Source organism: Pleurodeles waltl, chromosome 7 (assembly GCF_031143425.1).
Source record: "Pleurodeles waltl isolate 20211129_DDA chromosome 7, aPleWal1.hap1.20221129, whole genome shotgun sequence".
Taxonomy (NCBI): domain Eukaryota; kingdom Metazoa; phylum Chordata; class Amphibia; order Caudata; family Salamandridae; genus Pleurodeles; species Pleurodeles waltl.
The window spans coordinates 1,415,131,240-1,415,419,597 of record NC_090446.1 but is presented as its reverse complement, the minus strand read 5'-3'; the positions used below and the strand labels follow the sequence as shown (position 1 = coordinate 1,415,419,597).

The 288,358-nt window shown below is 47.7% G+C and overlaps 1 protein-coding gene across 2 annotated transcripts; it reads right to left on the bottom strand.

Annotated features, from left to right (window-relative positions):
• Positions 1 to 86,424: 86,424 nt before the first annotated feature.
• LOC138246421 (alpha-tectorin-like) lies at positions 86,425 to 205,776 on the bottom strand. 2 transcript variants are annotated; one of them, XM_069201029.1, is made up of 11 exons: positions 205,666 to 205,776; positions 173,441 to 173,501; positions 167,924 to 168,097; positions 165,889 to 165,942; positions 163,519 to 163,560; positions 148,584 to 148,634; positions 145,166 to 145,296; positions 134,168 to 134,446; positions 108,860 to 108,997; positions 87,821 to 87,980; positions 86,425 to 87,146 (listed from the first exon to the last, which is right to left on the bottom strand). In XM_069201029.1, exons 2-11 carry the CDS (start codon positions 173,475 to 173,477, stop codon positions 86,974 to 86,976), a joined length of 1,239 nt encoding a protein of 412 aa, XP_069057130.1. In that variant the 5' UTR covers positions 173,478 to 173,501; positions 205,666 to 205,776; the 3' UTR covers positions 86,425 to 86,973. The 2 variants fall into 2 exon arrangements, with proteins under 2 accessions (XP_069057130.1, XP_069057131.1); XM_069201030.1 differs by lacking the exon at positions 163,519 to 163,560.
• Positions 205,777 to 288,358: the final 82,582 nt, after the last annotated feature.

Below are 288,358 nucleotides of genomic sequence, written 5' to 3'. Positions count from 1 at the left end.
CAATACAATTTACCTAGGGAGAACTTGCACTTTAGCACTGATTAGCAGTGGTAAAGTATGCAGAGACAATAAACCAGCAAAAACAGAGTCCAGTAAACCATAAAAACAGGAGGTCAGAAGGCAAAAAGACAGGGGAGACACGGTAAAAAGTTGCTAGGTCTAACACATGTTCCCTCCAGCTGAGAGTAGGGGGAACTACTCAACCCCTGGGGAGTCCTCCTCACTAAGGCAGAAGAACCTGGACAGACCATCATTGTTGGCGTGTTCTGTGCCAGGACTGTGTTCCACCATTAAGTCAATCCCCTGTAGGGAAATTATTAATACAGTTGAGGGGGGAGAACCCAAAACTGTTGAGGTGTTCCATCTGACGGTCCTGTGGTCAGTCTGAACCTGGAAGTGAGACTCAAACAAGTAGGGTCTTAACTTCTTCAGTGCCCAGACCCAGCAAAAGCTTCCCTTTCAATTGCACTCCACCTCTGTTACCTTGGGAGCTGTCTTCTGCTAAGGAAGACTACAGGCTAGTCCAGTCCCTCTTTGTTCAGCTGTTAAAGTACTGCTCCCACACCATACTCCTTAGAGAAGTCAAGGGCCAGCAGCACAGGTGCCATGCACATGGCCTCCTTCAGGGTGTCAAACGCGGTATGGCATGCTTCAGTCCAGATCACCTGTCTTAGGAGTCAGCACTGTCAAGAGGGGAAACAATGGTGCTATACTCCTTGACAAATCTCCTTCAGTACCTGGTGAGACCTAAGAAAGCTCTCACCTCTGTCTGGTTCTTAAGGGGTGCCAAAGCCCGGATGGCATCAATTTTGGGTTGTAGGGGCACCACCCGGGCACTCCCTAACTGGTGTCCCAAGTACACCACTGACCCCTGCCCTATCTGGAACTTACTGGCCTCGATAGTGAGGCCTGCAGCTTGCAGAGCCTTCAACACTTTCCAGAGGTGTTGCAAGTGGTCCTCCCACCTGGAGCTGAATACTGCAATGTCCGCAAGGTAGGCGGCACTGCCATTTTTTAGCTTAACCAGGACCTGATTGACCAACCTTTGGAAGGTGACTGGGGCGTTCTTCAACCCAAAGGGCATGACCCGGACTTGGAAGTGACACTCTGGTGTTGAGAACACTGACCTCTCCTTGGCTCCCTTGGTTAAGGCAATATGCTAAAACCCAGACATTAAATCAAATGTGCTGAGGGACTTGGCTGCCCCCATCTGATCTATGAGCTCATCGGGATGGGATGAGCTTCCGTTTTGGTGACGGCATTTGTAGGAGGCTGGCCTGGCTTGTAGTGGGTACCAAGGGGTATTTACACTCTCTACCAGGTCCAGTTATCCCTTATTACTGTAGAAGAGGTGTTCCTAGCAGCTTAGACTGATAGAAGGTAGCTATAGCAGAGCAGCTTAGGCTGAGCTAGGAGACATGCAAAGCTCCTACTATACCACTGGTGTCATATGCACAATATCATAAGGAAACACAATACACAGATATACTAAAAATAAAGGTACTTTATTTTTATGACAATATGCCAAAAGTATCTCAGTGAGTATCCTCAGTATGAGGATGCCAAATATACACAAGATATATGTACACAATACCAAAAATATGCAGTAATAGCAAAAGGAAGTAATGCAAGCAATGTAAAGTTACAGTAGATTGCAATAGGAGCACATAGGTATAGGGGCAACGCAAACCATATACTCGCAAAGTGTAATTCGAACAACGAATGGACCCCAAACCTATGTGAGCTTGTAGAGGGTCACTGGGACAGTAAGAAAACAGTGAGGGTTAGAAAGATAGCCCACCCCAAGACCCTGAAAAATAGGTGTAAAGTCCATCTATATTCCCCAGAGAGCACAGATGTCGTGATATGGGAATTCTGCAAGGAAGACCAACACCAGCAATGCAACCAAAGTGGATTTCCGGACCTGAGTACCTGTGAAACAAGGGAACCAAGTCCAAGAGTCGCGACAATGTCGAGAGTGGGCAGATGCCCAGGAAATGCAAGCTGAGGGTGCAAAGAAGCTGCCACCGGATGGTAGAAGCTGTGGATTCTGCAAGAACGAAGAGGGCTAGAAACTTCCCCTTTGGAGGATGGATGTCCCACGTCGTGAAGAAACTTGCAGAGGTGTTCTCACGCAGAAAGACCGCAAGCAAGCTTTGCTAGCTGCAAGGGTCGCGGTTAGGGTTTTTGGATGCTGCTGTGGCCCAGGAGGGACCAGGATGTCGCCACTTGGATGAGGAGACAGAGGGGGCGCCCAGCAAGTCAGGGACCCCTCACAGAGGCAGACAGCACCCGCAGAAGTACCAGAACAGGCACTTGGAAGAGGAGTGAACCAGAGTCCACCCGAAGACACAAAATTGAGTCCCACGACACCAGAGGACAACTCAGAAGGTTGTGCACTGTAGGTTAGAGTGTTGGGGACCCAGGCTTGGCTGTGCACGAAGGAAATCCTGGAAGAGTGCACAGGAGCCGGAGCAGCTGTAAATCACGCAGTACCCATTAATGCAGTCTAGCGTGGGGAGGCAAGGACTTACCTCCACCAAACTTGGACTGAAGAGTCACTGGACTGTGGGAGTCACTTGGACAGAGTTGCTGAGTTCCAGGGACCACGCTTGTCGTGCTGAGAGGGGACCCAGAGGACCGGTGATGCAGTCTTTTGTTGCCTGCGGTTGCAGGGGGAAGATTCCGTCATCCCACGGGAGATTTCTTCAGAGCTCCTGGTGCAGAAAGGAGGCAGGCTACCCCCAGAGCATGCACCACCAGGAAACAGGCGAGAAAGTGGCAGGATCAGCGATACAAGGTTGCAGTAGTCGTCTTTGCTACTTTGTTGCGGTTTTGCAGGCGTCCTGAGCAGTCAGCGGTCGATCCTTTGGCAGAAGGTTAAGAGAGAGATGCAGAGGAACTCTGGTGAGCTCTTGCATTCGGTATCTGAAGAATTCCCCAAAGCAGAGACCCTGAATAGCCAGAAAAGGAGGTTTGGCTACCTAGGAAGGAGGATAGGCTAGTAACACAGGTAAGGGCCTATCAGAAAGAGTCTCTGACGTCACCTGATGGCACTGGCCACTCAGAGCTGTCCAGTGTGCAAGCAACACCTCTGTTTCCAAGATCGCAGAGGTCTGGAGCACACTGGAGGAGCTCTGGGCACCTCCCCTGGGAGGTGCAGGTCAGGGGAATGGTCACTCCCCTTTCCTTTGTCCACTTTCGTGCCAGAGCAGGGCTGGGGGAACCCTGAACCGGTGTAGACTGGCTTATGCAGAGATGGGCACCATCTGTGCCCATCAAAGCATTTCCAGAGGCTGGGGGAGGCTACTCCTCCCCAGCCCTGACACCTTTTTCCAAAGGGAGAGGGTGTAACACCCTCTCTTTGAGGAAGTCCTTTGTTCTGCCTTCCTGGGCCAGGCCTGGCTGGGCCCCAGGAGGGCAGAAACCTGTCTGAGGGGTTGGCAGCAGCAGCAGCTGCAGTGAAACCCCGGGAAAGGTAGTTTGGCAGTACCCGGGTCTGTGCTAGAGACTCGGGGGATCATGGAATTGTCTCCCCAATGCCAGAATGGCATTGGGGTGACAATTCCATGATCTTAGACATGTTACATGGCCATGTTCAGAATTACCATTGTGACGCCATACATAGGTAGTGACCTATGTATAGTGCACACATGTAATGGTGTCCCCGCACTCACAAAGTCCGGGGAATTTGCCCTGAACGATGTGGGGGCACCTTGGCTAGTGCCAGGGTGCCCACACACTAAGTAACTTATCACCCAACCTTCACCAGGTGAAGGTTAGACATATAGGTGACTTATAAGTTACTTAAGTGCAGTGGTAAATGGCTGTGAAATAACGTGGACGGTATTTCACTCAGGCTGCAGTGGCAGGCCTGTGTAAGAATTGTCAGAGCTCCCTATGGGTGGCAAAAGAAATGCTGCAGCCCATAGGGATCTCCTGGAACCCCAATACCCTGGGTACCTTAGTACCATATACTAGGGAATTATAACGGTGTTCCAGTATGCCAATGTGAATTGGTGAAATTGGTCACTAGCCTGTTAGAGACAATTTAGAAAGCAGAGAGAGCATAACCACTGAGGTTCTGGTTAGCAGAGCCTCAGTGAGACAGTTAGTCATCACACAGGGAACACATACAGGGCACACTTATGAGCACTGGGGCCCTGGCTGGCAGGGTCCCAGTGACACATACACTAAAACAACATATATACAGTGAAATATGGGGGTAACATGCCAGGCAAGATGGTACTTTCCTACACAATCCCCCCCCCCAAACGAAGGACAATAAGACTAGCCATGACCTGATGAATCTTCATTGTCTAAGTGGAAATATCTGGAGAGTCCATCTGCATTGGAGTGGGTGCTCCCAGGTCTATGTTCCACTGTATAGTCCATTCCCTGTAGAGATATGGACCACCTCACCTTTCATTTGTTTTAGCCAAAGTAGAGGTTTGTGGTCTGTCTGAACAATGAAGTGAGTGCCAAACAGGTTTGGCCTCAACTTCTTCAGTGCCCAGACCGCAGCAAAGGCCTCCCTCTCTATGGCAGACCAACAGTTTTCTCTAGGGGTCAGCCTCCTGCTGGTAAAAGCCACAGGTTGATCCTGGCCCTCAGAATTGAGTTGTGATAAGACTGCCCCTACCCCTAATTTAGTTTGAACAATGAATTTCTTGGAGTAACAATGGCTTTTTAGGACAGGTGCAGTGCACATGGCCTGTTTCAGCTCCTCAAAAGCTTTCTGACAGCTAGCTGTCCACAATACCTTTTTAGGCATCTTCTTGGAAGTGAGGTCATTAAGTGGGGCTGCAATGGAGCCATAGTTCTTAATGAACCTCCTGTAATACCCAGTGAGGCCTAAGAAGGCTCTCACCTGAGTCTGAGTTGTAGGGGGAACCCAATCCATGATAGTTTGGATTTTCCCCTGAAGTGGTGCAATCTGTTCTCCACCTACCAGGTGTCCCAGATAAACCACTTCACCTGCCCTATCTGGCACTTTGAGGCCTTGATAGTGAGGCCTGCCTTTTGCAGGGTCTCCAAAACTTTACACAGGTGGACCAGGTGATCATCCCAGATGGTGCTAAAGACAGCTATATCGTCCAGATATGCTGCACTAAAAGCCTCCAACCCTTGCAGGACTGCATTCACCATCCTCTGAAAAGTGGCAGGTGCATTTTTCAAACCAAATGGCATTACTGTGAATTGGTAGTGCCCTCCAATAGTCGAAAATGCAGTTTTTGCTTTAGCATCCTCTGATAACTTGATCTGCCAATACCCTGCAGTCAAATCAAAGGTACTTAGATACTTGGCAGATGCCAGTGTATCTATTAGCTCATCTGCCCTGGGTATAGGGTGAGCATCAGTTTTAGTTACCTGGTTGAGACCTCTGTAATCTACACAAAACCTAATTTCCCTTTTTCCATCTTTTGAGTGAGGCTTTGGTACAAGCACCACAGGAGAGGCCCATGGGCTTTCAGAATGTTCAACCACTCCTAGTTTAAGCATTTTCTGAACCTCTTGTTTTATGCAGTCTCTGACATGGTCAGGCTGCCTATAGATCTTACTTTTGACAGGCATGCTGTCTCCAGTATCTATAGTGTGCTCACATCAGGAAGTGGTGCCTGGCACAGTAGAAAAGAGTTCTGAAAATTGACCTAGGAGATTTATGCAGTTGTCTTTCTGCTCAGCAGTAAGACAGTCTGCCAACACTACACCTTCCACCAGAGCATCTTGTTCTGTGGAAGAGAGAGATTAGGGAGAGGGTCACTCTCTTCTTCCTGTCCTTCATCTGTTGCCATGAGCAGGGTGAGATCAGCCCTGTCATAGTAGGGTTTAAGGCGATTGACATGGAGCACCCTAAGGGGACTCCTGGCAGTGCCCAGGTCAACTAAATAGGTGACCTCTCCCTTCTTTTCAACAATGATGTGGGGTCCACTCCATTTGTCTTGGAGTGCTCTTGGGGCCACAGGCTCCAAGACCCACACTTTCTGTCCTGGTTGGTACCGAATCAGAACAGCCTTCCGGTCATGCCATTGCTTTTGGAGCTCTTGGCTGGCCTGAAGGTTTTTACTGGCCTTTTTCATGTACTCAGCCATTCTGGATCTTAGGCTGAGTACATAGTCCACTGTGTCTTGCTTAGGAGCTTTTAAAGGTTGTTCCCAACCCTCCTTTACAAGTGTTAGAGGACCTCTTACAGGGTGTCCAAATAGGAGTTCAAAGGGGCTGAAGCCCACTCCTTTCTGGGGTATCTCCCTGTAAGCAAAAAGGATGTTCATCCCATCTCCTCCTGAGTTTTTCAGGGAGTCCCATTATCATTCCTTTGAGAGTTTCATTAAACCTCTCTACCAGTCCATTTGTTTGTGGATGATAAGGTGTGGTGAATTTGTATGTTACACCACATTCCTTCCACATGGCCTTCAAGTATGCAGACATAAAGTTGCTACTCCTGTCTGATACCACCTCTTTTGGGAAGCCCACTCTGGAAAAGATTCCCAGGAGGGCTTTTGCCACTGCAGGTGCTGTAGTGGTCCTCAGAGGAATTGCTTCAGGATATCTTGTGGCATGGTCCACTACCACCAAGATAAACCTATTGCCTGAAGCAGTAGGCGGGTCAAGGGGGCCAACTATGTCAACCCCTACCCTTTCAAAGGGCACCCCAACCACAGGCAGTGGAATAAGGGGAGCCTTTGGAGTGCCACCAGTCTTGCCACTGGCTTGGCAGGTCACGCAGGACTTACAAAAATCCTTTGTGTCCTCTGACATCCTAGGCCAGTGAAACAGGGGGACAAGCCTTTCCCATGTTTTGATCTGACCCAAATGTCCAGCCAAGTGAATGTCATGTGCTAGAGTTAGGAGGAACTCTCTGTACTGCAGGGGAATGACCAATCTCCTGGCTGCTCCAGGTTTTGGGTCCCTTGCCTCTGTGTACAAGAGGTTGTCATCCCAGTAAACTCTATATGAGTCACTGACATCCCCATTTTGCTGTTTGACAGCTTGCTGTCTTAGACCCTCTAATGTGGGACAGGTTTGCTGTGCCACAGTCAGCTCCTCCCTAGCAGGCCCCCCTCCACCCAAAAGCTCAGCAGTGTCTGCTGCCAGGTCCTCTGGTGAAGGTTCTGCACAGGGGGGGAATTCTTCTTCCTCAGAAGTTGAATCATCTGTAGAGGGAGGGATAGTAGGTAGGGATTTACTCTTACTAACCCTAGCTTTAGGGAGCACTTGGTCCATTGTTCCAGGATCCAAGTCACCCTGACCTTTTTGCTTTTTGGCCTGAGCCTTTGTCAAATCAAAAATATGCCCAGGAATGCCCAGCATTGCTGCATGAGCCTCCAACTCCACTTCTGCCCAAGCTGATGTCTCTAAATCGTTCCCTAGTAGACAGTCTACAGGTAATTCTGAGGCAACCACAACTTTCTTTGGACCAGTAACCCCCCCCCCCCAGTTGAGATTCACAACAGCCATGGGGTGGCTAAGAGTGTTCTTATGAGAGTCTGTCACTTGGTACTGGTGACCAAATAGGTGTTGTTCAGGGTGTACCAGTTTCTCTATTACCATGGTAACACTGGCACCTGTGTCCCTGTAGGCCTGAACCTCAACACCATTGATTAGGGGAAGTTGCTTGTACTTATCCATATTAAGGGGACAAGCAACCGAGGTGGCCAAATCAATGGCACCTTCAGAGACTAACACAGCCTCTGTGGTCTCCCTAACAAGACCAACCCCAACTAAATTAGCAAAAGTGAGCCCAGCTACTTGGCTGTTAGTAGGTTTGCTCCCACCAACCACCACTGCTATCACTAGGGGCACTAGAGGTTGCAGTAGGGGTTGTGGTAGTGGGAGGCTTGGTGCTTTTCTTTGGACAACTGGCATCAGTTGTCCAATGACCTTTTACTTTACATAAATAGCACCATGGTTTCTTTACTTGATTAGAAGAGGATTTGGACCCACCACCCCCACCAGAGTGTTTTTGTGGGCCTGATGAAGACTCATTTTTAGATTTGTCCCCACCCTTGTCTGAAGACTTACCACCCTTCTTCTTGCCATCCTTGTCACCCCCGGTATGAACTTTTCTGTTCACTCTTGTTCTGATCCATTTTGTCTGCCTTCTTTCCCAATTTTTGGGGAGAGGTCAGATCTGAGTCCACTAGATATTGGTGTAACAAATCAGACACACAGTTATTCAGAATATGCTCTCTCAAGATTAGATTGTATAGGCTTTCATAGTCAGAAACTTTACTGCCATGTAACCACCCCTCCAAGGCCTTCACTGAATAGTCAACACCGTCTACCCAGTCTTGTGAGGACTCTTTTCTGGTTTCTCTGAACTTAATCCTGTATTGTTCAGTGGTTAAGCCAAATCCATCCAAGAGTGCATTCTTCAAAACTGTAAAATTATTGGCATCACTTTCCTTCACAGTAAGGAGCCTATCCCTCTACCCTTTCCACTGAAAGATAGCCATAGGATAGCGGACCACTGCCTTTGAGGGACCCCCTGTACCATACAGGCCCTCTCAAGTGCAGCAAACCACTTGTTAATGTCATCCCCCTCCTTGTAAGAGGGAACTATCTTATGCAGATTCCTAGAATCATGTTCTCTCACAGGATTGCTATCTGGAATACTGCTGCTGCCACCATGGGGTCCAAACCCCAACCTCTGTCTCTCTTTTTCTAAGTCTAGGGATTCCCTGTCTAGAGCTAACTGTTGCTGTTTAAGCTTCAGCCTGGACTCTTCCACTCTCAATCTATTGAGTTCCCTTTCTAACATTCTGTCATCAGGGTGGGTGGGTTGGGAATGCTTTGACACAGAAGAATGATGTGAATGAACAGAGGGAGACCTGTCCCTAACAGTTGGCACCCTAGCAACCTGGCCTGCATGAACAAAAATATCCCTACTGTGATGGGAGCTTCCATTACTACCAGCTATGCGAGGTGGTCTGCTAAGGGGCAGGTTAGGAAGGACACCGTCTAGCACTCTTACTGGGGGCTCCCCTGAGTCAGAGTGTGAGCTATCTCCTAACTTCTCAATTGAAGTGCCAGCTATGGCCTTATCATTTTCAATAAGCATGTCAGACAATAATTCTCTAGAGGGGTTCTTTCCTACCACTAAACCTCTATCAAAGCAGAGACTCTTTAGGCCCTTAAAGTTAAGGTGGTCATAAGCTGTATTGACCAAATTAAGAGGAGTTCCTACATCAGACATGATAGAAAAAGGTTTAGGGACAGATAAAAGAGAGAAAACGTTGTAGGACTTTTTTAAAGAACAGAAAAAAAACTTTTTCAACTATTTGAAACTTTTAGAAAGTTTAGGAGTACTTTTCAGCACTTAGCAGATAGTGTAAGAGAAGAAAAGCAAAACTTTTTGGTTAGGTGTACATACACTGAACTTGTTTTGTAAATTATTCTCTTATGAAAAGTACAAAATGACAAAGTGGTAAGTAGTTACAAGTACTTATCCCACCGCTGCACAACCAATGTAGGAGGCTGGCCTGGCTTGTAGTGGGTACCAAGGGGTACTTACACTCTGTACCAGGTCCAGTTATCCCTTATTAGTGTAGAAGAGGTGTTTCTAGCAGCTTAGGCTGATAGAAGGTAGCTATAGCAGAGCAGCTTAGGCTGAACTAGGAGACATGCAAAGCTCCTACTATACCACTGGTGTCATATGCACAATATCATAAGAAAACACAATACACAGATATACTAAAAATAAAGGTACTTTATTTTTATGACAATATGCCAAAAGTATCTCAGTGAGTACCCTCAGTATGAGGATGCCAAATATACACAAGATATATGTACACAATACCAAAAATATGCAGTAATAGCAAAAGGAAGTAATGCAAGCAATGTAAAGTTACAGTAGATTGCAAAAGGAGCACATAGGCATAGGGGCAACACAAACCATATACTCCAAAAGTGGAATGCGAACAACGAATGGACCCCAAACCTATGTGAGCTTGTAGAGGGTCGCTGGGATTTTAAGAAAACAGTGAGGATTAGAAAGATAGCCCACCCCAAGACCCTGAAAAGTAGGTGTAAAGTGCACCTATATTCCCCAGAGAGCACAGAAGTCGTGATAGGGGAATTCTGCAAGGAAGACCAACACCAGCAATCCAACCAAAGTGGATTTCCAGACCTGAGTTCCTGTGAAATAAGGAGACCAAGTCCAAGAGTTGCGACAATGTCGAAAGTGGGCAGATGCCCAGGAAATGCCAGCTGAGGGTGCAAAGAAGCTGCCACCGCATGGTAGAAGCTGTGGATTCTGCAAGAATGAAGAGGGCTAGAAACTTCCCCTTTGGAGGATGGATGTCCCACGTCATGAAGAAGCTTGCAGAGGTGTTCCCACGCAGAAAGACCGCAAACAAGCCTTGCTAGCTGCAAGGGTTGCGGTTAGGGTTTTTGAATGCTGCTGTGGCCCAGGAGGGACCAGGATGTCGCCACTTGGATGAGGAGACAGAGGGGGCACCTAGCAAGTCTGGGAGCCCTCACAGAAGCAGACAGCACCTGCAGAAGTACCAGAACAGGCACTTGGAAGAGGAGTGAACCGGAGTCCACCGAAGACACAAAATGGAGTCCCACGACGCCGGAGGACAACTCAGAAGGTTGTGCACTGCAGGTCAGAGTGTCGGGGACCCAGGCTTGGCTGTGCATGAAGGAAATCCTGGAAGAGTGCACAGGAGCCCGAGCAGCTGTAAATCACGTGGTACCCAGTAATGCAGTCTAGCATGGGGAGGCAAGGACTTACCTCCACCAAACTTGGACTGAAGAGTCACTGGACTGTTGGAGTCACTTGGACAGAGTTGCTGAGTTCCAGGGACCACGCTCGTCGTGCTGAGAGGGGACCAAGAGGACCAGTGATGCAGTCTTTTGTTGCCTGCGGTTGCAGGGGGAAGATTCCATCGTCCCACAGGAGATTTCTTCAGAGCTCCTGGTGCAGAAAGGAGGCAGGCTACCCCCAGAGCATGCACCACAAGGAAACAGGCGAGAAAGCGGCAGGATCAGCGATACAAGGTTGCAGTAGTCGTCTTTGCTACTTTGTTGCGGTTTTGCAGGCGTCCTGAGCAGTCAGCGGTCGATCCTTTGGCAGAAGGTGAAGAGAGAGATGCAGAGGAACTCTGGTGATCTCTTGCATTCGGCATCTGAAGAATTCCCCAAAGCAGAGACCCTAAATAGCCAGAAAAGGAGGTTTGGCTACCTAGGAAGGAGGATAGGCTAGTAACACAGGTAAGGGCCTATCGGCAAGAGTCTCTGACGTCAGCTGATGGCACTGGCCACTCAGAGCAGTCCAGTGTGCCGGCAGCACCTCTGTTTCCAAGATGGCAGAGGTCTGGAGCACACTGGAGGAGCTCTGGGCACCTCCCCTGGGAGGTGCAGGTCAGGGGAGTGGTCACTCCCCTTTCCTTTGTCCAGTTTCGTGCCAGAGCAGGGCTGGGGGATCCCTGAACCGGTGTAGACTGGCTTATGCAGAGATGGGCACCATGTGTGCCCATCAAAGCATTTCCAGAGGCTGGGGGAGGCTACTCTTCCCTAGCCCTGACACCTCTTTCCAAAGGGAGAGGGTGTAACACCCTCTCTCTGAGGAAGTCCTTTGTTCTGCCTTCCTGGGCCAGGCCTGGCTGGACCCCAGGAGGGCAGAAACCTGTCTGAGGGGTTGGCAGCAGCTGCAGTGAAACCCCGGGAAAGGTAGTTTGGCAGTACCCGGGTCTGTGCTAGAGACTCGGGGGATCATGGAATTATCTCCCCAATGCCATAATGGCATTGGGGTGACAATTCCATGATCTTAGACATGTTACATGGCCATGTTCGGAGTTACCATTGTGACGCCATACATAGGTAGTGACCTATGTATAGTGCACCAGTGTAATGGTGTCCCCGCACTCACAAAGTCCGAGAAATTTGCCCTGAACGATGTGGGGGCACCTTGGCTAGTGCCAGGGTGCCCACACACTAAATAACTTAGCACCCAACCTTCACCAGGTGAAGGTTAGACATATAGGTGACTTATAAGTTACTTATGTGCAGTGGTAAATGGCTGTGAAATAACGTGGACGTTATTTCACTCAGGCTGCAGTGGCAGGCCTGTGTAAGAATTGTCAGATCTCCCTATGGGTGGCAAAAGAAATGCTGCAGCCCATTGGGATCTCCTGGAACCCCAAATACCCTGGGTACCTTAGTACCATATACTAGGGAATTATAACGGTGTTCCAGTATGCCAATGTGAATTGGTGAAATTGGTCACTAGCCTGTTAGTGATAATTTAGAAAGCAGAGAGAGCATAACCACTGAGGTTCTGGTCAGCAGAGCCTCAGTGAGACAGTTAGTCATCACACAGGGAACACATACAGGGCACACTTATGAGCACTGGGGCCCTGGCTGGCAGGGTCCCAGTGACACATACACTAAAACAACATATATACAGTGAAATATGGGGGTAACATGCCAGGCAAGATGGTACTTTCCTACAGCATTGAGCCCCCGGTAGTCAACACAGAACCGAAGTTCTGGTGTGGCACCACATGCAGCAGGCTTGGGTACCAAAACCACTGGGCTGGACCAAGGACTGGTGGAGTGCTGAATTACCCCTAAAGCCAACATCTTGGAAACCTCCTCCTTGTTCCTGGCCTTCACTTGGTCAGCCAACCTGTAAACCTTGATTTTCACTGGCATGCTGTCCCCAGTGACCACATCATGCGTGCATAGATGGGTGACACCTAGAGTGAGGGAGAACAGAGTGGCAATGTGTCCAAGTAACTGCAACACTCACTCTGCTGTTGTAGAGTCAGAGAAGGGGAGAGGACTACATCTTCTATTGACCCATCTTGCTCCTTGGCAGACAGGAGGTCAGGGAGAGGTTCAGTCTCCTCTTCCGCCCCATCGTCTGTAGCCAGAAGCATGGTTAACTTGGACCTCTCAAAGTGGGGTTTGAGGCGGTTCACATGGAGAACACTCAAGGGGTTCCTTGGAGTCTGCAAGTCTACCTGATAGGTGACATCACTCTTGCTCTCCTTCACCTCAAATGGCCCTGACCACCTGTCCTGCAGAGCACAAGGCTCTACGGGGGCCATGACACACACTTTCTGGCTAGACTGAAACTCAACCAGAGTGGTATTCTGGTCATACCAGTGTTTCATCTCCTCCTGGCTTACCTCTAGGTTCTCCTTTGTGAGCTTCCTGAAGTGTGCCATCTGGTTTTTGAAGGCCAGCATGTAGCTAAATACATCCTGGGCTGGCTTCCTAGGAGCTTGCTCTCAGCCTTCTTTCACCAAACTCAGAGGTCCTCTGACTGGGTGGCCATACAACAGTTCAAAGGTGCTAAAACCAATCCCCCTCTGTGGTACTTCCCGGTAGGCAAAGAGAAGACATGGTAAGAGGACGTCCCACTTAGTCCTCATGGAGTTGACAGACCCCCCCCCCAATCATGCCTTTCAGGGTTCAGTTGAATCTCTCAACCAACCTGTTCCTTTGGGGGCAGCAAGGAGTGGTGAATTTGTAGTTCTCCCCACATTCCTTCTACATGGCCTTTATGTATGCAGACATAAAGTTGGTACCCTGGTCAGATAACACCTCCTTGGGGAAACCCATGCGGGTACAGATCGCCATCAGTACCTGGGCCACAACGGGTGCTGCCCCTGTCCTCAGAGGGATAGCCTCCAGGTACTGGGTGACATGGTCCACCAAGACCAGGATGAACCTGTTTCCCAGGGCTGTCTTGGAGTCCAGAGGCCCCACTATGTCGATGCCTACCCACTCAAAAGGGGTGCACACAAAAGGAAAGGGTTGGAGGGCGGCCTTATACTTCCCTCCACTTTTGACACTTGCTTGGCAAGTCTGACAGGATCTGCAGAACGCATCAGAATGTTTTCTCATTTGGGGCCAATAGAAGTGGGTGACAAGCCTGTCAAAGGTCTTGCCCTTCCCCAAATGTCCTGCCAGAGGCATGTCATGAGCCAAACCCAGTAGAAAGGCTCTGAAGCGCTGGGGTACCACCAGCACACAGGCTGCCCCAGGCTCAGTAAATTTAGGCTTGCTATATAGGAGATCATTCTCCCAGTAGATCAGTTGATCATTGGCCTCAGCGCCAGCTGCCTGGTCCTCGGCCTGCCGCCTAAGACCCACAAGAGAAGGGCACACCTTCTGCTCTGCACAGAATTCCTCCCTGGTGGGACCCCCTTCTTGCTGACAATGGGTCAGCTCAGGTAGTTCCCCCAGTACAGCTACTTGTTCTCCTGTAGGTGCTGGGCATCCCCCTTGAGGTCAGCCTCCTCCTGGACCGTGGGAACTTCTGGGTTGGGTTTCCTGAGCCCCTTGCCCTTTTTCTTGGCAGTCACCAGGGCCACTGTTTCAGGCTCCAGGTCTGTCTGCTCACTCTGTCTGGTTGCCATGGACCAAATGGTCACGCATGCCCACTCTGGCAATCCCAACATCCCCAAGTGCGACCTTAGCTCCACCTCCTTCCAGGCAGAAGCCTTCAGGTCATTGCCCAGCAGACAGTCAACTGGCATGGTGGGACTCACAGCTACTCTCAAGGAACCTGAGACCCCTCTCCACTCAAAGGGAACCTGCGCCACCTTACATTGGTGCTCCAAGTTGTCCACTGCAACTATTTGGTGGACTGCACCAGGGGGATATTTGCTCTTCAGACACCAGGTGACACTGGACTGTGGTCACACTGGCTCCAGTATCATTGAGAGCCTCTACCTTCGGGCCCATTGATGGTCACCCACTGCCTGTATTTCTTAGTGTTATAAGGCATTAGGTTTCACTGGACCATCTCACCGTCCCCTAGTGAGACAAGGGTCATGTGCCACCTAGTACCTCCTTCCCCAAGCGCTACACTGGCCAACCCCTTGGTATGCCCACCACTGGGTGGCAGTACCCACTTGGGACATTTGTGATCTCCTGTCACGTGACCCTCCTGGTAACATGCAAAGCACTTAAGGTGCACTGCCTCTGCAGGCTTCCCTGAAGAGGCCCATGGTTTCTCATCTCCTGGGGGGTGGGATTTCTTACCCGGGTTACTAGATTGGAGCCCTCTGGAAGACTCCTTTTGCTTACCCTTGACCTCCCCACTCTGCTGCTGGGAACCCTGCCCAGCTTTGGCAGAATCTCCCCATATACGTTTTTGTGGACTCTGGTACTCACCCAGTGGTCCGCCTCCATAGCAAGCTTCCTGGGGTCAGTCAGCTTACTATCAGTCAAGTGCTGGCACTGCTCTGCAAAACACAGACTAGACAAGTGTTCCCATACAGTTAAGTTGTACACCCCCTGAAAATCTGTCACATTACTGCCCTTCACCCAACCATCCAGTGATCTGCAGAAGGAATCTACACATTCTAACCATGTCTGAGAATCATTTTACACTGCCTAAACTGACCCCTGTTCTTGTCAGGAGTGAGACCATACAGAGTGAGAAAAGCCTCCTTCATGTCAGCGTAGGTTAGGTTGCACCCCATACCCAAAGCTAGCAAAATGTCCTTCCCCTCCTCTTTGAAGTGGTTCCACAATCTTGCCCCAATTCTTCTCTGGGAACCCATTCATGTGGATGGATGCCTCATATCCCTGAAACCACCTCTGTATGTCGTCTCCCTTCTTTTACTGTCTCCCTACGTTCTTAGGAATGTGCACAATTCTGTCTGTCTGCACTGAGAAATTGCTGCCACCATCCTGGCTGGGCCTGCTCCTCGTATCCAGCTCCTTTATTCTGAGCTCATGTTCCAAAAGCATCTTTTTCTCCTCCATGGCTCACTGTTCCCTCTGAGCCTCCATTTGTAATCTCTCCAACTCAATCTGGTGCCTTTTGGCTTCTTTGCTGTCCTTCAGCTCCTTTGGCATAAGGCCTATTGATCCACCACTGATGTTTGACTCAGGGGGTACCTCGCTCCCTAGCAGCTCCTGCACCCTTATTACATCTTCTCCATGATTTGTGTCTGTAGAGTCCCCATTTGGATCTTCAGACTGCCCACTGGCAGTTCTGTCTGTAACCTAGGCCCTCGGCGCCTTCTGTAGCTCCTCCCTTTTGGTGAGGCCTCTGACCTGAACTTTGATGTTTTTACAAACTGCTTTCAGTTCCTTCATGGTATAGGATTCTAACCTATCCTCCTCAAAAAACAAATCCTGGGATGCAACTGAAGATGCTCTTGAGTGAGACATGATGTCGTTTGAGTATACTTGAACTCAAGATGAAAAGTAGGTCAAAGAAAAAAAACATCAAAAGCAAAATCCTGTATGTGGCACGTAGGGGTCTGCGATATGGTAGTAGTGTACACCAATCACTGTGGATCAACTGCAAATGCAAGCCCTAACCTCGCCGCTGACAACCAATGTTAGAAATGGGGTCTCTAGTTAGCAGTCGGTTTGCACCCTGTCTAAGTAGCGACCCTCAATCTAGTCAGGATAAGGGAGATACCCGCTCAGATAACTCCTGCTCACCCCCTTGCTAACTTGGCACGAGCAGTCAGGCTTATCTCAGAAGCAATGTCCTTTGCACATAACACACAGTAACACAGTGAAAACACTACAGAAGGATACCACTCCAGTTTTAGAAAAATAGTAAATATTTATCTATATAAAACAAGACCAAATACAATAAAAATCCAACATACAGTAATAAATATATGAATTCTGAAAGATTTACTAAAAAATACAGTTCCTTGAAGTCAATAGCTCTACCTGGTGCTGTCACGGCGTTGTGATCAACAAAACCACCAGTTCAGGCCAGCCGCGGCGTCACAGGCCAGCTATGGTGTTGGGAAGTCCTGCAAACAGTACCTTTTTCAAATTGCAGGGTGTTGTGATTCTCACGGTGAGCTCCGGAGAGCAGCATTGCTGTCGTTGGGGTGTCGGTTCCGGAGTCGGTGCAGGAGTCATCGGACCTTTGAAGTCTCACGCCTTGCGGATCGAACTCTGGGTTGATGAAGTCAGGAGTGCTGGCATGGATGGCGTTGGGGCTGTGGTGCGAAGTGGGATGATGCAATGTGCTGTGCCCACAGGTCACGGTGCAGTCAGCAGCTCAGTGATGGTGTCCAGTAGTGTTGGTGAGACCAGAGCTGCGATGTGAAGCGAATCGATGTGACGTGCGGTGTCACCAAGTCACAGTGTAGGCAGCATCATCATCATTGCTGAAGTTCTGTCGTCGTTAGGCCCAAGCCAGCAGTGCAGGACGGGGCTTTGTGTACCTCATGAGCGGTGTCCGCAGGCCACGGTGCAGGCAGCGGCATGGGTGTCAGCATGAGTGGTGGCGTCGGGGATGCCCATGCAGCGGTGTGAGCTAGGCGATGCTGGAGTGCAGGGCCCAAAGATCGCGGTGCGAGCAGCGGTTTGGTGGTGTTGTCCAATGCCGGTGAGAGCAGGGCTGCGGTGTGAAGTGGGATAGTGCGATGTGTAGTGTCACCAGATCATGGTGCAGGCAGCCACATCATCGTTGCTGAAGCGCTGTCATCGGTAGGCCCAAGCCAGCGGTGTAGGGCAGGACGATGCTTTGTGTACCTCATGAGCGGTGTCCACAGGCCACGGTGCAGGCAGCGGCGCTGGTGTCAGCAGGAGCGGCATCATCGGAGATGCCCAGGCTGCGGTGTGACCAGGTGATGCCAGAGTACGGGCCCACAGGTTGTGGTGCGAGCAGCGGCTCAGTGAAGTCGTCCGATGGCGGTGTCAGTGAGACCAGGGTCACGGTGTGAAGTGGGGCATTGCGGCTCCGTGCGGCGTCTGCAGGTCACAGTTCAGACCAGCGGCATAGTTGGCAGGGGCGCAGTGATTTCTTCTCTTGAACAGCACCAAACACACAGTTCCCAGTGCTGTAGGTCGAGGAAACTGAAGTCTTTGGTGTCCCTGAGACTTTCAACAGGAGGCAAGCTCTACTTCAAGCCCTTGGAGAACTTTCTCAAGCAGGACACACAGCAAAGTTCACCCTTTGCACTCTTTTCAGGCAGAAGCAGCAACTGCAGGTCAGTCCAGCAATGCAACACAGCAAAGGGACAGCACTCCTCCTTCAGCTTTTCTCCTAGGCAGATGTTCCTCTTGATTCCAGAAAGATTCTCAAAGTCTGAGGTTTTGGGTCTTCTTCTTCTACTCCTTTCTGCCTTTGAAGTTGGCAAACTGCACATAAAAGAAATTTAAAGGCAGCTCCCATGTTAACCTATGAGAGAGACACGCCACTCAACAGTGAAAACCGAATTTGACATAGAAAACACATCAGTACATGCCTCAACTTTAATATACATTGCACCCAGCCCATGGGGGCGACCTAGGGGCTAGCTTGGGGTGCCTCACATGTGTAAAAAGGGGAGGTTTGAGCCTGGCAAGTGGGCACACTTTCCAGGTCGAATTGGCAGGTTAAATCTGCACACACAGGCACTGTAGTGGCAGATCTGAGACATATTTACAGGGCTACTCGTGTGGGTGGCACAACCAGTGCTGCAGGCCCACTAGTAGCATTTGATGTACAGGACCTGGGCACCTCTAGTGCACTTTAATAGGGACTTACAAGTAAATCAGATGTGCCAATCATGGAAAAGCCAATTACATACATTTTACACAGGGAGCACGTGCACTTTAGCATGGGTCAGCAGGGGTAAGGTGCCCAAAGTACCAAAAACAACAAATAACATGGGACACAGAGGCAACAAAAACAGGGGAGACCACGCTAAGGATGCCAGGTCTAACACATGCCCCCCCGGCTGAAGGTGGGGAGAACTACCCAACCTCATGGGAGTTCTCTTCACTAAGGCGGAAGAATCTCAACAGACCATCAGCATTGGCGTGTTCTGTTCCAGAGCGGTATTACACCATAAAGTTAAATCCCTGTAAGGAGATAGACACTCTCAACAATTTGGGGTTTTCAGCCCTCATCTGCATAAACCATCTGAGAGGCCTGTGGTCCGTCTGAACCAGGAAGTGAGTCCCAAACAGGTAGGGTCTTAGCTTCTTCGTGCCCAGATCACAGCAAAAGCTTCATGCTCAATTTCACTCTACCTACGTTCCCGGGGAAGTAACCTCCTACTAATGAAGGCTACCGGCTGGTCTAGGCCCTCTTCATTTAGTTGTGACAACACTGCTTATACACAATGCTCTGAAGCATTAGTCTGCATGAACATTTTTGGAGAGAAGGCATGTGCCTTCAGCACGGGTGCCGTGCACATGGCTGCCTCTAGGGCATCAAAAGCTGTCTGGCAAGCCTCAGTCCAGAACACTTTCTTTGGTTGTTACTTGAAAGTTAACTCTGTTAATGGAACAACAATGGTACCATATCCCTTAACAAACCTCCAATAGTAACCTGTGTGACCTAAAAAGACTGTCACCTCAATCTGGGTCTTGGGAAGCTCCCAAGCCAGAATGGTGTCAATCTTTGGCTGTAGGGGTGCCACCTGGCCAATCACCACCTGGTATCCCAAGTACACCACAGAACCCTGCCCTATTTGGCACTTACTTGCCTTAACAGTGAGGCTTGCCTTCTGCAGGTCCTTTGGGTCACTTTCTGCTCCCCAAGAAGCTGCTGACATAGTTCACAAAGCAGAATGTGTCCCAAGATGGACACTTTCCCTTTTGCAATCCAGTTGCCACCCCAAATCACACTTACTTCACGATTTGCACAATTTGACTGAAAAAGAAGTTAAAGATTTGTACATCAGGCCCTTAGCTATTTCTTTATTTTCACACAAAATGACTTTATGGATCAGTGTACTCAGCTGTTTTAGCAGGTCACAGCAGTAAACCTCTAAGCCTCTGTAACAATTGTGCTTGATAGGGTTATGAATCAGTTTGTCTCTGTAACTGTGTAGAAAATTAGTATGTCTACATCAATGTGTGTTCTATGTTCTGAGAAAAATAATTTTGTACTTGACTCAAACCTTTTTGGTCTACCTTTTCCAGTCATGCAGTGTCCTGAGAACAGCCACTACGAGTTTTGTGGTAGAAGATGTCACAACCTCTGCACAGGCAACATGGAACATGCTGAGTGTGACTTCTCTTGCTTCGAAGGGTGCATCTGTAATAGTGGATTCTTCAAAAGAAAAGTAGGAATGAGTGTGTCCTTGCTGAACACTGTGGTTGTACACACAATGGTACAAACTACAAGGCAAGTTATATTTGGAAGGTTTGATGCCATTGGACGATGGCCTCATTGCAGGACCACTAGCATAAATATATAACAGGAAACTAAAATATTGACAGTGAAGGTTATCAACTTTCAAGTTGTAGGTTACTCCAAACTGTATATTTCAGTTTGAGTTTACCTCATCAGTTTGTCCCATATTAGAAGGGATTCACCTTTCTCTTCTGTCACACATACCTTGCTTTGGTATGTTGAGTGTAGAGCACTATAGTCACCCATGAGGGAAATCTAGGAACTGAACAGGTCTTTGGGGGTCAGGTCCTTGCAGAATTATTTTTAAAAAAACGATCTTCAGCTACTTGTGAAACTCAAGTAGCAATGAGGCGCCTCTAATGGTAGTGGGAAGTTGTTCCATGTTTTGGGTCTGATGTAGGAGATGGAGGAATCTCTTCTTTTGCTTTTGTGGATGCAGGGGCTGTGTGCTAGTAAGAGTTAGGCTGAGAGTAGCTGTCTGGATGGTTTGTGTGGCTGTTGAGATATGTGGGTCCAGTGTCATGTAGGGCTTTGTAGGCATGTGTGAGGATTTTGAACTGGCTGCATTTGTGGATGGTGAGCCAGTGGAGCTCCCAGAGGTGGGATGTGGGTGTGGGCAGGTAGGTTAAGTATGAGTCTGGCTGCAGTGCTCTGGATGGTCCGTAGTCTGTCCAGGAGTGGATTGGAGACTTAGGTATACCATAAGTTGCTGTAGTCGAGTCTGGTTGAGTTGAGTGCCAACATGATGGTTCGTCCATGTTTTTTGGTAGCCAACTCAAGATTTTCTGCAGCATCTACAGGATGTAAAAGCAGGCGAAGCTCACTGTGTTAACTTGTGCATCATGATGAGCTTGTAGTAGATCTCTAGATTTCTGGTGTGATCAGTGGGTGCTGGTGTGGGTCCTGACTCTGTTAGCCACTAGGTGGCATCCTGTTTCCAAAGACCACTACTTCTTTTTCATTAGAGTTGAGTTTCAGACAGTTGGTCTGCTACCAAGGTCATGCAGTTGGTGAAGTTGGTCCGGGTGGTGGGTGTCCTGTCTGTCAGAGAGAGGATGAGTTGAGTGTCATCTACATAGGAGATGATGGTGATGCCTTGAGATCTGATTATTTTGGCAAGCAGTGTCAAGTAGATGCTAAATAGAGCTGGGCTGAGAGATGATACCAAGGGTATTCAGCATATTAGGTTCTTGAAATGAGATATGAAAGGAGGCAGTCTGACTCTTTGTGTTCATCCAATGAGAAAGGAGTAGATCCAGGAGAGTGTTTGTCGATGGATGCTAGACTCTTGGAATCTCCTAATGTGAGTGTAGTGAGAGAACATTTCAAAAGCCATGGAGAGGTCGAGCAGGTTAAGGATGCTGTGCCTCCTTGGTCTAGGATGTAATGTATTTGAATTGTCATTGACTTCAGGAGAAGTGACACAAGTATAAAATGTTTCTGTTTGGTATGCTTCATGAGCTTCCACAACAACTGTGACTTTCTTGCCTCTGAATGTTAAGCCATTGGCTAGAAGAAACTGTGTAAATTCTTGTCTGCAGTTCTCTGGGATGGTTATGGTGATTGGCTTATTAAGTAGGAGGTATCAGTGTTGGGAACACCAATGGGGAACTAAATCCTTTCTAAGGTTCAAGGGCAAGGTCAGACTCCAGTCTCCAAATCAGGCTTCCTAGAAACCCAAATACTGAGGTCTGTTGCAAAGTGACGTGAGGTATGGGTGGAATATCCTGGGTGGAACCCCCTCTTGTGGCCCGGGTCTCACAAGGTGTTTTTATAAGGCAAACGTTATTGTTCGAATGTACCTAAAAAACTAGATTGTGTGTGCAAACTTGTATTTGCAATATCAGAACAAATGTTCCACATTCTGTTGTTTGTCAACATAAAGCAAAAGAACATGATGACACTCTATTATGTATATTACTGACAATGACACTTTCAGGGAGTGGCAACTGACTATGAGTTCAAAACATTTCATCTAAAAATGCAACCAGTGCTAAAATGAATAAAATTGAATAATAAAAACAGAGTTTGCTGGAGTCTGGTAGGGGTGTGAAGTGGGTTTAGATTTTTCAGATTTTCGTGATGAATAAGATGGATAGGTCAATGCCTTGCACAATTCTTGAGAAACTGTGATACTATTGACAGAGGTTGTAAGTGTAGTGAAATCCTGGATGATCTAGAAGATTTATTTGCTGCTGTTGGAGCTTCCTTCAATGTGTTGAGCTAGTAGCCTTATGGCTGGCATCTCCTCTTCATCTCTAGTTGTTTGCAATGTATCTTGGTGTCAGACAGGTCCCCTGTGCATCAGTTTTCGGTGAGTTGACTTGATAGTGGGCTATGGAGTTGTCAGTCTAAGTGAGGGTTCAGACAGAACTGAACTTGATGCCATCCAAGGTGGTGAAGATTCGATCGAACGGCATGCGTGGGTTCAGTGAAGAGTTCGGTTAGTCCCATTTTGTCTAGGCTCTCTAGGAGTGCTGTAGAGGTGGGGTTGGTTCAGTTTTACAGGTGGAAGTTGAGGTCCATGAGAAGTATGAAGGCTTTGGATTCAATGGTTAGGGGTGTGATGTAGTCTGTGATGAGGTTGGTGAAGCTGACTCATGTTCCCAGTTGTGGAAGCCATGGGTACTGCCTAAGAGTCAGAAGATCACTGAACCTTACCACTGCTAACCAGTGCTAAAGTGCATATGCTCTGTGTGTAAATTGCATGGTTAATTGGTTTATCCATGATTGGCATATTTGATTTACTAGTAAAGTGTACTAGAGGTGCCCAGGGCCTGTAAACCAAATGCTACTAGTGGACCTGCAGCACTGGTTGTGCCACCCACATTAGTAGCTCTGTAATCATGTCTCAGACCTACCATTGCAGTGTCTGTGTGTGCAGGTTTAACTGTAAATTCGACTTGCAAAGTGTACCCACTTGCCAGGCCTAAACCTACCCTTTTCTTACATGTAAGACACCCCTAAGGTAGGCCCTCGGTAGCCCCAAGGGCAGGGTGCAGTGTATGGTTAAGGTAGGACATATAGGGGGTCATTCCAATATTGGCGGGCGGCGGGTGCCGCCCGCCAAGCGAAAACCGCCAATTGACTGCTCCGCGGTCAGAAGACCGCGGAGGCCATTCAGACTTTCCCGCTGGGCCGGCGGGCGCCCGCCAAGGGAGCACCCGCCGGCCCAGCGGGAAAGGCCCTGCAACACAGAAGCCGGCTCCGAATGGAGCCGGCGGTGTTGCAGGGGTGCGACGGGTGCAGTTGCACCCATCGCGATTTTCACTGTCTGCTAGGCAGACAGTGAAAATCATGCAGGGGCCCTGTTAGAGCCAGTGGCATGGGCAGTGCAGGGGCCCCCAGGGGTAAAAACCGCCAGGAACAGGCTGGCGGGAAGGGGGTCAGAATCTCCATGGCAGCGCTGCTTGCAGCACTGCCATGGAGGTTCAGCCCAGCCAGGAGAAATCCGGTGGGAAATCGCCAGATCCCCTTTTCTGACAATGGGCAGGAAAGCACCGCCAGCCTGTTGGCGGTGCTTTCCGTCGGTCATGGCCCTGGCGGTTTTTACCGCCAGGATCGGAATGACCCCCATAGTAATGTGTTTTATTTGCCCTAACATTTAAATATTGCTAAATTCGTTTTTCACTGTTGCATACCTGTCCCTTTCATAGGTTAACATGGGGGCTACCATTAAATATGATTAAGGTGTAGATTCTATTTGGGAGCGGATAGACATGTGGAGTTTGGGGTCTCTGAGCTCACAATTTAAAAATACATATTTCAGTAAAGTTGATTTTAAGATCGTGTGTTTGAAAATGCCGCTTTTAGAAAGTGAGAATTTTCTTGCTTAAACCATTTCTGTGACTCTGCCTTTGTGGATTCCCTTTCTGGGTCAGTTTAATAGTTGAGCTGGTTGCACCTCTCACTAGACAGTGACACAAAGGGAGCTGGGGTGTGGTTTGCATTTCCTGATGAGCCATCTGTGCTAGGAGGGTGGGGAGGAGTGGTCACTCACACCTGAAAGGGCTGTGCATGCCCTCACACAATGCAGTCTCCAACCCCCTGGTGTGTCTGGGGACTGGCAGGATTTCACAAACAAGAGAGACTTTCCTTTGAAGTAGGCCTACTTCAAAGAGCAAAATAGGTATAAGAAGGGCATCCAAAACCACAGACTTTAGAACACTTCTGGAAAACAAGAGGAACCTCTGTCTGGAGAAGAGCTGAAGAGCTGAGGAAGAAGAGCTGCCCTGCCTGTGACTTTGCTTTGTGGATGTATCCTTCAGTTGCTGCTTCTGCCTGTGCTAGAGGACAAAGACTGGACTTGTGTTGCCTTTCTTCTTGTGAAGATCTCCAAGGGCTTGATTTAGAGCTTGCCTCCTCTTGTTTGAAGTCTCAGGGACAGCAAAGACTTCTCTCTGCCAGTACCTGGAGCCTCTGGAGAGACTCCTACTCTGCCAAGTGGTGCCCATCCAGTTCCTGGGCTCCTGAGAAGAAAAGTTGGCAGCCCAAGAGTGAGAAATCTATGCACAGACCACTGTGCAGGGAAAAAATCAACGCAACTCCGATCTGCGGCTGAAAAATTGACGTGGCGCTGGCTTCATGGCTGAAAATTGACGCTCACCCGGAACGCGACCGGAAGATCGATGCCCGTGGCTGGAGAAACGATGCACAGCATCGCTGACAGAGATCGGTGAGATCGCAACCCGCGATGTGTGGTTTTCGGACCATCGTGCGGCTCAATTTCTGAGGCAAACACCGCTGGGCATGTAAAATAATGCAAGGCCTGCCAGGACCCGAGAGTGCTGACTGGATCGACGCATCGCTCTACTGCAGAGAGAAGAAACAACGCATACCGACCCGACTAAAGGAGAAACGACGCAAGGTCTCGCTAGTGAGTGAAATCGTCATATTGCAAGCCTTTTTTGACGCACACTCGCCCGTGCTGGGTTATTTTTTACACACCCAGCGTACATTTTCATGCTAACAGTGTTAGCATTGTGTTTAAAATTACATGAGGACTCTTTTTGCACTTTTAGTGATAACTTGAATTGTGTATTGTGGATTTTTGTAATTTTGGTCTTGTTTTGTTTAGATAAATATGTTCTATTTTTCTAAACCTGTGTTGTGTCATTTTGTAGTGTTTTTATTAAGTTACTGTGTGTGTTGGTACAAATAATTTACACCTAGCACTCTGAAGTTAAGTCTACTGCTCGTGCCAAGCTACCAAGGGGATGAGCAGGGGTTAACTGGGGGTAATTCTCTTTTACCCTGAATAGAGTGAGAGTCCTTGCTTGGACAGGTGGTAACCTGACTGCCAACCAAAGACCCCATTTCTAACAGGCCCTAAGTGATTTAACCAGAATCCCAGGATGTTGAGCCTCCAAGGAGACTCAAACCGGTTCCCCCACTTCAAGGTAGACCACTCTAGAGTTAAGCTACATCCTCTGCCCTGTGTGTTCCACTGTGTTAGACTTCACTGAAGGAGGCCCCTCTAATTCCTAGGATTGCCCTTTTTTTTACACCTAAACGATGCAAAAAGTACATTCAACAGGGATAGTGAAATAATAAAGAAAGCTCTGTAAGCAAAGAGGAGGCATAGCAAAAGGATGTCCCACTTATGCCCTATGGCCTCAGGTAGGCCTGCAATCATGCCTTTTAAGGTCTTGTTGAAACTTTCAGCTAGACCATTGAGGGTGATAGGGTGTGGTGAGCTTGTACGTTACCCCACACACATCCCACATAGACTTCACAAATGCAAACATGTAGGTAGTGTCTCTGTCAGACACTATCTCTTAGGGGAACCCCACATGGCCAAAAATCCCCATCAATGTTCTGGTCTCTACAGGTGCAGTCACCATCCTCAGAGGGATTGTCTCTGAGAAGTGTGTGTCATGGACCACCAAGATCAGGCTGAACCTGTTGCCTAGGGCTGTCTTGAGGTCCAATGGACCAATGACGTTATTGCCCACCCTTTCAATAAGGTGGCAACAATGGGAAGTGGGATAATGGGAGCCTTCTGTTTTTTCCCTGACTTCCCACTGGCCTCACAGGTGGGACAGGACCTGCAGAATGTATCTGAGGATGTCTTCATTCAGGGCCAATAGAGGTGGGCAGCAAGCCTGGGGAAGGTCTTGTCTTGCCCTAAATGTCCTGCTAGAGTTATGTCATGAGCCAAACCCAGTAGGAAAGCCTGGTAACACTGGAGGAACACCAGCACATGTGCTGCCCCAGTACCAGGAGACTTAGACTCACTATATAGGAGATCCTTCTCCCAGTAAATCAGGTAATTCCCAAAGGCTTCACCTGCTGCATGGGCTAAGGCCTGTCACCTCATGCCCTCACGAGTGGGACACTCTTTCTGCGCTTTGCAGAATTCCTCCCTGGTGGGCCTACCCTCAACTTACCAGCCAGCAAGCTCTGGTAGGTTAACTAGGGTGGCAATGTCCTCCCCAGTTAGCTCAGGGGTCTCCTCCTGAGGGACCCTGTCAACCTCCACCCCTGGAACTTCTGGGACCGGTTTCCTGCAACCCTTGCCCCTCTCTTTGGCAGCTGTCTGGGCCGTTCTTGGAGGCTGAAGACGCCCTTGACTCCCCTCCCAGGCAGCCAGGCAATCCCATCATCTCCAAGTGAGACCTGAGCTCTACCGCCGTTGAGGTAGTGTGCTCCGCTAGGGTAGGGCTGGGCCATGGCAGGGAGGAGGAGATGGGCACTGTAAGTGTGCATGTCAGTTTGGCCGGTGATCTTAGGATGGCCAAACCAGTATACCAGCTGAATTGCATAGTCCGGTGGAGAAATGGCACAGGCTCCCTGTGCCTGAGCAAGCATCAGACCAGCCCGCTCAGGTCAATCCTGATGCTTCTCTCATGCTTGGTATAGCTTGAGAGCCGCATCTAGATTGGGTGGTGTTAGAAATGGGGTTTTTGGTTGGCAGTCAGGTTACCCTCTGTCCAAGCAAAAGCCCTCACTCTAGTCAGGGTAAGTCACACACTATCAAAGATTATCCTGTGCCCTCCCTCTGGTATCTTGGCACGAGCAGTCAGGCTTAACTTAGAAGGCAATGTGTAAAGTATTTGTGCAATAAATCATACAATACCACCATATAGCACCACAAAAATACACCACACAGTGTTTAGAAAAATATATAATATTTATCAGGATAATTGTAGGTCAAAACGAATAAAGTTGCAATTGAAAAATGTAGGAATATCACAGAGAAGTGATATAAAGTGTCTTAAGTCTTTAGAATATAAACAAAGTCTCTTTCAAGCACAAGTACCTAGTTGGGAGTGGAAAAATCTCCTCAGAGGGCCACAAGAGAAGAGGTGCGTGGAAAAAGGGTGTGTGCGTCGATTTCTCCCCAGCACACACAGACTAGCGTCGTTATTTTCCACGCGGGGAAGTCGGCGTCGTTTTCCGGCGCGCGGACAGTCTCTTTCTGTGGATCGCGGGGATTACCAGATGTCCCGGGTCTGTGCGTGGATTTTCCTGCTTGTTCTCCGGCTGCGCGTCGGTCTGCGGGGCTGCGCGTCGAAATTACGATCTCACAGCAGGCGTCGCGTCGATTTCTCCTCTAGACTTCGATCTGCGGGGCTGCGCGTTGAAATTACGATCTCACGGCAGGCGTCGGGTCGATTTCTCCTCTAGAGGTCGGGCGGCGTTGTCCTTGCGAGGCCGTGCGTCGGATCTTCGATCGTCCCAAGAGCGTCGCGTCGATCAGCGTCGGAGTGCGGCGTTTTTCTCGCCGCGAAACAAGCTGTGCGTCGAAATTTTCGGCGCACGGAGCGTCCAAGTAAAAGAGAGAAGTCTTTTTGGTCCGGAGACTTCAAGGAACAGGAGGCAAGCTCTATCCAAGCCCTTGGAGAGCACTTTCACAGCCAGACAAGAGTTCAGCAAGGCAGCAGGGCAACAGCAAGGCAGCAGTCCTTTGTAGAAAGCAGACAGGTGAGTCCTTTGAGCAGCCAGGCAGTTCTTCTTGGCAGGATGTAGTTTCTGGTTCAGGTTTCTTCTCCAGCAAGTGTCTGATGAGGTAGGGCAGAGGCCCTGTTTTATACCCAAATGTGCCTTTGAAGTGGGGGAGACTTCAAAGAGTGGCTAAGAAGTGCACCAGGTCCCCTTTCAGTTCAATCCTGTCTGCCAGAGTCCGAGTAGGGGGTGTGGCAGTCCTTTGTGTGAGAGCAGGCCCTCCACCCTCCCAGCCCAGGAAGACCTATTCAAAATGCAGATGTATGCAAGTGAGGCTGAGTACCCTGTGTTTGGGGGGTGTCTGAGTGAATGCACAAGGAGCTGTCAACCAAGCCCAGCCAGACGTGGATTGTAAGGCACAGAAGGATTTAAGTGCAAAGAAATGCTCACTTTCTAAAAGTGGCATTTCTAGAATAGTAATATTAAATCCGACTTCACCAGTCAGTAGGATTTTGTATTACCATTCTGGCCATACTAAATATGACCTTCCTGCTCCTTTCAGATCAGCAGCTGCCACTTCAACAGTGTATGAGGGCAGCCCCAATGTTAGCCTATGAAGGGAGCAGGCCTCACAGTAGTGTGAAAACGAATTTAGGAGTTTTTACACTACCAGGACATATAACTACATAGGTACATGTCCTGCCTTTTACTTACACAGCACCCTGCCCTAGGGGTTACCTAGGGCACACATTAAGGGTGACTTATATGTAGAAAAAGGGGAGTTCTAGGCTTGGCAAGAACTTTTAAATGCCAAGTCGATGTGGCAGTGAAACTGCACCCACAGGCCTTGCAATGGCAGGCCTGAGACAAGGAGAAGGGGCTACTTAAGTGGGTGGCACAACCAGTGCTGCTGGCCCACTAGTAGCATTTAATTTACCAGCCCTATGCACATAGAGTGCACCTTACTAGGGACTTATAAGTAAATTAATAGTCCAATCAGGTATGATTCCAGGTTACCATGTTTTAGGGGAGAGAGCATATGCACTTTAGCCCTGGTTAGCAGGGGTAAAGTGCGCAGATTCTATAAACCAGCAAAAACAGTGTCCAAAAAGTGGAGGGATGCAGGCAAAAAGTTAGGGGTGACTACCCTAAGGCTGTCAGGTCTAACATGTGTCCTCCCCAGCTGAAAGTGGGGAGAGCTACCGGACCTCCTGGGAGCTCTCATTGCTAAGGCGGAAGTACCTGGAGAGACCATCAGCATTGGCGTGGTCAACCCCTGGGCGATATTCCACCGTAAAGTCCATCCCCTGTAGGGAAATGGACCACCTCAAGAGTTTTGGATTCTCACCCCTCATCTGCATGAGCCATCTGAGGGGCCTGTGGTCTGTCTGAACCCGGAAGTGAGTCCCAAACAGGTAGGGTCTTAGCTTCTTCAGTGCCCAGACCACAGCAAAAGCTTCTCTCTCAATCGCACTCCACCTCTGTTCCCGTGGTAATAGCCTTCTGCTAATAAAGACTACCGGTTGATCTCTGCCCTCCTCATTCAGCTGTGCTAGGACTGCCCCTATGCCATGCTCTGAAGCGTCTGTCTGCGCGATAAATTCCTGGGAGTAGTCAGGGGCCATGAGTACAGGGGCCGTGCACATGGCTTCCTTCAGGGCGTCAAAGGCTTTCTGACAAGCCTCTGTCCAATTCACCAACCTAGGTTGTTTCTTGGAAGTGAGTTCTGTCAAGGGTGTTACAATGGTACCATAGCCCTTGACAAATCTGCGGTAGTATCCGGTGAGGCCTAGAAAGGCTCTCACCTCAGTCTGCGTTCGTGGTGGTTGCCAGGCCTTGATAGTTTCAATCTTGGCCTGGAGTGGCTGCACCTTGCCACCACCCACTAGGTGTCCCAAGTACACCACGGAACCCTGCCCAATCTGGCACTTTCTGGCCTTGATGGTCAGGCCTGCCTGTTGCAGGGCCTGAAGCACCTCCTTGAGGTGAAGCAGGTGTTCCTCCCAGCTGGAACTGTAGACAGCTATGTCATCCAGGTAGGCTGCACAGAAGGCATCCTTGCCAGCTAGGACCCCGTTAAGCAACCGTTGGAAGGTAGCGGGGCATTTTTCAACCCAAACGGCATCACCCGGAACTGGTAATGGCCATCAGGGGTTGAGAATGCGGATCTTTCCTTGGCCCCCTCAGTCAGGGTGATCTGCCAGTACCCTGAAGTAAGATCAAACGTACTCAGGAACTTGGCAGCGCCTAGCCTGTCCACGAGCTCATCAGCTCGGGGGATGGGGTGAGCATCAGTCCGTGTGACTGAGTTGAGACCCCGGTAGTCCACACAGAACCGGAGTTCTGGCTTCGCACCTGGGGCAGTAGCCTTAGGGACCAACACCACTGGGCTGGCCCAGGGACTACTGGATTTCTCGATAACCCCTAGAGTCAACATCTTGGAGACCTCCTCCTTGATGCTGGCCTTCACCTTATCCGACAACCTGTAAATTTTGTTCTTCACAGGGAGACTGTCACCAGTGTCAATATCATGAACACAGAGGTGGGTCAGTCCAGGAGTAAGGGAGAACAGGGGGGAGAACTGCTCCAACAGCTCATAGAAGTCTCCTTTCTGGTTTAGAGTCAGGGAGTCAGACAGAATGACCCCGCTTACTGACCCATCTCCTTCTTGGGCAGAGAGGAGGTCGGGGAGAGGTTCACTCTCTTCTTCCGTTCCCTCATCCATGACCAGAAGCATGTTGATCTCCGACCTCTCAAAATGAGCTTTTAGTCGGTTCACATGGAGCACCCTTAGGGGATTCCTAGGGGTTTGGAGGTCCACTAGGTAAGTGGCCTCCCATTTCCGCTCCTTTATTTCAAATGGGCCAGACCAGCGGTCCTGGAGAGCTCTGGGCTCTACTGGCTCCATTACCCACACTTTGTCTCCAGGTTGAAACTCTACCAGGGTGGCCTTCTGGTCATACCAGTGTTTCATTACCTCTTGACTGGCCTCAAGGTTACTTTGGGCCTCTTTCCAGAAGCGGGTCATCTGGTTGCGGAGGGCCAACATATAGCTGACCACATCCTGAGGGGGTGTCTTTGGAGCTTTCTCCAATCCCTCCTGGACAATGCTTAAGGGTCCCCTGACAGGGTACCCGTAGAGAAGCTCAAAGGGACTGAACCCTACCCCCCTTTGGGGGACCTCTCTGTAAGCAAAGAGAAGGCATGGTAAGAGGACGTCCCACTTACGCCTCATGGCCTCAGGGAGGCCACCAATCATGCCTTTCAGGGTCTTGTTGAATCTCTCCACAAGACCATTAGCCTGGGGGTGATAGGGTGTGGTGAACTTGTAAGTTACACCACACGCATCCCACAGAGACTTCATGTATGCAGACATGAAGTTAGTGCCTCTGTCAGACACTATTTCCTTGGGGAATCCCACACGGGTAAATATCCCCATCAGGGTTCTGGCCACCACCGGTGCAGTTATGGTCCTCAGAGGGATTGCCTCTGGGTAACGGGTGGCATGGTCCACCAAAACCAGGATGAACCTGTTGCCTAAGGCAGTTTTGGGGTCCAAGGGACCAACAATGTCGATACCCACCCTTTCAAAGGGGATGCCAACAACAGGAAGTGGAATCAGGGGGGTTTTAACCCTTTTTCCCGCTTTACCACTGGCCTGGCAGGTAGGACAAGATCTGCAGAACTTATCTGAGTGTGTCCTCATTTTGGGCCAATAAAAGTGGGTGACAAGCCTGTTAAAGGTCTTGCCCTGCCCCAAATGTCCTGCCAGGGGAATGTCGTGAGCCAGACCCAGTAGGAAGGTTCGGTAACATTGGGGGACCACCAGCATCCGTGCTGCCCCAAAGGCCGGAAACTTAGGCTCACTCTAGAGGAGATCATTCTCCCAATATAGGTGGTGATCGCCAGAGGCGTCGCCTGCTGCCTGGTTTGAGGCTTGTTTCCTCAAACCTTCCAGAGTGGGACATTCTTTCTGTGCCTTGCAGAATTCCTCCCTGGTGGGTCCACCCTCAACTTGCCAGCCAGCAAGCTCAGGTAAGTCACCTAGGGCGGCAATGTCTTCCCCAGTTGGCTCGGGAGCCTCCTCCTCAGGAGCCCCGTCAGCCACTGTGGGAACTTCTGGGGCCGGTTTCCTGCGACCCTGGTCCCTCCTCTTGGCAGCTCTCTGGGCCATCGTTCCAGGCTCCAGATGCCCTTGACTTCCCTCTCGGTCAGCCATGGACCGTGTGGTCATGCAGACCCACTCAGGTAACCCTAACATCTCCAGGTGAGACCTGAGCTCCACTTCTTTCCAAGCAGTGTGCTCAAGATCATTGCCTAACAGACAATCTACAGGCATGGCAAGACTCACAGCTACTTTCAGAGTACCAGAGACCCCCCCCCACTCAAAGGGAACCAGAGCCACCGGTAGGTGACTCTCGCGATTGTCAGCGACTCTGACCTGGTGGAATGTATTAGGTACTATCTGCTCTGTTGACACCAGCTGACTCTTGATAGTAGTCATACTGGCTCCTGTGTCACGCAGAGCCTCCACCTTCTGCCCATCAATGGTGACCCACTGCCGGTACTTAGAAGTATTTCTGGGCATGTGGGCCTTGGGCACCATTTCTCCTTCTCCCAGGGACACTAGGGAAATCTCTACCTGCTCCCCAAAGCTATTTGGGTCCATCTCCCCCCCGAGCGCTACACTAGTCAACCCAGGTGCCTGTCCGGTAGTGGACGGTGCCCTCTTGGGGCACTGTGGATCGCCTTTGTAGTGACCAAACTGGTAACACTCCATGCATTTGGGGCTAGATTTCCCTGACTTGTCATATGTCCCTGGCTTTTTCCCAAATTTGGAAAAGGAAGGGTTGCCACCCCCTCCCTGGGAATTCTTTTGGGGGCCTTTGGAGAGTTCCTTATCTGCAAGTTTATCTCCCCCCTCTTTCTTCTGTTGGGAACCCTGACCACCTTTGTGGGAGTCCCCCCCAGGTACCTTCTTGGACACTCTGGTGCTAGCCCAGAGGTCCGCCTCCTCAGCAAGCTTCCTGGGATCAGTCAGCTTACTATCCACTAGGTGCTGGCGCAAATCGGTATAAGTAGTATTAAGCATATGCTCTCTCAGAATCAAGTTATATAAACCTTTATAATCTGCTACTTTGTTGCCCCGCACCCATCCATTCAGTGCCTTACTGGAGAAATCAAAGAAATCTACCCATGTTTGTGTAGTTTGTTTGGTGCTGTCCCTGAACCTCTGACGGTATCCCTCAGGGGTCAGCCCAAACTTGGCAAGTAAAGTGGCTCTCTGAAGTGGGTATGTGTTTTGATCAGGTTGATCCAATGTGAGAAGTGTGTCCCTCCCCAATGGTGGCACATAACCCCACATAGCTACCCCCCATTGCCCTTCAGGAACCTCATGAGCCCTTAGTGCAACTTCATAAGCAGCTAACCATTTATCTATGTCATCTCCTACCACAAAACTGGGCACCACATTTTTGGGTATACAAACCTTTTTTTTCTCCAGCAGGTCCTGTCTGTATGCTGCCACCATTATTGCTGGATTCAGACTGTCTTGCCTTGATCTCCAGTTCTTTGAGACTCAGTTCATGAGCCAACAATAGTTTCTTTTCAGCCAAAGCTCTTTCAGCTTCCACCTGTTTGGCTGCTCTTTCAGCTTCCTCTTGAATCTACTTGGCTGTTCTTTCAGCCTCAGCTTGTTTGGCTTCTCTTTCTGCCCTCCTCTCCTCCTGTTGAGCCTCAAGTTTCAGTTTTGCCATTTGCAATTGGAACTCCCTTTCCTCTCTCCTTTCCTCTGCGGTCAGGCTTTGCATAGAGACACTGCTCCCTGGTCTGGAAGGGGGCACAATTGCAGTGGTAACACCATCCACAGATAGTGAAAATTCCTATGAGGGGCCATGTTCTGGCTCCTCTTCCTCATCATCCTCTAAATGGGCTTCTGCCCAGGCCCTCAGGCCCACTTGAAAGTCCTCCTTTCTGGAGGCCCCTTGGGTGGGTACCCTCAATGCCCTGCAGAATCCTCTTAGTTGTTTGACCGTATATGTATCCAACTGGACTAGGTCAAAGTCCCCTGTCTGAGACCCAGTCAGAGACATGTTGAGTGAGGATTTAGTTTTTGAAAATTGTCAGGAAAAAAATCGGATTTTCAAAAAAGAGATAAAAACCAAGTTGACCTTCAACTGTGGGTAGGTAGTGATATACTTAGCTACTGTATGTCACTGCACAAATACAAGTCCTATCCCACCGCTGCCACCAATGTTAGAAATGGGGTTTTTGGTTGGCAGTCAGGTTACCCTCTGTCCAAGCAAAAGCCCTCACTCTAGTCAGGGTAAGTCACACACTATCCAAGATTATCCTGTGCCCTCCCTCTGGTAGCTTGGCACAAGCAGTCAGGCTTAACTTAGAAGGAAATGTGTAAAGTATTTGTGCAATAAATCATACAATACCACCATATAGCACCACAAAAATACACCACACAGTGTTTAGAAAAATATATAATATTTATCAGGATAATTGTAGGTCAAAACGAATAAAGTTGCAATTGAAAAATGTAGGAATATCACAGAGAAGTGATATAAAGTGTCTTAAGTCTTTAGAATATAAACAAAGTCTCTTTCAAGCACAAGTACCTGGTTGGGAGTGGAAAAATCTCCTCAGAGGGCCACAAGAGAAGAGGTGCGTGGAAAAAGGGTGTGTGTGTCTATTTCTCCCCAGCACACACAGACTTGCGTCGTTATTTTCCACGCGGGGAAGTCAGCGTCGTTTTCCGGCGCGCGGAAAGTCTCTTTATGTGGATCGCAGGGATTACCAGATGTCCCGGGTCTGTGCGTGGATTTTCCTGCTTGTTCTCTGGCTGCGCGTCGGTCTGCGGGGCTGCGCATCGAAATTACGATCTCACGGCAGGCGTCGCGTCGATTTCTCCTCTAGACTTCGATCTGCGGGGCTGCGCGTTGAAATTACGATCTCACGGCAGGCGTCGCATCGATTTCTCCTCTAGAGGTCGGGCGGCGTTGTCCTTGCGAGGCCGTGCGTCGGATCTTCGATCGTCCCAAGAGCGTCGCGTCGATCAGCGGCAGAGTGCGGCGTTTTTCTTGCCGCGAAACAAGCTGTGTGTCGAAATTTTCACGCACGGAGCGTCCAAGTAAAAGAGAGAAGTCTTTTTGGTCCTGAGACTTCAAGGAACAGGAGGCAAGCTCTATCCAAGCCCTTGGAGAGCACTTTCACAGCCAGACAAGAGTTCAGCAAGGCAGCAGGGCAACAGCAAGGCAGCAGTCCTTTGTAGAAAGCAGACAGGTGAGTCCTTTGAGCAGCCAGGCAGTTCTTTTTGGCAGGATGTAGTTTCTGGTTCTGGTTTCTTCTCCAGCAAGTGTCTGATGAGGTAGGGCAGAGGCCCTGTTTTATACCCAAATGTGCCTTTGAAGTGGGGGAGACTTCGAAGAGTGGCTAAGAAGTGCACCAGGTCCCCTTTCAGTTCAATCCTGTCTGCCAGGGTCCCAGTAGGGGGTGTGGCAGTCCTTTGTGTGAGAGCAGGCCCTCCACCCTCCCAGCCCAGGAAGACCTATTCAAAATGCAGATGTATGCAAGTGAGGCTGAGTACCCTGTGTTTGGGGTGTGTCTGAGTGAATGCACAAGGAGCTGTCAACCAAGCCCAGCCAGACGTGGATTGTAAGGCACAGAAGGATTTAAGTGCAAAGAAATGCTCACTTTCTAAAAGTGGCATTTCTAGAATAGTAATATTAAATCCGACTTCACCAGTCAGTAGGATTTTGTATTACCATTCTGGCCATACTAAATATGACCTTCCTGCTCCTTTCAGATCAGCAGCTGCCACTTCAACAGTGTATGAGGGCAGCCCCAATGTTAGCCTATGAAGGGAGCAGGCCTCACAGTAGTGTGAAAACGAATTTAGGAGTTTTTACACTACCAGGACATATAACTACATAGGTACATGTCCTGCCTTTTACTTACACAGCACCCTGCCCTAGGGGTTACCTAGGGCACACATTAAGGGTGACTTATATGTAGAAAAAGGGGAGTTCTAGACTTGGCAAGAACTTTTAAATGCCAAGTCGATGTGGCAGTGAAACTGCACCCACAGGCCTTGCAATGGCAGGCCTGAGACAAGGAGAAGGGGCTACTTAAGTGGGTGGCACAACCAGTGCTGCTGGCCCACTAGTAGCATTTAATTTACCAGCCCTATGCACATAGAGTGCACCTTACTAGGGACTTATAAGTAAATTAATAGTCCAATCAGGTATGATTCCAGGTTACCATGTTTTAGGGGAGAGAGCATATGCACTTTAGCCCTGGTTAGCAGGGGTAAAGTGCGCAGAGTCTATAAACCAGCAAAAACAGTGTCCAAAAAGTGGAGGGAGGCAGGCAAAAAGTTAGGGGTGACTACCCTAAGGCTGTCAGGTCTAACAGGTGGGGAACCTGTGCTTTGAGCCCAGTGACTGCCAGGGGGAAAAGAGCACCAAGGCAGCCAGCAGCATCGACGGCAGTAACGGGTCATTTTTATGGTAAATTATTATTCCCCTAACACGCCCCTCCCCATCACTTTAGATGTGAGTCTTTTTTGTGAAGTGGTTCTATTACTGACCCATGCCATGATTCTGGTACCTCTCCAGACAGCAAAATAAGGTCGAACACCAGTGTTAGTATACAGTTCCACAACTTTGGATACTGTTTCATTACAGCAATCGGGATCATAGTGGGGTCCAGGGCATGTCAATTCTTACTTTTTGTTATTAATGACGCTATTAATTCCACTGATGTTGTCATTCACTTGTTCACATACAGATGTACTTCAAACATTCTGGTATCCTGGCTCAGATCATGGGATTTGATGTACGCTTCCCATTTATCTGATGGTATATCCTTATCAGTTGCCGGCCTGTATGATAATGAGCCAGACTGTACTCACTGCTAAAACTTGTTTGTGTCTTTCTGCTCAATTGTTTCTATGTAATATAGCCCAGTTCCTGTTGGTCCCATCTGTTTTTTTCATCCTTCCTGTTTTTCTATGTGCCTCTTTTAATTACCTTTTGCCATTAGATTGCTCAATACTTTGTTGAAAAGTTAATACATGTTGCATGGATCGCCTGAATTGCCTCTTTATATTTAGGCCCAGATTTATGTGGCCATTCCAATGCCACATTAGCATCATTTTTATGTTGCTAATGTGCCGTTAGAAGGACAAAAAAGCCACGCCATGTTTACAAAGTGGAGCAATGCTTGCATTGTGCCACTTTGTAACCCCTTGCACCACAATATGCCTGCGACAAGCATAATGTCTGCAATGGGGGCGTTCCAGCGCTGGGTGGGCAAAAAAATGGTGCAAAGAAATTGAAGAGATTTCTTTGCGTCACTTTAATCAAAAAATGTTAACACCTGCTCAGAGCAGGCACTAAAAATAGGCTCCCATTGTGTTCAGTGGGCCTCTGGGTGCTTTGCAGGATTAGCGTCATGTTTTTTTATGCTTTCCTGCAAAGCGCTGGACTAGCAAAAAAAATGATGACGCTATTCCCCCTGACTACCGCCATAGTGTGCCATATTTTAAATACGGTGCACACATGGTGGCGTTAGAGGGCGCTAAGGGGCACAAGACAAGCGGCGCAGCAATAGTTGTAGCGCCACTTTTCATAAATCTGCCCCTTAATTTTTTCTTTGATGGTTTATGTAATTGTCCTCTTTGAGTGTGAGTGCTATTTCTGATTTTTTTTTAGACAAATGAGACATAATAACTTTTATTATGTTGTCCCATATTTCTTTCCACATGCTATCTCTCCGATCAAGATTACAGAGCTCTTCCAGTGTCTCTTTAAACATGGAGGTAATGGCCAATGATGCAAGCTTAACTAATACTTTAATGTTCCAGACTATAATTTTAATATTTATGGCAGTTATCAGGGCTGGGATAACATTTGAAGATTTGAACATTTGAAAACGTGAAAGAGCATATCTTAGTGTGATAGCCTTAGTGTTATGATCCCTTTCCTCCCTAGAAATAATATCATAATTTGCACACATAGAAAAGTAGGTAAAATGAATCAGGTTAAAATCTAGGTTGGTCCCTATAATACTCTAATAGATTTTCCAGCTTGTGCAAGGTGTTAATAAAGTTTACTAAGTTAATCCTGGATCCTGCATTGTATCTCTTTTTTTGGAAGTTAAAAATCTCCAGTGGGACAAAAATGAGTTGCAGCAGATGAAGGCTCCATAAGGCTGGATACCTTTTTGTGAGGAGCTGCTGAACAGGATTTGCTGCTGAGAAGAATATAGGGGGTCATTACAACCCTGGCGGATGGGTTTAAAGGTGCAGTAATAACGCAAACAGGCCGGCGGACAAAAAAAGGGACTCATGACCGTGGCGGAAACCGCCAACATAGACGGCCACTTGAACACTCCGCCCGCCACGCCGGTACAGACAAGCAGCGCGGCGGTCACCGCCAACAGACAGGCGGCAGACAATGTACCGCCCACAGTATCACAACCCGCCAATCCGCCACCGTTTCCGGGGCGGATTCACTGTGGATAAAAACACGGCAGAAACAGCTTTTGCAATGGGAAAACACTCACCTTCTACACATCCCACGAGGAAGGAGGACACCATGGAGTCGGAATTACAAATCCTACCTGCCCTTGTCTTCCTGCTCATTTAAGAACACCAGCAACGGCGGCGGCGAAGACAACAGTGAGTACTGCACCTATGACATAGGGGAGGGGGGAGACAAAAGTCAGGGGAACACACACGCAACACCCCCACCCCCACCCACCCACATTACAACACACACATCAATGCATTTCAAAACATCACAGTATCAACCCACAACCCCTCCGGAAGAATGCAAAGACCAAAGGAAATCATTAAAAAAATTGTAATGTATCAAAATACAGTTACCAAATCTATACAGATATATATACACACATTCAAAAGTATATACATTACGAGAAGTAGTGCAGGTATGTCAATGTCCGTGCACCACTGGTCCAAAAATGCATGGGCGAGGCCCACAATAGATACCTGTCCACAAACGGAGAGAACACTGCTGGGGCATCAGATAGAAATACAACAGGCACCTCAGGGGGAAAGGAAGGGGGGCACCTCAGCCGGATTACAGCACCTCGCCAGATCCACGACAGGGCTCCATGCCCATTGATGTATCCTGGGGAGTGCAAAGCCACAGTCTCTCAAGTCTCTACAGTGGGTGGTTTGCCCACTGTTCCATCCTGGGGAGTGCCAAGCCACAGTCTATCAAGTCTCTACAGTGGGTGGTTTGCCCACTGTTCCCTCCTGGGGAGTGTAAATCCACAGTCTCTCAAGTCTCTACAGTGGATGGGTTGCCCACTGTTCCATCCTGGGGAGTGCAAAGCCACAGTATCTCAAGTCTCTACAGTGGGTGGGTTGCCCACTGTTCCATCCTGGGGAGTGCAAAGCCACAGTCTCTCAAGTGGATAACAGTCTCCACTGGTTCTGGAGGGGGAATGGTGCCCACACTGCATTAGGCTCCCCGTGACGAGTCCTGTTCCGTCACAGTCCCAGCTGTACATGGGATAACGATCCTTGATGTGGCGGTGTTTCCTTGTTCAGCGGTGCTTTGCCATGGTGGTCTCTGACCTGTTCAGCGGTTCTCTGCCCTGTTCAGCGGTGCTTTGCCCTGTTCAGCGGTCTTTACCATGGCGGTCATTCCCTTGTTCAGCGGTGCTTTGCCATGGCGGTCTCTGACCTGTTCAGCGGTTCTCTGCCATGTTCAGCGGTGCTTTGCCCTGTTCAGTGGTCTTCACTATGGCGGTGATTCCCTTGTTCAGCGGTGCTATGCCATGGCGTGCATTGGTGTGTGGCATGACGGTCCCTCATTGCCCAGCGGGGCTGTGGCAGCCGGTGCCCTCCTGGGCACTGACTCCGTCGGTGGTCTCCTGACCAGTGACGATACTCCTGCCCTCCTGGGCACTGACTCCGGCGGTGGTCTCCTGACCAGTGACGATACTCCTGCCCTCCTGGGCACTGACTACGGCAGTGGTCTCCTGACCAGTGACGATACTCCTGCCTTCCTGGGCAATGACACCGGCGGTGTTCTCCTGACCAGTGACGATACTCCTGCCTTCCTGGGCAATGACTCCGGCGGTGGTCTCCTGACCAGTGACGACGGTGCTGGCGGTGGCATCCCGGCCACCGGGGAGGATGGCGCCCTTCTCCGCCGTGCTGCTCTCACCAGACTGTGCAGACTTCTTCTGGCACTTCACCACCTTTGGAGGAGTCACAGCTGACTCTGCAATCCCCCTGGGACCCTTGTGAGCAGTTTTGCCACCAGGAGTCTTCACCCTGTCCCGTCGGCCACTTTCCAACTTGAGATGCTTTACAGGGGGTGGACTGGCAGTGCTTTGGCTCCGTGTCACACTGCCTGCCCTGGTGGCCGGTGCACTCCACACACCTGTAACACGCACCACTGGTACTTGAGTCTTTTTGGCTGAGGCGCTACTGCGGGACTTATGAATTGGAGGGGTGGGGATGGGGGCAAAGAGGTCAACGTTCCTGAGGGAGAGTTTCTGGCTAACACTGGGATGGGTAGCTGGAGGGGGTCTGGGAGTGGAGGAAGAGAAGGTGGTTGTAGGAGGTGTCACTTTAGGTGTTTTGGGTGCAGGTGCAGGTACTGGAGGCTGTTGTGAGGTGGATGGATGGGTGTGTGGGTGCCCGCGTTTGTGTACTTAGGGAGGGGGCGTCACAGACACACTGGGAGAGGACACAGGGGACGTGTAAATGGGAGTGGGGGTGGTGAGTGCAGGTGAGCGGGGTGTGGTGCTGGGTGTTCTGGTGAGAGTCCTAGTGCCTGTAGATGTAGTGCATGCAGGTGAGAGTGTAGACGACACTGAGAGGGAGGAGGGAGATGATGAGGAGGGGGACACAGTGGAGGCAGTGGATGTTGCTGTGTCTGTATGTGGGTGATGCTTGTGTGAGTGCCTGTGGGATGTGTGGTGCCTATGTTTGCCTGAGCTACTTTTGTGTGTTGAGGTGTATGCATGCTTGTCTGATGGTGTGCTTGGGATGGGCTGGGGTACAGGGGATTGGGTCTGGGTGGAGGAAGTTGGAGAGGGGAGGCTAGACACAGGGACAATGGCTGCCATCAATGCTGAGGCCAGAGATTGCAGGGCTTGATGATGGGCAGCCTGACCAGAATTTATGCCCTCCAGGAATGCATTAGTGTGTTGCAACTCCCTTTCTACACCGTGGATGGCTTTCACAATGGTAGACTGCCCAACAGTGAGTGATCTGAGGAGGTCAATGGCCTCCTCACTGAGGGCAGTAGGGGTGACAGGGTCAGGGCCTGAGGTGCCTGGGGCGAAGGTGATGCCCACCCTCCTGGGTGAACGGGCACGGGGCGAACGCTGAGGGGCTGCTGGGAGGGCGGTGCTGGTAGGGGAGGTGGCGGCTGTACCTGTAGAAGTGTGGGGCACAGATGGTGGCACCACCACAAGGGAGCTCCCATCGTCGGACGAGTCCGTGTCGCTGGTTGGTGATCCGGTGACCGACGTGTAGCTCCCCTCGCCCTCCGTCCCACTGGTGCATTCTAAGTCCGTGGTGTGGCCCTCCATGGCCATGTGGGATGCAGCTCCCTCGTGCTCTGGTGCCACTGTACCTCCTCCTGATAATGCTGATGCACAAAAGAACAGGGAGAGCAGAAAAAGGGGTGGGGAAACAGAAGAAAGACAGGTTGAGTGCATGGCTTACCACTACTGTTGGCGGACAATACAGACACAGCAGCCCCCTGCACTACGCCGCGCTCTTGGCCTCTACAGATGCAATTCCTGGGATATGGCCTACATCGTTATGGTGGACATCTGCACACATGGATGCCACAGGGGCATGTATACCTGTACTTGGCACTCTACTGCGGTGGGGTGGAGTGGCACATGGCCTGCATTACGGAGGGGCCTAGCCTATGGAAGTCGCCCTGGCCTAGGGAAGCTTACAGCCCTCCTCCCACACCCAGACCCCTCAACTGCGCGCCAAGTCCCCAGAATGAGGTTGTACTCACCCCCTTGTGTCTGCTGTGATGCCCTCAAGCGCCCATCCAAGTCAGGGTAGGCCGCCACCAAGATCCGGAACATCAGGGGGGTCATGGGGCGACGGGCACCCCTCCCACGTTGGGAGGCCATCCCCAGCTGAGCCTCCGCCGTCTTCTTGCTCCAGCGGTGAATGTCCTCCCATCTTTTCCGGCAGTGGGTGCCCCGTCTCTGGTGGACCCCCAGGGTCCGGACGTCCTTGGCGATGGCACGCCAAATGTCCTTCTTCTGGTGGGCGTTGACCTACATGACATGCACAAGGGAAGAAGAGAAGTCATTAGCAAGAGCACCGTCAAAGTGAGTGGCCCACATCCCTGCCCTTGCCATGTGGCACATGCATTCACAGTCCTTCATGTTCACTGCACTCTGCCCCCTTCCCTCTTACAACCAGCCCTCTCCACACAGGCATAGCCCATACAACGTGCTCCCTGTGTACTTACCTGTTGGTCTGGAGGACCGTAGAGTAGCGTGTACTGGGGGAGGACCCCGTCCACGAGCTTCTCCAACTCCTGAGCAGTGAAGGCAGGGGCCCTTTCCCCAGACGCAGCAGCCATTGTCTCTCCCAGACCGAGGTCACAGCAGCACTTGCAGTGTAGGTCCTCTCCTGTCGAAGATCAGGTATCGAGTGATTCAACAGATAGAAAATGGCGGTCACGTCCGCGGCGGTGACGTCCGCGGCGGTGCGTATCATCACCGCCGTTGCACTTCATCATTGGCTCCAGGGACCCATAGGGTCCAATGTTAACCAATGCAGCATTGCGCCGCGGTCTTCGACCGCCTACCGCGATAGTGTATAACGCCAGCGCAGTTACCTCACATCCCATTGTCCCAGTTTAGAGGTCAGGCAGCCGCCATTTCAGGGGCCCACATGGCTTCATTTACAACTGCATCACACATACCTAGGCCTAAACTCAACGCATGTACAGGAATATTTTTGTCTTTGGTGTTGTGCTCTGTGTATCTGTGGGTACATACCTGGGACTTTGTTGACTCTGTGGTCGCTGTTGTCCTTCCTAGGCACCGTCAGCTGGGACATTTGAGAAGATGGCGGACAATGGAGGAGCGACATTTACTCATCACCTACAGATTTGACCGTGCCACTATCCAGGAACTATGTACCCAGTTGGAGCCAGACCTGATGTCACCAATCCGCCATCCCACAGGAATCCCCCCTGACGTGCAGGTGCTGTCAGTGCTCCATTTCCTTGCAAGTGGATCTTTTCAGCAATGGTGGCCATGGCATCAGGGATGTCCCAGCCTAGGTTTTCAAACGTGTTGTCCAGAGTGTTGTCTGCCCTGCTGAAACACGTAAGGAGCTACATCGTTTTCCCTCAGGTGGAGGATTTGGCTACAGTGAAAAGTGACTTCTATGCCCTTGGACATATCCCCAACATCATAGGTGCTATTGATGGGACCCATGTAGCTCTGCCCCCCCCCCACAGGAGTGAACAGGTGTACAGGAACCGGAAGAGTTATCATTCCATGAATGTACAGATGGTATGTTTGGCAGATCAGTACATCTCGCAGGTAAATGCAATGTTCCCTGGCTCTGTGCATGACGCCTACATCCTGCGCAATAGCAGCATCCCTTATACGATGGGTCAACCTCTCATGGCTATTGACCCCAGTGAGGAATCCCAGGACCAGGGCAGAGGAACGCTACAATGAGGCCCATGGGCGGACTAGGAGGGTGATCGAACGCACCTTCGGCCTTCTGAAGGCCAGGTTCAGGTGCCTCCATATGACAGGTGGTTCCCTATTCTACTCACCGAAGAAGGTGTGCCAGATCATCATTGCCTGCTCGATGCTTCACAATCTTGCTTTGCGATGCCAGGTGCCTTTTCTGCAGGAGGATGGTCCAGATGGCGGTGTTGTGGCAGCTGTGGAGCCTGTGGAGCCTGTGGACAGTGATGAGGAGGACGCTGAAGAACAAGACATACACAATAGGAAGTCAGTCATACAGCAATATTTCCAGTGACACACAGGTGAGAACAGTTTCCTTTTTACCATTACATTCACTTTCACACTTCTACCTCTATCCTGTCTGTCATTTCATAGCAGTATTTGGTCACTGAGTTGTACCTTTCCATTACCGTTTCACAGGTGTGGTTAGCAACGTGTGTCATCTGCTTCCATCTTTCAAGGACTTGTGATGTGTGACATAGGTATGTTGGCTTTACAATTGGAAACGCATGTTGACACTGTCATTGATAATACATATTTACCAAATCACAGACTGACTCCAGATTGTTTTGTGGTTCAAGGGTGTTTATTTAAGTGCTCAAAAATGGAGGGGGGTAGTAATATGGTGATGGGGGACGGTGGAGGAATGTCCATGGCAGAGTCCAGTCCATTAGTCACACAGGTGCACTGCCCATATGGGCGTAGGAAGTGGAGCTGGGCCAGTTTCAGTATGGACAGGGTAACAAAGTGGGTCAGTGGGAGGACAATCAGGGTGGTCTCATTTCCTGGCGGGGGTCTTGCCTTCTTGTTCTGTCCTGTTCCTGGATCTCAGGGACCGCTTGCGGGGTGGTTGTCCGTCTGCAGGGGGTGTGGTGCTGGTGTGGTGGTCCTGTGGCGGGGCGTCCTGTCCACTAGCGCCGGCGGAGGTGGTGGGCAGTTCATCGTCCATGCTAGTGTCAGGGGCCCCTTGGAGTGCCATGGTGTCCCTCATGGTCTTTTGTATGTCCTTCAGCACCCCTACGATGGTGCCCAGGGCGCAGCTGATGGTTCTGAGCTCTTCCCTGATCCCCAAATACTGCTCCTCCTGCAGGCACTGGGTCTCCTGAAACTTGGCCAGGACCGTCGCCATTGTCTCCTGGGAGTGGTGGTATGCTCCCATGATGGAGGAGAGGGCCTCGTGGAGAGTGGGTTCCCTAGGCCTGTCCGCCCCCTGTCGCACAGCAGCCCTCCCAGTTCCCCTGTGTTCCTGTGCCTCCGTCCCCTGACCATGTGCCCACTACCACTGCCCCCAGGTCCCTGTTGTTGTTGGGGTGGTGGGTTATCCTGGGTTCCCTGTAGTGGTGGACACACCGCTGATTGACGTGTCCTGGGTACGGAGGTATGGGCCCGCTGGGTGGGTGCTGTGCTGGTGTTACCAGAGGGTGGAAGGTCAGTGTTGGGCTGTGCCTGTGCAAGGGGAACCGACTGTCCCGAGGCTCACGATGGTCCGGGCTGGTCATCAGGATCCAGTAGGGCAGAGCTGCTGTCGTCACTGTGGGCCTCTTCTGTGGGTGGAGTGGAGTTGTCTGGACCCTCCGGTGTGGTGACGCTCTGAGTGGTCCTGCAGGGATATAAGAGCATAATTATTGCATGTGTGCGTGTAATGTTGTGCAATGGGTGGGTGTTTGTGTACCCCAGTGCAAGCATTTCTGTGTGTGGGTTTGTGTGATGATGGTTAGGGGGTTGTTATGGGTATGTGCAGTGAGCATGCTTTGGTGAGGGGTGACCATGCTTTGTTTTTGCATGCGGGGCTTGGTGTTGGGATGGGTGGTTTGTGTTATGAGTACATTAGTGAGGAGTTGGAGTTATAGGGGAGGGGGTGAGGGTGGGGGTGTGTGATAGCATGCAGGTAGGGTGGGGGATATGATAGTTGAGATTTAACTTACCAGTGTCCATTCCTCCACTGACTCCTCCGAGGCCCTTTGGATGCATGATGGTCAAGACTTGCTCCTCCCATGTTGTTAGTTGTGGGGGAGGAGGTGGGGGTCCGCCGCCAGTCCGCTGTACCGCGATGTTGTGCCTGGAGACCACTGAACGCACCTTCCCCCGTAGGTCATTCCACCTCTTCCTGATGTCCTCCCGATTTCTTGGATGCTGTCCCACAGCGTTGACCCTGTCCACGATTCTTTGCCATAGCTCCATCTTCCTGGCTATGGATGTGTGCTGCACCTGTTAGCCAAATAGCTGTGGCTCTACCCGTAGGATTTCCTCCCCCATGATCCTGAGCTTCCCCTCGGAAAACCGGGGGTGTCTTTGGCGTGACATGGGGTGGTGTGGGTGATGTGTGGGGTGGTGTAAGTGTTGATATGTGTGTTGATGTGTAGTGGTGTGTGGTGTTTTGTGCGTGTAATGTTGTATGGGTGATGGTGTTGTGTGCCTCTGTGTGGTGGGGTTCTCAGTTGCTGTGCTCTCTGTCTATCTGGCCTTCGTCCGTGAATTGTGGTCGTAGGGGTTTGTGGGTGATGTGGGTGTGTGTTTTATATTGTGTTTGGTTTGTGGGAGTGGTGTTTGTATGTGTATCAGGTGTGTGTATTTTGAATTGTCCAATGTGGCGGTGTTTTGGAGATGTGTGTGTATTTTGAGCGCGGCGGTGTGTACCGCCAATGGAATACCGCGGTTGAAAGACCACCGCGTGGATTCGTGGGTCGTGATAGCATGGGCGTGTTTCTGTTGGAGTGATGGTGGAGGTTTTGTTTTCGCCAGTTTATCACTGACCTTTGGTGTGGCGGTCTTGTGTGGGTGTCTGAATTTCGGCGGATTCCGAGATGTGGGTCATAATAGCTGTGGCGGAATTCCGCAGCGGTGTTTTGGCGGTCTTCTGTACGGCAGTAAGCGCCTTTTACCGCCAATGTTGTAATGAGGGCCATAGTGGGAGCTTCCATGAGATCAGGACAACCAGGAAAGTACCTTGGGCAGATCAGTGAGCAGGTAAGTCCCAGTCTCCTCCCAGTCTTCATACCACTTTTTGGCAGATTTTTTTCCTTCATTTTGGATTTAGGCCATTTGGGCACCTTTAGTGCCACTTCGAAGGGTCCAGGACTGGAGGGAACCACTTGGAGCATCAGGACTCATTCAGGCTGGTTCCAGGTGTGGGATCAGGATGGTTGGAGCATTTTCTGTTTCAGATGTTGTGATCAGGAGACTGGTGAACTAGCCCTTTGAGTCACTCTTGAGGGCTTGGGTTCAAGCAGGAAAGCAGAATTTAAATAGCAGGGCAGTCGGCTAAGGGCACAGGGCAGGATTGAGGCAGCAGGGCAGTCCTTTTGGTGCAGCAGAGCAGTCCCCTGAAGTTCACAGCAGGCCACAGGCAGCAGAGCAGTCCTCTGAGAGTCCTTCCGCTGGTCCAGAAGTGAACTGAAGGGTCGGTCTCAGAGGCCTAATTTCATACCTGGTGCTCCATCTGAAGTGGAAAATACTTCTGGTGTTTTTCCCCTGCAGAAGTGTCTGGTATTTCCTGCCTCCCTGTCCTGTGAGGTGAAGCAGTGTCTTCGAAGTGCAACCCTCCATTCACCGAGCACTCTGCCTCTAGTGTGTGGCTGCCTGGGAGGAATTCAAAGGCCAAATGCCAACTGCAGCTAGGAAACTGGCAGCAGTCATCAAATGGTTAGGACGAGAAAATGCAAACTTTCCTGTAGTTAAGGATGTGGAGGTCCCATGACCAAGCTGCGACAGTCAGAGCAATTTTACCTGGCTCGTGAGGCCCGGGCACAGCTGTGACCTAGCTGTCCTTGGTGCTGAATGCAGTAGTTGCAGTTGCTGAACAAATGGTACCTCTGTCACTTGCAGGTCGAGTTTGTGGGAATCCACCAGGGGTTATGCATATGTGGGGTCCTGGACCAGTAGTCACCAGGTAGAACAATTCCACCCTGCTTGGGTGTCCATGCTGCTGAACAGGAACTGCAGTTGCTGGCTTTACCACAGTGGCAGTGCAGGAGAGGAAAGAGATTTTAAAAACTCAATAATGGAGACACTGGTGATGTTGGATGCAGGTGTTATGGCATGCTACTGTGTTGCAGTGTTGAGTAAAGGTTGGATGACCAGACTGGCCACCAACAAGCCTTGGCAGTGATGAGGTGCTTTCTCCCCTTTCGTGGGTCCTGGAAAAAATGGTAGCTGGCGATAACTTGGTGGAGAGCTGGACGATACTTGCCACAATGCACTGGACCACCTGTGTTTGGGCGATCCCTCAGAAGGCCTAATGACCGATGTTTCTTCATTTCTGGTAGGTGTTTTTTTCACCTGGGCTGTGCAGAGGACTAGTCCACAGGAGTCTGGTCTTGCCTTTGGCTCACTAAGGGTTCCCTTTTGTTGGGGGAATCGGTCTTTGGTCCAGGTTGAGCCACAGTCAAGCAGTTCCAGGAAGGTTGCCACAGGTTCAAGGTGTCAGGTTTCTGTTGCCATCGATGTGGGTCTTCTCTTGTCCTTTCTTCACAAGTTGTTGCAGATGTGAGGTTCTGGTACTAGGGTTGCCTCTTAAATCCTAGACTTAGGGGTGTTAGGGTTGTGGATACAAGTAGCCAATGGGCTACTATCCCCAGCAGCTAATCCACTGGTTTGTGGCACCTTTTTATTCAATAACCTATATTTTGCCACCTTAGAGGTGTGGCTAGCCTTCTGGGGGATGTATGCCTCTAGCCTAACTAATTTTCCCACCTGTCTGGATGCAGATGTGCCTGAGGGCAAGGAGATAGTTTTGTCCTCCACTGGGGGACAGCCTGCTTGCATATCAGAGGAGGTGTGCCATTTGAAGCTCACTGCCTTGACCAGCCTTCCTGGGACGGAGGAAAGTGTTACCTCCTTCCCCTTTCCATCCAGGCCTTTGTCCTGACTCCTGGGAGTGTTTACACGTAGGCCCTGGGGGGTCAGAATCCTGTCTTGGCAGCAGCAGCTGCTAGCTAGCAGCCAGAGCACAGGAAAACTAGGGCACCTCAGTGGGCAACCTCTAAGGTTGCTCTCTGGGTCCATGCTGCATTGCACTTGGCACAAGATTCATGCCAGTGCTGAGAAGGCATGCTGTTTGACACCAAGCATGACCCATTTTCACAGGACTATAATGGAGCTGGCCACCTCAGGTTTGCCGGAGTGCCAGCCCATGTTATCCAATGGACCTTCATTCACTTATGTTAACTTTTAATGGAAAAGGGTTTCCGGAGGCCTTGCTTAGGGGAGACAGACATATATTAAAGATAGTGCTTTGGCTGTGCCACACATGGTTAAGTCAAGGTCTTCCTTGGCACAGTCACACTTGAGCAGCTTACACTGCTCCTGCAGTCTGTAATGGCAGGCCTGCTGTCAGTAGTTTACTTGGGTCACTCAGAGGGGCACCACCAGTTCTTCAGGCCCTGGTGACCACCTTTAACATTAACAACTTGAGTACCACTGGTACCCTATGCTAGAGACTGATAAGATGGGGGGGTTAAAGTGCTTGTCAATTGAGATTTCCAATTTACATGTGCCAATTTAGGGAGAGAGCATTGGAACTGGGACCTGGTTAGCAGGTCAAGTGCACTTTCAGAATCACAACCAACAGCATCTAGAGCAAAAAGTGTGGGGTGACAATCGACAAAGGCCACTTTCCTACATTTACCATTGAGGGAGATTTAAAATTACAATGCCATAGACCACACTTGACATTTTTACTTCCCACCCTCACAAAACGTATCACTTATTAAATGTAATAAGGCAACCCAATGTTACCCTATGAGAGAGGTAGGTCTCACAGTAGCGAAAAACTAATTTGTTAGTTTTTCACTACCAGGAAATGTAAAACGTAAAAGCACATGTTCCACGTTGTAAATACAATGCACCCTGCCCTATGGGCTGCTTACGTACTACCTTAAGGGGGAATTACATGTATTAAAAAGGGAGTTTTGGACTTGGCAAAAGGTTTATTTTTTCCCGTCATATTGGCAGTTTGAAATGGCACTCAGGCTGGAATGGCATGCCTGAGGCATGTTTTAAGGAGCTACTTAAAGGGGTGGCACAATATGTGTTGCAGACCAACTAGCATTTAGTGTACCTGCCCTGGGTATATGGTATACCATTTTACTAGTGACTTATAAGTAATTCACATATACCAATCAGGTGTGAGCCAATTTTAGGGTGTGAGTACAAACACTTTAGCATTGGGTAGCAGTAGTAAAGTGTATGAGTCCTAAGGCTAACAAAAATGAATTCAGCAAAACAGGAAGGGAGAAGGAAAATGGTTTTGTGGAATACCATGCTAAGGCTGATAAGTCTAACGTGTCTTCCGCCATTGAAGGCGGGGAGAACCACCCAATCTCCTGGGAGTTCTCATAACTAATGTCAAAGAACCTGGCTGGACTTCGATTTGGGTTGTGGATGGTCCCCAGGATAGTCTCTAACCTTGCCCTGCCCACAAGATGTCCCTAGTACACCACAGAACTCTGCCCTATCTGTCACTTGCTGGTCTAAAAGATCAGGCCTGCCTGTTGCAGAGCCTAAGGACCTCCTGGAGTTAAAACAGGTGGTCCTCCCAGCTGCTACCGTAGACAGCTATGTCATCCAATTAAACAGCACTGAAGACCTCCATCCCAGCCAGGACCCTGTTCATCAACCTCTGGAAGGTGGCTGGGGCAATCTTTAACTCAAAGGGCTGATTTGGAAGTGGCCCCCTGGGGATCGGAGTACTGACCTCTCTAAGGTCCCTTTAGGGAGGGTCCCCTGAAGTGAGGTCATAAAGTGCTGGGGATTGTTTCTATTCAGGAAGGTGCCCCTTCCTGCCAAAATAAATCCTGCATTCAATGCGTGCACCCTTGCAGACCGGTGCAAGGGTGCCAGCGTTGGTGCTAGGCAGACCCACTGTGCCCCAGCGCAGGGGAAGGGACAGGAATGAGCTATGTTACCCTAAATATGGCACTTCCCTTCTGGTTCCCAGTGGCTCAGTACAGCGCAGCAAGGTGATTTGCTACGCTGCACCACTTTTTCATAAATATGTCCCTCAGTTTAAGATGATTTAAAATCAGCCAGTATCGGATTTTCATCAAGGTGCTATTGAGTGTTTTGCTCTTGTCTGGAGAAGAGAATTTCAAGTGGTGCTGAGTATTATCTGCATACATGCAACATGAGGTGTTAGGAAGATTAAGGATTTCAGCCAGTGGTTCCATGTACAGATTGAACAGAGTAGGAGACAAAATAGAGCCTTGAGAAACTCCAATTGACATTGGGGTTGGATTGGTCAGGTTCTAGGTTTAACTAGAATCTTTGCAATTTGTTGTGCAGAATAGTTGGGAACCAGTTAAGCACCATTCTTGAAACACCCATCTGGCTTTCTAAAAGCAAGTGGTGGTGATTCAGGGGGTCAAATGCTGATGAGAGACCAAGCAGTATTAGCAGGCATGAATCATAACGGTCTAGAGTCTCTAGAGCTTCATCCAAAATGTGGACTCTTGCTGTTTTGGTACTGTGACCTTGTCTGAACCCAGACTTGTATTTATCAAGGAGGTTGAACTGTTTCATATACTGGCTCAGTTAAATGTGTACACATTTCTCTAGGAGCTTTGCAAAAAAGGAAATATTAGAAATCGTTCGGAAGTTGTTGGGGTTGGTATGACCAGCATTTTTTTTTTTTTTAAATAGGAGTAATGTGAGCAGATTTTAAGCAGTCTGGAATGGAGCCTTGCATTAAGGAGGCATTCACTATCTTTGTCCATAGAGAAAATATGAGTTGAATCACATCTTTGTGAAGTCTACAGGCAAGAGTGGTGCTGTAATGGGTGGAAGGTTTTAAGTATGAAAAGGTTTTTTGGATGTCAGCTTAATCTAGGACCTTAAATTCCTTCCAAACTCAATCATTTTTTGGTTTGCTGCGAGAGGTGAAGGCGTTAGCTGTGGACTGAACTGGAAGAAGAAATTGACCTGAGCTGATCAGGAGCTCTGAAGAAGTGTTTAATATCCTTTCAATTATCCTACTCTTACCCTCGATGAATGTAGAAAATCTCTGCCTTAATTGTGAGCCAGTCTCTGTTAGAGAATGATGGTTGGATTGTTGTGCGATGATTGCAACATTTTTCCTGGACGATTTCTGGCACTATCCAATTGATCTCTGAAACATTTTGTTTTGGAGTTCCATGTGAGTTTTTTTAGGAGCTCCTTAGTAACCTCAGTTGCTTAAGATAGGAAGACAACGGATCAAGCCTCTAGATCCTTTCAGCTGATCTCAGTCTTCTCCTTTCATCATTCAGGTGTGCATCGAACCAAGATTTATTGTTTTTACAGGTGACTCTTCAGTCGTTTAGGTGCAAGTGAGTCTATTAAGCCAATCATTTCACTATTGTGTTACGTGAGATCATGTACCAATTGGTGGTGGGAGGTCTCTTTTATGTAGTGCTGATAGTGCCCCACACTTTATGTCAGGGAAGTCCCGGATCAGTTGTCTTGGTTAAACAAGTTATTCTTTTTTTTCAACCACTGATCTATTTATATAGAAGATCATGTAGTGATGGTCGGACCAGTTGATGGGTTGGTGGATTCTGAATCAATTGCTTTCTCTCTTGCAATTATCAGGTCTAGAATAGCACCCTTATTGTGTGTTGGTCTATTGCAGGATTGTATGAGGTTGAGATTGAATAGGAACATCTTAAATGAGTATATATTAGGGCCGTTGGCATCATTCCAGTGCAGGTTGAAGTTTCCTAAAAAATGTAATTAAAATGTTGAGTGAAATGTATTATGATTGTTTCACAATTTGTTCAGTGGATAATTCACCTGAAGATAGAGATTCCATTTCCAAAGGTTTTACTTCAAATTTTGATCAATGAATGCAAGAAATATCCTTACACAGTTTGGAAGGTCTATCTTGTTGGATGAAGTCATAGCATTGGGTCGTTTGTAGGCCGGGCAGAAGTGCACAGAGTTGTACTCCATTGCATTCTATGGAGTTTGTGGTGCCTGCCTGACCAATATGCTCCGATCGCAGAAGCGCTAAGCAGGGTCTTCCTTCACAAACTTGCTACGGAAGGCCAAGCACACCCCAGTCTTGCACCTAAGGCCCAGCACTAGCAACAAGCAGCAAACCAGCTCAGTGCCAGCAGTCTGCATTTTCACAAAGTGCCTAGCCTTGCTTCCTAGTCAGCAAGGCATTCTATCAGGCTACACACATCTCTATTTGATGGAAACTAACACAGCAGCTGATGCTCACCTAGTCTCTGGCACCGCTCTCCCTGCTGGCCTCCGCACTGTACCCCACCACAACCCCTTCTTTTCTCCTGGACTCTGGGGAGACAGGTTCTTTTCCATGGAGCTCTGACTGCACATTTCCTTTTTTCCGCGCACAGAACCCCACCCCATCACTAATGTAGATAATGTCCAGTCCAAGAGCACCCTGGGCCTGGACATTATTGCATATGTGACGGGGTGGGGTCTGTGATCAGAAAAATTAAACTTTCAGTCAGAGCTCCACTGAAAAATACCTGCCTCCCCAGTTTGGGGAGACAGGTTCTTTTTTGTGGAGTTCTGGCTGCAAGTTTCCTTGTTTCCAAGCACCCCCCCCCTCATATGTAAATAATGTCCTGGTGTGTGCACACATAAAAGAGACATCCCAGCGAGGGTCTGAATGCTGCTGGGTGTAGGGTCCCTATTGCCAGCGGCCTGGCACTCTGCCTCCCTCTGCCTCCTGCTCTCCAGCTGCTGAGGACAGTGCTAAAGGAGGGAGGGGCTAGAACTGGAACTGGTACCGGTGCAGCCCCTCAGCAGCAGCTTGCAGCAGCAGCTCAATACTGACCGGCAGCATGTACAGTTGCTGAGCAGCAATTGTGCAGTATGCATTTTATGGATTTTTTTGGATTCAGTCATCTCATTGGTTGAGTTGGATATGATAGGTGCTTGTCTAAGATTAGCTAGGCTTAAAGTCCTTGTGTAATAGTGAGGTTTCATGAAAGTGTTTATGGGTAGTGTTTGAATTTTACTGTGTAGAATTTTAAAGCTACCTGAGAAAGTATCATAAGATTTAAATAGCAATTTGGTATCACTCTAGGAAAACTGACTGCTAGCCTTTTTGGGCTGGTGGATAAGTTTGTAGTGGGTCTGGTTGTCCATTGAGTTCTGGGCTTGCGGATCTGTGATCTGTTGCTTACATCATGAAGATTGGGTGAAATATGCAGAAAGCTGCTATCTAGATCATAGGAGTACTGTGGTAGTCTCTCCAAGTTGGTCACTACAATCTGTAGGTCATTCTTAAGCATGTCTGTTTTAAGGGAGAGGTCAGTGAGACCATTATGGCAATGTGGAGTAAAATTATTGGGTGAAAATGTTTGCGTGGAACTACTTATTTCCTTAGATTGAGGGTTAATGGCTTCTGTCAGGTTCATGGATGCAAATGATGAGTGGGAGAGAATCAAGACTCGGGTTGGGTTGAACTCATGGAATTTGACTCTGCAGAATTCCATGTGAGTTACATAAAAACAACTGGAGGAAATAGGCATGTCTCACTGCTCGTGCTATGATTTAGCACCAGTATGGCATTCCGTGCTGAAAAATCAGTGCAAATTGAAACACACGGTGCTCCAGAGAGCACAGCTGCTTGTGCTGATTTTGCTGCCACTCAAGTAGACTTTCGACTTTAGCAGTAGCCAGCAGTGGCTGCTGAAAATGTCAAGGGTGGGGGTGGGGAGTGGACGATGGAGGAAACACCGTTAAAAAAACCCACTTACCTTTTTCAATGCGCCGTCCGTCTCCCACCGCCTCCAACCGTCTCGCTCCTCTGGGATACCAGCACAGGCTTCTCAACAATCCTGACCCTGTTTTCATGCTAAACCTAGCATGAAAGCTCCTTCAAAATTGGTCTGAGCAGCAGTGGCTGCCGCTCAAACACAGCCCAGGGGTCTGTGCAGTTTCTCCAGCCCAGCCGTTAAAACACAGCTGGGCTGAAGAATCCTAAGTGCAAATGTGTGTTTGGCTAGCCTGGAATGGTCGGCCAATCGATCCTGTGCACTTAGGTGCACATTCTCTCCTCCCCTGTGGCCCTGCTCCACCCCCCTGCACTGCTGGCTGAGCCAGCAGATGAAAAATAAAACAATAGTGCAGCCAGTGGGGCAATGCTCCTCCACCCCTATCAGTACCCTTCTGTCCACGAACGGTCTCAACCACTGAGATTTAAAAAAATCTTGACAGATATTCTCTTAGCGACCACAAATCACTCTAGGAGATGCCAAATCTTGCTCACATTCGGCAACTTACCTTTTTGGAGCCACACAGCGATTAGCAGAATTTGTCCAGTACTCCATGTTACAAGAGTAATGCAGAGTTGCAAAATTCCACCAATTACACAGCTGGAATGGAATTTTCCACTCATCCCTATTCAAAATCTTTCCGGGACAGGACTTAGAGGAGGACTGTGTGCAAGGTCCCTCTAGGTCCATCTAGGGTTAAAGATACCAATGTGATTATCAGACTGACATAAGCAAAATTACCCAGCCCCAAGCCCCCCCGATTGGAAAGAACTCATCTTTCTGAGGTATCTGTTAAAATTAAAATCATTTCGGAAGAACTCCCCGGCTGAGAGAGTCAGTGATGCTTCCTGGCTGACAATTCAGAATAAAAAATCCCTATGAAGGAGGATTGAGTTCCAGAGGGAGAGAGCAGGTTGAGAGGCACTGGTTCCTCTAAGTTAAAGCTATTTCTAGCACTAATTACTCAATTCCTATGAAAGGCTCATCCTGCACATCACTGGCATGCATCCCATAAATCAGGCACATGGCACACTTTGTGACCAACACCCATGATCACAGAGGATTTATTGGCGACTCAGAGAGGGGGCTCACCCTCTCCACGCAGTCACATATGAAGGCAGAGTTTGTGAGGAAGAATTTGAGAGGGAAGATCATCTTTCCATGTAGGATGCCTGTCATTCAGTTCCTCTCTTTGCTGAGGACTATGACTGTGGATGGGATGGCATTGTCAGGGATTTTCTCAGATTAGAGAACTTAAACCCTGGTAGTAAGTGGGGAGAGCTCCCATGCCATCAGCCACCTTGATCTTGGATCATGGACCATGTTGATGCCAATCCTTTCAAACATCAGGTAAGGGAGCCAGAGAAGAATTTTTCCCATTTTCTTATAAGCCTGGCAGATGGGACATGACCTCCAGAAAGTATCTGAATCTATCTTCATCTGGGACTAATTAACATGGGTGACAAGCCTTGCAAAGGTCTTGTCCTGCCTGATCTTTCATTCCAGGGGTGTATTATAAGCCAGTTCCAGTTGAAAGGCCCTGTAGGACTGGAAAACTACCAACGCACATGTTGGCCCATGCTCAGAAGCCTTAGTCGTACCATACAGAAGGTCACTTTCCCAATATATCAGGTGATCTCCATTGGTGTCATCAGCTGCCTGGGCCTCAGCTTGTTGCCCCAAGCCCTCTAGGATTGGGCATTCTCTCTCTGTGCCTCACAGAACTCCTCCCTGGTGGGCCCACCCATACCTTACCACCAAGCAAGCTCAGTCAGGTCTCCCAGGGCAGCAGTGACCTCCCTGGTAGGCTCTGGGGTGGCCAATTTGAGCGTCCCATCAATCTGAACTGTAGGCGTTTCAGGGGCTGGTTTCCTACATACCCTGTAATTCCCTTACTAGGCAGCTGCTTGGACCCTTTCTCCAGGCTTCCTTGACTCTGCTCTTGGGCAGCCATGGACTTTCAGGTCACGGGCAACCCTAACATCCCCAGGTGTGACCTGAGCTCCACTTTCTCCCCAGATTACATGCTTTGAGTCATTACCTAACAGATAATCCACTGGCATGGCAGGGCTCACAGCTACCTTAAGAGATCAAAGTGAATTGTATTGGATATCACCTGCTCTGTGGACACCAGATGGCAACTGACCAGTAGTCAAATCAAATATCAAATCATACTTTACTTCGACCAAAGGCCATAAAAGTTTACACATAGAACGATAAAACAAAAAAGTGCATTCATTGTCATTGTGCCTTACAAAGCACCACACTCACTTAAAATGAAATTTACATAAAATGGGGATAACTCTCTGAAATCATAGTCACTAGGGGTGAAAGGGTCTATCAAAGGCCAGGGCCAGCAGTAGTCCACCATTGTCCATGAGATAGTCAATGCAAAATTAATGATAAAAATGTGGTACGACGATCGAAGATTACAAAGAAGAAAAGAAAAAACACTCCAGTTACATAATTTTACATTTGGGTGCCAAGGCTACTAAAAAGTCGGCATTACAGACTTAAAATTATGCAAATATTTAAGAACCAACAATACAAAGAGAATAAATATAAACCCAGATGTTCCTAATAATACAATCATCAGAATAAAAACAGGTAATCTGACCCAAAATCTAACATACTGAGATTGTGTTGTAAATTGATGCAATTTCCTGACGATTCAAATTACATGCTTTGACAAAGGGAACCTGCTGCCTGCAGGTTCATACAGGCAAAGCTAATGGAAGGCAGGAATTATATTTGAAAAGCACTCAATTGAAGCAGGGTCCAATCTTTAGAAACGTGTACACAGTATAACAAGAGGCATATGTCATGGCTTAGACCAACTGACAGATTTGTGTTAAAATAGCACGCACACAAAACAAATACATGGTGAGAACCCATTACGACTGACAATAGTAGTAAAATAACAGGAATAGAAAATAGTTAGTCATTGGCTGACTAAAAAGTCAGTCCCAAGATCCTATCCAAGCCACGTGGTTAAATAGTTCTTTACCTGCATTGCAGGCTAAACGCTGTGACCAAATGCTATGATAGCCCTATGGTGAATAGACCAAACTGCTGACAGGTATTTAGTGACTGCACTTACTACTAATGTAGATGGGTCAAATTAGCAGATTCTGTAAGCATTGGTACGGTCATATAAAAACAGGGCCTTGCACAGAGGGATAATCCATTTTCCCTAGGAGTTTTATATAAGGGGCAGAAAAAAAGGACGTGTTCAGTTGGCTCCACACATAAATTGCACATTTTGCAGTTGTTGGCCTCAAAGCTATTCTGTGACCACTGAGCAGTAAAAGTATGGACTGGTAGAGTGCCATATCTAAACTGGAGAAATAAAGTACGGGCATGGAAAGGTAGTGGCAGGTCAAGGAATTGCTCAGGCCATGGCTCCTGTTTAACGAGCAAAATGTCTGAAGTTAAATGACCCACAATGTTAGTACAGTATGAAGGATCTGCTCATTGGCCTTCCCCCAATATCTCAGTTTGACCAACAAAGTAGCATTAGCTGGGATCGAATCAGGCCTCCCCTAAAATTGTAGGAAAATCCAAATCATCCCAGACCGATTTCATTTCCCTCAGCCAACTAAACTTTTTCCAGCTACTTTGATTCTTTAATAAATCTTTAACTGTCTCACGAAAGGGTTCCAATTCCTCTGTTCTCCAGAGGTGTATCCAGTGTAAGAGGGGCCTCAAACCTGCTATGTCTTTAATACTATTCATCCCAAGATCTAATCTAAGGGGAATCATTGGAGTGCCCTTCCCCATCCTACCTATATGTCTGATGAAATTGTTCTCTTTGATTTGTAAAGCATCCTGCTGTTTGTAAAAACCCCATAACCCTGCTCCATACAGTGCAGCTCCCCGGATCTGAACTTTGTAGATTTTTTCAATGGGGTTTAATGGGGGACTGGCAACAGCTCTAGCTTTGTGGCCCAAAGCCCCCCCTCTTTGGCATATAATGTGCGCTCCTTTTCTGATATGTGCATTCTATCTGCCTGAATCCATCAGCCTGATGCCTAAATAATCAAACTTGTTGACCCTTTCCAGTGGCTAACTTTCACTTTCTTCTTTCGCGAGCTACAAACCATGAACTTGGTTTTCCCGACATTGACCTCCAGACTGAAGTCTTTGCAAAATAGACAAAATTGATCAACCAAATTTTGCAATCCCAAGGTTGATTTTGCCATAATGATGGCATCATCTGCATAAAGCAACCGTGGGATTTTCTGGCCTGCCAACCGAGGTGAGTCATTGTTGCAATTTTTTTAATTCTTAATACAATTATTTATATATAAAAGGGCCTTTCCCCACTTAAGGGATGCTATTGCTGCCTTAGTGTCAGCTAGGGAAACCTTTATTAGGGGGGCACTAATTTCCATGGTGGTGTTCAGTTTCGTAAAATTAGGTCCGTTGTTCCATGAGTAAAGTCTCCCAAAATGTTGGCCCATACTACCGGGAGAATCGATGTACCAGGCAAGGGCTGGGAGTCACTGCTGTTATTTGAAACCAGCTTCCAAAACTTGGAAGCATCATTGGTTCCCACAGCCTCCAAGAGAGCAACCCATTGTTTCTCTTCCCAGCATCTTTGTGCGTTAAATAATTCCAGCCTATAGCACTCTCTTGACTGTTTTATTGGCTTTCTTATACCCCTTCTCAAGCCCCTCAATAATTTGTACTTGGCTTCTCTGCACAATTGGTTGTACCCACCTCTCACTACACCTGTTTCTCGTTTTGGGAGCAGCTTCTTTGATAAAACGTTCTTTTAGGGAATTAAATAAACCTATATGAACAGCCAGGAGCCTACTCTCATCCTCGCATAAATGAAGCATAAGCTCCATTTGATCTGCCAATAGGCTATATATAGCTGAGATGGCGCTTGGAGAGGAATTGATAACTTCCCACTTGACATTCTGTTTGTTGTTTGTCATGGTGAGATACTGCACATAACTGCACATAATCCCTAGAAATAGGGGCCTCTATTATAGGCAACAGACCCCTAATAGATAGAATCAGCAGATCATGGTGGCTTCCTTCATGTTCCTTTACCACCATGTCGACCATATGCCCCCACAAACGAATGTCTAGTAGAAGGTAATTAATATGGCTCCTATAAGCCCCACATTTGAAGGTAGGAGAAGGATTAACATCTGAGCAGGAACGACTGTTGAAAGCACGAAGGCCGTATGCAAGTGTAATATCACCAATTTGGTAAGCCGTTCTGCTCAGTCTGTGACTTTTATTCATTGATAGATGTCCTCTTCTTGGTAAAGCTCTTGAGCCAATGGGTAAGGCTCAAAAGTAGCATTAAAATCCCCTGCAATTAGGTTATGATGAGTAGTATATCTGCTAGATAAAATATAATCTAGGACAGTTACAACATCGGATTCACAGTTGCTGCCCTCACTCCTGCTATAGATATTTACCAAAAATAAGGGTTGTTCTCTTTGGGTGGACAATATAAGGCCTGGTAGAACAGCACAGCCCATATCCAATTCTTTAACCTGACACTTGAGGGAACTACTGACCCATATGAGTAAACTGCCCAAGGGTCTTCGAGAAGACACCTTGCATGCTGGAACCCAAAAACTCTTGAAACCAAATCTGTGCTTGGGCTCCAAAGCCCATGTCTCTTGGAACAGGCAGATCTTATGTTCATCTACAAAGGAGCCCCAATCTGGAATCCGCATTTTGGATTCAAGACCGGCTATGTTCCATAAAAAAATGGAAATTTAGCATTAGCATGCAACCAGTGAATAACCTTGTTTTTTAACTCTGTATAGGTCTCCAAGCTATTTGCTCGAAGCCTTGGAACATTAGGAATTACAAGCACATGTGGGCAAGATTCCGGACCTCTATCTGGGCCCCATGAGTGGTAGGTCTGAATCTACCTGACTCCAGGTCCATCACTGGAGGACTTACCGTTTGCTGCTTATGAACGTTGGACACTTTGGGCATCTTGGACACTAAGTTGCACCAGATACTCCCCTATTAATAGTGGCTATGTCATTAGGACAACTTTCCGCTGAATTACGAGCCAGCCCAGCAATCGAGCCCACCTCGAATTGGAAAGTATGAGTTCAGCATCCCTTATTTGATGTTGGAACCTCAACGAGGTGTGAGGAGGGCCTTACCACCAATGACAGAAGATTGTTCCAGGATTGGGAACTGACATTGAGATTGTGGATTAACTCATGGAGTGGTGTTGAGGACACAGGGCTGAATAACCCCCCCAATTTCTCTTCTAAGGCTGTTAGGCAGAGTTCAGTAGGGCGCAACCTTTTAGTAAGCTCCACTCGAACACCAATGGGCTGGTAATACTCTCCTGTGGTTTTTCGGGCCCATACCTGCCGATTGGGCTGATAATGACCATGGTGCGTGCACTCTTATTCCTTGGAATAGTGACACCACATTTTCTTTTCCCTTTTGTCTCTAGAATTGATGCACCAACAAAGGGGCCTGGCGATGGCGATACAGGTTCTGTCACAATTGCCCTATCCAAAACCATAGAGGGGGGTCTCTTGCGCATTATCAGGATGGTTGACTGGTGGAAGAGCCACATTTAACTATGCATGCTGAGGGTGCAAAGACTGTGGAGACTGTGGAGATAATAGTAGAGGGGGTGGAGATAAGGAGATAGGAGCTAATGATGCCGGGATAGATAAACAACACTCAGCTATCTCAATCTCTTTGTCTAAAGCTCTGACAGCTTTCCGTAAAAAGCCATTTGAGGTTTTATTAATTTTGGAGTTGTCTTGGGAGGCCCCCCTTCTGTCTGCCCATCTCTCGCTCTTGCATTTTTATACTCGCTGAACCCCTCCTCCCAAGAAGGGACCGGCGCTTGTTTCACCTCCAACAGCCAACTCACACTTGGGATAATAAGTTAAGTTATTAGATTGTAATGCTCCAAGAAACCTAAGGGTTGCAGCCAAGGGGAAGGTGGGCCTATGTAAACCAGCGAACAGGCTCCTTGAGAGGGGCACATCCAGGACCAGAGGGCAGTCGCTCACTGACCAACACAGGGGCCCCTCCAAAAAGGGCCACAGCTGCACTTACTCCTACCAAGTTCACCTCACATGCACTTTCTTGTGCCACCAGCCAACTCACCAGAGAGAAGGAGGAGGGGCCCGTCTTCAGGCACTGCTAAGATGTCTTCATCTGCTACTGCAAGTTTCTCTTTTTCCCACGGGCGGTGCGATGGCCCCTGACTCCCAAACTCACTCACCGGGCTTGCGCTAGGACCTCTCGTCAGGCTGAGACAAAGCTGTTCAACAGCAGCCAGCAGCCATCCCAGCACAGACACGTGAAACCTGTGATGTCAAGGAGTGCATCTCAAACTCAACTTCGATAAAACAGAAGTACTGATGTTTGGGAAGAGCACCTCTACTTGGGACCACAGTTGGTGGCCAGTAGATCTAGGACCAACACCCACATCCACAAACCATGCATGCACCCTAGGCATCACCCTTTACAACAAACTAAAGATGATAGAACGCAGTCGCCGCCTTCTACTTCCACACCCTTCGCATACTGTGCAGAGCCTTCAGATGGATCAAAGTCAACACCAGAAAAAACGTCGCCTAGGCACTCTTCACCAGCCGCCTCAACTACTACAATGTTCTATAAGCAGGCATCTCCTCCCAGCTCCTCAAAAGACTCCAGAACATGCAGAATGTGGCAGCCAGACTCATCCAGACCTCCTCAGATGGACCCACATCACCCTCCACCTCAGAAACCTCCACTGGCTCCAGATTCAGAAGAGATGTCAGTTCAAGATCCTGAGGCATGCCTACAAAGCTCTACACAATCAAGGACAGTCCTATTATCAACCATCGACTGAACTTCCATCTACCCTCAAGACACCTGCACTCCTTCTACCTTACCTTTGTGTACACCCCTTGCATTCATCGTAGCATGGGCTGCTCTTTCAACATTGCTGCCAAAGCCTGGAACAACCTACCCCCTACCTCCAAACAACACCCGACCCGGCAGACTTCAGAAAAAAACTCAAGACCTGGCTCTCTGATGGATACTTGGCACACAGATACCCCTAGGGGTGTCAGTGCTGCACTTCTCAAATACTGATTGAGTGAATGAATGCAAGTGTAACTGTTGAATTTATGCCTGTGTTTCTTTCTTTTTAATTAATTCTGTTCACTTTTTTCCTCTTGTTTTTTAATGATGAGCAAGTAATTTTCTTGCGAACTGACAAATCGACTGCATTCAGATCAGTCCCTGACCCACATAACAGTAAATAACAGCCCTGAGGAAGACTTTTCTCTGCCACCTGGGGATTACAACACAGTTTTCAGCATCCTTACTTTATGTCTGTCTCCATAAAGAGCTTTACTGCCAAAACTAACATGAGGAAGAACTTGGGTTGACGGATCGCTGCTAGTATGTGGAGAAAATTGACACTCTACTGCATGGGTCAGAACTGACGCAACCAGAATTGCATCACTGATGTACTTCACATCTTGAAACCAGTGCATTGCCTTCAGAACTGGCACTGCAGCGTTTTTCTTGGCACAAGGTCCTTGCATCCCCGTTGACCTCAGCCTTAACGATGATGCTGAAACTCTCCATCGCAGCCTCTGCGCTCATCATAACCGGTGCATCACCTCACCGCTGTTCCGTTGAGAAAAGCAACTCATTCCCTCTACTGCATGGTTCAGAACTGGTGTATCGCTCCACAACCTGGATTTCTGGTACCTTGGTTCAGTGGGCCTAACTGGGTCCCTGTAGCTGGCCTGTTCTCCATTACGATTGGCCTGAAATTTTGACTTGTGACTGGTGCAACCAGATGTCCCAGGTTGGCGCTTCTTGCTTCCAGGTGCTATTTTACAGTTTAATATTTAACAGTTCAAAACTCAAGTTCTACCTATTGGATTTTGGTAGTTTTTGGTCTTGTTTTACTTATCAAATTCATTTCTATTTTCCAAACCTGGTGTGGGATCCTTTTTTGTGATGTTTTACTGTTTGAAGTGTCGTACAAATACTTTACACACTGCCTTCAAGTTAAGTCTGACTGCTCAGTGCCAAGCTACCAGAGGGTGAACACAAGTTAATGTGGAGTTGGAGTGCCTATCCTGACAAGAATTGTGGTTGCTGCTTGACCAGGGCTCACACCATAGTCAACCAACAACCACATTTCTCACGTTGGTGGCAGGTGCGATAGCACTTGTGGTTGTGCAATACACTTCAGCTTATATCAAAGACCAAATACAGTAACTTCTCCCTGATTGGCCATTCTGATTTTTTTTACATTTATCTTCTCCCTACCTAGCTCTTGTGTATGTGACCTTACCTGCAAAGATGGTCCCTTTTGGAACATGTCCTATTTGAAAATCAAGGTGGTGGCTTCAAGGAGAGTAGGCAGTATTCCAAAACTTCTAACTAAAGTGAGCCCTACCTCCTTTAAGGAACTAGAGCTATTTCTGAAAAAAACAGTTTTCCATTTGAAATAAAATGGCAGGAATGACAATCTGCTGTCACTTACAGGGTATTATCCCTGTGACAGTGGCTAGTCACAGAGGTTCACAAATTGCAACCATGCTAGTGAATATCAATTAGGCAGAATGTTCTGCAACTCCCTGTGAATCATGTTTATGAACCAACCTATAAGAACAGAGGACAGTTCACAAAATATAACACTGGTTGCTAAACATTGGTGCACTTTTCGACTACTCATACTCACCAGTACGTTAGTAAATTCGGCCTGGAAGTATTCTTTTGTATCAAGTTTATTACTTTCTGTCCTCCTAGAAAATTATTGTTATTCTGTAATGTAAGGATATTTCTCTGGAGCATTCTAGTCAAGAGTACATCAAACTCTGTTTTAAGATATGTATAACAAACATATACATACATGTATACATACATGTACAGACATATTTTCAGAGGTTTATCATATAAAGTTGAAAATGGAAGAGTAAGACATTTGATTAAAACGTTGTTTGATGAAGAGACAAAAGGCCAGCTGGTTCTAAATAGAGCACTAATATTGGGCAAGTTTGGATTTAGACATTGGTACTTGCTGGAAGTCTGTCAAGGTTAGAAAAAATCAAATTAAATCCCTGATGATCAATTCTGGTTTGGGGGCAGACCTTGTGTTTTGTGATATATCTGATATATGAAGCATCATTGCATTATTTGAGACTAGATGGATGCCCAAGGAATATATATTGCTTATTGTTAGACCTTGACAGCTTTAGGATGGTCACCCCTAACGTTTTGCATGCCTTCCTCCACTTTTTGGACACTGTTTATGCTGGTTTTAGGACTCTGTGCACTTTACCACTGCTAACCAGTGCTAAAGTGCATATGCTCTCTCCCTTAAACATGATGACATTGGATCATACCCAACTGGCTTATTTAATTTACTTATAAGTCCCTAGTAAAGTGCACTATATGAGTCCAGGGCCTGTAGATGAAATGCTACTAGCGGGCCTGCAGCACTGCATATGCACCCTACTCAAGTAGCCCCTTCACCATGTCTCAGGCCTGCCATTGCAAGGCCTGTGTGTGCAGTTTCACTGCCAAATTCGACTTGCCATTTAAAAATACTTGCCAAGCCTAAAACGCCCCTTTTTCTACATATAAGTCACCCCTAGGTAATCCATAAGAGCAGAGTGCTGTGTAGACAAAAAGCGAACATGTACCTGTGTAGTTTACATGTCCTGATAGTGCAAAACTCCAAAATTCGTTTTGCACTGCTGTGTGGCCTGTTCCTTTCAGAAGCTAACATTAGGGCTACACTCATATACTGCTTGAGTAGTAGCTGCTGATCTAAAGGTGTAGGGAGGTCATATTTAGTATGGCCAGGATGGTAATACTAAATCCTGCTGACTGGTGAATTTGGATTTGATATTACTATTTTAGAAATGCCACATTTAGAAAGTGAGCATTTCTCCACACTTAAATCCTTCTGTGCCTTAAAATCCACGTCTGGCTAGGTTTAGTGACAACTCCCTTGTGCATTCACTCAGACAAACCCCAAACACAGGATGCTCAGCCTCACTTGCATACATCTGCATATTGAATCTTCCTGGGCTGAGAGGGTGGAGGGCCTGATACTTACACGTCAAAAGACAGTAGCCTGCCCTCACACAAAGGACTGCCGCACTCCCTACTGGGACCCTGGCAGACAGGATGGAACTGAAATGGGACCTTGTGCACTTCTAAGCCACTCTTTGAAGTCTCTCCCACTTCAAAGGCACATTTGGCCTCTGCCCCTACCAACTCAGACACTTCCTGGAGAAGAACCTGAACCGAAACCTGCCAAGAAGAACTGCCTGGCTGCCAAAAGGACATACCTGACTACTTTCTGAGAAGGACTGCTGCATTGCTGTTGCCCTGCTGCTCTCTGGCTGTGCTGAGAAGTGCTCTCCAAGGGTTTGGATAGAGCTTGCCTCCTGTTCCCTGAAGATTCAGGACCAAAAATAGTTCATTCCTGCAAGAAGAACTCAATGTATGGTGAAAATCGATGCACCGCCTGCCAGAAATGACCACAGCCTGTCTTGCGGTGAAAAATTCATAGCACGCCGAACCCGAATGATACAACCCGACTTCGCAAGGAGAAGATCGAGCCGGCCCTAGCGTAGCGACTGGAAATTCGTGCCAGGTCCCACTGGATCGACACACAGCCGAGCCGGAACCACGCAGCTCGGCTTCCTGAGAGGAATCGATGCAGCGCCTGCCGTGTGGTAGAAATTTCCAAGTAACGCCCACCGGATCGACGCAGCCCCTGTGACTTCATCCTGTCAGCGCCAGATTTCAATGCATCATCCCTAGGGCATCCGAAAACCCCGCAATCCGAAGAGGATCGAAGACCGAGTGCCGGAAATCGATGCAAAGCCTTCCCTGCGTTAAAAATAAACAACACTTCACTGTGTGTGGCCCGAAAAATCGACACACACCTCCCTGTTTTCCATGCATCTCCTCCTCTTCGGTTCTTTGTGTAGATTTTGAATGCCAACCAGGTACTTTGTGCTTGCAAGAGACATTTATTGCTTTTAAGAGAATAAAGACCCTTTATATTATTTTCACAGTGATATCTCAACATATACTTATTGCATCTTAATTGTTTTCACTTGCATTTTACCAGATACATATTATATATGTTTCTATACACTGTGTGGTGTATTTTTTTGGTGTTCTACTGTGTTATTGTATGAATTATTGCACAAATACTCTACAGATTGCCTTTTAATGTAAGCCTGACTGCTCAGTGCCAAGCTACCAGAGATTGGGCACAGGATAATTTGGATTGTGTGTGACTTACCCTGACTAGAATGAGGGTCCTTGCTTTGACGGGGGTAGCCTGACTGTGTTGAGACGGGCCACTCACCTGAAAAGCAGGATGTCCGCAGGGGCGATGGTATGCCCCGACCTTCTGGAACACCTCTCAGCACTTCCTGGTGGACACAGAAACCCCGGCAGGTGTCCCAAAAGGAAAGGGGGAGTGGAAGAGAAAGAGATAAAACACTGTCACGTTTTGCCGGTCCAGCCAGGTACCCTGTATCTTCGGGGGGCAGGTCGTTGTTGACAGAGTGATGGTAGAGTTAGTGCACTCAGCTTCCTTGAAACTGAATCTCTCTTTCTGAGATGGGCACGGAAGCGGTAGAAGAACACTGGGATGATCCAGCACTGATCTTGGATAATAATAACCATTGGCACAATTACTAACACTGCATTACCAAAAACCCAAACTGAGCACCATAACAATAAGTACTGTGACACTAGGGCTGGCTTCACAGAGATTCACTGTTGAACACTACATTTAGAACTGTAGTTGCACTTATCATGCACAAGAAAGACAAACAAGGGCATTCATTATATCACATATAACTTTCCTGCGTGCATAGGGTTACACTAAAAGGAACAAAAACAATCCAAGAAATACAAATGTCCACTCTGGATTCAAACAGTTTGGGTGACACAATTTGGTTTGGTTTCACTATGTTTGTGAAAAACCCTTCAAAAAGCAAATTCCTCAAACCTGAAACACAGGCATTAATTGCACAATTTAAATCCAAGAGTTGTGCTATTAGAGAAACAAAAGTCACGTAAATGTGTTTTTAAAATTGCACTGTCACTTTTAGTAGTACTTGAGCTCAAACAGATTTCCTGAAGCACATTTAGGCAAGTAACTACAATAATAATTTAGAATGTTCAGAAATGCATTTGTCTCTTCAAGATAAGCACTCTGCCAAAATTCGAGGTCTGAAATACAGCAGCTGTTCTAGGAAAGTGCAGCGCTCAAAGAACAAACTCCCTGGAGAATACTAGTCACTTAGCTGCAGTCTATTCCGGAGTGCTGGAGGAATGCCTGGTGTCAGCTGGTACAGGAACAAAGAAAATAATTGCCTCAAAAGTCCTGAATACGAGGATGACAGCAGGGGCTGGACTGCCAAATCAGATGCTGAGATCAGGAAGCAAAACAAAGCCAAGCAGGGAGGCATGCTTCACTCTGCTATCTATAGCCAATCAGGAAAGCAGTTGAGTTTCCACATGTGGATGAGTCACTACACCCAATTAGAAGCATTGATAAAACCAATTGTGTAACACAGCACATTATGTTTACTTCGAAACATGAAGGTTTAACCAAGAACAGAGATATGATTTAATACTAATCATTGGGGATACTGACAGATAACGGAGGAGGCACCTTGGGGATGCCTGACAGACTGCCAACCAAAGACTTCATTTCTAACACTTATTTATTTATTTGTATTTTTTTAAGTTTAAGACAAATGAGTTAGGCCATAAAATGTATGCACATGTTACTCACTGTGTTATTAAAGCCCACTAGCTGCATTAGGATTCTTCTCAAATTATTGAAGCTGCAGATCTGTATTGGCCTGATTCATGCATATTTATCTGTGAGTTGGTGTGACGTACCCTTGACTGGAATTTTCCGTCATACCAACTGTAAGAAATTGTTTTATTGGTGGAGGGTAGTGGAAGGCTCAAGCAACAACAACAGTCCTTATCAGGGTGAACAGTGAAGGTCACTAAGTTAGCTTGTGCTTAGCCCTCTAGTAGCTTGGTACAAAGGCAGTTTGGTTGAACTTAAAGGCAATGTTTACAATATTTATGCAGCACACAAACAATAATAAAGTGAAAACACAACAGAAGAAAAATCCCAAACCAATTTAGAAAAAAATATAGTCAATTTAAAAAATAAATCATACCCGAACAACAAAAAATCTAATTTGAAAGTTTATGATGTAAAAAGTTCCAAGAAGCAGAAAGTTCTTCTTACAGGTATCTGGCCCATCAGAAAGTCATAAGTTTAGGCTAACTGCAATGGGGTACGGGCTGGTTTCAGGGACCACGTTAGTCCTGCTGAAAAGTCACCTTCTCAAATCCTGGCATGAAGAGTTCCATTTCCGTTCAAAGAGGCCACAAGGAGGATGCTTTCAGTGCAAAGTGTGGGTTGAACGTTGCAGACTGTCTGTGCTATGGCGCAAAGAGCTGGCCATTGCTGGAGCATCACATAGGTTGATCATTTGGAATGATCGCCATCAGTGTGAAATGCAGGTCTTGGGTTGCTGGTCATCACAGATCATTGCTGTTGGCGCAAAGAGCAAACCTCACCACAGCTTTGGGTGGTGGTCGTCACAGATGGCAGGATTTTGGTACCAATTGGCATTGTCATAGTTGTGATGAGCTCAAATGTAGGATTTTAAGATTTTTCTTTAGATTTGTCTTTGGAAGATTTCTGACTGAGATCAGCCAAGGGTGCAGGACCTGAAGGACACCTCTTGTGGGGTCAGGACTCATTCAGGAAGATGCAATCAGCAGGGCTCAGGAAGGACCAGTAGCACTTGGTCAGCTGGATAGTTGCAGGGATGACTCTGGAAGCTTGTTGTCTTCCTGCAGCTTACACAGGAGATCAGCCGTTTAACCATTGAAGTCACTTCAGGTAGTAAAGGATCAAGGCAAGCAGGTACAATCTTCCTTATTCAGACATCAAGGCAGTACATCAAGCAGCAAGGCATTCCTTCTTGCAGCAGGGCAGTCCTTCTTCTGAATCTTTCACAGATCCAGGGTGTTCTGATGAGTGGTTCTGAAGGTCCTCTTTTTATACATGGAGCCTTTGTTTGGGGGAATTCCCTGACTTACCCCCTAGACTGGTTCGGGTCAGTTCATCCCTTTCCCCTGGGTTTAGCTTCAAACAAAAAAAAGCAGCATGGGCTTATTGAGCAAGGTCTTTTGAAATGTAATCAAGGCAGGTTACAGCTCATCCCCAGCTATTCTGTCAGGAACATCCTTTCCCAGCTCCTCCCAGGTCAATTTTTCTCAATGCACATCCTTGATGAGTTAACCATCAACAGGGCCAAGCAGCTGGAAAATCTTTCAAAGGCCCCAGAAACTTTGGGCAGGAAATTGCCAACATTTTAATTATTGTATTTTCAAAATTATAATCTAAAATCCCACTTTAGTGGTAAAGAAGGTTTTATATTACAATTCATCTGAGTATAAACATTACTTCTCCTTCTGTTCCCAATTTGAAATTAGCACTTAATAAATATAAAAAGGTAACCGAGTGTGCGTGATAGGCCTTACAACAGCAATAACAACTTTAGGAGTTTTCCCTGCCAGGACGTATACAACTTAAACACACATGTGCTCATTTTTAAATACCATTCACTCTGCCCTATAATCCTCCAAGGCCTACTGTTAGACCTGACAGCCTTAGGGTGGTCACCCCCAACTACTTTTTGCCTGCCTCCCTCCACTTTTTGACACTGTTTTTGCTGGTTTTATGACTCTGCACGCTTTACCACTGCTAACCAGTGCTAAAGTGCATATGCTCTCTACCTTAAAACATGGTAACATTGCCTCATACCCAATTGACGTATTTAATTTGCTTGTAAATCCCTAGTAAAGTGCAACGCATGTGCCCAGGGCCTGTAAATTAAATGCTACTAGTAGGCCTGCAGTAATGATTGTGCCACCCAAAAAAGTAGCCCCTTAACCCTGTCTCAGGCCTTCCATTGCAAGGCCTGTGTGTGCAGTTTCACTGCCACTTCGGCATTTAAAAGTACTTACCAAGCCTTAAACTCCCCTTTTCTAAATATAAGACACCCTTAAGGTGGTCTCTAGGTGACCCGGAGGGCAGGTTGCTGTGTAGGTAAAAGGCAGGACATATATCTGCGTGTTTTATATGCCCTGGTAGTGGAAAACTCCTAAATTCATTCTTCACTGCTGTGAGGCCTGCTCCTTTCATAGGCTACCATTAAGGCTACCCTCATAAACTGTTTGAGTGATAGCTTCTGATTATGAAGGGATAAGCAGGTTATATTTAGTATGGCCAGAATGGTGATACAAAATCCTACTTATTGGTGAGGTTGTATTTTATATTACTATTTTAGAAATGCTACGTTTAGAAAGTGAGTATTTCTCTGCACTTTAACCCTTCTGTGCCTTACAGTCTGTCTCCAATCCACATCTGTGCTGGGATGGTTGACAGCTCCCTTGAGCATTTCACCCAGACAACCACAAACACAGGATGCTCAGTCACACCTGCACACATCTGCATACTGAAAGGGTCTTCCTGGACTTGAAGAGTGGAGGGCCTGACACTTACATATCAAGGGACAATGGCCTACCCTACACAATGGACTGCCAAACAGACAGGGTTGTACTGAAAGGGGCCCTTGTGCACTTCGATACCACTCTTAGAAGTCTCCCCCACTTCAGAAGCACTTTTGGGTATATCAACTGGGTCCCTTACTAGAAAGAAGGCCTTATGAAGTCTGCCATGGATCAACATCGAGAAAGTTGGTAAAGTTGGTAATGATGCATTTTTATTTGGTCTATAGTTGATTTCTGAGATAAACGGATAAATCAGAATGTATTGAAGCACATTGCAGAACTAACTTAAGGCAGGCTTTGCATGTTGGTACCTCCTTTTTGGAAATTCCCACTGCTCATTTATATCATATGCATGATGTCAGTATCCTAAATAATGAAGAGGTGTTTTTTACCTTGAATCCACACGTTCCCTTTGATTCCTACCTCTTGCAAAAACATAAAGCTATCATGAGGGCGCTGAAATAAGCCACACATGCCATTGCTGTATAAAGTCAGGAGTGCAAGAGCTGCCCTTTGAGAAAGCATATGTGGATTATAAAAAAAGAAGGTAATAAGAATGGTGACAGCAAGTTGGGCAGAGGAGACTCGTATAGATACTAATATGACGCATCCCATTGTGACTTACTTTATTGAGTCACAGTTTACATTTATGATACTGGGGCATTGCCCAGGCTCCTAGAAAGTAGGTTAGGAGAATCTGATGTACAATAATGCAAAATCAGCCAGCAGATAGTGGAGGTCAAACATTGACATTGAACTTTAATCTAAAATACTATCATATTGACCCACTCAAGCATCTGCAATTCTGGTGCTTAGTCTCTGACCTGACCGTCACCTGCCCATGTTTTAATTAACAAACCTTAAAGTTTAGAGCCTACAGCACGCCCCAGGGTTTGGTAAACTGTGAAATCTCTCAGACAGCTGTAGCCACATATTCTTTAAAGGCATTTGATGATTCAAATCAAGGAACTGAGGGCTATATGTACGAACACATTTTCCCATAAGGACAGAATGGGTAAAACCCTTTGCTACATCTGGCCCTGAATGCTGTAACGACAGTAAAGGCCACACTGTATCTATGAATATAACAATTCTGGCCATAGGGAGCAAACAATTCTTGCAGATTTCATTGTATAAGGTGTAGGAGGCTGGCCTGGTGTGTGGTGGGTGCCTATGGTACTTACACCTTATATCAGGTCCAGTTATCCCTTATTAGTATAGTGTAGGCAGTGTCTAGAAGCCAGGCTCTGTAGAGGTAGCTGTGGGTGAGCAGCCAAAGCTTATCTAGGAGACATGCAAAGCTCATGCAGTACCACTGTTGTCACACAGTACTCACACACACGAAAGAAAATACTAAGTGTTACAAAAGTAAAGGTACTTTATTTTGGTGACACATATACCGTAGAGACTATAGTCCCTTAGGAGGAAAGTAATACACAAATTATATTCACTAGTTTGCAGAAAAAGCCATAATAATAGTTAGAAAACAGTGCAATTAGGGAAAATCACAATAGTTAGAAATGGGCCTGGGGAGCACAAACCATATAATAAGAAAGTGGAACTTGAAAGTCGGTCCCCCATCTAGGCAAGTGTAGTGTGTAGAGGGGAGCTGGGAGTACTAGAAAAGCCCAAAGGTAAGTACCACAACCCACCCTAGCGACCAGGAAAACAGGAGTAAATCACAGTAAGTTTCTCAGATCATATACAGAAACGAGAAGAAGAATTATGCAAAACCCAGACCAAACTGCAAGACACCAACAATGGATTCCTGGACAAGAAGACCCATGGAAGAAGGGACCAACTCCAAGAGGCACAGAAGAGTCCAGGAAAAGCAGGAGCCCCTGCTAACCCAGATGAAGGTGCAAAAGGAGAACCACTGGTGGAGAAGAAAAGTCGATATTGCCCCCAAGAAGATGAGGTCGGGTTCCTGGAGGGTGTCCCTCAGCCTACCACCCGTGATGCAGGATCCTCGCAGCTCAGCAGGAGAGGGGATGGAGGATTGCAGTTAGGTTTGCATTGTCAGAGTCCGCTAACAAGCCTCGGCACATGCAAAGCTCGCGGTTAGCGGAAAAGTACGCTGCCGGGGACCAGGAAGGACCGGGTGGACTCTATCCAGGGGAGGGAGTCAGAGGGGGCACTCAGCAACACAGACAGCGCACAGAAGACCAGGCAGCACACACAGGAGTCCCACAGCACTGGGACAAGAAAGTTGCAGAAGAGGCCCACGCAGCATTACTACAAAGGCTTCCATGCCACCGGAGAACCACTCAGGAAGTTGTGCGTCACAGGATAGAGTACTGGGGGCTGGAGCTTCAGAGTACATGAAGGGCTTGAAGGAAGGATGCCAAGAAACCTTGGCAGCTGCAAAGGACGTGGTTCATGGGGGTACTGTCTTACGTGGGGAGACAAGGTCTTACCACCACCAAAATGGGACAGCTGGAAGAGAGGACCATCGGGACCACGTCAGTCTACCACCCGTGATGCAGGATCCTTGCAGCTCAGCAGGAGAGGGGATCCATGCAACTGGTCGTCGTCGCAGTTGGTGCCTGCAGAAGCAAGGGAGTTACTCCTTCACCCCAAGGAAAATACCTTCTTCCTTCTGATGCAGGGTGAAGATGGGCTGTCCTCAAAGGATGCACAACCGGGAAACTGTTGCAGTTGCTGGTAGGAGCCAGAAATACAATGTTGCAGGAGGCGTCTTCCTTCTTCGTTGCAGCTTGTATGTTCCTGGAGGGTCCAGATGCAGTTTCTTCAGTGAGAAGTTGAAATAAAGAATGCAGAACGATGCACTGGCCACTCAGATGCTCCCAGAGTGCCCTGTCAACCTTGAATCCAAGATGACAAAACCCAGGGACTCTCTGGAGGAGCTCTGAGCACCACCCCTGGGGTGATGATGGATGGGTGAGTGGTCATTCCCCTTTCCTTTGTCCAATTTCACGCCAGAGCAGGGACTGGGGGTCCATGAACCGGTGCAGACTGGTTTATGCAAGGAGGGCAGACTGGTTTATGCAAGGAGGGCACCAAATGTGTCCTTCAAAACATTTCCAGTGGCTTGGGGAGGTTACCCATCCCCTCCCTGTAACACCTATTTCCAAGGGAAATCCTTTGTTCTGACTTCCAGGGCTTGAGCTTCTCAAGCACCAGAAGGGCAGAAATCTGTCTGTGAGGTGGCAGCAGCTGGGGCTGGCTTAGAAAACATCAAAAGGCTGAAATAGCAACACTGGGGGTCCTCTAAGGACCCCAGCAGAGTGCATGGAATCATACAACCAATGCTTGCAAAAGCCTTGGGGTATGAGTCCAATATGTTTGATTCCAAACAGGCCTATATTTGGAGATACCATTATGTGCCTGGACATAGGCAGTGACCTATTTCCAGTACAGGTGTAAAATGGCATCTCCCCCTCTCACGAAGTCTGGAAAAATGGGCCTGGAGTTTGTGGGGCACTTATGCTAGTGCAGGGGTTCCCTCACACACAGGTACTTTGTACCCTGCCCTCTGGGCTGGAGGGCCTGCTTTAGGGGTGACTTATAAGTGACCTGGTGCAGTGAAAATGGCAGTGAAAGGGTGCTTGCACCTTTTCACGCAGGCTGCAATGGCAGTCCTGCAGAAGCCTTTGCATGGACTCCCAATGGGTGGCAAAATATATGCTACACCCCATAGGGATCCCCTGGATCCCCAATGCCCTGAGTACCTAGGTACCATATACTAGAGACTTATAAGGGGGCACCAGTATGCCAATTGTGAGTGAAATACAGACTTTTGGGACAGAGAGCATAATCACTGGGGTCCTAGTTAGCAGGATCCCAGTGAACATAGTCAAACACACTGACGTCAGGTGGAAAATGGAGGTAACCATGCCAAGAAAGAGGGTACTCTCCTACATCAGGCAATCATTGGCACTGACCAGTCATGTGGCCTTGTGAAATGGATTCCTTATTTGCTAAATTACGTCCCGTGATGCTCCCAAGCTATGTATCTAATATATAAATTCCAGAATACACATAAATAGACATACATGGATATACATCCATTCCATTGCAAAGGGTCAGTGGCCTCACAAGGTGGAACAATATTTTAATCCAATATCACACAACACGGTCCACCATAGCCTCCCCCAAGACCATCCTAAAGTGTAGACCACCAGCTGCAGAGATGCCATGAAACACTGCCATCTTTCCACAGACAGCTAGGTGGGTGGTTTGAGCACGGGAAAATTGTACAGTGAATTGTAATAATGCAGTTGCAATCTGGACATCAACACATAATACTGTACTTGTACCTAGCAGGCGGATTTGACTAAATGCCTGATTGTTGGGAGGCATGTCAGGAGATATGGCTTACTGTGGTTCTAAAAATTCTGGACCCATGTAATTTACTTTGCCACAGCAGTACGATTTTAGTATCAAAAGACCGATAATGACTAGTACACTAAGCATGAGCATTTTCGCTCAATTCCAGCAGCGTTTTCACCTCGAAATCGCCATTTTCGTCCTGCACTCGTGGCTCCCATTTTATACACAGCAGCCATTTTTAAAAGTTGCCCTCACATAGGCTTATAATACAGTCAGATTTGATTCCAAGGACACGTACACCTTGATTGACTTTTCTCTGACCTGGGCAAGCTGGAACCATTGCCTCAGGCCAAACCTGTTTGGTCAGTCCCTCTCCCAGTGGCCGAATCAGATAGCATCAAGGCACACCAGGCCATAAAACCCTTATTATCGCTCACACACCCTGCCTAACTTGCTCACACCTGCACCTGCTCTTTTCTTCTTCTTACTTTACGAGGGGGAGGTGCCCGTTTTTATTAGGGGTCCACACTTATCTGATGTAAAATACTAGGCCTTGCCGGGTAATTTATTATGGGTTGGATGACATGAAATATGAGGTTTCATCATGACACTGTTTTTTCCTTTGTAGTGAAAACATGTGAATGACCAACCAAAATGTCAAGAATGTTTGCCTGAAGCTTAAAAAACTGTATATAAGGAAACCTGACTTTGCATTGAAACACAGTCTCCTGAGAACATACAAATCGTGCTGTTGTACTTCTAGGACACTTGTCAATTGGTTGCAGCCAATAAATTCGATCTTTGACTTCACCTAGAAGACTATGAGTTTCTGTAGTCTGAATCAGGAAAGTGCCCGAGGTCTTTGGATGTACCCTGGCACCGCTGGGTTACCGGATCAGTACCGGTTCTGAAAAACCCAGTACCTCAGTTGGCGCCCAAACGTGGGGCGATACCAGCGGTACCAGTCCAAGCCTGAGGTCCGTGGGGAGCTTCGTGTGAAAATTCTGGAGGAAGGCCGCCACTTCATCGACCCCTGCATGTCGACGTGGTCTGAAAGTCTTTGTTGCGAGGTTCCCCGCTTCCCGACGGCTATGAAGGACTGCTGCCCTGGCTATCGCCCTGATTTGGACCCTTGATTTTTGGTAGAGCGAAACGATAAGACGAGTCTTCTGGTGACGTCATTGATATTTTCAGTTAAGTATAAGTGGAGCGTCTCCCAGTCCTTAGTTGGACACTTGGTTTGGTCCTTAGTTGGACACTTGGTTTGGTCCTTAGTTGGACACTTGGTTTGGTCTTTAGTTGGACACTTGGTTTGGTATCCCTTTGGGATCACTTTGATTTGGAACTTGCAAGTACCAAAGCCGAAGGACTCGTGTATTCACGAGACTATCGTAAACGATAATCCTTTGAAGTTTGAAGCTAGACTAGTGAGCGAAGATGCCTGGTCTTAGCAGACTTGGAAATTTGTTTTGTCTTGGTTGTAAAAGGGACTCCCGGTTGGAGGACTCATGTCCGGTTCCTCCGATTGGAACTCCAACCTATGAACTATATGTGAAGCACGGAGTGGGCCCCATCACGTTTAATAAAGTATGGGTCCGCTATTCTTGGAAATAATTGAGAAAAGTTTTCTTTTTTTTTCTTGTAAATATGACTTACAACTAGGATCTGCAAACGGTTCTGTAAGTAAATTGCGACGGCGCTATTTATGAAAAATGGCTAAAGCGCGCTGTATTATGTGTACTGAGTGTTTTCTGTTTATATCTGAAATGAGCTCAATGTGTGTTTGTGGGTCTTCTTGATGTTTACAGTTTGTTAAGTAAAATGTTGGTTAATTAATATTAAGTAGAAACTTAGAAAAAATCCAGAAATGAACCATGTGATGTGCTAACATAGCTATATGTTGCTCTTTAATTTATAGAATGAGCAATTGTGCACATATACAAAACTGCCGTTAAATGCTTAATAAATTAGAAAACACATTCAATAGATATAAATAGGCCCCCCCCAAAAAAAAAACGAAATTATCTATTTTCAATTCAGCCAGCACTTTCCCAGTTAAACATGGGTGGAATTTTGCATAACCTTCCTTTTAAATGAAAGTGGCGCAAAAATGTGAAGCATTTCAAGTTAGGCTTATGCGCTTAGGCTTGTGAGTTAATATATCCCAAATAATAGGCAAGGGATGCAGCTTGCTTTTATATGTGGAATTATCACCAAAAAAAAGAATAATTGGGTTTTTATTTTTTTTTAAAGAAAATTATTAATTATGGAAAAATTATTTAAAAAAATAAGTGCCTTTCAAAATCGTTTTTTAATATTTATAAAGCTTAATACCTATACTATGACCTCCTAACATTAACATTTAATTCAAGTTATGTTGCACCACTAAAATGACATTTGTATGTGCAATTTTCCCTTGGCGCAGGAGCAAACAAGCTCATCTCTATAAAGTATAAGTTAATATTTTCAATGGCTGACTCATGGATTGTGTAATAGACATTCTGGTAATGCATATTATGCAAGAAAATTGTAGGATATTGATTTTTTAATGCCTAAAATATCAAAGTCGATTTTGGGCAAAAGCACTGTTTAAACTGCATTTTCTTTCATTCAGAGTACTTTTTAAAGTGTCTCAGGCTTCAGTAAATGCATACATTTAGGTTTGATATATATTTGCAGGTTGTGCCTTCTTATGATTCAATGAGTCAATGTGCCAGTACAAAGGATTGTTTTAATATCGAGGTTGAAGGTTCTAACTTCAGCTGGGCCTACTGAGACGTTCATTCATTCGAGGTTGATGAAATATGTACCATTGCATGGGATTGCAACAAGCATTTATTCTAACAACTGGTATGTGTGTTATTAAGGTTTGTGAATTATTCACAGTAAATGTAGTTTAATAATCTGGAAATAGAGATAGTTTTTTTTAGCGCCTAAAAAGGAAAAAATATTTTTTTTAAATAGAGTGAATTATTGCAGGTTAGAATGAAAATAGAAAGGCCTACTGTCTTTGACAGATTCAGAGTGGCAGAAGCTAGGAGAGCTACAGAATAAAAAAAAGGGGTTTCTTCGAAAGTCCCAACATCATGTTAAATGCTCTGCAGAACTGATACATTTGTGTCTCCGCTCTAAAAAATAAAATGATGCCTGCTAGTTGCTTTTATTTGACAGAAAACGAAGTGTTGCATTAAGTCTTAGACAGAAAATAAGATGCAGCCCTTTTCTCAAATTTTGAAGGCTACATGCCTTAATGAGAACGATTTGCTAATTAAGACTTATTTTTCACAGTGGAAATTGTAGGTGCCAAATTAATATGGAGTGTCAGTGTAACAATTTTTACTTTTAGAAAGGTAAAACTAAGGTGGCTTGATGTTGCGAAGTAACTGACAAGAGGGTAACAGTTAAGTAATGGAAATTTATTTTCATGTATTTGGTCCTATCATGAATTGTTCTTGCTGGTCCTGTATGTTAGAAGAGAAACAGTAAAGTTATATTTGACAGCAGATTTCCATTGCCTGGTGATCTACTGTCAAAAGGAGGGTAAGGATTTTAAACCTGACAAATTAAACAGGCCCAAATATTGGGTTTTGGGCTGCAGGTTTACAGTGCATAAAGTACATGACATGGTGTTGTTGTCACCGCTTATTCACACATGCTATTGTTTTGTCTATGCTTTTTGTGCTTGATACACAGCAAGTATATCTGATGGCTTGACGTTTTGTGCGTTTTTATTATTTTTTATATGTTTTTTGCATGTTTGTTGCTGCTTTTGATACTATTACAAGCTCCCCTGTGTTGTGAGGGGATGGTCATGACGATGCCCATCGCTACGCAACAGTTGGTTGAACTTGTTCTGGTTACTAAATTCCACAGATAATGATATTTCATGCTGTGAACATAAAAGACAACACTTCACCAGTGAATGTCTATTTGGCTATAATGGTATTGAAGGAAAATAAAAAGAGATATACAGGATCAAAGTGTGTCACCTGCAGTTAGTCACGTTACTGCCCCTTCCCTTAAAGGAACAGGCAGCCCTACATTTATGTATCCTTGATTGGACCTAAGGATGAAATTATAGATCTGTGACTCAAGGTGGCCTAATTTCTATATTACATTAGTTAATGATGTTGTGTTTCCTAAGTAGCATATGGCTTTCGTTCCTTAAAAGAAAACCAGGTTTTCATTTTTTCCTGAAGAAGGAACTGAAACATTAGCTAGGAGTACCGTATATGTTGTAGTCGCCAACGGTAGAGTTAAAATTTGTGTAACTTTGGCCGTTGTGTATCACCCGTACTCTCGGTGTTGTGTCACATGCCTGACTATCACCCAAATAATTTTTTTTTGTTCTTCCTATAGATTTTTTCTTTTGTTACTTCCCCTGACCAATGTCGCATCATGCTTAGTTATTGAGATTTTAGCTATGTCCTAGTCCCATTTCTCTTTTTCGAATTCCTTTCACCAGTCAGCCCTTTTATTATTATTGATGTATTGTTCAGGTTCACATTTCCAGACTGCAGTGATATACCAGGGACCCCCATGTTATGTATAATTCCCTTTGGTATGACCAGACTGGTTTTCAAGAATTTGCCTTAGGCCTGCTTCAATGTTTTCCAGCCTGACTGTCAGGGTAGCGATAGACTGGTTAACTGACTCAATATTATAGTAAGACAAGTTTTCCATCTCAATAGGAGATGTCTTATGTTTACCTTTTTGAACATGACGAATTTTCAATGTCTATTTTAATTTGGTTTTCGGTTCCCTTCTGTTCCTGCTACTTTAATTTTTGGTGGGATCAGATGTGTCCTAATCATGCAAATATCAGGACCCTCTAGTTCTTGTCTTTTTGTTTGCACATTTGACTATTAGCCTGTGTATTGCATAGTGCACCTGATGCACAGTTTTTAAAGGAAGGTTTCTACATGTCCCTGATAATCGGTATCATGTGATTTCTCTATTGAGATGTTCTAAGGTAAGGAGGAACACCTAGACTTAATCATTGAGGCAAATATGTGTTTACCCCATTAGACAATGCCACTGTGTGAGGAAATCCATTCAGATAGAATTCTCATGTAGCTATAGATGGCAGAGAATAATGGAGAGAACCCAATTAAAGATGCTAGAGACCCTGTTTTGCCCTTCTGCCTTTGTCTTTGTATTTTATGCCCATGGTGTATGGCTACTCCTTTGAAGATTGCAGACCACCTGCTTGCAGTCCCCTTGTTAAAAACCATGAACTGTTTTTGTACTAAATTGAAGGAAACTAACAGCTGTGGCACACTTCCTACGTCACTAGATTCTGCAGGTATCAAGTCATAATAACCTGCAGGACATTGACTTAAGCCTAATTCCCATCAGTGACAGCTACAGATGAAAGATGGACGTCTTGGCCCTACAGTCTCAGCACCCAGGAAGTAGCAAAGCTGGACAGCGATCGCCAGCGCATGGTATCGTACTTGCTCCATCAGACGGCGTTGGACATCACAAAACCAAAGTTTCAGTGTAAAAGAGCTAAAGAGAAGGATTCCTGTTGTTGATGGCAGAGCTGTTTTGAGGTTTCATTTCTCTACCTGTCATGTGCTGGTAACCTCTGACAGTGTGCAATCCCTTGAGCCCCTTGGCCTGAGTTTTGGCCACACACCCCCTTTTCTTTGCTCCAACGGAAGAAGGGCAGTGCACCGGAGATTTCAAGTTTGGAAAAAGGCACTATATTGTGGTGCCCATGAAAGAGCAGCTTGAGCGTCCTCTGACACTAAATAATGAGTGTTGGAGTCTGAAAGTGCTGCTGAGCTTGAGCTATTTCCCAATTAATGGTGCTTGCCTCTGCACGAGATGATTTGTGCCCTTGATCAATGAGGAGCACATTGTTTGTAGTGTCTGCCACAGAGGAGAGACACTGGTGCATTGCTTTAAGACATTGAGACTTTCGAGTGAGCTGTGGGTGTTTGCCAGGAGGGCACTCCAACTAAGCAGTATTTTCTCACGAAGAGGCCTGAATTGAGAGGCCCATGCGAAAGAAAACAACAAAAGAAAATTTGATGGACAATAGAAGCCTGCCAGAGAGGCTTTTTGAACGGACTCTGGGCATAGTTGGTTTCACAAGAGGTTTCCGTGTGATTGTATAGACTAGGTGTTAGGAGATTGATTGTTTTGCTGGCATTGTTTTAAAGTACTATTCTGGTTAGTAAAAGCAGAATAAAGTCCATTTTCTGTGGAAAGAGTACCCCCTTTTCACCTTAGAGCATTGATGAGAGTCACCACTGTTCCACCTGAACATACAAAAATTACTGAAATGCAGAGGAGCCCTAAAAATGTTACTAGATAATTTTAGGATTTGCTTTTTGGTTAGGGTTGTGAAAAATTATTATTTCATAGTGGTCACTACTTTCTCCCGTTGTCTATATGTTCTTAATAACGTGTTTTCTAGTGTCTTTTAAACATGACGTTGTCATTTATGGGTAGGATTGTTTTTCTCTACTCAATTGACTTCTGAACCCACTTCCCAACCTATGTCTTTTCCTACTATTGTTTCTTTGCACTCTTTTCACCCTTTTCTTGAACATGAGCAGGTTAGAAGATCAGAATTCGTAAGCAATTCTTTTGTACAGCTTCTGCATCAACACTAGTTAGTAGTGAACATCACTAATTGTTGGGTGTGTGATCTTATGCCACCTACTGCAGATAGAGGTATTCCTTATTTTGTCCTGCCATATGTGGCCTTTTTGTGCTACTTCATGTTCGAGGAGACCTGTCCAGAGAGAGTTACCAAGTACTAGAATTTTGCTCCAGCAACATCTCCATGGCCTTATAAACATAGACCTGGACTCAGATTAGCATGAGAATAGGTTTATTGCCTATGTAAGGGCAAAAGGAGGGTTTGTGGTTCTAAAAATTCTGGACCCATGTAATTTACTTTGCCACAGCAGTACGATTTTAGTATCAAAAGACCGATAATGACTAGTACACTAAGCATGAGCATTTTCGCTCAATTCCAGCAGCGTTTTCACCTCGAAATCGCCATTTTCGTCCTGCACTCGTGGCTCCCATTTTATACACAGCAGCCATTTTTAAAAGTTGCCCTCACATAGGCTTATAATACAGTCAGATTTGATTCCAAGGACACGTACACCTTGATTGACTTTTCTCTGACCTGGGCAAGCTGGAACCATTGCCTGTTTGGTCAGTCCCTCTCCCAGTGGCCGAATCAGATAGCATCAAGGCACACCAGGCCATAAAACCCTTATTATCGCTCACACACCCTGCCTAACTTGCTCACACCTGCACCTGCTCTTTTCTTCTTCTTACTTTACGAGGGGGAGGTGCCCGTTTTTATTAGGGGTCCACACTTATCTGATGTAAAATACTAGGCCTTGCCGGGTAATTTATTATGGGTTGGATGACATGAAATATGAGGTTTCATCATGACACTGTTTTTTCCTTTGTAGTGAAAACATGTGAATGACCAACCAAAATGTCAAGAATGTTTGCCTGAAGCTTAAAAAACTGTATATAATGAAACCTGACTTTGCATTGAAACACAGTCTCCTGAGAACATACAAATCGTGCTGTTGTACTACTAGGACACTTGTCAATTGGTTGCAGCCAATAAATTCGATCTTTGACTTCACCTAGAAGACTCTGAGTTTCTGTAGTCTGAATCAGGAACGTACCCGAGGTCTTTGGGTGTACCCTGGCACCGCTGGGTTACCGGATCAGTACCGGTTCTGAAAAACCCAGTACCTCATTACTACTAATGCCTCTGCTGGCATGGGGGAGCAATACTCCTAAACTACACACGCTGAGTCCATCTCAGGGAAGAAAAGGCTGGCAGTCTTCACACAGCATTGGAGCTGTGTGCGAACAACCACTACACAATGGCACCATGATGACAATCAACATTTCAAAGCAGGCCCTGATCTCTCATGTTGTTTGGAGAAGACGGTGCCCATATTGAATTATTTAATGCAATTTCCCTTGAGTTTCATGGTACCCTTGATATTCACTTGTGATAGAAAGTTGCTGCAGCCAGGACCTAATAACATGGATTCAGTAATTTCTTCAGGAAGGGCAAGTGCTTCACTCGGATTTTGATGCAGGACTTTTGTGACTACAGGGATTTTTTTCTGAGAACGAGGTTGTATTGTGAAAACGTAAAAAGAGTTTAAAAGTAATTTATTCCATAAAATTTGGACTTTGGATGTTGAACGAATGAGCTCCTTTATTGACTAGATTCTATTTAGGGACTTGTGCAGAAACTGGTAACTGCTTCTTTTCAAGTTTGATTTTTTAACTTAGGTATTGTAAGGCCACCCAGTAGAGACATTTGCTAAATAAATATAAAAGCTTAAAGATTTTACGGTCAGGGACTTACATCCAGTGTAATGATATTCATGTAGAAGAGTAATGATCTCTTCTTAGCAGCTCATACGTGGATCTGCCCACAGCATTATGGGCTCATTGGAGACCTGTCAGGAGATTGTTTTGACTGTGGTCTTACCGTCTTATGTCACCACGTTGTGTGTGATTGGTTGCTGGTGTTTTGGGTTTCAGCTGATGATGGATGTGGTGGTCATGACTGTTGATTCCCTAACCCCTGGAATTGGTAGGTGTGTGAATGAGAATGTAGTCTTTTAGCTATATGTAAAATCCAATCAACCTGAAGTGATTATCTGTGTTTAATGATGTTGACTTATGCGTGTCTGTTTTCAAGTAATTAAAACATATATAACTTTTGCTAAGAATTGTGACCTTTTTAGAGTATTATTATTTTGAATATATTGGCTCTTTAAAAACAATTATTACATTGGTTCATTTTAGGAGTCAATTGTGTTATTAATGTAGTATATCAAAATGGAGGGCTATTCATGAGCTTTTTAAACTGAGACTAGTGATCAAGAATGTCCTTCTGCACCATGAAGTGCAATGTACTACATGGTGCACACACTGGAGATCTCAGGTGGGTCTCAAAAGACTGTGTGGGCAAGCTTTAATGTGCTTGTTGTCATTTCTGTGGAAGTACGACCACTGAAGTAACTATGTACTTGACACTGAAAGGACAGCATAGGCCTCCACAGGCAGATGGACCATCTTATTTAGGGATAGAGGGTTATTTTAGGCTCATGTAATGCTCCACCAGAGTATACCCAGCCCAGCACTCTTGCAACTGGGTTTATTTTATGGGGTAACACTGAACACGATTTAAACTTGTAGAAAATATTTCATTGGCTGAAGCTTAGCCTGGCTTTGGCATATGGCCCCCACTCAGCCTCCTCCGATGGCATGGGGCCGTGGAACGCTCTTCCTGCCAGCCAAGAACCTTTTCTGTCCCTTGATGACCCCACCAATCCCCCCCCCCCCCCGGACACATTGCCATTGCCCCCCCCCCCCTTCGTGGGTAATTCGAAGATTAGGCCTTGGAATAAGAGCACACCAAGGGAATTTGAACTTTATATTGTGAGATCCACATGTTATTCTGGATGGCAAATACTGGTAATAGCCGTATTAATGAGCAGGGAGTCCAGCTGGAAAAATACACTCAGCCACACGCATCCTCGCGCAGACAAATCCGGCCGTCTCCTACTTCAGAACAATATAGGTTAAAAAAATGCACTTCTTTAAATAACTGCATAAGGAAGCCAATAAAACAACAGAGGACGTCCTTTGAAATGACTCCTTACACATAATTAATCAGGGTACCGCACACACACCATAACAATTTGCCTTTTTCAAAATGGATAGTTCCCAAATGTATGCAGCCAGTTTTCTGAAGAGCACTGTGCTCTTGTAAAAAACGACACTTTCTCACAGTTTGATGCAACAAAAGCAAGCAATACAAACCTACAAAACCTGGAAGTGAAAATAATGTTCTAAATTAATTTGGCAATCTCACTGGGAGCCCAGCACAAATTGAAGTTTACTGTTTCTTAGACATGGACCCAATACTTCGCAAATTGAGTGCATCCAAACGTAATACAAATAATTCTAACTGAGAGCACAACCTAATCGCAAGTATGAATGTCGTGACTGGGATTGGAGCAAACCAGGGATTATCTGAATAATTTTGGTAAATTTATCACATTAACTGCTGTTCTTCGACATTGCAAATGAACGTTCTATGTTGTTTTAATTGGATGTTTTTACCTAAATCTATTTTACTACTATTCAACGTCAAAACAATTTATAGATGCGACGAGGTGTAACCATTGTTCTTAGTGTTGTGTACAGTCTACCCCCACTATATTTCAAAATGGGTCTTAAATGTTGAATTTCGGTCCTATACCACGTCACAGTGGCATTCTACATCATAGGTTCCCTCCTTTTGCCGTATGTTTCCTTCTCTTCAGATAAGTGTAATGTTCCTCAGGTGAAAGGAATATACAGTAAATATTACTATTGTGGAGGGGAAACACCTTCAATTTCCCACGAGGGCTTTCTAATAAACCGTTGTTGACTCCACATAGTTGTATGTTTCCCTTTTCTTTATGTGGTAATCTAGGGGCAAACAGACCAAAAATGAATCATAGAACTCGAAAACCCAAATGCTCTTTCCAATTGTTTCTATTTTAAAAGAGCTGAGAACCGCATCCCACGAAGAATGTAGACAGACACTTGGCGAGTCTCTTGCGATATTTATTATTTTACATTTTGATGGTGTGCTCTCCTGATAGTCAAATGGTTACATCCCATCCTTCCATGCTTATGTGATAGCAATGGAAATATCTACATGATTACTATCTATAGAACATATGATTTACTCACACAGTGTACTAAAACACAGTAAACACACAGAATGGTAAGAGGTTTTACAAAGAATGAAGTAAACAGTCATCCATATGGTTTCGCTTAGGGTTTACAGTCTGAAAGGGCTATTAACTATGGCCTTAATTACCAATCAGTTTGTCATCTATACTTTACCAACAAGCGCAGGATGGAAATCCATGCAACTTCCTTCGACAACCAGACTCACACATGCAGACTTGACATGACTGATGCATGCGAGCACCTAGTACTGGATTAGGTTGCGGAGAATCAGTACATTTTATTTTCTTCCAACTCATTTTGCAATGATACACTTCACCGATAATATGTTACTTAGTAGCAATTTATTAGAATAGTGTATGAATTTGAGCATATTGTTTAAATGCATTTGGCATGAAGTAGAAGACTGGTATTTTCCCTGGCCTATACAGCATGACAGAGAAGTGTCAATTACAGATGTTCAGTATTGAACCGTGCAGAGCTTTGCATTGCTTCCAGACAATGTGCATAAGGAAAGGTTTTCTTTTTCCCACTGGAGGGGAACTTGTTTATCTTGTGATGATTCTTGACATAACAGCAGAAACACATCTCTTGGGCGGATTATGATAAGCCTATCAAAACAAACTAATGCGGTTTCCTTGTCTTTGGCTTGACATTCTGTACAAATTGCATGAAAGGAAGCAAAGGGTTTGGAAAACAACCTAAATGGAACTGAAGGACTCAGAGCTAAAGACCTAGTAACGTAGGTTGTTGTGGATGGGGGGATATGCGAATGAAGCAAACTATGGTTGCACTGAGATAATGCCATAAAATATGGGAAGCACGATGTATTACAGGCGACAGGCATTATTTCAGCAGTGGGGCTCGATCTAATGTCTAGATGCAGGAATCTGGGGCCTGGCAAAGGAAGAACCATTTGGATGGCTTGCAGACTTCAGAGATGGAGCATTCGTTCTTGGTACAGCTTGAGTCTCCATTAGGCTGACAGATGCACTTCTCTTCACAAGAGTCATCTTTCCAGAAGATGTCACCGAATTTCGCAAAGTTCACTGTTGGGGGTGGGGGAGGAGAAGGAGAGAAGAAAAAGACCATTAGATGGATTGATACCGCAAACACTTCTCTTGGAGGAAACAGTTGTATGGCAAGCTTGAAGTCCGAATGAAAATATTCAGCAATGAATGGGTTAGTGTCTATGCTGTAAATCGCTGCAGATGATGTGTGTGTGAGTGGATTCCTTTGGAGGGAAAGGAGAAAAGGGTCTGGGGGTATTAGGTGGGAAATAGAGTGTAAGGTAAGAGGACCAGCAGTAAAAGTTGCGGCGATACAGGATAGGTGAAGTAAAACTTAGACTTGTTCTTTACATTATGGCTATAAGGAGAGCTATTGCTCATAGGCATGCATAGTTTGGAGCTAAAATGTGTTGGAACACTGAAGATACCTCCCCTTACAAGACCAAATTATAAAAGGGACCAGCATCACTTAAAACAAAAAATAACCCGCACTAAGTGATGACACCATTCAGTCTACATATACTTAAATGTTACGAACTAAAACAAATGCTCCTTTTAACCACTTACTGGACTGAAGGACTAATGCCAAAGTGGGACACAAAGCTGCCTTAGTAAGGTTCGTTATATGTGTTTCTGACGGAGGTAACTTCAGAAACAAATGTTCAATACTATGAAACACGCTTTCACATGTAGCAGTCTCGTTGGTTGCTTACCACCAGCCACACAGCCACCAGGCACTTTGAAACTATCCACCCGGAACACCCAGCGGCCTGGAGTGCGGACGTTGGACGTGGATGCAATGTTAACAATGTCTGGAGTCCTAGAGCCTGGGATGTTGAAGTAGTGTTCCATGTCTCCAGCATTGAACCCAGCCTACAAAAAGAGGAACTCCATTATTAAGTTACAGTAACTCCAGGGAGACTAAGAAGGATAGCAACATACATGAGTACCAATAAAGCATCATCAATTGAAGGGAAATATTAACAACAGGAAATACCTGCTATATAGAAAGAGAAAGAAATACATGTGAAGGAAGAAAAATGGATTAAACAAGATATGCAAGAGGAACAAAACCTAGCCCAATTAAGAAGAGGAGCTAAGAATTTAAAAGTGAAAGGAGTAGAACATTTGCAAGATAAGCGGCAATTATGAGAAAAAAGGGATAAAGTAAAGGTGAGTGATGAAACAAAGAGAGAGTGAGAGAGAAAGAAAATTCACCCATAACATAAGATGGAGTCCTTGCTATAGTCAATTATGTAAATTCAGACTGATTCTAGTTTCAGTGGTAAAAATTCAAAATTGAGCAACACAGTTTTCCCGAATGCCTTGGGTTTGGCAAAATACTCTCATATTTGAAAAAGATCTTATCGGTACCCTCTTTAGCAAAAAGTGAGACATCTTCCAATTTTACTTCTTCGACAATCGAGTTTTCATGACTGATGTGGTCCTGAATCCGCTATCATTTATGAAGTTGGCAGTGTTCTCTGCATTCAAGAGGCCAGAGAGGTAGTGCTCAAGTACAACCAAAAAGGTTTTTCAATGTCGGTTCCACCCTTTTCAAACTCAAACAGCAGCCTCTAATTTACCAGATTACTGTGATTAAATGTTCTTTTCTGCCATTGCTACAACTACTTCTTAATGTGTGTGTACTTACGTAGTTATATGACTTCACTCAAAGGATTGATGATCTTGACTCAAAACATAACGAACACACGCCTGGGGTCCCAGCCTGCCTGATGAGTGCTCACCTGTTTAACTACAGGGATCGAGACACTATCTTCTGTGCAGCCTGAAAGAACTCTGATTGCATTTTGAAAATGCCCCTATCATGGTTTATCCAGACTACACTAGGGTATGCAACAGAGGCAGTGATTTGTTGATGTCGTTAAGCAGAAGCTCAGAGCCCTCAATGTCCCCTATATTTTGTTCCAGCTAAGCTGAATGTGTTCTTTAACTCTACAGCTCATTTTTTTGAAACACTCGAACAGGCATGGGAGTAGGCCTCAGAGAGGGTAGACCTTCCATGACAAGGGAAACCTGGGACCTCGGAGACCAAGATGCAGTGGGGGGCCTTCAGCAGGGCCTGCGGCCACAAAGGAGACAACACATGAGGTCTTGCAGGACCCAACCTGCTGCTCACTGGCCTTGTTCCTTTTTTGAAACCCAGGTGGAACAGGGAGCCGTTGGAGGGGATGGGGCAGCCCCAGGTTCCTGGATACGATGTCCACACCATGACAATGCTTTTATATGCTGTTCTATAAGGGAGTTTCATTTTGGGGGGAAACCTAGGCAATCTATTGTTGCCGTTTACTGTTCTGATTAGGGGCTGATGCGTAATCCTGGACTGTAGGGGGTTCTCTGGCACTGACTACTAATTTTTCCTTTTTTCCTCCTTTGCTTATTGCTGTTTTTTTTAGGGTTTGAAGGGGAGGGTATGTGTTGTGTGCATTGGGGGTGCGGTGAGCGACAAAACTTTCCCACATTGGCAAAGTGGGTAGTTCAGAACCCATGCAAGGGAAGTGTAGGGTGAGGAGGGGGGTTTTGCTCAGGTTTACACGGCTAGATTTGGTAAGACAAATGACTGCACAATGACACCTTGGTGAGTACCATGGGGGAGACCGCGAGTGGGATGCCTGTTGCCTGTAGAGTGGGAGAATGATACAAGTCGGTTGAATTACCCAGTCTCATAGTGATGCCTTGGCAGTCCTCTTGTGGTATGTCAGTGGGTTATAAAATCAAATGGGGGTGGTCATGCAATACATCCATAGACACTTCCTGGACTTTGTGTTCTTCCAGGAAACTCACTTATTGGGGAACACATGCTGCTGACTTCAGAGGAGTTAATATACTGTGTTAGCACTTATGGGGTTCCCAAGGGGTTTGCATGGAGTGGTGGTCCTGGCAAAAATAGCTACACCCTTCGAGGATTAGCGTCAAAGGGTGGACTCAGGAGGTTGTTTTGTGGTGGCGTGAGGAGAGTAGGACAGGAAAACCCTCCTTATTGTTAATGTATATGCCCCTCTGCGGCTCCACTTGCAGGTATTGTAGGCTCTGAGCCCCATCCTTTAGGGCACTGCCTGTGATTTGCATATAATAGGGGTGATTTCAATGCAGTTATGGATTAATACCTGGATAAGCATCCTTCCCAGCTGCTGGAACCTGGGGTGACATCTGCATTGGCATGCTTTGAACGCCCATTGGGGCTGGTGGATGTATGGAGGTACCTTCACCCTGCTGCTAGGCAATATTCCTTACTTTCCATAGTCCAAGGGACACTGATGCACCTGGAATACATATTCTTTGCACTGCCAGAAAGGGAATGGATGAGAGAGGCTAGGGATCCAGGCCATAGGAATCGGACCACTCACCCCAGCTGGTCTGTCTGGGGGCCTAGCCAGGTGGCTGGTCGCAGAGCTAGCTTGATGTCTGGGCTTTGCCGGCGCTGAGGGTAGACACACACATATTTTGAGAAAAAAACAGGGGTCAATGGCCTCTCTGGTTACCCCGTGAGAAGCATTGAAGACAGTGCTCAGGGATAGGGCCCAGAACACAATTGCAGATTGTTGGACCTGGCTTTTTGACGGGGTCATCCCCAAACTTTTTGCCTCCTTCCTCCTACTTTTTCTGACCTGTTGTTGTTGGCTTTTGACCTCTGGGCACTTTACCACTGCTAACCAGTGCTAAAGTGCATATGCTCTGTGTGTAAATTGTACTATTGATTGGTTTATCCATGATTGGCTATTTAATTTACTTATAAGTCCCTAGTAGAGTGCACTATATGTCCCTAGGGCCTGTAGATTAAATGCTACTAGTGGGCCCGCAGCACTGGTTGTGCCACCCACTTCAGTAGCCCCTTAACCTTGTCTCAGGTCTGCCATTGCAAGGCCTGTGTGTGCAGTTTCACTGTTACTTCGACTTGGCATTTAAAAGTACTTGCCAAGCCTAGAACTTCCCTTTTTCTATATATAAGTCACCCCTAATGAGTGCCCTAGGTAAACCCTAGAGCCGGGTGCTGTGTGGGTAAAAGGCAGGACATGTACCTATGTAGCTATATGTCCTGGTAGTGTAAAACTCCTAAATTCGTTTTTACACTACTGTGAGGCCTTCTCCCTTCATAGGCTAACATTGGGGCTGCCCTCATACACTGTTGAAGTGGCAGCTGCTGATCTGAAAGGAGCAGGAAGGTCATATTTAGCGGAGGGAGGGTACAGAGCCCCAGGGGGGAAGACCAGGTTCAGGCTGTCATCCCTGACCTGGTGGAAGGGAGAGTGGTTAAAGGGTGCCCAGCACCTGGGGCTACTGCCCCCCACTCTCCACAGCCACAGTGGTGGGAGAGCTTTGAGGGGCCTGGCTCTCATCCCTGGCAGCTGTCAGTAACCACTGTGGCTTGCTGTCCGGGTGGACAGAGTTATCCTTGGGGAGGGGACAAGTGTCACACCCCGGGGGTAGAGTGGGCAACACCACTGTGTTGGTCCTGGTGGTACTATCCTGCTCCTGGGATACATCTGTGAGCAAAGTAAGGTTAGGTGCTGCACAGCTGGGATCCGCAGGTAAGGAGAAAGGTTCCCCATGGGTTGGCTTAGTGGGCCCTGAGAGTATGGACAGAGGGATCCAATTGGAGTCAGGAAGGTGAAGAACTGGAGCATGCCCTTGCTGTTGTGGGCCTGGGTCCTTGTTCTGTCGCCTCAAACAGGGAAGTACATCAGTATAGTGATTGTTCTCCCCTGGCTTTAGGCTGGTAGGGGGTCATGTTGGACCTGGCTTTTTAATGGGGTCATCCCCAAACTTTTTGCCTCCTTCCTCCTATTTCTTCTGACCTGTTGTTGTTGGCTTTTGACCTCTGGGCACTTTACCACTGCTAACCAGTGCTAAAGTGCATATGCTCTCTGTGTAAATTGTACTATTGATTGGTTTATCCATGATTGGCTATTTAATTTACTTATAAGTCCGTAGTAGAGTGCACTATATGTGCCTAGGGCCTGTAGATTAAATGTTACTAGTGGGCCTGCAGCACTGGTTGTGCCACCCACTTCAGTAGCCCCTTAACCTTGTCTCAGGCCTGCCATTGCAAGGCCTGTGTGTGCAGTTTCACTGTCACTTCGACTAAAAGTACTTGCCAAGCCTAGAACCCCCCTTTTTCTACATGTAAGTCATCCCTAATGAGTGCCCTAGGTAAACCCTAGAGCAGGGTGCTGTGTGGGTAAAAGGCAGGACATGTACCTGTGTAGTTATATGTCCTGGTAGTGTAAAACTCCTAAATTCGTTTTTACACTACTGTGAGGCCTGCTCCCTTCATAGGCTAACATTGGAGCTGCCCTCATACACTGTTGAAGTGGCAGCTGCTGATCTGAAAGGAGCAGGAAGGTCATATTTAGTATGGGCAGAATGGTAATATAAAATCCTGCTGACTGGTGAAGTCGGATTTAATATTACTATTCTAGGGCATTCTTCATCCCAAAGGGCATCACGTTGAAGTGGAAGTGCCCATTTGGGGTAGAGAATGCTGACCTCTCCTTTGCCCCCTCAGTTAAGGCAATCTGCCAGTACCCAGATGTTAAATCAAACGTACTGATGTACTTGGCAGCTCCTAACCGATCAATGAGCTCATCAGCTCGGGGGATGGGGTGTGCGTCAGTCTTGCTGACCGCATTGAGACCCCGGTAGTCCACACAGAACCTAAGTTATGGAGTGGCACCAGGAGCAGCAGCCTTTGGGACCAATGCCACTGGGCTGGCCCAGGACTGCTCGAGTGCTCAATAACCCCTAGGGTAACATTTTGGAGACTTCCTCCTTAATGCAAGCCCCGACCTTGTCAGTCACCCTGTAAACCTTATGTTTAACAGGTGTACTGTCCCCAGTGTCCACATCATGTGTGCACAGGTGTGTGACTACTGGGATCAGGGTAAACAGCGAGGCGAACTGTCCCAACACGTGGCGACAGTCCCTCTGCTGTTCCTCAGTCAGGGAGGGGGAGAGGATCGCTCCCTCCACAGACCCATCTTTCTCTCCTGCGGACAGGAGGTCAGGAAGAGGCTCACTCTCTTCCTCCACCCCGTCATCTGTCGCTAGGAGCATGGACAGCTCAGTTCGCTCAAAGTGTGGTTTGAGGCGGTTGACATGTAGGACCCTCAAAGGATTCCTGGGGGATTGCAAGTCTACCAGATAGGTGACCTCGCTCTTTCTTTCCACCACCTAAAAAAGGCCCAATCCACTTATCTTGGAGAGCCCTAGGCTCCACTGGTGCCATGACCCACACTTTTTGTCCAGGCTGAAACTCAACCAGAGTGGCATTCTGGTCGTACCACCGTTTCATATCATCCTGGCTTGCTTCCAGGTTCTCCTGAGCGAGACTCCTGAAGCGGGCAGTCTGGTTTCTTAGTGCCAGCATGTACCTGAATACATCCTGGGGGAGTTTACTAGGAGTTTTCTCCAAAGCTTCCTTAACCAGACTCAAAGGTCCCCTCACAGGGTTTCCATAAATTAGCTCAAAGGGACTAAAACCAAGTCCCTTTTGAGGCGCCTCCCTGTAGACGAACAGAAGGCATGGCAAGAGGACGTCCCACTTCCGCCTCAAGGGCTCTGACAGGCCCATGATCATGCCTTTTAAGGTGCGGTTGAATCTCTCAACCAGACCATTACTTTGGGGATGGTAAGGGGTGGTGAACTTGTAGGTTAACCCACACTCCTTCCACAGAGACTTCATATACGTGGACATGAAGTTGGTACCCCTATCAGATACCACTTCCTTGGGGAACCCCATGCGGGTAAAAACCCCCATTAAAGCACGACCCACCACAGGGGAAGTGATTGATCTCAAAGGAATGGCTTCTGGGTACCGGGTGGCATGGTCCACCAAGACCAGGATAAACCTGTTGCCCATGGCTGTCTTGGAAAACAGAGGCCCCGCAATGTCAATGCCTATCCTCTCAAAGGGAGTACTGACAACAGGCAAAGGTTGGAGGGGAGCCTTACATTTCCTCCCACTCTTGCCACTTGTCTGACAAGTCTGACAAGACCTGCAATGTGCATCAGAGTGCCTGCGTATTAGAGGCCAGTAAAAGTGGATGACAAGCCTCTCAAAGGTCTTGTCCTGCCCCAAATGTCCAGCTAAAGGCACATCATGAGCTAACCCCAGTAGGAAGGCCCTGAAGCACTGGGGTACCTCCAGCACACGGGCTGACCCAGGCTCAGGAATCTTAGGCTCGCTATACAGGAGGTCATCCTCCCAATAAATCAAATGTGATCCTGGCTCCTTGCCAGTCGCCTGGTGTGCCGCCTGCTGCCGCAAACCTTCCAAAGTAGGTCATGACTTCTGTGCTGCACAGAATGCTTCCCTGGTGGGCCCCCCTTCCTGCTGCCACTGCGACAGCTCAGGGACCTCCCCCAGTTCAGCCACCTGTTCCCCTGTAGGCTCCGGGGCATCACCCTCAGGCTCTGCCTCCTCCCGGACCGTGGGAACTTCTGGGGCCATTTTCCTGCGCCCCCTGCCCTTCCTCTTCTTGGTGGTCCCCTGGGCCACTGTTTCAGGCTCCAGGGGCTCTTGTCTACCCTGATTGCCTGCCATAGACCGGGTGGATACGCATACCCACCCAGGCAGACCCAACATCTCCAAGTGAGACCTGTGTTCCACCTCCTTCCAAGGGGAATCCTCCAGGTCGTTGCATAGCAAACAATCAACAGGCATGGTTGGACTCACAGCTACTTTCCAGGAACCTGAACCCCCCCCCCCCCCATTCAAAGGGAACCTGCGCCACTCTGCAGAGGCGCTCAGAGTTGCTACCGCAACTACTTGGTGAAGTACCCGGGGATCAATCTGCTCTTCAGACACCAGGTGACTCCTCACTGTAGTCACACTGGCTCCTGTGTCTCTCAGAGCCTCCACCCTCTGTCCATTGATGGTCACCCATTGCCTGTACTTCTTAGTGTTATCAGGCACTAGGTTTCTCTGGACCATCTCACTGTCCCCTAGTGAGACAAGGGTAATTTCTGCTGGTTCCCACCCACCTGAAACCAACTTCTCCTCAATCGCTACACTGGTCTAACCTGGGACGGTGCACCAGTGGGTGCCGGTGTACTTTTGGGGCATTTGGGGTCCCCCCTCACATGACCCACCTGGTCACATGCATAGCACTTACGTGGGGGACCACCTGCCACTGACCTCCGTTTGGACAACCATGGCTTCTTTTCACTGGGGGGTTGGGAATCCTTACCCTGGAAATCAGTTCGGGGCCCTTTAGAGAACTCCCCCTGTTTGCCCTTACCCCCCCCCTTTCTTCTGAGAGGGACCCTGCCCATCCCTGGCGTGGTCTCCCCCATACCTCTTTTGGACCCTGGTGCTCTCCCAGCGGTCCGCTTCCTGCGCAAGCTTCCTGGGGTCAGTCAGCTTGCTGTCAATGAGGTGCTGGCGCAGCTATAGAAAACATAAACTGTACAAGTGCTCCCAAGCAATTAAATTGTAAAGCCCCTCATACGTGTTTACCTTACTGCCCTTCACCCAACCATCCAGTGACCTGCAAAAAGAATCAATACATTCCAACCATGTTTGGGATTCCTTTCTCTTGTAGGATCTAATTTTCTCCTTGTACTGCTCAGGGGTGAGACCATACCTGGTGAGTAAGGCCTCCTTCATGACAGGGTAGGTGAGATCCTGAGCATCCCCTAAGGCTGTCAGTGTGTCCCTCCCCTCTGCCTCAAAATGCTTCCACAGGGCTGCCCCCCAATGAGCTTCAGGGACCAGGTTCATGTGGAGAGCTGACTCATAACCCTTGAACCACAATTAGATATCATCCTCCCTCTTATAATCCCTCACAAGGTCTTTTGGGATGTGTACCCTTCTCTCAGGCTGCACTGAAGGATTGCTGCCACCATCCCTACTGGGCTGACTCCTCTGATCTATCTCTTTTAAACTGAGCTCATAAGCCATTGCTAACTTCCTTTCCTCAATGGCCAGCCTTCTCTGTTCCATCTCTAGACTGAGCTTTTTCAGCTCCAATTGGTACTCCCTTTCTGCCTGTCTGTCCTGTAACTCTTCAGGTGTAAGACCCTTGGAGGATACACTGCTACTTGCCCTAGAGACTCTTTCCCTGGGAATAACAGGTCCCCCCACTATACCATTATGTACTGATTGCTCTCCCACCTCATCCTCCTCGTCCTCCTCATCCTCAGTGTGCCCTCCAGTGCTTCTGGTTGTCACCCAGGCCCTCAGCGCCTTTTTCAGCTCATCCTTCTTGGAAGAGCTCTTAATGGGACAACCAAAATTTTTACAAAACTGCTTTAGCTGAGCCTTGTTAGAACTATCCAATTGCTTCAGGTCACAAACAGCTTCAACTGATGCATCTCCAAGTAGAGACATGATGAAAGGTAAAAAGAGTGCAAAGTTCCAAATGCAGAAACAAGTTCCCAAATGATGTTCCAGAAAAGTCAATCACAGGATCAGCGAAAAAAGAAACTGAATGCAGAGCAAAAACAGTCCAAATAGAAAAAAATAAAAATCACAAGACTAGTAGTATGTGGTCACGTAGTGGTCTGAACTCAAACAGAAGTGTACACTTAATTACTGTATGTCAAGTACAAATACAAGTCCAAATCCCAACCGCTGATCACCAATGTTAGAAATGGGTTCTTTGGTTGACAGTCAGGTTACCCCCTGTTCAAGCAAGGACCCTCACTCTAGTCAGGGTAAAAGAGAATCACCCTCAGCTAACCCCTGCTTACCCCCTTGGTAGCTTGGCAGAGCAGTAGGCTTAACTTCAGAGTGCTAGGTGTAAAGTATTTGTACCAACACATAGAGTAACTTAATGAAAAACACTACAAAATGACACAACACCAGTTTAGAAAAATAGGAAATATTTATCTAAACAAAACAAGACCAAAACGACAAAAATCCGACATACACAAGTCAAGTTATGAATTTTTAAAGATTAAACTCAAAAATAGCGCTTAGAAACAAAAAATGCTTCGATGAGATGTTAACACGGTGTCGTGACGGAGTCGTTCCCAACAAGCCGACACCAGCGGCGCCGGACACGGAGTTGCGTAGACCCCCAAGTACAGTACTTTTGGTGAAGAGTGAAAACAAGCCGATGCGCGAAGTCGGGGATCGTGGCGTCTGTGCGAAACGTTGAATCCACGCACTTCGAGCGGCCTCGGTCACGACGGGGTGCGGCGACTTCCACGGAGCCACGGACTTCAGCGGGGCTGCAGCGGCGTCGGGCCTGCGAAGAGCGTCGCGTTCCAGCAAAGGTCACGGCGTTGGGTGCAGGCAGCGTTACCGGATTCAGCAGCGGCGTCGGTCCGGAGTCGTCCGAAGTCGATTTCCTTGGATTTCCACCAGCTTTCCTTTCAAGGGCCCAGGGACTGGATAGGGCACCACTTGTCAGAGCAGGAGTCTCTCCAGAGACTCCAGGGGCTGGCAGAGAGAAGTCTTTGCTGTCCCTGAGACTTCAAGCAACAGGAGGCAAGTTCTAAATCAAGCCCTTGGAGATTTCTTCACAAGATGGAAGACACACAAAGTCCAGTCTTTGCCCTCTTACTCTGGCAGAAGCAGCACTGCAGGAAAGCTCCACAAAGCACAGTCACAGGCAGGGCAGCACTTCTTCCTCAGCTATCAGCTCTTCTCCAGGCAGAGGTTCCTCTTGGTTCCAGAAGTGTTTCCCCATTCTGTAGATTTGGGTGCCCTTCGTATACCCATTTTAGTCTTTGAAGTCACCTTTCTTCAAAGGGGACTCACACCTACTTGTGAAAATCCTGCCTTGCCCAGGCAAGGCCTCAGACACTCACCAGGGGGTTGGAGTCTGTATTGTCAGAGGCAGGCACAGTCCTTTCAGATTAGAGTGACCACTCCACCCCACCCTCCTAGCAGAGATGGCTAATCAGGAAATGCAGGTTACACCCCAGCTCCCTTTGTGTCACTGTCTAGTGTGAGGTGAAAAACAACCCAACTGTCAAACTTATCCAGACAGGGAATCCACAAACAAGGCAGAGTTGCAGAATGGTTTAAGCAAGAACATGCTCACTTTCTAAAAGTGTCATTCTCAAACACACAATCTCAAAACCAACTTTACTAAAAGATGTATTTTTAAATTGTGAGTTCAGGGACCCCAAACTCCACATGTCCATCTACTCTCTAGTGGAATCTACACTTTAATCATATTTAAAGGTAGCCCCCATATTATCCTATGAGCGAGACAGACCTTGCAACAGTGAAAAACGAAATTGGCAGTATTTCACTGTCAGGACATATAAACCACATTACTATGTGTCCTACCTTATCCATACACTGCACCCTGCCCTTGGGGCTACCTAGGGCCTATCTTAGGGGTGCCTTACATGTAAGAAAAGGGAAGGTTTAGGCCTGGCAAGTGGGTACACTTGCCAAGTCGAATTTGCAGTGTAAAAATACACACACAGACACTGCAGTGGCAGGTCTGAGACATGATTACAGGGTTACTTGTGTGGGTGGCACAACCAGTGCTGCAGGCCCACTAGTAACATTTGATTAACAGGCCATGGGCACCTCTAGTGCACTTTACTAGGGACTTAACAGTAAAACAAATATGCCAATCATGGAGAACCAATTAGATACACATTTTTGTAAAGGAGCACTTGCACTTTAGCACTGGTTAGCAGTGGTAAAGTGCCCAGAGTAACAAAAACAGTAGAATCATAGCACACATCAACAACCTGGGGAACAGAGGCAAAAAGTTAAGGGAGACCACGCCAAGGATGAAAAGTCTAACACCACTTTTAGAAAGTGAGCATTTCTTTGCACTTAAATCTTTCTGTGCCCTTCAATCCACGTCTGGCTAGGTTTAGTTGACAGCTCCTTGTGCATTCACTCAGACACACCCCAAACACAGGGTACTCAGCTTCACTTGCATACATCTGCATTTTGAATGGGTCTTCCTGGGCTGGGAGGGTGGAGGGCCTTCCCTCACACAGAGGACTGCCACACCCCCTACTGGGACTCTGGCAGACAGGATTGAACTGAAAGGGGGCTTGGTGCATTTCTTAGACACTCTTTGAAGTCACCCCCACTTCAAAGGCACAACTTAGTATAAAACAGGGCCTCTGCCCTACCTCATCAGACACTTGCTGGAGAAGAAACCTGAACCAGAAACTACATCCTGCCAAAGAGAACTGCCTGGCTGCTCAAATGACTCACCTGTCTGCTTTTTTACAAAGGACTGCTGCCTTGCTGTTGGCCTGCTGCCTTGCTGAACTCTTGTCTGGCTGTAAAAGAGTTCTCCAAGGGCTTGGATAGAGCTTGCCTCCTGTTTCCTGAAGTCTCAGGACCAAAAAGACTACTCTTTTTCGTGTGGACTCTTCGTGCGCTGAAAATTTCGACGCACAGCTTGTTCCGTGGCGAGAAAAACGCCGCACACCGACGCTGATCAACGCGACGCCTTCGGGGCGACCGGAACTTCGATGCACAGCCTCGCAAGGACAACGCCGCCCGACTTCCAGAGAGGAAATCGACATGACGCCTGCAGTGTGAGCGAAACTTCGACGCACAGCCCCGCGGAACGTCGTGCAGCCGGAAAACAAGCAGGAGAAACCACGCACAGACCCTGGGACATCTGGTAATCCCCGCGACCCACAGAAAGAGACTGTCCGTGCACTGGAAAACAACGCACGACTTCCCCGCGTGAAAAATAACGACGCAAGTCCGTGTGTGCTGGGGAGAAATCGACGCACACCCTTTTTCCACGTATCTCTTCTTCTGCGGCCCTTTGTGGAGATTTTCCACTCCAAACCAGGTACTTTGTGCTTGAAAGACTTAAGACACTTTGGGGGTCATTCTGACTTTGGCGGGCGGCGGAGGACGCCCGCCAAAGTCCCGCCGTCAGAATACCGCTGCGCGGTCAGAAGACCGCCGCGGTAATTCTGAGTTTCCCGCTGGGCTGGCGGGCGAACGCCAGAAGGCCGCCCGCCAGCCCAGCGGGAAACCCCCTTCCATGAGGATGCCGACTCCGAATGGAGCCGGCGGAGTGGAAGGGGTGCGACGGGTGCAGTTGCACCCGTCGCGATTTTCAGTGTCTGCTTGGCAGACACTGAAAATCTTGGTGGGGCCCTGTTTGGGGGCCCCTGCAGTGCCCATGCCAGTACTTTACACATTGCCTTCTAAGTTAAGCCTGACTGCTCGTGCCAAGCTACCAGAGGGTGGGCACAGGCTAATTTTGGATTGTGTGTGACTTACCCTGACTAGAGTGAGGGTTCTTGCTTGGACAGAGGGTAACCTGACTGCCAACCAAAAAACCCCATTTCTAACACAGATGCTGATCCTTCATTTGGAGGAGTTCTAGACGGAAAAGGGTGATCAGGCTACCTACTTTGTCCTGGGTGCAACACAGCAGCAGTATCGTAATCTGGTGACTCAGGAAGCACAACAGCACTATTTGGGGCTTCATTGGAAACTGCATGATATGGGGGATAAGATGGGAAACCTCTTGGACTGGTTGGGATGAAGAGAGGAAGGAGAACAATAGGTATCTGGAGTGCGTACCAATTAGCGGGGCCCTGCCCAGAATGATATTGATAAGGTCCAGGCATTTGCAACTTACTATCATGTGTTGTATGCCCCCACCTGGACTGCATGGTGGAGGATATTGAGGCCTTCTTGGAGGCGGTAGGATTAAGGCCCACAGTGAACCCAATGCAATACTGCCCCTAGACGAGGAGAAAGGGTTCAATAACATTTACTAGCAGAACTTGCTAGGAACCCTGTGATAGTTTGGTTTTTGGTCTGTGTTCTGTTGTTGGGTTGGACTTCTGCATAAGGCACCTACCGTGGCAGTGCAGGTGAATGGGGTGGTTTCAGAGTCCTTCACACTTGGGCGGGGTACAAGACCAGGGTGTCCATTATCACCTTAGTTGTTTGCGCTTTGCCTGGAGCCACTGGCTTGCTGGGTGCACTGTTAAGCTGAAATAGTGGTTTTCCCCTATTTGATGCACACCCAAGAGAAATTGCCCCTTAATACTGACAACATGCTGGTGTATGTGGCAATCCATAATGGTCGCTTCTGATGGTACTGTTAGTGCTCCGGGTCTTTGAGCCTTACTCAGGGCACCATTTTAAATGGGAAAGGTCAATACTTTATCAACAAGGGTATTTTGGAGGGCTGACAGGCCCCACAGGGTACCCTCTGGCTGACCAGGTCAGGTTTCCTATATCTGGGTCACAAATGAGGTGGAAAACGTCCTGGAACTGAATTAGGGGGGCTTGAAGAGCTACTTTTGTACCCTTGATAAAATACTCCAGACTTTGCTCTGGGATGGGGGTACCTCGAGAGTGGCGCTTTGGGCACCTTACTACTTGGTCTATAATGGAAGATTGGCATTGCCTGACATGTAGGCATATCATAGTACCATACTGTTAGAAATGGGGTTTCTGGTTGGCTAGGGTATGCACCTCAGCCAGGCAGAACTTACCCACTCTAGTCAGGGCAAGGGAGTTACACGTCCAAGATAACCCCTGCTCACCCCCTTGGTAGCTTGGCACGAGCAGTCAGGCTTAACCCGGAGGCAATGCGTAAAGCGTTTGCACAACACACACATACATGTGACGCAATATCCCCACCACAAAGGAAACACAACACCAGATTATATGAAAATATACTGTATTGTACACAACGTAATTATCAGACCAACATCACATAACAGTACTATCCTGCTACCTTAGCAGTTGTCAGAACGTTACACATTAGTTACTCTGCAAACTAGCAGTAGTCACACATAACACACAGGTTACTCAGTATTCTGCAACATAAGCAGTAGTCAGGAAACACGTTATCACATTAGAACACTTGTCATAAGCATATCATAAAACGCCCATAGTAGGAACATTAGAAAACCTATGGCAAGTTAGGGAAACATATTAGCAAGTCATGCCCATAAAAGGAACATGTGCACACATATGTAAAAGCATCATAGTACAGGCAGGTAATATAACACAATTAAGAAAGTCTGTAGAAAGAACTTTAAATCATAATTATATTTGTCCATTTAACAGTACCTGGGAATAATGCAGAGGCACTTCCAGTGCCTAAAACGAATAAATGGGGCCCCCGGCGCTCCTCTGCGCAAAACGGGGGCCTCTTGACAAATGTGGGAGTGAAGAGGGTAGCACACACCCCCTCTGTACTCCAAACGGGCCCCTCCAGGGGCCCGTGATCACTGGGGGCCCCCCTGGACCTCCACCGGCCCTCTTGATGGGGGCTCAGCTCGCCCAATACTTTTAGGAAGGAGGGGGGCGCCACGCACCCCCTCCGATTTTCAAGTGCGGGCCCCTCCTGGGACCCCCAAACTTTGTGGGGCCCCCCGGGCCTTGTCTGGCTCTCCTCAATAGGGGGGGAGCCCAGAAAAGTTAGTGCTGGCCCACACAAGGGCCAAGCTGGGGACCGGCGGTGCGGGCGAGCCTCCGATGAGGCTCCCGTCCGTCCGCTCGGTCGAGGAATTTGACCGGGCCCCTCCTGGGGCCCGCGATCCAGGCGCAGCCCACACGAGGGTTGCGGTGGGGCAGGGAGCCTCCGACGAGGCTTCTCCTCCTGCCCACCTTCACCCTGGACGCTGCGACCCGTCTGGGCTGCAGCCGAAGGCAGGCACCCAAGTAGGTGCCTGCTTGTGCCCCGGGGGCGCTCTCTAGGGCGAACCTCGCCCCGGGGGCACGGTAGGAGCGTGTTCGCTCCGATATTTGGTTTGAAGGTGCCCCGGGGGCACGGAGAGGAGCGCGCCGGCTCCTCTCTTCGTCCTGGGGTTACCAACAGCGCGCTCCGACGCGCTTGAAAGATTAAAGGGGCCCGGTTGCGGCGGTGATTTCTTTTTGGTAGAGACGCGCTCCAGGAAGCGCGAGGGCATAATTAAAGCCCGGGCTGCGGCTGTGATTTCCTTCGGCAAAAGAAAAGCGCTTTCAAAGCGCTAGGACCTCAGCAGCTTCCACCATTCAAAGAATGCATTTTTTTTCTCTTCAGGCATCCTGGGCAAAGATGTCAAAGATCGTTGCAGGGGTCAGGGGCCACAGCACCCTGCCCCTGGGAACAACTACACAAGAAGGAGCATAGGGCTGGTGGGCCCAGCTACAGGCCAGTACAAGGGGTGCAGATGGTGGCAGTTCCTCCTAGTGACCAGGCAGGTCACAGGTCAGCACAGCAGCAGCAGTCCATGGCGGTTTCCTGGTGAGTCCATTCATCAGCGTCCTGTGTCCAGTTTCAAGTTCCAAGAATGTTCAAATTGTGGGGAAAATTCCCCTGTACTTATAGTCAGTTCTTACAGTGTTTTACAATGGTAGGGAGAGGAGGTTCCAGCCAGTTACAACTGGTTCTGGGAGTGCCCCCTCTCTCCTTTCAGCACAAGCTCCAAACATCAGTGGGGGGTTAACGACCCTATTGTGTGAGGCCAGGGCACAGTCTTTACAAATGCAGGTGTTCCCCGCCTCTCCCTTCTCTCAGCCCAGGAAGACTATTCAGTATGCAGATGCACCTAGGTGACACCTCCACCCTCCCTGTGTACAGGCTGTCTGAAAAGTATGCACAAAGCCCCAACTGTCACTATGCCCAGACGTGGATTGGAGTCAAGCTGCAAAACACCAGAATTATAAGCACAGATAAATGTGCACTTTCTAGAAGTGACATTTCTGGGATAGTAATAAAAAATACACCCACACCAGTAAGCAGTATTTATTATCACCATCACAACCATACCAAACACGCCTACGCTACCCCTCATAAATCAGACAATACCCTTTACACATAAAGCAGGGCATTTCTAATGCAACCCTATGAGAAGGCAGCACTCACAGCAGTGAGACACCAAGTTAGGCTGTTTGTCACTACCAGGACAGGCCATGCAATATGGCACATGTCCTGCCTTTCTACATACATGGCACCCTACCCATAGGGCTAGCTAGGGCGTACTTTAGGGGTGACTTACATGTAGTAAAATGGGAGTTCTGGGCCTGGCAAGTAAATTTAGATGCCAGGTCCCTGTGGCAGAAAACTGCGCACACAGGCCCTGCGCTAGCAGGCCTGAGACAGGTTTGAAAGTCTACTTCAGTGGGTGGCGCAAGCAGCGCTGCAGGCCCACTAGTAGTATTTAATTTACAGGCCCTGGGTATAGAGATACCACTGTACAAGGGACTTATAGGTAAATTAAATAAGCCAATTAGGTATAAGCCAATCATACCAACTTCAGATGGGAGAGCACCTGCACTTTAGCACTGGTCAGCAGTGATAAAGTGCTCAGAGTCCTAGAGCCAACAGCGAGAGGTCAGAAAAAACAGGAGGAAGGAGGCAAAAAGACTAGGGATGACCATGCGTATGGCCAAAAGTCCAACACAACCCCCTACCAGCCAAAATCCAGGGGAGAACAATCAATACCTTGATGTACTTTCCTGATTGGGGCGATAGAACAAGGACCCAGGCCCACAACAGCAGATGGTGGCAGTTCCTCCTAGTGACCAGGCAGGTCACAGGTCAGCACAGCAGCAGCAGTCCATGGCGGTTTCCTGGTGAGTCCATTCATCAGCGTCCTGTGTCCAGTTTCAAGTTCCAAGAATGTTCAAATTGTGAGGAAAATTACCCTGTACTTATAGTCAGTTCTTACAGTGTTTTACAATGGTAGGGAGAGGAGGTTCCAGCCAGTTACAACTGGTTCTGGGAGTGCCCCCTCTCTCCTTTCAGCACAGGCTCCAAAAATCAGTGGGGGGTTAACGACCCTATTGTGTGAGGCCAGGGCACAGTCTTTACAAATGCAGGTGTGCCCCGCCTCTCCCTTCTCTCAGCCCAGGAAGACTATTCAGTATGCAGATGCACCTAGGTGACACCTCCACCCTCCCTGTGTACAGGCTGTCTGAAAAGTATGCACAAAGCCCCAACTGTCACTCTGCCCAGACGTGGATTGGAGTCAAGCTGCAAAACACCAGAATTATAAGCACAGATAAATGTGCACTTTATAGAAGTGGCATTTGTGGGATAGTAATAAAAAATACACCCACACCAGTAAGCAGTATTTATTATCACCATCACAACCATACCAAACACGCCTACGCTACCCCTCATAAATCAGACAATACCCTTTACACATAAAGCAGGGCATTTCTAATGCAACCCTATGAGAAGGCAGCACTCACAGCAGTGAGACACCAAGTTAGGCTGTTTGTCACTACCAGGACAGGCCATGCAATATGGCACATGTCCTGCCTTTCTACATACATGGCACCCTACCCATAGGGCTAGCTAGGGCGTACTTTAGGGGTGACTTACATGTAGTAAAATGGGAGTTCTGGGCCTGGCAAGTAAATTTAGATGCCAGGTCCCTGTGGCAGAAAACTGCGCACACAGGCCCTGCGCTAGCAGGCCTGAGACAGGTTTGAAAGTCTACTTCAGTGGGTGGCGCAAGCAGCGCTGCAGGCCCACTAGTAGTATTTAATTTACAGGCCCTGGGTATAGAGATACCACTGTACAAGGGACTTATAGGTAAATTAAATATGCCAATTAGGTATAAGCCAATCATACCAACTTCAGATGGGAGAGCACCTGCACTTTAGCACTGGTCAGCAGTGATAAAGTGCTCAGAGTCCTAGAGCCAACAGCGAGAGGTCAGAAAAAACAGGAGGAAGGAGGCAAAAAGACTAGGGATGACCATGCGTATGGCCAAAAGTCCAACACAACCCCCTACCAGCCAAAATCCAGGGGAGAACAATCAATACCTTGATGTACTTTCCTGATTGGGGCGATAGAACAAGGACCCAGGCCCACAACAGCAGATGGTGGCAGTTCCTCCGAGTGACCAGGCAGGTCACAGGTCAGCACAGCAGCAGCAGTCCATGGCGGTTTCCTGGTGAGTCCATTCATCAGCGTCCTGTGTCCAGTTTCAAGTTCCAAGAATGTTCAAATTGTGGGGAAAATTCCCCTGTACTTATAGTCAGTTCTTACAGTGTTTTACAATGGTAGGGAGAGGAGGTTCCAGCCAGTTACAACTGGTTCTGGGAGTGCCCCCTCTCTCCTTTCAGCACAGGCTCCAAAAATCAGTGGGGGGTTAACGACCCTATTGTGTGAGGCCAGGGCACAGTCTTTACAAATGCAGGTGTGCCCCGCCTCTCCCTTCTCTCAGCCCAGGAAGACTATTCAGTATGCAGATGCACCTAGGTGACACCTCCACCCTCCCTGTGTACAGGCTGTCTGAAAAGTATGCACAAAGCCCCAACTGTCACTCTGCCCAGACGTGGATTGGAGTCAAGCTGCAAAACACCAGAATTATAAGCACAGATAAATGTGCACTTTATAGAAGTGGCATTTCTGGGATAGTAATAAAAAATACACCCACACCAGTAAGCAGTATTTATTATCACCATCACAACCATACCAAACACGCCTACGCTACCCCTCATAAATCAGACAATACCCTTTACACATAAAGCAGGGCATTTCTAATGCAACCCTATGAGAAGGCAGCACTCACAGCAGTGAGACACCAAGTTAGGCTGTTTGTCACTACCAGGACAGGCCATGCAATATGGCACATGTCCTGCCTTTCTACATACATGGCACCCTACCCATAGGGCTAGCTAGGGCGTACTTTAGGGGTGACTTACATGTAGTAAAAGGGGAGTTCTGGGCCTGGCAAGTAAATTTAGATGCCAGGTCCCTGTGGCAGAAAACTGCGCACATAGGCCCTGCGCTAGCAGGCCTGAGACAGGTTTGAAAGTCTACTTCAGTGGGTGGCGCAAGCAGCGCTGCAGGCCCACTAGTAGTATTTAATTTACAGGCCCTGGGTATAGAGATACCACTGTACAAGGGACTTATAGGTAAATTAAATATGCCAATTAGGTATAAGCCAATCATACCAACTTCAGATGGGAGAGCACCTGCACTTTAGTACTGGTCAGCAGTGATAAAGTGCTCAGAGTCCTAGAGCCAACAGCAAGAGGTCAGAAAAAACAGGAGGAAGGAGGCAAAAAGACTAGGGATGACCATGCGTGTGGCCGAAAGTCCAACACATACACTACCCTATGCTGTCTGTACGATGAGCTGGTGTATCGTGTGGAGAGGGCAGTGATGGGGGTGAAGACCTATATTCATTTTATCTATGGGAAACTGGACGTGCGGCCACTGCCGGGGGCCAACCAGGCAATGCTGAAGGCATGGGATGAGGCTACAAGAGATCTGGGGTGCCAGGGAAGATGTATGCTGGCTACTCCTTTATGAAAGGGCACACTTCTGCCTGAGGTGGGCAGGCTCATCAGCTTCCATTGCTGGGAGCAGAGAGGGATAGAGAGAGTGGGAGATGTGTTGTTGTCAGTAGTGAAATTAAGACATTTGAAGTATTACAGTAAGAATATGCCCTGGCCAATACTCAGTCATTCCAAGACCTTCAACTCTCACGATTGAGAGTGTATGGGATCCTGCAAAGGATCTCACAAAGAGTAGACCCTTGGAGTCCTGGATTCTGGGTGGCATAAGGTGGTTTCTCAGGAATACTGGTATATCTTGAATAATACCCTGGTTGATCTTGGGAAACTCCGGGTACGGTAACAGTCTGACGTCTGATGTCTGAAGTTGGGACCATAAAGGAAAGGTGATGTTGATCCAGGAAGTAGTCATTCCCACTAGGCTGTGGCTAATACAATTCAACATTCTTCACATGTTTTATTATCACAGGTCCCGTCTTTACAAAAATAGGAGAGCAGAAAGTCCCATGTGTCTTCGGTGTGGAGTGTACCTTTATGCACCCAGTGTAGGACTGCCCCAGGGTGAGTTCTTATTGGAGTGATTTGGTCACAGAATGAGAGTTGGTGTTGGCAGTTGATCTCCTTAGGACCCCCTAGCTGATGATCCTAGTTATACTAAATGATGTGGCTCCCCCTCATAGGCAGTTGTTCTGCATGCTGGGGTTCATGATGGCAAAAAAGGAGGTGGCTATGGTATGGGGGTGGGATTGGGTCCTCACGAGGGCCGAATAGAGAGTGGGTATGATCAGATGTATAGAGGGGGAGTGGGTGGTGCATGAAAGTCGAGGGTGCCCCTGGAAATTTGACAAGGTGTGGGGGAGGTGGAGGTCAAACCACAGCTTGACGGACGATGATGTGGATGTGGTGGAGGAGGGGTACCTACTTCGTGATGAAAGTGGGTAGGGCCAGGACAGGCAAGGATTGATGAGGGCTATGTGCTTTTGGCGAGTGCAAGTTTACTGTTATTGTACTTTTTTGGAAATTAAAATTAATAAAAACATTTTTAAAAATATTGTAAAAAATAAAATCCATTAAGGAAATCGGTAAAGTTAGCATTGTGGGTCCTATTTAGGATACATATTTACATATAAGAAATTTAAACTAATCAGGACCGGATTTATATCAAATTTAATATCAACTTATTAATTTATTTTTTAAATTGATGCAGAGACAATGGTAGTGTTAATATTTAATATTAACTACTGGGTTAGTGTTAGAGTTGTAATACCTCTAAGTAAAAACGAACTATAATAATTTAAAATTCATTTAAAAAAGTTGCAGTAGTTGTAGGGTCAGTGTTGTTCGGCTGTTAAAATACATTTAAAAACCTAGGTGAGGCAGCTGCCATGAAGTGAGTCACAAAGATGTGGTTGTTTCTCAAGATAGTAACATGCATCTGTTACATTACTTTGTCTGGCGAGATGAATAGAAAAAGACAAAATATGCCTGACCGATTGGAATACTTTACATTCAAAACTATATTTGACGACTGGGCTTGAAGAAGCCAGTTACCTGCTACTCAGCCTACCTGGGCTGGGATGCCACCCAATCCTGTCCAGCGATTTCCTCCGCTGTCTGACCCTGTGGTCCACGTTATAGTGTCATAGTTCAGGATAATGAAGTCACTTTTTCCATCACTGGCCAGTACTGCTTGGTAAGTGTTTTTCTTTAAAAAAAGTAAGAATATTGTCATACTGTCAGTGAGGTATCCAATATCAATAAAACAGTTGTGTTGGGTCAAAGGCACACATTGTGATGTGAAGAAGTGTACAGAGTGGTATGTAAAGCAGCAGAAGAAGGCTGTACACTGTGATTGCTCCTGGTTGGAGTAGGTATGACATCTAGAAATTGTGCTAAATTTAAATAAAGTGTACATATACATGTGTGCAATAAATTCAATTGGCAAAAAAGTAATGTGAGAAATGTGAGACAGTGGATCACTCCTATTTACATGTGGATAATGCTGGAGAAAAACGTTTGATTCCAAATGGTCTATGTTTGTAGCTAAACTACAGGCATATATGCAGTCATACAAATAATGAGTATAAGTTGGTTTAAAACATAAGGAACAAAATTATTAATAATGTTATCATAAAACTATCCGACTTCATAAACCATTTAATCTAAACTCAATAATTGACACTTAATATTAATTAGATAGGAAGCAATATATTCTTAGAGTCGAGCCTGTGGGTACATGCACTTGCAAGACTATATTGTGTACAGTAAAGGGCTTGGAGACCGCCTGTCGCTCACCATTTGTTGATTTGTGTTGCTCTCTTCTTTACAGCCTCGTAAATCATCAAGGCAGGCTTGGTATTATTCCCGTTTCTCTGTGTGGAGCAGGGACTAAGCACTGATTACAACTTAATTAGTGCCCGTCCGCTGCTCCTGACATAATTGAGGTGCTGTTTTTTAAATTTTTAAACTTCTAGTGCCCTGCAAATAGAAGGCTTGTGACTGACAAAAACGTGTCCAGCAGGACACAAAGTTCTATTTTCTTAAGGATAACTTTCTTTTATTTTGTCAAGTCGTCTTTTCTGACTTTGCACTCATGTTTTCTTTTGTTTTTCTTGTGGGTGCTTTTCTCAAAAGATGACCATTAACTTGTATGAAGTATTGCAAAGCAACATTGTTTCCTTATTATGTATAATTTCTGAAACAATGCTTTAACACATAATCATGCAGTACACTCCAATTCAACCATCTCTTATCCACCCCGTTACAATCCACCCCACTTTACCCCACACCAATCCACCCAATTCCAATCGAAACCACTCACCCCAATCAAGTCCACTCCAACCCACACTACTCCAATCCTCCCAACCCACCCCAGTCTAATCTGCCCCACTCCTATTAGCCATACTCTAATCAAAAACAATCTTCACCACTCCAAAACAATCTGTACCACTCCAATACAAAACAATATGCCCACTCCAATTCAAAACACTCTGCCCCACTTCAATCCAAAATAATCTGCCCACTCTAATCCACCCAATCCCAAAAAATCTGCCCCACTCCAATCTGCCCCACTGCAATCCAAAACAATCTGTCCCACTCCAGCCCACATCACTCCAATCTGCCCTACCTTTATCTAAAACAATCTGCCCTACTCAAATCCACCCCACTCCCATCTGCCCCACTTCAATCCAAAACAATCTATCCTACTCTAATTCACCCCACTCCAATCAAAAATAATCTTCCCCACTCCAATCCGACCCACTCCAATCCAAAACAATCTGCCTCACTCCAATCCATAACACTCCAGTCTGCTCCACTCCAAAACAGCCTAACCTGACCCAATCCACACCACTCCAATCCAAAACGATATTCCCCTCTCCAATCCAGTTCACCTCACCACACTCCAATCCACTCCACTCCCATCCAGTTCACCCCACACAACCCAATTTTCTCCAGTCTGCTCTATTCAATGCAAAGCAATATGTCCCACTCCAATCCAAAACAATCTGTTCCACTCCAATTTGCCCCACAACAATCCAAAACAGTCTGCCCCATTCCAGTCTGCCACACTCCAATCCAAAACAATCAGCCCCACTTCAGTCTGCTCCACTTCAATCCAAAACAACCTGCCCAACTCCAATCCATTTCAATCTGCCCCACACCAATGTGCCCCACTTGAATCTAAAACAGCCTGCTCTACTCCAACCTGTCCCACTCCAACCTGCCCCACTACAATCCCAAACAACCTACTCCAGTCCCAAACAATCTGCCTCAATTCAATCCAATCCATCTCATCTCACTACAATCCAATCCACCCTACTGCATCCCAATTCACCCCACACCAATGCACCACAATCCAGGACACTGCAATCCAATCTATCATACACCAATCCAATCCACCCCAGTACAGCCCAGTCCAATCTACCACACTCCAATCCAATTTACTACACCCCACACCAATCCACTCCAGTTCAATCCCCACAACACATATGATGCAACAAATACACCACAAAGGAAACAAAACACCCAGTTGTATAAAAATAAACTGTATTGCATAAAATATAATTAGACAAAAAGTGACATTGTTGTAATGAATGATGGATGCTCGTAGCTTATAAAGATTTAGGTTTATCTTACAGTTAAAACCCCACGAGGAGCAGCCTCCTGCCGCTCAGCCCTTCTCACCCAACTGTCTATTCATCCAAACACACACTGTATTTGTATTTTTCATATTTATAAAGCGCATTCCGGCCAAGGCATCGAAGCGCTGGAAACAGGAGTAAGAGAGCCGAAGATCAAGCAAAAAAGAAACGCATGACCGTATCTAATGTGGGAACAGCCAAGTTTTTAGCTCCTTTCTAAAAGCCAAAAGATCATATTCACTCCTCAGCCTAGGGGGTAGCGTGTTCCAAAGTTTAGCTGCAGCCACCGAAAGAACCTTATAGCCCCATCTGATCTTCTTGGTCCGAGGTAGAGTTTGCAGATCCAAGATGGTGGCCCGGGGTATACCAACGGAGCCCTAAGGACAAGTAGTCTGTACTGCTGGTATGTAACGCCTAATGTGTTAAACACATAGATGGTCATTACAACCCTGGCGGATGGTGTTAAAGCTGCGGTAATACCGCAAACAGGCCGGCGGACAAAAAAAGGGAATTACGACCCTGGCGGAAACCGCCAACTAAGACAGACACTTTAACACACCGCCTGCCACGGCGGTACAGACAAGCAGCGCGGCGGTCACCGCCAACCGACAGGCGGAAGACAACGTACCGCCCACACTATCACAACACACCAATCCGCCACCTTTTCCGGGGCGGATTCCCCGTGGATAAAAACACGGCGGAAACAGCTTTTGCTATGGGAAAACGCTCACCTCAACACATCCCACGAGGAACGAGGACACCATGGAGCCGGAACTACAAATACACCCAGCCCTTGCATTCCTGCTCATCTACTACCAACAGCGACGTACGCGCAGAAGATACCGGTGAGTACTGCACCTACGACACTGGGGAGGCAAAAGTTACGGGGACACCCACCAAACACCCCCACCCCCACCCTCGCATATCACAACATACACACCAATGCAGTCACAAAAATCACAGTAACAACCCACAATCCCCCCGGAAGAATGCAAAGACAAAGCGAATTGCGGTCAAACTCTGTATTGTGATACATATCACGAAATTTGTGAAAAATAAATGTACAATACAAGAAGTAGTGCAGATATGTACACAACAATGTCTGTGCACAAACAGTCCAAAAATGCATGGGCGAGGCCCACAATACCTGACCAAAATCCCAGAGAACACTGCCAGGGCATCAGATAGAAACAATACAGGCACCTCAGGGGGAAGGCAAGGGGGGGCACCTCAGCCAGATGAATGCGAAGCCAGATCCACGACAGGGCACCATACCCATTGATGTATCCTGGGGAGTGTAAGGCCACAGTCCTTCAAGTCTATACAGTGGGTGGCTTGCCCACTGTGCCATCCTGGGGAGTGCAAAGCCACAGTCTCTCAAGTCTCTACAGTGGGTGGCTTGCCCACTGTGCCATCCTGGGGAGTGCAAAGCCACAGTCTCTCAAGTCTCTACAGTGGGTGGCTTGCCCACTGTGCCATCCTGGGGAGTGCAAAGCCACAGTCTCTCAAGTCTATACAGTGGGTGGGTTGCCCACTGTGCCATCCTGGGGAGTGCAAAGCCACAGTCTCTCAAGTCTATACAGTGGGTGGGTTGCCCACTGTGCCATCCTGGGGAGTGCAAAGCCACAGTCTCTCAAGTCTCTACAGTGGGTGGCTTGCCCACTGTGCCATCCTGGGGAGTGCAAACACACATCTTTGCAAGTAGATGCAGTTCTCTACTGGTACTGGGTGGGACTGGTGGCCAGACTGGATGAGTCTCCCCGTGAAAGTACATGTCCTGTCACTGTCCCAGATGCACATGGGAGAACGATGCCTGATGTGCCGGACTATTCATACCCACACGGTCTTTGCCCTGTTCAGCGGTCTTCACCATGGCGGTCTTTCCCTGTTCAGCGGTCCTCTGCCATGGCAGTCTTTGGCCTGTTCAGCGGTGCTTTGCCATGGCGGTCTTTGCCCTGTTCAGCGGTCTTCACCATGGCGGTCTTGTCCCTGTTCAGCGGTGCTTTGCCATGGCGGTCTTTGCCCTCTTCAGCGGTCTTCACCATGGCGGTCTTGTCCCTGTTCAGCGGTGCTTTGCCATGGCAGTCTTTGGCCTGTTCAGCGGTGCTCTGCCATGGCGGTCTTTGCCCTGTTCAGCGGTGCTTTGCCATGGCAGTATTTGGCCTGTTCAGCGGTGCTTTGCCATGGCGGTCTTTGCCCTGTTCAGCGGTCTTCACCATGGAAGTATTGTCCCTGTTCAGCGGTGCTTTGCCATGGCAGTCTTTGGCCTGTTCAGCGGTGCTTTGCCATGGCAGTCTTTGCCCTGTTCAGCGGTACTTTGCCATGGCAGTCTTTGGCCTGTTCAGCGGTGCTTTGCCATGGCGGTCTTTGCCCTGTTCAGCGGTGCTTTGCCATGGGGGTCTTTGCCCTGTTCAGCGGTCTTCACCATGGCGGTCTTGTCCCTGTTCAGCGGTGCTTTGCCATGGCAGTCTTTGGCCTGTTCAGCGGTGCTTTGCCATGGCGGTCTTTGCCCTGTTCAGCGGTGCTTTGCCATTGCGGTCTTTGCCCTGTTCAGCGGTCTTCACCATGGCGGTCTTGTCCCTGTTCAGCGGTGCTTTGCCATGGCAGTCTTTGGCCTGTTCAGTGGTGCTTTGCCATGGCGGTCTTTGCCCTGTTCAGCGGTGCTTTGCCATGGCAGTCTTTGGCCTGTTCAGCGGTGCTTTGCCATGGCGGTCTTTGCCCTGTTCAGTGGTGCTTTGCCATGGCTTTCTTTGCCCAGTTCAGCGGTGCTTTGCCATGGCGGTTCTGATACTGACATTGGTGTGTGGCATGACGAACTCCACACTGGACATTGGTGTGTGGCATGACGACATCCACAATGGACGTTGGTGTGTGGCATGACGAACTCCACACTGGACATTGGTGTGTGGCATGACGAACTCCACACTGGACGTTGGTGTGTGGCATGACGACATCCACAATGGACGTTGATGTGTGGCATGACGAACTCCACAATGGACATTGGTGTGTGGCATGACGAACTCCACACTGGTCGTTGGTGTGTGGCATGACGTTCCATCATTGCCCAGCGGGGCTGTGGGATTCTCGATCCTCCTGGGCTGTGACTCCGGCGGTGGCCGTGGTCTCTGGACCAGTAACGATACTTGAGCCCTCCTGGGCTGTGACTCCGGCGGTGGCGGTGGTCTCTGGACCAGTGACGATACTTGGGCCCTCCTGGGCTATGACTCTGGCGGTGGTCTCTGGACCAGGGACAATACTTGGGCCCTCCTGGGCTATGACTCTGGCGGTAGTCTCCTGACCAGTAACGATACTTGGGCCCTCCTGGGCTATGACTCTGGCGGTGGTCTCCTGACCAGTAACGATACTTGGGCCCTCCTGGGCTATGACTCTGGCGGTGGTCTCTAGACCAGTGACGATACTTGGGCCCTCCTGGGCTATGACTCTGGCGGTGGTCTCCTGACCAGTGACGATACTTGGGCCCTCCTGGGCTATGACTCTGGCGGTGGTCTCCGGACCAGTGACGATACTTGGGCTCTCCCGGGCTATGACTCTGGCGGTGGTCTCCGGACCAGTAACGATACTTGGGCCCTCCTGGGCTATGACTCTGGCAGTGGTCTCTGGACCAGTGACGATACTTGGGCCCTCCTGGGCTATGACTCTGGCGGTGGTCTCCTGACCAGTAACGACGGTGCTGGCGGTTGTGTCTGGACCGCCGGAAATGATGGCGCACTTCTCCGCTGTGACACTCACAACAGGTTGGGGAGACTTCCTCGGGACATCCCCACCTTCTTTGGAGTTACAGATGACTCACCAATCGCCTTGGATCCCATTTCACTTTGTGTCCCACCAGGAGTCTTGACACGGTCCCGTCGTCCACTCTCCAATTTCGGAGCCTTTACAGGGGGTGGGCTGACAGTGCCTTGACTCCGGGTCCTACTGCCTGCCCTGGTGGACGGGGCACTCCAAAAACCTGGAACAAGCACCACTGGTACTGGAGGCTTTTTGGCTGAGGCGCTACGACGGGACTGATGAATAGGAGGGGGGGTGGGGGCAAAAAGGTCAATTTGACATAGGGACAGTTTCTGACGGACACTGGGATGGGTAGCTGGAGGGGGTCTGGGAGTGGAGGAAGAGGAGGTGGTTGTAGGAGGTGTCACTTTAGCTGTTTTGGGTGCAGGTGCAGGACTGGAGGCTGTCGTGAGGTGGATGGATGTTGGGTGAGTGATTGCCGGCGTTTGTGTACTTTGGGAGGGGGCGTCACAGACACACTGGGAGAGGACACAGGGGACGTGTATATGGCAGTGGAGGTGGTGAGTGCAGGTGAGGGGCTTGTGGTGCTGGGTGTCCTGGTGCGAGTCCTAGTGCCTGTAGATGTGGTGCATGCAGGTGTGTGTGTAGACGAGACTGGGAGGGAGGAGGGAGAAGAGGAGGAGGGGGACACAGTGGAGACAGTGGATGTTGCTGTATCTGTATGGGTCTGATGCTTGTGTGAGTGCCTGTGGTGTGTGTGGTGCCTATGTTTGCTTGAGCTACTTGTGTGTGTTGACTTGTGTGCATGCTGGTCTGTAGGTGTGCTTGGGATGGGCTGGGGTACAGGGGATTGGGTCTGGGTGGAGGAAGTTCGAGGGGGGAGGCTGGACACAGGGACAATGGCTGCCATCAGTGCTGAGTTCAGAGATTGCAGGGTTCGCTGAAGGACAGCCTGACCAGAATGAATACCTTCCAGGAATGCATTACCGTGTTTCAACTCTCGTTCTACACCCTGGATGGCATTCACAATGGTAGACTGCCCAACAGTGAGTGACCTGAGGAGGTCAATGGCCTCCTCACTGAGGGCAGCAGGGGTGACTGGGGCAGGGCCTGAGGTGCCTGGGGCAAAGGTGATGCCCGGTGCCTTTTCTGCAGGAGGATGATCCAGATGACGGTGTTGTTGCAGCGGGTGAGTCTGTGGGGCCTGTGGACAGTGATGAGGAGGAAGCTGATGAAGATGAAAACGACAACAGGGAGTCTGTCATACAGCAATATTTTCAGTGAGACACAGGTGAGTACAATTTCATGTTTCACATCATATTACATTTCACACGTCTACCTCTATCCTGTACCTACATTTCACTCCCTATTTGGTAACTGAGTTGTCCCCTTCCATTTCAGTTTCACTAATGTGGTAACCTACGTGTCAACAGCTTGCACCCTTGAAAGGCTTGTGATGTGTGACATTGGTATGTTGGCCTTCCAATGGCTAACCATTTTTAACACTGTAATTGACAATACACAGTTCACAATCATTGACTGACTCCAATATTATTATGGTTTCAAGGGTGTTTATTGAAGTGCATACAAATGTAGGGGGGTTGTGAAATGGGGAGAGGTCATGGTGGAAGAATGTCTATGGCAGAGTCCAGTCTATTACTCTCACAGGTACATTGCACATCTGGCTATTGGAAGTGGAGCTGGGGCAGTTCCGATTTGGACAGGGTAACAAAGTGTGACAGTGGGGGGATAATCAGGGTGGTCTTATTTCCTGACGGGGGTCTTGCCATCTTGCTCTGTCCTGTTCTTGGATCTCAGGGACCGCTTTCGTGGTGATTGTCTGCTGGGGTGCTGGTGTGTTGGTCCTGTAGCGGGGTGTCCTGTCCACTAGCGCCGGCGGAGGCGGTGGGCATTTCATCGCCGTGGCTAGTGTTAGGGGCCCCATGGAGTGCCACGGTGTCCCTCAAGGTCTTTTGAATGTCCATCAGCAACCCTACGATGGTGCCCAGGGCGGAGCCGATGGTCCTGAGCTCCTCCCTGAACCCCAAATACTGTTCCTCCTGCAGACGCAGGGTCTCCTGCAACTTGTCCAGGACCGTTGCCATCGTCTCCTGGGAGAGGTGGTATGCTCCCATGATGGAGGAGAGGGCCTCGTTGAGAGTTGGTTCCCTTGGCCTGTCCTCCCTCTGTCGCACAGCAGCCCTCCCAGTTCCCCTGTGTTCCTGGGCCTCCGTCCCCTGGACCGTGTGCCCACTACCACTGCCCCCAGGTCCCTGTTGTTGTTGGGGTGGTGGGTTAGCCTGGGTGCCCTGTAGTGGTGGACACACCGCTGATTGACCTGTCCTGGGTTGGGAGGATTGGGCCCGCTGGGTGGGTGCTGTGCTGGTGTTACCAGAGGGTGGCAGCTCGGTGTTGGGCTGTGGCTGGGCAAGGGGAACCAACTGTCCTGAGGCCCACTTCGGTCCGGGCTGGTCATCAAGATCCAGTAGGGCAGAGCTGCTGTCGTCACTGTGGGCCTCTTCTGGGGGTGGAGTGGTGTTGTCTGGACCCTCTGGTGTGGTGACGTTCCTTCGGGTTCCTGCGGGGGTATAAGTACATGATTATTGCATGTGTGTGTTTCATGGTGTGCAATGGTTGGGTGTGCGTGAACCCCAGTACAGGCATTCCTGTGTGGGGGCTTGTGTGATGATGTTTGAGGAGGGTGTTGTAGGTCTGTGCAGTGGGCATGCTTTAGTGCTGGGTGTCCATGCTTAGTTGTGTCATGCAGGTCTTGAGGTTGGGATGGGTGGTTGGTGTTATGGGTAGATTAGTGAGGAGTTAGGGTGTTAGTGGAGGGTGTGAGGGTGGGGGTTCGTGATGTCATGCAGGTAGGGTGGGGGATATGATAGTGAAGATTTGACTTACCAGTGTCCATTCCTCCAACGACTCCTCCGAGGCCCTCAGGATGCAAGATGGACAAGACTTGCTCCTCCCATGTTGTTAGTTGTAGGGGAGGAGGTGGGGGTCCGCCGCCAGTCCGCTGTACCGCGATGTTGTGCCTGGATACCGTGGAACGCACCTTCCCCCATAGGTCGTTCCACCTCTTCCTGATGTCCTCCCTATTTCTTGGGTGCTGTCCCACAGCGTTGACCCTGTCCACTATTCTTTGCCATAGCTCCATCTTCCTGGCTATGGATGTGTACTGTACCTGTGAACCAAATAGTTGTGGCTCTACCCTGATGATTTCCTCCACCATGACCCTGAGCTCCTCCTCGGAGAAGCGGGGGTGTCTTTGGCGTGACATGGGGTGGTGTGTGTGAGGTGTGGGGTGGTGTATGTGTTGAGTGTGGTGAGTGTAGTGGTATGTGGTGTTTTGTGCGTGGATGTTGTATGGGTGATGGTGTAGTGTGCCTCTGTGTGATGGGGTTCTCCATTCTGTGGTGTCTCTCTCTGGCCTTCGTCTCTAATTTGTGGTCATAGGGGTTTATGGGTGATGTGGGTGTGTGTTTTATATTATGTTGGGTGTGTGGGAGTGGTGTTTGTATGTGTATCAGGTGTGTGTATTTGGATTTGTCCAATGTGGCAGTGTTTTGGAGCTGTGTGTGTATTTTGAGCGCGGCGGTGTGTACTGCCAATGGAATACCGCGGTTGAAAGACCGCCGCGTGGATTCGTGGGTCGTAATAGCATGGGCGTGTTTCTGTTGGCGTGGAGGTGGAGGATATGTTTCTGCATGTTTATCGCTGACCTTTGGCGTGGCGGTATTGTGTGGGTGTCTGAATTTCGGCGGATTCCATGATGTGTGTCGTAATACCTGTGGCGGTCTCCCGCCGCAGCGGCGGTCTAATGGCGGCTTCTGCACGGCGGTAAGCGGCTTTTACCGCCAATGTTGTAATGAGGGCCATAGTCTTAAAGGCAATACATTTCTTCACGGGTAGCCAGTGTAGCTACTTCAAAATAGCACTGGATGAGGAGGATCAGGGAAGATTGAGTATTAGGCGAGCAGCAGTGTTCTGGATTAATTGAAGTGTAGTGAGCGACAACTTATCAATATTGAGTAATAATGCATTGCAGTAATCAATTTTTTAAATCACCAGGGCGAGCAACACCATTATTCTAAGTCTTTCCTGCAAATAGGGGAAATGTTTCCTCAATGTTTTATGAGTCCAAAAACAAGATTTGGTGATAGAGGTTTGAACGATAAAGCCGTCTCAAATATGACTCCCAAGTTCTTAGTGGGTAATTCTCCACACACCGATTCCCACCATTAGGTGCCCTAAACATTTTTACTAGAGCCAGTTAAAAGGATTTCGGTTTTATCCCCATTCATCCTGAGCCAATTCCTGCCCATCCATTTATTGATCTCTCCCAGGCAATGATGTAAATGGTCAGCGACTTCTTCCCAGTCCCCGTCAATGGGAATGATTAATTGGGTGTCGTCCACATATGATGTAGTCAGGAAGCCAAACAAAGGAATCAATTTGACTAATGGGGCCATATACAGGTTAAACATAGTAGGACTAAGAGAAGAGCCCTGTGGAACACCACATGGTAAGTGATATGCAGGGGCTTTAAAGTCTCCACAGATTACTGTAGTGGATCTGTCCTCAAGGAAGGACCTCAAAATATCAAGAGCAGTACCCCTAATTCCTGCTTGATGCAGGCGGTGTATAATAATTTGAGGGTAGATTGTATCAAATGCTGCAGATAAATCAAGAAGCACCAAAATTGTACCCACTCCCTCATTAACTAATTTAGAATCGTATCAGAAGTAGTGATGAAAGCTGCTTCCGTGCTATGGTTTTTTCTAAAACCATGTTGAGAGGGATCTAGGCAACCTGAGTCTTGAAAAAACTTAACTAATTCTTTATTGATATGTTTTTCAAGGATCTGTGATAGGCAGTAATGCAATTGGTCTTAAATTCTTGAGATCATTTGACTTGCCATCTATCTTCTTTTTTAAGGGGATCACCATTGCTTCCTTCCAAGAAGAGGGAAACACACCCGAAGTCAAGGTCTCTTGAAATATAGGAGCAAGGGATGTTGAAACTAGATCCGAGACAAGCTGTAAAACATAAGGTACATAGGTCATTAGAGGATCCAGTTTTAGTAGTTGTCATAAGCTTTCTTATCATCTCTGTGCAGAGAGGCTGAAAATTTGATAGCGTCGGGCTGTCCTCTATAATAGGGAGGTTCCTGTAATCAGATAGTTCACAAGTGACCATAGGTTGTGTAAACTCCACCTGAATGTGTGAAATTTTGCTTTTGAAATAAGTTGCCACTTTGTTACAGAACCCTTGAGAGTTCTCAAAATCTGTGGGCTTATCAGCAGTGGTGAGAGAACGCACTTCCCTAAAAAGTTCTCTAGTAGTGTTAACAGCTTCCTCAATTCTGCAGGAGTAATGTTCTGATTTCGCCATATTAATAGTGTTTTTCTATAAACTAAGGGTAGCTACAAGTTTTGCCTTTTCCATGGGGGTGGAGTCTAGCCTCCATTTCCGTTCCTGTTGACGGTATTTCCTTTGCCAGTTTTTGAGATCGTTCGTAAACCACAGGCAATTCGCTTTTTTTCTCCTTAAGGGTCCAGGTGGTTTACAAGTGGCTAACTGATCCATGGCTATTTTAAAGTCCCTGATTGAATTTATCTACCACTGAGATGGGGAGATCCTCAACAGCTGCCCAACCATCAGACAGAGCCGGTCTGAAATGAGAAGCTTTAATGCTGTTTCAGTGTCTAACTGGTATCCGGTGAGGGAGGTAAGCTGTCCGAGAGGCAGCCGGATGGATTGGCCTAAAACTAAGAAGATGGTGGTCCGTCCAGTCTAAAGGCCTATTGTCTATAATAATAAAATCATTATCACGGACAAATATGCCATCCAATATATGGCCTGCCTTATGAGTGGGGGACGAAACTTTCAAATGCTAGTGACGATCTATCATAAAATCCAGAAAGTCTGTGACATGAGAGTCCTGGCTATCATCAAAATAAATGTTGAAATCCACAAGGACTATAGCTCTGCTGTTCATATTGATTGGTTCAATAATAGATGACCATTGGAGTGGGAAAGTGGAGTAAGCCCCAGGGGGTCTGTAAATTAGCAATCCTTCAAATAACAAAACAGTATTCTGGAAGATTTTAAAACGGGCACCCTTACATATTTCTGGTGCCACGTTTAGCGGTTCCCAACAGCAGCTAAAAGAGGACCTAAAAATCAGTGTCAGTCCCCCACCCCGCCCTATAGTTCTGTCCAATCATAAAAAAGAGTAACCCGGGGGTGTTGCTGCTATGAAGTCCAAACCCGAATTTGCCTTTGCCCAGGTTTCCGCGACAAAAAGGCAGTCTAGGTTGTCCTGATAAATTAAATATTTCCAGCTTATGCTTTATCAATTAGCGTACGTTAATTAAAGCATAAGTCATCATATTAATGTTAGGATGCATAATTTCTTGTGACCCACTAAAAAGATCCCTGGGGTAGGGAGGAGAAGAGAATTTCGATAAAGGCCCCGCGGTCGAATGGCAGAAGGTGCATTTCCACCTTTCTAACTTCCTGGGAGAAATATTTGCCCAATGTTTATACTTCTGCTCATCCTTTAGTGCCAAATGTTTAAGAGGAGAGTAAGAAATGAAAACTTTCTGGGGCTGGGGGTCCGGACCCGAACGGACACTGACGGGCGCAGATGGGCTTGGCTTTTGCGCGCCCGCTGCGCACCTCCGCATCTCTCCGACTGGTCGGAGGATGTCACCCGACTCCTTCGTTAGCAGCAACTAGACTGCTAACCTAAAATGCACCTCCAAAATGGCGTGTAACTAGGAGGTAGGGCTCTAACCGGCCCATACTCACTGCCGAAGGGATCGCATGAAAAAATATAAAAGCAGATAAAAAAGGCAGCGCAGCCAAAAACCACTTGCATTGCTTTAAAAGCGTCAGCCCCCTCTAAAGATTGAAAGAGATACAGTAAGTAGGTATTAATAAAAGGATAAAAGCTTAGAATTCAAAGAAATATGAAAGCGTCAATAAAATCATGCATAGTAAACTCGGGAACTTACTCTGTGTTCCCGCTGCGCATCCGCATCTCTCCGACTAAATACTGGTTGGAAGGTGTCACCTGAGGCCTTCGTTAGCAGCAACTAGACTGCTAACCTAAAATGCACCTCCAAAATGGCGTTTCCCTGGGAGGTAGGGGGAGGGCTCTAACCGGCCCACGCTCCCTGCCGAAGGGATCATGTGAAAAAAAATAAAAGCAGATAAAAAAGGCATCACGGCCAAAAAACACTCGCGTTTCTTTAAAAGCGTCAGCCCCCTCTAAAGACTGAATGAGATGCAGTAAGTAGATATTAATAAAAGGATAAAAGCTTAGAATTCAAAGAAATATAAAAATGTCAATATGATCATGCACAGTAAATTCGGGAACTTACTCTGTGTTCCACTGTCAAAATTCCAACCATACAATGACCTAACTCACTGGCTGATCAACAGGGAACATTAAGGTAATGGGGAGAATGAATAAGATAGAAAGAGGCCCCAACACATCTTCCCCCTTATAAAAACAATGAAATATTCAACAGAACAGAAAATGGCAAAACACCCCCATCAACCGTCCTCCAAAATTATGAGTACCACTGCATCGAAATAAACAGAACAGGTTGACAAACACTCTCTGCAATAAATAGAAAAGGTTAATAAACACTCTCTCTGCATAACATCAATACTCCAATGGGATGTAAGATTGTAAAACACACAGTTAATCAATACGTTCCACAAATTTACAATACAAGTGTACAAATAACCCAAAACTTCCCTGATCACCCAACAGAGAACACTAACTACTTGTTCCAATCCATTTCAAGCATGGTATAACAGGGACAGCCCGTTGCCTTCCAAAACTGACTTAACAGGACAAGAGTTTCTTCCACCTCTACTGCATTGAGATGTAACCACGTACCCCCATCACCATACACCTAACAGAACCAGGCTTTTACCTACCCTCTACCTCATTGGGATCTAATTACTTACCCCCTTAACATTGGGCCCAAAACACTGCCCCAACATCCTTAACTCTGTAGGAAGTATTAACACATATCACATCACTGGGGCGTACCCCCTTAACATTGGGCTTAACACACTGCTCCTACATCCTTAACCCCATAGGAAGGTTGTACACATCACTGGGGTATACACCCCTAACATTGGGCTTAACACACTGCCCCCACATTTTTAACCACTTAGGAAGGATGGTCAAAAACACAATCCTAAATATGGACCAAGATACTAATATCACAACATTAAAATGTCACTCTGCACGTGGCTCTAGCATCCAACCTCAAATTATATGTCTCTAAAATCAAGCATGGCTTTAAGACTTCAGCCCAATATACACACGCAAAATATGGTAAGCCAAATTTCATGTTAAAATAGCATTATGGAGCACCTCCCATGCGTAACGTACATGCCATGACTCAACAACTTTAAAAAACGCCAGTAACAGCAAAACATTTCTCAATTCAATACAGCATTAAAAATTAATTTCAGCAGGGGCAAGCATTGTCAGCATTAACATAAAATTTCTCAATTCAACCCAACGCATCTTTAAAATCCATAGTAGCAGCTTTGAAAAGTAAACTCAAGCAATGTATGGTATTGAGTAAAATGCACATGACAATATATCTAAAGTTAAATTATTTTCCGGAATAGTTAAATACTCCATGCTGGTGAGTGACTTCTCACCAGAATACATTGCCACTTTACATTCTATTTGATTTAAATGCACGTAGAGTTCTATATCCTGATGCGAAAAATTGGCATACATGCTCTCCACTGCACACAAGCCGTTCCCATGTGCCAGGTCGGCCCTCTAGTCTTCCTCTCAGAAAACGTCCTGGAAACAGATCAGGTACCCAATGACCTCTCTTGCAGAATATTGGGTGGGGAAACTCAACAACCCAATCAACACAAAGCCTGTAACTGTTACTCAGAATGTGTGCCCTTAAGCACAGCGCTTTAAGTTAGCAGATAGTGTTTAAATGCTGACACCAGTTGTTCCTACAACTGAATTTCCACTAGGTTGCCTAATGTTCAGTGCTATATATTTTTAACTCTGTACACACACAGTTCAGCAGACCATTTCCTCAATATACCCAGTCCATGCAAGCAGGTACAACAGGTCTGGCTCTGTGCACCCCAATCCAATCCATCCCACCCCACTCAATCCACCCCACTCCACTCCAATCCAATCTACTCCACACCAATCCTCCCCACTTCAATACACCCAGCCCAATCCAATCCACCCCACCCCATTCCAGTTCAGTTTACTCCAGTCCAATCCATCCAGACTACTGCACTCCAATCCAGTCCACATCCATGCAATCCACTCCAATCCAATCCACCCCAATCCAACACACCCCACTCCAATCCATCCCACTGCAGTTCACCACACCCCGATCCAATCCACCCCACCCCACTCACTCCAGTCCTGAATACTCTACTCCAGTCCACCCTCTCTATCCCAATCCCTCACCCACCACCCCACCCTATCCCAGTTTAGTCCACCCCACTCCAATCATTCCAGCCCATCCCAATCAACCCCAGCCTGCCCCAATCCAATCCACCCCACTCCAATCCGATCAATCCCACTCCAGTCCAATCTAATCCACCCCTCTCCAGTTCAGTCTAATCCAGCCCACTCCAGTCCAATCTTATCCACCCTACTCCAGTCCAGTCCACCCCACCTCACCCCAGTCAAGTCCACCCCAGCATTGTGTCAATTTAAATCACTTAGGCCAATCCAATCTAATCCTCCAAATCCCATCCCACTCAACCCATTTCAATCCACTCTGAGCCAATGCAATCCACCCCACCCCCTCTACCCTGTCCAATCCACCCCATTCTACTCCAATCCTCCTCACTACCCCGATCCACTCCAACCTATTCCACTCCACTCTGACACTCTCTGCCACTAAACTACTTCCTTTTACTCAGCTCCACAACAGTCAGTCCTCCTACTCCCCTCCAGGACATTCAAACAGATCCACTCTGACACTCTTCTCCCATTCCCCCATACTCCACTTTGACACTCCCCAACACTAACTTTTAGCCAGGGTGCCCACAGTAAGGCAGACCAGGAGGAGGCAGGGGAAGGTACTGGTGTGCCACTTGGGTGCATATGGTGGTAACAGCTCCCACAGAATGGACTCTTAGGCAGCATTCCCTTCTTGTATGAGTTTTGACTTTGAGTTCCAGGCTGCCTGCAGTGATGAAGACCGACAGGAGGTGGGGTAACTTACTGGCACACTGCATAAAGATGGCCACAGCTCCTGCAGCATGGGGCTCCTCAGCGCATTCCCATCCTGCCTGGGTTTGGACTTTTAGTCACATGCTGCCCACAGTGACGCAGTCCTGCAGGAGGTGGTGGGGGTGCTTACTGGTACACTGCGTGGGAACATAAACGTGGATAAACCACATGCAGTGCAGGACTTTTGAGCAGCATTCTCTACTCATCTGGGTTTGGACTTTGAGTCCCAGTCTGCCTGCAGTGACGCAGACTGGCAGGAATCAAATAATTTACTGGCATGCCGCATGGGCACATTAAAGTGGCCTTTCTCACCGAAAGATGGACAAAACCAGCTTCTGCACAGGACATTGTTATCGCCATCCCCAACGACCACTAACTGCTCCACAAAGATCGGCCTTCTCGCCCAGACGGCATGGCCATCGTACTCAGATCCACCCTCCACCTGACATCCAACGTGAAGAACATTCTCCCCTCATGGAGTGGCTCCAATTCTAAATGCACGCCACCCCCTAGGTCAACCTTCCATGGCACACTCCTCTACAGGCCACCCGGCCCCTGATCAGCCTTCAGCGACTCCATCATTTACATAATTTCTCCTCATGCTCTTGCCTCCTCAAACCACTTCCTTCTCTGCAACCTCAACTACCATTTTGACAATAGCAACAACACCAACAGTGCTTCCCTGCTCAACAACCTTGTCACAATAGGACTAAAGCAACTGGTCATCTTTCCAACACACTTCGCTGGACACACACTCAGCGCCATCTTTCCCACCAGCAACAACTGCACCGTCTACAACACCTCCACGCTTCATTGGACTGACCACCACTGCATCCATTTCACCATCACCTCACCAACCATCCACCTCTGCACATTCTGAGCCTGATTTAGAACTCGGCAGACAGGTTATTCCATCAAAAAGGTGACGGATAGCCTGTCCTCCAATATCTAAATCCACTAGGATAGAATGGGGTTTCAATTTCGGAGGACGTGATATCTGTCACTTTTGTGACAGAGTAACCCGCCTGTTGAGTTCTAAATCAGGCCTTAAGACGGGGAGCATGGGAGCAACTGCATGTGGAAAGTTGCACAAATGATCTAGTTCTTTTTTAGAAACTTCTAACTCTTTAATCACATCTGTAGGTGGTCCATTTTTTCCAAGGTAAATGATAACACCACACTGACATATACATTAGATAATACAGTGATGAATACCTCCAGTCCAGATAATGGAGACTTTCTGACAATTACTTTAAAGGAGTTAATCTCAGCAGTAGAACAGAGCCCAAGAACGAGGCACCTGACCCAGATGGAGTCTCTGTTTATCTTTTTAAAACAATTAATTCCCTGTTGATCTTGTTAAAACAATTTAGTTCTCTGGGTACATTACTAATCAATGTATTGCGTAGTGCAATTTATGCAGGTACCCAAAAGTCTTAGGGGGTCATTCTGACTCCCGCCGGCGGCGGTAACCGCACGCCTGGCGGGAGCCGCCGAATGACCGCACCGCGGGCAAATGACCGCGGTGGTCATTCTGAGTTTCCCGCTGGGCTGGCGGGCGACCGCCAGAAGGCCGCCCGCCCGCCCAGCGGGAAAACCCCTTCCACGAGGATGCCGGCTCCTAATGGAGCCGGCGGAGTGGAAAGGGTGCGACGGGTGCAGTTGCACCCGTCGCGATTTTCAGTGTCTGCCAGGCTGGCGGGAAGGGGGTCGGAATCCCCATGGCGGCGCTGCCTGCAGCGCCGCCATGAAGGATTCCTCAGGCCAGGGGAAAACCGGCGGGAAACCGCCGGTTTCCCTTTTCTGACCGCGGCTTTACCGCTGCGGTCAGAATTGGCCTGATGCACCGCCAGCCTGCTGACGGTGCATCCGCGGTCCCCGGCCCTGGCGGTCTATGACCGCCAGGGTCGGAATGACCCCCTTAGTCTAATTCAGTTATTGTCCTGATCTTCAGGAAGGTGGACCGAGCTGATCCATGCACCTATTGTCCTATTCTCTTCATTGACTACACTGGCAAAGTTTTAGGACGAATTCTGTTAGATCATTTAGAATCTTGGGCCATGAGAAAGGAATTATTTCAGATGTGCACTACGGATTTAACAGGGCTTGGGGATCGTCGACCAGTGGCCGAATCTTCATCCAAGGCGAAAAGAGGCTGTCTACCTCTCACTTTTAGTAAACTGAGCATCAGTATGACTATGTTGTTATGTGTACAACTTTTACAAATGTGGGGGCACCTGGTTAAAGTAAAGGGGACTCAATTTGAACAATCAATAGCTGCTATGTTTAAGTTTGCAGCCAAATTGGGTTCTTCCCCTTTGAACGAGATGATTAAAATATATAAGGCTAGATGCATTTCAGTGGCTACGTATGGTGCAGGTATCGGGGGTTTCTACAATACCACATGAATACAGATTGGTGATCATTCCTTCCTGCGAAGGATACTCTTTGTTTCCATGAGTGCACCTACTTTGGTGTGCCATTCGGAACTGGAGCTATCATATGTAGAAGATTTTATAAAAATTGCCCCTTTGTTGTTGTGGCTGTCAATCTGGTCAAGGCCGGAAGCCTCACTCCATCCTGTAATTACTCAAGGTGTAAATCCGTTTTATTTTACTTACAATTACTACAGTTCAAATGGGCATGCCTTGGAGTATAGAGACTTATAGTGGCAGCAGTAAGATTGCGTAATATGGTGGGCAAGTAGTTTCATGTTACGCACAGTTCACTTAATGAACTGATTTGTTGTAGGGCTTAATACCAATGTTAGTTGTATATTGATTGTTGGAATTACTTTATGCCCAGATTAACTCAATATTTGTTTTTAATGTTGTATGTAATTGCTATTTATTGTTGTATTATTGTATTTGTACTTTATGTTTTTTTTTTTAAACCGAAAAAACAAATGGACTGACTTCACTGTGTCTGTTAATGGTTGTAGAAAAACGTGTTTAATTGTGAAATAGTTACGTACGAAATATAAAATAATAAGTGCATGAAAGAGCAATGATGAATGCAGGGTCGAGAGGGACAGTGAGAATGCAAGTCATGCTTGGAGGCTGGCAACTACATTGTGGTCAGTAGTTAGGGACATGCGAGACCAAAATAAGATGATTGGCAGCTCTAAATCCCTTGTGTAATCAATCCAGCGCTAGTCATGAGGGTAGGAGAGCCTGAAGCCTCTTGCATTTTTCTCATCCCTCTGCTAAGCCAGTTGTCTCACCTAAACTGCAATTTCAACTGTGATTTGTTTCCAGATATCATAGATACTGGCACATATTTTACACATCCACAGCTTAATAAATATCCTCTCTGTGCATGTACTGCAATGAAGGCAAACAATTCTCATTGCACATAGGTTTGTGTTGCCATCGAAGAATTATTGCTCCATTTGCATGAGTGGAAAACAGAAGCGTATTCTCTATTGAGTACTTTGAGCACTGGAGGTGGAATCTCAGCCTTTACAACTCCTAAAGGTAAAAGTCAACTTTGGGTACTGGATTCTCCCAAATACCTCTGCCACATCTGCAGCCGAAAACCCACTGCTTACAAGTATGTAGATATTGGAAGCCGGTAACCTTTGATTTGGACCTTTACTTCCAACTCCAAAATCTGGTTCATGTTGATTTATAGTTCCTGGTATGGGGTATTAATAATCTAGATTCAGGAATACTAGGATAAATTCTGCATGTTCTTTTCAGGTTCTCTGGACTATTCCACTGACATTTACAACCACTTTTCGTATGTGGTAAATGTGAGGGATGGAATGAGGATGAAGGTAAGTGAGTGCAGAAGGCATTTGGGGCAAAATGAGATTGTGATATAGTTAGGTGCTGTTGTCTGCTTCTTCTTTGGTGCTGGGGGAGCGGACAGAGATTGGGTTGTATTTGTGACTGCAACCCGTGCTCATTTCCATTTATTACATTCATACAGGGTCCAGATCTGCACCAGGTAAAATTAGGTCTAGTGTTTTCAGACCTAATCATTTTGGGTCACTAATCCTGGACCATTCATACTGCGGTGGACTGGTATTTTCCCATAGATGCCACTCAGCTGTACCCATAATATATGATTCATTTGTGTATCATTTTAATGCTGGTATTGCTTGTGTAGTGCAAATCCTTGGGGTAGCTTGTTGTGCTGTATACATTGGAATCACCATCATCCATTGATGACTTGTGTGATTTTTTTTGTTGCTATTGATGAAAACAACATGTGCACATGTAAATATATGACTGGTTACGCAAACTACTCTGGAAATGCTAATTTGCATCAACGTATTTTAAAGCATATTATCATATCTTGCAAGGGCTATGTCTCCCATAACTTTTTGAGGTAGCCACTGCTGTTTTATCTGAACAGTCAAAATACACAGCTTGGGGCCTATTCACTAACTGCAGTTTGTAGTATGGTTAGCAGTACTGCAATAGGAGTACAAAATGTTAGTAACAAACCTCTGTGTGTAGGTCTAAATCTCTCCGATCTTCTTTGTGCAGAGATCTCTGCCCTATTGTTGAGGTCTCCTGCAAAGTTATGCATTCATTTTTGTATTTTTGTATTTTTGGCGAGACAGAGAGGAGTGGCTGGAAATGGAGACTACTACTAAAAGGAAGGGATTAAGGGATGTGTAAAGAAGGGTTAATGAAGGTTTAGGGTCTGCTCAGCTTCTGTGTACTTTTGCAAGACTTCCTTTGTGCACAGCCTAGCCCAGGTCCCCAGCACTCCGTCCTGCATTGCCCAACTCGCTGATTTGAACTCCGACGTCGTGGGACCCTCCTTTGTTGCTCTGAGTCAACCGCCGTCCTCAGATCTTTTAAGTGCTTGTTCAGATGCTTCTGCGGGTGCTGCCTGCTTCTGTGTGGGCTCTCTGTGTTGCTGAACGGCCCCTCTGTCTCCTCCCTCAAGAGGCGACCTCCTGGTCCTTCCTGGGCCCTAGCAGCACCCAAAATCCTCAACCGCGACTCTTGCAGTTAGCAAGGTTGTTTGCAGTCTTTCTGCGTGGAAACAACTCTGCCTCCTCCAGCACGCCGTAGAACATCCTCTGACCAAAGGAGAAGTTCCTAGCACCTTTCGTTGTGGCAGAATCTTTGGCTTCTTCCACCCGGAAGCAGCCCTTTTGCACCTTCATCCGGGGGTTAGTGGGATCCTGCCCCCCCGGACACTTGCGTGACTCTTGGACTTGGTCCCCTTCCTTTACAGGTCCTCAGGTCCAGGAATCCGTCTTCAGTGTTTTGCAGTCAGTTGTTGTCCTTGCAGAATCCCTTATCTCGACTTTACTGTCTTTCTGGGGTAGTAGGGTAACTTTACTCCTACTTTTCAGGGTCTTGGGGTGGGGTATCTTGGACATCCTTAGTGTTTTCTTACACTCCCAGCGACCCTCTACACACTACACTAGGCCTGGGGTCCATTCGTGGTTCGTGTTCCATTTTTGGAGTATGTGGTTCGTGTTGCCCCTAGGCCTATTTCTCCCTATTGCATTTTATTGTGTTCTACAGTGTTTGCACTACTTTCTAACTGTTTACTTACCTGATTTGGTTTGTGTGTGTATATTTTGTGTATATTACTTACCTCCTAAGGGTGTATATCCTCTGAGATACTTTTGGCATATTGTCACTAAAATAAAGTACCTTTATTTTTAGTAACTCTGAGTATTGTGTTTTCTTCTGATATAGTGTTTAGTGATATAAGTGGTATAGTAGGAGCTTTGCATGTCTCCTAGTTCAGCCTAAGCTGCTCTGCTATAGCTACCCCTATCAGCCTAAGCTTCTAGAACACCTCTAATCTCCTAATAAGGGATAACTGGACTGGCAAAAGGTGTAAGTACCACAAGGTACCCACTATAAGCCAGGCCAGCCTCCGACAGGGCCTCACAAAAAATGGATGAAAATACCAAATGCTTCCGATGGTTACTAAGATGTTAAGCAGAAGCTCAGTGGAATTATAATCATTTTGGCATTGCTAGTATTTTGCCCCATGTACATTTCATAGAAAGTCTAGTTTCTGTTTCTAAAAAGCATATTTATGCCATTCTGTTAGCTTCTTATACTGAATGTCACCATCAAAGTATTAATGTTAGAGTTTTTCTGGGCTCCAATAAAGCCCAGCCTGGAAAGTATTAGGCAAATGGGTTTCTTTGAGGACTACTTGGTGGCTGGGTAAAGCAGCAAAGAATCCCTGAGAGGAATGTGCGCAGTGAGGTTGTGCCAAAGACAAAACAGCTATGCAGAATACAACATGTCCAACTCTAGGGAGGGGGAAATTAAGCAATGTGATTGCTTGGGTTTCAAGAATAGCCATAAGAAGGTAGCAGTTCAGTTATTTTTTCATCACAGGCAGAAAGTGGTTCTGGCCTGGGATTTGATTAATAGGCTGAAAAGTCATTAGCAATGTTTTGTACTTTAGTCACCCCATTGACATGCCTTTTCCCATTAGAATGCTAGAGATTATTTGACATTTGGGGTAGGTCGAACTTAAGCCTCCTTAACCATTTTTCACAAAACTTAACCAGAACAGATTTGTGATTTGTTTCCCACATATTCGATATTGTAAAGGTATAAGGAAATCTGTGAGGGAAAGTTCATTTTAGAGAATGCAATGCTACTATCACCCAGCACGCCCAGACTTCTTCTGATAAAAACGCTACCTCACATTGTGGGTAGGCGTATCACCTGGGCAAGAAAAGCACAAAATTGCGACCATGGAGAGGCTTTGAAAGTAGCTTTGAAAGTACCATAGCTGCTATTGACATAGAAAACAGATGTGGGCATGGGTCAGACCCTTTCTGGGAATGCATTGTTCTCCCTCTCTTAATGCGTGGCAGCTGGAAAAAGTGCTCCAGTGAAAATGGTCTTTTCCCCAGCATTAGGTAAGGATTATGCATGTACTATGGCAACTCACAATAGTCATATTAGCAGTGTAGGTAATTACAATCTAAGGTTCCTTTTGATTTTGTAATACTAATGCCTACAAAACAGCATTCAAGCAAAAATATGTTGTGGTATATATAAATTGTAGTCTGCTCCAACCAGCTATCAAGTCAGGGATGGCCCATCCTGCCAACACCTATTCCCCCTTTGCCTCACTGTTTGGGAGTAATAAACAAAGACCAACTACCAGCTATAGCTAGTCATGTGACCCAAGATACTACCGGCAGGCACCAAATGGTTATGACAAGAAAATGTCAACTTTAAAAAAGTTGCATTTTCAAATTTGTGACTTAAAATTCAACTTTTCCATTAACAAAAGATTTTAACTTACAATTATTTAGAACCAACCTTGAAATTTGCACCTGCTCCCAATTGAAAATTACCACTTATTAAATGTAATAAGGTAACTCAATGTTATCTTATGGGAGAGGCAGGCCTTGCAGTAGTGAAAAATTAATTTCAGAGTTTTTCACAACCAAAACATATAAAAGTGAACGGTGCATGTCCCACCTTTCAAACACCCTGCACTCTTGCCTATAGGCTATTTAAGACCTACATTAGGAGTAACATATGTATTAAAAAGGAAGGTTTAGGCCTGGCAAAAGGTTTATTTTGCCAGGTCAAAATAGCAGTTTAAAACTGCACACACAGGCTGCAATAGCAGGTCTGAGACATGTTTAAAGGGCTACATAAGTAGCAGGCACAGTCAGTGTTGCAGGTGCACAGGTAGTATTTAATTTACAGGCCCTGAGCATATGTAGAACTACTTTACTAGAGGCTTACAAGTAAATTAAATGTGCCAAATAGGTAGAATCCATTTGTGCTACATTTAAAGGAGAAAAAACAAATACTTTAGCACTGGTTAGCAGTGGTAAAGTTTGAAGAGCCCTAAAGACCAACAAAACATGTTCAGAAAGGCATAATATTTAGGAATGACCTTGCAGAGGAGGCCGGGTTCAACAGTAGACATTGACAATTGCAGCTCAAGTCCATTTTAGACAGAAGCTTACAGTAGGATTTTCATTTAGGGAGATTCACTCGAAGCAGAGGTCCAAAATGTAGGAGATCCCCCAAAAAAACAGTAATTTATTTCTGGTCAGATCCCACTGACTAAATTACAGACTTACTTTCCTAGAAATGTCTGTCATTTTAAAATTACTGTCCATAAACTGACAGGAAAATAACAGTACACAGTAGAACAACAATGGAAAATACCTGCAAGCTGAACCCCCTAGTAAATGCTTGCAATTACTCACCAGTCTTGGACACAATACAATGCTGAATTTCATAATTTTGGAATGGAAAGTATAGCTATATGAAGATGAAAGAGGTCTCATTAGTCCCTCAACATTATAGAAATTCCACCTGTTAGAAGAGCAATTTAATAATTGTAGAGGTGGGGCTGGTTGTTGAACACCAGCAGTGCCTAAATAGTAAATGTTAGAGACACTTAAGTGGCTGTTATTGAAAAATACAACTGCCTCAACAAGTGCAAATTAAAAAAATAATAATAAACCTAACTCAAAGTAGTGCTGGATTTTTATGGATTACCCCGAACAAGAATTTAGAGATAATTTGATCCCTATGCTTTCTAACTTCTATTATCATCTTATGCAAAAAAATCAATAGATACAATGTTCTCTGATGTAGTGAACCTGAGTCTATCTGGTAAATCTGAGTGAAGAAATAGAATGAAACTTGCAACCAGCTGACAAGATCTACAAGTACCAGATATCCAGAATCCAAAAAAAGAATATGGTAGTAATTGAACAACTTTGTCTAACACTCACCTTGTCTGATGCACTCCCAAAGTATGACACTTTGTCCCATGTGACAATAAAAGTCCATGTTGCCTGAAAATTGATGTTAGGGAAGTAGCTGTTGATGTCGTTAGACACTCTCTGCAGCAAGCCTGGTGTGGTGGATTCTCTGTAGTAGACCTTTCCACCATTCCTTACATCAACATCTGCCCAGAATGGAGCCACAAAAACAAAACCTTGTATTGGGAAAGCATCTGGTGTGTACTGGGGGCATGGGGCTCCGAATGACACAACTCCATTGTTGTTCACCTGTAATCATTAAGTTGAGAAGTTTTCTTCAAAGACACATATATTTATCTCTTTACAAGTCACTCTGTCAATACTGTGTTTTTTCACAACAATATGGTTTTGTTTTTCAGATACATGCTTGGAAGCAGACCAAAAGGTAACTGGTGAAAGGGATACAGTTTTTCATGTGATGAGTGCAAATTATGAACTATTTGCAATGTGAAACAGAACATCTTTTAACTCAGTGATTTAGGTGAAATTGAAGAAACTATGGAAAATGATCCTTACTAGTACAAAGATCACTTCTAAGCTCATATCATACTGCTTTTAATGTTTCTACATTGCCTGTGGCCAACTATGCTTGACTCCCTCAGCATGGGTAGATAGCACCCTAAAATCATTTGTGTTGAAACAGAATCAGAATGTTACCACCCACTCAGAAATCACCATCCCTTTTTCAGTTCCTCTAATATGTCTATAGATTACCACCCAAAAACTGGTGCCATTTGGGAAAAACTCAGACCATGTATGATCCTGCATAGAGTGAGATAAATTTGATTGCACCCATGCCACAAAATGCCATATAGCCAGAAAGACTTACTAAGACTTTCAGTTGTGAGTTGCCATACTTAATGATTCTGTTTGACAGTTCCGCACAAAATATTAGTACCACAATGTGAACAGAAATATGTACATTTATATGTTTAGTATCTGGCAAAGTCTTGACCCACCCATAAAAGGGCATAGGTGTGAAATGGGTGGAAAGACTGTTCTGGATGTCTCTCAAGCCAATCTATGCTGAGTCAAATGGGGGTACAAGTGCTGAAACCCATATTTGTGTAGGAGGGTAAAGACCGTAAATAGTAAACTGAAAGCAGCGGTTCCCAACCGTGGTCAGCAGACCCCTAGAGTTCTGTGACAACTTCCCAGGTGGCCCGCAGGCCTGTGCTGGCAAGAAGGCACTTGTGCGTGTTTTTATATTTATTACTTCATGTGTACATCAGTTTTAAAAGTAATGCAAAGTTCCTTCTACATCCATCAGCTTTCAGGCAAAAATAAAAGCATCAAGATATTTCCGGTAAGTAATGTACCTGCTGGAGAGCGATGGCAGTTTTGTCTAGTGGCAGTTTTGACTCACCTAAAGAAGAATGTTTGTCATGCATAGAACATTATTTTATATGCATAGCACAGTGGGTTGCTGCTTTAGTCACAGAGATTGTTTTGTTAGTGTGCAGGTCACAAGTTACAATTGTAATCTAGCACATTGAGCTCTGAACTACCATCACAGAGCTGCATGCAAACTGCCTGGCACAAATTAGAATGTTATATTTTTTCTAAGCCTTTCAATATGTTTATGCTGCTAAAAAAAGATTTGCTTGCGTAGAAATACATTCTCATTATTAAAATCAAAGCTGACCACTGTCTTGTGTTCTCCTGAGTCTGTGCTTCTCCAGACCAAGCATTCTTAGAAAATGTCTACTAGTGTGGGTGACATGTAAAGTGCTCCAATATATTTCACTGGTATGAGAAGTGCTGTAAAACAAATGAATTACATGTGACAGAGAGGCTATGGAGAGATGAGAGGCCCTCATGGTTTCACTTCCTTTTCCCATCACATATTTATGTGAAAAAGCTTTCTCAGATCTTTTGTACCTAGAAAATCAAAACAAATAGTTTAGGAAATGTAGAATCTGACCTGAGAATTCAGTTTCCTAAATAAAACCAACCATTGAAAAGTTAGCATTTGTTCGGTGTGTACTTGTTTGTATATGTTTGGGGAATTACTTTTTTAATGTTTGAAGCTTAAATCATACAAATTTCTTGGGGCTCCACTGCTTCCAATGGTGATTCAGTGTGGGTCCTCAGAAGTCAAAAGGTTGGGAACCACTGTACGTAAGATGCATGTCAGTCATATTTATTTGGAGTCATAATTTCACTCTGACCAGCTAGGCATTCGAGCCAGCAGGTTTTGAACAAAATGGAAACTCTGCACTTGTTCAAAGGGCACATCTCCATAGGGAGTGATCGCGGAGTCACAATAGACCAATGCAAAACGGTAGCTATTAGAAACGGGGTCCCTGGTTGGAAGAGATATGCACACTATCCATGTAGGGACTGCAATCCTAGTCAGGATAAGTCAGATATACACCCTAAATTAACCTGTGCTCAACCTCTGGTAGCTTTGCACAGAACAGTAAGGTTTAACTCAAGAGACAATGTGTAAAGTATTTGTGTAACACTTAAATTAAAGTAACACAGTGAAAAAAACACAAAAAGACTCCACACAAATATTTATCTGAGTAAAACAAGACCAACACAGCACAAATCCAATAAGTAGAACCTGAGAAATGAATTTTTAAACATTCATATCTCGGGCGATAGGCCAACGCAGCAATGCAGTGGAGCAGAGTGGCAGTCCCTCCTGGCAGCACAGCAGTACTTCTTCCTGGCAGAATGTCCTTCAGATCCATAAGTGTACTGATTTGGTAGGGTTTGGGGTCTAGTACTTATACCCAGTTAAGTCTTCGAAGTTGGGAGACATCAAAGAAAGGCCTTTGAAGTGCCCAAGACCCTGCCTTTCATTCTCTGGCTCCAGACACTCTACAGTAAGTTATGCTGCTCAATGTTAGGAGAAAGGCACAACTCTTTCCAGTTATAAGTGTCAGTTCTTCCCTCCCATCTAGCCCAGGAAGGTCCATCAGTGGGTGATAGGCCATCAGGATGCAAATGCCACAACCCAACTTCCTTTGTGTGTGACTTTCTAGATGGGATGCACAAAGTCCAACTATCACTTACTCCAGATGTCTATCCAGAGACAGGCAGAAGTACAGAATAGTTAAAGTAAGAAAATGGCAAGTTTCTAAAAGTGGCATTTTCTGACTTGCATTTAAAATCCAACTTCACCATAAGTTGTGATTTTAAATTGTGAGTCCAAATGCACCAAACTCCAAATTTCTATATTTTCCCAATTGGAAGTTAAACTTAAAGATTGATTCAAGATACCACCACTGTTAATCTGTGGGAGAGATAGGCCTTGTAGAACACATTAAATAGTTTTTCACTACACGGACATGTTAAACTTGTAAGTACATATCCAACCTTTTAAATACACTGCACCCTGCCCTGGGGGCTAACTAAGTTCTACCTTAGGGGTTGCTTATATGTGCTATAACTGCTGTGAGACCTACAATTGCAACACACAAATCTAGTCTATTTAGTTGCTCCCTGTGTAACTATACTTTCTGCCTCAACCCAACCTGGTGTGGTATTAACATTTCATTGCTAAAATCCACACGTTACCCAGGTTTTATGATGCCCAGCTGAGTTGCTTATCTGTGTGTTACTGAACACCAAATCTCTTATCAAAAAGAGGCATGAATTTGTGAACTTTGTGGCTACTTATGCCCCGTTATTAGGTTCCTCACGAAAACCTGGACTGACACCTCGTCAGAGTGCAATTCCAGTAGGCTATGATATTTATAGAGTAGCTATAGAGGGTAAGCGGGAAAGGGAAGCCACATTTAGTCCTGCCACTCACTTGGATGGGGAAACTCTGATTTTGCCTTCAAATAATAATATCATCACTCTCAATGGCACTTTGTTGTATCGTACACCTGGTCCGAGAGACAGATTTATTTTATCCGTTCAGACCTCCATGGAGTCCTAAATGGAGTTTTCCAACTTTACCCTTTTGGGGGACTTTAAATTCACTTAGAGCTTGAAGGAAATATAGAGACTGAGTATTTGGTCAGCTGCCTTTGCAGTTTTGACATCAGTCAGTTAGTTAACCTAACCACAAGGTTAATCACACGAAGGATGGGATATTCACAAACTACCCGGAATTGAGCTTTGACAATGTTCTACCTCTGATATGGTTGGACCATAGTGCAGTCGTTTTCAAACACACAGTTCCAGCCATAAATATGGCTCTCTCAACTCTCTACATTCTACTAAGTTCCGCCCTTGGCAAAAATTGATAACTCTGAGCTTGAAAGGGCATTGAAAAATCCTATTCCAGTACTAGATAATAATACAGAAGATGCCACCTTTGCAGTCACTTGACTAGCTTCAGAAAAAACTATAAGCAAACATAGGAAAAGTACCTCTGCTCTGTGGTATTCCCCTGAGCTGTAAAATTGAAACAAAAATGCAGGGCCAAAAACCAGAGATGAAGGAAAGATAACAGTTTTGAAGAGAAAATTAAATAGAAGCTCATTATAAACTAGAACAAAACACTGCTAATCTGAGAAAAAACAAATACAATACAGAAAAAATTAATACAGCTAAGGACTCCAGAAGAGATCTTTTTAAGACTGTTATTGCACTCTCAAATTGCAAAAATAGCTACATTTTCACCTCTGATCAAACTTTCTGTAACAAGTCAGCAGAGTTTTCTCAAACAATGGTAAACAGCATTTATAATGATTTTTCTTCCAATCGAGGTGCTACCTCCTTAGCTGTTTCCTTGAGCTCTTCTACTTCTCCTTTGGGGCGGCACGATAATGGTGACTGCACCCTAAGTATTCATGGTAGTTTTACTCCTTTCACTGAAGACAGAAATGACAAGACTTTTGGAGACTACTAAGTCAGGCTCTCCTTCGATCCCTAGCCACCTCATGTGCTGCATAGGACGATCTCTGTTTATCTTACTGATCTCCTGAATAATGTTCGGACTTCTGGACATTTTTCATTAGCCTGGAAGAAGGTCTTGGTTCTTTCTCTTCTGGAAAAGCCCCCATTTGATCCAGGTGACACTATAAACTACTGCCCTATTAGCTGCCCACTGTTGCCCGTTGAAGATACTTGAAAAGGCTACTAATGAGGGCTTTATGTCCTTCCTTAAGGCCAACGACCTTTTGGACCCATCACAAGATGATTTCAGACCTACACACTGCACAGGATCAGCCGTAGTTGCTGCTACTGAGAAGATTTAAATGCTAGTATAAGAGAGGGAGGGCTGGTGAACCATTGTTCGCTAATCAACTGGCTAGAAAGAATCCGGATCAAAGGAGCAGTCCTCACCATCCTTAGTTCCTTTCTATTTCACAGAGAACAGCTGGTTGTCTTTGGGGATTTTACTTCTAATCCATTATCTCTTCTTTGTGGGGTGCCTTGGGGGTCATTGTTAAACCCCACACCTTTCATCATCTATGTCACCCCCTGGCGAAACTCATTTGGTCTCATGGTTTCTCAGTGGTCTTTTATGCTGAAGACTCATAAATAGTCGATTTCAACTAGCGTTGATGAGGTTGCCAACACGTTTGAAAACTGTTTGGCTCATATTATAATTTGAATGCAAGAAAACTGTTTCACATTGAACTCTGAGAAAACAGAGGTGCTTCTCTTTGGCAATAACATCTCCTTCTGGAATACTTCGTGGTAGCCCTCCAATATTGGCCCTCTTCCATCCCCGGCTTGGAAAGTAAAGAACTTGTGGATTATATTTGATGGAAAGCTCTGTTTCTCACAACAAGTTAACCATGTCACATGCTCCTGCTTTCATTTATTTGGGGTATTGAAAAAATATTTAGTTACATTCCCCAAAATCTGCAAAAAATGGTCATTGTGGCCTTCGTCTGTTCTAAGATCGATTATTGCACTGTATATATTTAGGAACTGAGAAATGTTTGTAAGTGAAACTTCAATCATTACAAAATGCAGCAGCTTGACTGCTTGTAAAAATTCCTAAATTCATTTCCGTATCAAAGAGCATGCATGGCCTTCATTGGCTACCTTTCTGTGAAAGAGTCAAAATTAATTATGTATGTGTATGGTCCACAAGACAGTGTATAAAACTGTCCTTCTCTACTTTCAGAAGATTTTTTGCTATCATGTCCCCAGTCGTAACCATAGATCGGGTGTGGCCAATTTAGTGGCCATTCCAAGAATAAAGAAAGCTAGATGGGGAGGCAGAAGAATTTCCTTCTCAGCATGCAAGTTTTGAAACAACTCTTTCTTTGCAATCCCAACCAAATTGTCTACCGTTTAGGAAATTATTAAAAACTTGGGGGCATTGTTTAAGAGCCCCTAGCACCATTTGAACACCACATTAGCATTATTTTCTTATGCTAATGTGGCATCATGAGGCCAAAAACGGCACGCTTTATTTACAAAGTGGCGCAATGCATGCATTGCGCCACTTTGTAACCTGTTGCATCACATTATGCCTGCACCAGGCATAATGTATGCAAAGGGGGTGTTCCCCACTTAGGGGGGGTCAAAGAAATGGTGCAAGGAAAGTCAACAGATTTCTTTGCGCCATTCTTTTCAGCACTTTTAACGTCTGCACAGAGCACGCATTAAAATGAGGCTTCCATTACTTACAATGGGCTTCTGGGTGCTTTGCAGGATTGGCATAAGAATTATTTATGCTAATCCTGCAAAGCACCAGACTAGCATAAAAAAATTGTGACGTTAGTCCCCTAACTACCACTATGTGCAGCATATTTTAATGGTGGTGTTAGAGAGCACTAAGGGGCACAAGAAATGTGGCACCTCACTGTGTGCAGCGCCTCTTTTCTTAAAAATGGCCCTTGGCTGTTTACCTCCCTCTCTAAGTAGATCTTTCATAGCTCCCTTATAGGACGCTAGTGCGAAGATGCCTCTGCATTTGTGTGCTCTAAAAAGTTTACTTACTAAAAAGGAAGATTTTGGCCTGGCAAGGGAGTACACTTGCCAGGTTGTAATTGCAGTTTAGAGCTGCACACAGACTGTGCAGTGGCAGGCCTGAGACATGTTTAAAGGGCTACTGTAATGGGTGGCACAATCAGAGCTGCAGGCCCACCAGTAGCATTTTATTTACAGGCCCTGGGCACATATAGTGCACCTTACTGGGGACATACAAGTAAATTAAATTTGCCAATTGTGCATAGGCCAATATTACCAGGTATTTGAGAACAGAGCACCTGCATCATAGCACTGATTAGCAGTGGTAAAGTGCACAGAATCCTAAAGCCAGAAAAAATGAGGTCAGAAGGCAAAATGTTAGGGGAAACCACACCAAGGATGCCAGGTCTAATAGTGGCCCAGAGATTGAGGCCCATATTTATACTTTTTTAGCGCCGCATTTGCGTCATTTTTTGACGCAAAAATGGCGCAAACTTGCAAAATACAATTGTATTTTGTAGGTTTGCGCCGTTTTTGCATCAAAAAATTATGCAAACGCAGCGCTAAAAAAGTATAAATATGGGCCTGAATTTCTTAAAAAGAAGTAGTTTCTACAAGTGATCCCAACAAACACTAAATACAAAAAAAAAAATAATAACACATAATATAGGGTGGCTCTTAAAAGAGCTATTTCCAAGCTAAACATAGTTAAATTTAATGAAAAATCGAGGTTTTGAGGTTTAAAAGGAAGGATTCAGCCAGTCTGGCTAACTCTGTAAAGATAGGGAAACTTAGTTTTATAGATTTATAACTTTTTTGAAACAATTATGGAGTACTGTGAATGTAGCTGAAGGAGAAAAATCCCCAGTTGCCTGTCTGAGTTGGAATCACAACCATGAGCAAGGTAAATAGCAGACACACACCTATTGATTGCAGACTACTGAACTCAATAGTCCCCAGTGGGTTTAATGGCGCATTGCACCCTCAGCTGATGACCTGACTTCACAACTGCCTGCCGTTTCCTGCCTAAGATTAGCTTTCAGGAGTTCCTCTTTCTGTTTGTACCACTTGCATCAAGAAACTCAAAGATGGTGCTGCTCTCAAGCTGTCTTGGAAAGAGCGTAAATTTATTGGGTTCCACTGCACCTGTGATGTATGAGAAGCAGCAAACTCCAATAACCAAGTGGTACAAAGGGGCAGCTCCTCCGCAATGGCATAGGAACGTCGCCCCCCCTTGGCCAAGAGCCAAGAGATTAGAAATAAAACAATAGTTCAATTAATCAATCAGGAATTTGTAAAGCGCACTACTCATTGTGAGGGTCTCAAGGTGCTGAGGTGGGGGGGAGGTGGTGCTACTTCTCAAACAGGCAGGTCTTGAGATGTTTCCTGAAGGTAAGGAGGTCTTTGGTCTGACGCAGGTGGGTGGGAAGAGTGTTCGACGTCTCGGTGGCAAGGTGCGAGAATGATCTGCCACCGGTTGTAGTTCTGCGGACGAATGGGACGGTTGCAAGGTTGAGGTCTGTGGAGCGAAGATGCTGGGTTGGGGGCGCAGAAGGAGAGTCATCTGTTGAGGTATTCTGGTCCGGTATTGTGCAGTGCTTTGTGACCCTGGGTGAAGAGTTTGAAGGTGACCCTCTTCTTGACTAGGAGCCAGTGCAGGTCTCTCAGATGGCCTGTGATATGGCAGAGGCGGGGGATGTCCAGGATGAGGCGTGCAGAGGCGGTCTGGATGCGTTGCAGCCTCTTTTGGAGTTTGGCCGTGGTTTGCCGGTCTAGTTTGCTGCTTACGAGGGCTTGAGTGACAGTTCTTCTGGTTTCTGTGGGGATCCATTTGTAGATCTTTCGGAGCATGCTGAGGGTGTTGAAGCAGGAGGAGGGGATGGCATTGACTTGCTGGGTCATGGATAAAGAGGAATCCAAGATGAATCCTAGGTTGCGTGCATGGTCGGTGGGGGTCAGAGTGGCTCCGAGAGTAGCAGGCCACCAGGAGTCATCCCATGCGGAGGGGGTGGAGCCGAAGATGAGGACTTACATCTTGTCGGAATTGAGTTTGAGGCAGCCGTTCTTCATCCATTCGGCGATGGCCTTCATTCCTTCATGGAGGTTGGTCTTGGTGACGGAGAGGATCAGCTGGGTGTCATCGGCGTATGAGATGATGTTGAGGTTGTGGGATCGGGCGGTGTTAGCAAGCGGGCCATGTCGATGTTGAAGAGGGTCGGGCTGAGAGACGAACCCTGGGGTACGCCACAGATGATTTAGGTGGCCTCCGAGCAGAATGGGAGGAGGCAGACTCTCTGGGTTCTGCCGGTGAAAAAGGAGGTGTGCTAGTCTAGTGCTCTGTCACGTATTCCTGCATTGCTGAGGCGTGAGCGAAGGGTGTGGTGGCAGATGGTGTCGAATGCAGCAGAGAAGGGCAGGAGGATGAGGGCTGCGGTTCCACTGTTGTCCAGTATGGTTCTGATGTCGTCGGTGGCGGCGATGAGGGCAGGTTTGGTTCTGTGGTTGCTGCGGAATGCGGATTGGGAAGGGTCCAGGGAACAGTTCTCCTTGAGGAAGCAGGTTAGTTGTCTGTTGACAGCCTTCTCAATTACTTTTGCCGGGAAGGGGAGCAGGGAGATAGGCCAGAAGTTCTCTAGGTCCTTTCAGTCCGCCTTGGGTTTGTTGAGGAAGGCGTTGATCTCGGCGTGTTTCCTGCTCTCTGGGACAGTGGTGGACTTGAAGGAGCTGTTGATGATCTTCCGTAGTTGGGGTAAGGTGACGGAACTTGCTTTGTTGAGGATATAGTGAGGGCAGGGGTCAGATGGTGAGCCGGAGTGGATGGTGTTCATGATTTCAATAGTGTCATTGTCGTTGACGGGGGTCCAAGATAGTAGGAGGTTGGTCGGAGGTGAATCTGTGGTGTTGGTGGTTGCCAGGGGGTTCTGGGTGCTGAAGCTGTCATGGACGTCTGCAATCTTGTGGTGGAAGTAGGAGGCTAGAGAGTCTCAGAGGTCTTCAGATGGTGCGATGTCGTTGATGTTGGAGCTGGGGTTGGAGAGTTCCTTCACGATGTTGAAGAGCTCCTTTTGGCTGTGTACGTTGTTGTTGATTCAGTCTTTGAAGGCGGTTCTCTTGGCGGTTCGGATGAGTTGGTGGTGTCTGCGGATGGCGTTTTTGAAGGCTGTGTGGTTGTCCAGAGTCTGATCTTGGTGCCACTTTCTTTCAAAGCTACAGCAGCTTTGCTTAGATTCGTGGAGGTCGGCGGTAAACCAGAAGGCCACTCTGTCGGTGCATCTGTTGGAGGGATCCTTGATCGTGGCAAGAGTATTGGCACAGGTGTAGATCCATTGACTGAAGTTGCGGGCAGCTGCGTCAGTGTCAGTGGTGTCGATGGGTGGGTTCTGGGAGAGGGTCGCAATAAGTTACAATATTGTTTTATTTGGGAGGGGTGGAGTTGGGTTATGGGATGTGGGAGAGGGTAGGAGGTGAAAGTACACCTACGTGCGCATGTGTTTGGCCGGTCGCATGAGGCCGGCCAAACACATAGTCATACTTAGGTTTCTCCAGCCCGGCTGTGTACATAGTGGGCTGGAGAAACTGCACAAACCCTACGGTGGTGTCTGAGTGGTAGTCGGAGCCACTCAGACCAACCCTGATGCTGCTTCCATGCTAGCCTTAGCATGAAAGCAGCACCAGTATGGCTGGGGAGCCTATGCTCGTGTACCAGTAAAAGCTGGGACACCAGAAGGGAAGTGAGGCGGCAGAAGTCAGTCCAAATGGCAGATAAAGGTAATTTTTTTATGAGTTAATTTTTTTTTTCTTCACACAGATACCCATCACTCCTCCTCCCCCGCTGGTGATACACAAAATATTTTTTCACATGACAAAACTTCACACATCCCTAACAGGAAACTGAAAAACTAAGCTAGTATCGGATGCATAGAACATAATATATTTTTAATGTTAGTTTTGAAATTAGCATTGATAGGAAAACTAATATAAACACGGTTCTTACTAACGTGAACTTTATCAGCAGTGCAATGATTACTGTATTTTGCTATTTCCATACAAAGAAACTGTCCTGCATACTTTGAAACGTCTTATCTACAGGTTACAACAACACAGCGGCTGAATGACGAGAGAGCAGGTACTTACGTAGACGCCGTAGTATTTTTTGTTGAAGAAGATGAACGGAACTGAGAGTTTAACTTCTGCTGAGAAGCCGTCGTCTACCGCTGGAGTGATTTGGTCCCTTTCACTTGGTCCATAGGGATACAGGATACTTGCTAGACCACAGAAAGAGGTTTCTTATTGAGGGTAAATATGTGTTCTATTTAGCACAGCCTTCTCATTGCCCCTTGATGTGCAGTGCTCACATTGTAGTAATTAGCAGCACTCTTGTGCACTATAATTAGTCTCAATGGCATATCACTTTCGATGGTTGCGATTAGATTTACTGAGGTGTGCACTCTCAAACGCTTTATCAATACTTGTGTGAATAGATTCCCCAGCTCCTGATGTATGTTTAGGAGTAATGTGATTCCTCTTCTAAGTGTACAATAAACTAAAATTTAGACCAGATCGTCATGGGATGCAGTAGAAAAGATGTATAAAACATGCATATTATGGCAACAAGTTTGCATTTCAAGCAACCTACTTTTTGCCAAAGTTCCAATTTAAAACTTGCCTACTTAGTAGTGAATTTCAGAAGCAAACCAACTTTACATTTCACTGTTCGCTAGATATGAACCTAGCTGTAATACTCGTCGAATCGTGTTTTAGGTACAGTAAAAGAGACTTAAATTTGACCAGTCATGTCCAAAGTGTGTATTGGAAAAGAGACTTATTGTACATATGACTGGATTGCCTGCAGTTGTCACTTTGTAGACAAATATCTCATGAGGCAGCTGAAATGAATTCCACAACAAAAACATACTTGTGCCCAATTAAATATATGTAACTAGATTGGTCTGCCAACAGTTTTATAATTCTTTGCCATTTTCACGAAGGTGGAGAAGTTTAAAAAATGCTACTTGTTAAAAAATCATGAAAGGGTTATTGGTCACATGCAACAGTCCCAATGATGTTTCTATAATTGTTATCAAATGCTTTGATGGTTCTGCCACTAATAATGTCTCCCTTAATTTGATTAAAAGTCGTATTGCACTCGTCATTCCATACCTGCACTCGTCATTCCATACATGCTTTTTGTTTTAGCAATTTCTACAATGCTGCAGTTTTACTCGTCCAATCAGGAACACATTTAATTTAGTATTCAACTAGCCCTTCAATGGATTTAGGATGATCTTTGTCCTCAGGAGCAGGTGCTTCATCAGTCAGCTTAACAATGTGATCTTTGCTAGGCCCTCAGTCATCCAGACAGACAAGACCCCTCGCTATACTGTCCACAAATTTCAACTCAGTGTCAAACTTGACTATCATCTCGCAGGCAAAAATATCCACCTCATGACCCTCACTTCCCACCCACTAATCAAAATGTCACAAAACGGCGGCCTCCTTTTGTTCATCCCCACACTTTCCACTTCAACTACAGCGGCATTATGGTCTTATTGATCATTCACCATCAGCACAGACTTAGGGCCTGATTTAGGAAAAGTGGCGCTGCATTCACTGCGGCACCACTTTCTTTTGCACCCCTTAGCACCCCAATGGGTGTGCTCTATTTAGCAGGCATAATGTGGTACTAGGGGTTACAAAGTGACAAAATGCATGCATTGGGCCACTTTGTAAATCTGGTGCGGCGATTTTCGCCTTGTTGGGCCACATTAGCATAAAAAGATGACGCTAATGTTGCACAAGGAGGTACTAGGCACTCTTAAATCAGGGCCCTAGAATTTATTCTCCTCAATAACCTTGACAGTGAGGTACCTAGCCCCCTGTCCACCATTAAGGCCTTTACATACACGGCCAACATTGCCCTTCGGACAACATTGTGGTAGGCCATGTGTAATGCTGGATTTACATAGCCTCAGAGGTTGTAAATACCGAAAAGTGGCAAATTTACTTCACAAATGTAAACGTACCCAATAGTGTCAGATACCTTCCTGAATCAGGCGTCTGACAATGCTGCACATATGTAGGATGTATATTCTACTTTCCTAAACGGTGGAAATTTAATATTCTTTGCCAAAGTGATTCTAATATTAAAATAGGTGTCTTCTGGACTGAGCTCTCTGCGGTTTCAATAAATCTCTTTTGCATTTATTCTATTCATAACAAAGTTCCTCCCAGCCTCACTGGAGACAGACATATTCCTTGCACATATTATAACTATGCTAGGTTAATGTTCCGCAAACCTGGCTAGCAGAAAACTATGTGGTGAAAAAGTCCTGGGGAAATTGCCTTTACATTAGCGTAATCTTCCGTAATGCCTGAGATTATGCCATTACGCACATCATGGAAATGTGATTTAGTTTGGGTCGAATCCTATTTCACTAGTACAGAAACAATTAATGTAAATGGCTATTGTTCACGTCACTTCCAATTTTGCATAATTTGTTAACACAAAATTCAGCCTTGAGTCCTTTGAGGATGCGATGTGCAAGGCCAGCATTATGTGTAATAATGAACAATTTTCTCTAATTTGGGGCTTTCAATTGTGGAAATAACACAGGTTTCACATAGGCTTAAGGCGGCAACTTCTTACTTTACACAAGGGCCACAAACACAGAATATTCCAACTTGCATTGGAAAATATAATGACTTAGGACCTGATTTTGAGCTTGCTGGATAGGTTAATCTGTCACAGACATAACAGATATGCTGTTTGCACTATTAGAAGTGTATTATATCCTCTGCCACCAGTCACAGCTTACATTTTTCATGAGGAGGGGGCGGAGGCGGTGCGCGGGGGGGGCAGCGCGCAGGAGCGGGTCAAAAAATGAATTTAAAAATGAAATGTACCCTCTCCTCGCTGCACCTCTCCTCCATCTCCTCAGGCTGCAAGCAAGCACAGGCTCCCAGCCTGCCCTGTGGCCAATCCTGACGCTGCTCAAAGCAGCGTCAGGATTGGCTGGGGGCGCCCAGCCAGGGTGCTCCCAGGCAAACTGTGAGCCTGTTCAGGCTCTGTCCAGCCCAGCAACCGTGTTGCTTGGCTGGCGAGAGCCTACAGCGCATGTGTGTTTGGCCGGCCCGAGACGGCCGGACAAACACACATGCGCTCTGACGGGAGTGCACCGTGCCCGTCACCTCCGTGGCCCCGCCCCTTCCACCACAAAGGAATAATAAACATAGTTTATCATGCCTTTGTGGTGAAAGGTTTGCAGCTTCTGACGCTGGTGGGGGCGACACTCCTCTGCCCTTATGGAGGAGCCGCCCCTGTGTGCCACTCGTAATAAGGCAGACAGGGTATCTCATGTTTGTGACAGAGTAACCCTCTGCCAAGTTCTAAATCAGGCCCTTTTTCTCTACCTCCTCGTCTAAGCATGGCTTATAATCTTTCCTACATTTACTGCTTCACACTGTGTTCTTAATTGTCTAAATCAACACAGTTGTACACATACCTCTGTACATATGCACAAACATACTCATCATCTACTTCCATATATTATACCTCCTGCTTGTCCTCCCGTCATGCCTCCTCCTCCTCCGAGAGTGGTCGAACCTAAAAGACACAAGGAAAAGTTAACAAGCATCTGCAATGCAATAGGTCTAGCATTTTCTTGAATTAGAGCTACTGGCATTGTAAATTCTTAACTGGACTTTTCTTGCCCCATAAATTGGTCATCCCTGCCTCATAATGTTGTCTTTCCTGCCATATAATTTCAGTGGCCCAGCATTTAACTAAAGCACTTCCATTTACCTTCTTCCTGTCTCTTAAAACATGTACAATTATCATGTAAACCTTTATTGGGAATAAACTTTTGGAATTAGAGTGTAATGCTCAAAACACCAAAACAAAAATATTATTTGGGAGGGATTAGAGGGTGAAAAGATGGAGGGAGTCAAGAGTAAAGACTGAGAGGACAAGTGGCGAAGTAACCGTGTTGTGGGACTCGGAGTAAGAATGGAAAATGGTTGACTGCAATTTCGGTAGGAAAATACAGTAGTAATTAGATTTGAGTGCGGTCCATAGCTCCCTGGGCCGCAGTGTCATTACACCTGTTGCTCCATTGATAACTAGGCCAGCAGAAAAAGAGAAATGAAAGGAATACAACAGACAAAAGAAAGAAAGAAAAGGGGTTGCAAGGAAATGAAAGAAGGGAAAGAAAGAATGAGAAGATGAAAACACAACTAAGAGAAGAAATAGAGCAAACGTGTGAGAGAAAAGAAAAAAAGGGAAGGAAGCTAGCGAGCGAAAGATAAAGAGGAAAAATAATGAAAGAAGGGTGAAGAGAAAGAGAAAAATGAACATTAGAGAAAAAAAGAGATATGGTGAGAGAAACAAGCAGCAAAAGAACCAGGGCATGTATGTACTGACACATTTCCCACAGACACAGAATGGGAAAACCACATTGGCATTTCGGGTCCCGAGAAGTAACTTGTGGCTTCCACATACACATGGGAAAAAGAGGGATTCATAGTAAAATGTGAATTGACAGATAAAGATAAGAAAAACATCAGAGAAAGGAAGGGAGAAAGATCTAAAAAACAAAAAAAAAGTGAAAGGACGCATACCAAGTCAAAGGAAAGAGCAAACAAAAAAACAAAGAAAGAATGGAGGGAAGAGAAACAAATAGTGAAAGAATGAACACCTGATGAAGAAAAAAAAGAGGAACAAAGGCCCAGGTTTATACTCTGTTTGCGCTGAATAAGCATCATGTTTTTACACTAATTCAGCGCAAACCTAACTCCAAATTTATACTTTGGCGCTAGACCCGTCTAGTGCCAAAGTTTTGGGGTTACTCATTTTTTGCTAGCAGGAAACTACCTTGCGTCAATGAGATGCAGGGTAGGCGTTCCCGGGCAAAAAAATGACTCTAAGGCCCTGGCGCCTTATTAATCCTCCCATGTAAAAATGGTGCACAGGAGGGAGGTGGGCCTAAATAACGGTGCTAAGTTTGCTTAGCACCATTATTTAATGCCTGAATCAGGGAAGGTGTTTGGGGACCTGTGGGACTATTTCCATGGTGGAACACCATGTAATAAGTCCACAGGTGCCCTCTCCAGGTCCCAGGGACACCCCCACCCACACCAGAAAGACAGTAGAGGATGGGGGAACCCATCCCAGGTAAGTGCAGGTACGCAGAATTAATAATCTTTGAATTTTTTTAAAAGTGTTATTGGGGGCCCTGAAATGGCCCCCATACATGGCACTGGGTGCAACGACCATGCCCAGGGGACCCTTGTCCCCTGTGCCGGCCATTAGGGTGGTGGGCATAACTCCTGTCTTTTAAGAGACAGGAGTCATGTTGTATGGTATGTTTAGCTTCAAGAAATGACACTAGGCTAGTTAGAGTCATCTTTTTTTACTCTAACCAGCCTAACGTCATTTTTTGGTGCAAAACCCCCTTCCCCCATACCGCCACCCCCACCCAGCTAACATCATACTCCATGACAATAGCCCACCCTTTGTACTGGATTGCGTCATTCCATAAATAAGCCGGCCGGCGTCTTGGAATGGCGCTAGCCAGCAGTTTTGCTTGAAAATGTATAAATATGGGACAAAGTTTTTGTAAGTTTGAAAGAGGAGGTAGCCAGAGGAAGAGGGAATTTAAAAAAAGGGAGGGAAGGGAGGGAAGTAGAAATAAACAGTTGAAAGAAAGAGCAAAACTGTTAATGTTTGGATTTTTTAAGAGCTGGAAAGAGAAAAGTGGCAGAGAAAGAAAACATTGAGAGTAAAGAGGAACGGAGTGAGATAGGTGAAACAGACCCTCCCTAATAACGATGGCAGCTAAGAATAGATTTAATTGGCTCCCCCACGTCCTCAAACAGAAGTCAGAGAGTGGAACAGAGGGGGACACTGCAGAACAGCAGGAGGTGCATTAGCAAAGTTGTATGAGAACCACAATACAGCAATATTGGGGCGCTTCAGATCAGGATTGGGGGTATAGACAGAGCTGTGTGTCGGCCCAGTGTTGGAATAACAGAAAGGCAGCAGGTGAGGAAGAAGAAATGAAGCACTGTGTAATTTCTGGCACTGGAATAATGGGGTGCTGCAGGTTAGGGTTGAGGTGCACTGACAGAGTTGTATGTCGGCTGCAGTACTGGAATAGTAACGGGCACACAAGGTCAGAAGTGAGGTATGTTTATGGAGCTATATGTGGAACCTAGTATTGGTGTGCCAGTGTTGCCGAGTGTTAGACCTGACATGCCTTAGGGTGGTCACCCCTAACTTTTTGCCTGCCTCCCTCCACTTTTTGGACCCTGTTTTGCTGGCTTTTAGACTCTGCGCACTTTACCACTGCTAACCAGTGCTAAAGTGCATATGCTCTCTTCCTTTTTAAACATGGTAACTCTGGATCATACCTGATTGGACTATTTAATCTACTTATAAGTCCCTAGTACTGTGCACTACATGTGCCTAGGGCCTGTAGATTAAATGCTACTAGTGGACCTGCAGCACTGGTTGTGCCACCCACTTAAGTAGCCCCCTTAACCTTGTCTCAGGCTTGCCATTGCAAGGCCTGTGTGTGCAGTTTCACTGCCACCTCGACTTGGCATTTAAAAGTACTTGCCAAGCCTAGAACTCCCCTTTTTCTACACATAAGTCACCCTTAGTGTGTGCCCTAGGTAACCCCTAGAGCAGGGTGCTGTGTAGGTAAAAGGCAGGACATGTACCTGTGTAGTTATATGTCCTGGTAGTGTAAAGCTCCTAAATTCGTTTTTACACTACTGTGAGGCCTGCTCCCTTCATAGGCTAACATTGGGGCTGCCCTCATACACTGTTGAAGTGGCAGCTGCTGATCGGAAAGGAGCAGGGAGGTCATATTTAGTATGGCCAGAATGGTAATACAAAATCCTGCTGACTGGTGAAGTCGGATTTAATATTACTATTCTAGAAATGCCACTTTTAGAAAGTGAGCATTTCTTTGCACTTAAATCTTTCTGTGCCTTACAATCCACGTCTGGCTGGGCTTGGTTGACAGCTCCTTGTGCATTCACTCAGACACACCCCAAACACAGGGTACTCAGTCTCACTTGCATACATCTGCATTTTGAATGGGTCTTCCTGGGCTGGGAGGGTGGAGGGCCTGCTCTCACACAAAGGACTGCCACACCCCCTACTGGGACCCTGGCAGACAGGATTGAACTGAAAGGGGACCTGGTGCACTTCTTAGCCACTCTTTGAAGTCTCCCCCACTTCAAAGGCACATTTGGGTATAAAACAGGGCCTCTGCCCTACCTCATCAGACACTTGCTGGAGAAGAAACCTGAACCAGAAACTACATCCTGCCAAGAAGAACTGCCTGGCTGCTCAAAGGACTTACCTGTCTGCTTTCTACAAAGGACTGCTGCCTTGCTGTTGCCCTGCTGCCTTGCTGAACTCTTGTCTGGCTGTGAAAGTGCTCTCCAAGGGCTTGGATAGAGCTTGCCTCCTGTTCCCTGAAGTCTCAGGACCAAAAAGACTTCTCTCTTTTAATTGGACGCTCCGTGCGCCGAAAATTTAGATGCACAGCTTGTTCCGCGGCGAGAAAAACGCCGCACACCGACGCTGATCGACGCGATGCTCTTGGGACGATTGAAAATCCGACGCACGGCCTCGCAAGGACAATGCCGCCCGACCTCTAGAGGAGAAATCGACGCGACGCCTGCCGTGAGATCGTAATTTCAACGCGCAGCCCCGCAGATCGACTTCCAGAGGAGAAATCGACGCGACGCCTGCCGTGAGCTCGTAATTTCGACGTGCAGCCCCGCAGACCGACGCGCAGCAGGAGAACAAGCAGGAAAATCCACGCACAGACCCGGGACATCTGGTGTCCCCGCGATCCACAGAAAGAGACTGTCCACGCGCCGGAAAACGACGCCGACTTCCCCGCGTGAAAAATAATGACGCAAGTCCGTGTGTGCTGGGGAGAAATCGACGCACACACCCTTTTTCCACGCACCTCTTCTCTTGTGGCCCTCTGAGGAGATTTTTCCACTCCCAACCAGGTACTTGTGCTTGAAAGAGACTTTGTTTATATTCTAAAGACTTAAGACACTTTATATCACTTTTCAGTGATATTTCTACAATTTCCCATTGCAACTTTATTCTTTTTGACCTACAATTATCCTGATAAATATTATATATTTTTCTAAACACTGTGTGGTGTATTTTTGTGGTGCTATATGGTGGTATTGTATGATTTATTGCACAAATACTTTACACATTGCCTTCTAAGTTAAGCCTGACTGCTCGTGCCAAGCTACCAGAGGGTGGGCACAGGATAATCTTGGATTGTGTGTGACTTACCCTGACTAGAGTGAGGGCTTTTGCTTGGACAGGGGGTAACCTGACTGCCAACCAAAAACCCCATTTCTAACATTGGTGATCAGCGGTGAGGATAGGACCTGTATTTGTGCAGTGACATACAGTAGCTAAGTATTTCACTACCTACCCACAGTTGAAGGTCAACTTGTTTTTTTATCTCTTTTTGCAAATCTGTTTTTTTTCCTGACAATTTTCAAAAACTAAATCCTCACTCAACATGTCTCTGACTGGGTCTCAGACAGGGGACTTTGACCTAGTCCAGTTGGATACATATACGGTCAAACAACTAAGAGGATTCTGCAGGGCACTGAGAGTACCCACCCAAGGGGCCTCCAGAAAGGAGGACTTTCAAGTGGCGTTGAGGGCCTGGGCAGAAGCCCATTTAGAGGATGATGAGGAAGAGGAGCCAGAAAATGGCACCTCAGAGGAATTTTCACTATCTGTGGATGGTGTTACCACTGCAATTGTGCCCCCTTCCAGACCAGGGAGCAGTGTCTCTATGCAAAGCCTGACCGCAGAGGAAAGGAGAGAGGAAAGGGAGTTCCAATTGCAAATGGCAAAACTGAAAATTGAGGCTCAACAGGAGGAGAGAAGGGCAGAGAGAGAAGCCAAACAAGCTGAGGCTGAAAGAGCAGCCAAACAGATTGAAGCTGAAAGAACAGCCAAACAGATTCAAGCAGAAGCTGAAAGGGCAGCCAAACAAGCAGAAGCTGAAAGAGCAGCCAAACAGGTGGAAGCTGAAAGAGCTTTGGCTGAAAATAAACTATTGCTGGCTCATGAACTGAGTCTCAAGGAGCTGGAGATCAAGGCGAGACAGTCTGAATCCAGCAATAATGGTGGCAGCATACAGACAGGACCTGCTGGAGAAAAGAAGGTTTGTATACCCAAAAATGTGGTGCCCAGTTTTGTGGTGGGAGATGACATAGATAAATGGTTAGCTGCTTATGAAGTTGCACTAAGGGCTCATGAGGTTCCTGAAGGGCAATGGGGGGTAGCTATGTGGGGTTATGTGCCGCCATTGGGGAGGGACACACTTCTCACATTGGATCAACCTGATCAAAACACATACCCACTTCAGAAAGCCACTTTACTTGCCAAGTTTGGGCTGACCCCTGAGGGATACCGTCAGAGGTTCAGGGACAGCACCAAGCAAAACACACAAACATGGGTAGATTTCTTTGACTTTTCCAGTAAGGCACTGAATGGATGGGTGCGGGCAACAAAGTAAATGACTATAAAGGGTTATATGACTTGATTCTGAGAGAGCATATGCTTAATACTACTTTTACAGAGTTGCGCCAGCACTTGGTAGATAGTAAGCTGACTGATCCCAGGAAGCTTGCTGAGGAGGCGGACCTCTGGGTTAGCACCAGAGTGTCCAAAAAGGTACCTGGGGGGGACTCCCACAAAGGTGGTCAGGGTTCCCAACAGAAGAAAGAGGGGGGAGATAAACTTACAGATAAGGAACTCTCAAAAGGCCCCCAAAAGAATTCCCAGGGAGGGGGTGGCAACCATTCCTTCTCTAGATTTGGGAAGAAGCCAGGGACATTTGATAAGTCAGGGAAATCCAACCCCAAATGTATGGAGTGTTACCAGTATGGTCACTATAAAGGCGACCCCCAGTGCTCCAAAAGGGCACCGTCCACTACCGGACAGACACCTGGGATAACTAGTGTAGCGCTTGGAGGGGAGATGGACCCAGATAGCTTTGGGGAGCAAGTAGAGTTTTCCCTAGTGTCCCTGGGAGAAAGAGAAATGGTGCCCAAAGCCCACATGCCCAGAAATACTTCCAAGTACAGGCAGTGGGTCACCATTACTGGGCAGAAGGTGGAGGCTCTGCGTGACACAGGAGCCAGTATGACTACTATCCAGAGTCAGCTGGTGTCCCCAGAGCAGATAGTCCCTAATACATTCCACCAGGTCATAGTCGCTGACAATCGTGAGAGTCACCTACCGGTGGCTCTGGTTCCCTTTGAGTGGGGGGGGGTCTCTGGTACTCTGAAAGTAGCTGTGAGTCCTGCCATGCCTGTAGATTGTCTGTTAGGCAATGATCTTGAGCACACTGCTTGGAAAGAAGTAGAGCTCAGATCTCACCTGGAGATGTTAGGGTTACCTGAGTGGGTCAGCATGACCACCAGGTCCATGGCTGCCCGGGAAGGGAGTCAAGGGCGTCTGGAGCCTGGAAAAATGGCCCAGACAGCCGCCCAAGAGGGGGGCCAGGGGCGCGGGAAACCCGCCTCTAATGTTCCCACGGTGGTAGACGAGGTCCCTGAGGAAGAGGAGGCCCCCGAGCCAACCGGGGAGGACATAGCTGCCCTGGGTAACCTACCTGAACTTGCTGGCTGGCAAGTAGAGGGGGGGCCAACCAGGGAAGCATTCTGCAAGGCGCAGAGAGAATGCCCCACCCTTGAGGGTCTGAGGAAGCAGGCCACAGACCACGCAGCAGGTGACACCTCTGGCGCTCACCATATTTACTGGGAGAATGATCTCCTTTACAGTGAGCGTAGAATTCCAGGTCCTGGGCCACACCGTGTGCTGGTGGTCCCCCAGTGTTACCGGAAATTCCTACTAGGCCTGGCTCACGACATTCCCCTGGCAGGACACCTGGGCCAAGACAAGACCTTTGACAGTCTTAGGCTTAACACCCACTTTCATTGGCCCAGAATGAGGAAAGCCTCAGATAACTTCTGCAGAGCTTGCCCCACCTGCCAGGCTAGTGGGAAGGCAGGGAAACAGCTTAAAGCTCCCCTGATCCCACTCCCAGTCGTTGGCACCCCCTTTGAAAGGGTGGGCATCGACATTGTTGGTCCCTTGGACCCCAAAACTGCCCAGGGCAACAGGTTTATCCTGGTTTTGGTGGACCATGCCACCCGCTATCCAGAGGCAATCCCTCTGAGAACAGTGACTGCAAAGGTGGTGACCAGAGCCCTGATGGGAATATTTACCCGTGTGGGATTCCCTAAGGAGGTCGTGTCTGACAGGGGCACAAACTTCATGTCTGCATACATGAAGACCCTGTGGGATGAGTGTGGGGTGACCTACCGGTTTACCACCCCTTATCATCCTCAAACCAATGGGCTGGTTGAGAGATTCAACCAGACCCTGAAAGGCATGATTGGTGGCCTGACTGAGGCCATGAGGCGTAAGTGGGACGTCCTCTTACCCTGCCTGTTGTTTGCTTATAGAGAGGTGCCCCAGAAAGGGGTGGGGTTCAGCCCCTTTGAGCTTCTCTATGGTCACCCTGTCAGGGGACCCCTAAGCATCGTTAAGGAGGGCTGGGAGAGAGCTCCCCAGGCCCCTCCACAGGATGTGGTCAGCTACATGGTGGCCCTCCGCAAACAAACCCAACGCTTCTGGAAGGAGGCCCAGAGTAACCTCGAGGCCAGTCAAGAGGTGATGAAGGAGTGGTACGACCAAAAGGCCACTCTAGTTGAGTTCTCACCTGGAGACAAAGTTTGGGTGATGGAGCCAGTAGAGCCCAGGGCTCTCCAGGACCGCTGGACTGGCCCCTTTGAGATCAAGGAGCGTAAAGGGGAGGCCACTTACCTAGTGGACCTCAAGACCCCTAGGCAACCCCTAAGGGTCCTCCATCACAACCGGCTCAAACCTCACTTTGAGAGGTCTGAGGTCAGTATGCTCCTAGTCACCGATGAGGGCATGGAAGAGGAGAGTGAACCTCTCCCCGACCTCCTCGCTGTCAAAGAAGGGGATGGGTCAGTAGGTGGTGTCATTCTCTCTGACTCCCTGACTCCAACACAGAGAGGGGACTGCTATGAGCTGCTAGAACAGTTCTCCCCCCTGTTCTCCCTTACACCTGGACTAACCCACCTCTGTGTGCATGACATTGACACAGGTGACAGTGCTCCTGTAAAGAACAAAATTTACAGGTTGTCAGATAAAGTGAAGGCCAGCATCAAGGAGGAGGTCTCCAAGATGTTGACTTTGGGGGTTATTGAGAAATCCAGTAGTCCCTGGGCAAGCCCTGTAGTATTGGTTCCCAAGGCTACTGCCCCAGGTGCGAAATCAGAACTCCGGTTCTGTGTGGACTACCGGGGTCTCAATTCAGTCACCCGGACTGATGCTCACCCCATCCCCCGAGCTGATGAGCTCGTTGACAGGCTAGGCGCTGCCAAGTTCCTGAGTACGTTCGATCTTACTTCCGGGTACTGGCAGATTGGCCTGACTGATGGGGCTAAAGAAAGATCTGCTTTTTCCACCCCTGATGGCCATTACCAATTCCGGGTGATGCCATTTGGGCTGAAAAATGCCCCCGCTACCTTCCAACGGTTGGTTAACGGGGTCCTAGCTGGTAAAGATGCCTTCTGTGCAGCTTACCTAGACGACATAGCTGTCTACAGTTCCAGCTGGGAGGAACACCTGCTCCACCTCAAGGAGGTGCTTCAGGCCCTGCAACAGGCAGGCCTGACTATCAAGGCTAGTAAGTGCCAGATTGGGCAGGGTTCCGTGGTGTACTTGGGACACCTCGTAGGTGGTGGAAGGGTGCAGCCGCTCCAGGCCAAGATTGAAACTATCAAGGCCTGGCAACCACCTAGAACACAGACTGAGGAGAGAGCCTTTTTGGGCCTCACTGGATACTACCGCAGGTTCGTCAAGGGCTATGGTACCATTGTGTCCCCCTTGACTGAACTCACTTCCAAGAAACAACCTAGGTTGGTGAATTGGACAGAGGCCTGTCAGAAAGCCTTTGATTCTCTGAAGGAAGCCATGTGCACGGCCCCGTGCTCAAGGCCCCTGACTACTCCCAGGAATTTATTGTTCAGAGAGACGCTTCAGAGCATGGCATAGGGGCTGTCCTAGCACAGCTGAATGAGGAGGGCTCAGACCTACCAGTAGTCTTTATTAGCAGAAGACTATTACCATGGGAACAAAGGTGGAGTGCTATTGAGAGAGAACATTTGCTGTGGTCTGGGCACTGAAGAAGCTAAGACCCTACCTGTTTGGGACTCACTTCCGGGTTCAGACAGACCACAGGCCCCTCAGATGGCTCATGCAGATGAGGGGTGAGAATCCAAAACTCTTGAGATGGTCTACAGTATTTCCCTACAGGGGATGGACTTTACGGTGGAGCATCGCCCAGGGGTTGACCACACCAATGCTGATGGTCTCTCCAGATACTTCCGCCTTAGCGATGAGAGCTGCCAGGAGGTCGGGTAGCTCTCCCCACTTTCAGCTGGGGGGGACACATGTTAGACCTGACATGCCTTAGGGTGGTCACCCCTAACTTTTTGCCTGCCTCCCTCCACTTTTTGGACCCTGTTTTGCTGGCTTTTAGACTCTGCGCACTTTACCACTGCTAACCAGTGCTAAAGTGCATATGCTCTCTTCCTTTTTAAACATGGTAACTCTGGATCATACCTGATTGGACTATTTAATCTACTTATAAGTCCCTAGTACTGTGCACTACATGTGCCTAGGGCCTGTAGATTAAATGCTACTAGTGGACCTGCAGCACTGGTTGTGCCACCCACTTAAGTAGCCCCCTTAACCTTGTCTCAGGCTTGCCATTGCAAGGCCTGTGTGTGCAGTTTCACTGCCACCTCGACTTGGCATTTAAAAGTACTTGCCAAGCCTAGAACTCCCCTTTTTTTACACATAAGTCACCCTTAGTGTGTGCCCTAGGTAACCCCTAGAGAAGGGTGCTGTGTAGGTAAAAGGCAGGACATGTACCTGTGTAGTTATATGTCCTGGTAGTGTAAAGCTCCTAAATTCGTTTTTACACTACTGTGAGGCCTGCTCCCTTCATAGGCTAACATTGGGGCTGCCCTCATACACTGTTGAAGTGGCAGCTGCTGATCTGAAAGGAGCAGGGAGGTCATATTTAGTATGGCCAGAATGGTAATACAAAATCCTGCTGACTGGTGAAGTCGGATTTAATATTACTATTCTAGAAATGCCACTTTTAGAAAGTGAGCATTTCTTTGCACTTAAATCTTTCTGTGCCTTACAATCCACGTCTGGCTGGGCTTGGTTGACAGCTCCTTGTGCATTCACTCAGACACACCCCAAACACAGGGTACTCAGTCTCACTTGCATACATCTGCATTTTGAATGGGTCTTCCTGGGCTGGGAGGGTGGAGGGCCTGCTCTCACACAAAGGACTGCCACACCCCCTACTGGGATCCTGGCAGACAGGATTGAACTGAAAGGGGACCTGGTGCACTTCTTAGCCACTCTTTGAAGTCTCCCCCACTTCAAAGGCACATTTGGGTATAAAACAGGGCCTCTGCCCTACCTCATCAGACACTTGCTGGAGAAGAAACCTGAACCAGAAACTACATCCTGCCAAGAAGAACTGCCTGGCTGCTCAAAGGACTCACCTGTATGCTTTCTACAAAGGACTGCTGCCTTGCTGTTGCCCTGCTGCCTTGCTGAACTCTTGTCTGGCTGTGAAAGTGCTCTCCAAGGGCTTGGATAGAGCTTGCCTCCTGTTCCCTGAAGTCTCAGGACCAAAAAGACTTCTCTCTTTTACTTGGACGCTCCGTGCGCCGAAAATTTCGACGCACAGCTTGTTCCGACGCTGATCGACGCGACGCTCTTGGGACGACTGAAAATCCGACGCACGGCCTCGCAAGGACAACGCCGCCCGACCTCTAGAGGAGAAATCAACGCGACGCCTGCCGTGAGATCGTAATTTCAACGCGCAGCCCCGCAGATCGACATCCAGAGGAGAAATCGACGCGACGCCTGCCGTGAGATCGTAATTTCGACGCGCAGCCCCGCAGACCGACGCGCAGCCGGAGAACAAGCAGGAAAATCCACGCACAGACCCGGGACATCTGGTAATCCCCGCGATCCACAGAAAGAGACTGTCCACGCGCCGGAAAACGACGCGACTTCCCCGCGTGAAAAATAATGACGCAAGTCCGTGTGTGCTGGGGAGAAATCGACGCACACACCCTTTTTCCACGCACCTCTTCTCTTGTGGCCCTCTGAGGAGATTTTTCCACTCCCAACCAGGTACTTGTGCTTGAAAGAGACTTTGTTTATATTCTAAAGACTTAAGACACTTTATATCACTTTTCAGTGATATTTCTACAATTTCCCATTGCAACTTTATTCTTTTTGACCTACAATTATCCTGATAAATATTATATATTTTTCTAAACACTGTGTGGTGTATTTTTGTGGTGCTATATGGTGGTATTGTATGATTTATTGCACAAATACTTTACACATTGCCTTCTAAGTTAACCCTGACTGCTCGTACCAAGCTACCAGAGGGTGGGCACAGGATAATCTTGGATTGTGTGTGACTTACCCTGACTAGAGTGAGGGCTTTTGCTTGGACAGGAGGTAACCTGACTGCCAACCAAAAACCCCATTTCTAACACCGAGTGTTAGCCTGGAGGTGACCTGGTGAAGCTGCAAGAGGGGCCCAGTATGGGAGTGGCATTGCCTCTGGACCACAGAAGCAGGAGTCCTGAAGGGTGTGGAGTGAGCCTTAGTACTGAGAAGAAATGTGCACTGAATGTTAGAATTGATAGATTCTGGCAGAGCTGTGGTGGTTCCCATCACCAGTTTGTTTGAATGTTAGACTTGAGGTGCACTGGTTGAGCTGTGTTTTGCTCTTTTGGGTCCAGTATATGATTGGCAGTAGGATTGAATATTAGAATTGATCTTCTGTAATAGAATTATATGTGAGTGTGGTCCCAGTATAGGAAAGGAAGTGACCTTGCTGGGGTGGAACTGAGGTGCACTGATGGAGCTGCGCCCAAGGTCACAGTGCTGGAGCATCAAATTGTACTGACTTCAAGAACTGAGGTGCTCTGGCAGACAGCGTGTGTGGGGTTCCTGGCACTGGCACTGCTGAGGGCTTGGAGTGTGTGTACTGAGGTGCACTGATGGAGCTGTGCCAGAGGTTCCAGAACTGGAGCAGCAGAGTGTACTGACTGCAAGAACTGAGTGGCTCTGGCAGACAGCATATATGGGGTTCCTGGCACTGGCACAGCTAAGCGCTTGGAGTGTGTCAACTGAAGTGCACTGACGGAGTGCTGCCTGAGGTCTCAGTACTGGAGCAGCAGAGTGTACTGACTGTAAGAACTGAGGCGCTCCGGTAAACAGCGTGTGTGGGGTTACTGACACTGACACGGCTGATGGTTTGGAGTGTGTGAACTGAGGTGCACTGATGGAACTGCGAGTGGGATCCCAGTATGGAGACGAAGTGGGCACTGTCTCTAAGGATTGCGGAGCCATGGTAGAGCTGTGTTCCTAGGCTATAAGCAATTACAAGCGATACTCCACCCTTGCTCTCAGCACACAGGCAGGCACACTTGGTAAAGAAAATCCAAGCTAAGGAAGGGCGGGAGCCAGGCAGCTGAGAGAGGGTGCAGAGAGCCCACAATGACCAAATGTGACCTAGATAACAGCCTGATTTATAGCCTTGTTTACAGCTACGCTCAGAGGAAGAATGCTGTGCAAATGAAAAGGGAAGCTTCCATGGACAGGAACTGGGAACAAAGTTTTTAAAAAAGTCCCCTACAGACCAGATAAACAGGAGAAAGCATAATTATACAGTAGTCGGTCCCTGCTCCCACACAGAAGAAGGAGGGACAAAGAGGCATGACTGACCGCTAGCAAGCAAGGATTTTTAAATGATACTGAAACTAACAAATGAAACAGCTGGAAGCCCACAGACGTATACTTAAAAGCGGACGTACGTTTACGCTTAACTTAAAAATGGAAAAACTGCAATGAGGCTCCACCTCCTGCTCCTGGTTTTCATATTCTGACTGGTTCTCCAAACTTGACTTATTTTATACACTCAATTTTTTTAGTAGTGCTATTTAATCATGAGTAATCTTTTCTGTCAAAGTGCTAATTACAAGTGTTCTTGACATCAGCATTATGGTATGCTGTGCAAAACAAAACATTAGAGGGAACTGTAGTATGGATGCCAGAATTTTATTCAGTGCATTTTACATTTTTTAACTCGACTCGAATCACCTGAGATGGGAGTGTGTGAGGGGGGGTTTAAAAGAATCATTCATGGAATTTTGATGTTTATTGTGCTTGGACTGAGTTATGCACATATACAAATGTCCATAGATGTCTTGGCCTGTTAAGCTTGGGATGACTTGCCATCACTTAGAGGCAGACAACGGAAAGTTGCAGAATGATAAGTAAGCCTTGAAGAACTCCACAGATTAGGGACGTTTGCTTGCGTTTTTCGCCATTCAGTGTTTGTGCATAGTATTTGAAGAGAAAGCCAACATGCTTCAAGATGGGCCGACTTGCGTGAGTTTCCTCGGATTACCATAGTGTGACTGAAATGCTTTATCAAAAGCTACTTTTGGGATTCACAATACTAGCATTATCAACGCAATCAGACTGCTCTGTTGAGTTATCAGTTTGTAAATGTGCACATTTACTCGGAGGTATCCTGGTGCAAAACCAGACCATTTTAAGGGCCTCATTAGGATTCAGAAGGAGCGGTATCCACAGGGATACCACCATGCCTGATACAGGGATACCACTATCCCTGAGACAGAATTTGGTGTGTGGGAGAGGACACATGATACAGCCAAAATCTTTTGCGTCGATATCTGCCACCTGCTAAATGGAAATGGAAAGTGTCAGCGTAAAGCAAAAGCACGCAAAAAAAGACTGACTATTTCTATTTCTTGCATGTTATTCGCCATTCTGGGCAAAAAAATACTATTTATTGGAACTGGGAGGAAGAGACAAGCCCTGATTGTAAGCTCTGGCCCAATATCTTCACTTTAAATTAGGGCCCTAGAGGAAAAGGTCTTTAGATGTTTTTGGTAAGGTAGATGGTCCGAAATAGTGTAATGTGCTGTACGAAGACCATTCCTGAGCGAGGCAGATTTATAAGAATAAAAGCAGCCACCCAAATATCAGCTGTAAGTGGGATCGACAGCATCATACAGGAACGGAGGGAGCATAAACTTGAAGACTGGAATGAAGGCAGAAATGGCCATTAACACTGACTGGACAATGAAAGAGGCAAATGACTTTGAATCCGGGCCTTTTCTACAAGAGTGCAGTGGAGAATGGGAAGGTAAGGAACAATAGAAGTACATTTCTCAATGACGTTACACACATACCTAAATACATACATACATATATACTCATAATTTCTTTCTTTTGATTATACCTCCAGTCATGCCTCCTCCTGCTACTCCTCCAGAAGTCCAACCTAAGAGTCACAAAGAAACATTAAGGCCCTCATTCTGACCTTGGCGGGCGGCGGAGGCCGCCCGCCAAAGTCCCGCCGTCAGGTTACCGTTCCGCGGTCGAAAGACCGCGGCGGTAATTCTGACTTTCCCGCTGGGCTGGCGGGCGGTCTCCTTCAGACCGCCAGCCAGCCCAGCGGGAAAGAGGCTTCCACGATGAAGCCGGCTCGGAATCGAGCCGGCGGAGTGGAAGCTGTGCGACGGGTGCAGTTGCACCCGTCGCGTATTTCACTGTCTGCGCAGCAGACAGTGAAATACATTTAGGGGCCCTCTTACGGGGGCCCCTGCAATGCCCATGCCAGTGGCATGGGCACTGCAGGGGCCCCCAGGGGCCCCGCGACCCCCCCCTACCGCCATCCGGATCTCGGCGGTCCGACCGCCGGGATCTGGATGGCGGTAGGGGGGGTCAGAATCCCCGCGGCGGTGCAGCAAGCTGCGCCGCCGCGGAGGATTCAATGGGGCCGCGGTACACTGGCGGGACCCCGCCAGTGGTGCCGGTCCGACCGCGGCTTTACCGCCGCGGTCGGAATCCCCATTGAAGCACCGCCGGCTTGTCGGCGGTGCTCCCGCGGTCCTCCGCCCTGGCGGTCAAAGACCGCCAGGGTCAGAATGAGGGCCTAAGTTTAGAACATCTGCAGTAAGGGTTCTCTTCGTGTCCAGAGTTTTGATATTCTGCCTGACTTCCCCTTTAGACTGAGTATATTGAGTGTGAACTAAAGGGTTTGACAGGCTTGCTGATGTAAAGTTTATGCCCCCCCTTTAGTTTTCAATTATTTCTAGCACAAGTTAATTCTTGAGCACTTCCACCGGCATTGCACCTCATGGAAGCTATCAGCACGGTGACTAGTGTATGGGCCATCCTCATAGTACAGTGCATCCTAATTCTTCGACACTAAGGTGAAGTAAAATACTTTATTTTGTGGGACACAAAAGTCTTCCAATACCCACAAATTGGCTGCTCCTTATTACTGTTTATCATGTCACACACCTTGACTTATTTGGAAAGTGAACGCTTTTTGTCGTAGTGAATCTTGAATTATGGTTTCTGACAAACTGTTATGACAAATATTTACATAGAAAATGGATATCCTGAAATTAGGCATTTTCTGTCCAATTATTGTAATAGTTCAAAGTTAGAACTCCCTGGATATGTAAACTGCAATCAAGACAGCAAATGTCACCTCAATAATGTTTTTCAATCTCCCATGGCAAGGATGAAAGAGTACTACATCGAAGGAGATGTGCACTATGTTTGGGTATAAATAAATTTTTGGCAGTGCGTTTTTATCTCACAAACAAAATGTTTAACGAGTAACGCAAATATCCTCACATAGATATTTAAAAAAGCAGTAAATGTTTGCGAGTGGAGAACCACACATATTTTCTATGGATTAAGGGTGAATTTTTATATTCTTTATTACCATATTCCAAAATGAAGGTGGTACCGCTTTACATAGCGGAAACTGGGAAAATAACACCAAGTCTGAAAAGGCAGAAATTCTCCTCAAAATCAAAATGGTACTAAAAGGCTATTCTACATATTGCAAAATGTGTATCTGTGCTAAAGACCAAGGGCCTGTTGTACTCATGCTGGTTTAATTCTCTGCAGCACTGTCTATCAGATAACTGTGTTGAAAGTATACCTTGGCAAAATGTATTTTACACCAGTGTGATCTCGCATACCGTTAGGCATTTCACATTACAATCATTATGTGCACAATGTGTAAACATGGTTTAGTTAGGGGAAAATCCTATTGCAATAGTATGGGAACAACGCACATAAAATGAATCATGTAGCTGTTGTTGTGCCCCTCACTATGTTTTAACACACAATGCATCAACTATCAATGTGAATCACTTTTTCAGCTCACAATGCAAGCTTGTATCCATTTTGATGATGAGGTATCAGACCAGCATGATGTCCAATTTTGTGTAATTTTGAGGACATTTTTCACTGACTTAAGACCAGCAACTTTTTACTTTGCGCAAACAAGGTCCACTTAGGAAGAATATTCCTATTCAAATTGGTAACAACGGTGACTTTGGGCCTCATTTAGTGTGTGCCACACAGTTGCACTGTCACATCCCTTATGTTTTTGAAGGAGTAACCCGCCACCACACTCTAAATCAGGTCCTTTTTTCCTACCTTCTAGCTTAATGACGACTCTTCTTTTTTTCTGAATCTTTCACGGTCACTCTTTGTGTGCTTATATGTCCAGATCAATACAGTTGCACATGTACCTAAATACACACATACATACATGCTCATAATTTATTTATTTCGAGTATACCTCCTGCTCCTCCTCCCGTCGAGCCTCCTCCAGCTACTCCTCCAGAAGTCCACACTAAGAGACACAAGGAATCGTTAAATTTACAACATCTACAAAAAGGCTTCTCATTGTGTCTACAGATTTGATATTCTGCCTGGCTTTCCCTTTAGAGTGAGTATATTTAGTGCGAACTGAAGGGTTTGGCAGGTTTGCTGATGTAAAGTTTATGTCACCGTTATAGTTTTCAATTATTTCTAGCACAAATTAATTCTTGAGCACTTCCACAGGCATTGTACATCATGGAAGCCATCAGCACGGTGACTAGCGTATGGGCCCTCCTCATAGTGCAGTGCACCCTAATTCTTGCTCACTAAGGGGAAGTAAAATAGTATTCTTTGTGGGACCCAAAAGTCTTCCAATACCCACAAATTGGCTGCTCCTTATTACTGTTTATCATGTCACACACCTTGACTTATTTTATAAAGTGAACGGCTTTTGTTGTATTTAACCAAGAATTATTGTTTCTGACACACTGTTGTAACAAAAATAAAATTTAGACAGACAGTGGATATCCTGAACATGAGACATGTTTTGTCCGTTAAAAGTTCAAAGTTAGAATTCCCTGGATAGGTAAAGTGCAGTCAAAACAGCACGTTATCCCAATAATGTCATTCAAGGCTTCCATGAGAAGGATGAGGGAATACTACATCGAAACGGATGTGCACTGAGCTTAAGTGAAAAGAATCCATTGGTGAAGTGAGTTTTTATCTCACAGACAACATGTTCAATGAAAAACACGAATAATCTCAATTAGGTATACAAAAAAAATATTTGCTAATCGGTGGACCACACATGTATCCGACTGTTTAAGAGTGATTTTTAATATTCTATGACCATATTACAAACCAAAAGTAATACAGCATTACAGAGTGGAAAAAACCTGAGGTTACTACCGAGTCTGAAAAAATATAAATTCTCCACAAAATGAAAATGCCACAAAAATGCTATTTCTAAATATTACTAAATATTTATGTGTGCAATACATCAAGGGCCTGATTCACAAGGGTAACTTACTATTTCCTAGTGTGTTTTATTGTAAGTCCCTTCCTCCATTAGATTATGTGTTAGGGTTTTGGAGAACTAGTTCGAATATGCAGTTTGTGAATTCCGAAAAGTGGTTAACATACGAAAAAAGTGTAAACTTATGCAGGAGTACAAAAAGAGATTCAGGCCCCAAGTCTCTAATAATACTGCACTGTCTGAGTGATATATTTTACATTAACTAAGAATTAGTGGGGCACTCTATGACCCTCATTAACATGTCCTGGGTTTTCGTTGCATAAGTTTGTCCACCAGCAATATAAAGATTACATAACTCTAACCATAAGGTTCCCAGAGAAATGAGGAACTAGTGGGAATCATACATTTTAAGCTATTCCCCATTATATACTACACTTCCAATAGCCAAATTAAAAGGTCACTGGAAAATCTCAGATCTGCGCCATAGGCCAGATTGTGGAAATGCCACCAGTTCACAACATTTTTGTACACATTCAATTTTTCACTAATACTTTTAGAGTGACATTTACAATAAAGACCAAGCAAAATGAAGGTTAACACTGACTGACCACTGTTAAAACAATATTTTGCAACAGTTTGTCAATATAACTCTATATTACTCATTAGCTTTTTGTATATTGTCCATGCAGCTCTTGCACATTTGTTGTGAATGGCTAGTGGTGATCTCAGACGCTCTGGGCATTTACTAATTTACTCCAAAGCAGCTATATAAATGAGCTCTAGCGAACAGCACAAATGCAGGATGTGTGTACATTGGTAGTGCAAATTGTGCATGTGTACAACAGGATTAAAAGCATTTTCTGCAAGACAATAGTTCATATTCACACAGATGCATATTATCGGATTGTGTAAGTGTTTCACCAAAGGACACAAAATGTAATTACTAAAGACGGCCCATGGTGTATCTGCTACTTTTCCGCAATATTGCTAAAATTTGTTTGCAGACCGGGGCAGCAGTATGGGTCATTTTACTCACAGTTTCCTGAGGTTCCCCATGATCCTCCCAGTACTCCTGGAGGTCCTTCAACTGCTCCTCCACCTGTCAATCCTCCCAGAAATCCTCCTTCTCCAAACGTATGTTGTCCTATGAAATTCCTATCTTGTCGAAGATCCAGAAATGCAAATCCTTGAGGCAAAGCCCCGAGCAACCCTGGAAAAGAAAGGAGACTGAGTTAGGAAAACACAGTCATTTCCGTACTTTTCTTTTAAGCCTTCATGGCCCATGTACCTTTCCATTCGCCAGTAATCAGCAACGTTTGGAGAATTGGAAGTGAAGTAAAGTCCAAAAGAATTTCACAATTTGACCATGCCATAAATAAAGAAAAATACAATTACGTTATAAAAGTAATGGTTGATTTAATATCATCCATTAATATTTATCATAATATTGTAGCTAATTGATTTATTGTTAATTGTGGCACAATAGTAAAGGTCTTACTATGTGCAAGTTAGTATTTGCAGTTTCGGTTCAACAGTTTAACTTACATATGGTTTACAATGGAGTAATATCCAGAGCAATGCCAGTGGCTAATTTAAGCACATCCTTTATCCCTTTTTTGTTTGTCTGCACCTTGATTTGATCAAACCCACATAACCCTTTTTTGCCATGTCCTTTTAATCTGACATACCAATTTTTTCTGCAACTTTATTTGATCTTTTTTTATTTTGCATAGGTGGCTGGGTTTACACACAAGTAAAAATAACCTTGTTAATACTCAATGGAAATAGAAACAACCATTGGCATAGCCAATAGGTCTCACCTATGGCTTTGCCAATATGTTTTAGCCATGTTGCACATTAGTGTGGCTGCTACTCAGTATGACATTAGGTTATTGGTGTAAAGGGGCATGCAGTGAAGTGTTGTAGAGTTGAGTAGAGTGTGGTGTTATGGAATGGTGTGACGTAGAGTGGTGTAGAGTTGAGTGGTATGGTCTGTTATGAAGTTGCGTGTAGTGTTGTGGAGTGTAATGGATGCAGTATAGTGTTGTATAGTAATAGGACATAGAGTTGAATGGAGTAGACTGTTAGAGTGTATTATGGTGTTTTGTTTGGTTCTGTAGAGTGTTGTGGAGTGGTGTCGAGTTCAGAGGCACAAACAGTGTTGCTTTTATTGGAATAGAGTGTTGTAGAGTGGCGTAGCATGAAGTAGATTGTGAGAGAGGAGTGGGATAGAGTAGAGTGGTATAGAGTAGCATAGTGTATGAGAGTGGAATGGTATATGCTGGAGTAGAGTGTGGTAAATTTGAGTTGCATTGAGTATTGTGGAGTGGTATAGAGTCTTAGAGAGTAGTAGAGTGGCATATGTTTGAGATGCCTAGTGGATTACTGCTTTGTAGAATGAAGTCTCTCCTCTGGGACCTTTTAGATTTTCCAAAGGTTTTTAGTGATGATGTAGAGCATCCTGCATATTGTGCAGCATGGGTAAAGTACAATTTAAAAAAAAGCATATGACGCAACACAAACATTAATAACAATAGTTATACTCATAATAATAATATCACTGATGCTGATAATAGTACTATAGAATAATAATAAAGTACATTAGTCGTACTTGACTATGGACTATGAAAGTAAGTGAAACATAATAAATTATGGTTTAATAGGTATTCCAAAATATTTGCATTAAAAGTAGAAAATTGTTGGAAGAAGTTAAAAGTGTTGGTTTTCTTATTCATTATTAACATACTGCACTCTGCTGACAGACAGAGACCATTGTTCACAAAGCACTGAGTGACCTGCTGGAGACAATGGCTTCACAGTAGCCCATGTTCAAGGCGACTGGAATTATGTAGCAGAAGAGGACTAAATTATGCAGCAGCATTGAATAAATTATGCAGCAAGAAAAGGCAAATTATCCGGCACAATGCAGCACATTTTGGTATAGTATTACACAATATTTGCTCATTTCAAAACTTGGCAACACTGTTTAGGCTATAATTGCACCTGATTAGTACCAATTTAACACATAGGTATAACACTAAGCGGTAGAGAGGTGACCAGTCCATCTATGCGATGGGCTTTCTGCTAAGCAATTACATTTCACTGCATTTTTATTAACTTTTAAACAATTCCAGCTAGAAACAATTCTTTTGTTAAAATCTGCAGATTATGTGGCAGATGATGGATTATGTAGCAAATTCAGCAAATGTCTAGTTATTCCAACATTGCTGCAGCCGGGCAATCTCAAAATTCCAGTGGCCCTGCCTATTTTGGATCGCACTGGCACGTTTATTACTCCTACTTCTGACAGGGCGCTGAAGCGATATGCGAATGAGCAATACTTACATATAGACATTTGCAATGCATTTTGCACTTTTGAAGAGACCTAGTGAGCGAAAACATTAGTGCCTGGAATATAATGATAACTAATTACAGAGCTTTTTTTAAAAAAAACGGAATACATAAAAGAAACAGTAAATTAAATCGGATCTGGCATCTGAAACAAACTTCGAGGTTGCTGGTAGCTGAGGCCTGCAAAGGCTGACAGAACTTGGAGCATGGCATCTGTTTCAGCTGCCTGCAGAAGTGCAAGTGGTTTGGTGAGAGTTAACTGGAACCAGGCAGGGGAGGAGCGTGCCCCTCCAGCACCTGGACCTCGGAAACAGTGTCCCTGCATCCCTAGCGACAGCTATGCCCCTGCTCTACTTATGTAGATTTCAGACAGAAATTACACCAGACAGCCCAGGGCGCTGTGAAGTGCAAGCATGCTTCTGCTGAGCAATCATGCCATGCAGCGCTGTAGGGTGCAGTCACTATTAATCCATCTCCACATCAATGGACTCAGGCCTGGGTCAGCAATGCTGTGGTGTGCTGTCACACTGGGGATTCCGAGAACAGGGCTCTATTTTAAGTCAGGAAATGCTAGTAGGACTGTTCTCTTAGGTGCATGATCTTCAACTTTGCTTTACCTTATCTGTAATGGGTGCCTCAGCCCTTCATAGGCTGATAAACTGCATATCTTTTCCTTGGGGTATTCAAACTGTTTGTATTTGAAGTGCTTAGAAATCCACAGTAATACATGAAGCGCTATTTAAACATTTTAATTAGAGTATAGTTGGTCCAGTGCAAGTCTGATGTCTTTCACACAGAGCGCCCCAAAATAAATATTCTTATTGGGTTTGCGGTCGGAGGGATGGATGCTTGGGTGGGTACACGGATCAATATCAATTTCTATCTGTTAACCCTTTATCTCCTAGGTCCCCTTGTGCCCTTCTCCTCAAGAGACCAAGGGCATTGAAGACATCCATATTGGAATCCTGTCTTCGTTCTGTGGTGTGCGCAATACATTTCCTCGCAGACATGCTTGTTCAAGCAGTCATGTACCATAAAGATGATAGGAGCTTGAAGCAGTGATGTCAAGCCACGTATCTCTCTTGTTGTGTATTTTGGGTGTTTTATATGGCGCTTGATGCAGTGGATATCCCAAAACTAACACCCTTGCACAGCACACAGCTTACTACCTGTATAGGCAAAAACTTCAGTGCCTTACACTAGCAAGCGCTATATTGGTGTTATAAACACAACACAATATTACATCTCCCTTTTGTAGCTCTCTCCGCAAGGTTGCAATTCAAATGCAGCACATAGGGAGCAACATTTTTTGTTGCTACAACCTTCAGATGAAGGAAGACAACCTGCACCATACCACAAAATTACAAACAGATCTGCCTTAAATAATCCTCTAACCTGCATTAAATATATATGTGCAACGTGACCACTATGAAGAACAAGCACTGAACAATATTGTATAGTGTTTAGAGACTGGGTGGTGCCATTCCTTAAGGAGGATCTCTTAATTTGCGCCCATCCCCTACAAGAAGCAAGGCTCACAGCATACCACATGCTGCTGAAAAAGGCACACATTACTTGCCCCACTGAATTAAGATAGAAGCAAACGCTTCAGGCCAACTCCCTGTTGCAGCGCATAAAAATCGGAGGAAAGGCACCTGTTAAATTATTACAAAAACCCACATTCCTCCCACTATAAGAGTTTAAACCTGCCTTCTCTCTGTGACCAGGTGAATTTCGGAGGCATTTCTTAATGATTTTAAAATGAAAAGAACCCTGAAGAAAGTAATCACGAGCCTCACTCACCTCAACAGCGTACAGCTCTATCACCAGCACCACCATGGCACATGGCACCTTACATAGGGGAAAAAAAGGTTTGCAGGGCCGTGGGAGCTCGGAAACACGGGCACCCATGAGGCTGCCTTAAGTATCATGGCACATTACTAGGAATAACAAATACAAAAGAGGCCTAGGCATGCCTGCTGGTTCCTTCTTAGGAAACCTGTGCCCTGAGCATGCCCTCTCATGACGCTATGTGGCATTGAGCAAAGGCAGAGTTTAGAACACGGAGCATGCGCATACAGCGAGGTCCAGCTCTCCCATGAAAATAAAAAAGAAAACCAGGCACTGTGTAGTAGATAGATAAAGCTAAGTTAAGCGCATGGCTGCATCACAAAGCATGGCAGCCTTGAAGCGTGTGATGTGATGAGAAATAAAAGCTGTGCAGCCTCCAAAATCATATTCGCTACCTCAATAATTACAGCCCAATTTGCATAAATGGAAGTCGGAGATTGGAGCAATGGAAAAACGTAAGCGCTCTGTACAGTGCTGTTGGACAAAGGAAGAAGTAGTCCCTTTCACATAATGGTACAAGTGGAAGCTACAAGTACTGTGGCAGTGCTCCATGATGAATATGAGGGACAAAGAAGATAATTTAACCACTTGGAAGCAAGGATTTTTAAAGGACGTGAAAATGGAGAAATGAAACGTAATGGGCGGACTTGAAACCCGCAAAGTTTATTACAACAGGTTGCTGAGCGATAATGCAAGCGCTTTCTAAGCTAGACCTAAAAATGGGGAGGTCTGAATGGATAGCAAAAGAAGCAATACATAGGGCTTAAGAAGAGATCCATATCAAACGTGTACCTGAAGGATTGACTGTATTTCTAAAAGAAAGAATACTGGGATTTTAGGACGTCAATTAATGGTGTTTCGATAGACAAAGTGTGCTATGACCTCATCTTTTTATAGAAAGATGGAGAGCCATCTAGAGTACCTCTTAATTTATGGAGTGGATGCCAGTAGCATTTGACAGCTGCAGTATAAGATGCTCTGGATACTGTGAATACTGGTGGTTAAGAAAGTACCCACCCCTTGATCCCAAGCTTTTGTTATCCTGCTTTTATACCGCTTTTCAAATCAATTCTTTTAAAACAGATTTTCTTCTTGTGTGCCCAAAATGTGTAATGGCACAAGGGTGCAATGGATTGATACTGACCTATGTTCCCACTAAGCCCAAGTCCCTTTTCAGAGTTGAGCCGGATCCTTGCTAATACCTCCTCACATACTGGAAACCCATGTCTTTGTGCTAGGGTAATTTAACTCTTAAAGAACAATTCCAATCAACATGTAAATGAATGAGTCAAAGGTGGTCTCTATAACGAGTGGGATACAACAGAAATCCATGTCAAAAAGCAACACATACCTAGGGTCAGCAGAAGAAAAGCTTGGGGGACCTCCATTTTCTCTGTTATTTGAATCTAAAACTGGAAAAAAGAAAAGTTTTACAGTACACCACAAACAATACAGAAATACACATAACCTTCATTGCACTTCGTGAAATGATAAAAACAGTCATTTGCTGTGGGGTTGGCTCTCGGGTGTCTCTGTGCCCAATCCCTCATTCACCTAATCAGTGCTGCACACTGCCCTCGGACATGTGCCTATGGGGTTGGCTCGCAACATCGTTACACACTGGCTTTGGCCAGGTTTATTCCCAGCCCCTGCTGTATTTCATAATAAAAAAGCATGCCTTTGGCTATTTATACACTGGTCCTGGTGCCGGCTACGAGTCAGCTTCCTTACACTGAACTAGATGCGTGCGCAAAGTGAGTTGTACCTGGCTGGCCTAAAGCCACTTCCTACACCTGGCCCAACAACCAGTTGTGCTTGGCCTTTGCACTGTGAGCTCGACGTACAAGCCCTGGCCAATGGTCTGGCCCTGACCCACCACATGTGGAATGTGTACACTAGTTATACTAGTTTGTCGTAATTTTTCTGCAAATGGAATGGCACATTATTTATCAACAAATTTAGTAACGAGGGTTGTGTGAAATATTCTTAATTTGCTTGTGAACAATTTTGCTAAATTTTAGCATAAGTACACTTAATTATGCAAAATGCAAATCCTTTACCATATTTATACTTTTTTAGCGCCGCGTTTGCGCCGCTTTTTGACGCAAAGAGGGCGCAAACTTACAAAATACAATTGGCCCATATTTATACTTTTTGACGCTAAACTGCGCTAACGCAGTTTAGCGTAAAAAAATGTAGCGCCGTCTAACGCCATTCTGAAGCGCCATGCGGGCGCCGTATTTATGGAATGGCGTTAGCCGGCGCTAGCAGACCGGCGCTGCCTGGTGTGCGTGGAAAAAAACCACGTAGACCAGGCAGCGCCGGCGTAGGGGGAAAATGGCGTTAGGGCGTCTTAAAATGGGGCAAGTCAGGTTGAGGCAAAAAAATCGCCTCAACCCGATTTGCGCCATTATTTTCGACGCCCAGACGCCATTTAAATGACTCCTGTCTTAGTAAAGACAGGAGTCATGCCCCCTTGCCTAATGGCCATGCCCAGGGGACTTATGTCCCCTGGGCATGGTCATTGGGCATAGTGGCATGTAGGGGGGCACAAATAAGGCCCCCCTATGCCACCCAAAAAAAATTAAAAAATATTAAAAATTATACTTACCTGAACTTACCTGAATGTCCCTGGGGTGGGTCCCTCCATCCTTGGGTGTCCTCCTGGGGTGGGCAGGGGTGGCAGGGGGGGTCCCTGGGGGCAGGGGAAGGCACCTGTGGGCTCATTTTGAGCCCACAGGCCCCTTAACGCCTACCTTGACCCAGGCGTTAAATAGTGGCACAAATGCGGGTTTTTTTGACCCGCCACCTCCCGGGCGTGACTTTTGCCCGGGAGTATAAATACGACGCATTTGCGTCGCCGTCATTTTTTTAGACGGGAACGCCTTCCTTGCATCTCATTAACGCAAGGAAGGCGTTCACGCAAAAAAATGACGCTATTTGCCCATACTTTGGCGCTAGACGCGTCTAACGCCAAAGTATAAATATGGCGTTAGTTTTGCGCCGAATTTGCGTTGAAAAAAACGACGCTAATTCGGCGCAAACGGAGTATAAATACGGGCCAATTGTATTTTGCAAGTTTGCGCCGCTTTTGCGTCAAAAAATGACGCAAACGCGGCGCTAAAAAAGTATACATATTAAGTGAGTCCTGGAAACAACTTTTGACGCAAGAACACATTTTGGGCTAAATAAATAGTGCGAAGGAAAGCACTATGAACAGCAGTTGCCTACGTTTTTTTTGTTAGCATGCACTTGCTGTAAATTTTCAAAGCAAACGCTGCCTTTGTGGACTTTTTTTTTTACTGTGAATGGCATGTAATCACACGAAGTAGCGTAAGGGCATAATTTGGGGGATTTCATGTAACAAGTGTAACACTGGCGTAATTTACATTTTGCACAGGCCTAATAATAATAACCAAGCTGAAATAACATGGTAGCAATAATATGGAACACCTTAATGTGCACTTTGATCAACCAGAACTTACTTTCCTTTCACTATATATGAACTATTTCTAAAACTCAAGGGTGAGATATCGTATTCTACACACCAGAAGGGCCCTACACTTGACCTAATTTACTTTGACTCACTGAACTGTTTCAATGGAAGGCACTTTTAACTGCTTTGGGAAGAAGGTACTGTATTGCTATTCCCTTTATATAACAAATGGAAAGTAAAAGTATGCCTAACACAGAAAAAGAGCGGATTTGTGTTACGAACTGGAAGATTGTGTCGGTCAGTTCATTATTTCAAGTGATTGTATTGTATAAGTAATTTGTTAAAAAAAAGAAGCAAACCATCTACCTCCAATGGCAAAATAATTCGTACACAGGAAGAAAAACTGAACTGGCAATCAGCTGAACCGGAGTTACAAAGCTGCTGTGAATAATTCCACATAAGCATCCTACATTCACAGAATTTGTTCCGCATCAAATTTTAAGAAGAGCTGTAATCGGTTTGCAGATGTCTTTTCCGAAAAGGTCACTTCACTTGTTTGCGCCTTGAACAGCCAGAATGAGCACGTCTCCTCAGTGGCACAGTGCAGACTTATGGAGCCCACCAGCAGACTGTTGAAAGCGGTCCAGAGTCTCCACAACTCGTACATATGCTTAGGCTTTAAATTGCTTACACCCCCCCCACAGGGTGGAGGCCCCTGGCACTGAAGGTGTCTTGATTACGCCACTTTGGGGGTCATTACGACCCTGGCGGAAGGCGGAGAACCGTCGGTAAGACCGCCAACAGGCTGGCGGTCTCCCCTCATTTAATTATGACCATGGGGGTTACTGCCATGGTCATCTGCCGGGTTCTCCGTTCCGCCCGCCGGGCTGGAGACCTGGGTCTCCAGCCCGGCGGCCGTCACTATACTGCCGGCGGTATTTTGATCCGGCTTACCGTCGTGGATTTCCTGTGGTTTGAACCGCCGTGAAATCCATGGCGGTAAGCACTATCAGTGCCAGGGAATTCCTTCCCTGGCACTGATAGGGGTCTCCCCCACCCCCCACCGACTCCCTCCCCTACCTCCCACCACCCCTGCCACCCCCCAAAAGTGGCAGGGTCCCCCCCCACCCAGACCCCCAACATCACATAACTCACACACACACATGACATGCATGCAGGCACCACCTACACACTCACACACACACGCCAACATACATGCCTACATACACACACACAGGCAGACACGCACACCCACATTCAAACATTCACGCACACATCCATACTGACATACCCACAGACATACACGCACTCATTCCCATACACACAACACCCCCGCAAGCATACACGCACTCACACTTCCCCTTCATATACACACACACCCCCATACACCCACACAACACCCAACACCCTCCCCACCCCCCTCCCCTCACGGACGATCTACTTACCTGGTCCGACGATCCTCTGGGAGGGGACGGGAGCCATGGGGGCAGCTCCGCCGACACCACACCACCAACAGAACACCGCCACAGTGAATCACAGGACGTGATTCGCTGGGCGGTGTACTGTTGGCGTGGCGGTGGAGGTGGAGCAACCTCCACTTCCCCGCCTCCCGCCAGAATGGCTGTTGGTGGCTCTCCGTCCGAAAAAGGACGGAGAGCCGCCAACGGTCATAATAGACCGAGCTGAAAACCGCCACCACTGGCGGTCTTCCGTACGGCGGTCCCTCGGCGGTCAATTTGCAATTTGTCTTTTCCTTCACTGCAGCATAGACGAGTGGTCGACCTGTTCATGAAAGCATGGGTGTCGCTAGTCCCCCCATTAGCACGTGATGGGGGTCTTGATGAACCCCTTCCTCTCCAGCTCGACAGACATAGGCTCACAATTAACATAAAGGTTGGGAGGGTGAGTGAGAAAAAAGATGGATGAATGAATGAAACAGTGGATGTAGGATGGATGAGGGAAAGGGGGTAGGGTGGAGGGATGAATGGATGGGTAAGTGAAAGGGTGAATGGATGGATAGATTTGTGAGTGAAAGGATGGATAGATGAGTGGAAGGGTAAATTGATGGATGAATGGATGGATTTAGTGAAAGGCTGGATTGACGGAGTGAAAAACTGGCTGATGTGTGAAAGAATGGATGGATGAGTGAAAGGGAGGATAGATGGATTTTTGGATGAAAGGGTGGGTGGATGGATGAGTGAAAGGGTGTCTTGATGGATGGATGAGTGAAAGGGGTCTGGATGGGCAGGTGAGTGAAAGGGTGGATAGATGATGAGTGAATGAAAAGCTGGATAAGCGAAAGCATGAAGGGAAGGATGCATAAGTGGATAGATGAATCAAAATATGGATTATGAAAGGATGGATGGCTGAGAGAATGGGTGGATGGATGAATGGATGGATGGATACAGTGAAAGTGTGGATGCATGGATAGATGGTGTGAAAGATTGGATGAATTAGCAAAAGGATGGATGGATGATTGAAGGCATGGATGGATGGACCAATGGATGGATGAAAGAAAGTAAAGAAAGGGTGCCTGAGTGAAAGAATGGATGGAAGGATGGATAAATGAATAGGTTTGATAGGTTTGATTGATAGGTTTAAAGATGGATGGATATGTTTGGATATGAATGGGCTGATGGGTAGACAGACAAAATGGTCACAGACTGAATGATGGATGAAAGATTGCATGACAGAATGTAAAGGTGAATAGGTAGATAGCAGGCGGATGGAAGGATGAAAGGATTAATAGGCAGCTGATTGGATGGAACAGACAAGCAAGTTCTTCTGGTGAGTGCTGTGCTAACTTATTTTACTTGCTTGGTGCAATAAGTGCTTTGGTTCAAAGTGGAAGATATTTTAATACACTGGCTACTCCTTTTCACCTTGTAGTAAACGTTTGACTGTAAGGATCACATAGGCACAATTGATGATCAGCACCTCACTTCCTTCTGTGAAAGTATGCAATGAATGCACATCTCCTTCTGTCCTTCCTATATTAAAAACACACATTAGACCCAGCAATTCTTGTAAACTATAGGCCTATCTCCCAGATTATATTCCTTTACAAATTATCAGCTAGAGTAGTCTATAATTAGCTACACGAATATATAGGATTAATGCTATCCTGCATTTATGTCAAGTCGGTTACCACAAAGAGCTAGTGGTTGTATAAGTCTTAGATAAACTGCAGCTGATTTCTGATGATGGCACCCCTGCAGTTTTGGGGTTATTATGTCTATCTGCTGCTTTTGACACCAAAGGCCATCAGACATTATTATCATGTCTGGTGGTTCATCTCAGTATTGAGGATGCCGTGTTGATATGGTTCCAGAAAAACCTCACATCTTAAACCCAGAAGATATTACTCTCTTCCTTTGCCTCCAGTATTCAAAGATTGAACTATGGAATACCTCAAGGCTCCATATTGTCTCCTTTGTTATCTAATCTATACTTCCTCTAACTACCATCATTCATCCAGTCATTCAGCTAAATGTTTTTTTTATATGCCAGCTACACAGAACTAATCCTCGAGTGACCTGAATGCCTGTGTTGGAGTCTGTTCATCTGCCTTCAACAAATCGAGAATTGAAAAAGCCATAATCAACAGAAGCTTTACAGGGATGAGTATGAGACATAATCTCCACTTTTGTGAACATCTCTCTGGAGCTATTCTTACTGGCTTCTGGAACTGGGAGTGTGCCAGGATCTAGTCTCTTGGTTGAAGAATCTCAGTGTCAGGCTAGATATTAGCCATCTGTTTGCTTTTTCTCCATAAAGATTATGAACACTATTATCTAAGTGTGAAGTTAATACTGTAACACACTGTGGGGGTTATTCCAACTTTGGAGGAAGTGGTAATCCGTCCCAAAAGTGACGGTAAAGTGACGGATATACCACCAGCCGTATTACGAGTCCATTATATCCTATGGAACTCGTAATACGGCTGGTGGTAAATCCGTCACATTTGGGACGGATTACCACCTCCTCCAAAATTGGAATAACCCCCTGTATCTTGATCCCCCATCTAGTGCAATTTCAATACCTCAATGTATCGAGAACATGGCATCATCAGGGTCCTCCTAGACTAAAACATATCTCCCTGTCCCTAAAATGTCTAAACTGGCTCTACTGTAAATAAAGAGTTATGTTTATATATGTATGAATGTGTTAGGTTGTTCTGTAGCCAAACCTAGCCAAAATCCAGCGGACACTGTACAGTGTCAAAGTCGTGCATAAAGTCAACACGTGGTAGACAATATACCTGGCTTGTAGACAGTTAATCAATTATTATGTATTATTCTTTTAGAGGTGAGTCTTCACTTTTTTCCTAAATTGGAGTGTTTTGGGGTCATCCTAATGGATTTAAGTATGTTGCTCCAGATCCTAGATGTATGGATGAAAAAAGTCTTTCAGACACATCATTGTCATGGTGTCCTGGCTGCGGATATGCCCCAAACAACTAGAGATGGTGAGCTTGTCTGCAAGATATGCAAGGGTGCTGGTGGTGATAGATGTGATGTGGATGTGAGAGTACAAGTGCTTGTTCTAAAGTTGCTTTCTAGAAGAAACAGTTTCATTTTCTTTAGAAGAGAGTGCTGGTTCAAGGCCATCTTTGTTTTTTTGGCAATGTGTTCCAAGAAATTCAGGTTGGTATACTGGGTGCATCCATTTTACTTGGCATCCAGTGAAAGCTGAGGTTTATACCAGACAAGGTTCATGTCACTGAGCCAGGTTTGTATGATTTCTTGTTTGATGCTGTTGGCAAATAAGAAGAATTATGTGTTGGTTGAGTTTTATCTCATGTAGTCACTGGACACCTAGGTCTGTATGATGTGCAAGCAGTGTTTGAGGCATGGGTTGTCTGAAATAGTGAGCACTTTCAAGTAGAGTTGTGTATCACAGGCATACTGTTGAATTCTGACGGTGTTCTCTCTGAGTAGAGCACCAAGGTTTTCCATGTAAAGGATGAAGATGAAATGTCAGTTGGAAATGTAAGTGGAGAATTGATTAAAGGCATGTCTGGTTGCAGAAAATCTGACTATTTTGCCTGTTCTGCCTGGTCACCCAGGGTTTTCTACTCTTGCTTGACAGTGGGGCAGATTTATGTAGAGTGGCACTGCACTTAGGTTAGCGCCACTTTTCTTGCGCCCCTCCTAACCACACCATGTGTGCGCCGTATTTAAAATATGGCGCACCATGGCAGTAGTCAGGGGTACTAGCATCATAATTTTTTATGCCAGTCCAGTGCTTTGCAGGATTGACGTCAAAAGGTTTTACGCTAATCCTGCAAAGCACCCAGAGGCCCATTGAAAACAATGGAAGCCTCCCTTTAGCGTCTGCACTTATTAGGCACTAAAAATGTTGATAAAAATTACGCAAATAAATCTCTTAGATGCACATTACCCCAGTTATCCAGTAATATAGTGCATGTGCTCTCCCTTTTAAAATGATAGAATTGCCATAATACGAATTGGTATATTTAACTTACCTCTAAGTCCCTAGTCCATGTCACAAGGTGTACCCAGGGCCTGGAAATTAAATGCCTCTAGTAGATTGCAGAACCTAGTGTGCCATCCACTAAGTGACTTTAGGCCTGCCACTGCAGCCTGTCTTTAACAGTGAAAACCAGCACTGGAACCTGTCAAAGCAAGCTTCTTCTGACAGGTAAAAACCTTCCTTTTAATTAGTAATGTCATTCTATGTGGGCCTAAATAGCCCACAAGAGAGGGTGCATGGTATTTAAAGGTAGGATACGTAGAAATGTAAAGTTAGCAGGCCCTTACAGTGGATGGCTATTTTTACTGTGGCAGACTTAGCTGTCCTATGTAGAAAACCTTAGTACAGATTAAAAATATAATACTGTATCTCAGGAAAGGGACCATTGCGATAAATAATCAAACACATATTTTTGATAATTATTAAAAATCCAATTCCATGGTGAAGTCAGATGTTTGATGAATATTAGCAAAAGGTAACTTTTGGAATGTTAACCTTTAGTTCCCTGAACTGCAACAAGGCTGTCAGCTCCCCACCAGTAATTAGCCTTCAATAGGTTTGAAACGACTCCCAGGAGCAAACAATTTTCTGAAGTGAATGGGCAGAGATGACTCCTCTGAACAAATGTGGAAGGTAGGTGCTATGGGCATCTTTTATGACACTACAGTGTCAGATCCTGCTTGAGGTTCAGTTAGGTTTACATATAACCCTTGTGGCACACTTGAAATAGGAGGGAACAGGATGCCATGACAATTCTTGTAGCTCTACTGTCTAGTTACTCCCCAGGAGTCATATCCACCCACTAGCTATTGCCAAGCATAAATGTGACTCCTCCTGGCACACCAATTCCAAAACACTTCGAGGACCTATAGAAGATCAGAAGACTGGACCTGTTGTTTATCACCTGAGAGGAGTCCTGGAGAACTGGACCAGCTTTCTTCTGTACCAAGCACAAAGAAGTGGACTTCAAAGGTAATATGGCTGGCCACCTGTTCAAACTACAGAGATACAACAAGCAACAAGTGACCTTTTCCTGGAAGCATTTATCTAAGTAGTGTCAAATGGACCTGTACAGGTCTTTGCTTGTGGCCTCTAGGTGACATCCTCTGAGTCTCTATCTCTCCTGAGGTCCTGGGCACTTTAGAAGTGTACTCCTGTAGTGGGTAGGGACTTAAAACACTAAGGGCCTGATTTAGAATTTGTCAGGACAGGTCACAAATGTGATGGGTATCTCATGCCCTGCTCTGTTACAAGTGCATTATGTATAATGGCACTTGCAATATGGTGGTTGGAATATCCGTCACAGTTGCGACGGAGTTACCCATCAACCAAACCCTAAATCAGGCCTTAAGTCAAAAAGGTATACTATAGGCCAGGAAGACCCTAATTGTTAGACCTGACAGCCTTAGGGTGGTCACTCACAACTTTTTGCCTGGGCTGCCTGCCTCCCTCCACTTTTTGGCACTGTTTTTGCTGGTTTTAGGACTTATTTAATTTACTTGTAAGTCCCTAGTAAAGTGCACTGCATGTGCCCAGAACCTGCACTGATTGTAGCCCCTTACCCATGTCTCAGGCCTGCCATTGCAAGGCCTGTGTGTGCAGTTTCACTGCCACTTCGACTTGGCATTTAAAAGTAGTTGCCAAGCCTGAAACTCCTCTTTTTCTACATATAAGTCACCCCTAAGGTAAGCCATAGATAACCCACTGGTCAGGGTGCTATGTAGGTAAAAGGCCGGATATATACCTGTGTGTTTTATATGTCCTGGTAGTGGAAAACTCCTACATTCATTTTCCACTACTGTGAAGCCTGCTCCTTTCATACGCTAACATTAGGGCTGCCCATAAATACTGTTTGAGTGGTAAGTTCTGATCAGTAAGGGGTAGACAGGTCATATTTAACATGACCAGAATGGTAATGCAAAGTCCTGCTGACTGGTGACGTTGGATTTTATATTACTATTTTAGAAATGCTACTTTTAGAAAGTGAGCATTTCTCTGCTCTTAAAATCTTTCCGTGCCTTACGGCCTGCCTCCCATCCACATCTGAGTTGGGCTGGTTGACAGTTCTATTGTGCATTTCACCTAGATAACCACAAACACATGATGCTTAGTCACACCTGCACACATCTGCATACTGAATGGGTCGTCCCGGGCTGGAGGGGTAGAGGGCTTGACACTTACATTTCAAAGGACAGTGGTCTGCCCTCACACAATGGACTGCCAAACCCCCTACTGCGACCCTGGCAGACAGGGTTGTACTGAAAGGGTACCTTGTGTACTTCAAAACCACTTTTTGAACTCTCCCCCACTTGAAGGGCACTTTTGGGTATATAAACTGGGTCCCTGAAACTACCAACATAGACACTTCCTGGGACAGATACTCTGAACCAGACCCTGCCACCTGCCAAGAGGAGCTGTCTGGCTGCCTAAAGGACTCACATGGACTGCTTTGCTGTGAAGGACTGCTGCCTTGCTGTTGCCCTGCAGCCTTACTGGCCTCTGGCTCTGCTGAGAAGTGCTCTCCAAGGGCTTGGATTGAGCTTGCCTCCTGTTTCCTGAAGTCTCAGGGCCAAAAAGACTTCATCTCTGCCAAGGAACTCCTTGTGCGGCGAAAATCGATGCACAGCCTGCTGGAATCGATGCACAGACTGCTTTGCAATGAAAGAATTACTGCATGGCTGAACTGGAACGATGCAGCCCCGCTCCCAGAGTAGAGATCAATGCACCGCTAGTGTTGCGGCTGGAACTTTGACACACAGACCCCCAAGTTGGCATATCGCTGAGCTGGAACGACGCTGCCTGACTTTCTGTTGGAGGAATTGGTGCAGTGCCTGCTGTGCAACAGAAACTCTGACGCATCGCCCACCTGATTGACGCAGCATCTATGACTTCATCCTGCATGCCCAGTAATGCCCAGTATTTCCACGCATTGTCCCTAAGCGTCAAAAGACCCTGCATTGCAAAGAGGATTCAAGCCTTCACTCCGGAATTTGATGCAAAGTCCATAGCGTGTGGAAAATTATCAACGCATCATCTGTGTGCGCCCGGAAATCTGACGCACACCCTTTGTTTTCCTCGCATACCCTCCTATGAGGTCTCTGTGCGTGTAATTTTAACTCATACCAGGTACTTTGTTCTTGCAAGAGACACTTGTGCTTTTTAAAGACTTAAGACTCTTCTTAGCATTACAAAAGTGATATCAAATCTTGATCGTATTGACCTTAATTCACTCAGATAAATAGGTTATATTTTTCTAACACTGTGTAGTGTATTTTTGTGGTGTTTTTACTGTGTTATTGCATGATTTATTGCACAAATACTTTACACATTGCCTTCTAAATTAAGCCTGACTGCTCAGTGCCAAGCTACCAGAGAGTGGGTACAGGATAATTTGGAGTGTGTGTGACTTACTCTGACTAGGATTGTGGTCCCTACTTGGACAAGGGTGTATACCTCTGCCAACTATAGACCCCATTTCTAACATTAATGTTTCCAAGTGCTTGCCACCACAGTCAGCCTCAAATCACTCCTAGGTTCCGGTCTACCAGGAACATTGATTATCATTGGCGTTTTGTGCTTTTTGGAGCTTTAACTATTTAAAACATTTAACAAATGATATCTTCAGTATCCCTTGTTGGATTGTTGTCATTGTGGTGTCATTTTGTTTATTATTTTTTACTCTATTCTTCTAATTCAGTTTGGTATTATTTTTAATATTTTTACTTTGTTACTGATTTAGTACTGCAAAAATCTTTAATACATTGTTTTAACTAAGGTCTGTCTGCTCTGTACCACAGCTACCAGGGGGTTGAGCTCAGCTTTAATGACTTTAAAAGTTCACCCTGACAATGGTTGTGATAAATCCTTGAAGTGGGCAGTAGCCCAACCCAATGTGATAAACCAATTCCTTACACTGGGGAATCCCACTCAAAACTTCAAGGTGTGTATGAAGGTGGAATCATTGATTGTGTAGAAGCCAGCAGAGATGTTGAGCAATATCAAGAGGCAGGGCTCATCATATGTTGTCAAGAGAACATCATCTGTGATGTGTAATGTAACGGTTTCTATGTTGCAGCATGATCTGAAGCCACACTGGTAGTTGTGCTACAAATAGGAATATAAGTTGTGATCAGGTAGTTGACCAGGCCTTTAGGGTCCGGTGTAGGTGTCTTTAGCAATAGTTTTCATGATACAACAGTAATCTTATCTAGTACTAACATAGCACCAAAACGCCTTTAGATGCATAGGCCCTTTATAAAATTCCAAATAAAAATAGTGATAACCATCATCAGCATCTATTGACATTTGCCAGGAACAAAAAGGGCTTCATTTTAATCAATGGGAAAGGGTGTTTTAAATGAGGACCTATTTGTCTGACTCCTGAAAAAGTGAAGCTAAGTAAAATTATATGCTGTGTCTCAACAAAAAGCTTTTTCAGATTTGCCAGCCTTTTTGGGAGGTCAGACATTTTCAGCGAGTCAAGTCTGGAAATTGTAGCTGTAAAGGACTCCATGAGGTACCATATGTTTATTGAGCACTGCAGGCTTAACATTTTCCAGTGGAAAATAATTGCTTATATGAAGTCATCATGGTCACATCTAAGTAGGACTGTCGCCTTTCACTGATTTTAACTTCTTGTAACTTGCAACCTTTGGAAATGTTAGGAAACGTCAGTTTATTGACTCACCAAGTCTCTAAATGTTCAGGCCTGGTTTCTCAATAGCTAGAACACAGGTTCTAGGTGGAGAAGAGTGCCACACAAATTCAGTTCAGTTTCAAAGGAAATGTCCAACAGGTTCCTGGGATTTCTAAGAAGCAGCAGCTCATTTTGTCCACAAAACATTCTGCCTTCCCCACACATATTGGAGAGATATCACAAGAGAAAATAGGAAATATAACCATTTGTATCTAGCTCACAGCTGTCACTCTACAATCACAGGAGATTGGTTCTATTAGTACTAGTAGACTTCACTGGCAGGACTTGAATCTCTTGGTCCTTGGAGGTCAGAAAACAGCTTGTGCCACAAGCAGTGCTTAATTTGTGCTTATAGTTTCCGGTGCTGAGCACCAGCACTTATTTTTGAGGGCAAGGGCTTATTCTTCTGCCTCAAGTATTTGCTGCGATCAAATAACACATATGGGAAAGGCAGAGGAAGAGAAATACGAAGAAGCATCACAATGGGAGAAAGCAGAACGCTGCAAGAGTGAGCTGAAGGGGCAGGAGGATCTTTGAATGGATTGAAGAGGCCCGAGGTGGCTTCAGGATTTCGCTGCCTCTGTAGTCTGTACTCGCACATTTAAATGCAGCAGGGATTTGGCAGGGCTTTGGGCACCGGAACATTTTTTTTTTACAAATTAAGCACTAGCCACAAGCCTATGCAGCAGCTTACTTACCTAGAAAGTGAAGAGAGAGTTAGAAAGAGATCACTTCTAAGGCTAAACTAGTCAGGAATTATTAAACTGCTACCAAAAAGGTTTCCCCTTTGTGTCTTCCAGACAGTTGTTTGCTGGGAATGAACTACGAGGGATTAGTGATGACCATCTGATCGAATAAAAAAACCCAGGCATCCTTCTACCGTCTTGTGCAGCAGTGTAATCCAGTTCTTTCAGACTAAAACCTAAACTAGGGTCATTGCGTTGAAAGGTGAAATGACAGAATATGTGTAACTTCTAATTACTTTCCTTCCCTCACACTCCATCTGAGGTCAGCCCAGTTTCTCTCACAATAAATTGAAAACAAATGTTCGCACAAGCCGAAAGCTGCACTAGCCCTCAGTGGGTTTCTGGGGTGTAGAGTCCCCCAGCTCAGAATATTAATTTACTAGAAAGGTTACTCCCATGGATGTTTTCATGGAATCACTGGAGCTCATTTTATCTTCTTTTCCTTAGGCACACAGTGTAAGGCCCCGTGTACTAGCAACCGATGGCTTTCTCGTTAATAGGGGCGATTGAGGTGTGAATCTTCAGCAAGCTGCCAGGAATGTGGATAACCACTGCTAAACCAGTGCAGTTGATCTTAAATGCCTATAAATAAACGAAAACATGGCTGAGCGTAATTAGTAATCAAAATCAGATCATTCTATTGATTTTCGCATACTGGATTACCTACATATTGTAATATTGGTTTTTAATAGCTTTTTTCTGTCCAGTGTTAAAGTTTGAAACCATGTCTTTCATTAAGAGCTGGCTTTGCAGCCTGGCTGCATGAAATGAAAAGTGAACTATCTGAGGTCCATTCTATAATTTATGTGCAAGTGGGCAACGTATTTCTTGCACTCTATGTCTATGCTTTATAAAACCGCAAATTATTTTTTGTGCACATATTTTGTCGATGAAGCATTAGCATTTAATAAACCTGCTTACATACCCTTCTCCAAAAGTGTTCTATTCTGAAAATCTGGAGTGATTTATTTTGGAACTGGTATGCTCATGTGCCACAGTCACTTCTGACCTATAGGATGCAACCACAGTGTAGGCCTCAACCTTCATTTGATGGCGTGCAAAGCCGGTCTGGCTCTCACCAATAGCCTTCCACTGAGAGTTTCAACTCGACTCCGTGTCCCTCCTAATTGATTCTGGTCAGTGTAGTCAATCTTTGCAAACTTACAGTCCTCTCAGTTAAGCAAAGGATGAAAACTTTTATTGTCTCCCAATATTTCATTTTCTTAGCCCCAATTACAAGCTTCTTTCTCCATGAGCTCTTCAGTGGTGGAGAGCAAGTAATGAGTGCTGAACGTTTTTGCAGGGTAACAGTGCCTCCTTGTTAGAAATGGGGTTTTTGGTTGGCAGTTAGGTTGCCCTCTGTCCAAGCAAGAACCCTCACTCTAGTCAGGGTAAGTCACACACAATCCAAAATCAGCCTGTGCTCACCCTCCGGTAGCTTGGCACGAGCAGTCAGGCTTAACTTAGAAGGCAATGTGTAAAGCATTTGTGCAATAAATCATACAACACCATAGCATAACACCACAAAAATACACCACACAGTATTTAGAAAAATATATAATATTTATCTGGGTATCTTTAGGTCAAAACGATCAAAGTTGCAATATGAATTTGTAAAGATATCACTGAAAAGTGATATAAAGTGTCTTAAGTCTTTAGAAAGTAAACAGAGTCTCTTTCAAACACAAAGTACCTGGTTTCTGGTGGAAAATCTCCTCAGAGGGCCACAAAGGAAGAGGTGCGTGGAAAAAGGGTGTGTGCGTCGATTTCTCCCCAGCACACACAGACTTGCGTCGTTATTTTCCACGCGGGGACTTCGGGCGTCGTTTCTGGCGCGCGGACAGTCTCTTTCTGTGGGTCGCGGGGATTACCAGATGTCCCGGGTCTGTGCGTGGATTTTCCTGCTTGTTTTCCGGCTGATTGTCGTTCTGCGGGGCTGCGCGTCGAAGTTTCGATCTCACGGCAGGCGTCGCGTCGATTTCTCCTGCGGAGTCGGGCGGCGTTGTCCTTGCGAGGCCGTGCGTCAAAGTTTTGATCTCACGGCAGGCGTCGCGTCGATTTCTCCTGCGGAGTCGGGCGGCGTTGTCCTTGCGAGGCCGTGCGTCAAAGTTTTGATCTCACGGCAGGCGTCGCGTCGATTTCTCCTGCGGAGTCGGGCGGCGTTGTCCTTGCGAGGCCGTGCGTCAAAGTTTTGATCTCACGGCAGGCGTTGCGTCGATTTCTCCCGGGAAGTCGGGCGGCGTTGTCCTTGCGAGGCCGTGCGTCAAAGTTTCGGTCGTCCCGAAGGCGTTGCGTTGATCAGCGTCGGTGTGCGGCGTTTTTCTTGCCGCGGAACAAGCTGTGCGTCGAAAAGTTCGGCGCACGGAGCGTCCAAGAGGAAGAGTGAAGTCTTTTTGGTCCTGAGACTTCAGGGAACAGGAGGCAAGCTCTATCCAAGCCCTTGGAGAGCACTTTTACAGCCAGGCAAGAGTTCAGCAAGGCAGCAGGCCAACAGCAAGGCAGCAGTCCTTTGTAGAAAAGCAGACAGGTGAGTCCTTTGAGCAGCCAGGCAGTTCTTCTTGGCAGGATGTAGTTTCTGGTTCAGGTTTCTTCTCCAGCAAGTGTCTGATGAGGTAGGGCAGAGGCCCTGTTTTATACTAAGTTGTGCCTTTGAAGTGGGGGTGACTTCAAAGAGTCTCTAAGAAATGCACCAAGTTCCCTTTCAGCTCAATCCTGTCTGCCAGAGTCCCAGTAGGGGGTGTGGCAGTCCTTTGTGTGAGGGCAGGCCCTCCACCCTCCCAGCCCAGGAAGACCCATTCAAAATGCAGATGTATGCAAGCGAGGCTGAGTAGCCTGTGTTTGGGGTGTGTCTGAGTGAATGCACAAGGAGCTGTCAACTAAACCTAGCCAGACGTGGATTGAAGGGCACAACAAGATTTTAGTGCAAAGAAATGCTCACTTTCTAAAAGTGGCATTTCTAGAATAGTAATATTAAATCCGACTTCACCAGTCAGCAGGATTTTGTATTACCATTCTGGCCATACTAAATATGACCTTCCTGCTCCTTTCAGATCAGCAGCTGCCACTTCAACAGTGTATGAGGGCAGCCCCAATGTTAGCCTATGAAAGGAGCAGGCCTCACAGTAGTGTAAAAACGAATTTAGGAGTTTCACACTACCAGGACATATAACTACACAGGTACATGTCCTGCCTTTTACCTACACCGCACCCTGCTCTAGGGGTTACCTAGGGCACACATTAGGGATGACTTATATGTAGTAAAAGGGGAGTTCTAGGCTTGGCAAGTACTTTTAAATGCCAAGTCAAAGTGGCAGTGAAACTGCACACACAGGCCTTGCAATGGCAGGCCTGAGACAGGGTTAAGGGGCTACTGAGGTGGGTGGCACAACCAGTGCTGCAGGCCCACTAGTAGCATTTAATCTACCTGCCCTAGGCACATGTAGTGCACTCTACCAGGGACTTACAAGTAAATTAAATAGTCAATCATGGATAAACCAATCAGTAGTACAATTTACCCAGAGAGCATATGCACTTTAGCACTGGTTAGCAGTGGTAAAGTGCCCAGAGGTCAAAAGCCAACAACAACAGGTCAGAAAAAATAGGAGGAAGGAGGCAAAAAGTTTGGGGATGTCCCTGTCAAAAAGCCAGGTCCAACATGACCCCCTACCAGCCTAAAGCCAGGGGAGAACAATCACTATCCTGATGTACTTCCCTGTTTGAGGCGACAGAACAAGGACCCAGGCCCACAACAGCAGGGGCATGCTCCAGTTCTTCGCCTTCCTGACTCCAATTGGATCACTCTGTCCATACTCTCAGGGCCCACTAATCCAACCCATGGGGAACCTTTCTCCTTACCTGCGGATCCCATCTGTGCAGCACCTAACCTTACTTTGCTCACAGATGTATCCCAGGAGCAGGATAGTACCACCATGACCAACACAGTGGTGTTGCCCACTCTACCCCTGGGGTGTGACACTTGTCCCCTCCCCAGGGATAACTCTGTCCACCCGGACAGCAAGCCACAGTGATTACTGACAGCTGCCAGGGATGAGAGCCAGGCCCCAGGCCTCTCAAAGCTCTCCAACCACTGTGGCTGTGGAGAGTGGGGGGCGGTAGCCCCAGGTGCTGGGCACCCTTTAACCACTCTCCCTTCCACCAGGTCAGGGATGACAGCCTGAACCTGGTCCTCCCCTCTGGGGCTTTGTACCCTCCCTCCTGGAGCGGTACCCCCAGAGTCCAACATGGTCAGGGTGCTTACAGAAGTCACCCTGTACCATTCCTCCACCAGTGCAGGGCTGTTAACCTGCAACTGGCCCTCCAACCTGGGGCCTGTACCTTCAGGTTGGACTAGGGCCCGGGGTGAGGCTTCCCTCCCCCTGCCCTCCCTTCTGGGGTCCAGCACCCTCCAACTAGGAGTGGCCTCCTCAGAAGACAACATGGTAGGGGCACTGTTATCAGTAGCCCCTCCCTCCAGGTCCGGGGGGACACCCTGAACCTGGTCTTCCAGCCCAGGGTCTGTACCCTCAGACTGGATCACTGCCTGGCAAACCAGGACTTCCTGGGAGGCACACCTACCCCCCACCAGGTCAGAGTTTAACCTCTGCACCTGCCCATTCAACTCAGAGTCACCACCCTGAAGTTGAACAATTGCCTGGCACGCCAGGACTTCCTGGAGGGCACACTGACCCTCCACCAGGTCAGAGTTTAACCTCTACACCTGACCATTCAACTCAGAGTCACCACCCTGAAGTTGAACAATTGCCTGGCACACCAGGACTTCCTGGAGGGCACACTGACCCTCCACCAGGTCAGAGTTTAACCTCTGAACTGGGCCATTCAACTCAGAGTCACCACCCTGAAGTTGAACAATTGCCTGGCGCACCAGGACTTTCTGGGAGGCACACCTACCTCCCACCAGGTCAGAGTTTAACCTCTGAGCCTGGTTCCCCAACCCAGGGTCACCACCCTGAGGTTGGGCAATTGCCTGGCACGCCAGGACTTTCTGGGGGGCACACCTACCCCCCACCAGGTCAGAGTTTAACCTCTGAACCTGGTCATCCAACCCAGAGTCAACACCCTGAGGTTGGACAATTGCCTGGCACAGCAGGGCTTCTTGGGAGGCACACCTACCTCCCACCAGGTCAGAGTTTAACCTCTGAACCTGGGTATCCAACCCAGAGTCACTAACCCTGAGGTGGAACAATTGCCTGGCACGCCAGGACTTTCTGGGGGGCACACCTACCCCCCACCAGGTCAGAGTTTAGCCTCTGAACCCGGTTATCCAACCCAGAGTCAGCACTCTGAGGTTGAACAATTGCCTGGCACGCCAGGACTTTCTGGGGGGCACACCTACCCCCCACCAGGTCAGAGTTTAACCTCTGAACCCGGTTATCCAACCCAGAGTCAGCACTCTGAGGTTAGACCACTGCCTGGTACACCAGGACTTTCTGGGGGGCACGCCTACCCCCCAACAGGTCAGAGCTTATCCCCTGAACCTGGTTAGCCAACCCAGAGTCACCACCCTGAGGTTGAACCATTGCCTGGCAGGCCAGGACTTCCAGGGAGGCACACCTACCTCCCACCAGGTCAGAGTTTAACCTCTGAGCCTGGTTCCCCAACCCAGGGTCACCACCCTGAGGTTGGGCAATTGCCTGGCACGCCAGGACTTTCTGGGGGGCACACCTACCCCCCACCAGGTCAGAGTTTAACCTCTGAACCTGGTCATCCAATCCAGAGTCAACACCCTGAGGTTGGACAATTGCCTGGCACAGCAGGACTTCTTGGGAGGCACATCTACCTCCCACCAGGTCAGAGTTTAACCTCTGAACCTGGGTATCCAACCCAGAGTCACCAGCCTGAGGTTGAATCTTTGCCTGGCATGCCAGGACTTCCTGGGGGGCACTCTCACCCCCCACAAGGGACACACCGTCCCCAAGGGCCACACAAGAGTCTGGTTGGCGCAGGTCTCCCGACCTCTGCCCATCCGGCAGAGTCTGGGTTTCCCCCAAACCAGAAACGGTTTCACCTGGGTCATTCCTGGGGGGCTCTGCTCTCAGAGCTGTCCCCTGACTCTCAAGGTCCTCCACTGGGGTCTGCAACCCCCTCTCAACCCTATGTCTGGACTTCTGCACCCCCTCACTAGGAGGGGTACTGCCAGACACCAGAACTGTTGGGATGCTGGCTACAGTCACCCCCCAAGTTCTTCTGACACTGCGGGGCTTCCCTCAAAAGGTGGCCCTACGGTACAGGCTAGGCTTCCCTCCTGGTGTTCCCTCATGGAACCCTCTAGGACCTGGGACCTACCTGGGACACTACAATCCTCTCCCACCACACTCGGTTGGGAACCACCTAGACCACTCCCTTCAGGAGCACCCCCAAATGCCTCTTCAGACTCTCTGGTACTCACCCAGAAGTCTGCCTCCATTGTAAGTTCCCTGGGGTCAGAGAACTCACACTCCACCTGGTGTTGGCGTAGCTCTGGAAAATAAGGACCAGACATATGCTCTCCAGCAATTACATCACTCTGCCCTTCACATGTATTAACCACAGTACCCTTCACCCAACCACCCAGTAACTCAACCTTGGAAAAGCACTCTACTTCACCCTCCTGAGACTGGTGAGACAGTATCTGTCTGTCCCTGACACTCAACCCAAACTCTTCTGGGATGTCTCTACACTCTATATCCAGGACGTCCACCAGGGGGGAACCCTTTTCTCTGTCACTCTCTGCTAGAGTCAGTAAAGTGTCCCTCCCCCCAGTAGGAATATGACTCCCTGTGCCAGTTCCCCAATCCTTCTCAGGGACCCTGTGCATAACGGGAACTACCTCATACCCTTGAACTGCCTGGGGTGTGTCAACTCCCTTCTTCAAGTTGGGCACCACATCTCTGGGCTTGTGCCCTTCTTCAGCAGTACTAGATGCAAGATTTTTGCTGCCACCATCTGAACTGCACTCAGCCCTTCCGGCCTCCAGTTTCAGCTCTTTACAGCTCAGCTCTTGAGCTGCAATCTTTTCTCCTTCCAGGGCTAAGAGTCTTTTTGCCTCAACCTCTGCAAGATACTCCTCTAATTGTTGCTCCTGTCGCCTTTGACTTCGGAGCCATTCATCTATTTCTGGGTCACTGTCCAACTCTGAGTAGTCTTCCTCCTCATGTGCGTAGTCCTCCTCCTCATCTGAGGGGTACTTAGTCATTTGGTTTCTTGCTGCCTCTCTCTCTGCCCATCTTTCCTCCCCCCAGACTATGTAGTGATGGAGCATCTCCGCTTTAGTAGATCTCCTTGCTACAGGAAGGCCCCATTGTCTGCAAAGCTTCCTTAGGTCAGCCTTAGTGAGGTGGTCAGTACGAACAAAGAATGAGTAGGTACACAATCCCATTTTGATAAGATCTTATCAGCAAAAACCAAAATCCAAAGTCCAAAATATCAATAGTATATCCAGGAGGACATCAGAGAACCAAGAGCCAAAAAAGATGAAAAATCAAGTTGACCTTCAACTGTGGGTAGGTAGTGAAATACTTAGCTACTGTATGTCACTGCACAAACACAAGTCCTATCCTCACCGCTGATCACCAATGTTAGAAATGGGGTTTTTGGTTGGCAGTTAGGTTGCCCTCTGTCCAAGCAAGAACCCTCACTCTAGTCAGGGTAAGTCACACACAATCCAAAATCAGCCTGTGCTCACCCTCCGGTAGCTTGGCACGAGCAGTCAGGCTTAACTTAGAAGGCAATGTGTAAAGCATTTGTGCAATAAATCATACAACACCATAGCATAACACCACAAAAATACACCACACAGTATTTAGAAAAATATATAATATTTATCTGGGTATCTTCAGGTCAAAACGATCAAAGTTGCAATATGAATTTGTAAAGATATCACTGAAAAGTGATATAAAGTGTCTTAAGTCTTTAGAAAGTAAACAGAGTCTCTTTCAAACACAAAGTACCTGGTTTCTGGTGGAAAATCTCCTCAGAGGGCCACAAAGGAAGAGGTGCGTGGAAAAAGGGTGTGTGCGTCGATTTCTCCCCAGCACACACAGACTTGCGTCGTTATTTTCCACGCGGGGACGTCGGGCGTCGTTTCTGGCGCGCGGACAGTCTCTTTCTGTGGGTCGCGGGGATTACCAGATGTCCCGGGTCTGTGCGTGGATTTTCCTGCTTGTTTTCCGGCTGCGCGTCGTTCTGCGGGGCTGTGCGTCGAAGTTTCGATCTCACGGCAGGCGTCGCGTCGATTTCTCCTGCGGTGTCGGGCGGCGTTGTCCTTGCGAGGCCGTGCGTCAAAGTTTTGATCTCACGGCAGGCGTCGCGTCGATTTCTCCTGCGGAGTCGGGCGGCGTTGTCCTTGCGAGGCCGTGCGTCAAAGTTTTGATCTCACGGCAGGCGTCGCGTCGATTTCTCCTGTGGAGTCGGGCGGCGTTGTCCTTGCGAGGCCGTGCGTCAAAGTTTTGATCTCACGGCAGGCGTCGCGTCGATTTCTCCCGGGAAGTCGGGCGGCGTTGTCCTTGCGAGGCCGTGCGTCAAAGTTTCGGTCGTCCCGAAGGCGTCGCGTTGATCAGCGTTGGTGTGCGGCGTTTTTCTTGCCGCGGAACAAGCTGTGCGTCGAAAAGTTCGGCGCACGGAGCGTCCAAGAGGAAGAGTGAAGTCTTTTTGGTCCTGAGACTTCAGGGAACAGGAGGCAAGCTCTATCCAAGCCCTTGGAGAGCACTTTTACAGCCAGGCAAGAGTTCAGCAAGGCAGCAGGCCAACAGCAAGGCAGCAGTCCTTTGTAGAAAAGCAGACAGGTGAGTCCTTTGAGCAGCCAGGCAGTTCTTCTTGGCAGGATGTAGTTTCTGGTTCAGGTTTCTTCTCCAGCAAGTGTCTGATGAGGTAGGGCAGAGACCCTGTTTTATACTAAGTTGTGCCTTTGAAGTGGGGGTGACTTCAAAGAGTCTCTAAGAAATGCACCAAGTTCCCTTTCAGCTCAATCCTGTCTGCCAGAGTCCCAGTAGGGGGTGTGGCAGTCCTTTGTGTGAGGGCAGGCCCTCCACCCTCCCAGCCCAGGAAGACCCATTCAAAATGCAGATGTATGCAAGTGAGGCTGAGTAGCCTGTGTTTGGGGTGTGTCTGAGTGAATGCACAAGGAGCTGTCAACTAAACCTAGCCAGACGTGGATTGAAGGGCACAACAAGATTTTAGTGCAAAGAAATGCTCACTTTCTAAAAGTGGCATTTCTAGAATAGTAATATTAAATCCGACTTCACCAGTCAGCAGGATTTTGTATTACCATTCTGGCCATACTAAATATGACCTTCCTGCTCCTTTCAGATCAGCAGCTGCCACTTCAACAGTGTATGAGGGCAGCCCCAATGTTAGCCTATGAAAGGAGCAGGCCTCACAGTAGTGTAAAAACGAATTTAGGAGTTTCACACTACCAGGACATATAACTACACAGGTACATATCCTGCCTTTTACCTACACCGCACCCTGCTCTAGGGGTTACCTAGGGCACACATTAGGGATGACTTATATGTAGTAAAAGGGGAGTTCTAGGATTGGCAAGTACTTTTAAATGCCAAGTCGAAGTGGCAGTGAAACTGCACACACAGGCCTTGCAATGGCAGGCCTGAGACAGGGTTAAGGGGCTACTGAGGTGGGTGGCACAACCAGTGCTGCAGGCCCACTAGTAGCATTTAATCTACCTGCCCTAGGCACATGTAGTGCACTCTACCAGGGACTTACAAGTAAATTAAATAGTCAATCATGGATAAACCAATCAGTAGTACAATTTACCCAGAGAGCATATGCACTTTAGCACTGGTTAGCAGTGGTAAAGTGCCCAGAGGTCAAAAGCCAACAACAACAGGTCAGAAAAAATAGGAGGAAGGAGGCAAAAAGTTTGGGGATGTCCCTGTCAAAAAGCCAGGTCCAACACTCCTTATTAGCTGTTCATCAACCATCGTTACTGCAAGGGCCATGTCTCTCACTTACATTATTTTCCCCTCGAAGAACATTTACTGACCTATCATTGCACATCACTACTAATGAGTTATGCGTTTTACGCTATATATACTGCTGAGTTATTATGGTGATGTCTTGAATTCATCCTTTTGTCCATTTTTACACATCCTTCGTTCTTCCATAAATTCTGTCTGGCGTTGGTTCACTACTTTTTCAAGTCTTGTTTCTGTAGGTCGTATTTTAAAAACGGTAATGAAATAACACTCATTTTTGTTGAGTTAAATGAATTGAGTTAAAACATTTCTGCAGTCTAAAACCTGTATATGGCTCTCGTTATAAGGAGAGCCCACAAGATTCCTCAGTGAACTTCATCAGTAGATACAATGGATTTCACATCTACTGATACTCTGCAAGGACAGTAAATTCCAGTGATTGACAATCATGTAAAAACTTTCAACATTTGCAATGTTTACTTTTGAATAAAGACCATCAAAATGTAAATCTGAAATGAGGTGTTTTATAGAAATACAGTTATATTTTCTAAGAATAGTAGAAATGATGCTGTGCACAATGTCACACAGGCTTACTGTGTACAATGTGCTCTCAGCCCCAGGACAAGGGCACGTTATGGCAGATGAAATTAAATGTAGGACTTTCTCTCTGTGTCTAGTTGAAGGATTCTCTGTTATATGTAGGGGCATTCTGATTATATACACTTATGTCACCCAGGGGCGTCACCTTTTTTGGGAATACGTTCCTGCTGGATTGGGTATTCCTTTGTGAAGATACAAATACTTTGTAAATGTGACCCTGGCGGCTTCATCTTAGCAACCCTATTCCACTTCCAGGTTCATGGCTACAGTGGAAAAGCTTCTCCTGCTGCTCTCCTTTATTCTTTATATAAAGTGGCGTCACCGTCAGGATACCTTGTTAGGAAGGCAAATGGATGTGTGATTGCATGCATAGTCTATGAATAGGGACCTGTACATATGATGTTGTGGTGCAACACAGAATTACTTTACTTACCTTCTGCAGGTGGCCCAGCAATGGCAAACCCAATAGTCCATCATGTTCCCTCCCGTAAGCACTAAGTGAAGCGCTTTGAGTTTTGGGCGAGTTTACCTTCTTCAGTGGTCATTAGCTTCCTCTAGCAGCTAGAAACCCATTGAAGACCCGCCTCTTCTTGTACTTGTTTAATACTGTTTTGAACATAATTCATCTTGGATGCATGGTGGGTTTCTACTTTTGAACACACATGCTCCCTGAAGCTGCCCTCTGAGTTAAGGGCTGTCTTCACCATAGTATTGCAACACATTCTTTGAGTCTCTTTCACTATTGCTGTTCGCTCTGAATCTGAGAATATGCGCTTCCTTTGTTGATTTACTAATTGATGGATAGCGTAGTGTGGTGGTTTGGGGGGACTGGTGGGTTTCTGGAAGGAGGGGGTACCCTTGCTGCAGGTTCTTCTTGGGAGCAGATTTGTTAGAAAGTGAGAAAACGCCAAAATCATGGATCTCAGTAGGATTAAAGCGCGTTTGCTTGTCCACACCACTTAAGATGACCCCTGTGCGGATAGTAGCGGCCTTGACATATTTATTTTATTCTATACTAGATGACATAATTATATAAGAAAGTAATAGATGTGCTGTGCAGTTCCCGTTGTCCACTGATTGGAGATTCCAATAACATGGAGATGTGATAAAGCAGTGGTCCTGGGGTCCATCGTTGTATCAATAATTCTGGGAGCGGAAACAAGGTTTTCACCTAGAGGTTGCTGTCTGTGCATTAAGATGACACCATCCACGTACTCGCTGTTTATTTGCAATGGCAGCTACAAACACAAACACCGCTGCCTGCCAGGACTGCGTTGTCACAGGGATGCTGTGTTCTGTGCAGTAATGAAGGTGTCGGTCAGACACATTGAACCACAGGAGATACACTTTTGACTACCCGTTTTTCTGCCCCTTTTCCCACTGACCTAATATGTTATGTTATGATCACAGAGCACCTTCCCTCATCCTGATTTGAAAACACTTGAAATCCTTGTCCTTAACAATATCCTCCGTGAACCCTAGATAAACATTTAATAACATTATGTGTAAATAGAATAATTTATGAGAGGTGTGCGATTAAGTTAGATAGAATATACTAGTAATCAACAATTACCATAACTAGAAAGCTTGCATTCTTTTCCTCGGTCTCAGTGTGTGATCAGTCTCCTACCCCTGTGATTGCCATGCTCTGAAAGAAGTTATGACCGGGGATGTGCACAGTAATACAACTTTGCACATTTTTAACACTATGGAAAGCAGCTTCCCCAGGCAACTGTGCTTGCTGCCCACCAGAGGCAGTGAATGCCAGTGTATGGGGTGGGAGTGTGATATTGGCACCACTTTCCAGTAGCTCAAACAAACTGTGTTCTGCATTCTGAGCCCTCCTATAACGTGAAATCGATTCCCGGGTAGCAAGGCTCACTTGCTCCCCAGCCACCCATGCCCTGTGCAGCATCACTCAACTACTCAAACCCTATAAAAGAATTCCCTCTCCCACACTCACACCATCTGCTACCCTCCCTTTAATCTACCTATTAACAGATGAAGGCTCAGCTGAATAGTGAATCGGCATGTTCCCTAGCCCTGCGGACCCAACTGTGAATCTAATATCCTGACAAATCATTTTTGTCCTGATGCCATGCTAATTTAGCATGTGTAAATATGCCAAGGTCTGCCCTTGTTTATTAGTAGGTACTGGATTTGCCCTGTAGCCTGGACAGTCATATGCATGCCCTCATTTCTTGAGTGTGGACAACTGCCTCTGTTCATGGGGTTAGCATATTGGCTTTTGTGGCGCCATGCTTTGTTTTGAGAATCAATATTGTGACCAAGCAAATGGTCCGGTCACATCTGAGTCACTAGAGTGGAGGCCCACTCTTGCAATGTTTCACTTCTATACACTTACCAAGTCCTTTGCACTAACATTCAGAGAGGGTGTTTGTTAGAAATGGGGTTCCTGGTTGGCTAGGGTAGGCGCCTATGCCAGGCAGTAACCACCACTCTAGTCATGTTAAGGGAGCTACATACCTACGATGTCCCCTACTCACCCCCTTGGTAGCTTGACTAGAGGAGTCACGCTTATTCCAGAGGCAATGTGTAAAGTGCTTGCACAAAACACACAACCCAGTAACGCAATAAAGACACTACAAAAGAGACTTAACAACAAGTTAAATAAAAATAAACTACATTGCATAATAATCGCAGACCAGAACGGCATAAGTCCATAATACTTTGCCAACTAGGCAATTGTCACATCATCATAGTACAACTAAAATGAAACATTTCCATATTGCATGTCATAAGCATTATCCTCCCAGCGTACCCCTAACAGATCCTGATATATGTGTCTAGGTGACCCTAGACATATATCAGAAATCAGGTCCTGTAACACAAAGGGCAAAACATATCCTGATGGGAGACAAAATCCAAGAAATAATCCTCCCCCAAAGCACCTTCTACGTGAAGGTCACAGGGCGTCTGCACTTCCTTTGTTGGGTATCCGGTGAGTGGCAAACCCGCCCATTAGGTGCAGGAGCCTCTGCGCCCCCCTTACCATACTTACAGCAATGGCGTGTCATGTACTTCAAAGAGAGGTGAGCTTCTGCCTCAGCGAGAACACTTCCCAGTGGGGGTACACCCACGCACTTTTATTTGGTAAAGAGGAATGGGACACACACACACGGTAGGGGGATGGTGAGGTAGCCCTCCTTGGGCTTCCCCATGCAGGATTAAAAAAGGGCCCACTGCACGGGTGTGCGGTGCAGTGGCTCTGAGGAATCCGGCTCTCTGGAGTCTTCCTCTACATGGAGGGACTCTGCTGGCAGAGGGGATGAATGCAGGCTGCTCACCCGGGCCCTGGTAGTGAAAGTAGCACACGCCAAACAGCGGAGCAGGGCGCAACCATCTCCCCAGCCGTGACTTCATAAGAGTGCGCCCCGAGGGCAGTGATGGAGCACACCTCATCTGCGCTGGTCTGGAGCCTCCGGGAGCCTCAGTAGGATTCCTCCTTCCATCCAGCCTTTCCATAGAGGGGGAAACCATCACTGAACTGTCCCTGGGACTATAGATGTAGAACGCACTCCACATGCTCTCCGCAGACCAAGAGGGCAGCGCTCACCGCTCACCGCTCACAGGAAGCCCTGAAAGACAAAGCTGGGGCACCTTTCCAGTGCTACAATGGCGCTTTACTCCACCCTAAAAAGTATGAAACAGGTGGCATGGGGGTACAGACCATCTAGCCCCTGGAGACAACTGAGCAGCGCCAAGTGCAGGGACAGTATCAGAAAGCCAGCACAGAAGGCAGCTAGGCAAAGTAGTAATTCCCTCTTCAGCCCAACAAGTACAGGCAATAACCCAGGGCCACAAGTCCAGCAGTCCTGATGGTGGTTCCTTCCTGACAGCACTGCAGTCCCAGGTGCAGCACGTCCAGCCAGCAGTATCTGGCAACAAGTCCCATGCAGTGTCTAAAAACATGGGGAACAACCCCTGTACTTATACTCAGGGGGCACATTAAAGAAACTTTAAAAGTACACAACACCCCCCTTTAATCCCAGCCCTGGCTCCGGACATCAGTAACGGGTAAACAAGCTCTTTGTGTGAGGGCAAGACACAGCCTATACAAATGAAAGTGCACCTGCCTCTTCCTCTTCCAGCCAAAGAAGACCATTAAGTTTGTAGACGTAACCCTGTTATACCTGCACCATCCCTGTGTAATGGTTGTCTGGAAAGTAAGCACAAAGCCCAGCTGTCACTCTACCCTAGATGTGGATTGGAGCCAGGCAGCAAAGCACAAGAGTCATAAGCACAATGAAATGTCCACCTTCTAAAAGTAGCATTTCCACAATGGTAATACAAAATCCACTTACACCAATAAGAAGGATTTTTCACTACCATTCCACACATACCAAACATGCCCACACTGCTCCTCATAGATCAGAAAATACCATTTAGACATGTGCAAGGGCATTTCTAATGCAAACCTATGACGGGGCAGCACTCACAGCAGTGAGAAACCAAATAGGCTGTTTGTCACTACCAGGACAGGCCACACAATAGCCACATATGCTACCTTTTACCTACACAGCAGCCTGCCCATAAGGCTACCTCCGGCCTATCTTAGGGCTGATCTGTATGTAGTAAAAGGGGAGTTCCGGGCCTGGCAAGCACATTCAGATGCCAATCCACTGTGGCTGTAAACTGCCCATACAGACCTTGCCATGGCAGGCCTGAGACAGGTTTGAAAGGCTACTTCTGTGGGTGGCGCAAGCTGAGCTGCAGGCCCACTAGTAGCATTTCATTTACAGGTCCTGGGTGTAAGGGATACCACTATACAAGGGACTTACGGGTAAATTAAATGTGCAAATCAGGTGCAAGCCAATCATACCAAGTTTAGAAGGGAGAGCACATGCACTTCACCACTGATCAGCAATGAGAAAGTACCCAGAGTCCTAGAGCCAACAAAAAGATGCCAGAAAAACAGGAGGAGGAGGAAGACAAAATGTTTGGGGATGACCTTACAAAAAGTGTCAAGTCCAACAGTGTTAAGTGTGTTTAGGTGTTTTGCCTGTGTGTAGCCTGTGTGGTACTTGCATAGTGTAAGTAAGCCAGAGTAATGGAGGCCAGTAAAATCCAATTTGGATTCTCCTGGCCTAGCCTTTTACAAGAGGGAGGTGAGGACTGTGATTGTAGACAGTGGAAGAGTATTGCTTGCATTCATGAAGCTGGAAGGACTTAGATGCCGAAGTAAGGGCAGAGGAGACATTGCTGTTTTAAATATTATAAGGCCTTTTGGTTAGTGAGGAGCTGCTGATTAGTTCTCCTGAGTACTGCCATTTGGTGAATGGTAGAGGTGAAGGTTGGGTCTGCATACTCTGTTGTGAAAGGTGACAAAACATTAGGTTTGACTGCCTTATTGTCTTTCCCTAATTACTACTTCTGTTGGACTGATGACAGCCAGGTGCAGAAACCTCAAACATCTTTGGGCGTGGATGTAGATGGCAAGGTTGTGAGCATCAATCTACACAAAGGCTGTGTCTGGAGAAACAAAGCAAACAAAGGACACTTAAAGGCAGAACCACCTTAAACATGTTCTACAGTTTTATATAGTGGATCCACATTTTCTGTCTGTCAGTTGTGTATAACTACCCAACTTTTTTGTTCTATTACCAAGTCCTCTACGGCCCAGGAAGGGAGTATTCTGTAGACTTCTTTAACAGGCTACTCTAGAACCAGGGAAGGTGTCTGCCTGACTGCCAGCAATCCAGACATGAGGGGATATGAGCCGAAGTTTGAATTTCATCCTGCCTGCTTTTTGGGAGAGGAAAAGAGCTTTCCTACGCTGCAGGAAGTTAAAGTGTCCTGCAAAAAGTGAGACTCAGTGTGTCTCTAGTGGTTGGGCAGAGCCCAAAAAACAAAACTGCTGGAGAATGATCCTTGGGGAAATTAGCATCAGAGGCTCTCCAGAGGGTTACAGATGACTCTGAAATGTGTGGCTGCAGAGACCCGGTTAGGGCTATGATTGCCTGTTGCCATTCGCCCCATTGGAGGACTAAATATACCTAAATTTGATCAGCCCATGTGGGCTGCAACTACCGAAGTTGCGACCAACCTGTGTGGGGCTGTAACTGATTGGTGTTGCAAGGCCCTGTCAGGGTTTAATCTGTGACCAGCTGGCCCTTGTGTGGGCCCCACTTGCCAGCTTCAGTGGCCCATGGGAAGACCCTCTATCCTTTATCCCCGTCTAAACTGCTTAAAGTCAATAGATCATGAAAACCTGATTCATTCGACATACACACAACCTCCACCATCTCCGACAATGAGTGAAATTTGAATTGGCATTTCAGAAACACGCCTTTGATCCAGATATATTCTTTGAGATAGTTTGTGCAGCCTCTTTGTTATTTCGGAAAGATTCTACATAGGACTCCTATATAAAGAGCCGATCGGAACCCCGTAGCATGTTTCCGATTTTTTTTAATAGTAGAATGATAAACATGCTTTTGGGACAGTGCGGAACAACCAGAACTGGATACAGGTTTAATTACAGAACTGACAGGAAGAAAACAGAAAATCTTAAAGTGCACATTAAGCGTATCAAGAAGAGGCCTGTTATTTAAAAAAAAAAATATTGCACCCCCACAAGTGAGATCAAATTATTGTGATTGGATAAATGGCTACTGAACGAGCAAACAACGCATGTTGGAATCTAGTAGGGACGAAAAAAGAAAAATAATACAGAAAGAGATGAAACAGATGTGGTAAAATGTATTCATAAAACTACAAGGTGATTTTCAAAGTTTCAGGGCTATGCGGTGTCTTTAGACCACAAGTCAGTGCTTTCTAAAACAATCGCATAAATGTTTATTATCGCAAATTCTGACATTTAACATTTTGCTAGCTGTACGTCTGTAGGTGGAAGTGTATAGATCAACATATTGATCAACACTAACAATGGTTCTTTCACTGATCTTTACACTTTAGGCTTTTAAAGTGAATTATTTACATTTCATTTAGAGATTTAGCTACTTGTCTAATTTTCTTTTGCCAGTAAAGTGTCAATAGTTGCTGAACTGTTGCAGCCTTAAAATTATCGACCCTCCTAAAATGTACATTTTTTATCACTATTACTTTTACCCTTAGTACATGGGAAATTGAGTCATGTAGCAAATGTACTGCAATTTCAGGATTAAAGCCATGCAACATTACAGGGCTAATGCAACCTGCTCAAATTCATGCAAAACTAATGACCACACATGGAAATGTTCCAGTAACACATTTACCAAATACAGGAGGTAAAGACGTACTACCTTTATGAAAATCTATGACTAGTTCCTTTGAGAAGATTCCTTGTATTTGTCCGTCAATCACTTCCAAGGCTTCGCCATTTAAATACCAGACATTCTTGCTTCTTGACTGAAACCTGACTAAAACCTGTAGTATGACAGTAGGTGGGGGTTTCATCGTGTGTGTCACTATTTATTGCTTAGAGTTGGGCAACAAACGAGATGGAGCATGCTGGTCCAACGTTATTACAGGCTACACGTTTAATTGGGTACACTCGTGGGGAACTGCCTTCTAAGAAAATAGATTGTATCAATACCTCCCAAAAGGGTGATTGGTATTACTGCATTCGGAGTATTACCCCTGAATTAAGCACCCAAATCTAAGGGAATACATTAGACCCAATTCTTAATACCTGATATTAAAACACCCTGGCCCCTGCTACATTTGCACAAATTCTGTATTTATGATTTTAGAAACTGGGGGGGGGGGGCAGATTTATGCAAAGTGGCACTGCACTACTTTTCTAGTGCCCCTTAGCGCCCACCGGCTTCTATATATGGCGCACCATGGCGGTAGTTAGGGAACTAGTGTCAGATTTTTTTACGCTAGTTTGGCGTTTTGCAGGATTAGCATCAATTTGACGCTAATCCTGCAAAGCACCCAGGGGACCATTGAAACCAATGGGAGTCTCCTTTTAACGCCTGCTCTGAGCCAAAAAAACATGACGCAAAGAAATCTCTTCAATTTCTTTGCACCATTTTTTCTGCCCCCCTAATGGGGACACGCCCCCTTTGCATATATTATGCCAGGTGCGGCATTAATATAGCGCAGAGTTACACAGTGGTGCAATGCATGCATTGAATCACTTTGTAAACATGGCATGGGGGAAAGGCCACATTAGCGCCGCCTTAGCGGAAAAACAATGACGCTAAAGCGGCACTAAAGTGGCGCTAGGCCCTCTTAAATCTGAGCCTGGGCCTCATGAGCTTTCCGTACACATGATGATACCTCATGTACAATATTACCGCATATAACTACCAATGCATAATGCATGTAAAATCTATAATTCTTGTGAGAATTATGTGTGCTACAGGAGGAAGCAGTTGCTAGCAGTGAGCTCAGTAGTGAATGGAAACAAAAGGCAGGGGAATCAACTTGGGACACAAATTAATTGCAAATTCACTGCGAAGCATGGCATATGCAGGTATAGTCTTGAGATACATCCATGGATCCAGCAATCTGGTATCTAGAATTGTTGCCACCATGGGGCCATTTTCTTATCTACCTAATTGTAAGCAACCAGGTTTTATGAACATTTCTAGTGTAATAGGGCTTGACGTTGGGAAGCTGAGCTACAAGTTATTAGGTAACTCGACCTTGTTAAATCCAGTACTAGCAACTGACAAAAAGACAAGTAAGTTGTGGTCTTACCTCTGAACAGATGAAATTCCCTTTCAACTGCTGGCGTTAGTCCGGCAAGCCCTCGATTTAAATAGACCTGAGGAGGAGGGTAACAGTGCATTGGTAAGAAGACATCACGGATACAGCATATATTTGCTAAAGTAAACGTGTTGTGTAACCTTTTCATTGCTAGTGATTGCAGTTGAATTATTTTTCCTCCTCCTCCCAAACCCTGTTTAGCATGAGTACACACTCACTCAGAGGCTATGTTTTATATGCACTTATTCCTGCAGTCGTGGCAAAAAGAAACATGCACTGGCTTGCGTACTCAACTTGTATTTTTTTTGTTTTAACCATGTTGTACAGCAGCTATGCAGCATGACTGAAAGTAAAACAAGCATTGGCAATGCTAATAGGTTTCAGTTGTGTGAGGGCTATTGGCTTTGCCAATGCCTTTTAGCCATGCTGTTCTGCAGCATGGCTAAAAACAAAGTTAGACAAAAATGCTCTATGATGTGGCTAGTGCTTGTGCCGTATCATAGTACTTTTTTGGGGCAAGCTGAGAAAGCAAGCATGGGGAAAGAGGGTGTGGCTACAGACAAAAAATGGCAGTAGAGAGGGGTGGAGGTCATGGGAAAGCATCACAGAAAAGGGTATGTGGAGGGGAAGAATCATCACTGAAAAGAGGTGCGTTGAAGGGAGAAGAAACACTAAGGACAAGGAAGAGCGGTATGGGAAGAAGAAATAGTAAATCAAATACAGTGTGAGCTGCAAATGGACACCCATCAAGAGTAACTAATCTGTACTTGGTCCATGCTGCACAGAAAGAAAAGGACATGCACCATTTGATGATTAATTAGGAGGTAGATAAGAAGAGTGACAATGAAGCCAGCAATAGTAAGCAATGGGTGGGCTCCAAGTCCTTAATTGTAAACCATGCCCCTCACAGTGGTGCTGCCTTACAACATTGCTAAACAAGATTTAGCAAAGTCAGCAGCTCTCACTTAGGAGTGCTACTGGCTTTTTCGCAGTTGTTAGCCATGTTACACAGCAGCTCGGCTGCCGTGCACCATGGCTATAAGTCTGAAAAAAAGCACTATGACACTCCAGCACTGACTGTGTCATAGTGCTTTTTCATTCAGTAGTTGAACTTGGAATACATGTGATTGAATTAACTTTTATCTCAATCATACAAACCTGATTATTTCCTCAATGTATACTGCCACCTAAACCCCTCAGGCAGCTGCTGGGAATAAAACATACATTTCCATACCGGGTGGGCAGGCTGTTTCTAATTTCAGGGTTTGGAATATCTGAGAAGGTATGCTAGGATGACTTTAGCAGATTAACATCATTGGCTGATTCATAAGGGCTGCTGCATCAAGTTCAGATTTCCCACAAGAAAGTACTTCCAGTGGGGGCCCGTATCTGACAAGCAATGGGAAGTGAACACATTAAAACCCCAAGAGCATGGACGTCAATTCACCAAAATGCCAAGGGTAGCAGAAGAAACATTGTATGTGTTGTCATGTCAGGGCAGTTCTTAGAACAATAGATGTGTTATTATAAAACATCACATCACACCATCTTAGAGGGGGCATTCCAGTCAGCTTGCCATATCATGCTGCACTTGGTCTCAGCTTCTGCTGAAACCCTTCAGTTCCTCTATGTGGGAACACTCCCAGCAGACTAACAGACCCCTTCTTTACCTCTGAACACAGGTTTGGGGGTTGGGCTTCCTTCTCTGGACCAGAAAGGCGAATTAGGGCTACCACTGCTATTTGCTCTCATGTAGAAACGTAGTAGTGTAGGTAGGTATATCAGATACACTACTGTGACAATATGGTGGGACTCTTCCTGTGTTTCACTTTCTTTGTCACCGCTGCAATAGTTTTGTGTTTCATTATCCTTATAATTGCAATCCATGCCTTTTTACGTAGAACACAGTTGCTTCAGTGAATGTATTGAACCAATTCCTGCTTCTGTTTGTCTTTGCATGTATGAGACATATGTACCTAAGAGAAAGGGGTGAGATCTGCTCCACCACAACTTTCCTGAGGAGTCTGAGTGTCATGCAATTGGCTGCCACAAATCACTTTTACCTCTTGTACTGGTGAGGTGGTGCCAGCTAGCCTGAAAAGGGTTACTCCGACAGCTGTCACATGGTGTGGGATTGTTAACGTTGAAGTTTACTAATAAAAATTCATGTGTTCTGAATGTTAAAATCTGCATTGAAAATGAATTAATATAGGGAAATAATACACAAATTTGAAATTGTGCCTACTTGAGTGACTGCCAATAATCACAAAGTGTCTGTATTAACTGTCTATTACTATGAAATGTCGTGCTTATGTTTGGATTAATGTAGTAGTATGTTATATTAATGGTCATGTATTTTGTATTTGCTTTATTAATCCTAGGCCTTAAATTAGCGAGGTGGTGGGCCTAGTTGTACGGCCTCATGTTATGTTGTATTGCTCAGACACATCACATAAAATGGCTGCATAGAGAAATAGACTTGTAATTTTCCCACCGCGTTGACAGAATGCTAGTATCTAATTTTCTTTCCCATGAGAACTGCTTGCTAGAATATGTTGTTCTAGCTATTGATACTTTGTAGAATTTAGTGTGTGTAAAGGTGATGTTCCCAGGAACTAACAATGGATGCACTGTCTGGAGTACAAAGCGATACAAAATCATTACCTGACAAGCCCAACAATGGGAACAGGAGAAGAGGAGCCATGTGAAAGACAGTTTAGTTATATCTTAGATTTGAGGTTCAAATTTCCTTGGAATATACATAAACGTAGGATTCTTTGACCAATAGAAACGTGGGAAGATGTTCTAGGGAATCGAACTTAGCCAAACTGTACTGGCAGGAGAGAACCTAACTTTTTTCCTAAACCGTCCCGAGAGGAGACGCACGTAACTTTTCCTAACTTTGGTTCCGAGAAGCGACATTCCTATTATGCCTGTTCCTGAGACATTTCTATCTTTAACTTTATTGCTGAGTCCTGATGCCTATGCTGACCAAACAGATGTCCAATTGATAAAGACTGTTGCAGCTTGCTGAACCATACTGAGGCAAGGTATAAGACCATGTAATTGATCTCAATGCCATTTGCTTTTGTATTTAGGTACCAACCGCTAATTTTAATAGAACCATAGGTAGATGTTATTCCAAATTTGTCTTGACTAAAATGTTTTGCATGAAGCCCAACATGCCATTCTAATCAGAAGGTTAGTTAGGAGACTCATTGAAGATGCTTGCTAAATATTAATAATGTCTTTTCTTTGCTGAATCTAAATGTATGCTATTTCTATTGCACATTTATTCTTGCTATTGATTTGTACTGTAACTCTAGAATAGGTAGTGATTCACACATTGATTACATTGAGATTCTTTAGTAGATTTGGTCAACCAGTATTGTTTCTGTATCTTTATCATTTGATTTTGAGACTAAGGGGGTCATTCTGACCCTGGCGGTCGACGACCACGGAAGCACCGCCAACAGGCTGGCGGTGCTTCCTTTGCTATTGTCGCCCAGCCGGGTCTGGCGGTTTCCCGACGGATTTCCCCCAGCTGGGAGAATCCTCATGGGGATTCCGACCCCCTTCCCGCCAGCCTGTTTCTGGTGGTTTTCACCGCCAGAAACAGGATGGCTGGAACGGGTGTCATGGGGCCCCTGGGGGCCCCTGCACTGCCCATGCCACTGGCATGGGCAGTGCAGGGGCCCCCTAACAGGGCCCCAGCAGGATTTTCACTGTCTGCTTTGCAGACAGTGAAAATCGCTACGGGTGCAACTGCACCCGTCCCACCCCTGCAACACCGCCGGCTCCATTCGGAGCCGGCTTCAATGTTGCAGGGCCTTTCCCGCTGGGCCGGCGGGCGCTCTTTTGGCGGTCGCCCGCCGGCCCAGCGGGAAAGTCGAAATGGCCCATGCGGTCTTTTGACCGCGGAGCGGTCTTTCGACGGGGGAAGTTTGGCGGGCGGCGGATGACCCCCTAAGTTAGGTGATATTAGCATTGTTAACATAGGGAAATAAACATTCTAACTTTTACATAAAGGTGTGGTTATTCATGGCTATGGGGTCATGGTGCTTGGAAATTACTGACTCCCAAGATTATTGGTCCTATTGATTGATATTGTTATTGATTGTTGTTGCAATTGAATCTTATGGTGGGAACTACTGTAAGAGCAGTCAAAAGGTACATCGAACCTGTAACACGTCCCCTTATAAATTAATGAGAAGAAACCAGATAAGGCAAGACGCGCTAACAGGATCAGAATCAGTCCCCCTCACTCAGTGGTGCTTCCGCACAAAATCCAAAAGTCTTGTTACTGCAATGGGAGTCCTACAACAATAGTGAATAATATATTATTAGTCACTATTACTGTAAAAATGTGACAGAAAACGTAGAGAGGAGCCCAAATGACATCCATAAGACGAACTGCCATTGTGTTCCTGGCACTGAATTTGCCATTTCTGAGGCCAGCGGTCTCAAAGGCAGTGCCAGGGGTAGCAAAGGGCGAGTCAGGAGTTGCAGCTGTGATCCCTGGCAACCCCTAAATGAGGTTCATGCCTAAGAGGTGTAAGTTAGAGATCACACACTGCTCTGAATATGCATAAATTGTCTAACATTTGTTAACATCAACATTACTCAGTTCAGTAATAATGACTGATGTGTAAGTTGCTAAGTCAGCATTTAGTTTGTGATGCTTGTCGTATCAATTGCATATTGTTTTATTAATGCTTTCTATTTCTAAACATTTTATATCTTACATAGTACACCACTCAGCGCACTTTTATACCGAAATCTGCTCTCAATTGCCATAATTAAACCACAGTGACCTTTATTCTTGTACACACTGACCTCAGGTTTATAGCACATATAGGGGGTCATTCCAACCCTGGCGGTCGGTGATAAAGCGGCGACCAACCTGCCAACAGGCAGGCGGTCAAAAAAATGGAATTCTGACCCTGGCGGGAACCGCCAACACAGCCCGCCACTTTAACACTCCGACCGCCACGGCGGGACAGACAAACAGCGCGGCGGGCACCGCCAACAGGCAGGTGGCAGACAATGTACCGCCCACCCTATCACAACTCACCAATACGCCACCTTTTCCGGGGCGGGAGCCACGCCGATAAAAACACGGCGGAAACACACTACGAACGGGAAAACGCTCACCTCTACACACTCCACGAGGACGGAGGACAGCATGGAACCCGAATTAAACATCCTACCAGCTATTGTCTACCTGCTCATCTACCACGAGTACGAACGCCGGCGCAGACGACAACGGTGAGTACTGTACCTACGACACAGGGGAGGGGGGAGGAGAAAAGGTTACGGGCACACACATACGTGACACCCCCCCTACACCCCCCCCCCCAAATCCCTACACACCAATGCAGAGCAACAAGTCAGAGTGACACCCCCAAAACCCACCGGGATAATGCAAAGACACAAACAAAATGATCTTGAAAATATATGTATAATATAGCTCCATTGAAGTCATGGGAAATATGCAATATGAAAGATACAAAATAAGGAATGAACATAGTAAAACATATATACATAGGCAATAACTCCTGCCCATTCTGTCCAAGTTCCAAAGTCTGTGGGCCAATGTGCACAAACACTGGGGCAAAGCCCACACAGGAGACCAGATACCATTGGAGAGAACACTGCTGGGGCATCAGATGATAAAACTACAGGCACCTCAGGGGGAAGGAAAGGGGGGGCACCTCAGCCACATGAGTCCACGACGCCAGATCCACGAGGGGCCTCCATGGCCACTGTGCCATCCTGGGGAGTGCAATGCCACAGTCTCACAAGTCTCTACAGTGGGTGGATTGCCCACTGTGCCATCCTGGGGAGTGCAAAGCCACAGTCTCACAAGTCTCTACAGTGGGTGGATTGCCCACTGTGCCATCCTGGGGAGTGCAAAGCCACAGTCTCACAAGTCTCTACAGTGGGTGGATTGCCCACTGTGCCATCCTGGGGAGTGCAAAGCCACAGTCCATCAGATGGATTACCGACTCCACTGTTAATGGAGGAGGCATGGTGCCCAGAGTGCTTCGTGAAGCCCTGCTCGACACAGAACCGGCACTGTCAATGGGCCAGCGGTGCTTGAGACGGCGGTGGCCAGCGGAGTGGTGCTTGAGACGGCGGTACCCAGCGGAGCGGTGCTAGAGACGGCTGTGCCCAGCGGAGCGGTGCTTGAGACGGCGGTGGCAAGCGGAGCGGTGCTTGACAGGAAGGGCCCAGCGAGCGGTGCTTTACAGGAAGGGCCCAGCGGAGCGGTGCTTGACAGGAAGGGCCCAGCGGAGCGGTGCTTGAGACGGCGGTGGCCAGCGGAGCGGTGCTTGAGACGGCGGTGGCCAGCGGAGCGGTGCTTGACAGGAAGGGCCCAGCGGAGCGGTTCTTTACAGGACGGGCCCAGCGGAGCGGTGCTTGACTGGAAGGGCCCAGCAGAGCGGTGCTTTACAGGAAGGGCCCAGCGGAGCGGTGCTTGACAGGAAGGGCCCAGCGGAGCGGTGCTTGAGACGGCGGTGGCCAGCGGAGCGGTGCTTGAGACGGCGGTGGCCAGCGGAGCGGTGCTTGACACGAAGGGCCCAGCGGAGCGGTGCTTGACAGGAAGGGCCCAGCGGAGCGGTGCTTTACAGGAAGGGCCCAGCGGAGCGGTGCTTTACAGGAAGGGCCCAGCGGAGCGGTGCTTGACAGGAAGGGCCCAGCAGAGCGGTGCTTGAGACGGCTGTGGCCAGCGGAGCGGTGCTTGACAGGAGGGGCCCAGCGGAGCGGTGCTTGACAGGAAGGGCCCAGCGGAGCGGTGCTTGAGACGGCAGTGGCCAACGGAGCGGTGCTTGAGACGGCGGTGGCCAGCGGAGTGGTGCTTGACAGGAAGGGCCCAGCGGAGCGGTGCTTGACAGGAAGGGCCCAGCGGAGCGGTGCTTTACAGGAAGGGCCCAGCAGAGCGGTGCTTGACAGGAAGGGCCCAGCGGAGCGGTGCTTGAGACGGCGGTGGCCAGCGGAGCGGTGCTTGACAGGAAGGGCCCAGCGGAGCGGTGCTTTACAGGAAGGGCCCAGCGGAGCGGTGCTTGACAGGAAGGGCCCAGCGGAGCGGTGCTTTACAGAAAGGGCCCAGCGGAGCGGTGCTTGACAGGAAGGGCCCAGCGGAGCAGTGCTTGAGACGGCGGTGGCCAGCGGAGCGGTGCTTGAGACGGCGGTGGCCAGCGGAGCGGTGCTTGACACGAAGGGCCCAGCGGAGCGGTGCTTGACAGGAAGGGCCCAGCGGAGCGGTGCTTTACAGGAAGGGCCCAGCGGAGCGGTGCTTTACAGGAAGGGCCCAGCGGAGCGGTGCTTGACAGGAAGGGCCCAGCAGAGCGGTGCTTGAGACGGCTGTGGCCAGCGGAGCGGTGCTTGACAGGAGGGGCCCAGCGGAGCGGTGCTTGACAGGAAGGGCCCAGCGGAGCGGTGCTTGAGACGGCAGTGGCCAACGGAGCGGTGCTTGAGACGGCGGTGGCCAGCGGAGTGGTGCTTGACAGGAAGGGCCCAGCGGAGCGGTGCTTGACAGGAAGGGCCCAGCGGAGCGGTGCTTTACAGGAAGGGCCCAGCAGAGCGGTGCTTGACAGGAAGGGCCCAGCGGAGCGGTGCTTGAGACGGCGGTGGCCAGCGGAGCGGTGCTTGACAGGAAGGGCCCAGCGGAGCGGTGCTTTACAGGAAGGGCCCAGCGGAGCGGTGCTTGACAGGAAGGGCCCAGCGGAGCGGTGCTTTACAGAAAGGGCCCAGCGGAGCGGTGCTTGACAGGAAGGGCCCAGCGGAGCAGTGCTTGAGACGGCGGTGGCCAGCGGAGCGGTGCTTGAGACGGCGGTGGCCAGCGGAGCGGTGCTTGACAGGAAGGGCCCAGCGGAGCAGTGCTTTACAGGAAGGGCCCAGCGGAGCGGTGCTTGACAGGAAGGGCCCAGCGGAGCAGTGCTTGAGACGGCGGTGGCCAGCGGAGCGGTGCTTGAGACGGCAGTGGCCAGCGGAGCGGTGCTTGACAGGAAGGGCCCAGCGGAGCGGTGCTTTACAGGAAGGGCCCAGCGGAGCGGTGCTTGACAGGAAGGGCCCAGCGGAGCGGTGCTTTACAGAAAGGGCCCAGCGGAGCGGTGCTTGACAGGAAGGGCCCAGTGGAGCGGTGCTTGAGATGGCGGTGCCCAGCGGAGCGGTGCTTGACAGGAAGGGCCCAGCGGAGCGGTGCTTGAGACGGCGGTGGCCAGCGGAGCAGTGCTTGACAGGAAGGGCCCAGCGGAGCGGTGCTTGACAGGAAGGGCCCAGCGGAGCGGTGCTTCAGACAGCGGTGGCCAGCGGAGCGGTGCTTGACAGGAAGGGCCCAGCGGAGCGGTGCTTGACAGGAAGGGCCCAGCGGAGCGGTGCTTTACAGGAAGGGCCCAGAGGAGCGGTGCTTGACAGGAAGGGCCCAGCGGAGCGGTGCTTGAGACGGCGGTGGCCAGCGGAGCGGTGCTTGACAGGAAGGGCCCAGCGGAGCGGTGCTTGACAGGAAGGGCCCAGCGGAGCGGTGCTTGAGACGGCGGTGGCCAGCGGAGCAGTGCTTGAGACGGCGGCTCTTGTCACGGCGGGCCCCTGTTCAGCGGTTCTTGTCGCGGCGGGCCCCTGTTCAGCGGTTCTTGTCACGGCGGGCCCCTGTTCATCGGTTTTTGTCACGGCGGGCCCCTGTTCAGCGGTTCCTGTCACGGCGGGCCCCTGTTCAGCGGTTCTTGTCACGGCGGGCCCCTGTTCAGCGGTTCTTGTCTCGGCGGGCCCCTGTTCAGTGGTTCTTGTCACGGTGGGCCCCTGTTCAGCGGTTCTTGTCACGGCGGGCCCCTGTTCAGCGGTTCTTGTCACGCGGGCCCCTGTTCAGCGGTTCTTGTCACGGCGGGCCCCTGTTCAGCGGTTCTTGTCACGGCGGGCCCCTGTTCATCGGTTCTTGTCACGGCGGTCCCCTGTTCAGCGGTTCTTCTCACGGCGGGCCCCTGTTCAGCGGTTCTTGTCACGGCGGGCCCCTGTTCAGCGGTTCTTGTCACGGCGGGCCCCTGTTCAGCGGTTCTTGTCACGGCGGGCCCCTGTTCAGTGGTTTTTGTCACAGCGGGCCCCTGTTCAGCGGTTCTTGTCCTGTGTTTCTAGGGAGCCAGACCTGGCCAAGACTTCTCGCTCACTCGCCATCCGACGTTGCGGTCGCGGGGCCCTCCTGTGATGGAGTCCTGGGCCCGTGGGTGTCGTCCGTCCCAACCGGAATGGGGCTGGTGGGGCCCTCCTGGGCAGCTCGCCTGCTGCCTGACTTCTCCGCACTGCTGCCCTTGCCCTCCTTCGCTGAAGCTCTGTGGCCCTTGCCTCCCTTTGAGGATGTGGCAGGTGACGGGGCAAGGCTACTGTCCTTGGTGGCAGCCGTCTCAGGCTTGTCGCGCCGGCCCTTAGTTTTTCTTGTCCGCTTCCCAGGGGGTGGGCTGGCTGTCCCCTTGCTGCTGGCCGATGTTCCTGCCCTAGGAGCTGGTGGACTCCAATGGCCCTGCACTATGGTCATAGTAGATGCAGGGCTGGTGGTGGCTGAGGTGCTTTTTTTACTCTTACCAGATGGAGGGGGTGGGTCAGTGATTGGAACGAGGTCAAGGTTGGAAAGGAAAAGCACTTTGGAAGGACAGGGACAGGTAGGTGTAGTGGGTATGGGAGTGGAGGAAGAGGATGTGGTTGTAGGAGAGTCAAGTGTGCTGTCTTTGGGTGCAGGTGCTTGTGACGGAGGCTGTCGTGAGGTTGATGGCTGTTAGGTGGGTGGCTGCCTGCGTTTGTGTGGTTTGGAAGAGAGGGTGACAGACACAGTGGGAGAGGACACAGGGGACGTGTAAATGGCAGTGGGGGTGGTGACTGCACGTGTGCGGACTGTATTGGAGGGTGTGCTGGTGATGGAAGTACTGGCTGATGGTGGTGTGCATGCAGGTGTGAGTGGAGACATCACAGGGAGGGAGGAGGGAGATGAGGAGGTGGGGGACACAGAGGTGGTAGTGACTGTTGGCATGTCTGCATCTGGCTGTTGCTTGGGTGAATGCTTGTGGGATCTGTGGTGCTTATGTCTGGATGAGCTGCCCTTGTGTGTAGAGGTGTGTGCAGGCTGGTCTGATGGTGTGGATGGGATAGGCAGAGGAACAGGAGACTGGGACTGGGTGGAGGGATTCAGAAGAGGGAGGCTGGAGACAGGGACAATGGCTGCCGTCAGTGCTGAGGCCAGAGCGTTGAACGATCGCTGATGGGCAGCCTGACCCGAATGAATGCCCTCCAGGTATGCATTGCTCCGATGCACCTCCCTTTCTACACCCTGGATGGCATTCAAAAGGGTAGACTGCCCAACAATGAGCGTCCGCAGGAGGTCAATGACCTCCTCACTGAGGGCAGCAGGGGTAACTGGGGCAGGGCCTGAGGTGCCTGGGGCGAAGGAGATGCCCGCCTTCCTGGGCGAGCGGGCACGGAGCCAAGGCTGAGGGGCTGCTGGGAGGGCGGGGCTGGTGCGCTGGGTGGCGGCTGTACCTGTTGTGGTGGTGGGCATGGATGTTATCGCCACCGCAAGGGAGCTCCCTTCCGAGGACGTGTCGGTGTCGCTGACGTCCCCACGGCCACTCATACAAGCCTTTCAATGCATAGCGAATCGTGTACTGTGCAAGCTGTGTGAACGAACCTGTGGGTTGCTTGACTCTGTGCTCCATGTTGTCCTTCCTAGGCACCGTCCGCTGGGACTTGCGAGGAGAAGAATGAATCCTCCCGTGTACCGACCGCTGGTGGACCTGTCGACAATGGAAGAACGACATATCATACTTACATACTGCCTACAGAGTGTTGTCTGCCCTGATGAAATACATGCGGAGCTACATTATTTTCCCTGAGGTGGGCGATTTGGCTACAGTAAAGGGTGATTTCTATGCCCTTGGACATATCCCCAACATCATTGGTGCCATTGATTGGACCCATGTGGCCTTGGTTCCCCCCAAAGACAGTGAGCAGGTGTACAGAAACAGAAAAAGTTACCATTCGATGAATGTCCAGGTGGTCTGTTTGGCTGACCAGTACATCTCCCATGTAAATGCCAAGTTCCCTGGGTCAGTGCATGACGCGTATGTCATGCGAAATAGCAGCATCCCTTATGTGATGGAACAGCTACAGAGACACCGTGTGTGGCTAATTGGTGACTCTGGTTACCCCAACCTGTCGTGGCTACTGACCCCAGTGAGGAATCCCCGGACCAGGGCAGAGGAACAGTACAATGAGGCCCATGGGCGAACTAGGAGGATCATAGAAAGGACCTTCGGGGTCCTGAAGGCCAGGTTTAGGTGCCTGCATATGACAGGGGGATCCCTAATGTACTCACCAAAGAAGGTGTGCCATATCATCGTGGCCTGCTGTATGCTTCACAATCTTGCTTTGCGACGCCAGGTGCCTTTTCTGCAGGAGGATGGTCCAGATGGTGGTGTTGTAGCAGCTGTTGAGCCTGTGGAGAGTGAAGAGGAGGAAGATGACGGGGACGACTCGGACAACAGGGATACAGTCATACAGCAATATTTTCAGTAGCACACAGGTAAGAATCACCCACGCCATATTACATTTACTTAAGGCCTCATGCGTCTCTACTGTCTGTGTTTCCCCCCAGTTCCTGTTCACTGATTTGTGACTTTCCGTTCCCTTTTCTGAGCTGTATGACCCACTGCGTGACTTCTGCTTTGTTTGCCCATGGACTAAAGCTTATTGAAAATGGTATGTTGTCATCACAAAGTAACTGGACATTATTGCACCGTTATGTGTAATACATTTGTTAAGAATACAAGCAGACTCCTGTTATTTTAAGTGCAATAGGTGATTTATTTTAAGTGCTACATATAGGTACATGATTGTAAAACGGTGATGGGTGGGGGTGGAGTGATGTCCATGGCAGAGTCCAGTTCTCAGATGCACAGGTGCATTGTCCATATGCCTGTGGAAGGAAGGAGCAGGGGCAGTTCAAGGTTGGACAGGGTGACAATGTGGGACAGTGGGATGACATCAGGGGGTATCTTATGCAGGCGGGGGTCTTGCAATCCTACTCTGTCTTCTTGTGCGATCTCAGGTTCCGCTTGCGGGGTGGTTCTTCTTCTGCAGGAGGTGGCGTTCTGGTGGCCTGTTGTTGTGTGGGGGCCTCCTGTCCACTAGCGCCGGTGGAGGTGGTAGGCTGTTCCTGGCCTGGGCCAGTGACAGGGGCCCTTTGGGGTGCCACATGGTCCCGCAATGTGGTGACTATCTGGTTAAGGGCCACGACGATGGTCCCCATTGCGGAACCGATGTTCCTCAGTTCCTCTCTGAACCCCATGTACCATTCCTCCTGCTGTGCCTGGATCTCCTGGAACCTGGCCAGTACCGTCGCCATTGTCTCCTGGGAGTGGTGGTAAGCTCCCATGATGGTGGAGAGGGCCTCTTGGAGAGTGGGTTCCCTGGGCCTGTCCCCCCCCTGTCGCACAGCAGCCCTCCCAGTTCCCCTGTGTTCCTGGGCCTCTGTCCCCTGGACGGTGTGCCCACTACCACTGCCCCCAGGTCCCTATTGTTGTTGGGGTGTGGGTCAACCTGGGTGCCCTGTAGTGGTGGACACACCGCTGATTGACGTGTCCTGGAGACAGAGGCATGGGCCCGCTGGGTGGGAGCTGTGCTGGTGTTCCCAGAGGGGGTTGGGTCTGGTGTAGCCTGTGTCTCTCTGTGGGGAACCGACTGTCCAGAGGTCCCCGATGGGCCGGGCTGGTCATCTGGGTCCAGGGAGACAGAGCTGCTGTCATCGCTGGGTGCCTCTTCTGGTGGTGGGATGGACATCTCTGTACCCTCCGTGGCAGTGTGGGGGCGTTCGGGTCCTGCAGGGGTATGAAGGTATGGTTATTGCTTCTGTGTGTGGCATTTCGTGTGATGGGTGGGTGTCCGTGTACCCAAGGGCAGGCATTTCCTTGTGTGGGCTTTTGTGAGGATGGCTTGTGGGGGTGATGTGTGTGTGCAGTGGGCATGCTTAGGTGATGGGTGTCCATGCTTTGTGGTCGCATGCAGGGCTTGGTATTGGGATGGGTGGGTTGTGATGGTGAGCCATTTGCAAGGAGTTGGTGTGATGGGGGTGGGGGTGAGGGTGGGGGTATGATTTGGCATGCAGGTGGGGTGGGGGGAATGAAGTAGTGAAGATTTGACTTACCAGAGTCCATTCCTCCGCCTACTCCTGCGAGGCCCTCAGGATGCAGGATGTGCAAGACTTCCTCTTCCCATGCTGTGAATTCTGGGGGCGTAGGTGGGGGTCCGCCGCCAGTCTTCTACACCGCAATGTTGTGCCTTGATACCATGGAACGCACCTTCCCCCGTAGGTCGTTCCATCGCTTCCTGATGTCATCCCGATTGCGTGGATGCTGTCCCACCGCGTTGACCCTGTCCACTATCCTTTGCCATAGCTCCATCTTCCTGGCAATTGTGGTATGCTGCACCTGTGCCCCGAAGAGCTGGGGCTCCACACGGACTATTTCCTCCACCATGACCCTGAGTTCTGCGTCACTGAACCTGGGGTGTCTTTGGGGTGCCATGGGGTGGTGTGGATGAGGTGTGGGTTGGCTGTGTCAAGCTACTAGAGGGTTGAGCATATGTTAATTTGGGGTTTGCTTGTGCCTCACTCTGACAAGGTGTGTGGTTGCTGCTTGAGAAAGGGCTTCACCCCTCTCAACCAGTCACCCAATTTCTCACAATACACCAGGATTTCTAATCTTAGGAACATGTATATCATTTACTAAACATGACGTGTACCTTAGTACACATTATATAAACATATCATCAATTTTATTGTGATAATAATAGCAACCATTGTGTTTCTGCAACAAAAATTCAGGTTCAGAAGACTGAAATCAATTACAAAAAGCATTGACTACAAAGTCTCAATTAAAGAACGGATTAAAGTTCATTTTCCCAACCAATTCATGCCAATGCTTATTTCCATTAACAATATTCTTCCAGAACGCTTTTATGTAAATGTGTATGCTTTTGTTGTAAACTTCTTTTTGAAGATATAGAACCTGAAGATTTCAAAGCAAGACACCTGGCTGCAACAATATAATAAATCAATTGCCTCGAACGGCCCCTAATGGGGATTTGGACAGTCCTGGGAATTGTAATTACTTTTTGAGTGACATTGTGTAAAGTAGCCTATATGAGCTCACTAGGACATGCCACCACTGTCTGTACATGGACAACACTTAGCACAAAAAGTCCAGCAAAACATCCAAGCTTTCTCCTAAAGCAGAAAGATAACATATATATTTTGACGACAAGGTCAGACACGCTGTCAACCCCCTCTTTACCCCAAGTGGCAGAGTCAAATTCAGCCACATCTCAGAACTCTCCTGGTCCGACCACAGCATCATAAATTTCACCATCGCCGACGCCCAACACACCGCCACCAAGAACCACAGAGTTGACTACCGCAACTGGAGCAGAGTAACTGAATCACAGTGGATGCAGGCCCTCAGCTCATCCAAACCCAAAGCCTCTTCTGACCTCGACCAGGCCATCCTGAATTTCTCCTCCTAGATCACCGAATGGGCCGACTCGGTTACCCCATTGAAACCAGCCAGAACCAACAAAACCTCTACAAACACCAACTGGTACACTCCAGAACTCAGCACCACAAAGCGCAGCTGCAGCAAACTGGAGAAACAATGGCTATCCACCAGGATTCCCCCATTTAGCCACAAAGCAGCCCTCAGCAGCTACCACCGATAACTCAAGGAGGCCAAGAGAGCGGCCATCATGATCCACATTGACTCATCATCCAACCGCACAAAATAACTTTTCAAAATAGTCAAAGAATACTCCAACCCAGCAGCTACAGAGAACACCATCCACCCCTCCCAAGAACTCTGCAACGCCCTCTCAGACTACTTCCACAGCAAGATCACTACCATCTACAACAACTTTGACCCTCAATCAATCAATCAGCAATTTGTTGAGCGCGCTGCTCACCCGGAAGGGTCTCAAGGCGCAGGGCGGGGGGAAGGCTACTGCTCGAAGAACCAGGTCTTGAGGCGCTTCCTGAAGGTCTGGAGGTCCTGGGTCAGACGTAGGTTGCCGGGGAGGGAGTTCCAGGTTTTGGCAGCAGGGTGGGAGAACGATCTGCTGTCGGTTGTGGTACGGTGTATGCGGGGGACGGTTGCGAGGGCGAGGTTGGCGGAGTGGAGCTGGCATGTTGGGATGTGGAAGTTAAGACGCTCGTTGAGGTAGGCTGGCCCGGCATCATGAAGAGCTTTGTGAGCGTGGACTAGGAGTTTGAAGACAATCCTTTCGTTGACAGGTAGCCAGTGGAGGTCTCGGAGGTGGGCAGAGATGTGTTTGTCGCGAGGGAGGTTGAGGATAAGTTGTGCTGAAGCATTCTGGATGCGCGTAGACGGCGTTGCCATAGTCCTGCCTGATGCTTACAAGGGTGCGGGTGACCCTTCTTCTCGTTTTCACTGGAATCCATCTGAAGGTCTTGCGGAGCATTCAAAGGGTGTTGAAGCATGAGGGCGAGATGGCGTTGACTTGCTGGGTCATAGAGAGCGAGGAGTCCGCTATGAAGCCGAGGTTGCGTGCGTGGGTGGTGGGCATTGGGGCCTACCCCAGAGTGGCAGGCTACCCGGAGTCATCACATGCTGATCTGTTAGGGCCGAAGATGATGATCTCGGTCTTCTCTGAGTTCAGCTTGAGGCGGCTGGCTTTCATCCAGTTGGTAATGGCGTGGAGTCCGGTGTGGAGGTTGTTCTAAACGGTTGCGGGGTCCTTCGTGAGAGAAAGGATGAGCTGAGTGTCGTCTGCGTAGGAGACGATGTTGAGGCCCTGGAATCGGACGATGTTGGCGAGCGGAGCCATGTAGACATTGTAGAGGGTGGGGCTGAGTGAGGATCCCTGGGAAACTCCGCAAATGGTTTTGGTGGCTTTAGACAGGAACGGGGGGAGGCAGACTCTTTGGGTTCTTCCAGAGAGGAAGGAGGTGAGCCAGTCCAGGGCTCTGCGGCGAATTCCGGCGTCGAAGAGGCGTGTGCGAAGGGTGTGGTGACAGACGGTGTCGAAGGCTGCGGAAAGGTAAAGGAGGATGAGGGCAATGGTTTAGCTTTTGTCGAGTCTGCTCCTGATGTCGTTGGTGCAGGCGATAAGGGCGGTCTCGGGGCTGTGGTTCTTGCGGAATCGGGACTGGGAGACGTCGAGTAGGCTGTTGTCCTTCAGGAAGCGGGAAAGTTGGTTGTTGACTATCTTCTCAATGACCTTCGCAGGGAAGGGGAGTAGGGAGATAGGTCGGTAGTTTTTGAGGTCTTTGGGGTCGGGTTTGGGCTTTTTGAGCAAAGCGTTGACTTCGGCGTGTTTCCAGCTCTCCGGGAAGAGGGCGGTCTCGAAGGAGCTGTTGATGATGATCCGGAGCTGGGGAGCGATGATTTGGCTGGCGTTATTGAAGACGTGATGAGGGCAGGGGTCAACAGGAGAGCTGGCGAGAATGGTGCTCATGGTCTTGGTGGTTCCCTCATCATTGGTGGGGGTCCAGGCGCTCAGTATGTTGGTGTGGCAGGGCGCGTTGGGGTCGACCTTGGCAGTGGTGGTGGGGGACGGTGGTGCGAAGCTTCCATGGGTGTCTGTGGTCTTGCGGTGAAAGAAGCTGGCGAGGGAGTCGCAAAGGGCTTGCGAGTGGGGTGGGTCGGAGGAGCAGGACTTGGGGTTGTTGAGTTCCTTGTTGATGCTGAATAGCTCCTTGCTGTTGTGTGCATTGTTGTCAATTCGTTCTTTGTAGAAAGATCTTTTGGTGGTATAGATGAGATGGTGATGTTTGCGGATAGCTGATTTGAGGGTGGTGTGGCTGCTTTCTGATTGTTCTTGGCGCCAGATCTTCTCGGCTTTCCTGCATTCTCGTTTGGAGGCCTGAAGGTCTGCAGTGAACCAGAGAGCTTTCTTGTAGGTGCGGGTGTTGGTGGTTTTCTTGAGTGGAGTGAGGGTGTTGGTGCAGTTGTCGAGCCATTGTATGAGGTTGAGGGCAGCGGTGTTGGGGTCGTGGGTTATGGGTGGTAGGGCGTGGGTGAGGTTGGAGATCAATTGGTCCTTGGAGATCTTTTTCCACTTGCAGTGAGGAATCCAATGCTGTTGGTGATGGGTTTCAGGAAGGAAAAATGAACACAACGGTGGTCGGTCCAATGGAGTTCGGTGGTGTGAGTGAAGGTGACGTGGCTGCTGGAGGAGAAGATGGCGTTGAGTGAGTCAGAAAGATCTTCCGCTGGATCCCCCCCGAAACCAGAAAAACTGTGACCCACGCCCTCGTCACAAGCCGCCTGGACTACGGAAACACCCTATACGCAGGAACACCGCTAAACTCCAGAAACGTCTGCAGCGAATACAAAACGCCTCCGCCCGCCTCATCCTCGACATACCCCGCAACAGCCACATCTCCGCCCACCTGAGACACCTGCACTGGCTTCCCATCAACAAAAGGATCACCTTCCGGCTCCTCACCCACGCACACAAAGCCCTCCACAACAAGGGACCCAAATACCTCAACCGTCGCCTCAGTTTCTACATGCCCACCCGTCAACTTCGCTCAGCCAACCGCGCACTCGCCGCCGTCCCTCGCATCTGCCGCACCACAGCAGGTGGGAAATCCTTCTCCTACCTGGGAGCCAAGACATGGAACTCCCTCCCCGCCAACCTCAGGACCACCCAGGACCACCCTGCATTCCGGAGGCAGCTCAAAACCTGGCTCTTCGAGCAGCAATAACCCCCTCCCCCTAGGGCCTTAAGACCCTCACGGGTGAGTAGCGCGCTCTATAAATGTTTTTGATTTGATTTGATTTGAGTGTGTGACTGACTGAATGGGTGGGCAAGGTGACCAGTTGCTTGAGGCAGAGGTTGGCAAGGTTGTCCATTAGGGCAGAGGAGTTGCTGTCGCTGTTGTTCTCAAGGTGGAAATTCAGGTCACTGAGGAGGCGAGGGCGGGGAGCTGATAGTGTCGGCGATGGCATCGCAGAATTGAGGGCGGGGATCTGTAGACGAGGGTTCCTCTCAGGGTGGTGTTGGTTTTGACGTATATCTGGAAGTGCAGGTGTTCTGCGGCATCTAGGGCATCGTGGGTGTCAGTTGAGATCCTGATGGAGCTTCTGTGGACTATGGCGATTCCTCCTCCTGGTTTGTTGGTACGGTCTCTTCAGGTAATCTTGTAGCCCTCAGGGATGGCTATGGCAATGTCTGGTTCCAATGAAGGGTTCATACAGGTTTCGGTGAGGAAGGCGATGTCTAGGGAGGTTGATGTGAGCAGGTCCCAGAGTTCGATGGCATGCTTGTGGACAGAGTGGGTCTTGAGGAGGATGCAGCTGAGGTGAATGAGGTGGGTGGCGTTGTGGTGGTGCCTGGTGGCTGGTGCGCAGCTGAAGTGGCATGAGCGGTAGGAAAAAGGTCAGTGGGTGTACCTGGGGGAGGCCCGGAAGCAGGCAGTGGTGCGGCCGGAGTTGTGCGCGAGGAGTTCTGAAGTGGTGTAGTGGCTTCTGGTGGTATGAGGGGTGCGAGTGGCAGGGGGGTGTCACTGGGTGCGTTCCAGGCACAGACGGGCTTGCCTCTGGCACACTTCAGGTGCACCAGCGGCGCCGCCACCATTAGGGAGGGGAGGTGGGAGGGTGGAGCAGCTGGGAGGCAGGAGACGGTGGCGAATGAGGGTGTGGGGGCGGGCTGCAGGGGACGCAGTGGCAGAAACTGGGGAGAAGGAGAGGACAGAACCAGAAGGCAATAAATGGCAATAAAAAGGCAATAAAAACAGGCAATAAAACAGGCAGAAAACCGAAGAAGGCAATAAACAGAAAAGAGGCACAGAAAAACAAAAGGACTACTACAGATTACAAGACACACACATGATACTCACGGCAACCACTAGACACCAGGGATGAGGCGCAGGCGGTTGTCTGCGGGTGGTGGAGGGCCTCAAACTCACGGCAGCAGCAAGGGCATGGTCAGGAACATGAGGGCAGTCTGGTGTAGCTGCTCGGTGTGCAGAGTGGTGCCTGGCCTTAAGGCAGGGGTGGGGTCACTCTCTGCGCCGCGCAGCGGCTGCCATTAAGAAGGGGAGGTGGGAGGGAGGAGCAGCTGGGAGGAGGTGGTGAATGGGGGTGCAAGGGGTGCGGGCCTTAGGGGACGCAACGGCAGAAGCTGGGGAGAAGGAGAGGACGGAACCAGAAGGCAAGAAAAGGCAATAAAATGGCATACAAACAGACAATAAAACAGGCAGAAAACCGAAGAAGGCAATAAACACAAAAGAGGCACAGAAAAACAAAAGCACTAATACAGATTACAAGACACACACAATACTTACAGCAACCACTAGACACCAGGGATGAATTGCAGGCGTGTGCCTGCGGGTGGTGGAGGGCCTCGAACGCGCTGCAGCAGCGAGGGTGGGCGGGTTCTGGAACACGAAGGCAGTCTGGTGGAGCTGCTCTGCGTGCAGAGTGGTGCCTGGACTTAAGGCAGGTCAGGGATCACTCTCCATGCCGTGCAGCAGCCACCATTAAGAAGGGGAGGTGGGAGGGAGGAGCAGCTGGGAGGCGGTGGTGAATGGGGGCGCGAGAGGGGTGGGGCTGCAGGGGACGCAGCGGCAGAAGCTGGGGAGAAGGAGAGGACGGAACCAGAAGGCAAGAAAAGGCTATAAAAAGGCAATAAAAACAGGCAATAAAACAGGCAGAAAACCGAAGAAGGCAATAAACAGAAAAGAGGCACAGGAAAACAAAAGCACTAATACAGATTACAAGACACACATATGATACTTACGGCAACTACTAGACACCAGGGAGGAGGCGCAAGCGGGTGCCTGCGGGTGTTGGAGGGCCTCGAACTCGCGGCAGCAGCAAGGGCGTGGTCAGGAACACGAGGGCAGTCTGGTGGAGCTGCTCGGCATGCAGAGTGCTGCCTGGCCTTAAGGCAGGTCAGGGGTCACTCTCCGAGCCACGCAGCGGCTGCTATTAAGAGGGGGAGGTGGGAGGGAGGAGCAGCTGGGAGGCGGTGGTGAATGGGGGCGCGAGAGGGGTGGGGCTGCAGGGGATGCAGCGGCGGGAACCTGGAAGAAGGAGAGGACGGAACCAGAAGGCAATAAAAGGCAATAAAAAGGCATAAAAACAGGCAATAAAACAGGCAGAAAACAGAAGAAGGCAATAAACACAAAAGAGGCACAGAAAAACAAAAGCACTGATACAGATTACAAGACACACACAATACTTACGGCAACCACTAGACACCAGGAATGAGATGCAGGAGGGTGCCTGGGGGTGGTGGAGGGCCTCGAACTCGTGGCAGCAGCGAGGGAGGGGTCGGGAACATGAGGGCAGTCTGGTGAAGCTACTCACGTACAGAGTGGTTCCTGGCCTTAAAGCAGGTCAGGGGTCACTCTCCACGCCGAGCAGCGACCGGCATTAAGAAGGGCAGGTGGGAGGGAGGGGCAGCTGTGAGGCGGGAGGCCATGGCGATTGGGGGCGCGAGGGGGTGGGGCCACAGAGGATGCAGAGGCAGAAACCGGGGAGAAGGAGAGGACGGAACCAGAAGACAATAAAAGGCAATAAAAACAGGAAATAAAACAGGCAGGAAACCGAAGAAGGCAATAAACAGAAAAGAGGCACAGAAAAACAAAAGCACTAATACAGATTACAAGACACACACACGATACTTACAGCAACCACTAGACACCACGGATGAGGTGCCGGCGGGTGCCTGCAGGTGGTGGAGGGCCTCGAACTTGCAGCAGCAGTGAGGGCGGGGTCAGGAAAACGAGGGCAGTCTGGTGGAGCTGCTCGGCATGTAGAGTGGGGCCTGGCCTTAAGGCAGATCAGGGGTCACTCTCCGCGCCACGCAGTGGCCGCCATTAAGGAGGGGCGGTGGGAGGGAGGAGTAGTTGGGAGGTGGGAGGCCGTGGCGAATGGGGGCGCAAGGGGGTCGGGCCGCAAGGGACGCAGCTGTGGGAACCGGAGAGAAGGAGTGGACGGAACCAGAAGGTAATAAAAGGCAATAAAAAGGTAATCAAAACAGGCAGCAAAACAGGCAGAAAACCGAAGAAGGCAAACACAAAAGAGGCACAGAAAAACAAAAGCACTAATACAGATTACAAGACACACACGATACTTACAGCAACCACTAGACACCAGGGACGAAGTGCAGGCGTGTGCCTGCGGGTGGTGGACGGCCTCGAACGCGCTGCAGCAGCGAGGGCTGGCGGGTTCTGGAACACAAAGGCAGTCTGGTGGAGCTGCTCTGCGTGCAGAGTGGTGCCTGGCGTTAAGGCAAGTCAGGGGTCACTCTCCACGCCGTGCAGCAGCCACCATTAAGAAGGGGAGGTGGGAGGGAGGAGCAGCTGGGAGGCGGTGGTGAATGGGGGTGCGGGCCTTAGGGGACGCAACAGCAGAAGCTGGGGAGAAGGAGAGGACGGAACCAGAAGGCAAGAAAAGGCAAAAAAAAGGCAATACAAACAGGCAATAAAACAGGCAGAAAACCGAAGAAGGCAATAAACAGAAAAGAGGCACAGAAAAACAAAAGCAGTAATACAGATTACAAGACACACATATGATACTTACCGCAACTACTAGACACCAGGGATGAGGCGCAGGCGGGTGCATGCGGGTGTTGGAAGGCCTCGAACTCGCGGCAGCAGCAAGGGCGTGGTCAGGAACACGAGGGCAGTCTGGTGTAGCTGCTCGGCATGCAGGGTGGTGCCTGGCCTTAAGGCAGGTCAGGGGTCGCTCTCCAAACCGCGCAGCGGCTGCCATTAAGAAGGGGAGGTGGGAGGGAGGAGCAGCTGGGAGGTGGTGGTGAATGGGGGCGCGAGAGGGGTGGGTCTGCAGGGGATGCAGCGGAGGGAACCGGGGAGAAGGAGAGGACGGAACCAGAAGGCTATAAAAGGCAATAAAAAGGCATAAAAACAGGCAATAAAACAGGCAGAAAACCGAAGAAGGCAATAAACACAAAAGAGGCACAGAAAAACAAAAGCACTGATACAGATGACAAGACACACACAATACTTACGGCAACCACTAGACACCAGGAATGAGATGCAGGAGGGTGCCTGTGGGTGGTGGAGGGCCTCGAACTCGTGGCAGCAGCGAGGGCGGGGTCGGGAACACAAGGGCAGTCTGGCGAAGCTACTCAGCGTACAGAGTGGTTCCTGGCCTTAAAGCAGGTCAGGGGTCACTCTCCGCGCCGAGCAGCGACCGCCATTAAGAAGGGCAGGTGCGAGGGAGGGGCAGCTGTGAGGCGGGAGGCCATGCGATTGGGGGCGGGAGGGGGTGGGGCCACACAGGATGCAGCGGCAGGAACCGGGGAGAAAGAGAGGACGGAACCAGAAGGCAATAAAAACAGGAAATAAAACAGGCAGGAAACCGAAGAAGGCAATAAACAGAAAAGAGGCACAGAAAAACAAAAGCACTAATACAGATTACAAGACACGCACACAATACTTACAGCAACCACTAGACACCACGGATGAGGTGCCGGCGGGTGCCTGCAGGTGGTGGAGGGCCTCAAACTTGCAGCAGCAGTGAGGGCGGGGCCAGGAAAACGAGGGCAGTCTGGTGGAGCTGCTCGGCATGCAGAGTGGGGCCTGGCCTTAAGGCAGGTCAGGGGTCACTCTCCGCACAGTGGCCGTCATTAAGGAGGGGCGGTGGGAGGGAGGAGTAGTTGGGAGGTGTGAGGCCGTGGCGAATGGGGGCGCAAGGGGGTCGGGCCGCAGGGGACGCAGCTGTGGGAACCGGAGAGAAGGAGAGGACGGAACCAGAAGGTAATAAAAGGCAATAAAAAGGTAATAAAAACAGGCAATAAAACTGGCAGAAAACTGAAGAAGGCAATAAACAGAAAAGAGGCACAGAAAAACTAAAGCACTAATACAGATTACAAGACACACACACAATACTTACAGCAACCACTAGACACCATGGATGAGGCGCAGGTAAGTGCCTGCGGGTGGTGGAGGGCCTCAAATTCGTGGCTGCAGCGAGGGTGGGGTCAGGAACACGAGGACAGTCTGGTGGAGCTGCTCGGCATGCAGAGTGGTGCCTGGCCTTAAGGCAGGTCAGGGGTCACTATCCCCACCGCTCAGTGGGCGCCATTTAGAAGGGGAGGTGGGAGGGAGGAGCAGCTGGGAAGCAGGAGGCGGTAGCGTATGGGGCTTGAGGGGGGGCGCGGCCGCGGGGGATACAGCGGCAGGAACCGCGGGAGACGGAGAGGACAGAACCAGAAGGCAATAAAAGGCAATAAAAAGGAAATAAAAACAGGCAATAAAACAGGCTGAAAACCGAAGAAGGAAATAAACAGAAAAGAGACACTAAAAAACAAAAGGACTAATACAGATTACAAGACACACACACAATACTTACGGCAACCACTAGACATCAGGGATGAGGCGCAGGCGGCTGTCTGCGGGCGGTGGAGGGCCTCGAACTCACAGTAGCAGCGAGGGCGTGGTCTGGAACACGTGGGCAGTCTGATGGAGCTGCTCAGCATGCAGAGTGGTGCCTGGCCTTAAGGCAGGTCAGGGGAATCTCAGCTCTCTCGACCTCCCCAGCGCACAGCAACAGCACTATCTCCAAATGGGCACTGCTCAGCACTCAGTCCATCTCAGCCATCATGTTATCCATTCACTCCAGGGCACCCACCGACCCATGCCCCTGCCTAACTGTTCAACCTCAAAATCAACCTTACCAGCATCCTCAACACCTCCATCACATCGGCAGTTTTTACAAACAAATGGAAACAAGCAGAAATCAATCCCCTCCTGAAAAAACCCTCTGCTAACCCCGACGATCTCAAGAATTACCGACCCATCTTTCTACTCCCATACCCGACCAAAGTACTTGAGAAGGCCATCAATCAGCAGCTCACCAGCTACTTGAAAGAAAACAAGCTACTGGACACCTCCCAATCAGGTTTTCGTTCCAACCACAGCATGAGACCGCAATCATCGCGGCCACTGATGACATCAGAGCGCTCCTCGACCATGGGGGAACTGCTTCCCTGATCCTCCTCGACCAGCTGCGTTCAACACCGTCTCCCACCACACCCTTATCAACAGACTCCACAGCATTGGAATACAAAATGACACCCTCAAATGAATTGCCTCCTTCCTGGCAGGGTGCACTCACAGAGTCCGACTACCCCCTTCCACCTTCGCACCCAAGAGCATCATTTGCAGTGTACCCAAAGGTTCATCCCTCTGTACCACTTTTTTCAATGCCTACATGATCCCCATGGCCAATTTTGTTAAATCCCACGATCTCAACATCATCTCCTACATAGACAATACTCAACTGAACCTCTCACTTACTGAAGACCCCTCCCCCACCAGAAGCAACTTCCGCAATGCTATGACCACCATAGCTGACTGGATGAAAACTAACTGTCTGAAGCTCAACTCTGACAAGATGGAAGCTCTGATCTTCAGGAAAAACAGCTGCTTATGCGTTCATAGCTGTTTCCCAGTCAATCTCGGACCAACTCCCACGCCTATGGACCACGCTCACAACCTTGGCATCATCCTAGACAGTAAGCTGACCATGAAGCGGCAGATCAATGCAGTCACCTTCTCCTGCTTCCACATCCTCTGCATGCTCTGCAGAATCTTCAGATGGATCCCAGCCAACACTAGGAAAACTGTCACCCAGGCCCTCATCACCAGCCGCCTCGACTATGGGAACACTCTCTACGCTGGCATGTCCTCCTAGTCCTCAAGAGATTCCAGACAATACAGAATACTGCGGTCAGACTCATCCTGGATCTTCCCAAAGACAGTCACATCACTCCCACCTAAGAAATATCCACTGGCTCCCCCTCCAGAAGAGATGTCATTTAAAGCTCCTCATGCATGGCTACATAGCCCACCCCGATCAAGGACCACACTTCATCAACCACCAACCAGAATCCGGTGCAGCCTCAACGATGGCCGATCTTTTTCCTATATCACCGCCATGGCCTGAAACGACCTCCCCCTCAGAACTGCACCCTCACTATCAGACTTCAGGCAGAGACTCAAAATCTGGCTCTTCAACACTGCAACAGAGACATTGCACTCCGCCACCCAGGTACCCCCAGGGGTTACAGGGACGCACTCTACAAATTAATTATTGATTGAGGCATGTAGGTGGCTACTGTAATCTCAGGAAATTTGTGGATTGATCAACTGGGTGCTTCCAGTTTAAGAGGGCTGGGTTAGGAACGTTCCCCATACTGAGAAAAAGCAAAGCTGCTCTAAAAAATACTCCCAGTCATCTAAAGAAGACAGATGAAATGGGAGCATTCTAAGTTGAAGGAGTACTAAGTGTTAAAGGAAACATAAATGACAAATGAAGGTACCTCAGACTAATAACATAACATAGGAATTGACTACAGGCCACCAAAGTGCACCCTATTCGTTTAGTGTTGAGAAACTCACTAATCAAGTGTGGAAATATTGTCTCTATCCTTTCATCTTCCCGGGAAAGTAAATATGGCAGCCACCTGTTTGTTGTGACAAACAGACATGGTCTCTCATTGGATTACTGCTGCTGAAGCCTTAAGCTAACATAGGGAAGGAGGGCTAAGATACTAAGAATGCATACAAGGGTGAGGATCATGCATATGAATATTGAAGTTATTTTTCAATTGGTGTAGTTGCAGCAGAAGATTACTACTCTTGAGGTGAATGTAAAGAACATGGCAATTCAACAAAGCAAGGCAGTTGTGGTGTCCATTCATTAGCAAAAAGAGCCATGGTGAGACAGTGTGCGTGAACTACAATTCAGAGTGCATACATTTGCTTCATAGAGAACAGTCAGACTGCTTACCTGGTGACACCTTAATAGATTCCAGCCTGTAATTCCTCTTTTTACTGGAGATGCTGCATATAGAGTCAATATTACAGTATTGTTTCCATCGAATATTTCAAAAGTTTTGTGAATTTAATGTTCGTAAGGAAATTGTGCATGGTGAACAATATTAGAAGATCCAAGAAGGCACTTTGGTGACTCGTTCTGGGGCACAGCAGTGTTTACTCACATCATTGAGGTGTTGCAAACCATTAGAGGGCTAGGAAGCTCACATTTCTCATAGAATTATGGCACAAAGCATGAGGGTAGTGTTACTTATCTTCTGTCACTGTTAGGCAAATGCCCAGGTTCTAACCTGCCACAAGCAGAGTTTTTGTATGCTGCATTGCAATGGTAACTCTGCATCATTGCCATGCTGCCATCCAGATTATGACAGATTGTTCAAAATCTGGTCTGTCTTGGCCATTTCCCCTAAAAACAAAAGTCATGAGATGTGTGTTTCAGGCATACTATAAGAGTTGGCAAGACATTGGTCCTTTACAAAGTGTGGCTGCTCTCCAGGCACTTTATACTAAGTAAAAGAGCCCGGTATGACATCAAGATTTATATGCTATATGAGAAGCCCACTACTTAAGTCTGCAAATGACTCCAGTATAAATCTGATTGAGTGCCCTTCTTCATTAGGAACTGGTGAAAATATTATGTGAGATCTTGCTCAATCACTCTTTCGTAATTGTTATGACCTTTATGTTGAGAATTTTTATACAGGAATACAGTTCTTCAACAAGCTGTACGCTGTTGGTAAAGTTGTTTGTTAAACAATGTAAAGTCACAGGAAAGGATTCTGTTAGGGGCCTGTTGGAAAAAAGCTCCATAAAGGTTCAGTGTAGTGCATTGCAATGCAAATATCTGCTGGCTTTGAATTTCTCAGACAGAAGGAGGTGCATGTGCTCATTATAATTCATGAGGAATGCTTTTCTTCGGTAATGGTTTGTGGTTAGTTGACAGAAATGCATAAGCCCAACTACCCACTTGATTATAGCAAGCACATGGAAGGAATTGATAAAACTGGTCAGGTACTTCAACCATTTGATGTGCCTCTTAAAATTTGCACATGGTACAAGAACGTGGATGTCTACTTGATCCATTTGGTAATATACAATGCATAAGTTACCTTAAATTGGACTACTACTGGAAGAGTGATACCCTTTCTTGACTTTGAGTTAGCTAGTATCATTAGTCTCACTCCTGTAGAGGTAGTGGCTTCTGCTTCATCAATAATGGAGAAAATTGTAAGGCTCAAAGATCGACACCCGTTCTTGCAACCAATGGGAGTAGACAACCATACCGAAGGATTAACCGCCATTTCTGCAACAAATGGGAAGAGTCAACCATGCGCATAGTTTTCTTTACAAGGAATTAGACATTATTGGTACTACTGAAACTAAATAAACCAGCAAATTAATGCGCACAATATCATCTAATTTAATTAATATATTTTAACCAATTTTAATGTCACAATTCTGGCATATTTTGGTAATGAACTTAACAAACAGCTTACATATAAGAGTATGGACCTTAGTATATGAACACCAAAAACACTTCATGCCAAACATGAGTATTCAGCGCTGTTTGAAATGCCTGAAAGACATACTCATGGTGATGATGCACAGGTTTGCTGTGATGATCATTGCCTTGCTAGGATGTGTTATGGTTAGTTAAAAAATATAAAGATTTATTTTAAAAGCTTGGAAAATGTGAGGTTGTTCTAAAGTTAGATATTTGCACAGCATCCCGGGTAGAAAAAAGTGGGGGTTCACTTGTACACCCCACCAGCTTGGACTCTGTAGGTGTCAAGTTTACAGAAATGTCTGTGGTAGGTTGGCTTTTTAGGATGCCAGATTAGCCTGGGATCAAATATCACAGGTAGCCATTGTTTGAGAGGGCCACATGGTATTCCCCCAAAATGTTGCCTTCCTATGATGAATCTGTTTAGCTGGCCCTAGAACTCTGTGGACTTTACCCCTCCCAAACAGAGGTAAAGTGCTTGTGCTCTGCCTTCTAAATATAAGTAAATTACCATGACCTAATTGGCACATTTATCTATAAGTGACTAGTATATGGTACTACATGTACCCAGGGCATGTAAATTAAATGCTCCTACTGGGTTGCAGCACTCATTGTGCCACCCACTAAAGTAGTACTGTAAAACATGTTTCCATGTTTACATGAATCCACAAAAAGTGTGGAGGACTTGCAGTAATATAGAGAGATTCTATAGTAGGTACCTTCTCTCTGGTAACCTCCAGTGAGTGTGAAGCAGTACGTTTAAACAGGAACTAACTAAAAATCAATCCTTTAACGGTCTCCTGGAATACCATCTGCCTGGACCTAGAGGCCCATTTACGGCAGCACTGGCAGCTCTCCTGGAATCTTTTCCTTAAAAACCAAGGCCTATATTCATACTTTTTGACACAAAACTGTGCAAAATGCAGTTTTGTGTCAAAACGTATAGTGCCAGCTTGCGTCACTCCAGAGCGCCAGCCTGGCACCAAATGTATGGGATGCCGCAAGCCGGCACAAAGGGTGGGCTAGCTAAAAAAAAATTACATTAGCCGGGTGGGGGAGGCAGTATGGGAGAAGGGGGTTTTGCACCAAATAAATGACATTAGGCTGGTTATAGGCACAAAAAAATGCCTCTAAACAGCCTAGCGTCATTTTCTCAGTCCAAAACCATCCATACCACATTACTCCTGTCTTAGAAAAGACAGGTGACATGCCCACCACCCCAATGGCCAGCACAGGGGACCAGTGTCCCTTGGGCATTGCCACTGCCCCTGTGCCATGCAGGGGGCCCCAAGTTGGCACTTTAATTTAAAATAAAAAATACTTACCTATACTTACCCTACTTACCTGGGATAAGGTCCTCAATACTCCGGTGTCCCTGTGGTGTGGTTGGGGGTGTTCCTAGGGCTTGAGGAGGGTACCTGTGGCCCATTCCACCATGGTGTTTAACCATGGATATGGGTCCACAGGTCCCCTAACGCCTGGTCTGATCCAGGCGTTAAATGATGGTGCAAAGCAAGCTTTGCACCATTATTTAGCCCCTCTTCCCACCAGTGTATCATTTTAGCACAGGAGGATAAATATGTGGCTAGCACCATTTTTTAGATGGGAATCCCTACCTGGCATCTCATTGAAGAGAGGTAGGTTCACACATCTAAAAAATGTTGCAAAATCCAATATTTTGATGTTAGACAGGTCTAACATCGAAATATGAGTGTGGAGTAAGTTTGGTGCTGAACTTGCGTAAACAAATTACACAAATTCAGCGCAAATTGAGTATCAATACACCCCAAGTTTTCAATACTAGGTGATTATTAGAAAAGGGGTCTTTGGTTGGCAGTCAGGTTACCGCCTGTCCAAGCAAGGACCCTCACTCTAGCCAGGGTAAGAAACACACAATCCAAATTATCCTGTGCCCCCCCTCTGGTAGCTTGGCACTGAGCAGTTAGGCTTAACTTAGAAGGCAATGTGTAAAGTATTTGTGCAATAAATCATGCAATAACTCAGTATAAACACTACAAAAATACACCACACAGGTTTAGAAACATATAGAATATTTATCTTAGAGATTAGGGTCAACAATCAAGATTTTATAAATATAAGTTGAAATATCACTTTTGTAATGAGTCTTTAGTTCTTAAAAAGCAATAAGTGTCTCTTGCAAGCACAAAGTACCTGGTTTGCGTCTAAGTTATCTGCACAGAACCACAGAGGAGGAGATGCGTGGAAAACGGGGAGGTGTGCGTCAGTTTCTCCGGGCACACACAAATGATGCATCGATGTTTGCCACGCAGCAAGGGCTTTACATCGATTTCTGGCACGCAGGCTTGGGTCCTCTTCAGGTTGCATTGTATTTGGAAGCCCGGGGATGATGCAGGGAAATCCTGGGTGTGCAGGATGAAGTCACAGGAGCTGCATCGATCCGGTGGGTGATATCTGGAAATTTCTGCTGCACAGCAGGCGCTGCGTCGATTCTTTTTGCAGGAAGTTGGGCTGTGTCGTTCCGGCTCAACAATGCTTGGATCCAGTGGGCTGCGCGTCGAAGTTCCGGTTGCAACGCAGGCGCTGCATCGATCCCCACTCGGGGAGCCCGGCTTCATTGTTCCAGTTCAGCGATGCAGTAAGTTTCTTACCGCAGGGCAGGCTCTGCATTGATTCTGGCAGGCTGTGCGTCGATTTTCGCTGAACAAGGAGTTCTTTGTAGAGATGAAGTATTTTTGGCCCTGAGACTTCAGGAAACAGGAGGCAAGTTCAATCCAAGCCCTTGGAGAGCACTTCTCAGCAGACCCAGAGGGCAGCAAGGCAGCAGGGCAACAGCAAGGCAGCAGTCCTTTACAGCAAAGCAGTCAGGTGAGTCCCTTGGGCAGCAAGGCAGCGTCTCTTAGCAGGTGCAAGTTCTGGTTCAGAGTTCCTTTCCCAGTAGGTATCGTGTCAAGAAGTGTCTGAGTGGGTAGGGTCAGGGACCCAGTTTATATACCCAAATGTGCCTTTGAAGTGGGGGAGACTTCAAAGAGTGGCTTAGAAGTGCACAAGGTCCCCTTTTTGTTCCATCCTGTCTGCCATGGTCCCAGTAGGGGGTTTGGCAGTCCATTGTGTGAGGGCAGGCCACTGTCCTTTGACATGTAAGGGTCAGACCAGTGCCCTCCACCCTCCTAGCCCAGGAAGACCCATTCAGTACCAGATGTGTGCAGGTGTGAGGGAGCATGCTGTATTTGGTATTGTCTGAGTGAATTGCACCAGGGAGCTGTCAACTAACCCAGCCAGACGTGGATTGGAAGGCACAGAAGGATTTAAGTATAAAGAAATGCACACTTTCTAAAAGTGCCATTTCTTGAATAGTAATGTTAAATCCAACCTACACCAATAAGCAGGATTTTCTATTACCATTCTGGCCATACTAAATATAACCTGGTTAGTCCTTTCAGATCAGAATCTACCACTCAAACAGTATACGAGGGTAGCCCAAACGCTATCATATGAAAGAAGCAGGCCTCACAGCAGTGTAAAACGAATTCAGGAGTTTTACACTACCAGGAAATATAGAACACACATGTTCATGTCCTGCCTTTACCTACATAGCACCCTGCCCTATGGGCTACCTAGGGCTTACCTTAGGGGTGACTTATATGTAGAAAAAGGGGAGTTTAAGGCTTGGCATTTACTTTTATATGCCAAGTCGAAGTGGCAGTGCAACTGCACACACAAGCCCTGCAATGGCAGGCCTGAGACATGGTTAGAGGCTACTAGGAAGGCACAATCAATGCTGCAGGCCCACTAGTAGTATTTAATTTACAGGCCCTGGGCACATGTAGTGCACTTAGCTAGGGACTTACAAGTAAATTAAATAATCCAATTGGGTATGAGCCAGTTTCACCATGATTTAGGGAGAGAGTATATGCACTTTAGCACTGATTAGCAGTGGTAAAGTGCGCAGAGTCCTAAAGCCAGCAAAAATGAGGTCAGAAAAAGAGAAGGAGGAATGCAAAACGTTTGAGGGTGACTCTGCAGAAAGGCCATTTCCAACAGTGATTTTAACTTCCATTTAGAAAATATAAAAGACAACGACACTGAAAAACTAATTGACACGCTATCCTGCCTGGGTTTCTCTCAATTAGTTGCAGATATGACTCATCTTACAGGGCACACCCTTGACAGGTTTTTCAACAATTACACTATCATTTGGACCCCCCCATCCTAACAGTAACATGGTCGGATCACAAGGCTATATGGTTCGATATCCTGGCTCTTGCTATACCCGGTGCTTATCAGTCTGCACCAAATCATATATCTCTCCGGTTTGGCATACAATTCAACCTTCTGATCTTAATTCATTATTAAGAACCTCCTCACCTGCTCTTACAAAGGACACAGACCAAATGCCAGATGATTATTCTTCATGGTTGAAATCTGCTATTAATATCTTAGCCCCTCCTAGAATTAGAACTAGCACTAGGAACAAACCCTTGGCCCCTTGGTTTAGTAAAAAACGTAGAGCTCTTAAACAGAACTGTCTTAGGCAGGAACAGATTTGGAGGAAGGACTATAATCATTTAACAAGGCTCAAATACAAACAGTGTATTTCAGAATATAAATATCAGTCCTTGATTGAAAAGTCTGCATATTTTACAAAGCAAATTGATCAGACAAATAATTCCACTAAAGAACTATTTCAGACAATTGCGAGGCTTAGTTCTACACCTACTAGCAAGACAGCCAGTGAAAGTCAGTCCTTTTGCAACTCACTGGCCCTTTTCTTTAAAACAAATTGAGGACATTTTTGATAAGTTTTCCTCGAACCACACCAGTGGCTCCATGGTTAATACCACTATACCAGTAGCCCAATCATCCTCAATTTTGGAAGAATTCACATTACTTACCATGGATCAGGTAATACGTGCCTTTCTTACCACCAAATCTGGCTTTCCACATGATCCCTGTCCACCAGCTGTGCTACAATTGGTAATAGACTCAAACGCTACTTTTTAAAAAATGGAATCCTTAATCAGATTCTTTAATGTTGTTTTCCCAAAATTTGGAGTCTGCATCAATTCTCTCTTTACTTAAAAAAGCTATTATTAATCCTCTGGACACCAACAACTATTGGTCTATTTCTGATATCCCTTTTCCAGCCAAAATTGTAGGGAAAGCCATGAACCAACAACTGACCTCCTTAATTGAAAATATCAATCTATTGGACGATACCCAATTTGGGTTTAGGAGTGGCCATAGAACTAAGACAGCGTTGATTGTTGCTATTGAAGAAATCAGAGCAACACTAGATGGTGGAGGAAGATCAACTTCTATCCTCCTTGATCTGTCTGTGGCCTTTGACACGGTCAACCATGATCTCCTGGTTGACTGGCTAAATAACCTCAGAATCAAAGGGTCAGCACTGTCTCTGCTTCCCTCATTCCTGTCTGGCCGTGTGCAAAGGGTTTCATTTGGGGAGACTCCTCTGAACCTTTCTATCTGCCCTGTGAGATTTCCCCAGGGCTTGTCACTGAGCTCTATCCCATTTAAAGTGTACGTGACACCCCTTGCGTCTCTGATCAAGTGTTTTGGGTTTTCCTTGGTATCGTATGCTGACAACACCCAGATTGTGGTCTCCCTCACTAATAACAATCAGACCGCAGGGGAGACCTTTTGAAACTGCATGTCCGCAACTGCTTAAATGAAATTAATCTAAGACAAAAGTGCTTTAATTAGGGAACAACCTCTCATTGGTCCCCAGACTGGTGGCCTAAAGATCTTGGAATTCTTCCCTTGCCAGCTAAGAAGGTGACAAGCCAGGGTGTCATTGTTAATGATAAGCTCACTTTTAAAAAACAAGTTAATCCCATCATCTTTTCCTCCTTCTGGATGTTAGAAACTTTAAAGAAGAGATTCCATCCGATCTTCAGAAGACAGCGGTCTTGGCTTTAGTACTGGCCAGGGTAGACTATTGTACTGTATCAGAACTTGCAAACCGGCTTGCCAAACAAGCTACAAATTCTGCAGAACTCAGCAGCTCAGCTTTTACTATGGATTCCTCAGTTCAAATCTGCAGCTTTGGCCCTAAAGGCTCTACATAGGCTCCCAGTCAAACATTGTATAACCTTCAAATCGTGATGTTTTGTATTCAAAGCATTTCTTGGAACCAGCTAGCATATCTGTGCAGAAGCTTTATTTGGTATCAGTCAATAAGAACTTTATCCCCTGGCTCTCACAACAATATATTAGTTCCGTCTTTCAAGCGCTTCTGTTGGTGGGGCAGAGGCTGTGTTAAATGCACTGCTCTGCAACGCAATACCGTCCCAACCAATCTGAAATTGCAAACTTCTCTATTCGCCTTTAGAAAGGTGCTTAAAACGTGGCTTTTTAGCACCTAACGTTGTTCATACCTTCGTGCTCTAATAAACAGACCCTACTTCTACTGAAAGTCATTACCACACTAGCTCTCACAGCGCCAAGACGCCCTGGGGCATTGGAGCGGTTTGTAAATCCCTCATGATCATCTGCTAATTGTACACTGTTAGAAATGGGGTTTCTGGTTGGCTAGGGTATACACCTAAGCCAGGCAGAACCCACCCACTCTAGTCAGGGCAAGGGAATTACACGTCTAAGATAACCCCTGCTCACCCCCTTGGTAGCTTGATACGAGGAGTCAGCTCAACACACACAACACATGTGACGCAAGATGTACACCACAAAGTAAACACAACACTGAGCTATGTAAACATAAACTGTATTGCACAAAACATAATTAGACCAAACATTACACGTCAGTAATACCCTGTTACCTTAGCAGTTGTCAGAACGTTACACAAGTTACTAATAATCTGCCAGAATAAGCAGTTGTCACATTAGAACACGTAAGTACTCAGGATTCTGCAACATAAGCAGTAGTCAGGAATCACAGTAAATAAATGTATGCACTTGTCATAAGAATATCATATATGTCCATAAAAGGAACATTATAGCACATATGGCAAGACATAAATAAAATACACATATCTAAGTAGATAACCCTGGAACATCCCACCCTCCCAGTGTCCCCAAGAGTACCTTAGTTAGTAGAGTAAGGCACTCCTAGTGCCTGGGAGGTAGTGGTGGGGGCCCCGGCTCTCCTATGCGCACGACAGGGGCCACATGCGGTTCTTAGGGGAGAGGGGCAGTCAGCACCCTCTCTGATGTGCAGAACAGGCCCCTCCTGGGGCTCACGATCTCTGTGGGGCCCCCTCATGCCTCCACGGGCCTTATCACTGAAGGGTGGGGGCCGGCAGCCCAACAAAAGCAATAGGGGCGAGAGGAAGGGGCCTCCGTCGATGCCTCTCTACCCCGTTCTTCAAAAATAATGCCTGGCAAAGAATCGGAGTGTCCCGCTCCTATGGCAGTGACCGGTGGTAGGGAGGACGTTCCCCTCGCCTCCCGTGAATCCTGCTCCTCAGGGGCGGCCCTGGGACCTGGAGGAGACCTCGGATGATGTCTCTCTCGCTCCTGGGGCCGATACCGCACACTCGCCCGTGCCCGGTGCGTGAGTGTTAGCAGTGATTTTGCCAACAATGGAGGGTGGCTGGTTCCCCGGGGGTGCTCTAATGAGCGAGCCGTGCCCCGGGGGTACAGAAAGGAGCACGCTTTCTCTGGTTACCTTTTTCTTGTGCCCCAGGGGCACTGGATAGCGTGCGACACTCTTCGAAGTAGGATGCCTGGGTTGCAGCAGTGATTATCCAGCAAGCAAGGAGCCCTTTTCAAAGTGCTAGGGCCATACTTGTAGCCCCGGTTGCGGCGGTGAATATCTGGCAAGCAAGGAGCGCTTTTCAAAGTGGTAGCGCCATATTAGTAGCCTGGGCTGCGGCGGTGATCTCTTGTCACGATGATTGTGCGCAGGAGGCGCCAGGACACCAGGAAGCACGCTTCCAGGCGCTTTCCTTATCCACAGCAGAACTCCTTCGTGAAGTAGATAGTTGCAGGTGTCAGAGGCCACAGCACCTTGCCCATGGGGACAGAAGTAAAGAGGAGCACAGGGCTGGCGGACCCAACTACAGGCCACCATAAGGGTTGCAGATGGTGGCAGTTCCTCCTGTGGATCACAGGTCAGCACAACAGCAGCAGTCCATGGGGGTTCCTGGCGAGTCTTGTCAGCAACCTGTGGTCCAGTTCCAAGAATATTCGAAGAATGTCTCCCTTGTGGGGAAAATTCCCCTGCACTTATACTAAGTTTACAGTCTGTTTTACAATGAGGAGGAGAGGGGGTTCCAACCAGTTACAACTGGTTCTGGAAGTGCCCCTTCTCTCCTCCAGCACAGGCTGCAAACATCAGTGGGGGTAAATGACCCTATTGTGCGAGGCCAGGCCACAGCCTTTACAAATGCAGGTGTGCCCCGCCTCTCCCTTCTCTCAGCCCAGGAAGACTATACAATGTGCAGATGCACCTCTGTGACACCTCCACCCTCCCTGTGAACAGGCTGTCTGAAAAGTATGGACAAAGCCCCAACTGTCTGCCCAGACGTGGATTGGAGGCATGCTGCAAAAACACCAGAGTCATAAGCACAGATAAATGCACACTTTCTAGAAGTGGCATTTCTGTAATAGTAATAAAAAATACACCTACATCAGGAAGCAGAATTTCTCATCACTATCACAACCATACCAAACATGCCTACACTACCCCTCATAAATCAGACAATACCCCTTATACATAAGGCAGGGCATTTCTAATGCAATCCTATGAGAAGGCAACACTCACAGCAGTGAGACACCAAGTTAGGCTGTTTGTCACTACCAGGACAGGCCACTCAACCTGGCACATGTCCTGCCTTCTACATACATGGCACCCTGTCCATACGGCTAGCTACGGTGTACTTTAGGGTTGACTTACATGTAGTAAAAGGGGAGTTCTGGGCCTGGCAATTAAATTTAGATGCCAGGTCCCCCTGGCAGAAAACTGTGCACACAGGCCCTGCTCTAGCAGGCCTGAGACAGGTTTGAAAGTCTAATTTAGTGGGTGGCGCTAGCAGTGCTGCAGGCCCACTAGTAGCATTTAATTTACAGGCCCTGGGTATAGGGATATCACTTTACAAGGGACTTATAGGTAAATTAAATAAGCCAAATAGGTATAAGCCAATCATACCAATTTTACAAGGGAGAGCACATGCACTATAGCACTGGTTAGCAGTGAAAAAGTTGTCAGAGTCGTAACGTCAGCCCACAAAGGTCAGAAAAATAAGGAGGCAAAAGGCAAAAATTCTGGGGAATGATGCTGTAAAAGGGCAAGGTCCAACATACACCTGCACACCTTTCTATCCTCATACTATTTTCTATTGGCATTTGCACACCTACATCGTAGTTCAGAAACCTTGGAACATAATTTAAACCTGCCAGGTACATTCAATACTTCAATCTCGGTATTCACAGGCTTATCACTAAAAAGCCACATCAGCATCCACAATGGTCAAAGCATTGCTCCGTTGACGTGTTGCTAGTAAATTAGACTGCTGCAGTAGCCTAGTACTTTCGCTTCCTCTAGGAAACGCTTCTTTTTTTTTTTACCTTTGAAGCATTTTCTAAACTTCACAATTGAGGTCCACTTTAATCTACAGACACACTCCTATCTCTCACTGCTATCATTAAATTCTGTAACCTGCAGGAAAGAATAAGCAATGCACAAACTCCTAACACCTATTTTCAAAGTTATTAATGAATGTTGCCTTGTCTGTCTTTTCAAACTAGCTTCCTACTTTTCTTGCTGCGATACCTTAACCTTCATATGCACGCTAACATTTCCAACCATGCCATCTACTCAGACTAACAACATCTGACCCGCCTCAGACTCAATCCCTCCTCCATTTTGCAATCTTAGGAATCATTAATCTACTCAAATTACATGACAAATGTTAACTAATCTCTTATGCCAACTCTCTCAACTCTTCTCCAATTCCCATTTGATTTTACTCTGCCATACTGTAACTATTTGTGCACACTACATGTTTTTCTAAATTCATTCATCCATTCTGTTCTCTTCAAATCCACGATATGTAGGAAGCTGACGTGGTGTGTGGTGGGTACCTAAGGTACTTACACCTTATACCAGGTCCAGGTATCCCCTATTAGTGTAGTGTAAGCAGTTTCTAGAATCCAGGCTCTCTAGAGGTAGCTGTGGATGAGCAGCCAAGGCTTATCTAGAAGACATGCAAAGCTCATGCAATACCACTGGAGTCACACAGCACGTACACACATGAAAGAAAACACTCAGTGTTACAAACATAAAGGTACTTTATTTTGGTGACACAATTACCAAAAATAGCATAGAGATTAAACTCCATTAGGAGGTAAGAAACACACAAGATATATACACTAGTAGTCAGAAATAGGCTTAAGAATAGTTAGAAAACAGTGAAAAACAGTGTAAAACACAATAGAGAATCGTGACCCTACAGTGAGCACAAACCATGTACTAAAAAAATGGAATGCAAGAGTTGGAATCCCACCTGGGTGGGTGGGGTGTTGTTAGAAATGGGGTCTTTGGTTGGCAGTCAGGGTACCCCCTGTCCAAGCAAGATCCATCACTTTAGTCAGGGAAAGTCATACACAATCCAAATTATCCTGTGCCCACCCTCTGGTAGCTTGTCATTGAGCAGTCCGGCTTAACTTAGAGGGCAATGTGTAAAGTATTTGTGCAATAAATCATGCAATAACACAGTATGACAACACAAAAATACACTACACAGTATTTAGAAAAATATATATTTTATCTGGTTGAATGCAGGTCAAACCGATTTAGATTTGATGAGTACACTTTGAATTATCACTGTAGGAAATGATTAAAAAGTCTTTAGACTTTAAAAAGCAACAAATGTCTCTTGCAAGCACAAAGTACCTGGTTTGCATTCAAATTCTCTGCAGGGGGCCACAGAAGAGGAGATGTGTGGAAAACGGGGAGGTGTGCTTTGATTTTTCTGGTGCACACAGACAATGCATCGTTGAGTTTTCCTCTCCGGGTTGCGGGGTTTTTGGATGCCCCAGAAACGATGCGTTGAAATCCTGGGTGTGCAGGACGAAGTCACAGGAGCTGCGTTGTTCCGGTGGGCGATGCGTGGAAATTTCTGCCACACGGCTGGCGCTTGCGTCAATTCCTCTCAGTTGGACTGCTTCGTTCCTGCTCAGCTCTACTTCGATTCCGTGGGCCGTGCGTCAAAGTTCCGGTTGCAATGCTGCCACTGCGTCGATCTCTACTTGGGGAGCCGGGCTGCTTCATTCCGATTCGGCATGCAGTGATTATCCCACCTTCATGCAGGCTGTGCATCATTTCTTGCAGGCTGTGCTTAAAATTTTCACCAAACAAGAAGTTATTTTGCAGGATTAAGTCTTTTTGGTTTAGAGACTTCAAGGAACAGGAGGCAAGCTCTCTCCAACCCTTGGAGAGCACTTCTCAGCAGAGCCAGAGGGCAGCAGGGCAGCAGGGCAACTGCAGGGCAGCAGACCTTTGCAGAAAAGCAGTCAGGTGAGTCCTTTGGACAGCCAGGAAGTTCCTCTTGGCAGGTTGCAGGTTCGGGTTCAGGGATCCTTCTCCAGTGGTATCTTGTCCAGAAGTGTTTTAGTTGGTAGGGTCAGAGACCCTGCTTGAATACCGTAATGTGCCTTTGAAGTGGGGGAGACTTCAGAGAGTGGCTTAGAAGTGCACAAGGTCCCCTTTCAGTTCCATCCTGTCTGCTGGGGTGCCAGTAGGGGGTGTGGCAGTCCTTTGTGTGAGGGCAGGCTACTGTCTTTTGACATGTAAGTGTTAGGCCCTCCACCCTCCCAGCCCAGAAAGACCCATTCAATATGCAGATGTGTGCAAGTGTGACTGAGCATCCTGTGTTTGTTGTTTGTCTGAGTGGAATGCACAATGAAGCTGTCAAATAACCGAGCCAGACGTGGATTGTAAGGTATAGAAGTATTTAAGTGCAGAGAAATGCTCACTTTCTAAAAGTGGCATTTCTAAAATAGTAATATTAAATCCAACTTCACCAGTCAGAAGGATTTTGTATTACAATTCTGGACATACTAAATATGACCTTGTTACTCCTTTCAGATCAGAATCTACCACTCAAACAGTATATGAGGGTAGCCCTAATGTTAGCCTATGAAAGGAGCAGGCCTCAAAGCAGTGTACAAATAAATTTAGAAGTTTTACACTACCAGGACATATAAACTGCACAGGTACATGACCTGCATTTTATCTACATAGCACCCTGCCCTATGGGTTATCTAGGGCCTTCCTTAAGGGTGACTTATGTGTAGAAAAAGGGGAGTTTACGGCTTGCCAAGTCGCAGTGGCAGTGAAACTGCACACACAAGCCTTGCAATGGCAGGCCTGAGGCATGGTTAAGAGACTGTTTGAGTAGGTGGCACAATCAATACTGCAGACCCACTAGTAGCATTTCATCTACAGGCCCTGGGCACATGTAGTGCACTTTACTGGGGTCTTACAAGTAGATTAAATAAGCCAATTGGGTATAAAACAATGTCAACATGTTTTAAGGGAGAGAGCATGTGCACGTTAGCACTGGTTAGCGGTGATAAAGTGTGCAGAGTCCTAAAATCAGTAGAAAACAGGGCCTAAAAAGTGGAGGGAGGCAGGCAAAAAGTTAGGGGTGACCACTCTAAGGCTGTGAGGTCCAACAAGTGTGTAGAGGTTTGTGGGGGGTATCAAGAAAGCACAAAGGGAAGTACCATAACACCGCCCTTGACCAGGAAAGCAGGAGTAAATCACTGGAATTTCACCAAAACACCCACTTAGAAGAAAAGAAGAGAATTGCAAAACCCAGAGATGACTGCAAGAAACCAATGGTGGATTTCTGGAGAGGAAGACCTGTGAAAAGATGGGACCAAGTCCAGAAGACACAGAATAGTCCAGTGGGGGCAGGAGTCCCTACCCACCAAGCTGAGGATGCACAGGAGTCTCACAGGATGGGGACCCAGAAGTTGCTAATGAAGCACATGTAGCATAACGAGAAGGCGTCCTAAGTCTCAGGAGAGCTACTCAGGGAGCTGTGCATCACAGGAAGGAGTGCTGGGGGCTTGAGCTACACAATGCCTGAAGAAACCTTGAAAGAAGTGCCAACAAGCCTTTGGAGCTGCAAAAGACGCAGTGGATGGGGGTACTGTCCTGCGTGGGAAGGCATGGGCTTACCTCCACCCAAGTGGGACAGTTAGCAGAGCAGACCGGCAACACTTCTTCTGCCCACCACCCATGATGCAGGATCCACGCATCTCAGCAGGAGGGGGGATCCACGCAGCCGGTCGTCATTGCTGTTGGTGCCTGCAGATGCAGGGAGTGACTCCTTCACTCCAAGGGAGATTCCTTCTTCTTTCCTGTTTAGATTGAAGACAGGCTGTCCTCAGAGGATGCACAACCAGAGAAATGTTGGAAGTTGGAAGGAGTCCTGGAAGCAATGTTGCAGGCAAAGTCTTCATCTTTGTTGCAGATTGTTGTCCTGGAGAGTCCAGATGCAGTTTCTCTGATCAGACATTGAAGTGGAGGTTGAAGAGGAATCCTACTCTAATCTTGCTGGCCGAATCTGAGGAACCACCCAAAAGAGAGACCCTAAAAAGACCAGAAAGGGAGATTTGTCACCTAGCTGGGGGACCACCCATCAGGGGCTCTGACGTAACCTGCTTTACCTGGCCACTGAGATGCTCCCAGAGTTCCCTGCCAGCCATAGATTCAAAATGCCAAAATGTAGGGACCCCCTGGAGAAGCTCTGGGCACCACCCATGGGGTGGTGATGGACAGGGGAGTGGCCACTCCCCATTCTATTGTCCAGTTTTTGTGCCAGAGCAGCGACTGGGGGTCCCTGAACCAGTGTAGACTGGATTATGCAAGGAGGGCACCAAATGTGCCCTTCAAAGCATTTCCAGTGGCTTGGGGAGGCTGCACCTCCCAAGCCTGTAACACCTATTTCCAAAGAAAGAGGGTGTAACACCCCTGTCCCAAAGGAAATCCTTTGTTCTGCCTTCCTGGGCTTGAGCTGCTCAAGCAACAGGAGGGCAGAAACCTGGAGCTGCCTGGAAAACCTCAGAAGGCTGGAATGGCAATACTGGGGTTCCTCTAAGGAGCCCCCAGGGTACATGGAATCATACAACCAATGTCTACAAAAGCCTTGGGGTATGAGTCCAACATGTTTGATACCAAACATGCCTATGTTCAGAGTTACCATTATGAGGCTGGACATAGCTAGTGATCTCTGTCTAGTACACATGTAAAATGGCATCCCCGCACTCACAAAGTCTGGGACCAGGTACCTGCACCCTGCCCTCTGGGCTGAGAGGGACTACCATGGGGTGACTTACAGTGAACTGGTGCAGTGACCTGTAGTGAAAACGGGTGCATGCACCCTGTTCACGCAGACTGCAAAGGGAGGCCTGCAGAACCCTTTGCATGGGATCCCGTTGAGTGCCTGGATATCTGCTGCAGCCCATAGGGATACCCTGTAACCCCCAATGCCCTAGGTTCCTGGATACCATATGCTAGGGGCTTACATGGGGTACCAGTATGCAAATTGTGGGGTCCTGGTTAGCATGATCCCAGTGAACACAGTCAAATACTTTGACATTAGGCAGAAAAAAGGGGTAACCATGACAAGGAAGAGGGTACTTTCCTACACTCTGGCCCTCATTACAACCCTAGCGGTTGGTGTTAAAGTGGCAGTAATACCACCAACAGGCCGGAGGTAATTACCACCACCATGGCAGAAAGATCTCCAATAGATAGCCAATGTACCACACTGAACGCCAGGATGGAAACAACAGCCACCACGGCTGTAGGCGCCTAGAGCCAGGCAGAAGTCAATGTTCCGCCCACCATCTTAAGACACATCAATCCGCCACCTTTTATGGGGTGGTACCAACAACATCAAAAGCCTGGCAGAAACTGAGCTCAGAAAGGGAATGTAAGGAAATACCTCCTTGGCATGGTTACCCCCTGACTTTTTGCCTTTGCTGATGCTATGTTTTGAATTGAAAGTGTGCTAGGACCCTGCTAATCAGGCCCCAGCCCCAGTGTTCTTCCCTAAACTGTACCTTTGCTTCCACAATTGGCACAGCCCTGGCACTCAGATAAATCCCTTGTAACTGATACCACTGGTACCAAGGGCCCTGATGCCCGGGAAGGTATCTAAGGGCTGCAGCATGTCTTATGCAACCCTGGTGACCACTCACTCAGCACATGCACACTGCCTCACAGCTTGTATGTGCTGGTGGAGAGAAAATGACTAAGTTGACATGGCACTCCCCTCAGAGTGCCATGCCAACCTCACACTGCCTGTGGCATAGGTAAGTCACCCCTCTAGCAGGCCTTACATCCCTAAGTCAGGGTGTACCATACCACAGGTGAGGGCATATGTGCATGAGCACTATGCCCCTAAAGTGTCTAAGCAAAACCTTAGACATTGTAATTGCATGGTAGCCATAGAAGTTTATGGTCTGGGAGTTTGTCAAACACGAACTCCACAGTTCCATAATGGCTACACTGAAATCTTGGGAGTTTGGTATGAAACTTCTCAGCACAATAAATGCACACTAATGCCAGTGTGGAATTTACTGCTACATGCACCCAGAGGGCATCTTAGAGATGCCCCCTGAATACCAATCTGACTTCTAGTGTGGGGCTGACAAGTTTCTGCCAGCCTGCCACAATCAGACGAAAATCACTTTGTGGCCAGGAACAAAGCCTGCACTGGGTGGAGGTGCTTCACACCTCCTCATGCAGGAACTGTAACACCTCGCGGTGAGCCTGAAAGGCTCACCCCCTTTGTTACAGCGCCACAGGGCATCCCAGCTAGTGGAGGTGCCTGCCCCTCAGGCCACTGCCCCAACTTTTGTCAGCAAGGCTGGAGGAGAGCACAAGGAGGAGTCACCCACCAGTCAGGATAGTCCCTAAGGTGCCCTGAGCTGAGGTGACCCCTGCCTTCAGAAGTCCTCCATCTTAGTTTTGGAGGATTCCCCCAATAGGATTAGGGATGTGCCCCCCCCCCCTCATGGAGGAGGCACAAAGAGGGTGTAGCCACCCTTCAAGACAGTAGCCATTGGCTACTGCCCACCCAGACCTAAACACCCCCCTAAATTTAGTATTTAGGGGCACCCCAGAACCCAGGAAATCAGATTCCTGCAACCTGAAGAAACAAGAAGGACTGCTGACCAACAAACCCTGCAGAGAAGACAGAAGACGACAGCTGCTTTGGCCCCAGCCCTACCGGCCTGTCTCCTGACTCGAAAACCTGCAACCAGCGACGCATCCGACAGGCACCAGCGACCTCTAAAGCCTCAGAGGGCTACCCTGAAGCTAAGGACCAAGAAACTCCTGTGAGCAGCGGCTCTGCTCAACTTCAACAACAACTTAGCAACTTTCTTGCAACTTAAAAGAACTTCACTCTTTCCGCCGGAAGGGTGAGACTTCACACTCTTCACCCGACGCCAACGGCTCGAGATCCAGAGAACTAACACCACAGGATGAACTCCCCGGCGACTGCGACCCCGTGAGTAGCCCGAGAAGACCCCCCCTGAACCCTGACAGCGACACCTGCAGAGAGAATCCAGAGGCTCTCCCTGACTGCAACTGCCTGTAACAAGGGACCTAACGCCTGGCCCAAGCACTGCACCCGCCGCCCCCAGGACTAGAAGGAACCGAACTTCAGTGCAGGAGTGACTCCCGGGTCCCTCCATTGAAACCAATACAAAACCCAATACCTGCTTTGTACACTGCACCCGGCCGCCCCTGTGCCGCTGAGAGTGTGTTTTGCGTGCCTACTTGTTTTCCCCCAGTTCTCTACAAAACCCCCCTGGTCTGCCCCGAGGACGCGGGTACTTACCTGCTGGCAGACTGGAACCAGGGCCCCCCTGTACTCTATAGGCACCTATGTGTTTTGGGCACCTCTTTGTCCTCTGCACCGGAGAAGCCCTGAGCTGCTGGTGTGGTAACTTTGGGGTTGCACTGAACCCCCAACGGTGGGATGCCTATGCCCAGGAACTGAGACTTGTAAGTGTCTTACTTACTTCACAATCTAACGAATACTTACCTCCCCCAGGAACTGTTGATTTTTACACTGTGACTACTTTTAAAATAGCTTAATGCCATTTTAACAAAAACTGTTTATGTTATTGCTCTAATTCAAAGTTCCTGACTTACCTGTGTGGGGTACCTTGCATTTTATGTATTTACTTCAAATCTTGAACTTGTGGTTCTAAAAATAAATTAAGAAAATATATTTTTCAATATAAAAACTATTGGCCTGGAGTAAAGTCTTTGAGTGTGTGTTCCTCATGTATTGTCTGTGTGTGTACAACAAATGCTTAACACTACCCTCAGATAAGGCTACTGCGCGACCAAACTACCACAAAATAGAGCATTAGAATTATCTAAGTTTGCCACTATCTTACCTCTAAGGGGAACCCGTGGACTCTGTGCACACTATTTCTTACTTTGAAATAGTAAATACAGAGCCAACTTACTACATTGGTGGTAGCAGTGGGATCTAAAACATTGCATTTGCTAGACTACTCAGCCAATACCTGATCACACGACTAAATTCCAAAAACTGTCATTAGAAACTGATCATGCTGCTATTTCCCACTTCTATGCTCACTTACTGTACCCTTTGGCAATTCATTTTGAAGATGTTGATGACCTTACATATGCTCTTGGTGTGATCACTGCAGTCAGCTCAGGTCATTAATCTATGCTCATTTTCTGTACAGTTGAATTGCAATGTTTGTACCTGTTTAAATGAATACATACTCCAAAATTCTATTTTTTTGCAAGGGTGTTTATTGAAGTGCTACAACTTTGAGGAGCAAGTACAATGTGATGGGGTGATGATGGAGGAAAGTCCAGCGTATTGTTCCAGTCTATTTGTAGCACAGATGCATTGTCCAAGGGACATAGGAAGGGGCGCAATGGCAGTTCAAGGTGGACAGGGTGACAGGGTGGGACACAAGGATGACAATCAGGAGAGTCTCATTTCCTGGCAGGAGTCTTGGCAATAGTCTCTGGCTTCTGTCTGGATCGCAGGGAACGTTTGCGGGGTGGTTCTCCTTCTGCAGGGGGAGGGGTGCTGGTGGCCTGTGAGTCCTCTGGTGGGGCCTCCTGTCCACTAGCGGCAGCGGAGGTGGAAGGCTGTTCAGATGTCTGGCTAGTGGCAGGGGCCCGCTATTGTGTGACTGCCTCCTTCATAATATTGGCCATGTTTGCTAGCACCCCTGCTATGGAGATCATGGTGTTGTTGATGTCCTGCAAGTCCTCCCTGATCCCCTGGTATTGTCCCTCCTGCAGCCACCTGTTCGCCTGCACATTGTCCAGGATCTAGCCCATCGTGTCCTGGGAATGTTGATATGCACCCAGGATCTCTGCAAGTGCCTCCTGGAGAGTCGGTTCCCTGGTCCTGTGCTCCCCCTGGCGCACAGCAGTCCTCCCAGTGTCCCTGTTGGCCTCTGCCTCTGTCCCCTGAACCGTGTGCCCACTGCCACTGACCCCAGGTCCCTGATTGTCACAGGTTTGAGGTGTGCCCTGGGGTCCCTGTAGAGGTGGACACACTGTTGATTGACGTGTCCTGGGGAAAGAGGTATGGGTATGCTGGGTGGGTGCTGTGGTGGTGTTTCCTGATGGGGGAGGCTCTCTGGTGGTCTGTGAGTGGGCCTGGGTAACCGACTGTCCAGAGGTCCCCGATGGGCCAGGTTGGTCATCCAGATCCTGAAGACCAGAGTTGCTGTCATCACTGTGGGCCTCTTCATTTAGGGGACTGGATATTGCTGGCACCTCCTCTCCGGTGACATTGGCTGGGGTACATGTGGGAATTTAAATGATGTATTATGGTTTCTGTGTCTGACATATTGTGCATCCGTGGCTTGCCCTCTTTGCTTGTATTAGCCCTGGCAGCTTTCACTTTTGTGCGTTGGTGTATGGTGGGATGATTAGTTCTCTATAGTGTGCATGCTTTAGTGATGAGTGTCCATGCAGGGCTGTGAGGTGTGCCCATGCATTGGTGAAGCATGCAGGGCTTGACATTGGAATGAGTGAGATGTGCTAGTGGTGTGTGTGGGTAGTGGTGATGTGTTTGATGTAAGGGTGGGGGCATGTGATGGCATGCAGGTAGGTGGGGTGATAATAGTGGAGAGTTGACTTACCAGGGTCCAGTCCTCCTCCTACTCTGGCCAGGCCCTCAGGATGCAGGATTGCAAGTCTTGCTCCTCCCATGCTATGAGTTGTGGGGGAGGAGGTGGGGGTCCCCCTTCAGTCCTCTGGATTGCAAGTTGGTGTCTTGCTGCTATGGAATGTACCTTTCCCCATATGTTATTCCACCTCTTCCTAATGTCATCCCTAGTTCTGGGTTGATATCCCACGGTGTTGACCCTGTCCCTGATTCTGCGCCATAGCTCCATCTTCCTAGCTATCGATATCTGCTGCACCTGTGCTCCAAATAGCTGAGGCTCTACCCTGATGATTTCCTCCATCATGACCTGTAGCTCTGCCTTTGTGAATCGGGGGTGTCTTTGTGGTACCATGGGTGTTGGGTGAGGTGTGTAGGTGAGGGTGTGTTGGGTAATGTGTTGGGGTGTGTGATGTGGTGTATAGGTGTGACTAGTGTGTGGCTCTGGTTGTGTCTGTGGTCTTGCTGTTTCTCTCTGGTCGCAAATGTTTGTAATGGGAAAAGGTTGTGGGTTCTGTGGGTATGTGTTTTATAGTGGTGTGAGTCGATGGGTGTAGTGTGTGTATGGGTGTCAGGTGTTTGTTGTTTGAATTATCCAATGTGGTGTTGTTTTGTTTGTTTGTATGTGTGTGTATTTTGAGCGCGGCGGTATGTACCGCCAATGGTTTACCACCATTGAATGTCTGCCGTGGTGATTCGTGGGTAATAATGTGGTGGGCGTTGTTCTGTTGGCGTAACAGTGTGGGTTTTGATACCGCCACTTTATCACTGACCTTTGGTCTGGTCGATTTATGTATGTGGCTGAATACTAACGGATTGGTGTGTCATAATATGGTGAATGGATATCCGCAGTGGTGATGGTATTTTGGGGGCAGTCAGCGTGGCGGTAAATGGGATTTACTGCCAATGTCATAATGAGGGCCTATGTTCTTCATATTTGCAACTCAAGCTCCAAATGTGTTCTTGTTACTATGCACAAAATTTCCTGTCACAAAGCTACTGCTGCTCACAAAAAAATTAACAACTGAAGTAAAACTAAAATATCCATTAAGGTACGAATATTTGACATCTCAATCTTATTTTTGTGGACATTTAAACCCCCTTATAAGGTAACATGGTCAGTTTGGAGTACTAGCTCGGAAAGTAAATTTATCACGTTACTTAGAAATTGTGGTCCAGTTTCAAGAAGTCAGTTGGTTGGTATGCAGAGCTGAGGTATGTGTACCTTCATACTGAGTGCACAAACTATTACTGATATTAATGAGTTGCTGGATTACTGTTGCAACTCTTACACCTCTTTTTGTTATATGATCTATTTGAGTACTACTTAAAATTTTGGGTGTTAAGTCTTAGGTGGTCATTCCAACCTCAGCGCTAAAAGGCGCTTACCGCCGTGCAGAAGGCTGCCATAACACCGCCGCGGTAAACCGCCACGGTCATTCTGACCCACAACAGCCAAACCGGCAAAATACAGACATCCACAAAAGTCCGCCACACCAAAGGCCAGCGAGAAACTGCCGATGACCAAACCTCCACCGTCACGCCAACAGAAATACGCCCATGCCATTACGACCCACGAATCCACGCGGCGGTCTTTCAACCGCGGTATTCCATTGGCGGTACACACCGCCGCGCTCAAAATACACACAACTTTACAAAACACTACCACATTGGACAATTCAAAATACACACACCTGATACACATACAAACAACACTCCCACACACCCATTACAATATAAAACAGACACCCACATCACCCACAAACCCCCACTTCTAGAGATTCGTGAACACGCACAGAGAAAAGAGATCCGAGCACCCAGACGCGCAATTCACTGTCACCCAGCAATATTACCACGCACTTCAAACTACACACCAATACACATCACCACACTTAGCACCACACAATCCACCCCACACATCACCCACACCACCCCATGGCACCGCAAGGACACCCCAGGTTTTCAGAGGCTGAACTCAGGGTCATGGTGGAGGAAATTGTACGGGTAGAGCCACAGCTCTTCGGGACACAGGTGCAGCACACGACCATTGCCAGGAAGATGGAGCTATGGAGCAGAATAGTGGACAGGGTCAACGCTGTGGGACAGCACCCAAGAAATCGGGACGACATCAGGAAGCGGTGGAACGACCTACGGGGGAAGGTGCGTTCCATGGTATCCAAGCACAAAATCGCGGTGCAGCGGACTGGCGGCGGACCCCCACCTCCTCCCCCAGAATTTACAACATGGGAGGAGCAGGTCTTGGCGATCCTGCATCCTGAGGGCCTCGCAGGAGTAGGCGGAGGAATGGACTCTGGTAAGTCAAATCTTAACTACTTCATCCCCTCCACCCCACCAGCATGCCAACTCATACCCCCACCCTCACCCCCATCACACCTACTCCTTGCAAATGTCTCACCATCACAACGCACCCATCCCAACACCAAGCCCTGCATGCGACCACAAAGCATGGACACCCATCACCTAAGCATGCCCACTGCACATACCCATCCCCCCCCCAAACCACCGTCACAAAAGCCCCCACACAGGAATGCAAGCACAGGGGTACACGGGCACCCACCCATTGCACACTATGGCACACACAGAAGCAATAACCATACTTTTATACCCCTGCAGGACTCGAACGCCACGTCACCGCACAGGAGGGTCCACAAATGTCCACTCCACCCCCAGAAGAGGCCCACAGTGATGACAGCAGCTCTGTCTCCCTGGATCTAGATGACCAGCCCGGCCCATCGGGAACTCTGGACAGTTGGTTCCCCTCAGACAGCCACAGGCCACAGCAGACCCTCCCCCCTCTGGGAACACCAGCACAGCACCCACCCAGCGGGCCCATATCTCTGTCCCCAGGACACGTCAATCAGCGGTGTGTCCACCACTACAGGGCACCCAGGTTAACCCACCACCCCAACAACAACAGGGACCTGGGGGCAGTGGTAGTGGGCACATGGTCCAGGGGACAGAGGCCCAGGGAAACAGGGGAACTGGGAGGGCTGCTGTGCGACAGGGGGGGGGACAGGCCCAGGGAACCCACTCTCTACGAGGCCCTCTCCTCCATCATGGGAGCCTACCACCACTCCCAGGAGACGATGGCGACGGTCCTGGCCAGGTTTCAGGAGATCCAGCTTCTGCAGGAGCAACAGTATATGGGGTTCAGGGAGGAACTAAGAAACATCAGTTGCGCCATGGGCACCATCGTAGTGGCTCTGAATCAGGTAGTCACCACATTGCGGGACACTGTGGCACCACAAAGGGCCCCTGTCACTAGCATGGACCAAGAACTGCCTACCACCTCCTCCGGCGCTAGTGGACAGGAGGCCCCGACACAAGACCAACAGGCCACCAGAACCCCACCCCCTGCAGAAGGAGAACCACCCCGCAAGCGGGCCCTGAGATCCAGGAAGAAGACAGAGTAAGATGCCAAGACCCCCGCCAGCAAAGGATACCTCCCTGATTGTTATCCCACTGTCCCACATTGACACCCTGTCCAACCTTAAACTGCCCCTGCTCCACTTTCCACAGGCATTTGGACAATGCACCTGTGATACTGATAGTCCGGACTCTGCCATGGACAATCCTCCACCATCACCCCTCACCGATTTGCAACCACCCACCAATTTAGAGCACTGTAATAAACACACTTATTGAACAAAACAATCTGGAGTCTGGCTGTGATTTTGTACAAATGTATTAGACATGAGCATGCCAAAATGTATATGTACATTGTGATGACAACATACCACTGTCACACAGCTGTAGTCCATGGGGAAACAAAGCAGATGTCACGCAGTGGGGCCCACATCTCTGAAATCGGAAGGGAAAGTCACAACTCAGATACCATACACTGGGGGAAAAGGTCAGACAGTAGAGAGGTAGTAGTCTTTAAGTAAATGTAATATGCTGGTGTGGATTCTTACCTGTGTGTCATTGGAAATACTGCTGTATTACTGTGTTCCTGTTCTCTATGTCGTCCTCTTCGCCTTCCTCCTCTTCACTCTCCACAGGCTCCACAGCTGCTACAACACCAACATCTGGACCATTCTCCTGCAGAAAAGGCACCTGGCGTCGCAAAGCCAGGTTGTGAAGCATACAGCAGGCCACGATGATCTGGCACACCTTCTTTGGTGAGTACATTAGGGATCCACCTGTCATATGGAGGCACCTAACCCTGGCCTTCAGGAGGCCGAAGGTCTGCTCGATCACCCTCCTAGTACGCCCATGGGCCTCATTGTAGCGTTCCTCTGCCCTTGTCCTGGGATTCCTCACTGGGGTCAGTAGCCATGACAGGTTGGGGTAACCAGAGTCACCAATTAGCCACACCCAGTGCCTCTGGAGTTGACCCATCACGTAAGGGATGCTGCTATTCCGCATGATGTACGCGTCATGCACTGACCCAGGGAACTTGGCATTAACATGGGAGATGTACTGGTCAGTCAAACAGACCATCTGGACATTCATGGAATGATAACTCTTCCTGTTCCTGTACACCTGTTCACTCCTGCTGGGGGGGACAAAAGCAACATGTGTCCCATCAATGGCACCAATGATGTTGGGAATATGTCCAAGGGCATAGAAATCACCCTTCACTGTAGCCAAATCCCCCACCTCAGGGAAGACGATGTAGCTCCGCATGTGTTTGAGCAGGGCAGACAACACTCTGGACAACACCTTGGAAAACATGGGCTGGGACATCCCTGATGATATGGCCACTGTTGTTTGAAATGACCCACTTGCTAGGAAATGGAGTACTGACAGAACCTGCACTAGAGGGGGGATCCCTGTGGGTTGGCGGATTGGTGACATCAGGTCTGGCTCCAGCTGGGCACACAGTTCCTGTATAGTGGCTCGGTCAAGCCTGTATGTCAGTATGACATGTCTTTCCTCCATTGTCGACAGGTCCACCAGCGATCTGTACACGGGAAGATTTCTCCATCTCCTCGCATGTCCCAGCGGACGGTGCCTATGAAGGACAACAGCGAGCACAGAGTCAATCAACCCACAGGTACGTTCCCACAGCGTGCACATAACACGATTCCCAATGCATTGTATGGCTTGTATGAGTGTCGATGCGAGGCCTAGGTATGTGTGACGCAGTAGAAATTAAGCCATGTGGGCCCTTGAAATGGCGGCTGCCTGACCTGTGAAGTGCGACAATGGGATGTGAGGTCAATGCGCTGGCGTGGCACACATTGGCGGGAGGTGGTCGAAGACCGCGGCACAAAGCAGCATTGGTTAACATTGAATCCTATGGGTCTCAGGAGCCAATGACTATGTGCGCCGGGGTCGCGGTATGCACCGCCGCGGTACGCACTGCTGCGGGCGTGACCGCCATTTTCTATCTGCTTAATCACTCGATACCTGATCTTCCACAGGAGAGGACCTACACTGCAAGTGCTGCTGTGACCTCGGTCTGGAAGAGACAATGGCTCATGGGACTGGGGAAAGGGCCCCTGCCTTCACTGCTCAGGAATTGGAGAAACTCGTGGATGGAGTCCTCCCCCAGTATGCGCTACTCTACGGTCCTCCAGACCAACAGGTAAGTACACTGGGACCATGCTTTGTGGGCAATGCCTGTGTTGAGTGGGGTGGATGAAAGATGGTGGGGAGGGGAGCGATTGAGGCATGCATCAAACGACAGATGAGAGCATGTGCCACATGGCAAGGGTGGGGATGGGGGGCCACTCACATCGAGCATGCAGAAGGTGATTATTATTCTTCTCTCCCTGTACATGTCACATAGGTCAGCGCCCACCAGAAGATCGATATTTGGCGCGCCATCGCCAAGGACGTCCGGACCCTGGGGGTCCACCACAGACGGGGCACCCACTGCCGGAAGAAATGGGAGGACATCCGACGCTGGAGCAGGAAGATGGCGGAGGCTCAGCTGGGGATGGCCTCCCAAAGTGGGAGGGGTGCCAGTCGGACTTTGACCCCCCTGATGTCCCGGATCATGGCGGTGGCCTACCCCGATTTGGATGGGCGCGTGAGGACATCACAGCAGACACAAGGGGGGGAGTACACTCAAATCCTGGTGACTTTGCGCGCAGTGGAGGTGTCTGGGTGGGGGAGGAGGGCTGTGGGTATCCCTAGGCCAGGGCGATATCTGTAGACTAGGCCCCTCCGTAAGCCATGGCCCTGTGCCCCTCCCCCACCTCTGTAGGGTGCCAAGTACAGCTGTTCATTGCCCTGTGTCATGTATGTGTGCAGATGTCGCCCATAGGCTTGTAGGCCATGTCCCACGGATTGTGTAGTCGACCCCAAGTTCGCGGCGTAGTGTAGGGGGCTTCTGTGTCTGTCCTGTCCGCCAACAGTGTCGCCAATGCATGCACTCAACATTTCTTTATTTTTCCCCACCCACCTTTTTCGTTGTCTTCCTGTTCATTTGTGCATTAGCATCATCAGGCGGAGGAGAAGTGGCATCGGAGCACGAGGGAGCTGCATCTCACATGGCCATGGCGGGCCATGCAACGGAATCGGAATTCACCAGTGAGACGGAGGGCGAGGGGAGCTCCACAGCGGGGACTCGTGCGGATGTCAGTGACAGCGACTCGTCCTCTGAAGGGAGCTCCCTTGTGGTGGCGCCAACATCTGTGCCCCCCGCAACAACAGGTACAGCCACCACCCAGTGCACCAGCACCGCCCTCCCAGCAGCCCCTCAGCGTTTGCCCCGTGCCCGCTCACCCAGGAAGGTGGGCATCTCCTTCGCCCCAGGCACCTCAGGCCCTGCCCCGTCACCCCTGCTGCCCTCAGTGAGGAGGTCATTGACCTCCTGAGAAAGCTCACTGTTGGGCAGTCTACCATTTTGAATGCCATCCAGGGTGTAGAAAGGGAGGTGCACCAGAGTAATGCATACCTGGAGGGCATTCATTCTGGTCAGGCTGCCCTTCAGCGATCCTTCAACACTCTGGCCTCAGCACTGACGGCAGCCATTGTCCCTGTCTCTAGCCTCCCCCCTCCAACTTCCTCCACCCATACCCAATCCCCTGTAACTCTACCTATCCAAGACACACCATCAGACCAGCCTGCACACACCTCAACACCCAAGGGAAGCTGAGCCAGATAAGCACCACACATCACACAAGCATTCACACAAGCAACATCCACATGCAGATATACCAACACCCACTGCCTCCACTGTGTCCCCCTCCTCCTCGTCTCCCTCCTCCCTCCCTGTGACATCTCCACTCACACCTGCATGCACAACATCTTCAGCCACTACGTCCATCACCAGCACACCCACCAGAACCCCCCGCACACGTGCAGTCACCACCCCCACTACCATTCACACGTCCCCTGTGTCCTCTCCCAGTGTGTCTGTCACCCCCTCTTCCAAGCTACACAAACGCAGGCAGCCACCCACCCAACAGCCATCCACCTCACGACAGCCTCCAGCCCAAGCACCTGCACCCAAAGACACCAGACTTCAAACTCCTACAACCACAACCTCTTCCTCCACTCCCATACCTACTACACCTACCCGTCCCTCTCTTCCTAAAATTCTTTTCTTATCAAAACTTGACCTCTTTCCAACAACTCCCCCACCCCGTCCATCTCATAGGACTCCAGTCAGCACCTCAGCCACCACAAAAGCGGGCCCTGTGAAGACAGTCTGCCATGGACTGTGGAGTCCCCCACCCTCAAGGGCAGCCAGTTCAGTAGGGAGCCAAGGCACGGCCAGCCCACCCCCGCAAAAACATGCGAAGATTGTCAGTGGCCGGCGCGAGAGGCCTAAAACACCAGGGACCAAAATCCCTACCATGGCTCCGGCAGGAAGTGTGGTGCCAGCTGGCACACCGCCAAAGGTGGGGAAGGGCCACAGGCGAACAGAGAAGGCTGGGAAGGGCAGCACGCCCGACAAGACCGCCAGCAGCCCAGCTGTGCAGGAGGGCCCCGCAAGCCCCATCCCAGGTGGGCAGGAGGACACCAACAGGCCCGGTACTGCAGCCCAGGAGGGCCCCACCAGCCCCATCCCACATGGGCAGGAAGGCGCAGCCAGCCACAGGTCAGGTGACGAATGACCTCCACGCCATGGGCGGATCCGCTGAACTGGGCACTCATCCGAAGCACCGCTGAACTGGACACCGCCATCTCAAGGACCGCTGAACTGGGCACCGCCGTCTCAAGCACCGCTGAACTGGGCACCGCCGTCTCAAGCACCGCCGAACTGGGCCCTTCATCTCAAGCACTGCTTAACTGGGCCCTTCATATCAAGCACCGCTGAACTGGGCCCTTCATCTCAAGCACCGCTGAACTGGGCACCGCCGTCTCAAGCACCGCTGAACTGGGCACCGCCGTCTCAAGCACCGCTGAACTGGGCCCTTCATCTCAAGCACCGCTGAACTGGGCCCTTCATCTCAAGCACCGCTGAACTGTGCACCGCCGTCTCAAGCACTGCTGAACTGGGCCATTCATCTCAAGCACCGCTGAACTGGGCCCTTCATCTCAAGCACCGCTGAACTGGGCACCGCCGTCTCAAGCACCGCTGAACTGGGCACCGCTGTCTCAAGCACCGCTGAACTGGGCACCGCCTTCTCAAGCACCGCTGAACTGGGCCCTTCATCTCAAGCACCGCTGAACTGGGCCCTTCATCTCAAGCACCGCTGAACTGGGCACCGCCGTCTCAAGCACCGCTGAACTGGGCCCTTTATCTCAAGCACCACTGAACTGGGCACCGCCGTCTCAAGCACCTGCTGAACTGGGCACCGCCGTCTCAAGCACCGCTGAACTGGGCACCGCCATCTCAAGCACCGCTGAACTGGGCCCTTCATCTCAATCACCGCTGAACTGGGCCCTTCATCTCAAGCACCGCTGAACTGGGCACCGCCGTCTCAAGCACCGCTGAACTGGGCCCTTCATCTCAAGCACAGCTGAACTGGGCCCTTCATATCAAGCACCGCTGAACTGGGCATCGCTGTCTCAAGCACCGCTGAACTGGGCACCGCCGTCTCAAGCACCGCTGAACTGGGCCCTTCATCTCAAACACTGCTGAACTGGGCCCTTCATCTGCAGCACCGCTGAACTGGGCACCGCCGTCTCAAGCACCGCTGAACTGGGCCCTTCATCTCAAGCACCGCTGAACTGGGCACCGCCGTCTCAATCACCGCTGGCCCATTGGCGGAAGGGGCAGGCTCGCATCTGTGTCGGGCAGGGCTGCACGAAGCACTCTGGGCACCAGTCCCCCTCCAGTACCAATGGAGACTGTTATCCACTTGTGAGACTGTGGCTTTGCACTCCCCAGGATGGAACAGTGGGCAAGCCACCCACTGTAGAGACTTGAGAGACTGTGGCTTTGCACTCCCCAGGATGGAACAGTGGGCAAACCACCCACTGTAGAGACTTGAAAGACTGTGGCTTTGCACTCCCCAGGATTGAACAGTGGGCAAGCCACCCACTGTAGAGACTTGAGAGACTGTGGCTTTGCACTCCCCAGGATGGAACAGTGGGCAAACCACCCACTTGTGAGACTTGAGAGACTGTGGCTTTGCACTCCCCAGGATTGAACAGTGGGCAAACCACCCACTTGTGAGACTTGAGAGACTGTGGCTTTGCACTCCCCAGGATTGAACAGTGGGCAAGCCACCCACTGTAGAGACTTGAGAGACTGTGGCTTTGCACTCCCCAGGATGGAACAGTGGCCATGGAGGCCCCTCGTGGATCTGGCGTCGTGGACTCATCTGGCTGAGGTCCCCCCCCTTCCCTTCCCCCTGAGGTGCCTGTAGCTTGCCCATGTGATTTGGGCCCAGTGGTCCACGGACAATGCCTGCTACAAATATCGGACTTGACAATTTATGTATATAAAAGTTTTAGATGTGTGATATATTTTTAAGCCAGTAATACAATATATTCCAATGTTTATAATCATTTCCTTTTGTCTTTGCATTCTTCCGGGAGGTTTGGGGGGGGTAACTGTGATGTATTGCTATGCATTGATGTGTGTGTTGTAGTGGGTGAGGGTGGGGGTGGGTGTGTCGCGTATGTGTGTCCCCGTAATTTTTTGCCTCCCCCCTCCCCTGTGTCGTAGGTGCAGTACTCACCGTTGTCTTCTGCGCCGGCGTTCGTGCTCCTGGTAGAGGAGCAGGAAGACAATCGCGGGGAGGATGTGGAGTTCGGGTTCCATGCTGTCCATATTCTTCGTGGGGTGTATGGAGGTGAGCGTTTTCCGTTTGAAATGGCTGTTTCCGCCGTGTTTTTATCGGCGGGGCTCCCGCCCCGGAAAAGGTGGCGGATTGGTGGGTTGTGATAGGGTGGGCGGTACATTGACTCCCGCCTGTCTGTTGGCGATGACCGCTGCGCTGTTTGTTTGTCCCGCCGTGGCGAGCGGTGTGTTGAAGTGGCGGTCTCTGTTGGCGGTTTCCGCCAGGGTCGGAATTCAATTTTTTTTACCGCCAGCCTGTTGCCGGTTTTGCCGCCGCTTTAACACCGACCGCCAGGGTTGGAATGACCCCCTTAATGTTGAGGAGGCAAATTATCACTAATTTGGAAACAACATTCGCCCTGGCCAACTGGTACAGAATAAGGGTCTGTTACCGTAAATGTCTTTTTGCACAGGTTACTGAGGTGACCTGTGCGAATACTGTGGCAATTGTGCCTGACAACACTTCAGGTGACATCACCCAGCCCTCAATGTTATCAAATCTATAGTGGGCACACTTCTTAAGCATTCATTCAATATGGCACCACCTTAAGAGGGACCATGCTCCTAATGCGTGATTGCTGATGGACAGAGGTAGTCCTGCTGTGATTTGATCATGCCTGAATGAATACACAGCTTCAGCTCTGCAGAAATCACATAAGTGGTCTGACACAATCCTAGATTTACTAAAGTTTCTCCTTGGCTGGGCCTGTCCTGCCCTGAAATATTCACAAAGGTGCAACCTGCAAACCTACTTCCAGTCCAAGACCTTGTAGTCAATGACATTTGACCACATTTTATCATTTCTTTTTTGCCTATGATATCTTTGATCACCACCTTTATTTTATTGCCAACCAATTACTGCTTAATTTGAGCCAGTGGTTGCAAGTGGGGGACTGGTACTTGTTTCCCCATATCAGACATTTTCCGACAGCCACAGAGAGAACCACCCAAAACAGAAAGACGGAGGAAAGATGGAAAAACCTTCACTAAGTTAGAAAGCAGACACCTGTAAGAGTGAGATAAGGGGGCAGGAAGTGTCTGGAAGTGAGTTAAAGAGGCCGGGGTGGATTCAGGACTATGCACCCTTGGTATTCAGCTTGCTGACATTTTATAGCACCATCCGCGGGTTTCTGAGGAATGCTTCGAGCATCCTCACGTATTATTTTACAAATCTGGATTGTCTTCCTCTTAGCCATTATCTGGTCCAATCAACATACCTCTTTCTGAAGTTTTGGAAAACATATTAAATTTCCTGCCTTGCTCATTGTTGGACTTTTTTGTTTATGTAGCGTCATCCCCAATCATTTTGCTTCCTGCCTCCAATTTCTTCTGACCTGTTGCTGTTGGCTTTTGAACTCTGAGCACTTTACCACTGTTAACCAGGGCTAAAGTGCATATGCTCTCCGTGTAAATTGTATGTAATTGGTTTATCCATGATTGGCATATTTGATTTACTATTAAGTCCCTAGTAAAGTACACCAGAGGTGACAGGGCCTGTAAATCAAATGCTACTAGTGGGCCTGCAGCAGTGGTTGTGCCACCCACATGAGTAGCTCTGTAATCATGTCTCAGACCTGCCGTTGCAGTCTGTGTGTGCAGTTTTAATTGTAAATTCGACTTGGCAAGTGTACCCACTTGCCAGGCCTAAACCTTCCCTTTTCGTACATGTCAGGCACCCCTACCGTAAGCCCTAGGTAGCCCCAAGGGCAGGGTGCAGTGTATGGTTAAGATAGCACATATAGTAATGTGGTTTATATGTCCTGACAGTGAAATATTGCTAAATTCGTTTTTCACTGTTGCAAATCCTGTCTCTCTCATAGGTTAACATGGGGGCTACCTTTAAATCTGATTAAAGTGTAGATTCCCTTTGGGACCAGACGGACATGTGGAGTTTAGGGTCTCTGAGCATACAATTTAAAAATACATATTTTAGTAAAGTTGATTTTAAGATTGTGTGTTTGAAAATGCCACTTTTAGAAAGTGAGCATTTTCTTGCTTATACCATTTCTGTGACTCTGCCTGTTTGTGGATTCCCTGTCTGGGTCAGTTTGACAGTGGGGCTGGTTGCACCTCACACTAGACAGTGAAACAAAGGGAGCTGGGGTGTAGTCTGCATTTCCTGATTAGCCATCTCTGCTAGGAGGCAGGGGAGGAGTGGTCACTCACACCTGAAAGGGCTGTGCCTGCCCTCACACAATGCAGTCTCCAACCCCCTGGTGAGTATCTGGGCCTGGCCTGGGCAAGGCAGGATTTCACATTCAAGAGAGACTTTGCTTTGAAGTAGGCCTACTTCAAAGGAGAAATTGGGTATAAGAAGGGCACCCAAAACCACAGACTTTAGAAACACCTCTGGAAACAAGAGGAACCTCTGCCTGAAGAGCTGAGGAAGAAGCTGCTCTGCCTGTGACTGTGCTTTGTGGAGTTATCCTGCAGCTGCTGCTTCTGCCAGAGTAAGAGGGGAAAGACTGGACTTTGTGTGCCTTCCATCTTGAGAAGAACTCTCTAAGGGCTTGATTTAGAGCTTCCCTTCAGTTGTTTGAAGTCTCAGGGACAGCAAAGACTTCTCTCTGTCAGCACCTGGAGTCTCTGTAGAGACTCCTACTCTGCCCTGGGGTGCCCATCCAGTTCTTGGGATCCTGAAAGGAGAAGTTGGCAGCCTGAAAGGAGGAAATCCACGCACAGAGCGCTGTGCGGGGAAAAGATCGACGCAACTCCGATCTGCGGCAGAAGAAACAACGCACCACCAGCTCTGTGGCTGAAAATCGACGCTCGCCAGTAATGTGACTGAAGAATCGAAGCACGGAGCAGGAGAAATTACGCGCAGCATCGCGGATGGAGGCTGGGAGATCGCAACCTGCGCTGCATTGTTTTCAAATCATGGTGCGGCTGGATTCCCGACGCAAGTACCTCTGGGCGTGTAAAAACAACGCAAGGCCTGCCCGGACCAGAGAGTGTTGACCGGATTGACGCATAGCTCTCCTGCAGAGAGAAGCAACAATGCGCCCCGACCCGACGAAAGGAGAAACAACGCAAGGTCCCACTGGTGAGTGGAATTGACGCATCGCAAGCCCTTTTTGATGCACACTCGCCCGTGCGGGGTTATTTTTGACGCACCCTAGGTACTTTTTCACGCTAACACTGTTAGTGTGTGTTTAAAACTACTTAAAGACTCTTTTTGCATTTTTATTGATGGCTTGACTTGTCTATTGTGGATTTGTGTCATTTTGGTCTTGTTTTGTTTAGAAAAATATTTCCTATTTTTCTAAACCTGTGTTGTGTCATTTTGTAGTGTTGTCATTAAGTTACTGTGTGTGTTGGTACAAATACTTTAACCTTGCACTCTGAATTTAAGCCTACTGCTCTGCCAAGCTACCAAGGGGGTAAGCAGGGCTTAGCTGAGGGTTATTCTTTTTTAACCTGACTAGAGTGAAGGTCCTTGCTTGAACAGGGGTAACATGACTGTCAACCAAAGACCCCATTTCTAACACTCATCAACTGATTTTATAGAAAGACAGAGGCATTTGCTGATCTTCCTGTGACCCTTCAATTTAATCTGATCTAATGTACTCTATGTCACAGAAAAACATAATAATTTGTCTGCACTTGGGACCATTTGATGGACCATATGATGGAAAGGGACCCGAGGATGCAAAAGGCATGTGCAGAATAAATATAAATAACTTTATTTCGGCAACTAGTGCCATAAAGGTTTTGCACAGACAATACAGTAATGACATGATATAAGATAAACACATATATCACAGCAAACATTTGCTTAAACTCCACCTAAGGTCACTCACCAGGACAAAATTTCCTTTCCAAAGTTACATGGTAAGGCAGTACGAGAGTTTGCCCAATATAGTAGTAAAGTTTTACCTCGAGCCAAGAGTGCTACCAAAAATGCTACCAGTGGTGCTTGTTCGGTATGTAATAGGGTACATACTATGGTATTGACCTCATATTTATATAATCCTAGCAACACTCCATACACTATATAGACCCATACCCCATGGCACCGCAAAGACACCCCAGGTTTTCAGAGGCTGAACTCAGGGTCATGGTGGAGGAAATTGTACGGGTAGAGCCACAGCTCTTCGGGACACAGGTGCAGCACACGACCATTGCCAGGAAGATGGAGCTATGGAGCAGAATAGTGGACAGGGTCAACGCTGTGGGACAGCACCCAAGAAATCGGGACGACATCAGGAAGCGGTGGAACGACCTACGGGGGAAGGTGCGTTCCATGGTATCCAAGCACAAAATCGCGGTGCAGCGGACTGGCGGCGGACCCCCACCTCCTCCCCCAGAATTTACAACATGGGAGGAGCAGGTCTTGGCGATCCTGCATCCTGAGGGCCTCGCAGGAGTAGGCGGAGGAATGGACTCTGGTAAGTCAAATCTTAACTACTTCATCCCCTCCACCCCACCAGCATGCCAACTCATACCCCCACCCTCACCCCCATCACACCTACTCCTTGCAAATGTCTCACCATCACAACGCACCCATCCCAACACCAAGCCCTGCATGCGACCACAAAGCATGGACACCCATCACCTAAGCATGCCCACTGCACATACCCATCCCCCCCCCAAACCACCGTCACAAAAGCCCCCACACAGGAATGCAAGCACAGGGGTACACGGGCACCCACCCATTGCACACTATGGCACACACAGAAGCAATAACCATACTTTTATACCCCTGCAGGACTCGAACGCCACGTCACCGCACAGGAGGGTCCACAAATGTCCACTCCACCCCCAGAAGAGGCCCACAGTGATGACAGCAGCTCTGTCTCCCTGGATCTAGATGACCAGCCCGGCCCATCGGGAACTCTGGACAGTTGGTTCCCCTCAGACAGCCACAGGCCACAGCAGACCCTCCCCCCTCTGGGAACACCAGCACAGCACCCACCCAGCGGGCCCATATCTCTGTCCCCAGGACACGTCAATCAGCGGTGTGTCCACCACTACAGGGCACCCAGGTTAACCCACCACCCCAACAACAACAGGGACCTGGGGGCAGTGGTAGTGGGCACATGGTCCAGGGGACAGAGGCCCAGGGAAACAGGGGAACTGGGAGGGCTGCTGTGCGACAGGGGGGGGGACAGGCCCAGGGAACCCACTCTCTACGAGGCCCTCTCCTCCATCATGGGAGCCTACCACCACTCCCAGGAGACGATGGCGACGGTCCTGGCCAGGTTTCAGGAGATCCAGCTTCTGCAGGAGCAACAGTATATGGGGTTCAGGGAGGAACTAAGAAACATCAGTTGCGCCATGGGCACCATCGTAGTGGCTCTGAATCAGGTAGTCACCACATTGCGGGACACTGTGGCACCACAAAGGGCCCCTGTCACTAGCATGGACCAAGAACTGCCTACCACCTCCTCCGGCGCTAGTGGACAGGAGGCCCCGACACAAGACCAACAGGCCACCAGAACCCCACCCCCTGCAGAAGGAGAACCACCCCGCAAGCGGGCCCTGAGATCCAGGAAGAAGACAGAGTAAGATGCCAAGACCCCCGCCAGCAAAGGATACCTCCCTGATTGTTATCCCACTGTCCCACATTGACACCCTGTCCAACCTTAAACTGCCCCTGCTCCACTTTCCACAGGCATTTGGACAATGCACCTGTGATACTGATAGTCCGGACTCTGCCATGGACAATCCTCCACCATCACCCCTCACCGATTTGCAACCACCCACCAATTTAGAGCACTGTAATAAACACACTTATTGAACAAAACAATCTGGAGTCTGGCTGTGATTTTGTACAAATGTATTAGACATGAGCATGCCAAAATGTATATGTACATTGTGATGACAACATACCACTGTCACACAGCTGTAGTCCATGGGGAAACAAAGCAGATGTCACGCAGTGGGGCCCACATCTCTGAAATCGGAAGGGAAAGTCACAACTCAGATACCATACACTGGGGGAAAAGGTCAGACAGTAGAGAGGTAGTAGTCTTTAAGTAAATGTAATATGCTGGTGTGGATTCTTACCTGTGTGTCATTGGAAATACTGCTGTATTACTGTGTTCCTGTTCTCTATGTCGTCCTCTTCGCCTTCCTCCTCTTCACTCTCCACAGGCTCCACAGCTGCTACAACACCAACATCTGGACCATTCTCCTGCAGAAAAGGCACCTGGAGTCGCAAAGCCAGGTTGTGAAGCATACAGCAGGCCACGATGATCTGGCACACCTTCTTTGGTGAGTACATTAGGGATCCACCTGTCATATGGAGGCACCTAACCCTGGCCTTCAGGAGGCCGAAGGTCTGCTCGATCACCCTCCTAGTACGCCCATGGGCCTCATTGTAGCGTTCCTCTGCCCTTGTCCTGGGATTCCTCACTGGGGTCAGTAGCCATGACAGGTTGGGGTAACCAGAGTCACCAATTAGCCACACCCAGTGCCTCTGGAGTTGACCCATCACGTAAGGGATGCTGCTATTCCGCATGATGTACGCGTCATGCACTGACCCAGGGAACTTGGCATTAACATGGGAGATGTACTGGTCAGTCAAACAGACCATCTGGACATTCATGGAATGATAACTCTTCCTGTTCCTGTACACCTGTTCACTCCTGCTGGGGGGGACAAAAGCAACATGTGTCCCATCAATGGCACCAATGATGTTGGGAATATGTCCAAGGGCATAGAAATCACCCTTCACTGTAGCCAAATCCCCCACCTCAGGGAAGACGATGTAGCTCCGCATGTGTTTGAGCAGGGCAGACAACACTCTGGACAACACCTTGGAAAACATGGGCTGGGACATCCCTGATGATATGGCCACTGTTGTTTGAAATGACCCACTTGCTAGGAAATGGAGTACTGACAGAACCTGCACTAGAGGGGGGATCCCTGTGGGTTGGCGGATTGGTGACATCAGGTCTGGCTCCAGCTGGGCACACAGTTCCTGTATAGTGGCTCGGTCAAGCCTGTATGTCAGTATGACATGTCTTTCCTCCATTGTCGACAGGTCCACCAGCGATCTGTACACGGGAAGATTTCTCCATCTCCTCGCATGTCCCAGCGGACGGTGCCTATGAAGGACAACAGCGAGCACAGAGTCAATCAACCCACAGGTACGTTCCCACAGCGTGCACATAACACGATTCCCAATGCATTGTATGGCTTGTATGAGTGTCGATGCGAGGCCTAGGTATGTGTGACGCAGTAGAAATTAAGCCATGTGGGCCCTTGAAATGGCGGCTGCCTGACCTGTGAAGTGCGACAATGGGATGTGAGGTCAATGCGCTGGCGTGGCACACATTGGCGGGAGGTGGTCGAAGACCGCGGCACAAAGCAGCATTGGTTAACATTGAATCCTATGGGTCTCAGGAGCCAATGACTATGTGCGCCGGGGTCGCGGTATGCACCGCCGCGGTACGCACTGCTGCGGGCGTGACCGCCATTTTCTATCTGCTTAATCACTCGATACCTGATCTTCCACAGGAGAGGACCTACACTGCAAGTGCTGCTGTGACCTCGGTCTGGAAGAGACAATGGCTCATGGGACTGGGGAAAGGGCCCCTGCCTTCACTGCTCAGGAATTGGAGAAACTCGTGGATGGAGTCCTCCCCCAGTATGCGCTACTCTACGGTCCTCCAGACCAACAGGTAAGTACACTGGGACCATGCTTTGTGGGCAATGCCTGTGTTGAGTGGGGTGGATGAAAGATGGTGGGGAGGGGAGCGATTGAGGCATGCATCAAACGACAGATGAGAGCATGTGCCACATGGCAAGGGTGGGGATGGGGGGCCACTCACATCGAGCATGCAGAAGGTGATTATTATTCTTCTCTCCCTGTACATGTCACATAGGTCAGCGCCCACCAGAAGATCGATATTTGGCGCGCCATCGCCAAGGACGTCCGGACCCTGGGGGTCCACCACAGACGGGGCACCCACTGCCGGAAGAAATGGGAGGACATCCGACGCTGGAGCAGGAAGATGGCGGAGGCTCAGCTGGGGATGGCCTCCCAACGTGGGAGGGGTGCCAGTCGGACTTTGACCCCCCTGATGTCCCGGATCATGGCGGTGGCCTACCCCGATTTGGATGGGCGCGTGAGGACATCACAGCAGACACAAGGGGGGGAGTACACTCAAATCCTGGTGACTTTGCGCGCAGTGGAGGTGTCTGGGTGGGGGAGGAGGGCTGTGGGTATCCCTAGGCCAGGGCGATATCTGTAGACTAGGCCCCTCCGTAAGCCATGGCCCTGTGCCCCTCCCCCACCTCTGTAGGGTGCCAAGTACAGCTGTTCATTGCCCTGTGTCATGTATGTGTGCAGATGTCGCCCATAGGCTTGTAGGCCATGTCCCACGGATTGTGTAGTCGACCCCAAGTTCGCGGCGTAGTGTAGGGGGCTTCTGTGTCTGTCCTGTCCGCCAACAGTGTCGCCAATGCATGCACTCAACATTTCTTTATTTTTCCCCACCCACCTTTTTCGTTGTCTTCCTGTTCATTTGTGCATTAGCATCATCAGGCGGAGGAGAAGTGGCATCGGAGCACGAGGGAGCTGCATCTCACATGGCCATGGCGGGCCATGCAACGGAATCGGAATTCACCAGTGAGACGGAGGGCGAGGGGAGCTCCACAGCGGGGACTCGTGCGGATGTCAGTGACAGCGACTCGTCCTCTGAAGGGAGCTCCCTTGTGGTGGCGCCAACATCTGTGCCCCCCGCAACAACAGGTACAGCCACCACCCAGTGCACCAGCACCGCCCTCCCAGCAGCCCCTCAGCGTTTGCCCCGTGCCCGCTCACCCAGGAAGGTGGGCATCTCCTTCGCCCCAGGCACCTCAGGCCCTGCCCCGTCACCCCTGCTGCCCTCAGTGAGGAGGTCATTGACCTCCTGAGAAAGCTCACTGTTGGGCAGTCTACCATTTTGAATGCCATCCAGGGTGTAGAAAGGGAGGTGCACCAGAGTAATGCATACCTGGAGGGCATTCATTCTGGTCAGGCTGCCCTTCAGCGATCCTTCAACACTCTGGCCTCAGCACTGACGGCAGCCATTGTCCCTGTCTCTAGCCTCCCCCCTCCAACTTCCTCCACCCATACCCAATCCCCTGTAACTCTACCTATCCAAGACACACCATCAGACCAGCCTGCACACACCTCAACACCCAAGGGAAGCTGAGCCAGATAAGCACCACACATCACACAAGCATTCACACAAGCAACATCCACATGCAGATATACCAACACCCACTGCCTCCACTGTGTCCCCCTCCTCCTCGTCTCCCTCCTCCCTCCCTGTGACATCTCCACTCACACCTGCATGCACAACATCTTCAGCCACTACGTCCATCACCAGCACACCCACCAGAACCCCCCGCACACGTGCAGTCACCACCCCCACTACCATTCACACGTCCCCTGTGTCCTCTCCCAGTGTGTCTGTCACCCCCTCTTCCAAGCTACACAAACGCAGGCAGCCACCCACCCAACAGCCATCCACCTCACGACAGCCTCCAGCCCAAGCACCTGCACCCAAAGACACCAGACTTCAAACTCCTACAACCACAACCTCTTCCTCCACTCCCATACCTACTACACCTACCCGTCCCTCTCTTCCTAAAATTCTTTTCTTATCAAAACTTGACCTCTTTCCAACAACTCCCCCACCCCGTCCATCTCATAGGACTCCAGTCAGCACCTCAGCCACCACAAAAGCGGGCCCTGTGAAGACAGTCTGCCATGGACTGTGGAGTCCCCCACCCTCAAGGGCAGCCAGTTCAGTAGGGAGCCAAGGCACGGCCAGCCCACCCCCGCAAAAACATGCGAAGATTGTCAGTGGCCGGCGCGAGAGGCCTAAAACACCAGGGACCAAAATCCCTACCATGGCTCCGGCAGGAAGTGTGGTGCCAGCTGGCACACCGCCAAAGGTGGGGAAGGGCCACAGGCGAACAGAGAAGGCTGGGAAGGGCAGCACGCCCGACAAGACCGCCAGCAGCCCAGCTGTGCAGGAGGGCCCCGCAAGCCCCATCCCAGGTGGGCAGGAGGACACCAACAGGCCCGGTACTGCAGCCCAGGAGGGCCCCACCAGCCCCATCCCACATGGGCAGGAAGGCGCAGCCAGCCACAGGTCAGGTGACGAATGACCTCCACGCCATGGGCGGATCCGCTGAACTGGGCACTCATCCGAAGCACCGCTGAACTGGACACCGCCATCTCAAGGACCGCTGAACTGGGCACCGCCGTCTCAAGCACCGCTGAACTGGGCACCGCCGTCTCAAGCACCGCCGAACTGGGCCCTTCATCTCAAGCACTGCTTAACTGGGCCCTTCATATCAAGCACCGCTGAACTGTGCCCTTCATCTCAAGCACCGCTGAACTGGGCACCGCCGTCTCAAGCACCGCTGAACTGGGCACCGCCGTCTCAAGCACCGCTGAACTGGGCCCTTCATCTCAAGCACCGCTGAACTGGGCCCTTCATCTCAAGCACCGCTGAACTGTGCACCGCCGTCTCAAGCACTGCTGAACTGGGCCATTCATCTCAAGCACCGCTGAACTGGGCCCTTCATCTCAAGCACCGCTGAACTGGGCACCGCCGTCTCAAGCACCGCTGAACTGGGCACCGCTGTCTCAAGCACCGCTGAACTGGGCAGCGCCGTCTCAAGCACCGCTGAACTGGGCCCTTCATCTCAAGCACCGCTGAACTGGGCCCTTCATCTCAAGCACCGCTGAACTGGGCACCGCCGTCTCAAGCACCGCTGAACTGGGCCCTTTATCTCAAGCACCACTGAACTGGGCACCGCCGTCTCAAGCACCTGCTGAACTGGGCACCGCCGTCTCAAGCACCGCTGAACTGGGCACCGCCATCTCAAGCACCGCTGAACTGGGCCCTTCATCTCAATCACCGCTGAACTGGGCCCTTCATCTCAAGCACCGCTGAACTGGGCACCGCCGTCTCAAGCACCGCTGAACTGGGCCCTTCATCTCAAGCACAGCTGAACTGGGCCCTTCATATCAAGCACCGCTGAACTGGGCATCGCTGTCTCAAGCACCGCTGAACTGGGCACCGCCGTCTCAAGCACCGCTGAACTGGGCCCTTCATCTCAAACACTGCTGAACTGGGCCCTTCATCTGAAGCACCGCTGAACTGGGCACCGCCGTCTCAAGCACCGCTGAACTGGGCCCTTCATCTCAAGCACCGCTGAACTGGGCACCGCCGTCTCAATCACCGCTGGCCCATTGGCGGAAGGGGCAGGCTCGCATCTGTGTCGGGCAGGGCTGCACGAAGCACTCTGGGCACCAGTCCCCCTCCAGTACCAATGGAGACTGTTATCCACTTGTGAGACTGTGGCTTTGCACTCCCCAGGATGGAACAGTGGGCAAGCCACCCACTGTAGAGACTTGAGAGACTGTGGCTTTGCACTCCCCAGGATGGAACAGTGGGCAAACCACCCACTGTAGAGACTTGAAAGACTGTGGCTTTGCACTCCCCAGGATTGAACAGTGGGCAAGCCACCCACTGTAGAGACTTGAGAGACTGTGGCTTTGCACTCCCCAGGATGGAACAGTGGGCAAACCACCCACTTGTGAGACTTGAGAGACTGTGGCTTTGCACTCCCCAGGATTGAACAGTGGGCAAACCACCCACTTGTGAGACTTGAGAGACTGTGGCTTTGCACTCCCCAGGATTGAACAGTGGGCAAGCCACCCACTGTTATCGAGTTGAGAGACTGTGGCTTTGCACTCCCCAGGATGTAACAGTGGGCAAGCCACCCACTGTAGAGACTTGAGAGACTGTGGCTTTGCACTCCCCAGGATGGAACAGTGGCCATGGAGGCCCCTCGTGGATCTGGCGTCGTGGACTCATCTGGCTGAGGTCCCCCCCCTTCCCTTCCCCCTGAGGTGCCTGTAGCTTGCCCATGTGATTTGGGCCCAGTGGTCCACGGACAATGCCTGCTACAAATATCGGACTTGACAATTTATGTATATAAAAGTTTTAGATGTGTGATATATTTTTAAGCCAGTAATACAATATATTCCAATGTTTATAATCATTTCCTTTTGTCTTTGCATTCTTCCGGGAGGTTTGGGGGGGGTAACTGTGATGTATTGCTATGCATTGATGTGTGTGTTGTAGTGGGTGAGGGTGGGGGTGGGTGTGTCGCGTATGTGTGTCCCCGTAATTTTTTGCCTCCCCTGTGTCGTAGGTGCAGTACTCACCGTTGTCTTCTGCGCCGGCGTTCGTGCTCCTGGTAGAGGAGCAGGAAGACAATCGCGGGGAGGATGTGGAGTTCGGGTTCCATGCTGTCCATATTCTTCGTGGGGTGTATGGAGGTGAGCGTTTTCCGTTTGAAATGGCTGTTTCCGCCGTGTTTTTATCGGCGGGGCTCCCGCCCCGGAAAAGGTGGCGGATTGGTGGGTTGTGATAGGGTGGGCGGTACATTGACTCCCGCCTGTCTGTTGGCGATGACCGCTGCGCTGTTTGTTTGTCCCGCCGTGGCGAGCGGTGTGTTGAAGTGGCGGTCTCTGTTGGCGGTTTCCGCCAGGGTCGGAATTCAATTTTTTTTACCGCCAGCCTGTTGCCGGTTTTGCCGCCGCTTTAACACCGACCGCCAGGGTTGGAATGACCCCCTTAATGTTGAGGAGGCAAATTATCACTAATTTGGAAACAACATTCGCCCTGGCCAACTGGTACAGAATAAGGGTCTGTTACCGTAAATGTCTTTTTGCACAGGTTACTGAGGTGACCTGTGCGAATACTGTGGCAATTGTGCCTGACAACACTTCAGGTGACATCACCCAGCCCTCAATGTTATCAAATCTATAGTGGGCACACTTCTTAAGCATTCATTCAATATGGCACCACCTTAAGAGGGACCATGCTCCTAATGCGTGATTGCTGATGGACAGAGGTAGTCCTGCTGTGATTTGATCATGCCTGAATGAATACACAGCTTCAGCTCTGCAGAAATCACATAAGTGGTCTGACACAATCCTAGATTTACTAAAGTTTCTCCTTGGCTGGGCCTGTCCTGCCCTGAAATATTCACAAAGGTGCAACCTGCAAACCTACTTCCAGTCCAAGACCTTGTAGTCAATGACATTTGACCACATTTTATCATTTCTTTTTTGCCTATGATATCTTTGATCACCACCTTTATTTTATTGCCAACCAATTACTGCTTAATTTGAGCCAGTGGTTGCAAGTGGGGGACTGGTACTTGTTTCCCCATATCAGACATTTTCCGACAGCCACAGAGAGAACCACCCAAAACAGAAAGACGGAGGAAAGATGGAAAAACCTTCACTAAGTTAGAAAGCAGACACCTGTAAGAGTGAGATAAGGGGGCAGGAAGTGTCTGGAAGTGAGTTAAAGAGGCCGGGGTGGATTCAGGACTATGCACCCTTGGTATTCAGCTTGCTGACATTTTATAGCACCATCCGCGGGTTTCTGAGGAATGCTTCGAGCATCCTCACGTATTATTTTACAAATCTGGATTGTCTTCCTCTTAGCCATTATCTGGTCCAATCAACATACCTCTTTCTGAAGTTTTGGAAAACATATTAAATTTCCTGCCTTGCTCATTGTTGGACTTTTTTGTTTATGTAGCGTCATCCCCAATCATTTTGCTTCCTGCCTCCAATTTCTTCTGACCTGTTGCTGTTGGCTTTTGAACTCTGAGCACTTTACCACTGTTAACCAGGGCTAAAGTGCATATGCTCTCCGTGTAAATTGTATGTAATTGGTTTATCCATGATTGGCATATTTGATTTACTATTAAGTCCCTAGTAAAGTACACCAGAGGTGACAGGGCCTGTAAATCAAATGCTACTAGTGGGCCTGCAGCAGTGGTTGTGCCACCCACATGAGTAGCTCTGTAATCATGTCTCAGACCTGCCGTTGCAGTCTGTGTGTGCAGTTTTAATTGTAAATTCGACTTGGCAAGTGTACCCACTTGCCAGGCCTAAACCTTCCCTTTTCGTACATGTCAGGCACCCCTACCGTAAGCCCTAGGTAGCCCCAAGGGCAGGGTGCAGTGTATGGTTAAGATAGCACATATAGTAATGTGGTTTATATGTCCTGACAGTGAAATATTGCTAAATTCGTTTTTCACTGTTGCAAATCCTGTCTCTCTCATAGGTTAACATGGGGGCTACCTTTAAATCTGATTAAAGTGTAGATTCCCTTTGGGACCAGACGGACATGTGGAGTTTAGGGTCTCTGAGCATACAATTTAAAAATACATATTTTAGTAAAGTTGATTTTAAGATTGTGTGTTTGAAAATGCCACTTTTAGAAAGTGAGCATTTTCTTGCTTATACCATTTCTGTGACTCTGCCTGTTTGTGGATTCCCTGTCTGGGTCAGTTTGACAGTGGGGCTGGTTGCACCTCACACTAGACAGTGAAACAAAGGGAGCTGGGGTGTAGTCTGCATTTCCTGATTAGCCATCTCTGCTAGGAGGCAGGGGAGGAGTGGTCACTCACACCTGAAAGGGCTGTGCCTGCCCTCACACAATGCAGTCTCCAACCCCCTGGTGAGTATCTGGGCCTGGCCTGGGCAAGGCAGGATTTCACATTCAAGAGAGACTTTGCTTTGAAGTAGGCCTACTTCAAAGGAGAAATTGGGTATAAGAAGGGCACCCAAAACCACAGACTTTAGAAACACCTCTGGAAACAAGAGGAACCTCTGCCTGAAGAGCTGAGGAAGAAGCTGCTCTGCCTGTGACTGTGCTTTGTGGAGTTATCCTGCAGCTGCTGCTTCTGCCAGAGTAAGAGGGGAAAGACTGGACTTTGTGTGCCTTCCATCTTGAGAAGAACTCTCTAAGGGCTTGATTTAGAGCTTCCCTTCAGTTGTTTGAAGTCTCAGGGACAGCAAAGACTTCTCTCTGTCAGCACCTGGAGTCTCTGTAGAGACTCCTACTCTGCCCTGGGGTGCCCATCCAGTTCTTGGGATCCTGAAAGGAGAAGTTGGCAGCCTGAAAGGAGGAAATCCACGCACAGAGCGCTGTGCGGGGAAAAGATCGACGCAACTCCGATCTGCGGCAGAAGAAACAACGCACCACCAGCTCTGTGGCTGAAAATCGACGCTCGCCAGTAATGTGACTGAAGAATCGAAGCACGGAGCAGGAGAAATTACGCGCAGCATCGCGGATGGAGGCTGGGAGATCGCAACCTGCGCTGCATTGTTTTCAAATCATGGTGCGGCTGGATTCCCGACGCAAGTACCTCTGGGCGTGTAAAAACAACGCAAGGCCTGCCCGGACCAGAGAGTGTTGACCGGATTGACGCATAGCTCTCCTGCAGAGAGAAGCAACAATGCGCCCCGACCCGACGAAAGGAGAAACAACGCAAGGTCCCACTGGTGAGTGGAATTGACGCATCGCAAGCCCTTTTTGATGCACACTCGCCCGTGCGGGGTTATTTTTGACGCACCCTAGGTACTTTTTCACGCTAACACTGTTAGTGTGTGTTTAAAACTACTTAAAGACTCTTTTTGCATTTTTATTGATGGCTTGACTTGTCTATTGTGGATTTGTGTCATTTTGGTCTTGTTTTGTTTAGAAAAATATTTCCTATTTTTCTAAACCTGTGTTGTGTCATTTTGTAGTGTTGTCATTAAGTTACTGTGTGTGTTGGTACAAATACTTTAACCTAGCACTCTGAATTTAAGCCTACTGCTCTGCCAAGCTACCAAGGGGGTAAGCAGGGCTTAGCTGAGGGTTATTCTTTTTTACCCTGACTAGAGTGAAGGTCCTTGCTTGAACAGGGGTAACATGACTGTCAACCAAAGACCCCATTTCTAACACTCATCAACTGATTTTATAGAAAGACAGAGGCATTTGCTGATCTTCCTGTGACCCTTCAATTTAATCTGATCTAATGTACTCTATGTCACAGAAAAACATAATAATTTGTCTGCACTTGGGACCATTTGATGGACCATATGATGGAAAGGGACCCGAGGATGCAAAAGGCATGTGCAGAATAAATATAAATAACTTTATTTCGGCAACTAGTGCCATAAAGGTTTTGCACAGACAATACAGTAATGACATGATATAAGATAAACACATATATCACAGCAAACATTTGCTTAAACTCCACCTAAGGTCACTCACCAGGACAAAATTTCCTTTCCAAAGTTACATGGTAAGGCAGTACGAGAGTTTGCCCAATATAGTAGTAAAGTTTTACCTCGAGCCAAGAGTGCTACCAAAAATGCTACCAGTGGTGCTTGTTCGGTGTGTAATAGGGTACATACTATGGTATTGACCTCATATTTATATAATCCTAGCAACACTCCATACACTATATAGACCCATATTTAAAGTTTTATAAGCATCAGATAAAGCTAATCAAAGGTACACATGAGTAATTGCTTGCAAATATCTTTATATTCATATTAGAAATTTTAAGTAAAGTAAAGTAAAACTTCAACATAAAATTCAGGATGCAATAATACAGGCCAAAGGCCAGAACCGCCTCCTAATAATTACAATTAGAAAATATTACAAAAAGGTGTTGCTCTCTTAGCATCAAAGTATAAACGATCTAATTATTCTTCTTACACATTTAAGTCAATAATTACTACCTTAATTGCATTACATAAAGTGCTACATTCTACTACATTACATATACCATAAAAAGTAAAGTGTAGCTGGCATATGCCCCAGTGCTAGGGAAGGCACAACTCTAAAACTCAGGAAAGCTGCAAAATTTTTGGTCTGAGTTAAATTACCTTCTGAGTCATTATGGCCTTCCTCCTCGCAATCCACATCCTACCTAGGAATTTGGGAACAACAGAAACAAATACAGGGCTGGGATCAGATTTTAGTATTCTCAAAGCAATTACATTATTTTGTGTACTCAACTGTCTACAAACCGGCTTGATCCACTTGGCAAGTGTGGGTTACACAGGCAAATAAAACATGACACAGTTTCATTGGCAGCTTTACAGTTTGGGCATAGAATAGCTGCATAGCATAGATGTAGCTGGGTTTGCAGACCATTAGGCAGGAAATGCTTTGATGTGCAGTGTACCAATCCTGAGCTGGATGTAAAGCTTCCTATCCGTTGGGGCCATACTAATATCCAGGTATTGTTCGAGGGCACTAACAGGTTTATTATATAAACTCACTTGTCAGCGACCTGTTGGTTATCGTTTTTACCTAGTTCTGCGCTATCCATGCCCAGTATCGTTCCTTCATTTGAGGTTTCGAGGCAATGAACTCCAATGTAGTGGAATCCCAGTCCTCCTGCATACCCAGGGAACATAGCGACGTTTTAATATTAAGGATCCCGATTATTTTATGGACTCTGTCCAAATTAATTACTTCCTCAAGGGCTTCTGCATAGGATGCTAATTCGGGTGTAGCCCTTAGTCTCCTTCAAAACAGCAAGAGTTGTGACCTGGCTCTGTCTTCTATCTGTTTTCTTTCCATATCGAGCTTTAACCCCTTCGCTGCCAGGCCTTTTCCCCCTCCTGTGCCAGGCCTTTTTTTGCCTATTTGGGGCAGTTCGCGCTTAGGCCCTCATAACTTTTTGTCCACATAAGCTAACCAAGCCAAATTTGCGTCCTTTTTTTCCAACATCCTAGGGATTCTAGAGGTACCCAGACTTTGTGGGTTCCCCTGAAGGAGGCCCAAAAATTGGCCAAAATACAGGGAAAATTTCGTTTTTTTCAAAAAAATTGGAAAAAGTGGCTGCAGAAGAAGGCTTGTGGTTTTTCTCCTGAAAATGGCATCAACAAAGGGTTTGCGGTGCTAAACTCAGCAGCTTCCCAGCTTTCAGGAACAGGCAGACTTGAATCAGAAAACCCAATTTTTCAACACAATTTTGGCATTTTACTGGGACATACCACATTTTTGCAATTTTTTGTGCTTTCAGCCTCCTTCCAGTCAGTGACAGAAATGGGCATGAAACCAATGCTGGATCCCAGAAACCTAAACATTTCTGAAAAGTAGACAAAATTCTGAATTCAGCAAGGGGTCATTTGTGTAGATCCTACAAGGGTTTCCTACAGAAAATAACAACTGAAAAAGAAAAATATTGAAATTGAGGTGAAAAAAACATAAATGTTTCTCTACGTTTTACTCTGTAACTTTTCCCTGCAATGTCAGATTATCGAAAGCAATATACCGTTACGTCTGCTGGACTCCTCTGGTTGCGGGGATATATAGGGCTTGTAGGTTCATCAAGAACCCTAGGTACCCAGAGCCAATAAATGAGCTGCACCCTGCTGTGCGTTTTCATTCTATACCGGGTATACAGCAATTCATTTGCTGAAATATAAAGAGTAAAAAATTGCTATCAAGAAAACCTTTGTATTTCCAAAAAGGGCACAAGATAAGGTGTTGAGGAGCAGTGGTTATTTGCACATCTCTGAATTCCGGGGTGACCATACTAGCATGTGAATTACAGGGCATTTCTCAAATAGATGTCTTTTTTACACACTCTCTTATATTCGGAAGGAAAAAATATAGAGAAAGACAAGGGGCAATAACACTTGTTTTGCTAATCTATGTTCCCCCAAGTCTCCCGAAAAAAATGATACCTCACTTGTGTGGCCTAGCGCCCGCGACAGGAAACGCCCCAAAACGCAACGTGGACACATCCAAATTTTTGAAAGAAAACAGAGGTGTTTTTTGCGCAGTGCCTACCTGTAGATTTTGGCCTCTAGCTCAGCCGGCACCTAGGGAAACCTACCAAACCTGTGCATTTCTGAAAACTAGAGACCTAGGGGAATCCAAGATGGGGTGACTTGCGGGGCTCGGACCAGGTTCTGTTACCCAGAATCCTTTGCAAACCTCAAAATTTGGCTAAAAAAACACATGTTCCTCACATTTCTGTGGCAGAAAGTTCTGGAATCTGAGAGGAGCCACAAATTTCCTTCCACCCAGCGTTCCCCCAAGTCTCCCGATAAAAATGATACCTCACTTGTGTGGGTAGGCCTAGCGCCCGCGACAGGAAATGCCCCAAAGCGCAACGTGGACACATCCACATTTTTGGAAGAAAACAGAGGTGTTTTTTTCGAAGTGCCTACCTGTAGATTTTGGCCTCTAGCTCAGCCGGCACCTAGGGAAACCTACCGAACCTGTGCATTTCTGAAAACTAGAGACCTAGGGGAATCCAAGATGGGGTGACTTGCGGGGCTCGGACCAGGTTCTGTTACCCAGAATCCTTTGCAAACATCAAAATTCGGCCCAAAAAACACTTTTTCCTCTCATTTCGGTGACAGAAAGTTCTGGAATCTGAGAGGAGCCACAAATTTCCTTCCACCCAGCGTTCCCCTTAGTCTCTCGATAAAAATGGTACCTCACTTCTGTGGGTAGGCCTAGCGCCCACGAAAGGAAATGGCCCAAAACACAACGTGGACACAACATATTTTTTCACAGAAAACAGAGGTGTTTTTTGCAAGGTGCCTACCTGTGGAGTTTGGCCTGTTGCTCAGCCGGCCCCAGGGGGGGGCAGAAATGCCCTAAAATAAATTTCTCCCCCCCCCAACCCCACCCACCCCCCTGGGAGCGACCCTTGCCTACGGGGTCGCTCCCCCTGCGTGACATTGGCGCCAAAAAACAAATCCCAGGTGCCTAGTGGTTTCTGCCCCCTTGGGGGCAGATTGACCCAAGAATCAGCCAATCTGCCCCAAAGGGGGGCAGAAATGGCCTAAATACAATTTGCCCCCCGGGGAGCGACCCTTGCCTGATGGGTCGGTCCCCATCTCTAAAAAAACAAAACAAACAAAAAAACAAAAAAAATCCCCTGGCGCCTAGAGGTTTCTGCCCCCCCCGGGGGCAGATCGGCCTATTAATAGGGGGGGCAGAAATGGCCTAAAATAAATTTGCTCTGTTTTTGTGGGCCCCCAAACGGGCGGGATGCACCCCTTGCATACATTATGCCTGGCGCAGGCATAATGTGACGCAAGGGTTTACAAAGTGGTGCAATGCAAGCATTGTTCCACTTTGCAATTATGGCACTGTGTTTTTTTTCCACACAATTGCCTCATCAGCATAAAAAATTATGCTAATGTGGTGAGAGTTGATGCCAGGCTCTTCTTAAATTTGGGCCTACATTCTTTAGGGACTTGTGGTATGTCCTAGTCATGCCTGAGATATTGGAGAAACCCCAAAGTTCGACCATGTAAAAGGCGGAGCCCACGGCTTTCAAATCATAGATATGTAGTGCTGATGCTACTTGTTTGCTGTTGGATACACACAGCTCATTCAACAAAATGCCTTTGTTTCATAGTCCTCTGTTGAACGTGGGGCTTTCGATTCATACCACCTGTTAGCTTAATACCCAAATACTCACCCTTTCAAGTGCAACTCCCCCAGTGAAAACCTCGCCCTGCATATTTTATGCAGAATCATTAACATGCATTTTGTCTTTGCTACATTAGCTTCCAGGCCATGAGTCAAGCAGAATTCCTTTAATTGATTAAGTAGATGCTGAAGTCTACCTGCAGTTTTGCACACTAGCATGGTCTCATCAGCAAAGAGAAGGAAGCGTAGAAATGTTAGGCTTGCCAATGGAGGGAGCATCAGCAGTAAAGAAGGAAAGGAAATGGACTACTATATTCAGATATAATGAAAATTATGTGGGAGCTAACATACGTCCTTTCCGGACACCCATGTTTACTAGGATTTGGTCATTGAGCTGCTCCTGCTCGCCCCAATGAATTTTGGCAAAATTTCCCTTGTGTAGGCAAAGAATTAAAGATAAAATATCCATCAGCATTCCCATGTCGCAGAGCACATACCAAAGTTTTGCCTAGGGACCAAATCAAAGGCTGATTTTAAATCGACTAAAGCATCATAAAGTCTTCCCCTGCCGATCAGGACAATTTTACAGTGCAAAAGTAAGAAGTGAAAAACCTCATCGATAGTACTGTTTGTTTTCCTGAATCCAGCCTGGTAGGGAGTTAAGATGTATTCTGCATCAATTCAGTCCTGGAACTTAGCCAGAACCACCCAGCAGAATAGTTTTGGAATAGAATAAAGTAGACTAATTGGCCTATAACTGGGAGGTAAACTTATACGCCCCTTCTTGTAGGCAGGTACCACCTCAGTGCCTTTGTCAGGATCCAGGCATTGGTGCACCCCACACAATTGTGTTTGACAATTCCAGGATATATTTTGCCCAGTTGTTTTTATCATGAATGAAAATATCAAAGAATTACCTGGTACAAAGTCAGGCCCTGAAGCTTTCCCACAAACTACAGTCAGGCCCTGAAGCTTTCCCACAAACAATGGCATCTAGAAAATCATAAATATCACCTATGTAAAACAAGTCATCATGCCCCGTCATTGTAGGTGAGTAAATTGCTTCCTGTGAATAGGCCTGAATTTCGTCTGTATAGAAAGCTTTGAAATGATTGAACCAATCAGTTGGTGAAATATGATTTTCAGGTTGGGATGGAGCCTTATTCCTCCCCCCCCCCCAAGTGACTATAAGGCAGAATTTGCTAGAATCCTTGTCTGCACACTCCTCTTTAATATCCCACCACCTCATCTCGTCCCATTCCCTTTTTGCTTGATTATTGGATTTTCTTTTATGCTTTTCTAGAAACTCTTTTTAAACCAATGTCCTGTGATTTTATGGCCAGGATCAATTGGTTTCTGGACTGCCTGCGCTCCTTATTGAACAATGAATTGGACTTTAGTGGTTTCTTCTTGGAGTAAGATGTGGGAGCTATAAAGTGCAATGACATATACTCAAAGAAGTGTGAGTGAAGTGAAGATTAAAATGAGAGAGGACGTCCTATTATACGCACCACTGAAGGCAAGACTTATCATTTGTTAATACAACATCTAGTGTTGAGCGGCATGAGAGGGGATCAGTGGACCGCCTTCCACACAGTGACGGCATAGAGGATTTTGATTGCTCTTGATTCTTTCCTTAACTTACCTATCCCCAACATCATGCCACAACCTCAGGTCAACCAAAACATAATCAATATGACTCACACTACTAGATCTATTATATGTGGATGCCCCAACCTTATCAGATTTAGTTCTACTATTAGTTCCCCTTAATCCAAATTTGAGAGTTGGGGCCTTTATTTGGAGTCGTCCTTGGGACTACCTTTTCACCGGAGCTATGTCCAACTGGGGACTAACCTATAGTTAATCTTTTTCTCTTTGTTAGTGTATGGAAATGCCCCCTTTGGCGTGGTTACCCACTAACTTTTTCCCTTTTGTTGATGGCAGTTATGATTGAAAGTGTGCTAGGACCCTTCTAACCAGGTCCCAGCACCAGTGTTCTTCCCCTAAACTGTACCTTTGTTCCCACAATTAGCACAGCCCTGGCACTCAGATAAGACCCTTGTAACTGGTACCCCTGGTACCAAGGACCCTGTGGCCAGGGAAGGTCCCTAAGGGCTGCAGCATGTATTATGCCGCTCTGGGGTCCCCTCACTCAGCACATGTACACTTCCTCACAGCTTGTGTGTGATGGTGGGGAGAAAATCACTAAGTCTACATGGCACTCCCCTCAGGGTGCCATGCCCTCAATCTACTGCCTGTGGCATAGGTAAGTCACCCCTCTAGCAGGCCTTACAGCCCTAAGGCAGGGTGCACTATACCACAGTTAAGGGCATAGTTGCATGAGCACTATGCCCCTACAGTGTCTTAGCCAAACCTTAGACATTGTAAGTGCAGGGTAGCCATAAAGAGTATATGTTCTAGGAGTCTGTCAATTACACACTCCACATTTCCATAATGGCTACACTGACATTTGGGAAGTTTGGTATCAAACTTCTCAGCACAATAAATGCACACTTATGCCAGTGTGGAATTTATTGAAAAGTGCACACAGAGGGCATCTTAGAGATGCCCCCTGTATACCTATCCAATTCCCAGTATTAGGCTGACCAGTTCCTGCCAGCCTGCCACAACCTGATGAGTTTCTGGCCACCTGGGGTGAGTGCCTTTGACACTCTGTGGCCAGGAACAAAGCCTGCAGTGGGTGGAGGTGCTTCTCACCTCCCCCTGGAGGAACTGTAACACCTGGCGGTGAGCCTCAGAGGCTCATGCCTGTTGTTAAGCGCACCAGGGCATCCAAGCTAGTGGAGCTGCCCGCCCCTCCGGACACGGCCCCCACTTTTGGCGGCAAGTCCGGACGAGATAATGAGAAAAACAAGGAGGAGTCACCCACCAGTCAGGACAGCCCTAAGGTGTCCTGAGCTGAGGTGACCCCTGCCTTAAGAAATCCTCCATCTTGGTTTTGGAGAATTTCCCAAATAGGAATAGGGATGTGCTCCCCTCCCCTCAGGGAGGAGGCACAAAGAGGGTGTAGCCACCCTCCATGGCAGTAACACACCCCTAAATTCAGTATTTAGGGGCTACTCGGAATCCAGGAAATCAGATTCCTACAACCTACAACAATCATGACTGCTGACCTGAAAGATCCACAGAGGCCGATGGAGATGACAACTGACTTCGCCCCAGCCCTACCGGCCTGTCTCCAGACTCAAAGAACCTGCACAGCGACCCATCCAGCGGGACCAGCGACCTCTGAGGACTCAGAGGACTGACCTGCACCTAAAGGACCAAGAACCTCCCGAGGACAGTGGCTCTGTCCAGAAACAGCAACAAAACAGCAACTTTAAAGAGACTCTCACTTCCCGCTAGAAGCGTGAGTCTTCAGACTCTGCACCCAACGCCCTTGGCTCGAGTTCAGGACAACAAACACTGCAGAGAGGACTCCCAGGCGACTCCAATGATGTGGACACCCTGAGTCAACCTCCCTGTACCCCCACAGCGACATCTGCAGGTGACCCTCATCCTAGCCCAGTTGGTGGCCGGGCTGAGAAGCCCCCCTGTTCCCTGCCTGCATCGCCAGAGTGACCCCCGGGTCCCTCCATTGCTTTCAATACAAAACCCGACGCCTACTTTGCACAGTGCACCCTGCCGCCCCTGTGCCGCTGAGGGTGTGTTTTGTGCGCTTGTGTGTTCCCCCCTCAGTGCTCTACAAAACCACCCTGGTCTGCTCTCTGAGGACACAGGTACTTACCTGCTAGCAGACTGGAACAGGAGCACCCCTGTTCTCCATAGGCGCCTATGTGTTTTGGGCCCTCCTTTGACCTCTGCACCTGACCGGCCCTGTGTTGCTGGTGCTGTGGCTTTGGGGTTTCCTTGAACCCCCAACGGAGGGCTGCCTATGCCCAGGAGACTGACTGTGTAAGTGGTTTACTTACCTGAGAAACGAACCAAAACTCACCTCCCCAGGAACTGTTGATTTTTGCAGTGTCCACTTTTAAAATAGCTATTTGCCATTTTAACCAAAACTGTGTGTACTACTGTTTTAAATTAAAATTCTATACTTACCTGTGTGAAGTGCCTTGCATTTTATGTACTTACTGCAAATTTGAATCTTGTGGTTCTAAAAATAAATTAAGAAAATATATTTTTCTATATAAAAACGTTTGGCCTGGAGTTAAGTCTTCAAGTGTGTGTTCCTCATTTATTGCCTGTGAGGGTACAACAAATGCTTAACACTACCCTCTGATAAGCCTCCTGCTCGACCACACTACCACAAAATAGAGCATTAGTATTATCTAATTTTGCCACTATGAACCTCTAAGGGGAACCCTTGGACTCTGGGCACACTATCTCTCACTTTGAGATAGTATATACAGAGCCAACTTCCTACAGTTAGGCTCACATCTTCCTATCCAGGGGGCCAAAGGTGGTATTGAAATTGCCTGGTAGGACAAGGTGATAATAACACTCCCTGTTGTCCGAATGTTCCTCTAGTATTTCAGAAACTTTAAAATTCTTGTCTCCTTTGGAAGCACTTGCATATATATTATACATGTCTATAATGGCATTCATATGATGCCTTACTGAAATTTCTAGGATATCTGAGCAATCAATGGCTAACTGGCTAATGGAGCAATTAAGAGAGGGCCATAGGGCCGCCCATGCCGGTTTGGGGTAGCCGAGACACAGTAACTTAGGTATCCTGTCCTATAAACTGGTTCTACAATCATGTTTCCTGGAATAAGCAGATGTCAAAACCCTATATGAAATTGTTCCAATATGGTACTGAAATATTGGATTTTAATCCAGCCACATTCAAAGAAACTACTGAGGTCTCAGCTGTTGTTTCTGATTTGGTTGTAGTTGGACAGGGATCCTATGGAAATGTGGCTGTAGAACAATAAAAATCTGTCAAGGGAGCTTGTGTACCTGCATTGGAAGGAACTCCAGGGATCGAGCATGAGTCCATAGCGCCCTGAGGAATCAGGAATCTTCCCTGATGATTGACCTACATCCCCTTACATGACGTATCCAATGTATGGTCTTGTTCTTTACAGAGTCCTCCCCTTCACACCTTATGTGTGACGAAAGCTTAGGAACATTAACCATGTAGACCTTTGAGATAGGTGGAAACTCCTAATGTTGTTATGTTCTGAACTCTTGTGATTTATAGTCTGTTCCCTGTCATTCTGGCTCTTGGGTTGTTATTGCCTGAATCGGGTGAATGATTGACACATGGCTTTCTTACAGGATCATGTTAGACCTGACAGCCTTAGGATGGTCACCCCTAACTTTTTACCTGCTTCCCTCCACTTTGTGGATACTGTTTTTGCTGGTTGTGAGACTCTGCACACTTTACCACTGCTAACCAGTGCTAAAGTGCATATGCTCCCACCGTTTAAACATGATAACATTGGATCATACCCAATTGGATTATTTAATTTACTTATAGGTCCCTAGTAAAGTGCACTATGTGTACCTAGAGCCTTTAGAATAAATGCTACTAGTGAGCTTGCAGCACTGCAAGGCCTGTGTGTGCATTTAAAAGTACTTGCCAAGCTTAAACCTCCCCTTTTTCTACTTATACGTCACCCCTAAGATAGGCCGTAGGTAATCCATAGGTTAGGGTGCTGTCTAGACTGAAGGCAGGACATGTACCTGTGTAGTTTACATGTCCTGGTGGTGTAAAACTCCTAAATTCGTTTTTGCACTGCTGTGAAGCCTGCTCCTTCATAGGCTAACATTAGGGCTACCCTCACATACTGTTTGAGT

Coding starts and splice junctions, on each gene's coding strand:
- LOC138246421 (XM_069201029.1), bottom strand. CDS start 173,477: ATGGAGGTCCCCCAAGCTTTTCTTCTGCTGACCCTAG. Junction 163,561..165,888: donor GACGGGAGGAGGAGCAGGAG/GTATACTCGAAA, acceptor TGTGACTCTTAG/GTTGGACTTCTGGAGGAGTA. Junction 87,981..108,859: donor TGGGTGGCATCCCAGCCCAG/GTAGGCTGAGTA, acceptor CTCTTTTTGTAG/GCTGGGTTCAATGCTGGAGA.